Source organism: Prinia subflava, chromosome 9 (assembly GCF_021018805.1).
Source record: "Prinia subflava isolate CZ2003 ecotype Zambia chromosome 9, Cam_Psub_1.2, whole genome shotgun sequence".
In the NCBI taxonomy this organism is placed as follows: domain Eukaryota; kingdom Metazoa; phylum Chordata; class Aves; order Passeriformes; family Cisticolidae; genus Prinia; species Prinia subflava.
The window spans coordinates 29,091,111-29,351,487 of NC_086255.1; the positions used below are offsets into that span (position 1 = coordinate 29,091,111).

At 42.3% G+C, this 260,377-nt stretch overlaps 2 protein-coding genes and 2 long non-coding RNA genes across 10 annotated transcripts; all 4 read left to right on the forward strand.

Annotated features, from left to right (window-relative positions):
* Window positions 1-28,389: 28,389 nt before the first annotated feature.
* Window positions 28,390-36,591, forward strand: LOC134554930 (uncharacterized). Its single transcript, XR_010081346.1, has 3 exons — window positions 28,390-28,541; window positions 30,549-30,652; window positions 36,414-36,591. It is a non-coding gene; the product is annotated as an uncharacterized LOC134554930 (long non-coding RNA).
* A 744-nt stretch (window positions 36,592-37,335) lies between these two features.
* CABCOCO1 (ciliary associated calcium binding coiled-coil 1) lies at window positions 37,336-87,678 on the forward strand. Of its 5 annotated transcripts, none has more exons than XM_063406106.1 (8): window positions 37,336-37,387; window positions 43,924-44,054; window positions 46,926-47,095; window positions 50,254-50,404; window positions 54,548-54,620; window positions 83,646-83,705; window positions 84,079-84,219; window positions 86,847-87,678. In XM_063406106.1, exons 1-8 carry the CDS (start codon window positions 37,370-37,372, stop codon window positions 86,886-86,888), a joined length of 786 nt encoding a protein of 261 aa, XP_063262176.1. In that variant the 5' UTR covers window positions 37,336-37,369; the 3' UTR covers window positions 86,889-87,678. The 5 variants fall into 5 exon arrangements, with proteins under 5 accessions (XP_063262176.1, XP_063262175.1, XP_063262177.1 ...); XM_063406105.1 differs by lacking the exon at window positions 37,336-37,387 and adding an exon at window positions 38,225-38,537; XM_063406107.1 differs by lacking the exon at window positions 37,336-37,387 and adding an exon at window positions 45,021-45,240 and having other exon boundaries at window positions 43,922-44,054.
* A 2,051-nt stretch (window positions 87,679-89,729) lies between these two features.
* Window positions 89,730-124,021, forward strand: LOC134554931 (uncharacterized). Its single transcript, XR_010081347.1, has 3 exons — window positions 89,730-91,778; window positions 106,978-107,081; window positions 112,669-124,021. It is a non-coding gene; the product is annotated as an uncharacterized LOC134554931 (long non-coding RNA).
* A 1,703-nt stretch (window positions 124,022-125,724) lies between these two features.
* Window positions 125,725-243,480, forward strand: ARID5B (AT-rich interaction domain 5B). 3 transcript variants are annotated; one of them, XM_063406113.1, is made up of 10 exons: window positions 125,725-125,872; window positions 126,045-126,305; window positions 138,917-139,142; window positions 172,033-172,263; window positions 205,257-205,369; window positions 211,552-211,756; window positions 214,090-214,142; window positions 221,373-221,470; window positions 233,523-233,721; window positions 237,605-243,480. In XM_063406113.1, the coding sequence occupies exons 1-10, from the start codon at window positions 125,852-125,854 to the stop codon at window positions 239,753-239,755; spliced, it is 3,558 nt and encodes a 1,185-aa protein (XP_063262183.1). In that variant the 5' UTR covers window positions 125,725-125,851; the 3' UTR covers window positions 239,756-243,480. The 3 variants fall into 3 exon arrangements, with proteins under 3 accessions (XP_063262183.1, XP_063262182.1, XP_063262184.1); XM_063406112.1 differs by lacking the exon at window positions 125,725-125,872 and having other exon boundaries at window positions 125,956-126,305; XM_063406114.1 differs by lacking the exons at window positions 125,725-125,872; window positions 211,552-211,756; window positions 214,090-214,142 and having other exon boundaries at window positions 125,957-126,305.
* The last annotated feature ends 16,897 nt before the right edge of the window (window positions 243,481-260,377 follow it).

A 260,377-nucleotide genomic window follows, 5' to 3' on the forward strand; every position in this document is an offset into this window, starting at 1 on the left:
CGGAGGAGCAGCAGAAAACATGGAGCTAACCTAGCATCTGAAATGTTCTCAAGCTTTAATCACATAATAAATGAGATAATGATAGCCTTTGTCCTAAATGTTGCAATTAAGCAACTTGACAGGGTGCTGTGGAGATTCCTCCTGGGAGCTCTTGGTGAGCCAGGCTCACTGCCTCTCCACAAAGTGCCCCTCATTTGGAGCACTGGGCTTCCAAACCCTGCTGAAGTGAATTCTCCTTTGTGATTAATTCCTACATTTCATGAAGTGACTGTTTGAAGGCAAATACCATCCTTATGTGAGGCACTTAGTATGTTTATATTCACAATTTTCAGTTATTCCATAATACAGTTACAGAAATTATTCTAAATGAAAGTATTTTACTGGGAGCTTGAACCTGAGGCATGTGAACCATGGAGGTGCAAAGTGGAGCCCTGGAGGGGAAGCCTGGCAATCATCACAGCAGAGGTGGACATGTCATGCAGAAGCACAGTGAGGGAGTCACCAGCAACACCCTCAGGAAATGCAGTAGTCATTAGATCATTTCTTCTATAATTGATAAACGGGCCAAAAGTGTAGTTTCAGCCAACAGCAGTGAAAATTACCAAGCATCTAATGATGATCATGCTCAAAATAGTAAAGATTTTTGCTGCTTGTCTTGCTGCTGTTTTCTTACTTTCCACCTTAAAGGTCAGGTACCTTTGACAGATGAAAATTTTCTCATCCTATACCTTATCAAGCACAAGACAAACTGAAATTTTGGGTTTTAAATGAGCCATTTGTATAAGGTGGTTGTGTGTCTGCCACCTTTCTTTTCAGTAGCCTCAGGCTCTGTATACTTGTTTTCTGTCTTCCTCTCCCTGTATGGGCTCACTCTTTCTCTGCACAGCCTTCACAAATGAAGCTGGTTATGTATGACAGTGCTGAAGCCTAAGAACAATCCCCTTGTTTCCTTACCTTGGATCCCACTCACATTTGCACAATGGTGCAAGTAAGAAACAGCTTTGGTCATGATGGGTGACTATCACCATAATTCTTACTACCACGGCTGCTACCACGCTATAATAAAAGAAATGGGTGCTACTGGCTTTGCTCAAAAGAAGAAAACAACTCCTAAATCCTTGGGACAGGTGCTGAGCATAGCAGCACTGATTTTAAAGAAGCTGCAGTGATTGACATGAGGGGAGTATGTGAGCACATAAGGCTGTATAGGTCACCAGGGAGCTGACGTTTCACACACTCCTTCCAGGCATCCCCTTTGGCACTTTGGTTGGCCTAGTTGGGGAGCAAATAATGAGGAAAAACAGTGACTCAAGTGACCACTGTGTAGCACTTTTCTCCCTCTGCTTCTCTATATTCACACAAATCATCAAATATTTAGTTTTAGCCTGTTCACTCCTTTCTCTTCTAAACGTAAGGCAGGAGGTGTCACAAGAGTAAATGTCTCCATGAGAGTTTCAGCATTTCCTCATTTAGACTTGATTGAAAGTTCTGCTGCAAATCCTGTTCTTGTAATACTGCCACTTTACCAAACAAACTTACCAACTTTTCCAAACTAATAAGTATCTTAAATATTTCCCCAATACAAGTTCACCTAATTTTAGCTTCTAGACCAAAGAATGCAGCTGCTCTCACTTTAGTACGCTAATCCCGCACATTTTGACTACTATAGGCTTCTCTTTTTAAACTATGCTGCCATGTGGCTGCATTTGAGTTATGCCCTTAGCTCTTTAGGAAAACTGTAGATGAGAACTGCCCCAAAATCCAGTACTAGAATGTGAGCTGTGCTTTACTTTGTGTATATGTTAGTGTGTGTGATTCATATTTAGAAGAAAAATCAACATAAATGTTGGTGGGCACATACCCAAAAAACAACTTTAAGTGCCAATGTTTTTCTTGTTCACTTCTGTTTCCACTGATCTTGCAACAAGCAGGTGAGTGAGATCTTCTGCTCCCCCAGCAGACCAAGGATCCCCTGTCCTGGTGTTACACCAGCACCTCCATTTCAAGCTCTGATAGAAATGTAACTGGAGTAGGAGGTAGTTTTGGTCCTCAGCTAGCTGGCTGTGCATTCACACCAGAGCCAGCTGGCGGAGGGCAGAACAGCCCCATCTGTGTGCTAGGCTGCTCCAACCCAATCTGCTGAGGAGGATGCATCCAAACCAGCAAGGACCAACAGCAAACTCTTCCACTTACTCAGTGTCAAGGAAAAATTGTTGTACTTCACTGATTAGTGGAGACTAATTAGAGGTTCCTAATGTATGTGAACATTTTGTAAATCTAACCTTTGTAATTCTTTCAAAAATTGCATTGCTATTTGGATTAAGTTTAGATTTATACAAGCAAGTTGGTCTGGTTTTTGTTGTCCTGTACCAATTAGCTCATTTTGCCAAAATTTAATGGCATCATAGAAGTTGGAGATTATCAAGTTTCTACATGTTTTGCCAACTAGGAGAAAAGCTATCATGCCACTTGATAGATACTGCTAAAGTCACAGAAAAGCAGGAGAATCAAATCTGTAGCCAAAGTTTGTACATACTCTCCCAGATAGTGAAGAGAATCAATTGCAGCACACCAAACCTTAAAGAAATTAGTCAGTTACCCTGCTAGTTTTCCTTGGGGCTGAATGAATTAGTTTCATGATGCTACACCTTCTGATCTTTTTCCTGTGATAATTTAATTGTCAAAAAGTTGGTTTTTTTACAGAAGGTCTCTTGGAGTTTGTCTGTTGCTCAGTTTCACTTTGTCAAAATTTCTGGGAATTTGAGGGGGTCTTTGAAATACTGTTGTAGTCAGGGCACATTTCAAAGCCTTCAATGACACTGCAGAGACTGAAATATGTGACTCACTGAGTAAATGTGACTCATGCTAATTGTCTGGGGACCTTTGTTCTAGTAATACACTGTTTCCTGCTCTGAGATCAGTTTAGTCAATAAAAGTCTGCTTTCTTTGAATGCACGAAATAACTGAAACCCAAAACTGAATACCACTATAATGGACATCTTAGGAACCCCACAGAACAAATGGAATCAGCTCATGGGCACAGGCCTTGTTAGAGGTGACTGACTCTATTCCCTTCTCAAAAAAGTTGTTTCAGTTGCACACATGCAAGTGCTAATTGCTTTGCATCATTAATCCATTTTTCAGCACAAATTGGTCTCGTTAGGATTGGCTGGTGAGAGTCAATATGGCCAACTCTTAGAGAAATGTGTTGCTGTGTGCAAACAGGCACTCTAAGCACTGCCTTTGCTGCCTGGCAAGACAGAAATTGCAAGTGTTCTGTTGCAGCAATGAGGATCACAGTGCATACCATGCAACAATACATCATCACTCCTTACAGCAACATAGCAAGGCTGGCTGATACTGCCAGACCTCTGAAAATACCCTGGAAATGGTTAAATTCACAGGGACAGACTTTATCCCACTGCACCCTGCAAGTCATACAGAGCAAGAATTCTGCAATTTCTCAGATGAGAGAGGTAAACTGTGGTGAGCCTCAGCATGATTTACAGATTTTGATTTGTGTAGGCAAAGGTGTCTTTGTGTCATGTATAAGTTGTGTATATCTGCAGAAACAATCAGTATTTGACTTTACCCTGTATTCCTGAGTTTGCTGTTTGCCTTCAGCAAACATTCTTCACTGGTTTGCATTAAGTATTTTCAGTGATTGGTAGTTTTCTTGTTCAAGGATTGGTAAATGTGAATCTGCTTTTCATCTTGGCCTAAAGGGACCCTTGATGGAGTGGAACTTTTGGGGTGTTTTTTCTATAAGCTCTGAAAAGAGACTGAAAGACTTGATGTTGAGTCGCTGGGGAATGCAATTTATAATGTGTGGCTTGGTCTATCACTCATTATGCAACACAATCAACTAGGTGACCAGTTCAGATGGGAATAAAATCATTGGCAGTTCTCTCAGAGAACATGAGTGGACAAATATCCTTTGGCAGACTCTTAGCCAAACTCCAGTCTGAGAAACAAACTGTGCTGTCTTTATGAGTGAAGAGCAAAATCATGGTCTGGTAGAGAAATGGTGAAGAAAATAACAGTGCAGAAGGGGCATCTGTGCAGATCAGAGCAACTCTTTTGCCAGGTTTTCAGTGATAGCAGGTGTTGACATCTTCACTAGGAATAATGGTTTGAACTGTAGAAAAACATAGCTGCAAGGTTAGATATGTGTGAGATCTATGAGTCAAATCAGCAGGGACTGTCCCAAAAAAGCAATGAAATATGCAGACCTTGGAAAATCTGAATATGGTTTGCAGTGTTCAGCATAAGAGGAAACTCTCAACTGTTAAGGCTTGACATATAAGTGCTTATTTACACCAATATATCCAGGAAATTTTAGCAATGAAAGTGTTAAGTGAAAGTGAACAGAATTTAAAGGAAACAACAGGATCATTTAGTGAAGAGGATTTAAAGAGGGCGAAAATCCATTATGAAGTTACTAGGATAAAAATCAAATCTTTCTGATGATCATGTAGCTTTTGCATCATAAAAATGTAAATGAGGAATATTTATTGCTAAGCCAATTTAAAGACTCAGTTAAAGATTAAGTACACTGCTACACTAACAAAATAAAGTTGTCCATGTCACCAATGGAGAACAATTGTAATTCTTCCAGCTTGGGTTGGCAGCTCTGTTTAATACTTGTAACCTCTTCCTTTTGCTATGGCAGATTCTGCTTTCCCTGGTGGCCTGAGGAATCTCATGTCTTCTCTTGAGAATCAGAAGAGAAAAAAGCAAGCAGAGAGGAGAAATAATTGGTTACACACGTGAAACCAACAGTAAATTATGTAGCTGATGGGGCAGTAGCAAGTTTGGAATATAATGAAAAGTTCTGTTTTAATAGAATGCAAATGAGGTAAAGCATAAAGAGGAGGACCTGAAATGAAAACATCTTGAAAGGGAGGTAGGCAGGGGTGGAGAAAGAGGGAAAGTGTCTGACCAGTGGTTGTGTGTGGCAATTAGAGCAGCTGAACCAGAAAACATAACATACATGTGTTTGTCCCTTCCTAAATGAAAGGATAACGGTTTGGCAGTCAGCAAAAAGGATTTTCAGGTTAATTGCAAGTACTCCAGTTTCCTGTAGACAGTGTTGGATATGAATTTGTAGAGGGTATCTTGCCATCTGCTAGGCAGCAAAGTTGTTTGTTGTGGAAGGAAACAGCATCTTTTGAACCCTTTAAAGTTGTTAAATAAATGTCACAAGGTGAATAAAATTTAAAGAATAAAGTACAGATAGTAGTTATGGAAAAGTACAGATAGTAGTTATAGAAGAAATTATATACAATAGGCATCTTAAAAGATGTTTTTATTTTGTATAGCAGTGGAATTTTAATTTCTCAAAAAGCAGTTTGATTAGAATATCAGATCCAAAAACCTTTGGTGTGGAATGTTAAAAATGCATTAAATTTTTAAGTTTCACAGTGAATTTTCATTTGTGGGCCAGAGGTTATTTAGATATTTACTCAATGTGAAACTAAATGATGAGCTGTTTTTCATTTCAGGAACAAACATTGTGATCAAGGAAAGGAAAACAACATCTGCATTAGAACTAAGTAGTAGCTGCTGTTATTGACTCTTTAAATCCAACCCAAACAAACAAAAATATTTCAGCTATTACATCTTAATGCAACAGGGGAGCACGTTATATCTGCTATTGTTGGCAAGCTGTGAAATAACATTTATAGATCGATTTACATTACTTTAAGAAAATTATTTTCAATAGATGCTTTCAAAGATAGTTTCACTTCAATCTGCTTCTTTATTCTCTATAGCTAAGTTTTGCTAGGATGTTTTATGCTGGGGTGTGAAGGAAAACTTTGCTAAAACCAGCATTGCTAAGGACAAGGTTTCATGCACGGATTCCACATACATTGATTATTACCAGAGATAACTCTCCAGAAAGCAGGGAAGCTATATAAAATGAAACTGGGAGGTGCCACCCAGCCCTTAAGGCCATGAAGAGAACCAAAATAGCGATACACGTGTGAAACACCCTGTTGGATTCTCTGTGGCTTCGTGGCAAGACTGAAAAAACCCCTTTTTTGGTGTGTTTTGGGATACCTTTGTTCCCCCAGGGCAGCGCAGGGCTGGACACCCCGAGCTGCCTTTGCACATCCTGGCCCAGTAACTGGTGTTTCCTCTCCCTCCCCTGACAAGGTGCTGCATTTTCCCCCACACAGTGTGATAGCTTTCTTAGGGCTTTTTAAAAGAGGTTTGTTTTCTTTTGCTGTTGTCTTACCCACATTTCAAGCCTGACTGAAGTTTCCATATTAGGAAATGTTGGCCATTCCAGATTTGAACAAGTACAGTTCCAGTTTTTCATCTGAACTGTGACCTGGATCTTCCCATGTGCAGGCTGTTCCTCAAGACTCAAACAGGATGAATGTAGGTTACCTACTATGCTACCATCCCAATTTTTTCTAGACAGTGAAATTTGACTATATATAACACAGAAAAGTGGGATGGAAGTCCTGTTTCAGGAATTTCTTTTTGCAGCCTTTTTTTTTTCACCCTAGCCTTTAGTACTTTCCAGAGAAAAGAAGCTAAAATGACTGAACCGAATCTCTTTAAATCTTTAATGAAAGTATTGGAATAAAAACAGAGAACTTTAAAAGTCAGAAGTCTTATCTGCAGCAAGCAGCTAATATCATCTATTTTTAAAAAATTATTCATATCAAACTGTTGGAGCAAATTTTCTTTGGGAAAGGAATTAAAACAAAGTAATGGTGTGGGGCCAAATGCACTCCTTAACATAGCTTGATTTTACAGAGAGGCAGAGCACGTGCAAAGCAGCTGAATGGTTATAAAAGATAAGAACAGCAGTGGTTCAGATCTGTGACCTGCCATTTCATCTCGAGATCCAGCAAAATCTTCTTTTTGCTCCCTCATCTTTCATTTTTTTTAAGCAGGAACTAGGGAGCAGTGCTAGGGGTAAGGATCCTAAGCTGCCATTTCTCTGGCAGCCTTTAATTGCACAAGTAGCAGATTCTGCTTGCTCCAGAGTCTGTGGGCCACTTGAATCCTGTGCATTGGAGGGAAACGTGGCACAGTGGGGGCTGCTGTAGGAGGCCAGACAGAGCACTGTGGACAGGGAACAAGCTGAGAGATCCCAAGTCCTGCCAAATGCAGAGGAAAACTGGGGCTCTGTGTGTGTGCAGGAGGACAATGTAGGCCAAAGTTACCAATTGTTGTCTCAAGATCTTCAGTGACAGATAAACCAGCTCATGGAAAGGTGGCATTGAAGCAACTACCCCAATGCTTTTGGTTTAATGCAGTGTGTATTTGGGTAGGGAGCACTGTGCTGAACTAGTTATCCTAAGCTTGTGTTTCATGCACTGCAGCTTAGGCAGGCCAGCAAATAGCTTGGTAATGCCACATGAAATATCTTGGCCTATATCTGACAGCTCATTGAGAGAATATCCTGTAAAATTGATCACCTGACCCCATTATTCAAAAACAAAATTGAGTTGGTGTAGTAAGGCAAACACTGGTGAGGGTGTTTGAATGCTGTTACAGGAAATGAAATCCTCTGCATATATGGCAATATTTATTTTACATTTTGTGTGCTTCAGTAGGAAATGAGCTCATATTTATCTTTTCTCTAGAGCAAGATGAATTAAGCTCCAGCGCAAGTACAGCATCAGTCTCCAATGGTTTTCAACATAAAAAGATGTATCCCTGAATCCCTGTTGCCTTGCCTTACATTTATGCTCCTGCAGAGGATGGAGAGGGCAAAAGCCCTTTGAGATGCCCTTTCTGCTTGCAGGTTTACTTGCTGCAGTATTGTTGAGGGGGGAAAGGGGAAGTAAGAGTAAGTTATTTCTGCATTTAGCTGCAATAACTTACCATCCTGACTCTCCTCAGACATTTGACCAATAGAACTTTTTTGGCTGCATCAAATATCATCAGAAATAAAAGTCCTAATATATCACTCAGACATTGGGTAGACCTGTGACAATTCTGGACATTATCTGGATACATGAATGAAACGATGATCATTCACCTGGATACATGAATGAAAGCACATCTCACGTACGATGATGTCCAGAATTGTCACAAGTGTCACAATTGATTACATCTCACTAATCAATTTAAATAACACAATAATACATAAAGAGAAGGAAAAAACCCAACTTTTGTAGCTTACGTTCTTCCTTTCTACCTTAGGATCTTCTTTCTGCATTAGAAATTAATATAATCTGTCTTGATCTGGTCCTGCTTAAGTGAATAGCAAATTGCAGGGTGGAATGGAATATGTGTTTTACTTCATGTCTTGAGCTCCTTTATTTACTGTACTTTATTCCTCATTCATATGACCCCAGTGCCCATGACTTGAAATCAACAAAACACAGTTATCCTGTGGAGCAAAATGTGCTGGAGGAAAGTTTGCAAGTTTAGACCTTGTAAGGTAAAGAAAACAGTGAAATGAGAAATGTTTCTAGTGATAATTGAGTGTTACATATTTGTCCTGTGTTAAGAGTTGAGTGACTTCTTTTTTTCCTCCTAACTGTAACACTCAAAAATGTGATAGCAGAGAAATTATCTTATCCTTCTTTATTCCTAGCTGAGGAGTTGTTTGGGTTCCACAACTTAAAACCTACTTTCTCACCAAAAGCCCTTATCTAACATATGGCATTGTCTCTGCAGTGACTGAGTGCCTCATGAGCATAGAGTGATTTTATTTTCACAATAGCAGCGCCCCAAGCTGAGAAAATTTTCAACCCTGCTAATTGGGTGGGGTAGAGGGAGAGAGAGGAAATTAAAAGCCTTGCTTATTTTTCTCAGCTAACCGCTGCTGAGCAGCCTGTCTCTCCTTCCATTGTCTGTAAAGGGGCTGTGATTTTCAGAGGAGGATCTTCTCTCTGTACCCTGGGGAAAGCTGTGTCAGGCCATTGGTGATGTGGGCACAGAGCCACCAGCACATCATCATTACCTAAAGGAGTGAATATTGAGCCTGCTGATGGGTATGGGCAAGTGGGGCTGTAAGATATCTGGCTTTTGAGGCTCAGAATGAAACTGGGAACACTCCAGTTTAACTAAATTTAGTGTTACAATCAAGTAGTGCACAGGGGCCAAGGCAAAAGAAATGAAGCTCATACCCTTTCTTCCCAGCAGCACCTGCTGACCAGGAGTTTTCTTCTAACATTTTCTCTCTTCTACCCATTGTATACCTTAATTGACTCTGCCTCAGAAACCTGCCCTAGTGGCTCAGTAACCCCTGTCATCAGCAGAAGACAACGAGTCACCCTGCAGAGCTGAGGTTCCTGTCCCGGTCACCTTCGGCCAAAATGCTGCCATAGGTGTCACACCCAAGGACACATCTGCAGAGATGAAACAGCCCCAGTGGAATGTGCTCTGCATGCTCTTGGAATTGCTGCTGTGAGCTCCTTTTACCCTCCAGAGCAAAGGATCTGGCCAAAAGCCTTCCCGTTGCCATTGTAAGCAATCCACCGTGAGAGGTGGCTCACAGCTTCTGGAGGCCTGTGGCCTGGGACTATTTGGCTGCATAGCCAGTGTTTTTACACAATGTCTTTTCTGTATAAAAATGTGAATACTCAGCATCAAATAGCTGTAATTAAGCACTTTGGTTTTTTCCTGAAAGCTCTAAATATATTAATAGGCATCAAAATGTATTAGAAGTAGGGTATACATTTGTTTCTGTTATGCTAACAACAAATAATTCATTTTCTTTAGGCCTCTCTTTCTCTTCAACTTTTCTTTCCTCTTTGTAGCGATTCATAATGCAACTGTTTTCCAACCTGTCTGTAACCACGGTTTTAGTTTTTTGTTTCCTTTGCAAATGAAAAGAAAAATCAAATCAATTTTACCAAACTACTGGTAAAGTACAGAGAGCATTTACTGTAATTAGGACACTGCATTACAGAAGTGATCTAAAGAATCCTGTTAAATGTCATTGCTCTTAGCAAAGAAACTAGAGAAGCTGAAATGGAATTTTGAAAAGGAGAGTTGAGTAATATGCTTAGCTGTTCAATCATGTTGACTGATGTACTCATGAGCTGTGCTAATTTAACAAGTTGGATTTACTTTCTGCTCTAAAAGATTAGAAGTCTTTGCTCTAAACCAGGTAATTCCACACTTGCCTGCTCCTTGTTTAGCAGCTGTTTTGCCACCCTCCATTCATCCTGGCAGTTGGCACAATGCAGATAATGATGAGGTGTGTGATGACAAATACTTTCATTGTCTCATTTCTGACTGATTTCATATGCCAGATTGTTCAAACCAGAGGGAACGCAGTGCTGATTAGAGTCTGATTTTTGATTCTTTCCAAGTTTATTCTTAAGGAATATAAATTTCCTTCAGAATATGTCTGGTCCTTCAATCTTATCTATATGGATATAGCCTGTATCATTAATTCATTGGAAGTAGGTGCTTATCCTCTTGCCCTTGTTGATTGGATTTGCAAGATTGGAGCCTTAATAAGGAGCTGTGTATTCTGCAGTGAGGAAACGTTGTATGCTGAAGATCTGCTCATATCTAGCACCATTTGGGAATTAATCTTACAGTCAAAATGAATGTAGGATTAGCTCTGAAACCTTTCTTCTATCTGACACGCACTAACCTGCGTGTCTAAGAGCCAGGTAACTGCCTTGAGAAAGTGGAGTCATTGTTCAGTTGCTATGGGCTGGTAAATACACAGTGGTAAGGGCTTGGCCCTGGCTCTACCTCACCTTGATTTAGAAGTGGTGAGGGAAAACCTGGCCTGCACTCAAGACAGAAGTCCACAGTTAATGGACTCATTCTGACAAGTTTTTCCTGCTTACTCGTTCACCATGCCTACTTGAGTTCCTTATACCTTGGCTGCGTGTGTGAAAGAAACCCCTCATTCTGCTGAGAGGAATTTAACCTTCTGTTCATACTTCCCTGCATGAGTGAGATTGTATCCTCTTTTTAGCACAATTGTGTGGTCACAGAGCCCCTGAGCAATGCACAATGTGGAGGTGGTGATTTTGTGTTAAGTATATTATTTTTTTCATCCCTTACAGAAACATTTCCTTAGATGGTGAACTGTCTGAATTTTATAACATCAATCAAATGCTGGTTGGGTTGTGAAGGAACTTATCCCCATAGACATGTAGTATAATACTGAATATATCAACTCTGTCTCTCCTCAATATCTGCAGAAATTTGAAAGAAAAGGATCAAGCAGTTCTTTCAAGTTCAGTTCCTGAAATCGATAAATTTTCATCTGCCTCCATCTGCCCTCCCCCACCTGCTACTTAATGATCTCTAAATGTCTTTAGACAGAGAAATGCATTGTAGTATTTTGGACTCACCTGGTTTGAGGATAAAGTGCACTCTGTAGAAGAAATAGGAAAAGAAAGTGAAAAGAACACAAAGGCAAACATTCAGTGGTGATCAAATGTGCCATATTTGCAGACAAGATGTCAAGGTGAAATAGATTATTATGAAAGCATGAAGATCTGGCAATTTGAACGAAAATGAAAAGTGTTCTTGAGAGTTAAACATTGAAACTTTTTTGAAAGGGGGCTGGTGGTGTAATGAAAACAACATCTGGCTGTGATTGCTAAAACTTGATTGCAAAAGGAAAAACTGAATGATGTTATCTCACACTGATTGACATTAAAAAAAAAAACCTTGAAAAAATGGACATTAAAAAGTAAAGTTAGACAGATGTAGCAAAGGAACAGCTGTTGGAGATGGACAAGCTTTCTCTGGGGACCCATTGCTAAGGAAATATAAGAGCCTTATTCTGATTGCCTGCTGCTACAAATCTGCATTAGCTCCACTGAACTCAAACTTGTGCCAGTGCAAAACTGGCATAGGATCAGAGATAGGTATGGAAAACAAGGTAAAATAATAGAATATGGCAAAGTTCTATCAGGAATCTAATTGGTTTGGCACTTTTGTCACATGTACCTGGCTTTGTAACCATATTTATTTTTTATGATAGATGAACATGCTCATCAACATTAGCAGCATGATCATATTCCACCAGGTGGATCACTGAGAGGACTATTCCAGACACAGAAAAGGAGAAAAGGGGAGGCACGGGTTCATCCTCTTGAGCAGTATCTCAGTGAGAGAAAACCAGTGCTTGCCTTTTCTGAGGGATATATGGGGGTAAGATGGGGGAAGAAGGAAGATGACCTGAGCCTGCTGTGCTTCTCATCTTCTTGAAGGGCCTCAGTCATTGTTTCCAATGATGGAGTTTGGGTGTTGCCCAAACCAGGACTGCCTGGCTCTGAGACATACCCGAATCCCCAGCTCTGGAGCACACTCTGAGCTCTGCAGCCCAACAGTCTCATGCTCCAGGGCTGGAGGTGCCCCAGGTCCTGGCAGAGCCACCAGTCAGTGTGGAATGTCACCTTCCTGCTGCTGTCAGCAGTTACAGACCCAGCGCTGTGCTTCACTCACTGCCCCCGGTGTGAGGAACTCTCCACGCTCATGAGCTTCATCTCCAGCCCCGGTAAAGGAAATAAAGGCTACAAGGAAGAAAGTGTGCTTCTCAGCCAGCCTTTCTCATCACATTTTTCTAAACAATTCCTTTGGTTTATAGGGAGGTCTTATTTTTCACTCTAAACTGTGACTGTGTGTTAAGAGCAAGCAGTTTCTTCACACCTTTCTTACCATGCTGTGAAGAGCCCAGGTGGAGGTTGCTGTGTTCTGTTGATGCTGCAAGACAAAAAACTGGAAGTGAATGTGAACAGATTTATAAAGTTGTGGTAGGGGAAGGGGGATACAGCAGAATTAGGAAGCAACAAAGTATTGGAAAATCAGAATAGACTTCTGAAGTGATTTTTAAGAGGCTGTTAGTGACAATGTTTTAACACAGTGTTTTGTTTCTGGGTGAAACAAAAAAGAATATGCTCATAGCCCCTGATGAAGTTCAGAGAAGGGGAGCAGGGATGGAAATGCTTGGGAGAGGGTTGATATTTAGAGGAGAATTTGCATGGTCTGCTTTACACAGCAATCTTGCATTGGTAAAGCTGAAAACAGGACATGTGCACACATGTGCCTATTCAGAACAATTTACTGCATCTTCTCTTCTGAGTGCTGGAAAACCATGAGGACTCCAGAGAGAGCAGCCCCCAGCACAGGCACGGAAACAGCTGCCCCAGGCAGTGACAGTTCCCTGACAGTGCTGCCCCACAAACGTGGTATAGAAGCACAGAACAGAATTCCATTCCATTGTATCTGCTCTCAGAAAAAACACAAGAAAACATAAGTCTAACCACTACTAGCTACTGGCTAACAGTGGAAAGGATGAATGTTCTGCCTCCCTTTCTCGTCAGAAAGTTAACTGCATGCATCTTTGCCAACCACATGGACTTTGTGCTTCAGCAGCTTTCTTTTAGCTGGGAGGAATGGGTTAATGTGGCTCATCAGTTGGGCTGTTGCCCTGTTCCATCAAAATTCTTAAGCTTTCTTTCCCCTGGCTTTCTGATTTGTTTCTGAATCTTCTATCTCTTCCTCTCAGATCTCCTCCAAAGAGCATGTTGTACAGTGGTTTTCTTCTACAGAAACCAGATTTATGTGATTTACAGCACAGGGGGATCTCCTTTGCAGTGACAGCCCTTGGGTATCAATAGATGCTTTCGATACAAAGGAAAATCTATTCACATTTGTATTGTGTGTTATTGTTCAAAGTCTGGTATTGAGATCAGGAGGGTCACCCAACTGGAAGCTATCCCACAGTGGTGCTTTCTTGCTGTAGAGCTGACTAGTTTCCAAACAGATTACGGACCCTGGCAAGAAATAGCAAAAGTGTGTTCCAACCCTTAATAAAAGAATCTTTTCCAGGAAACTAGTATCATCCAAGTAGTTCTGAGGTTTTAGGTGGTAAAGCAATAGCACAAAATTAATGTCCTCCCAGTTTGGATTCATTTATGCTAATTGATTTTAAATCTGTTTTGTGGTGTTAGGAGGCCTGGTACTTGGTTACTTGATTGTTTAATTCTGTCTGCAAATCTGCCATTGCTGCCTTGTGAGCTCAGGGATTTTTGTTTTAATGTTTATCCCCCTTACAGAAATGTGCTGGAATTGAGGTTTTTTTCCAGCATGGGGTGCACACGTGGGAATCTGTGTTCTGGACATCTCAGTGTCCAAGTGGGCAGGTGCATCCAGCCCTGTGTGTGCTCTCCCCAGCACCCAGGCTGATGCTCAGGCATTGGAAATCCCAGCCAGCTTCCTCCCCATGCCCTGACACCAGGGCTGCTGGAGCTGGTGGCATCCAGCTGATTCTGAGTGCAGCCAGCACTGCCCCTTTCTGTAAATCCAGCTCTGCAGGACCTTACATTTACACTGTGGTGCAACTAAGCCATTTTGGTAGCAAACATTATTCATACAATGATATTTCAAGTCTCTGTATAATTTGGCATTGCACTTTATCTCGTAATTTTTTTTGCATTTACAGAAAACTCTTGTTCTCTTTAACCATATATCAAATGTACCTATTCTCAATGAATTTGAATGTATGGCTCACGTGGCCTTCATAGGAATATAAAGAAAGGGTGTCTGCTCTTGAAGCAAAATTTCAGTATTTGGTTGCAATTCCAGTTTATTACAGCTGGTGTCAGTCATAAATCCTCTCAGACTTCCATCCTTAAGTGGAAAGCTCATCAAATGACTGATTTCCATTTGTTGTGTTTATTGTTTGCATTTAATATACTTCAGAATGTTGTTAATAGATTTTAAGCAAATATTCAGCTTCATCTCATCAGACTCAAAACATGGAGATGAATCTTGCCAGACCTATGGTACATTGTCACCTAATGTTTAGAAATAATTTATCACTTAGCAGTGTTCTGTGCCTCATACCTGAGGTCTCATCCCTTCCAGAAAGTCAAAGATTTCCTGTCTGCTGCAGTCAGAGGGAGTTTTTTAATGAGGATAATGACAGATATTATGTCAGATTACATTGGATACTGTAGATTGAAAGGTTATCATTGGGGAACTCACCTGCATGATAATCTAATTAATATTTTTAGGTTTTTTAACTTTTTGTGGGTATTCTGTTGTTTTTGTTTTTTGGGGTTTTTTGGGGTTTTTTTTTTTGTTTGTTTTTGGGGGGGGGTTGTGTGTTTTTTGTTTTTTTGGTTTTTTTTGGGGGGGGCAGAGCCTACCCTTTTTATTCCTGAGCAATGTGTATAAAATTGCATCCTTGAGCTGGACTGGAATCTTTCTTATATTTAAACATTAGCTGATAATAATTTTATGCATCATGTAAACCTTTACATAATGAAGTGCTTTGGCATTCATCTCATGCAATAATATTTGCTTTTTGATGACAAGCTAAACTGTCACTGGTGTGTGTAGCATTCCAAATGCCCTCTACCATTACAGCCTGATTTGCTTTGAACTGTGTAGTTGCATTTTAAATTAATAATATAATATTAAAGGAGTTATTCTGAATGCTTAGCCCTTCCTAACTAGAATATCTGTGGGTTAAGTGTGGGTTTGATCTAAAGCAGTGCTGTTTTCTTGTTGTCTCTCAAAGGACTTTCTCCCTGTTATTCCACAAGTGAATTTCACCCCGAGTTTGCAAATCCCCTCTTCTTTCCTGCTCATATGCAACGTTCTGTGACAATAGAAATATAATGTTCAACCTTGGTTTGTCTTGTTAACAGCATGTGGTTAGAATATTGCTGCCATTTCAGTCACATTTTTGCACTTGTCCCCTACTGTCTTGGCTGGTTGCCAGCACAGTGATTTATGCTTTGTTTGCCTCCAGATGTGATTATTGCTTTTCTTTCCCGGATGGGCCCTCTGAAAGAGTTCTTCACACATTAAAACGGTGAAGCTCTTAAATCAGGGACTTGCTTAAACTAATTTTCAGTGAAAATGAGCATAAAAATTCCTAAAGGAACAGAAAACACCTGGACAAAATTCTGATTTCAATAAAAATTGAGAAACTAAGATGTCTTGGCTTTAAAATGATGATGTAAGCTATTAGAGATTCAATGTAACCTCATCTATTTAAGTGCAGCCCTGGGCTATATTTTCTAGTCAAGGGAAACTTTTCTGTGCTGCTTAGTATGTTTAGTGAAAAACTCACCCTTTCATGGTGAAAAGACAGCTTAAACATAAGATTTTTATAAGGCTTTGATTTCTTTCTTCTTTTGCTTTAAAAATTACTTTAATGCCTATTTTAATATATGTTGAATTTCAAGGAAGTTAGAATTTTATATGCCTAATCAGTGCTGCATTCGGAGCACTTAACCTTACAGATATATTCTGTTTCAAGTAAGACTCCCTCCCTTTCCTCTACTTCTGCAAGTATCTCTAGAAAGCAGTTCACCTAAACAAGTTGTGATCACGGATGTTGAAGGTGAGCACAAAAATAATCCTGCTTTAGAGATCAAAGCTGAGAATTTTTAATAAAAAAGTTGTTTTTATCCATGGATTTGGTCCCTCCTCCCCACTACACGTGCTCGTGAGTTTCTTACATTTAAGTGTTTGTAAGAATGATATACTGGCATAGCTTTCCATAAGTTGTCTCAAGAAAATGCATTATTAATTTGAAGTAAATATTAACATCTTTGTGGGAAATGTCTTGGGTTCAGATATCTGAAAAAGGAAAGCATTATATATTGACTACTGTAATTTGCTAAGATGCTGGTAATTTCATATTCATTTGTCTTGGTACCAGTGGAGAGAGTATTGCATTTAAAAACAGGCCTGCTTGTGCTGTATTATTTAGAATACTACTCCAAAACCAGAGAAGAACCACTGCAGCTATACCTAATCAAGCAAGACACGCTCCAGTTCTGCTGCCTTCGAGTACACAGGGCCAGCGTGTTCACTTGGGAAGAGTTCTCCCCTTGTGTGGCAGCAGGAGGCAGCTCACCTGTGCAACCACAGACAGACAGTGCAGAACTGCCCCACCAGCGACAGGAATTTGTGCCTTGGACCAGTTAATCTCTGAAAGTCCCTGACCCAAGGCAAAAAGGGCTTTTTAAAATTAAATCAGTAACTGGAGAGAACCAGGGAATAACAAGGTGCATGTCTAACTCACGATTCTGTTTATTATAGCAGAACTGTGCGCTGCTGGTTCTTGACAATGTGTTTGTGCTGCCTTCAATTACTTGCTGAGAGCCACTCAGATCCGGCCCTGTGTCATTGTTTGTATTGCACAGGAACATGAATCAAGTCTGTCACACTTTTGATGTGCCTGCCAAGTCAACAGCACAGTCATTGTAAGTACTTAGCAAAGCCCCCTCCATGTTTGCTGCCAGTGAAGACAGAATAATTTTTGCCTCTTTGCTTGTTTTTTATCATTCTGTGGAAGATTCCTTTAAAAGTGACATTTATTTGTCAGCTGAAAAGAATGATCTTGTCAGGTGTTGTTCTTAATTATGGATTTTGACATTTAGGAAGTTCACATTTTGTTTTTCATTTCAGGACATATTGTCTCAAAAAGCATGAAGTAAATATTATACCCAGCATTTCAGTTTTGTATTTTCTTACTTAGGTAGTTTCTTTTTAAAATTCTTCTATTTGTGAGGAATCAAATCTAGCAGTAGACCTTCCAGAAAGCAGAGGTTTGGACAGGTAGATGTGTACTGAATCCCAAAATACAGTTAAATATAAACTATTCTAATCTCTTTATGGCAGAATATTAGGCTGACATTGTCAGTTTAATTTCATCAAAGGCACAAATGTCCTGTTGCCCCAGGGACTCCAGGAAAAGGTATTTTCAGTTTTGGTCATTATGCCAGGCATAATAATCTCTTTTCAAAACCTGAATTGGTGCTATGGGTTTCAAATAGAAAAAGTAGTAGCATGCAGACTGCAGTATATAGAAAAAATCCGTGCACTTTAATTTGGGTTGTCTGTAACGGACAAAAGCTCCAAGACAAGAAAAAACTATAGTAAAATTCAAGCCCTGGAAATCAGGTGGTCTTTGTTTCTGTATTTAATACTGTTAATCTGGTGGTTTTCATTACACCTTGGATTTGGTTTTGCACTCTTAGAGTCCAAATCAGTCCTAACTGAATCGTAGATGCCAATGTCACGGTTAAAGACAAAATGACGGTGCAGAGGCTAAATAGATTTGGCTACCAGAGCACTTCAATCATAGATTTATGTAGCCTCTGAAATTACTCGTCTCCCCTGTTCTGTGGAAGAGAAGGCACAGTCCAGGAAAGAAATCAATGAGTTAACCCAACTTTTCCAGCCCTGCCACACGTTCTTCTTTAGCTGTGAGCATTCTCTTCCACACAGGTGTCCCTGGAGATGGAAGCCATGATCCCAAACCCTTCTGCAGGGCGTGTGTCCCCTGGCTGCTCTCCCTGCAGAGAATGCCTGATTTTGGGCTGCCTGGTTCTTGCACTCTGTCTGAGAACTGGCTGAGAACTGTGGTGCTCACAATCTGCTCCTCTCCGAAGTAGGAGAACTTCTCCCCTCAAGGCAGGTGACTTCTCCACTGTCATAACTAAACTGCTCCCCTATGCTGTAGGGATGAGAACTTGCTACAGCAAGTTGTTTTCTTTAAAACAGGTCCGCAGTGAATTTCTCAAACCTCTTCACATTCATTCTTTAAGTGTCAGGTACTAGCCTTGGAATTACTGGATTTAGATTCTCACCTACAGCCTATAACCATCAAGAGTTAATTTTCTATCTCCTTATTACATTTAAACAAACAAAAAGCAAACTGCATTGCTGCTGCTGACGTTGGCCATAAAGCTCCAGCTGTACACTGAGGGCAAAAAAATGAAATGAAAATCAACTGCACCAACAACCACCCCCACATCCCCAGCCCCACTGAAACAGCAAGAAGAAAACTTGTGGCTTTAGAGAATGCAAAGATTTCTCAATTTGATTTGATACAATTTATTTCCAATAAGTTTCACAGTCAGGAGAAAAATTTAAAAGTTGCTCTGTTTAGAGCATAATAAAAAAAAAAAAATTAATGGATCAATTTGCATTTTTCTATCAGTTATCCATGATTCATACTTACCTCTTGGAATGCAATACACAGATGAGTCATACAGAGAAACAGCCTCTGCATAGGAAATTACTCTGTCATTTATAAGTAACATTGCTTTCCCGAGCTGAAACAAAGATGGGCCACAGTACTCACAGATAAATCTCCACTGACTTGGAGCGCTTGTTTAGAAACCCACTCCCCTCTGCGTGTGTGAAACCAGAGCCTGACTCAGAGCATATGGGGCATGCAGTCACTAACTCCCAGTTACTTTGGGGATCCTGGGAACCTTTCAGAATCACCACTTCAGCTAATGTGGGTTTTTTTGGGTTTTTTGTGGGTTTTTTGTTTGGGGTTTTTTTTGGGTTTGTTTTTTTCTTTTTTAGCAAGATAGATTAAAAGACATCTCGCATTGGTTGTTCTGACTGAGCCCCTTGCAGGGCTGTGCTTCCCTTTCCTGGAGCCCTGTGCACACCTGGAGTCAGGTATTCAGTCTCCACGTCTGCACTCCTCCCCAGCACACACCTAGCAAGCTTTGGAAGAGGCTTGGTGAGAACAGCAAAGCCCAGGAGCACTCAAAGCCAGGACGAGGTGCCTGGGGGTGGAACTGCCAGCGTGACAGGGCCAGCCCCAAAACTGTGGTCATTGAAGGGCCCTGCTGAGAGAGATGGAACCACTCCTGCTCTTGTGAGACCTTTGATGAAGCCTGTCCCTTGTGCCTTAACATGTCCTCCTAAAATTTAGGAAGCTTGTTCTCTTTTTGTGAGATCATCATTCAAGACAGAAGGAATGAAGCCCAAAAGCTTCCTGGTTTTTCCAGGATGCTCTTGAATATTCCCAAATGATGGAAATCGGAGAGAGAGAAAAAATATCATAGCAACGGCATCTGTTGACTGCCAAATGTGTTGTAATTCTCTGGCCTTTTAAATAAATGCTGTTCATATGCATTGCAAAGCGTGCAAGAGGAGGAACTAAACATACCAAGATTTGAAGCCCTGTACTCGAGAGGCTGAATATCATTCAGACTGTGGTTTCTGATTTCAAATGAGTAAACCACAAATTTTCCCAAATCTGGAAATAGAAGACTGCACACCTTTAATCACTGGTATATAGTGTACCTGATTGGTATTTTCAGAGCATCAGTAAAACTCACAGAGGGAAAACAGACATGAAAACTTGAGTATATGCATGGAATATCAGTGATTATGTTATATATGCATCTGAGATTTGTACTTAATTCAAGTCAGGATCTAATCCAGCTCCCATTAAATCAGTGGGAATTTTGCCAGTGAAAACAATAGTAACAGGATCTGGCCAAAATAATTTAATCCACCCTCTTCAGCTGCTGTGCTCACAGCAAGAATGTTGCCATTAAGAAGTTTATATGGACATAAATATTCACTTTAATTTCCTAGAGTTTGTCTACTTGCTTAAAATTGCATTTTTGATTAAAAAAAGAGCAACACAGTGTACTATGGCAGCATTTTAATCACTCTAGGTTCAGGAATAAATAGAAAAAACATCTTAAATATTTTATACAGATTATATTGCAATTTTGAGTTAACAATTCATTTTGGAGTTGTTTATATCTTTCTCGGTCTCTGTTGGTTTATTTTTCCTCTGTTGGTTCAGGTTTCCAAGCTACTCTGTGAGAGTGATTATGATGGGTTTAGAATTTTTTCTCCTATAATCGCATTCTGGAAAATTGTCACTACGCATGTTATATCACTGAATTGCATCTTGCCTCATGCTGTGATTCTGTTCCATGAGGAGGAAAAATTTAGGGGTGTATCATACTATTTTTAATGGGCTGCTCTAAGCCTTTGAAGGATGCAAGACCATCAACATGGGAAGGTCTTTAGCAGCTGAAGCATTTTTGAATGCTATTCAAAGGTTTTACTACACCAGACCTTGCTCGTCAGTGCTGCCCTTTCCCCATGAACTTCATTAGGAGCTGCACTGACTGGGAATTGCTCAGGTTTAGCTCAGTGGTTTAGAACTTCGTGAGGGAGAATGAGATGCCTCTTCTGGAGCCCTGATGGCTTGTGTCCCTGTGCCTGGCATCTTCTCTGAGCTGACCACCCTTAATATTTCTCCTCTGTGCCCTTCTTCTCTGCCCCACTGCCACAGCAGCCGTGAACCCTGAGCTGTGAGTGCGCTGCAGCTGCAGTCAGCCCTTCTCAGAGAAGGCAGGCAAGCACTGATGTGTTCTAATGCAAACTCCAGGATGTCTCAGGAATGTGGGGACAATGTAGTGCTGCTATTGGTAAAGAGCTTGGGAATCTGTAGGAACTGACCAGGAGTGGCAATGGGGCAGTTTGGGGCTGGGGCAGCTGCCTGTGCTGCTCTCAGGATCCTGCCTCACTTCACAGCCTGCCCTGTGTGCCCCTGCAGGCACCAATGCAGGGATCGGGTACATTGCACCTCCCGGCATCCCCACTGAAAGCATTTAGGATTTGAAACAATTGTCTCTGGTTTGTTTCTGTGCCAGCTTGGCAGTGAGGGCAGAGGCCAGCCGGACAGAATGCACGTGGTTGTCATTCATGAGTAACCACAGGTCTGAAAGCACCTTGCACTGAAGGTGGCCGTTTCCTGTCCTGGCTGACTTCAGCGTGGAGATGCATATTGTCCATGCCTCCCACACTTTTTTCTCCTGATGCCCCCACAGCCTTGAGATACCATCTTTTCCTGTGTTGCTGTTGTTAGAAAGTGTTGTGGTTTGATGCTGGCCCAACACCAGGCACCCACCAGAGTCACTCGCTCACCCTTCCCTGCCACAGTTGGGAAGAGGAGGGGAAAAAATAATGAACGCTTCATGAGTGAGGTAAGGAGTGGGAGAAAACACTTCAAGGGCAAAACAGGCTCAACTTAAGGTTGCAAAGTGAATTTTATTGCTAACAGAATCAGCAGAGGATAATGAAAAGCAAAGTAAGCTCTTAAAACATCTGGTGTCCACACCAGAGTGGCTGGATGCCTGGAGGAGGCTGTGCTCCAGTGGAAGACCCAGTGGAGAGACAGGGCCCTGCTTCCAGGCTGGAGCAGCCTGTCCTTGGAGGACTGCACCCCATGGAAGAGTGACCCACTCACAGCAGTTTTGGGGACTGTGTGCCCGTGGGAGGGACTCACATTGCAGCAGCTGTGGTGGGGCTGCTGCTCATGGGAGTGAACCCCCTGGAGAAGTTTGTGCAGGATGTCTCCCGTGGGAGGGACCCCACGGTCTCACGGGGGAAGGACTTCTCTGTCAGAGCAGCAGAAGGAAATCCTGGTGCTGAACTGCCCCAAACCCCCACGCCCTGTCTCCCTGTGCTGTTGGTGGGAAGGAGGGAGGGGCTGGGAGGTGGGAAGGTATTTTAAGGTATTTATTTTACTTCTCATTATACTCCTCTGATTTTGTTAGCAATAAAATTCACTTTGCAAGCTTAAGTTGAGCCTGTTTTGCCCCTTGAAATATTTCTCCCAGTCCTTATCTCACTCATGAAGTGTTCATTAATTTTTTTCCCCTCCTCTGCCCAGCTGTGGCAGGGGAGGGTGAGTGAGTGGCTCTGGTGGGTGCCTGGCGTTGGGCCAGTGTAAAATCACGACAAAAAGTCACTAAAATTTCAACTTTTCTCCTCCTTTTTTTTTTTTTTTTCTCCTGCATGGATTTGCTTCATTTTCTGAAGTCTTGAAAATCTTTGGGGGTTAAACTAAGGCAAGAACATACTGTGCATCCATTGTAATGCCGCCTCATGGTGCCACAACAATGTCTAATACTGTTCCTCTTGGGCAATCTGAGTTTCCTCTCTTAGTTTTAAGGGCCAAACAAAAGAAAATCGTCTGGGCACAGCCTGGTGCAGGCAGAGGGGCCTGTGGGAGGCAGTAACTGTGGTTAACACGGTGTGCACTGGCCCTGGGTGGGGGTGTTCCAGCTCATGACCCCACTGAGAGATTGGGTATCTTCACCTCTTTGTAGGCAGACTTTAAACTGGGTTTGCTCTATGATTTTTGTTCTTGCCAGTCCTTGGATGTGGTCTCAGTGATGCTATCCAAACCCTTCTCCTTGCCAGTCCTGCTGACTTTGATATCGTGGCTCACTTTTTCTCTCCCTTGTTGTCTAGTCCTGCTTCCTGGGACTATCTCTGTACAGCAGTATAGAGATATGTGTATTCATTTGGTTTTTTTCCTTTGAAATTAATATTATAACTGCAGAGGTTGTTACCCAGGAAATGTTTGGATCATTTCACAGTGGATATCTGAATCCTATTAGTGGGTAGTGAAAGTTACAAAATTCTCATACTCTCTCCTAAAAATATTTGGGAGGATTTTATTTGCCTCTGCAAAACCATTTCATTCTGTATTCTGACTATCTGGTTATAAAGTTGATTGTGTATTAGATTTGGTTTATGAAAGAGACTGCAAAATTCAATGCATTGAATTAAAATCCTGAATAGGAAATATAAAAGCATTCCTCCTGGATATATTGAGTTATGAGTTCTGTGACTGAACATTATTTTATATTTATATTTGGTGAATTATTTATTCCAAATAGATTAATTATAAAGATGGCTCTGAAAACAAAACAAGATCTCCCAATGCATGGTTGCTTGATTGTGGGAGTGGGTGGTTTTTTGATTATCTAATCTATTGAGAGAATCCATGCATCTTTATTATACTACTTAATGGCCTGAAAACACATTACAACAGCATAGTAGTTTATTTATAGCTATATAAAGTTGAATTACTTTTAATGAGGCATTTGCATACAATTACTGCAATCACACTGAAATGGAACAGCTACCTCAGCACATTTTTGAGACTTTGGCTCAAGAACTCTGAGGATTTCCCTTTGCAGCTGCTGGTAAAAGTAAATTCTTTTTACCCGTGCTCCAGACTACGGTACATGCTCTACCACTGTTTCTGGAGGGAGGGAGCCCATGTTATTCCAAATTAAACTGTAAACACTGATTCCCCTGAGAAGTCCAATAGGCTCAGTGCAAAATATAATCAACTAATATTTTTATGGATGTCAGCTCTCATAGTAAGTCTGTTTTCTATTTCAATTAATATTTTGCATAAATCAGTGTCTCAGTAAAATAAGCAACACCACACTGAAAAGAACACAAGGCAACTGTAATTAAGCCATATGTTTAGTAATGTGCTGAACAAACAATGGAAAAAATTACTCTTTGGTTACTAAATCAATTGTAATCAACCTCATTCCGCCCACTCACCCACCTCTGTGAGTGGATAATACAGCTGTAGATATCAGGAACAAATCCAGCAACTAAATTAATAAAGCAAAATTGGTGGTTCAGCTACATGTGTCGGCATGAATGTATTGCTCCCTACAGCTTTATATCTACAAACATCTTTTTGCTCCCAGAGGGCACTTTAAAATCCATATTGTTGAAATAAATATAAAGAAATTACTCAGCTTTATAATTACAGCATCATTTAAGAATTTCTCTGCCTTTTGCCAGATGGGTTGAAATATGATGGATTATTGCTAACTATTTATCTCCAATAGTCAAAGACAAGCTATGGGCTAGTATTTGCTGTCAGGCAGCTTGTCAAGCTCACAGGGATCGCCCAAGAGAGGGCATGTGTGGCACAGGGACTGCCACAACACCGTGTGGGATAGCAGGTCAATGTGATTCTGCCACTTCAAGGTAAATTTTTGATAGTATAGGGTCATTTTTATCAAACCTTCCCTCATGGATGTGGGCAGAGGAAAGGCATTTCCTGCCTACCAGGAGTGAAGGGGAAGATGCAAGGGATGGGTTGAACATTTTCTGGAGCCTGAAGCCAAAAACTGCATTCTGGTTAGCTTGGCAAAATTGCATCCTGGTTAGCTTGGCAAAATTGCATCCTGGTTAGTTTGGCAAAATTGCATCCTGGTTAGTTTGGTCACAGTGGCTGGCTGTCTCATGGGTTCCTGCCACAGAGGAGGGGTGTTGACAACTAGGAAAGCATTGAAAAGGTGTCCATGTGTTCACAGGAAGGAGCACAGCAGCATCCGAGGCTCAAGGCAGCCCCACTGTGCCCGATGGGAGCCAGTGTGAACAGAACCAGAGCACACAGAACCCTGATTCCTTTTAGAGTGTGTATCTCAGACAGGTGGAATACATGCACAGGCCTTTATAACCCTTGGGAACTGCAACAAGGGGAAGCCAGCTCAGTTACCAATGGCTCTGGTTTGGTTATCCTGCAAATTACAGTACTCATGTATGGCAGGAAGTGGCTGGGAATTCACTTCAGGTGAAGTGCACACAGATAATGTGTTTAACACTGTTATCTTATTAACCTGTGACTATTAGTCGGTGAACTATTTAAAGTGCTAAGTGCTGTTTAACAATAAAGGACATTTCCTTGGCAGCTATTTAATAGTCTTCAAAGAGTAGATATGGCTTATGGGCATGAATAAGAATGAAAGGAAGAAGCAAAACTCTCTAATTCCTGGGTTGAAATTCCCTGGAGGTGTTTGTCCAAAGAAGGAAAATCCAGATCCCCAGGGCTTATTCCTAAAAAGAATGTAAAACTGCATTACTTTTCTGTATTTCTTATGTAAGATTCCACTAATCAGGATTTCCTGGATAAAGGGATGTCAGCTAAATCTTAATTTTTGCTGGCTTCCCACAGAGTAGCGATTATTAAATCCAATAAATACCTCCTACAAATATATATATGCAATTCTAAATGTATAATTCTTATTGTAGGGAAAAAAAAGCTTTACAGCTTTACTTGTAGTTTATAAATATTAATGAAATAATTTTTAGTAGAACCTTGTGAACTTAGAAGATATTTAGAAAGTATAGGCAATTATTGCATAATGAAGTCAAGAGTTTGAAGGAAGTGGAGATAAATCCTGAAAGAAAATTTAAGTTTGCTTGGAAGGTTCCAATACATATCTTCAGTTATTTTAAAAAACATTTTGAGTTCTAAGTTACATTAATGCCTTGATGATATTGAAAATCTTGGGTGCCTAGTTTTACATCAAATTGATTTTTAAAAACCATTGGTGGTTTGATCAAAACCACAAAAATTAGTGAGAATTTAAGTTAAGAGCTGGAAAAGAAAGTCCTTATTTCAATTTTAAAAATTATTCTGCTGTAACCAACCTGTGTGCATTGGACTGACTTTGTGCCAGCTTTCTTTACTCCATAAATATACAAATGTTGTGCTGTGCCAGGAGGTCCAGCTTTGAATATTCAGTGAAATTGTACTGTAGGAAATTGCACGTGGATGATGATGAGCTACTAGGCACAGACATCACTGGGCCTTACACATCCCACTTAGCTGAAAAACCAACTGCAGCAGCAAGTTCATGTCTCCTGCTCCTGCTTTGAGTGTTGGGGATGGAGGCTACAGTAGCACTTAGATAAAAACAACACTGAACTACAGAGAAACCACAGTAGCATGGAGGAGCCGTCAGTGGCTGAGGCTGCAGATCTGGGACAGGTGTCCTACAAAAGCCCAATTACTCCTTTCAGCGTTAAATTGTAAGGTAGTCAGAATAATATAGGGTGTGCAAATAATTCTGGCATTGGAGCACCATGTAATTCCTTTGGCATACAAATGCTCTTCTAGGGAATGAGTTGGGTGCAGCAATGTGGATTCTGCTGCACCAAGGTGAGACAGCTGGGGGAATCCTGATGAGTGAGTGAGTACATCTGTCTGTACTGCACAGGCAGTGAAGGCAAGGGTTAGTAACAATCCCAGCAGCTCTCACCAGACCTGCAGTCATTCTAGGGTGAGGAGCAGCCCTCTGCTTCTTGCATTTCGTCTTTTCTTTATTGGCAGGTGGAGAGTGTGGGAAATACTGTGACCGTATGAAATAACCCCAGGGGCACCAAACGAACCACGTGCAGCTTGTTTGAGAGGTCAGGTCTGTGAGCTGGTGGAAGGGGTCTCGTCTTGTCTGGTGTCATCAGCTGGCACGGAGCCGCACGTCCTGTGAGCGATCCTGGAGTGTGACATGGACAGAAGCGATGCCGGGAGGGCTCCTGAAGGCTGGGAGGATGGAGGGGATGGCAGTCAGCCCCGAGCCAGCCACCCTCCAAACAGCCAAAGCTGCTCCAGCACGGGTGGCTGCCAAGGCACTTGAGGAGTGTGTGCAGCTCTCAGGGACACCGGGACACCGGTCACTGCTGGGGAGGGGGTGCTGGAGGAGCTCTTACACCTTGCTCCCTGGCATCTGCTGGGGCCACAGCTCTGCTCTCTCAAACTGTGCTTCAGCCCATTTAAATCCTTTGTGTCTTGAGTAGTACAGGCACTGTGAAGTGAGGGATGCTCAGAGGAATGTCTGAGTTGCCCCAGCTGGGCCAGCAGACTGAGATATGGGGCACCAACTTCTTCCTAGGAGTGGAAGCATTGCCCTCCTGAAATGACAAAAAGCTTGGTGGTCTTGTGGTGTGTTTACATACATTTAAAATAGAATGAATCAAATGGAAGTAAAAGATAAATCTTAATGAAGTCCACATTTGTTCTCTTTATAACATGTCAAAACTAGGGAGAAAAATTTGCAGTAATGATCTAGCAGATGAAAATAAGTTACTTTGCATTACTAATGGGCAGTTTATATTGCAAAACCACTGTCCCATATTGCACAGTATGCACACATTATAGAACATCCTCGCTATCTCAAATAGATAAATAACCTTAGCACAAAGCCAAGAAGATTTATAGCATGCAAGAAGCTCTCTCCATTATTCTTTTCCCACGAAGTTTCTGTAATTCTTTCTTGTTGCATATGAATGACTTCACTGACCAAGCTAATTCCTGGATTAACTCCCTTGGCTCCAGTGGAAGTACACCAAAGATGATTTTGAGGTGTACACTAAAACAGGTCATACAGTGAGTGGATGAATGCTATAAAACAAAGTACTCGTGCTAACTGGTGATGGCATCATCCTATCAGCCCCAGAGCAAGTGGATTGTTCCTAGCCTCTGTTACAGATCTCTATTACAGACCAGTCATTTCTTTCTTTTCTTTTTCTATTGCTTGTGTTCTAAAGCAATTAGCTCCTTGGAAACTATTTTTCCTTTCATCTGGAGACAAATGCTATTTCTGCTTATGTTTTTATATAGTTACTACCTAATAGGATTTTGGTTGTTCTGGTAGAAATGTATTGTTGTACTTGCACTGTCTGTCACCTTCCAACTAAAGATCCCAAAGCACATGGCCCATCTTATGACTCCCAACACTCAAAAGGTATATAGGTGATTTTATAGGTATTTAATACACAAAAGGAGGTTAAATTCTGTCTTGTCTGGAAAATTCTGATGGGTGTAGAGTGCTTGTGTTTTGGGAATGATCCTTGCACATTCACATCCCAGATGTTCTTTCTGGTGGAAACCTGAACATTGTTTGGTTGGCTGTGCATCTAAATGGACTTTCTGTTGTGGGTGGAGGTTACATCAGTGCACTGATGGTTTTGTATGGGCCTGGCTCTGCTGCAACAAGCTGTTACCTTTATTCTTAACATGTGTTTCAGATCACTGCAGAATTAGCACATCATCACACAAATGATCCATGCCGGGTCCAGTCCAGGAAGGAACCAAATTTAAAAGGAAACTGCATATGCACACTTTCAGATTTTTAAATGGGAGCTGCTGGTAAAAGGCTCATAGAGAAATTCTGGCACATACTGAGGTAAGAAAAATGTCTTTACAGTTTTAAAATTTCAGATCAAAAATTTCCAGAGTTCTCAGCAGCATTAATCAAGATGAAAAACAAAATGCCGAAATTGTGTTAATCATGCATGTGTCTGGGAAATGTGGAAAATCGTAAATCTGTGAGAAAAGAGTTTGATGTTCTTTTTAATATTTAAGTTCACTGACAGCCCCCACCTCCAAAATTAACAGAAAGCTAAACTAGCTTCTCAAAATGCATATGGACTGACACTAAGTATGAACATTTTCAGTCTTAAAGGAATAAAATTGAGAAAATGGCAAGCAATCAGAAACAAAAGTTACATTACATGCCTAACTATTGTATCTATAGTGGCCACTACTACTGCCATTATAATACACAAGAGAATTTGAAAGCGTTTAGATTTGCCTTTTCAGCTGACAATCTGCCGCAGGTGCTGTGCCATTATAAATAACTATTCAGCTGTTATGTGTTATTGTCTAAATCACCATTTTGAACCTGAAGTATAAGCTGTACAACCCATAGATCAAATCTAAGAAATTGGCTCTTGTTTGCAATGTAGTCATTTTAAAGGAAGAAAATACCCAGTAAATCAAACTCACAAAGAATTTTAATTATGCTACTTGTTCCTAGGAGCAGTATTACAGTTGTACATTCCAACACTGTGTGCATGGGAAATGTAATACACAACACCTGTTAACAATACATGCTCTGATGAACGCTTGGCTAAAAATTGGTGTCTGATTTTTTTTAATTATATAGGGTGGAGAGAAAGAAGATTGAGTCCATTTTTTTCTGTAAGCAGACAAAAAGTATCTATTTAGTATAATGATTTATGTTTTACCATCAGATGAAATCATACAGGGATTTTTTTTGTCTTATACAGAAATAATTATGATTGCTGTATCATTATTACATGAGTGATAACAAGATTCATGCATAGCAGCAGAAGGTGTAGGTAGCACTGGAAAAATTGTTTTGATTATAATCCCCTACTTGCAGCCTCTGATTTTAATTCTTATTTGGCACCAAAAATTTAGATGGTTGAGTTCAACTTAAAAAATTGCTTTATTTGGACTGCATTTAATTTCTCTGTATTTTCAAAAAAACTTTTCACTGTGGCTGTGAGAAAAATATTTCTCTGATATATGTATAAAGCATCCAGTTACAGTTTATACTTTGAAATGCAGCAGAGGCAGTGAAAATTTAAATAGTCATTTATCAAGAGTAATGTCTGGCTTGGGTAACATGCAAAAGGTAGTTACCAAGAAGGAATGTATGATCCATGTGCTAGTGTAAAAGCAAGAGGTAGAAGAAAAATTATATTGTGTGTGATAAACCCAGGAAATAAAACTTTGAGTCAGTTTTATGTAGGAAAGTCTATAATCATCTTTTGAAGCTTAGTCTGGTTTTGGAGCTTGATCTTTTCATCAAAGACAGTTTCAAAATTTACATCAGAGGAGGTAAAGTGGCAGAAATCAGAGTTGAAAGAGCATCCCGATCCTCCATTTCGGGGATGTTCCGTTTTTACTGCAGTTGCGTTCTAATTGGTAATTTTATAAATAAGTAATGGCTCAGTGCTCCCATCCTCGCACTGAGCTCCTGTGGCTCTGCCTGTGGATCTCAGAGCCGCTGCCCTGCTCAGCTGCTGCAGTGCTGAGAGAGGGGAGCCCTGACAAGGGATGGCAGTGGGCGGGCACAGCGCTGGTGCTGAGCACACCAAAAGGCCGAGGAGAGCAACTGGAAATGTTACCCAGGCAGCCTGACAAAGCCGTGTGCTCTGAGGACAAATGTTTTCACTGCAGGGCTCCCAGGGAACAAAGGGAGTCACGGCCTTTACAAAGTACACAAATGTTAGATATACTCGTACACAAAGTCTGACTCACAGCTCATGTAAAGAATATGACAAACTTCTTAGTCTAATTCATTAATGCTAAATAATGTCCTTTCAAATGCCATCCCCAGAAGCAGTTTCTATTGGAGCTATTTTTTATCTTTTTGCCACAGATTGTTTTAAAAGAATTATGGGAAATGACAGCTGTAGAACTGAAGTTCCATTTTTCACAGATGAAACTACAAAATGCATGGAGTAATGTAATCCAGTCAGACAAGTGAGTAAATTATATCTTGGTTGCAACAACACAGCACTTGGTGAATATCAATAAGGATATGTTTCCTTCTTTACAGTAAAAATATTTGCTGTTAATGTAAATGGTTCTGAGTGTCCCTGGCAGTATAGGCACAGATGCCAAACTGCATTAAAACTGAGCAGAATCTCACGTTTTGTTTGCGAGGAAGACCGTGTTCACAGATGTTAAAACAAGGAGGATGATTCCTTTTACATTGCTTTACCATAATGAAACTCTATTAACTTCTATCATCTTCTTTCAGATTTCAAGTAAATGAGAGAATCATAAGCTCCAGTTCAAGGAACACTGTCAAACAGTGCACTGAGTTTTTTCATTCTCCTCCTTCTAAATTTCCTAGGATAAATATGTGGGTAACTGCTCCCTGTGGACCAAAATATACCCCTATTCTCCATAACCCACGTCACAAGGGTCAGCAGAGCATATGTGAGCTGTCCCGTCTTTCTCTTCCTTTGAATTTTGAGTTCCAAGATACTGAGGAACACAAGAATGGGTCAGACTAATCAGACTTCCACTCTACAACAGGCTAATTCTGCCTCAGCTAGATCAATAAATTACATTAATAAATACCTTATGGAAGTATTTGACCCCTGTTCTAGAAAAAACCCCATAATGTTCCATATGACATCACATGCAGAGCTCATGTGCAGCTAAAGTGATATTCTTAGCACAAATATATGTGCTGGCCTTGGGTCCTCTGCTCAATGAATTTTGTTTTTACAAGAAGTAATATACTTAAGCTCTCTAGAGCTCTGCAAATTCATTTTTTACATGCAACTACATAATTTTTTTGGACTGAATATGGACATTAACTCCTCCTTTCAGCTCTCTATAAACATATGCTTGCACAGCAGATATTTCAAATTCAGAATCCAGGAAGTAAAGTGCTCCCATGACTGACTACTGAGTTATATACCCTTTTATTTTAATGTACTTTGCCAAGATGAGTCCATAACCTCAAATGAGTCAGGGAAGAAAAGGGGAAGGGCAATAACAAACAGCTTCATCATAATTTAGCCCTATTGCCTAGTGATCACAGAATAACCTTTATGCTTACATATTTAAGGAGACTACATGGACACATTCTCCCTGAGTATGCTCATCCACTCCTTGGGATTTGTACTCTGTGATTCCAAGTACACAAGGAGAAGACACGTGACACCTAACTCAATTTATTACTTGGATCTGGTGGCAGGGACACTTTGGATGTATTGCTAGACTGCAGAGTGACCCATTTCACTCTCTTTGATAGACCTCTCTCTGTAAAATGGAGATACATTTGCCATACTGACTCTCCAGGTGTTGCTGCTGTAGTTGGGATGCTGCTCCAAGACATCACTTAAACATGATGTTATTATGTCCCAGTAATTCAGGCTTGCCAGTCCTTATTAAATAACTAAAGAAATATTGAGACACCTTAGAAGCTGCTCATGTAGTCCAATAAGCAAGCAATTCACAAATAAAGAAAAAATACAGTCAGCATCAGTATACAAGACAACTTTTGTCTCGAGTAACTATAGTCTCTCTATTGAAAATCCCCCTGTAATTTCAGCTGGAGGTATTTTTTCACATGCTGCCCTAAATTGTTATATGTTATTCTAAAAGCTGGTTAACATCACATGGAGAAGGTGGCAAAAAATCAATAGTGCTTCACAACAAAGGCATGAAAGGAGTAAAATATGAAATCTCTGAAAGAAATTATGTTCCCATTTGGGAGCAAGAGGGCAAGGACAATGGAATCAGTGAATTTATATATATTTTTTTGTATTCTTTGCTGTGTTACTAAGATGTAATACTTCACACAGTTGTGTCTTTCTATCTTCTTTGGTCTGCCAACAGTAGTTCAAACTGAAAAGTCAAGTTTTGTCTATCAAAATGAAATTTCAAGAGAGTTTGCCCAGAAGATTAATGTCTTATCTTTTTCGTGGAGTAAAATATACTCCAGTTCATGTAAACTTGCCAAGATGAACAGTAGTTTATATCCTTAGAACAGATAGAGAGTAGATGGGAATCTGAGCTCAAGTGGCAGTCTGAAGAGAGAATATATACATATGTATTGTATAGAACCAGTACTTTAGCATATGTTTAATATAACATTTTATATAGAATATGAATGTACGTACTCCTGTATTTCACAATTTTTATTTCTATTTGCAATTATAACTTGTTAAATTATTCCTTCTGGTGATTTTCATTACTACATTAATTGGCAAATTCTGTACTGCAGAGCATGTCCTCCTGAAGAATGTGGCTCTCTGTCAGTGAAACAATCCTCTCAGCAAACCCCAAACCCCACACTATCCTTATGTTAAATTGCTTGTCCATTGTCACCAGTGTACTCATGGCTGTGTAAGACTTAGGAGGCTTAGAGCTACTCAATGGTCAGCGCTCTTCTTTTTGTCTCTTGTCTTGAATTTTGGCACTTTTGAGTGGATTGTTCTGATTTGAATAATAACTGTGAAGAGTCCTTGAGTTCTGGAGAGATTTTGGGGTTTGGTTTTATCAACTGGTGACCTTGAGGGTAGATTATTTGAAACAGCTGTGCTTTAAATTATCCAAATTGCTTTATCTTATGCATCAGGTCTTAGTTCATACTGATGGTGTACTGCAATGTTCTACACACATTTACATTATTCCTACAATTTAATACATAGTACAGAGCTTGTACTACTGGATTAAATAAATTCCTATTTCTGCTTGAAGTTCTTGTCAAGAAAAAGTACAGGTCCCCTGGAGATGGGTTACTTTTACTCTTTTAAGTATTTTCTATCTAATTTTTAGGGTTTCTATGAATCTAAATTCAATTTCTTGGCAATAGATATAGCAGTCTTCTGGCTATGATCAAGAAGAGAACCAATCTAAAATTTGCTTTTATCCTCCATTGAGCCACTTCTCTTTATGGCAAGAAGATAATGGAATCACTGATAGAATACACGTTTTACTACTTTCATTTCTTTGTATGCATATTGCTTTGAATAATTGAAAAGTTATGATTTGCTACATTTAACTTGTACTTTCTTATTGCTGGGCCAACATTTCAAGCCTCTCACAATCACTGTCAAATCACATGGAATTTTTGCCTACCTATTAATTAAACAGGCAGGGAGAGATACTGAGACTAGACTGTGTTGTCAACACTAGATTGTGTTGACAAACAGTGAGCAAAAAGAAGCAGGATCTCTCCCTAAATAACTCTGTCTATCCTGCTGCTGATACACCAGAGCAGTTATCCTCTCCTACCTGTATCTCATTTTAACTGGATACTGCCTGAGAAATGGCAGAATTATCTTTTTGTTTTAAAAACAAGTTTCCCTGACAACCTGGGATTTATGTTTTTCTTCTCCTAGTATATAATCATGCCCAGATTTTTTTCTGAAGGTACCTATATATGTAAACCAGAAGAACATCACCTAGAGGGAATGCTGTTCCCTGGATAGAGTATCTGTGAAGAATGTTTTAAAGGAGCCAGGAGGGGATGATTAATTACTATGATAATGCACTCATGTACAGTAATGCAGGGCTCTTTATTAAGAGTCATGTAGCATTAATGTCCTGTTGCTTTCACAAATTACCCATTTGTCACTGGGAGGGTCAACCCCAAATCCTGTGTGCAAGTTCTCCACATATGCCCATGGTTTTTTCTCAACCCTTGTACCACAGGGCACAAGTATAAGCAATTTGTTGTCATGAGGGCTGGCAGCCAGGGGAGCTCTATGTCCATCTGATGTTGATGTAACAAGCAAGGCTCTGCTAAGAATTTCCATCTGCTTTTCATTCCGAATTCGCCTATGTCTAATTACTGTGCTTGGTGATGCTTAACTGAAAGTGAATGGAATCGTGTTTGCGACTGAACGTTTTTGTAGGGTCTCTGTCAATAGGAGGATGCTTCTGTGGGTCTGTTTTGTGTTACAAAATCTTTGCTTTGTAAAAGGCAACTTCTGAAAATTCATTCCTTTTCTTAAATTAATGTTTCATTTACTCCTGAAATGCCAGGATCTCTGCAATGAGTAACAAAATCAGATGGAATCACCTTGGTTATTAAAACTTTGGAAGACTCTGTGGAATGTTTTGGAGCACTTGCAGCTGCTGGTTGCGTTCCAAATGCACATGGCCTGTACTATCAAAGCTTTGTTTGCAGCTGTGACCTTTATTCCCCTCTTGACATGGACTTGTTTGAGGCAGGTGAACCTGCTCTCTGCTCAAAAGATGGAGTGTTGTGATGAAGAGGAAAGTATTTCTACAAAGACAGCCATGTAGTTCATTGTGCAGGGAGCAGTGTGGAATTGCCATAGTGGTGATGCTTCAGTGCATAATTAGCAAAACGAAAATCTGAGAACTTGAAGAAAATAAAAGGGAACAACCAGCTCTTTGCCCATCCCCTGCCAGGGCTGAGTGTTAGTGGGCTGTGTTGTGGTTATCTTGTACAGGCTAGAGGTGGCCCAGGCACCATGAGCTAAAGAGTTTTAATCAAAGATAGAAGATAAAGAAAATATTCTTTCCAAGATCCTCATGCACTGAGTGATACCAGTCTTGGCAAAACATCTCCCTAACTTGAACTCTGGTTGCTTCTCAGACAAATAGAAGAACGAGCACTTACTGTGTAAAGCAAGATTTTCAAATGTGTTCTGTTTAAATTACATATTTTGAATATTAAATAACAGACACTTTCAGGAAACCTTTACATCTAACACAGCTGCACCAGTGGAGAAAGAGCTCTGTTGTTCTCTTCTAACCATTAGAAATCATAGGAAATCTACCATGGTTACCTGTAGTAGGAAAGGACTATGTCAGCCTTTTAAGTTCACCATTTCTGTGTTGCACTTACAAATTTTGCATTTGAAGAAATCAAAAGGCCACCTTAAATAGTCACATACACATGAATGTGGTTTTGTAAACATGAAGGATCCACATGAAATTAGACAGCATGGCTTGATGAGACTTTTGAATCCTTTTTTTTTATTATTTCTAAGCCTTCTGACACCAACTATCTCAGAATCTAAATTGAAAAGTAGTAAGTTTAGGAGCTCACTACTGGAAATGTGGTTTGAGCTTCAATCAGTGCTCAGCTTCAATCACCTGCTCAGTTCAGGTTTTGTGTGAGAATTCAGTCCTTTTATATTGAGCAAGAGAAACAGAATTAGATCTTTCTAAAGGCTTTAAGCCCCCAAGTTTTTTACATTGAAAATGTTCGGGGAAGTCAGTGGGCATTTTCAGTTCCAGAGGAATGCAGGGTTAAGTCTAGAATCTACCTGTGACCAACTAGATAACATAATAATGAATGTACCAATGTTACATTGCATCCAAATATCACACTTAACTCCCCAGTTTTAACACCTTACTACATGCAGTGCTTGCAGCTCTGAATAATGTTCTTATTTGGTTAGATTTATATACACCGTAAAAGGGGCAGTAACAGCTGTACAGCTATCAGCCACAGAGCACAGCACAAATTGTAGGAATTCACAGTGTGGGCTCTATTTCTTTAAAATTCACAGTGTGGGCTCTATTTCTTTAAAATACTATGAATAATTCTACAAAACACTGCAGGATCCAGCTCTGTGAACCTCAAAGATTTCTGGCTCCTTTTGGAAGCACGATTGGTCTAGTTGTGTCAGTGAGGGTCAGGGTGTTTGAGCAGGAACAGGAGCTGCAGACGAGTTGAATCTCACACGATACATCACAATCTCAGTGCGTAATGGGCATGTTCTTGTCTCTTGTGCCCCAGCCAGGACACAGGCACTGTACTTTGTGGTTTGCACATTTTAAGAAACGGAGGATGACAACCTTCTGAAGGTGGCAAACTGCTCCGAAGCAGTGGCAGAGCTTGAAACAGCTGCAGAAAATCCCGGGAGGCCCTTGCTTTATGTGGGGCACTGCAAAGAAGCTGTTTTGTTATACCAGCTCCCTCAGCACATCCATAAAGTTTGCAAAGTAAGTTGGCTCTTCCTTTGTTCTCATTACTGTTCACCTACCAAATGCTTGCATTTTATTTGATCTTGCAGGCAATTGCTATTATTCTGAATTAGTGCTGCTGCATGCAATACAAAGCTGACAGAGAAAATGTTTCGACGTAGTTTTAGTTCACTACAGTTCCAAGGCCATTAAAGAAAAAGGAGCAGGCGCTGAGCTCTGCCGCGGTACAGCGCGGCCGTGAGGGGCGGCCCGGGCCTCTGAGGGGAGAGGGGCTCTGAGGGAGAGGGGCGGGGCTCTGAGGGGAGAGGGGCTCTGAGGGGAGAGGGGCGGGGCTCTGAGGGGAGCGGGGCGGGGCTCTGAGGGGAGAGGGGCTCTGAGGGAGAGGGGCGGGGCTCTGAGGGGAGAGGGGCTCTGAGGGAGAGGGGCTCTGAGGGAGAGGGGCTCTGAGGGAGAGGGGCGTGGCTCTGAGGGGAGAGGGGCGTGGCTCTGAGGGAGAGGGGCGGGGCTCTGAGGGGAGAGGGGCTCTGAGGGGAGGGGCGGGGCTCTGAGGGGAGAGGGGCGGGGCTCTGAGGGGAGCAGGGGCGGGGCTCTGAGGGGAGAGGGGCGGGGCTCTGAGGGGAGCAGGGGCGGGGCTCTGAGGGGAGAGGGGCGGGGCTCTGAGGGGAGCTGGGGCGGGGCTCTGAGGGAGAGGGGCGGGGCTCTGAGGGGAGAGGGGCGGGGCTCTAAGGGGCAGGGGCGGAGCTCTGAGGGGAGCAGGGGCGGGCGGCGATGGCGGAGAGCGCGCAGGTACCGCCGGGACGGGAGTGGCCCGCCCCTGCTGGGACTGGGGGTGTTTTGTGTGAAATTGTCAGTGCTGAGCTGCAGCCAAGGGCTATAAGGATGGTGAGGGGTCTGGAGCATCTCGCTTGTGACGAGAGGCTGTGGTAGCTGGGCTTGTTTAGTCTGCAGGAGATTCAGAGGGGGTCTCATCAATATATTTAAGTGTCTCAGAGGTCAAGAGGATGGTGCCAATCTCTTTTCAGTAGTGCCCTGTGACAGGACGAGGAGCAATGGCCGTAAATCACAACAGAGGAATTTCCATCTCAATATGAGGAAGAATTTCATGTTGAGGGTGGCAGAGCACTGCACCGGGCGCCCAAGGAGGTTGAGGAGTCTCCATCTCTGGAGAGACATTTGGAGACATTCCAAACCCACCTGGACGCATTCCTTTGCCACCTGCTCTGAGTGACCCTGTCTTGGTTGGGTGATGGACTGTGTTGCCTCCAGAGGTCCCTGCCAACACTAACTATTCTGTGATTTTGTGTAGAAGAGGGTGTGGTGTTAAAAATGCCGTGTGTGTGTATATATATATATATACGTATATATAAAAATACACCCGTGTCAGTGTCCTGCCCCCAGGCAGTTCAATGGGGAGACACTGCCTGCCGCAGCAAGGCAGCTCCTCCAGCAGAGCCTGCGGAGCCTGGGCTGGCACAGCCCAGCCGGGTCAGTCCCTCACCCGAGCTGCTGCCGGTGAGTGCCTCGCCAGCTTTCACTGGGTTATGGACTCTCCTTTATAAATGTATGGTTATTTCTTGGTGCGTTGGGTTTGTGTGGCAAGGCTTTGGTAGTAGGGAGACACAGGAGTGGTTTCTGTGAGAAGCTGCTGGAAGCTTTTCCCATGTCCACTGGAGCCAATGCCAGCTCCAGGACAGACCCACGGCTGGCCAAGGCTGACCTCACCAGAGACAGAGATCACTGGGATAACAGATTTAGGAGGGGGAAGAAGGAAACCATACAACAGCAGGTAGAAGAGGGGGTGAGGATACAGGAGAGCAGCAGTCCTGCAAACACCAAGGCCAGCAGAGGAGAGGCAGGAGGGGCTCCAGGTGCCGGAGAGATTCCCCTGCAGCCCATGGTGACGCAGCTGTGCCCCTGGGGCCCGTGGAGGTCACAGGTGAGGAGACACCCATGCTGGAGCAGTTCACGGAAGACTCCCTCATGGGAGGGACCCCGTGCTGGAGCAGGGTTAGAGTGTGAGGAGTTTTCCCCATGAGGAGGCAGCAGGGCCAGACACAGCATGTGATGAAATGACTGCGAGGACTCTACCCCATTCCCCTGTGCTCTTGGAAGGAGAAGGGAGAGAAAATTGGGGGTAAAGCTGAGCCTGGGAAGAGAGGAGGGGTGGATAAAAGATGTTTTGAAATGTAGTTTTTATTTTGCGTTATTCTACTCTGATTTTATTATTAATTAATTATTTTTCTGCCCAAGCTGAGACTCTTCTGCTCATGACAGTAATTGGTCAGTGACCTTTCCCTGTCCTCATCTTTCCCCACAAGCCTTTTGTTAGGTTTCCTGTTCCCCGTTCAGCTGAGGAGGGGCTGACAGAGAGCCCGTGGTTGGCTCCTGGCATCCAGCCTGGCTCAAACCACCATTGTTAGCTTTTTTGTGGTGGTAGGAGTCTCCTAATTTTTGATTGTTGAGGGAAAGGCTTGTGGTTTCCTTTCAGAGCACTGGGGGAGTGGAAGCAAGCTTACACTTTCCTTCCAGCAATATCACAGTTGTATTTCTCACCTTTCATTGCTCTAGGTGGCTGAAGTGCTCTGGAGGATTTTAAAAATCCACAGTGTTTGCATTAATATTTGCTTTATTTGCCTGTCTTCGGCCTCCTCCCTGGTTTTTTCCTGTTTCCTTTTTTGACTTGGTTGACAGAGGTGTGGTTTCTGACAGAGGCAGCTCATCTCATGCTGCATGTCAAGAGACATAAGAATAAAATTTATTCCTCCCAAGAACGTATGAGGTGTTGCATCAACTCAGAGTTTCTCCCTCCAGCCTGTCTATGTAGCTGTAGCTACTATGAGATAATTTCCTTCTGGTTGAACTGCTTTGTTGCCTCCACTGGCTGAGAAGTTGCTGTGCCTGTTGTGGTAGTGAATAAGCGCCTTCAGCCGTGTCATGCTTGTGTCTTTGTCAGTACAAAAGCTTACCATTTAGGTTTCCTTAAATAAATAAACTCTCTTCCGTGTGAAATGTGTTATTAGGTATTCTAAATGCTTTATGAAAAATAGATGCGTCTTTCACGGTGTGCTCTGTTAGTGCTCTCCGTAAATATTTTGGCAGCTGGAGCAGCGTAACACTGGGGTAATGCAGACAGATCACAGTAAAAGGATACAGGGTCTGCTCTATGGGAAACGACAGGCTGTCAAAAATATATTGTACATCTGTTTGAAATGTACCACTGAAATTTTTGTAGTTCTTACTTCATGGCTTTATAAAAAGAATCTTTAGAGGAATTCAGGGAACATTTTTTTCCACGTGTTTTCTGTTCTTTGTGTATTGAAGTTTGTTCTACACACAGTAGCTCACTTTTGTGATATTTCTGTCTATCCTTTATGATTTATTTTTATTGGAAACTGTGTGGAATTGTGTTTTTATGAATCACATTCTACAGTCTCTAGTTTTGGTTGAAGGTAGCTTAGCATGGTCCATATGTAAGGTGTAGGAAACACTGAATTCTGGTCGTTTTTAATATAATTTCTTACATTTTGAGACAATTCCTTTTGATGTAAACTGAATAGTTTTATAATTGTTCCAACTTGTAATGACTTTCAGCAGAAGGTCTACTAGAAAATCTGAATACTGATCTTAGGAAGTCTTGCCGCTGCTTTATTTTTAACCACATTTTTTTCTCGTAAGTGGTCTGCAGCTGTGAAAACATCACTAAAATTTATTGTCATCATACATTTGGTCAACCATAAATCTTGATGTTTGGACTGTGAAATTTTTGAAATATATTTTGTTATTGAAAGGACATTATCATGTTTATAATGGTCCTTGAAAGCTTTCTTAGCCTATAGGTTTTGTCTTTTGCGTTTGATACATCTGCATATTTCTCTTCTGAAAATAGTTGAAACTAGTGCTGCTTTTTTATTTCCTCATTTGTTTGATGACAAAAGAAATGTTTATGACTAAAAATAGCAACTATTGATCTTAACTTCCCATTATGGGAGCAGGCAAGTGGGGCCTTTTAAAAACAAACAAGAAGAGTGAATGTGTTTCTGTATTGCCTTAACTCTTTATGTAGAAAGCGTCAGGATTTTCTGCTGCTACTGAAGCATTTGACAGCTTGATAGCAAAATGTGTATAATAATACAAATAACAGCCTGTGTTGCTGGTGTAGCTTGGTTGGGTTTTTTCATCCCACTTTGATTAAAGTTGTAACTGATATAAAACACTCTCCCAGGGTACATCTGTGCTGCTGTCAGCCCAGGCAGAGCAGCTGAGCTTGCTTTCCGTGGGCTGCTGGACAGCTGAGTGCAGTCTGATTTCCCTGGTAGAGTGAGGAGAGCACTCTTGGGTTCGTTGTGCTTTGAGTATTTGCTGCAGGTGATGAGATTTGGTGAGCTGTTCCTCTGTGTGTTTTTGGAAGCCATGATTTGCACAGCGTGGTGGTGTATTGTCAAACAAATGCAAATACCAACTTCGACCACTGCAGAGGGCTCATCCCAAAGGACAGGCTTATTTTTCTTCAGGAATGCTGGTGCTCGTTTCCATTGCTGTGTTTCAAGGGTTGGCCACTCTGCAAGGCCCTCACCAAAACTGCAGGATAGTGGGGTGTTTTTCCTGGCCAGGGTGACTCGGTACAGGTTTGGGGTTTTGAGAGTTCTTCCCCACCCCTGTAAACACAAAGGTTTTTTGTAATTTGTTTATCACTCTGCTGCTGCTGTTTTCTGCTTCATGATGGTTTGTGAACATTGGCTGAGAGATTTAGGAAGATCTTACAATTTTGTTTTAGAACGTCTGGGTTGGTATTTTGATTTGATGCTGTTAACAGGGGGTGCCCACAGCACTTGGAGTAATGCATTGAACAGCCAGAAACATATTATGCTTTCAGAACAGCTGAAAATTCTTCAAAGGAAAATAAAACAGTAACAAATAATTCTCTAGTAGCAGCCTAAATAGGCTGTCTACTCCTGGGAATGGGCATTAGTAGGATTGGATTCAGGAGTTTTTTCCTGACACATGAAGACAGCGTTACTAGAATTAACTCACCTTGGATTACCTCGGTCATTCTCTGCAGCTAACACTAAAATGAACATTAAATTCTTTGACACCAGTGAATGCATGTAAAAATAATCTCCCAGTATTTTCAGTAATAGTTAAAGACAGTAATCAAGAGACAAAAGTAATCAATCAAAATAATTGTGAGCTTTTAGTCAGATGTGCATGTAAATTCAGCCCAAACAGAAACTATCTATAAACACAGGATTGTTTAAATGATTTATGGACCTTCAATACTTTCTTAAATTGCAGAAACATTGCTGATTTAAAAAAAATTTAAAACATGTGCTTTCTCTCCCATAGTTCCTCATCTGTCATTTGTAACAGTATTTCTTCTTATCTGATACCTGTGCTTGTTATAGTGGACAGAGATGGCCCAAGCCCAGCCTTACCATAAGCATTAACAAAACCAGTAAGACATTGGTGGGAATGTTGCTGCTGGGGATGCTGTTCCATGCTCCAGATGATGAAATGGTTCTTGGGATGCATTCACTTTACCCAGTAAACTGTTGTGGTTTGATGTGCAGAGTACAGAGCCGTATCTGCAACGCTGAGTTACAGCAGCTGCCTGTCTCTTCAGTTTAAACTGCAACTTGTAAAATATTAGCATTTTGCCTTTCTTACAATTATGCCCAGTTAGATGTTGACTGACTGACCAGTAATATGTAATTTATATGGTGGTAGTCCATATAAATACCAAAGTATTCTATGTATTGAACATCCTCAGAGAAAGTGAGGGAGGAGCATTAATTCAGTTACTGAAACATCAATATCAGTTATTTGTGTAATTCAGCTCTCACAGCTTCTAAAGAATCTCATGTTCAACAAGTTTCTAACACCTCTTCAGGAAAGAGTTTATATTTTTTCTCCTTCCTGAAATTTGTCTTTCAGTAATTGTATAATATTAGCATGTAGTGCTATTGTTTTTTCCCTGCAGCTTCAATTATAGCAACATTACTGACTGTGGGATGCTGTGTATTTGCTGTGTAATTTACGCAGCTTTTTATGCTGTGTAAATTACTGCTAATAGAAGCAAACTAACATCATGCTTTTAACTCTGTGAAGGAAGCCTTCATTTATTCCATTCCTGTTCTGATGAGACATTGTATTTGAGACCGACTTGTTTAGAGTTGGGAACAATAATTTTTCTTATTGAAGTGTATGTGGAAGTACTCTAGTGCTTAATTAGAGAGGGAAGACCAGTCTGTCCACGGAATGAATGTTCTTTGTTGCTCTCAGTCTTGTTTTGTCTCTCCTGAGTGTGGTTCTTCAGCCAGTCCTGGATTTCAGTACATCTTGTGGCTCAGCAGCAGCAGGGGGAGTAGTGTAGCTTTATTTGGGGGCTCTCCTTGGCCGGCGCTGGTGTGAGCTGGTATCAGCTCAGGGCAGTGCTGGTCCGGCTCAGGAACCAGTGTGTGTCAGGAATTCTGTGTGAGCTCTCCCTGTGTGAGCTGGCAGCAGGACTCTGCAAGCTTTGCCCGGCTGCACTTCTCTAATCCCCGGGTCCTATCAGTACAAGTGTCCCTGCTACAAGCAAATTGTGACATGTTCGTGTGCTCAGGCCAGGCAGACTCCCAGCAGGGAGGCGTTTTGGGACTGGTCTTACTGAAATTTCTTTTTTTGTCAATGACAACACAAAATAAAATAGCATTAAACATTCCTATTTTTTTTCTAAGACCATTGCATTGTTAGTTCATGCTCAGTTTGTTATCCCCTAAAACATGCACATCCTTCCTAGGAACAGTAGTCACATCCTTGTGTATCATTCTGTTGCAACAAACATCTTGGACTTTTGTTTGGCTAGGGGAAGGAGAGAGTGCAGACAGTAAATTTGAAAATGCAATCAAGTACATGGTGGAGAGCAAATAACATAGTAATATGTGTGTATTCTCATAATAAGTTTAGGAGAAAGTTAATTTTAAAATTTAATTATTGTGCAATGCAGTATCATGTTGGTCAAATTTAGATTCATGGATTCTTTTGCACCTTCAAATCTGTGTTGTTTTATTTGCAGGTTAATTTCATCTTGTGCAACAGATAATATGTCAATGTATTCCCATATGAATTTATGATAAAAATACTGTTCCATGAATCTGCCCAGCTTTTCTCTAGTGAGAATGTGTTAAGATATTGTGTTACTGTCATATAATTACAGTTGTCTTACATTTTTGGCATTTGTTGAATTAATCCCTTCCATACCTCCTCAATACAAAAATTTTATTTCGATAAGTTACTGACATAATAAAATAAAGATTTTTTAAATTACATTCCTATATATGTAGGCTGAAGACTGGGATCAGGGTGAAGACCAGGATCAGGGTGATGTAGGTGGAAAGAAGATTGCTACTAGGACATTTCTTTCTCTTTCCCAAATTACTGCCTTGTCAGAAGAAAGTCCTGAAGGAGTTGAAAAGTAAGTAGCAATGACAACAATGCTGGAAGCCATATAATAACGAAATAAAAATTGCAGACTATTTGTTAGATTCTTTTGTGGTGGTGATGTTATTAGTGTTTAATTGTTCAGTTAAATCACTAATATTTAATATTATTCACAAAAGATGGAAGAAATGCTTTTGATCTCAGATGCAGTCTGGTTTACTGTTTTTCCTATATCTCTTGATTTTGCGTAGACTCCTTTTTTTCCACTTGTATTTCACCTTGTTGTGGTTTCTGAATTTACAATAGCTTTAAATATGCTGTCGACAAAATACTAAGATGTAGATAAGAACAGGCCAATACTGAGCTTTTTTTTTGTAAGTCTGACTGGGTAACTTTTTTTGCTAAAACATTCAAGATTCTGTACTGTAACATGACTTACCAAAAAATCAAAAAGGTTTAAAAGTTCAGCAAAGGATGTAAAGCTTAAGCAGGCATTAGTAGGTTGCCATTATGGTGCACTGGGGAAATAGGAGGCAGCCAAAGACTTCTGATGTCAGGCTGTCTTTGTCTTTGCTGTACCAACACTCTCCCTTGTTATTAGTGTTTAATAGCAGCTAAATTTAGGAGGCCAGGAGTTCAACCTGAGACTCCAGATTTATATTTGAGAGATGAGACTTTTCTGAAGTGCAGGAATTATTTAGGAGTGCTTGTGTCTTCTAGCAGGTTCTGAGGGAATTGAAAGCCAAAGGGCTGGGCCGCTGGTCTAGTTTGGGAAGGAAGAGGTGGGGGTATGTAAAATCCAGCTTTGTTCCTCTGAATAGGTAACCATTTAATAGGGATTAAAATATGCCTGAAACATAATCTCTTCTTCCTATTTGTCACTATTCTAGGGAGCAAAGGTCTTTCAGGGATTTTTTTTAAGAAAACTGGCAAGAAACTTTGCTACCATCAAATAATAATACAAACATTCTTTCCTTTTCTGTTTTCTCTTGCACAACAGGCCGCTTTATATTTAGAGGAGACTGAAGTGTACAACTCATGGAGATTAAAATGTGCTTAATGACACAATTCTTTGTGTAACTTTCTCATTACGATTAAAAAGAAAAGCACAGAAAGTTCTTATGTTCTTTTAGTCTCAGCTGATCACATATGTATTTATATACACACACTCTACAAGGGGAATGTGTAGTATGTGCTGCATCTGACTGGAAGGAGCACAGGTACAGACTATTTTATGCACACTAAGCAGTTTAGCAGAAGCATTAAAATTTTGTTTACCACAGCTCATTGTGTCTGTTTACAGGAGCAGTTTGATGGCTGCAGCTAATGTTAGAAAATCAGAATAGATCTGATTCAGTATGAGAGTTTGATGTCCAGCATTCCCATCTATCAGAGGGTTTTGTACTGCTGTCCATATTTGTAAGAGTTGAGCCCTATGAAGAAGGAAAAAGCAGGGAGGGGAGCTAGGAAGTTGAACTGGCCCATCATTTTGCAAGCATGTACAGATACTGTTGTCAGGGACATGCCTTACAGAAGATTGAAAAGATGAGCGCTCGCATTGTTAGCAGAATCAGAGAAAATCTAAATCCCTGAGAAGCTCTGATTATGAAAACACAGAGTTGGCAGAAGCTTCAGAGAGAGAGGATATGGACTGTTTCAAACCTTGGAAAGTTCAGCTGGCCGTGTTCCACTTCTATTTCAGGACACAGTTAAGTGTTTTTAACCGACTTGCATGTGTGCAGCCGTACAAATTTGTCATGCAGAACAAAGGAATACATGTTTTAAACAAAACCAATTGGATTATCTGCTTTACTCTGTTAGCTATCGAGGCTTTAATTAAAGAAACTCATTTCATTTGACAGCGTACCTGTACTGTGTCAGTGAAACCCCTGGAAATCCAGCGGCTGCTATCAGTAGATCTGGGATTAATGCCCTTCTTGGGAAGGAATGAGAAGGCAGCAGGGCTTGGGCAGACCTTGCTGATTTACAGGGGACGAGAAGCTGTGGTCACTGGCACCTGTGTCCTCAGCTGTGCTTAAGAAGCCAAGGATTGCTTTAATGTGAAACTTCCCTGCCTGAGACGTGGCCGAAGTTACACTGGAAGAATTGAAACCAAGTGCCAGCCCCAATCCCCTCTCTTCGTGTGGAAAAAAGCACACAGTTATTGTAAAAGATGTAACTAATTCTATGTTTGGACAGAGTAGACATAAATGTGTCAGCAACAGTATGGCCTCCTACAAGGGAGTGTATTTTTTCATAAATTTTGCAAGTTAAAGTCAGTGGAAAAATTTTCATCGTGTGCCAGTAAAACAGGATAAGACTCTTTTTAAATGTTTTGATCATTATGGAAGTGCAGTTTAAACTTCTAAATATTTTAGCTACTTTCAGTAATTATCTATTATATTATTTACATTAATTTTCATATGTGATTTTTTGTCAGAGGCCACAGGAAAAATAATCTTGAAATGGAAACAAGATCTTATAACTACTGTAAAACTATCTAAATCAGAGTGAAAGTGTGATAGTGGAAAGTGAAGGCTAGTTGTGTCATTTCATCCCACAAACCAATTCCTGATGAAACACTTTTTTTCTCTGGAATTTCAACGTATTTCTCGTTGGTTTCATAATGCTCTGATTTTCATTCTTCTGTTAATCATTTCTTAATACTTAATAGTGTCTGCTGAAAGCTGCAGGTAACTGTTTACTTTTTGATATGTCCTCTGATCATGAATGTATTCTAGGAATTGATGTAGCTAAATTCAAGAAATTATGTACATATGCACATAAGAATAATGTAGCAAGTAATGTTATAGTTAACATTATAGACATAAGTACATGCATACGAAGACTTTGGAACCTGTAATTTATTATTATTTTCATTATTTAACTCTGCAATTTCTTTTAGGAAGATGGAAGAATTTCTGAATCTTACACAACTAAAGACATCTTTGAAAGAAGATATTTTACTAAATTATTATACTGCAGGATTTTGGTGGGCTAAAGAAAGGAGCTTCAGTCTTATCCAGATCTCAAGATTCATGGACCTATTAAATTTCGCCTTGGAGAACCTCAGCGGTAAGTATAATTAAGAATTGAAAAATAAATATCTGAAGTGGAAGGCAAGAATGTTTCCCAGTCATTTTAATAAAGTGATATTTAATTACAAGTAATTGTAGCATTATTTATTTTCCTCTCGAATGTTGGTATGTTAGACTTTGTGTGAAAATAATTCTTACTGGCAGATCTCAAGTCTTTTGAGTAGAATATTCCTCATTCTTTGTTTGTACAGGGTGTGGTACAAATGGCCAGGTCCTGAAGAGACCTTTTCCTTGCTATGGTAAAATAAATAATAATTACATTAGAATGAGAGCAAGGAGCTCCTAAATTCCAATTCCAGATTTCTCAGTGACTGACTCACTGTAGCCTTGGGCTATGGTAAAATAAATAATAATTACATTAGAATGAGAGCAAGGAGCTCCTAAATTCCAATTCCAGATTTCTCAGTGACTGACTCACTGTAGCCTTGGGCACATTTCTCTGCTGTTCGAGATGTTCAGTACATCCTGTGGCATTACAGGAGGTGAATTATATTGTTTTTATCCTTGGAGGTCAACTCTCAGCTTTCTATATGGCAAATGCTGCACTTCTGGCACAGAATATATGTTAACTGGTGAGTTATAAAGTTATAAAGACTGGTGAGGGGAGTGAACTGGCATTGCTGCTGAAGATGAAAAAGACAATGAAAAGACCGTAGCTCCTGTGGCTACAAGGAAATTTGCCACAAAGCATGAAGCTTGGTCTAGTGGGAAAGAAACAGCCAGAAAAAAATGGTAGCACTGTCCTCTAAAACCTTCTTTATCAGAGATTCTAATGCTTGCTTAACGTTCACTTTGAAGGTGATTATGATGAGAAAAGTCCATCCCAGAGGAAGAGTGAAAGGAGTCAGCAGTTTCATTCAAAAGAGAAGGCAAATGTTTAAAATCAAACTCATAATAGTTGTTATACTCTTTCACTGTAATTTAGTTCAAGGGCCTTTCTGGCTTGGAGTTCTGACAGAATACGTACGTGCTTTATGATCATTGGAATTCCAGTTGTCCTTCCTGTCTCCAATGAGAAAGTATCTTAACATATGCTAACTATATTCCTATAACAATGGAGCAGAGTGGAAACCCGTCAGAAATTAGTTTTATGAGACTGTGTAATACATGTGTACACGACAGGCTGGTAGCACAACCAATTATTAAAGCTGACTGATGTTTTTCAGGAATGTCATCTTGCATTAAGCTTTGCCAAACTTTTAACTCTTTAAGCTGAAATGTTCCGTGGCCCTGTCTGCTTTTGATGAATTTTTATATATAAAATTGCAACTGAACCAGTTCAGTGGGCTTGCAGACAGAGGCCATCACAGAGGCTGTGAGAAAAAGAACCTATTTTGTGTCCTTTTTTTTTTTTAACAGATCTAATGCCCCAGCGCTTTGAGGTAAAGATAAAGGTTTGGCGAGCAAATGTTGTGAATTTGCTTTAGCTGTCTTGTGAAAATCCATTTAGATTTGGCTAAGATATACATGGTTTTTAGAGAAAGAAAATGTAGTTTTTAAATGCTTGCAGGAAACTTCTTATATTTGCTTCACAACCCAAGGCTGAGGTGAATTTTCTTGTAATTAATATGAATGAATTTTCTTGTAATAACCAAACATTTCAGCTAAAATCAAAATTCTAATGTCTTTTATATTAATGACCCTTTCTTTTGTTTCCCCTGCACTGAACCCAGTCAGCTTGGAGAATTAAGCTCACTTGGTCATAATAGCAAGAGTAGCATTGAGCAGGAAGAATAGATTAAAAGGAGGGTAGTGGAAATGCATTGAAGGCTGGTAAAGCAGCAAGGCAAACTGGAGGCCTTGCTGGATGGGGAGTCAGAATGAGTTACATGATTTAATTCCTTCTATCCATTGAGGGTAGAGTACTCCTTACCTCACAGAAGTGCTGCATGAGACTTCCTGAGACAGGTGCTTGGGACTGAAAATCAAGTGTGCAGAGGAAAGAGAAAATTTGGATGACTTGGCAACAGACTCAGGGCCTGAGTGCTCCTGTTAAATGCCTTCACTTCCTTACAAAAGGGGATATTTGTGGTTCTGTTGCTTTTCCTCTTTTCCTAGGGCTTCTGTTTCCTCTGCATTCTCTGTTTCTTTCTTGTCCCTTCCCATATGGTTATTTCTATTGTGCTGCCTCTCACTGAAAAGTGAGGTAAAATTTTCAAGCCTTTGATTACTGTACCACCAAAGGGAAAAACTAGAAGAACAGAAGTCTTCTAAGTATTTTAATTTGTTTTCTGTACAAAAGATACCCAAGGAGTGTATCAGTAGAGACATAAAACAATGAGGAAAATAAATCTATTTCACCACTGGTGGATATTTCCCCTTTTTTCCTGTAGATTTTTTTAGACATACAAGGAAAAAATAAATTGTATTTGAAGCCTTTTTTTAAATTTAACTTCCCATGGTTCTAGTGATGGCAGACACTGTGAAAATCAGAAAGATGAATCCTTCCTTTTTATAGGTTCAGCAAGCATTGATGCAGTTCAGATTGTCCTCTTTGTCAGGACATTTATCAAAGAGAATTTAAATTCTAATTCCTACCTGGTTTGGCATTTGATTTTGATTTTGATTTCCAGGGTGAAAATGTAAAGTAATTGTCTGGTTTAGAAGGATGCAAAAATGTCTCCAAGTTTGATGACACATGGAGGGTCTTATGCATATTCATGTTTAATCTATTATGACTGTAAGCACTTTAAAATGTTCTTTAAGCACTTTAAAATGCCCTTTTTGATATCTGTTCTTGTATTAATGGCTTATGTTGCAAGGGGCTTGGTCAGAAGAATCATCTTTTACAATTCATAAGCAGGTGGCTATTTTAAGGAAAAACATACTGTGCCTCTCAAATTTGCATATTATTCTGCCTGTGGTTCTCTCAGCATGGGTAGGAGGTGGTATCTTGACCACCCATTACTGTGATCATCCATTGTGGAGGCAGAGTGGTGGTTTTGTGATGGAATTTTAATGGACTCTCTGTTCATGAGACTAATGGCTTTAGAAGTATTTGACTGCTGTTGGTTTGTAAGTTTGTAAGTGGTGGGTCGTAACTAAAACGTCAAGAAGTCTTAAAATGGGCCAAAAAAGCCCATCCCACCTTGTCATGTTTATACATGGTTTTTGTTCTTTGGGATTACTCTGCAGGCAAACGTATGACCTTGGGAGAGAATTTAAAAGAACTTGAAAGAGCAATGAGCAGAACAGGAGAAACTGAGTCAGAAGAAAGATCACTCTCTGACCCGAGTTCATTCAGCATTGAGCAAGCCAAAGCAATCATTGATTTCTTGGTTATCAGGTATTTATTTCTACAGAATCTGTTCTTATATCAGTAATCTAATATAGTGGGGAAATGATAAATAAATAAATACTGATAAAATAACAGTAACAACAGAAACAACATCAACAATTTTATTATTTTCATTATTACACTACTACTATTACTAGTATTATGCTAGTATTTATTATTATTTTACTGGATATTAGTATTATTTTACTGGATACCTTCCTACTGTGCCAACATACTGCAAACACTAAACTTTAAATCATGAAAAAGAAGAGAGAATATGCAAGGATGTCAAAGCCCAGAAAATAAATCTAGACTGGAAGTGTATCAAAATGTAAGATTATGCTGAAAATAATCCTTTTGGATTTTGTTTCAAGTGATAAAAGAAAACAGTCATGTATGGACAATATTCTTGTTTTGCTTTTAAAAGCTACTTCTGGATTCCATCTGAATAAAATTGTAGATGATATTTATCTTATTTAGATCTTATCTAGAGTCTGTTACTCAAAGTATTTGTCTGGCCTTGACAGTTACAGTGGACTAAAATGATTTAAAGTTTTGTACTTACAGAATTAAGGTTCTGATCATACAGAAGTCATAAAAACGTTGATTTTTGAATCAGCAAAAATCCAGTGTGTATGTGAGAAGGTTTTGTGCCAGGCCTCAGCTTTTAAACAGAGACACAGAAAGAGATGCAAACAGCAGTAACTTCATTATTGATTTGAGAAAAATACTGAGTCTGATAGTACCAGTAATGCCCCTGTATAAAGTTTTTACCCTGTAGTAGTGTGTACACACCTTCTTCCCCTGGAATGCCGTGGTTAAGGCAGTGCTGACACACTCCTGTGTGCAGTACATGATGGGCAGAATGGTTCTCAAGCTGTTTAACCATCCGTGAATGTCGGGGGAAGGAGATGGAAAATTCCTAAGTTACTCTGCAGTATGTGCTCATCCCCTGTACTGCACTGTAGCCCTTCAGCCCGTTTCCTGACCCAAAGGGGGTTGATGGGGTCAGGGGATTTGTGGCAGAAGGGCATAAAAATTGAGTAAGATCATGGCTGATCCATCTGTAGATTTGTTGGGAATTTTCTGACTGTTCCTTAGGAAAAGTTTAACACGTCAAAGAGGGGGGTTTAGAGTGTTTTCCTGAGTGCAGAAAAGTATTTTCTCTTGAAGAAAGGCAAAATGCTAGGGTAGCTGTTAGCCTTCCAGTTTAGAGTACTTGGATTCAGATGGGGATTTAAACCCATGGCAGGCAATTTCTCTTACGATTGGGCTATAAAATATGTCTCTTTCTCCTGCTCTCTGATTTTTTTCTTTTGTTTCTTTTTCATGGAAAATATAAAGCACTTAAGGTTCTTCCCATAAGAAATGGGAACATCTCTTTAAATCTCAAATTTCTGTAGTCAAGGCAAACTGATGTCCTGCCAAGTACTAGCCCTAAACTAAAAGGAAACTTGGCATTTAAGATGTCTCAACTCCTTTTACTTCTGCCTTCCTCTCTGTCTTTTATGGAACAAATGTTCTTTCCAAATAGCATGTCCATAGCTCTTGTGTAAATTATCCATTGAGAGATATCTTGTCCATGAAGTAATTCCTTCACAGTCAGAAGAGTTTCATCCAAGAGATTAGGTGCTCCATCCTACTTCCACCACAGTATTAGCTGGGCAGGAACACAATCAAGCTGCAAAACCTTTGCAGCAGGATGGTATTTTGGCCACCAAATATGTGGTTGTACGTCTAAACTGCTCAATTTATTACAAATGTGTGCTGTGGCAATGTCACGGATGTACGCACGTACACTGAAATGTCTCATATGTGTCCAGTTTATGCAATCCATTATTTCAGTCACTGGAATATTTTTTTCTAAATAAGAATGGAATTGGCACACTTAAATTGGTGTACTGTAAACTTTATGAACTCAGAATAGGTTGAGTTTTATTACAATTCCAATTAATGTATTAGTTCAATACATTCTTTTCTTGCTCAATTTTAAATTATAAGCCTGTAGGTTTTTTTCTACTCAAGACAGTATGACATGTTGTAGTTCAGATCACATTTTTACAGATGAGCTGTAAACCCAGGGGATTTATAATGGAAACAGGGACAAATGCTTAACCACATTGGCATAAACTGTGCAGCAACTACAATGACACCTTCAGGTTTGGTGGAAGGTGACAGTTATCATCTTTTTATCGTGTCTCCTTGGGCAAACACACATCAGCATAGCTCTTGACATTTTCTTTTCAGGAAGCAGTGGAGCTAGGGAAATATGTCATTGTTAATCACCTTCAGGCTCTCATATGACATCATAAGAGGGCCTATTCTTAACAATATTACTTACACAGGTAAAATTATTTCTGTGTAATTGCTAGAAACACTGATATGGAATTTTTAAATTGTTCACAACAAATAGAAACAAAAAGGGGTATTTTGTATAATGCCTGATAAAAGAAAGAAAACGGCACTATTTTTTCTAAATAATGCTGATGTCTAATTTATGTGATTTGATTTAAAGAGCATTAAATGGAAGAATTTTTTTCCTTCAGACAGGATTAGGGGTGCCAGGTTGAACAGAGATCTGTTTAAAAATAAAGACATAAAATTCAGAAATGCTAAAAATAATTACTTATATTTTGGGGTATATATTTTTATTTATACATACCTGTAACATAGTCCATAAAGAATATCATAACACATTTGAGAGGGAAGGGAAAGGAAAAGTTCTGACTTCTAGGTGCTGTAAATCTGGCTTACTTCCTAAGTACTAGGATAAGAGAAAAAATTTGAAATATTAATTTCTGCCAATCCAGTTGGAAAGATGTATGTCTTATTTCCTGTGTGTCTGTGATGTTCATAAAATATTCTTTGTCTTTTATCAAATAATCCCTGTTAGAATTTTACGAAATGACAGGTGTGTATCAAAGGGGATATATATTTACATAAATCAGTGTGAGTAATTTCCAGGTTAAGTCCTGAACTCTCTTTAAACATAATTTCTGTGTCTCCACTGAAACATGTCAGGAATTCTTTGGTGAAGTGCTGCAATAAAAATGTACTTAAATGAAATTGCAAATACTGTAAGAACCTAATTAATTGCCTGTGTGCTTTGGGTTTGGGGGAGGGCAGCCTCTAGCTGATGGCAGCCAGACTTCTTTCATGGGCCTTGGCGGTACCAAGCCAAAGGAATTGCTGACCAGCTGATGGATCTCCCAAGAAAAAAACCTGTGTCCTGTCCTAGGCAGAAAGCACAGGAACAGCTACAGATGTTCCCTGCAAATATCACTGTACCTACCACGGATACAGCAGGCAGGACTGCCATAAATTCTTGGAATCATTCTTCAGCCTGGACTTGCTGTGAAATCACAGAGCAGTGTTTTAAATCACATGTCAAAATGATGTGGTAGAAGCCAGGAGTTCTGCATCATGATTGTAAGAGAGGAGCTAATTGTAACAGATGGACTGTGACAAACAAAACTTTCAGTTAAACAAATGCTGTCTCATTGCTCATTAGAAAAGGAAACAAAGAAAATTATTTAAAACACGTGAAATGGAAAGCCATACATGTTTTAAGGAAGATAAATATTTTAGTCCATTGACAAAGTCTATTTAATGTTATTTTTGTTGTAATACACAAAACTGCTGTGCGTTAATCTAGTTTTTTAGTTTTCCTTTGAGGAAATACTACACTGATTTTACAAAGTGACCTTGAGAGAATAAATACTTGTATTCTTTATTGTTTTGGTGTTCCAAGATCAAACTTTCTCCCTGTACTGCAGCCATTCCAGAATCTGAAAGCTGATTTGGCTTTGTTTCCTTCTTGTCTGCTATTGCTGATAGTAAAGGCATAAGTATCCTGGTGATAAGTGTTTCAGGAATTACTTTTTTCAGAGTAGAACTTTGTCTTCTCAGAGTTCAATTTCTTAAGGACTAAGTGGATGTATTTTTAAGTATCACATTGTATTTTCTACAAGCATCTGATAATAAATCCTGCAAACTAAGTATGCTGCTTGTTGTAGCTGAAGTTAAACAACTGCTTCTTTTTAAAATTTGGAATGTTACCACGGTGGAGGGTAACTCTTAGTTTAACAAAACTTGTAATCCTGTTACCTTTCCAAAACCAGCTGTGATGGTCTATATTATTTTGTTTTTCAGCTTATTTAAACACTATAAAGCATTTGACTACCTCTTCCACAGTCGAAGAGAAGAACCTGTGATAAGTAATGAGGTGAGTCATTTATCTAGATGGAACTCATTATGCAGAGTTACTTAACGAGTGCACCGTGGCATATGTTTTATATTGCTCAAAGCAACTTCATGTCAACAGCCCTGCATTGCTCACGTAAAACGGCTGATTAAAGAGCGCAAGTTAAGATGTTTTGATCCTCATATTCAAAATTAATTTGGGATTTCAAAAAAGTGCAAATGCATTGCTTGGTTGTCATTAGTTGTGTTAAATCAGGAACATTTTTGTGTAGGTATTTGTGAGTGGGTGCATGTAGTCTGAATTAACAAAGTGAGTCTGACTCTGCTTTAGAATCAGCAATCAAAATCAGAAAACGTTGTGCCATGCCTAGTCTGACCACAGCCCTGATAGAGATGTACACGTGTGTGTGTACAGAGTTTTGTTTCTACTGTAGCTACCAAGAGTTAATTATACTGACTATAAAGAAAGGAGCAATCTAGAAACTGAGCATTTTGAAAGAGTTCAGTTAACAACAGTGAGCTGACTTCATAGTGAGATTTGTCATGTGTTCAAACTTACACATGAAAAAATACATAAGAAAGTGTGTTGATGCAGAATGTGGCCTTTGATCAAAGGGACAGGTTCAATTAATCAAATATACCTTCCTTTAGCCTGACTGTGCTTTTTGAGGATATATGTTATAATACATTGAAAATATTTGCATTTTAAATTTGTATTAGTAGCCAACTGATTGGCCAGAGAGGCACAGTAGTGTAGTATTTTTGGTGATACTTATACTTTAGCTTATCAGTACAATTACAAATTACAATTAGTGCACTGGAAAAATTCCTTTACACTTTCAGCTGGTATTTTGACTCTGGTGATGCTTTCCATGTTGCTTTCAAGTAGCCATATTATAAAAATTACTTTTCTTGACATGGGTGCAAATATTTGGAAATCATTCTTGTCATTTACAAGGTGGGTTAAAATTCCAATTGTGATGAAATTGTGACAAAACTGTCAATTCAAAGGTAGTGCAGAACTTCAGCATTACTATGTTAGAGTGGAGGTTTTATATTAGGTAATTAGATCAGTGGGTGGTTAGCACTTCTTAATTGGTCAAATCCATTTTAATGATGCTTTGATTACGTAATTCTTGTGTAAACTTGAATCGTGTATCTTAGAAGGTTTTGGAGTAGCTTAGAGGAGCTGTGTTTGTGTTTGCTGGAGTCTCATTTCTGGGTGAGATCATCGTGCGCTGTCCCAGCCGCAGCACAGGAGCTGCCCTGGGCAGGCTGTGCTGGGGAGCCGCCTCTGCTGAGGGTCCCAGCCCCTCTGGGCAGTGGTAGGAATGGATCTCAGGGAGTGATTCGGTGGTGATTCACCCAAGCAACAAGTGCCACCTGCAGCTACAATTGTCACAAAACCCCACATGACATCTTCAGCTGTAGCTCCTTCATGGCCTTTTCTTACCCATGGTGCCATATCACTTTAATCCATCTGTTTTGTATTCTGGTCTCCGTGGCTGAGAGCTTTTAATTTGTCCAACTACACTCCAACAGCCAAGAAAATCAATACTTATATTCTGTTAGAGTTCATTTTGATAGGGTGATGCATTGTTCTTCAATAACTGAAAGTTTAAGGTATTGAAGCTGCACATTCAAATTTATGACATTATTTGCACTTACTTTATGTGTTCAAATGTGAGGAGAGGTGAACTCAGCATAGACTTCAAGTTCTTTTGCTGTAAGTTTGTTTTGTTTAGAAGTTCTTATGCCTAAAAGAGATCATTGCTTCTATTTTGCAGTCCCTTAGACGAACAGAGTTTTTTGGGCTGCCGTGTTTTGGTGTGTGTGGCTGTGGCAGGAGCACACCTGGGGTCACTTGCTGTGCAGTGCATCTGCTCAGGGAACAGGAGATCAACAGGGAATTCGTATGCTGAAAGTAGATTGTAAATCTGTGCTGAAAGTTTGGCTGCTGTCCCCTTATGTAGACCAAAATCTTAACAAAAAAAAAAAAAAAAAAAAAAAAAAACAACAACAAAAAACAAAGGCCACTGCAGACACACCACAGCCCAAAGCTGGATGTGATCCTGACTCTAAGCTGAGTGCAGCTAATGTCTAAAAAGTTTTCCTTTAGCTGCAGTGATAAAAGCCTGTTCTTTTGGAATAGGACACTGTAAATTGTAATGGCCAGATTTGCCTAAATAACAAGAACCACAGTGTTCCAAGAGCTTAACTACAGCATTATCTCCTTTTGCAAATGAACACTTTGAGACGAGTCAGTGAAATGACTTGCTTCAATGGAATTGATTTGCTTCCACTGAAATGGCTGTAGCTCAGCGAGCATGTGTGCCAAAAGAATTACCTACGGAATAAAAGCCCAACAGCCTCAGGAGAAGATCTGCTTCCTTAAAAGAGATGCAGCTACAACAAATAAAAGCTGTACTCAGAGTTGTAATGGATATCCTTTTAGGGAAACCACAGTGTGTGTTTTCCAGAGAAATCTTAGAGCGATGGGTTGTAAAGTCATTGGAATTTTTTTTTTTCTGTAGCACAGGCAATTATACAGTGTTCTCAATCAAGTTTCCTTTTTGATCTTCCACTGCAGTTATTTCCAAATGACCCAATCATTTCCTGTGTTGAATAAAATCAGACAAGAAAAGGGAAATGACTCAAAACTCAGATTATGCATACAATATCTGTGGTCATGCCACTTAACAAAATCTAAGTTATTTAAATGTAGCACATAATTAGTGGAGCTTCACAGTCTGATTAATATTCTGCATTTGATGCAGCTAGCATAATAAAGCCACCTCTGTAAAACACAGACAGTGTTCAAGTCTTAAAAAAAAGGTAACAAATGCCAGGCTAATTTAAATATATCATTTTTTTTGCATTGGCTAAAGCCTTTAAACCTCAAACTGCCTGAGGTGATTATATTGCCTATGAGAAAAAAAGGTTAAAACAGAAAGACATGAATGCTTGGTTAGATGATAAAACACACATCACACTTCTAACCTACTTTGACAGTATTTAAAATTTAAAACTTGCCTTTCTAGCTATCAAATCCCTTACTTCTCCTTCATTCCAGATCTACAAAGACCTATATGTTATGTATGCATGAATACCTGTTAGAAAACATGACGATACAAGGAATTGCTGAGAAGTGTTAGCATTGCCAAGTAAATTAATTGCTTTCTTTTCCTGTTACTATTGTGAGCAGTTCCCCCCATTTGGAATGAATAAAGAAGAAGCTGTGCTTTAGCTGTTCTGTGGCTATAATTCAAAATAAAATGCAAGTAGTTCTTCAGGAATATTGCTGTTAAAGAGACTGTTTTTTTCCTTCTGCCTGTTCTGGACATTTTGCTCTCTAGCTGTGATTTAGTGCACCTATATTAGCTTGCAATTTCAAGGAAAGCAAAAGGAGTACAGACTAAATCTTGATGTGCAGGGATTCAATGGAGCAATTCCTATTAACACGTCAGATCTTATAAAAAAGGTTTAAATTCTTAATACATGAATTGTGTAGATGTTTTTATTCTTTTCTATTTCTACACTTAGTTAATTTATTTTGCTTTGATAGGATGATATATTACAAGATATCTTGTGATATTTTTTTCTCTCATTTACAAATTGTACCTTATACTGCAGTTCATTTTTTTGCTGCTCTCTGTTGTGTATTTTTGGACTGTATGACGCCAAGGTCTTTTGGGATTATGTCTGCTTTGAAACATTTCCTAATAAAAATAATGTGGTTGGTAAATCTAGTTTTATTCCTAGTTGCTTTAGCCAGCCTGATGGAGTAATCTGCTATTTTATGGCCCAGATGACTAGCTAAGTTTGACTTCTTAAAATAGTAGTGTACAATGTAATTTTCTTTAGAGATGTCATAGTGGGTCAGGTTGCAATAAAAATATCGACGATTAAATTTAATGGCAGTGCAGATTCAGTGTTATAGTAGTCACTAGATATCATCCTCTGTACTTAGAATTCCAAATTAGCTTCCATTAATGCTTTTGTTCCATGTACTCCTTACCTTCTGAAGCATTAAGCTTTGGGACTGTGTCTGGTCCTTATCCAGTTGTGGGTTTGGGGTTTTTTTTTAAATTTGAACAAAATCCCTTCTTTGAATTTTAGGAGGTGGATAGAAAGAATATGCTTTCTGAAAGCTAATAAAGCTTTTTTTTTACTTCTGATGGCAAAGCCCTAAAGTCTGGGACTTGACTTTGATATGTAATCCTCATTAGGTGTTGCATATTTAGATTGGTTAATCAATCATTGTTTAAACAAATTTGCTCCATGATCTCTTGAGAGCTCCATTTTAGAGATGTATGAAACCAGAACATTTCCTTAAGCATCTCAGTTCACACTACAGAAACTCATTCCCCAGCTAATGGAGTGCTTTTCAAAGCCTGGAGGTTTAAGATATTTTTAGTGCCTAAAAACTAGTGAGTTGATCTTTTTGTAGCTTTATTTTCTAAATATCACCATGGCAAAGACATCAAGAGCATAGGACTGGAAGGGATGTCTTCAATTGTCAGCTCTCATGCTGCTTTCTTGTGGGGAAACATTTATAATCCTCTTCAGAAACCTGTCAAACTCTAGTTTAAAAAGTTAACTTCTTTTTGTCTTTGCTCCTTCACTTTGGAACTTCCCTGATGCCTGGTTTCTGTAATTGCTATAAAACTTCATTTTGATCTGAGTGTGTTCATGACAAGCTTATGTGCATTTGTCCTTGTGCCAATTTGTGCCAGTATTGACCTTTAGCTCTTGTTCCATCCTCAGTGTTTACTTTTCTAGTGTATAAAGAGACAGTGATCTTATTGTCAGCCTTCATTCAGCTAGACTAGAAAAACCAGCCTTCTCTAATCTTTGCTTTAAAGGTAGACTTTGATACACATGTGCTTACATCCATATCATCCTGTTGGCCTTCTTCTATAATTGTTCCACTTTAAATCAATTCTGATAGAACATAAGTGACCAAACTGATATAATATTGTTGCTGAGATAAAAGCAAGGCCTTGTAAAATATCAATAGTGCTTTCTTTTCCGCTGCTGGGAATAGCCTACATGATAGGTCCTAGAAGCACATTTTATACCTGTATCATGTGGCTATCTCATTGTACATCTGCTATTCTAGTTCTCCTTTTTTATTGTAGTTTCTAGCTGAGGTACTCCCAGTGCACTGTGTAGGCTTTAAAAAAAAAAGACGTCCCCACAATGTCACCTCCCAATTTGTCATTGAATACAAAAGTGAATAGACTTCAAGGGTGTTCAGTCCCATCTGTAGTATTCCTGCCCACTCATAAATTGATCATGTCTCTCACATTGCTTTTGTCTAGAAAATTATTTATTTAACAAACTATGAAATTAGTCTGGCATCATGTGTCTTTGATAAACTGGTGTTGTGTTACATCCCATTTCTCTTTCATTTTCATGCTCTTATTTATTTCTTTTCTTCAAGCCTTTACTGCTATGAAGATCAAAACTACAGCTTCAGGAGTAGGTTCATTATTTTCTGACTATGGCTGTTTAAAACCGGTACTTGATCTTTTGATGTCTGAGGGGAAATTTTTGATGTCCGTTACACAAGTGTGCCGTACCCAAGTCCAAATTACTGAAGTTGCAACTGGAGAGCCAGTGGGTTTTTGACAAAATTCACAGGTAGCCAGCCCTTTGATCTTGAGGCTTGCTATGGCTGTAACCAAAGGTCTTGAAGGACTTGTGATTAGTCTGAATGCAAAGTGGAGTCTGTTGGAATTGTATGCAGTGCTTATTCAAATATTTAAGCTTCTGTTGTCTAGTAGAAACAACCTTTGTTTTCCAGAGATTGTGTTGGTGTACTCATTTGTCAGTAAGGGAGCTGCACTGACCTTTAGCAGTTACATTTCCACATGCTGATGGTCTTCTAATGCAGTTTTAACATTCCTGAGTTTTGGTAGCTGAACTGCTCTGCCCTAAAAGCTGGTGAGAGCTCCAGAGAGCTGGAGGAATTCATAAGCCAGTGCTGAGTATTTTTACAATGCTTTAGAGAATGATTAACAAAACGTTTTTTAAATTATTTTCTTAGGAAACATCAAATACAAAACAAGCCTGCTTTTTAACTCAGTAACATGCGTGAAGTCACGAAAGAAAAGAATTCAGGCAGGACAAGTGCCAAATAGCTGACATGGGCTGTGCCTTCAGTGTGCTGAGCACCACGGTTCTGACCCAGCCAGCGTTTCAACAAGCGCCTCCTTTTAACAAATTGGGAACTTTCATTTCAATGGACCTATTCACATACGCAGAATTAAACTGAAAAGTGACTGGGGTCACATTGTTCAGCACCCTAGAGGATGAAAAGCCAGAGATACTAGAGGAAAAAAATGAAGCTCATGATCACTTTTTAGTTCAGTTGTACAGTTGACAAAGCATCACATTTTTTGACTGCATGATGTTAGAGGGAAAAAAAATTGAATTCTTGGCAGGAAAACATTTCTGGAACTATGAAGGAATTAATATATACACAGATGTGCTCTATGAGTTTTTAAAATTACTTATTTAGAAAGTGGCTTGATTTCCACTTTCTGTATGTGTGTGTTTGTATGTATGTAAACATATGTAGTTGTGATAAGAGCAGTAATGGCTTGTTTGTTTGCTGGAATGCAGGTCAGCTAAGAATTGTAGGCTTTGACTGGAAGGACAGTCAGTACATTAATGACAGCCTGTTTCTGCTATTCATCAGAATGTTCTATGACCCAAATGATGAAGTGCTCCATCAGAAGACTACAAAATGTTTAAAAATGGTTATCAATCAAGATGTAAATTTTAATAGAAGACATTGAGGTTGGCAGAAATATATTGACTTGGAGAAATTTTAGAGTGGTTAAGCAAAGTAACTGAAGGCAGACTATTAGGATATGAATTTTGTTTTACTTTTCTAGTATTCCAGAATAGCTCACTCTGTTGGTGCCCTCTGGGAATTCTGCTTGTTTAACTTGACCAGCATGAAAGAAAGTACTTGGAGCTGAGCAAAGATCAGTAATTTTGTTTCAGAGGAGAATCTGAGAATTTTGCAGTTTAATTCCAGTTTAAAACAAAAAAAATAAACACTTAACAGAATTGCTATTCTTACATGTCTGTGTTTAAACTCCCTGACACAAAAGCAGTGCTTTTGAGGATCATTTCAGAGCCCCAGTTCCATCCTCGTGCCATTCCACGTAGTTGGCTCTGCTGGAGCAAGACCCACAGGGTCAAGGGGTCCTCATTTTGCCATGGGGATATTGCTGGGGGACAGGAATGGAGAAAACAGGATTCTTTATCAGCCAGGCAAACCTGGACTTTGTACATGAGCTGGTGAGAGCCAGGCAGGTTGCTGCTAGCACATTGGCAGAAAGCTATTTGCACAATAACTCAACTTGAGGAAGTTCAAAGAACATAACTTGAAAGGAATCTGCCAAAAAAAAAAAGAGACACATTTTATTTTGTGCCCAGTGCATTATGTCTGCTGCAGAACAATGCTATTTTCAGTGTGAAACTCTTCCATGTAATGTAGCAGGGATCAAGCAGTTATTCAAGAATGTGCCACATTTTGTTTATATTTTATGGTTCAAATTTAGCTGCCCTTTTTAAAAGTTGTTTTTCATCAGGTACCATTTTGGTGCCTGCACAGTTTGACTTACAGGAGACTCGTTTTCCAGAGCAGTTGCCCTGTGTCCAAGATTTCCTGCATAATTTTTGGTAATTGGCAGACAGAGATCCATGACCTTATACTACAATTAACAACTGTTTAGTACCCATTACCTTTATCTGCAGCTGTTCATCATCTTGAAAATTAAATTGTATTTATAAAAGTATCTGTGGAGCAGGCAAGTTATATTTTATGGGAATGTATCCCCATGGGTGAATATTTATGTATCAAATTCATACATCTTGTGACCTTATGTCATGAATAACATGCTGACCTTATTCATATACATAAATAGCATGACATTTCCTTACCATTATGATTTATAATCAATATAAATTTTAATAAATTTTCATCCGTTTAGTTGATGTTATGAGGACGAATGTAATCCAAGTCTAAATAACAGACAAGTTTTACAATCCTTTAAAGTTCCTTTTTAAAATGCACCAGAAAGTTTGTATGTCTTGTAATTTCACCTTGAATTTTACAACTTGTCATAAGATACGACATAAAGTATTTTTACTGAACATTGAAGCTGATATATTTGAATATTTAATTTATAAAACATTATTTTGATTTCCTATAAATATGCTAAGCTCAGCAAAATGTGGTGTTACTCATTAGAAAGCTAAGTGTTAGAGGATGTCTGGTTGGTATGTGAGGTAACTTATATTGCTACTTAGGTTTACATTTAATAAACCTTAGCTAAGAAAATTGTTTAAATTTCAAGGGAAAGATAATAAATAAAATGAGGGTATTGAATATTAATGTGAACTGTGCCTTTATTTTGTTAAATTATTCAAAGTTAAATAGTGGTGGTCTGTTAACAATCTAGGGCTATTTGGCAAGTCTCTAAACTTATTCAATAATCAAAACATAAAAGGACAATGGAAACTTTTCACAATAAAAGAAAAAGGAGTTGAGTACAAAAACCAAACAAATTATTCTCTGCTTTTTCTTGGTAAGGAGGTGAACTTTATAGGAAGGGCAGCGAGCTCTGTGTTAGGATTGCCTTTTCCTGCCTTTGTTATAAATTACATCTGTCTGTGAAGAATCCTCTCCAGTTACTTTGTGGTTCATGGCTATGGGGGAGGCGTGCGTGTCTATCTGGAATGGGGCAGAGACAGACAGATTGTGGGGGAGCCTGTGCATTTTACTGGTTTGTTTTTCACTGAGGAAATGCCAATTCTAAGCATTAATTTGCCTTGCTTACTAAATATACAGATGGATAAAATTCCTAAGGATCCAGCTGTGTAAATAGAATATTAACAAAACAACTGTTTTCTTCAACATTTGTATTATTTGTTCTTTGTTGCTTGCTAGACTTTTGGAAGACTTCAGCACCACTTAGGCTCAGTGTAATCATTCAAAATGTTTTTATTAGGGCTTAAATGAGGAAAACATTTGGCAAAGGGATGGAGTTTATCCAAAGCATAATGTTTGATGCTTTCATGAGAGTCTGAATGCACTTCAACAATATTGTAAGGCACCAGAAATATGGCAATAAGCTGCCAAATGGTACTGGAAGGAGAGCCATATACATATCCTACAATCCACTGTGTTTCTGAGGAAGCTGAGACTTCATTATGTGTTTCGAGCACTCAGAAAACATCAAATAGGTGGAATTTACTGTATCTCCTAGGGTAGGCTTGAAAACACAGCAGCTGGGGTCTGGCTTTCCATGTGCACTGTTGAAAATTTGGTAGTGAACTCATCCTGAATCTCCTCTTGGCCAACTTAAAGCAAAGACAAGAAATACTTAATTGTTTATATACCTAATGTTTGCTTTTTCCTACTTGTTAGAGTGGGCAGACTTTGGCTGACCTTAAGATGCTTATGTTGTGAATGTTCACCTTTTTTTTTTTAAAGACAATTTCATCCTCATATTTTGTCCTCTGACTGCAAAGCCTATGTCATGTAGGTTCTGCAGAGTTACATTGCAGATGGTGCTGTGTCCAGGATAAAACCTAAACAAATACAGATGGTTTTGGCTGAAACACCTCAACTTTCTGCTTTCCCCTTTTGTGACAAGTGGTCCATCTGACTTTGGTTGGTTCTAGGAGAATCACACAATATTGTAAATACATATTGCAGAAAATATTGTTACTGCTCCCACAGAGCAGGACATTCTGCATGAATTACATGCTGATACACATATGACAGTTTTCTTAGTATTAGAATTCCTGTTTGATGTGTTGTTTCTGTTCTATTCAAATAACTCTAGGCAAGGAAAAAATATCTCCTGTGCACTTGCACTGTCATTTATTTTGACTGTGCATATCAAATTTGGCTTGTGAACACAATCTAAGGAAATGGCATAGATTGTAAGTGATAAAGATGAATGTTGCATGCTTCATTTATAGGAAGGCCATCCAAATATGGTCTCAGAGTTGTGAGAACATCCTGTGCTTGAGACGTCTTGGGTTTTGCATTGATCAAGGCTGTGGACAAGTTTCAGGCATTAACAGGCTGGAATTCCAGTCTATTTATAGATTTACTGGATCTTGTGTGTTGTGAAAAGAATGCAATACATTGCAACCAATGCATATAGTACTCTTGAATAATAAAATGGAGGAGTGCTAGGGATGTCCCTTAGAGATTATTCTACTTTAAATATCTGCTTTACATTCTCTCAGCATTTTTCTTAGCATTCATTTTGTATTCATAGTGCCCATTTGTCATTTTTGTCTCTATCTGTTATAGATTTAGGATCTTAATGGTTTTCTTTTGTTCTTAGAAAGATATTGTGCCAGCTTTTTGTATTCCTCAGGAATTAGGATGTAGTTGAAGACTTACATTTGGAGAAATGCTAAATTACTGTAATGGTCTAATTTCCAATGAAGTATTGAAAAGTTTTGCTCTCACAATAGACTATTTTCAATTTTTAGGGTTGCTGTTGTCCTGGCAGGTCTAGATTAAAAGAAAGTGAGGGCTAGAGCCTAGGTTGCAGACGTTTTTTGGGGGGGAGGGGTGAAGAGGGATGGTTGGGGGGTTTTGTGTGGCCTTTTTTTTTTCTCTCTCTCTCATTTATTTTTTAAAATAATCCTACCATTGGTCCACTGTGGTGCCCTCCGGTGGAATTTCTAAAAATGTCAGTATGTTTCTGTTGATTTTGAGAATGACCCCTTGAGTCTATTGATACTGCATTCATGGAACTGTGCACCGAACCATTAATTCCTTTTTCATAATCATGTTTTGCTTGAGAAATCAAGAAATTGTCAAGGTGGAAGTAAGAAGCTAAATGTTACTTATTTTCCCATGACACAGATTTTATCTTTTGTCCGTCCTTCTTGCTTGTAAACAGAGCTCACTGAATTACTGAATGTAAAATTAATATCCTTTTCTTTGCAACCCTAACACAGCCAAACACAATAGGAGAAGTTAAAGACAGGATTTCAGTCTTATCTCTGCGTTTCTGATCTACTGCTGGTTTGTCTTCGGTTCCTACTCTTGTTAGTCATACTGGTTTTATTGCAGTGTATTTAATTGCCTCTTTGTTCTGATCAATCCTCAGTTAAATGGGTAAATAATAAAAGAAAGAGGGTACATAATCAAATTACCAGCAGTAATTGGTCAGTCCAAGCATTACTGGAACTTTATAGTGGATGGAAAGAGCAGGGCTTGGTATCAGAGTCAAAAAGGCCAAGCCTCTAAAACTGACAACAGAAATACATTGCTACATTGGCACATCTTTGTGAATTTAAATTACAAATTAGTGTGCATAATCAGAATCAGAGCAACTGGAAAATCATACAGCATGGATAGACTTTATTAATTTTGGATACAAATGAAAGACATTAGACAAGCTTAGAAATCTGACAGACTAGGAGAATCTTAATATTTGACAAGTGTAAGATAAAATGAGAATTTGTCTCCTGGATTGCTAGGTTTTTTCCTTTCTTTCATAGTAGTGGGAACATAACACAAAGTAATAAGCAGCAAACTGTATGCATTAGAATAAAATGCAGAAGTCTGTGGTTAGGAAGCTTATTTAGGTAACAGGAAAATTTGAAGGTTATACATTAAATGGTCAACAGGGCATGGTGTATTACAGAGGGGACTGGGCTGCTCTGGGAATTGGGAATTAAGCCCTAAAGTTTTTCAGAGCTTTATTGCCATTTTAATACATTTATGACTTTGTAGACCATAACATGAGTCGGTTTTGTTTCATTTTGTAGTGAACCAGTACAATTAAAAAGCGAAATCTGCATTCTTCCTTAACATTTATCTGTTAACATACTAGCAATTTTAGTAGCAAAATAGATTGCTTAATCAGATAGGTACCAATAACTCTAACCTGTACATACAGAAATATTTTTTTTATTATTATTATTTTCATTTTCTCCTTCCACCAAATCAATTGGCAAAGAATGGACAAAGAGTGAAAATGTAGCATGAATTAACAGACTAACCTCTGCTTTGTGGAATTCAGTTATGTAAAAGATCATTTTTATAGATTTGTGCTACTTACAGGATTCTGCGTGTCAAATCTGATCAGATCAGTATGGTGGGGAAAAATTAAATCTGCTCATGAAGAGTACACTAGACTTGACCAATGCTACTATAAATGGTGGATTTCAGCAGGGTATTGCAGCTTCGTGTTTACCTGGCGTGCAGGTTGTCTCCAACTACTTCCCAATTAAGACCCAATTTACCCAGGCTGCAGAAAATCTTCAATGTGACACTAATGTGCTTCAGGGAATAGTAATTTCTAGTCATCAAAAACATCTTGAATTTGAAAATTAAAGAATTTGGGATCGTGACTTTTGAAAAAATTCATCATGCAATAATGAATGAGAAGGCTTGTAATGTCTGTCCTTCTGTTACTGTTGTCAGATATAAATTTTGAGTGAGCAGCTGTTACCTTTCAATTCATGTTTCCTCAATCCACTGTGCCCCAAGTAATTTCAGGGGGACTGCTAGGATTGTATTGAAAATAAACACTACATTACCATGGTATGTCAGCAAAATTTGGCCTCAAACTAAAAACTACTACATTAAAAATACTCTCTCTAAATGCAAACATCCCATATTTACAGTTTTAGAAAATACTGCTACGGCTTCGTGATGTGTGGGTGTATGTGTGTGTGTATAAGTAGACTAGAAAGTGCTGTATTGATTCATCTTGTGGGTCATTCCCAAATAAGACTTCATTGGAAAACATTTTAACTAATTGTGCTTTGTATTTGCTGTAGCGAATTAAGGAGCCTAGTTAGTTTTCAGCATTAGGAGGAGGTTGCTGCAGTATTTCTGCAATATAACAGGAATTATATTTGTTAATGTGCTTTGGGAGCATTTAAATTCTAATCACGCAGACAAAAGGAAATTTCAAGTGATGGCAAGTAAATTTAAATTACACAACAGTAAAGACTTTCATACCTTTGAAAATATTTCAGCACTGGCTTTTCTTTTCACTTGCTTTGATTATCCATGATCACAGCAGCAGAATTCTATTGCTGTGGCCATAATTTCTAAAGCATAACTGTGCTAACATGAAATATGTATATATAGGTACATTTGCCAACTTGTTTTAATTTTGTCGTTGGCTTTCCTCCTCATGTGTTGGGAGGGGATGCTGATCAGTGCAGTGGCTAAAGGAGAATGCAGAATTGTTGCAGGGGAAAATGAAGATAAGCAGGCAAACGTGCAGAAGAAGTAGGCATTTTTTCTGTGGTTTCAGAATCCAGAAAATAAGATTTCCATCCCATAAAACTCCTCTGGGAGCCCTCTGTGGCCATGCAGGTGTGAGTGGCTCACAGGCCCTGTGTAAGGCAGGGGTTTTATGCCACATGAAATGGTCAGCTTTGCCCTTGTTGAACAATCCTCTGGATCAGGTCTCACAAACTGTGTATGTCCAGTAATCTATGTAGCTTGGCTTGTCCTGCAAGCTGGGTCTTGACTCAGGTGGAAAAATGCAATACAAGATATGTAGTGACTGTGGAAGGGAGGACGGTTCTTTCCAAGGAAGCATTTCCCTACCCTTCTCAAGGGCCCTTGACCTCAAAGGTCTCAATGTCCTCCTACCATGAGACTTTTCACCTCTTCAGCAGCACCTGCTCGTTGTAAAAAGGAGAGGAAAGAACTAAGCACCACTGTGACCAAAAATAGAATTCCCTAGTTTGTTTTTTTATTGCTGTGTTTAACCTCTGCTTTTCTAATCATATGCACAGCAGGAGAAGGGGGATGTGCTCTACCATTGTCAGCTATGAAGCAGTGCAAATTTTTAGCCAGAATCATGCTATCAGTTGGAAGTAAACAAAAAGTCTGTGTATATTTAATAATTTAATAAATTTTGAGTTATGCTATTCTTTTAATTATGTTAATCAGGCAGGCTCCAACACTGCAAGCCTTAGGGCTTGAAGTGCAATTTCAATGCTTGGTAAAAAATTTGCTGAACTTTGGAAAAGGATGAAATGGCTTAATATTAAACATTTGCTTGATTTAAATTTTACTAACCCACGCACTTTATAACTCATATTCTTTCAGTGCAATGTACAGCCCCAGCAGAAGGACCATAATAATAATTGTGAGTAAGAGTTCACAGGTTTTGCTTATAAACCTGATGAATAAAGGCCTGGCTATCGAGGGAATGGTAGAGATCTACACAGCCTTGCACTTCAAGGTCATTGGTTCAAGCACACGTCATTAAAGGCAGAAGGTTAACATCTGACTGGTGCTTCATGACATCCATTAAATGAATTAGTGGTGTCAGTGGAGACAAGGAAAGGAAACAACCAGTTCAATAACAAGAGAAAAGGGCAGGACTAATGCACACCTCAAAAAAATGGGAGGAATTGGGAGATACCCATTGTACTCCTGTCTTCCCCTGCATGCGGTTCTGAGGGCTGTAGTTTTTCCTCAGTCTGGAAAGGTTGTGGCCACCCTACCTGTTCTCATTTGAATTTAAGCATAAGCTTAATTGAGTTGAGCTGGGTATATACTTAGGTCAAGAAGATCCAAGGAAAATGCAGGTGGAAGATGGTTTGGTGATGAAGTAGAAGTGAACCTGGTTTGGTTCTGCACAGCAGGCTCTTTGCAGGGAGCTGCTACATTGATATCCTGGCCTCTGGTCATTACCCCAGGCACAGAAATCCCAGGCAGAGAGCAGTTGGCCGTGCTGCCCTCATGACTGCCTTCCAAGTGAGTAATTACAGCCTGCCACTGGTCATTCCCCAGAAAAGTTAATCACATGAGGTGCTCTCTCTTTTGATCAGCTGTGCAGTGTGATTGTTGCTTAAGGCTCATTTAAAGAAGTAGTTGCTTTTCAGTGATGTGAGACCTTTATGAACGTGTTTAGAGGAGGGAGTTTGTGGAACATGGCAGTGATTTTTTTATTAGCCATTTCATATTTAGTTGTCAAAATGAAGTAAATTGCTTCTGTCTGCTCTAAAAAGTGCATTATTTTTCCTGCAGCTTTTTCCCTTCCTTTGGTCTTGTTATTGTCATTGTTTGCTTTGTAATCTGGGCTGACACTGGACCCGGGATGTCTTTACTTAATGTATACATGGGGCTTAGTGAAAGAAATTATTTGAGCCATTATAAAAGAGCCCTGTGACATTTCCTCTGTCGTACTTTTATTCAGGAACACAGACAAAAGAGGGGGAAAAAATCAAACAAAAAACTTCACCTAAGTAGTTCCTTTATTAATAAGCCCTGTTGGAACATTTTGTGAGTAAGAAGGAAAATAAGATGAGAAAAACCAGAGAGGGAGAAACAAACTCCTAGACAAAGGAATTTCCAGAAAAAAAAATACAGAGATATGCAATACTGGCTTGGTTTGGTTTGTTTCTTTTGCCCTTTATCCCTTGTTACTTGTGTAACATAAAGTTTTTATACCTTTGGAAGATGTTTTAGTCACAGCTTTTTTTATAGTTTTAATATGAGTCTATATTGAAAATACTTAGTAATATTTTACATTTAATGTGGGATTTTCTTTTTATTCTCAACACTTCACTGAAGCAGAAGGCATTTTTGGAAGAGCTCTTACCCATCTGAGCCACTGAATTAATCTAATTGTGCATTTGTTAATTGATAGGTGGTTTCACTTAATTGTAATGGGAGAAAGCCAGTGGAAAATTTTGCAATGGAATTTTATGAATGAAATTGTGGTTCACTTTTAAATACATATGCAATGCTCAATGAAATGAGCTCTGGGACCTTCATGAATATTTTATTCAATAACCTTAGCCCATATTTGTTTTTATGAGGAAGGTGAAGTTCCAACTGTCTTTTTTTTAAATTTAAATGTCAAAAGCTTCTGTATAAAAAGTACATTCAACATCTTTGTATTGAAGTATTGCAAGAATATTCTTTCTTTTCAAAAAGGATTCTATCTAAATCCACATAATAACTTTAATTTTTTTTAAGTAGCCCAGGGAGAGAAACAAGCATAGGACATGTCAGTTCTTTCCCGAAAGAAAACGAGATAATTAGTACCTTACTTTGCACCTTGTTTATTTTGCCTCCAAACTTGAATAGAAAACTCTTTTTGACATAAAAAGCAATTAGGTTTTAAACTTGTTGTCATCTCTGTTAGAAAATTACACAACTTAAAGTAATTAAAAAAAATTTCTTCAATCTCAAGTTATGGCAACCTGTGATATTTAGTTGGAGGATTTTTACGATTTAAAAGAAAAATCACAGAACTTTCATATTTCAAAATATTAATGCATCAGCTTTATTGGAAAAAGTTGAAATTGTTCAAATTATCTCAGTAAAACAATTTGGCCTACGATTCCCGGAATGCTCGTGAAGCTGACGTAGCCACATGTTCTCAAAAAGTCCTAATCCGTCATTCTGCTGCCAGATCGATGGATTATGACTTTCTGATGTCAGATCTGTGAATTGAGGCTTTTTTGAGTACACCCTGCTATCCAGTTATTGCCCCTATTCATATATTATAAATCATTATTCCTTCACCAGGTAGTCAGCAGTTTCTATTTCCTGAAGTTGCAGAGCCTTCTTTTTTTAGCCATTGGGACACTCCCATTGAGCAATCAAAAATGGAGAGTGCTGACCTGAAAAATAAAGCTTCTATTGCAGCAAATTGTTGAGGGAGCAACAGTTGTTTCTAATTCTTCTAGTTTCTGTTGAAATAAAGGGTATTAGATTAGACTGAAACAAATCTCATCTCCTTCCTGCACAAAAAAGCAATATAATAAATTAGTATGCAAGTTGCTGGCTTCACGTACTGACTTCATTTTTAGGTGCTCCTGCCTGGGTTTCTTAAAACTGATGCCTTCTTTCTGAGAAGTTGCCATTTTGTTATGTGAAGACAGATCAGCTTCTGATTTCAAGCTGAAATTTGTCAGCATGCTGCCTTAAGTGACTGTGTCTGTTAGGTGCTGTTAAACTGAAGCTCCTTTGAATGAGTTATTTATAGAGTAATAAACTTACCTCTAATGTAACAGAATATACAATAAAAATTAAAAAATGCTTTACTGTAACCAGTTTAGGTGTCAAATCAAAACACATCTAGAACAACTTTATTAAAAGATATTCGGAAAAACAAGAGTTATTTTAGGACCTACTGTGTATTCAGAAAAGTCATTAAATGAAATGTAATCATGCTATGTTGGAGAGTTATCTCAACAGATTTCTCAAGCTAAGGGAATTTAGGTCTGCTCTGTGTGGATGGAGAAAATCAATAGTATGATCTTGTTGGTTTTTATTTCATTTTGCTGTACTGGTATTCTTCATTAGGATGCAGTTTTCACAGTAGATGGCTGTGCATAAAATATGCCCAGTCAGTACATTGCTAGTGGAGTAGTTGTCAAAAAGGATGGTAATCGATGAGAAAGATTGTGGTGTAATGAGTAGAGTAGAATTCATCTTTATTAACTGTTTGTTCTAATCCTGTGACTGTTGTGAGAGTTGTCACAGTGCTGGCCTGTGCCTCAGTTTCTCCTTTGGGTGGCCAATGGATTCTAAAATCTGCGTCCCAGGGACTGTTTCCATGGCACTCTCCTGATGAACAGGTTTGTGTATCTGGTGTTACCCCTGTTGCTCTTCAGCAAGGATGTTAACAGGACCGTAGGAGAGAGTTAACAGGCGTCTTGCATGTCCTGCCATTAAGCAGTTGTGGCGGGCAGTTTGTAATATTTTAGTATAAGGGGAAACAGTGTCTTGGCATATTCATCTCGTTCCTTATTATTTCAGGAGTTCTGGTCATTAATGGCATCCTTGCTCTCGCCTTCCTTTTCCTGTTACCTCTTTTACATTTTCAAATTTTGGCCACCAAGACTTCCAGGGTGCTGCAGAGCACCGGAAAGAGGTGTTTTATTGTGAGAACAGAAATAGCTGTTCTGTGAATGCCTCTGCAGAAAACATTATTTCAAGGACAAGTGCCAGCATAGGGATGGAAGCAGGGCGGGGCTCCAAAGCCTGCCTTATTTCAGATATCCCAGTTCTGCTGGTGGGGAGTCAGTGAAGCTCCTTCTGCCACCCACGGAAGTCGGCTCCAACCCATTTTCAAATTTCCTGTAAGCTGCAGATGCCCACTAGATGGAGACACAATATTTTCTACATTAGTGGCTATACAGATGGTAATCAAACCCACCAGCTGCTGCCTGCGCATTCCGGGCACCTCGCCAATTTACTGGCAGTATGTTGACTGGGAAGCAGACAGTGACACACTTTGATCGAAAAGCTTGTATGATGATTTTTTTTTTGTTGTAATATTACTGTTTTTTTAAAAAATGATAAAAGAGATCAAGATGTGTATCTTGATCAAAGGGTACTGCTGTCTGCTTTCCCATCAGCAACTTCTAATTTATAGAAATCAGATTGCATGGAAAGCAATCAGCAAAGGTTTGAGGTCTTTCTTGTTCTCACTGCCAAGACATGCTGACAAGTGAGAAAATTAAAATCAGAGAAGGTAGGGAGAGAACTAGTAAAACACTGGTTGAAATATAATTATTTAAAGTTCACAATTTTAATAATTTTAGGGCTGTTAAAAAAATTCAGTTAAAGTGCTCAATTTGGCTTTCACTTGTATTATAAGAGCACCTTAAGGTCTTTCTCTGATGGAGGGTGTTGCTTTGAGACTAATTTACCATGGAGAGAGAAATATATCTATTAGTTGTTGTCATGGAAAAATAACCTGTCTCTGGTTCTGGGGCCAAGTTTTTCAAAGGTTCCTCCTATGAGCTCTATTTCTTCCATATGGAGCTGTGCATCCAGTGTGATTTATTAGGGTGTATACGTGATACAATGGACACCTGCAAAGAACTCTTAAACCACTCAGTCCTGTAAACGTGAAGATACTTGGTACAGAGGGACTTTACTGAAAAATTGTCTATTATATTTGGTAAGGTCTTTTCTCTTCAGGGTCTCTAGTTGAGTCATTTTTGTTTCCAGCTCTTGGTATCGACTACTTCTTTAAAAGCCTTTTATAATTTTATTTTTCAGTCCTTCCAGGCTTAAAAAACAATCAGCAGTTGTATATATGTGTGTGTGTGTATGGACTGTACTTCCATGCATAGGTCAATATTTCTGGCCAACATAAAAGCACAAACCCAGTGACAGTGGTGAGAATTGCTTCCCATTCTGCCAGTTTCTAAAACCAAAATGGGGAATCACATGACAGAAGGATCTGGGATATGAGACATTTTGTGTAGGTGAAGCAAGGAGGGAAAAAGCTTGATGTAGGTAAGGAAGTGAATAGGGCCCACCTCCAGGAGTCTTCAGAGTGTGATCTTTGATCTGATCTCTGGGTTGTGCTCAGCCTTACTGCCCCTGCTCCACCCCTGAGATGTGGTTGCTGCTTCCCATCACTCTTGCTCTTTTCTTCCACAGCACCAAATGAAGTCCCGTGTCCTCATCCAGCCTGCCTTTACCCTGTTGCCAGCCAGGCTTTCCAGCCATTAGTGATTTTCCTATCTTCTCCTCCACTTCTCTGCTTGGCAATCCAGACACAGTGGATGTTCCTGCCGAGTGCTTTCTTCTAAGGGTTAGATCAAAAGGCAGCAACTTCAGAGTAGGCGATGTCATGTTTCTGGGTATGGCTCTGCATTCTCAAGAGAAGATGCTGCCATTGGGTGCTTGCTCCCTCTAGGTATTTATGACATTGCTATTTAAGAAAGCTGCCAAGGAGAAGGTGCTGCTGAAAGGAATAAATAAAACCCTTTGGCATCATTGCTTCATTTTTTCCCATCAAAAGCTGACACATTGTCTTTATCTCATCAGGCAAACTGCGTGCAAACTTTGTGATCACATGTTCTTTGCCTATTTTTGTTTGAACAGAGTTTCTCAGAAAGACAAAGCACAACGAGAGGAGAGGAGAGGCTGCAGTGTACAACTCAATGCAGTACCCTTTAGCTTCACTTATTCCATGGCTGACTCAAGATTTTCACTACAGAGTTGGAAATGTTTTTTCTCTATTCTGAGTTGTGATTGAATTCTGAATGATTGTGGAAATCTTTAAGAAAATGTTAGATTTTTGTTGGTTCTGTTACTTGTGTGTATGGTAATTTTCTAGAAGATGTAGTTAACAGAGTTAATAAGGGATAAGGAGTTAAGATACTGTTGTTTGTTGGTTGGTTTTAATTGGAGAGAAATTATTCAGTAGAAATGTTTGTTTCTTCTCATGCGTCGTTTAAGCAAATTCTAAAAATCCACATTGGATTATATGATTTGTCATGAGCTTCCTAACAAATCAAAGCAGAAAGAGATTTATGCTCTTTTTCAGCAGAAACCATTTCATGCCCCAACAGAAATGGAAATGACTGTTCTCAGAAACCTTCCAAGTCGAAGTGGGAGGAGATAGTCTGTAAAGAGATGTTACCTTCTCAAAAACAACCTCACATCATCCAAGGTGTGGTTGGCTTTGGCACATTACCAAGGGGAAGCTTTACTAGATTTCAAATCACCCACCTAGCCAAGCTGTGCTGAGGCAGGGCTTTGTTTAACTCCTGCATTCACCAGACCAGCCCTGCCCTAGGCACAGCTGCGTTTTTATCACACGTGAATGACAGGATTATGGGCAGAGTTGTTCAAACAAACACGGGCACTCACACCGAGCTGCAGCATAAACAGATTGATGAACACCTACATAATGAGAGGAGCCTCTTTACAGTGGGGCACAAAATCCAAGTGTCACGTAAGGAAGGGGTGGGTGCTCTCTTTTGACTAACAGGCTCAGTTAGGCCTCTGCAGATTCAAGTTATATAGAAATGGAGTGGTAAAGAAGGACCGATACCTTGGACTTGTGGGGGGTTTGTGTGTGCTGATCAAACGTTCTGGTGTTAAAATAGACTGGTTTCATGTAGAGAGGTGATTGAAAACTCTAACTCTGCAATTTCAGAGAACGGCCTTGCTTCTGCATCCCCAAATTGGGAAATGTATGCTAATGGCGTAATTTTTACGATAAAAACAGGAAAAATAAGTCCCTAAAATAGACTTGAATCAATTTTCTGTTAAAACAAATTTGTTTCCCCATTTGTGATTAAAATGACCTACAGTAAGATTTTTTTTTTTAACTAGGTGTTAATTAAAAATATGGAAATGGATTTAAAAAACCTTGCAGTTCACAGTGGAAGAATTACCATAACTGATCTGTTCTCAGAGCCATGCCTTTTCTGAGATGTTTTTAAGATGTCTAAGTTACTGGTTGTTTTTCTGCTTGATTGTTTCCAAAGCAAAATGTGATTCCAATAAAAACAGTAATTGAATTTACAGTCCACAGGACAAATTGTTGTTTTAACAGAAACTTACACACTCAGGCAAAGACCTTATGTTTTAGCTCTAATAACAAAGAACACAAGCTCCCCATTTTTATGTGGCCATATATTGTGGAAAGTTTTCTAATGTGGCATTTTTTCTTCAAAAAAATCTATATTGTATTTTTTAAATTATGTGAGCAGATTTTTCCCCCTCTTAGCTCTGGATCAATATTCCTTAGGTTGTGTTGGTTTGGTTTCTTTTTTTTTTTAAAGCAATCTTTTAAATGTTATTGCAGCTATTTTCTGTAGCATCAGCCAGGGGTGGATAAATACAGACAAGCCTATCCACATCTAATGCACCTAATGACTGAGAGGAGTTTGGGGAGAGCTTGCTCATCTGGCATTTGGTGCTGAGGGAATGTGCAGAGCACAGGGCAGTTGTGTGAGGGGCTTGTCCATGACCAGTCCTGCGTGGAGAAAACGCTGATTCCAGAGGAAGTGGGTAGGAAGGGAAGGCTGTCCAAGAGCAGTGGCAGACAAAGGCAGGAGGTGGGACCTCTTTCCAGCGTCAGGCAGTGACTGCACTTTACTGTATCAACAGCAAAATGCTATTTCTCTGCTGTCAGACTTTCTCTGTAGGAGCCCCCAGGCTCTTCTCAAGCCCTTTTTGTTCTAGAAGGTGGGGGCATTGAGTTTTCCTAGGTTTTTGGAATCTCAGTGCCTTTTCTTCCCTGTACGTGGCACTCCTGTTTAGGTAAAGCCTGAAGTCTGTGCTCGCTGAACTGAGGGAAATCTGGTGGGGCTCAGCTCGAGGGGCACACAGGCTGCTTTGAACTGGAGTGTGCAGAGCATGAGACTCACTGGAGATTCACACGTGCTGGAAACAGGCATATCTACATTAGCAGGCTTTTTTTGGAAGTCTTAGGGCTGACCTAAAGCCCTGTGGAACAGTAAGAGTTGGTGAGATATTGCTGCATCTCAGATCTAACACCTGGAAAAAACAGTCCAGGATAGTGCCAGCAGCTGTCTGACTCTTCCCCTACACACTCAGGGTGCAGGAGGAGCACGTGGTGCTGGTAATCATCTCTGAGTTCCTGCAGTGACCATCTGAATAAAAAAGGGAATATTTCATCCTCCTCAGCACCAGGCAAACAGGGACCCTGAGTGAGGAAGCCAGCTTTCCTAGCTTCCCCTTGGGTAAAGGTGAGAGAGCTGGCTCTGCTTGCTGCTGTTCAGGGCAGGTACATTAAGGAATTTTTAGGTTCTTAATTCATCTTAGTTGCTCTGACTGTCTCAGGAGAGGCAGTTGTCTTTGCACTTGCTGCAAGGAGGGGTTTAGGGGGTTGACAGAGCCCCTAAAGCAGGTGTGATGAATACCAGCCCCCTAAGCAATTCCGTTCTTATAGGCCGTGTTGTTGCCAAAGGCACATGCTCTCATGCAAATTGGTTTTCTGAGAGTATGGAATTGCAGTAAGTATTTATAAAATGTTTGAAGCCTGGCCCCAGAAAGAGGTACCGAGATGCACCTGGCCAAGTTTTGTTTCACAGTTTTATCATGTTTTCAGCATTCATATTGGTTCTTTACTGATTAAATAATGTGGGAGAAGAGATGCACAACAAGGAAGGGTAAAGCTCCAGCCTGATAAAGGTGGATGCCACTGCCTGTTGTTCGTTGGGTTCAACAGAACTTACTTTTATGGCTTTCAGATGTGATCACATGAATAATAAAAAGGGCCTTCATTTTTTCAAAACATTTGTATTTCTGGATAGGTGGTTCCTGTGGGAAAGGTGCTTGTGGGTTTGGTTTGTTGGGTTTTTTTAATGACTTTAGATCCCTTTTGATTATGACTGTACAGCCAGAATAGGAGCTGGCTGTTCTTTGCTTGTTCCGTGGGTGCCCTTGAAGTGGAAAGGGAGTTTGGTACTTTGAAGAGTCCAGACATGCAAGAGTTACAGTTTCAAGAACTAAAAAAAAAATCCTCCACCCCTCCTGAAAATCTGTATGTATTTTTTAAAGGGTTACGTTAGCCTTGAGCATTTAAAATGATGAGACATATCCCAAAAAATCATGAGTGGCTTAAAAATAATTTTTTGGTTTCTTTTCCCTGCAGTCTAGTTTTTGAGCTTTCAAGATTTATGTTTTCAATCTTTCCTCTGCAACCATAAGAGCTAACTTTATTTTTAAATGAAAGCTGAGATTCTCTTGTAATCCCATAACTCTAGGAGATTTGGCAATGCTAAATACAATGTGAATTTAGAGTGACCATTCCAAGGTGAATCATTTAGAAATGTGTCCTCGGCATTAAAGCCAACTGGGGATATTTTTTTTTATGTCTTTCATTTTGTCTTTCTAAATAATCTGCAAATTGGCAGCAATAATAGGAAGCTTGGTAAAAACAGTAGAAGACAACTGCAGCCTAGTAAAATCAGGGGTTTTTGTTGTTGTTTTTTGTGGGCTGTTTGTTTGTTTGTTTGTGGGTTTTTTGTCCTGGTATGTTAAGATAGATTCTTACAGAATCTAGGTATTAAGGGCACTCTGCATTAAGATATCTCTGGAGAGGAAGGCTTTGGTTGTTTTTGTAGAAGCACCCTTTTCTACTCAGTCAAGCATTAAAATTGGCAGCAGTTCCTGGAGTAGCAAGAAAATCCTGGTTGTTGTCCTCATATAGTTACTGAAAACAGTAAGAGGATATGTAAAAGCTTTAACTCCAAGGAAAAGTATTTATAACTGTGACATTGTGTTTCCTTACAGTAATTTATGGACAAAATGTAGGAAAGGAGGAACACAAGCTATAAATAATATTTCTTATGTAAACATAATGGCAGTAGCAAATTCTTTTTTATTTAAAAATTAATATTGATGTTCATTAATATAAATTACCACATTTCAGATGACTCTGATGTCCTTGAAGCCAGATGTCACGGTCTGATTTACAGCTTCCTGGGGGGAGGAGGAGAGCCTGTTTTATCAATGTAGGCACCAAATTGCTTCAAATAGCTATTTTAGACTAGATTCTTTACTAATGTAATGTCAACAAAGTCGATTCACATCACAGATCAGAAACATGGGAAACTCTTTTAGAACATACCGACTTGGATTTTGGAATGCAGGAAGAAGAGCATAAAGCCTACCTTTGACTCACTGAACTTCTGTTTCTTTTAGGAATAGTGGTTTGAAAATTCCTGCCCAGGAATATACACACAGAATTTCCTTGTGCATCATTAGCAACTGGGGAACATCCTTGAGAGGCAGAATCTTAGCCCCTCATTGATCTTAATTCTACTTTTAATATTAATACAAATGTGTGTAGTGAGGGTGGGCAGGAGGAAGCTCTGCCACCTCAGTCACACCACAGAGATCAGATATCTGGATTAAGTTTTTGAGTGCTTCATAAAATCCTTTGGTGCTTTGGACCTCATGTGTTAAATTGCTGCACAAGAGGATGGCAGATGAATTTGTAGAGCTATCAGCAGCCTCCCAGGAAACTCCTGTGGGAACGCTCGTGGGCGATGCCTCCGTAAGCAGGTGGGGTGGATTTGTTGTGTTTGCATACACTGGTTAAAAGGGAGAGATTAAAAAGAGCAGGCTGGTTTGAGTTAGTGCATCTCTGTCCATTACGTATTCATTCAAATTCAACCACCTGAAATACAGGCATCTGACAAAGCATCTCTTGTAAATGCCTTTTATTCCAGCAGCTGAAATTCAGCACATTTGTAGGTGTGTGGCCGGCCATGCTTAGCATGAATAGCAAACTAATGTAAATCCTGTATTACAGAGTTTGTTTGATAGCAAATCTCACATTATATATGAGAAAAAGCTGTGCAGGCCTCTGGTAGCTTAAGGTCCCATGGCATACAAGTACAAACTACCCAGGTGATATGAATATAGAGAATAATGCACAAAGTCCCTTTTTGAAACTCATCTGCCATTCATATAAATCAAACCTACATCCATTGAAAGGCTTTGAAAGATGCTACAAGACGTTAGAAATGGTCCATGTTGAAAGTGGAATCTTTTTGCCTATCCTTATAAATAATTATTTTCCTGTGTTTGCTAAGATTAGCTTAATTTATGTTAAGACTCTGGAAAGGCATACAGAATTCCAGGTAATATGAAGCTGAGGAGATGGTTTTAAAATATTTCTGTGATACAATGCCTTCTATCCAAGAGGCAAATGCATCACCCCCTCAGTCTTTCTTTTTGTTTATGAAATAAGTAAACATAAACTCTGAATTCTCCTTTTCAGCAAGTAAGTTAGTAAAGCCAAACTGACCTTGACCTTAGCTTTGCTAATTTCCAAACTCTGATATTTATTCCTGGAGTAGATTGTTCCCCTTCATACCACATACATAAATACTGCAAACCTTTCCAATGCCTTGAATTAAAGTGTAAGTAAATAGCTGTGTTTAATCTACATAATATTTTGAGAGCAGATATTCTGTTCTATGACTATTAAGATATACCCAGCAGCCATTTCTGTAATACTAAAACCTCTTATATATATTATTAAAAGTAACGCTATCAGCCAGGGCTTGTTGTATGCCACAGAAACTTTAAATAATAAAATACAGCATGGATAAAATCTGCAATAATAGTAACTTAAGCAAAATTAATTTAAGTAACAGATAACATCTGAGGCAAAATGTAATGGTATATCGGTAAGTTACGCCAAGCTAATTTTATAATAACTACCACATCTGTGGAACTCATCCATTAGAATGCTTTACCAATCTTCTTTCCTGCCATTATTGTGTTTTAGAAATTTCCCTGTGTACTATTTCACTGTCTTTTCTCTGCCTACGTTTGTAAAAAGGCAATTTGCTACCTCTCAACAACCAGAAAAGTGTGAGTTTATGTACAGAACAACACGGCGCTTTTATACAATCCTGTCTGTACGCACACTTGCAGCAGAAAGAATTGCAGAGCAGGATTGTGGTGCGGGCTGTGCTCTGAGAGCAGTGTCAGGTCTCAGCCGGGCTGGTGCCGCTGGGCTGGGGAGGTGCTGCTGGCCCATCAGTCCCACCTTGTCGAGAATTCTGCTCCTAATTGTCCCTTCAGTCTCTCTCAGGGCAGCTGACACTGATATGGCAGCTACATTTGTGCAACTGCCTCACAGCGTCTTCATGTTTGAATTCCCTGCACCCGCTGGACCGCAGTGTGCAGGAAAATATTGCCAATTAATTTCTAAGGCATTATCATCTTGCCAAACTGTTCCTCACATTTCGATAGCTATTTTGATTCAAGAGGACATTTTGAGTAATACGTCTTTGTCATAGTGAATAATGCTCACATAATGACAAATCTTCAGGAATTAAAAAAAGGAGAGTGAACTTTTTAATGTAGGTCAGTGGAAGTAATTCACCATAAATTTACTCAGACTTCAGAAACTAGCAACATTTTTTTAAAGCCTCTGTGACTGTATAAAACTTACTGTGTCTCCTTCTCTGTTTTTAAATAGCTTTTACTACAGAGCCATTGGTGCTAATAAACATGAGCTTTTGTTCAAAGGAAACACAAAGACTTAATTGTATTTTTTAAAGGAAAGTATTGCATCAGAAGGATTCCTTTAAATACGTTTGTTGGCTTCGGGCTCTCACCACAATTCATTCGTTCTAATTTTCCCCTGGACTTGTTAAGGACACAATGTATAGAAAGGAGCAATGCAGAATGGCATTTTTAGGTCACTATATTTTGGCTGTAAACTGTAGTCCTGCTCATAAACTTGTTATTGCTAAACAAAATGCTTCATATTCTACATTGAAGTTTCACAGTCTTTAAAAAAACTTTTGGCTGAATGTTGGGACTATTATGGCTCATTAAAGAGACTAGTTCTGCTGTAATTTAGTTATTTCTTAATGATCCACGGGTTATTATTAGACATGGAACAGATGAGTAAAGAATGGCTCTCTGTAAAAAGACTCAGTGAAGTAAAAATATTATTCAGAAAAACAGGACCTCTGAAAATCTTATCCATGCAACAAAAATGTATTTGATTGCCTTGGAATTGATTCTATAAACCAATTTTTTGGACATAATTTTGGTGGTTTTTTTTTTTTAATTTAGACTGGAGAGAATAAATGGAATATTAATTTAATCTAAATAAAAAATATCTTTTGAGTGAATAGGTAACTAACTAAGCAAGAATATTATTTTAAGGAAGCAGAAAGTAATTTTGAATTCTCATGCACTTCGGTTAATATTTTTAATAAGAAAATATACGGTAGTAAATCAGAGAAAATGGAAGTAGTTGCTAGATTTAGAAAGCTCTACCTCTTAAAAATAGAATTTTAAAACAATGTGTCTTATTTTTGAAAGAAACACAGTTTGGGTCAGCTTTTTCATATTAATACAAACCCCAAACTTTCTGACTATTTCTTTTGTAAGTATGTAGGCTTTTTTTTTTTTTGATTACAAGTGATAGAGGAAAATGCTTCTATAACTCTGTTCTTCTCCTCAGTTATAATCTGCAAATCTTTCTGTCAGCCTTTTAGGTTCTTCTAAAGATGGGCTAATACTGTATACCTACTTCACTTAGCTCACACATAACAGGGAACCTTGGAGGTAGTGAGAGATTCCAAACAGAAGTTCTGAAAAGCTTTTAGGACTACAAAAGAGATCTCTATTGTAATGAAGTGCCTAGGTCTAACTTTTTATTTTCAGTTGTTGCTATCACTTCTGCAGATGTATAGAAGCTTTGATATTTTCAGTATGTTAACTGTAGCAAGTAACTAAATGACCCAAAAATCAAGCTAGCTACAACTTCAAAAGTATGAGGAAATTAATTTATGGGAGCTGCAATTACCCTGATGTGAATTAATGTCGTTTACTTACACCATCCAAGCAAAATCCTGTTTGTAATCGCTGACTCAGAACTGGAACATCTGCCTGGTGTTCTCGAAGGGCACTTCCCCTGTAGAGGCCCCAAACACGGCATTGCAGTGCTGTGCCCTGCTCCTCGCCTGGTCACAAATGCCTTTTCCCCCTGTTTGGCACATATGTTCTCTGTCATGCATGTTTTTAAAGTAGGACACAAAACCTGGTCCCTTTAGAGGACACAGGCTGCTCTCTGCATCGCTCCTGAGAGCTTGAGCATGGACTTGGTGCTTCATCCAGCTACTCCAAGGGGAAAAAGCCATGTCCTTGTCAGAGCATCCCTGCAGCTGCAGGTCACACACCAGCAGAACACCAGTTCCCACGAGGTTCCCATGGTCACAGCAAAGCAGCAAAACTTGGACCATTAGCAACTCTTAAATTATAGTTACATATTAAAATATTTTCCTTAGGGCCTTATTTGGTTTAGTGTCACTGCAGCTTCACTCCAGCTGACTCCGTTGATACTCCCCTGCAATTCCAAACAGCAACAATGTCCCTGCTCAGAAGTGACAAATTTGCACTGGGAAGACAGAATGTTACCTAAGCACTGTGTTTTCTAAAGGTAATTATCCACATGAGTAAGAAGCTGTAGTATTACAAAATTATGAAAATCATCTGTTCTCTCCACGCATCATAAAGAAGGCCCCTTGAGATGCAACTAGAAATTAAAGCTGATCTATAATCATTTTCAGAATGTTTTCCAGTTCTGAGCACCTGGATAGTAACAGAAAAGGTATTGTTTTTTGTTGTTTGCCAGCCATTTCAATTCCATTAAAAAAAACCTGCAAGAAACCTCTGAGCAATAATTAAATATAAATTACTTTCTTATTTATTCTTTTTTTTTTTTCTATTTAATACTACCAGAACAAGATTGATTTTGACCAACCTGCAGTTTCCCCCTCAGCTTCAGCAACAGAATCTCAGGTATAGTTTTGTTCCTTTTAGTTGATTTTTTGGGGATGGGGGGTTTAAGCTATATTTCTATGAATTTCCATTGGACTCCAGTCACTGATGACTTTTATTCTGTAGAACATAGCATGCATGCTGTTCCAAGATTGAATGAAGTGACTTTTAAAGCCTTAATCAGTCAGCAGAGGACATTTATTCGAGTGAGCCCCTCGGGGCCTGGCGCTGTGGGAGGTGGTGTCCGCCTGGCCTGGGCAGTGTGGGGCAGCCACCATGGGCTCTCCAAGGCAGCCCTTCCCAAAAGCAGCTCTGTGTTGTTGCTTTGTGTTGGTTCTCACAGAGGGCAGGAGGATGTTCTAACTCAGAGTTTGCTGTGCCTGGTTGCTCCTAGGGGTCTGAGCAGGGGGATTACCTGCAACAGTCCTGTCCAGAGGCAGCGCCTGCCGAGCTGGGTGCCGTAGCCGGAGTCACTGCTGAAGATGAGAAGCCTGCAGTGTGTGAAACCCCAGATGAAATCATTGGCAACCTTGAGGTACTATTACTAGAAAGCTATTCACTAATTCTGTCTATGGTTAATTAGCTAGCTCAGTCTTAATGAATATAAACTGTGTTTGTGCTAAAGCTGGCAAAAAGCACATCCATATGCTGTAAAAATGTGAATTAGCCTCTATAAATAACTCCTAGTTTAGTCAGCTTACATATGATAAGATAAAAAATACTCAGTAATATGACAACATGTATCTTCAGCCTTACTATGTGTCAAAAACACAGGCCAAATCCTGCTCTCAGTGATGTCAGTGATAAAATTCCTTCTTAGGGGTTCAGGACCAGCTGCTGTGCTGGAGAATATGCAACGTGTGCCTACTATAAATTGTTAGATTTATGTCACACGTCCTTCAATTTGGGTAAGAAATGACTCACTTAGGCCAATTTTAGCCTTTGTCTGGAAGGTGTGTGACTACACAAGAGCTGCCCTAGTGAAACAGATCAGCTGTCAGTACGTGCTCTGCAGACTCTGAGGGGTCCAGGATTTCTTTCTGTGAGGTTCCTGGAAGGGAAGGAAACTCCTGTCACTGGAATTAACAGGAACTGATTGAAAGCCAACCTGCTAGAACAGATTTGCACCAAGGAATTGCTGGAATTTGGTCTTACTGGCAACAACCAGGCGGCATTAGGCACTTTGAACTTCAGATACAATACATTAGATGTCATTAACTAAGCAGCAGTTTAATAAACACCTAATATTATCTGAAAATACTGTGGTATTGATAAATTGCTTTTCTTGGACTATGCATCAGTGGGGAATATGAATTAGAATTACTATATGAATTATTATATGAATTAGAATTGATTAGATCATTAGATCTACCCATTTGAGTTCATATTCCATTTCAATATGTCTTTAGAAATAGGAGGCAATCTCTGGCCTGTGTTATCTTTCTCCTGTCCCTACCAGTAGAAAAGAGTAAATAGCTGTTTTTCACTTGACCTTGATGCCATTAACATCAGTTATGAGTTTTTTTCTTTACAAGACTACACAGACAAGGAAAATTCGTTTTCTTCTTTTTGCAACTCCAGTTGTATACAAAGAACATAATTTCCCCTCAGGTTTTAATTCTTTCACCAATGTATCATTTTCATCTGTTTTCTCAGTTTCTTGACCTCCAAAGTAATCTTATAATCAGGTTTTTACCTGATTCATGATCAAACTCATTTGATCATTCATTTTTCTGGCATGTGAAATATGGTTTCACAATCTTCATTATTTCTTAACATGTGCCTTAACAAGGCAGCTGTTGCTCTGAGTCTAGAAAATAACTTTTACTCTGCTATCAGAGTGCTGACCCTCTAGCAGTCTCAGCAGCAGCCACAGGGAAGTGCAGCAGACGATTTTCAGTGGAGATAGGACCAGAGACAGGAGTATGTAAAAACTGGAGAAGAAACTGGAGAAGAAAAGGCATCTGGAGTGGCTGGGAATTGATCAGCTAGAGGATCACTGTTCCAGCAACCAAGTACACACATCCCATAAAGGGATGAGGACATACTTGTTGGTACTGGGTTTGAATATGGTGAAGGCCATTCCAAAGATACAAAGTTGAGAGAGAAATTACAGCCTTTTGGTTCTAATCTGAGCCACTGAGAACTCTGAAAACATTTCAGCTGTGGTTACCCGTTGATATACTGCAGAATAGCACCAAGCCACAAAGTTCCTAAAATGTCAAGTCACTGCAAGTGCTTCTGGTAAAAATCCATTTGCTTTATCCAAATTACCTTAATTCCATTAACAGTGTAACACTGAGTTTTGGAACAGTTTATGTAGACTCTAAAAGACCTGTGATCCTGTCCCTGTTGTTTGAACAAAACTTTATGACTCTTAGAAATACTGTCATTGTAATCCTTCCATTTCTCTTGTATTTTTGCAGTAATCAATGCTCATACTGAAAAAATAGACATAAATTACCCGTAAAACACCAGTGTTTGTGGCCCTTTTTCCAGTGATCCCACATTTCCAACTGCCATACAGTCAGAGATTGCTATGCATTATCACTGCCAAAGGTTTCATTAGAATACATCACAACCCCTGTACCTTCCACACAAATGTTACATTGCAAATTAAACACGCAATGTCTACAGCAGTTTGGATTTCCAGAATGAGATACATATTCATAATTGTGTTTGTAATTAAGATAGACAAGCAGCATCGCAGAAATACATTTTTTTATTGTTCAGTTTCAGTAATGCTTTTTAATTCCAGCACTGTTTCAATAAAACACATTACACTAGAGAACAAACATCTGCAGCAAAGGAAAACAGTGGCAACAACCAGGTCCCAGAGCAATTTTTCTGATTTGGTGTCTATTGGTAAAGGCTGTCTGAGAGCACAGGAAAATGAGCCTCTCTCCCAAGACAGGGTTACGTGAGGAGTGGCTGTCCCAGCTCACTTCCTGCTCGTGGCAGCCATGCCATCCCCTGGAACTGTGCACAGCAATGTGATAAGGTGTTATCACACAGGGACACGCCGGAACCCTGCTCTGTCTGCAAAACAGGAAGGTGTGGAGGATAACGTCTGCCGTGCTGCACTACACTGGGTCAAAACCACAATGGGCAGCCCAAGATAGCTCCATCATAACCACTTCTTTCTTCTGATTTTCTTTACAGGCAGACCTAGAGGAAAAGCTGGAAGTGCAGGAAGAAGCTTAGACCTGGAGAACAGAAAAATTGACTAAGCAGCCAGATAAGAAAGGTGATGCTGGGTTTTGCAGGAGTTGGGCAATCAGGGATGGCATGCACAGAGACTGGCTGGCTACCTGAACTAAATTGTTTCTGTATAGAAGAAAATAGTTCTGTTAACATTTACCTGGAAGTATTTCATCCTAGTCCCTCAAATTGACAGTGTTCTGCCAGTGTTTTTGTTTACTTTAGACTTAAGTTGAAGATTATAAACAGAAGGACACATAATTAAACATGTTGAAGTTCCGGGTTTTTTCTAAATGCAAGTTCTAACTTAAAAAAAAAAAGCTGCAGTTTCATCCTCCCGGTTGTGAAATACTTAACAGTTTCTGCTTTACACCCATGGTTTTTTTCAGGAAATGTTGCTACAAGGAAAATACATAGAGAGAAAACATCATTTTGAGGCACTGCATATATAATAAGGCGGGAATTTAATTAACATGTAGTTACACACCTTGCACTGTAGCTATTCATTAATAAGATTTGTGTTATTCTGTTTTAATTTGCTTCCTAAGCTTTAAAACAAATTTAATAGCTTACACTTCTTTCTTTCCACCATATTAAAATTGCATAACTGAAGAGTTTGCACTTCAGTATTCCCAAGAAGAGTTCCTTTAGATTTCAGTGGAATTTTTTCTGGAATGCACGTATCCTTTCATCTGAGACTGTTTCCATATTTTGTCAGACATTATAGAAATGTTCCATGCTCAAAAGGAATCCAACCAAATAAATAACCTCAGAAGAACCGGTTGAACATCTATGTTTCAAACTTGCAGCCTGTGTTTATTGTGTCACAGAACTCTGTGCCCTACAATGCGTGTGAAATACAAGTCATGCTTTGAAGCACAAAGGTTGGGTTGGATTACATGCTTAGTAGAATACATGAGAAATAAAATTTTATTGCATTTTCGTATTTATTTACCACTAAGTAAAAAGTTAGATTTTGTTTAATTTAATCCTCATTTTGATAGTGGTAAATGAAAGAAATTTGCAAGCCTGACTCAGCCAGTCAAAAGAAGAAAACAGCTTGTAGCAGTTCTCCTAACAGGTCTGATGTGATGCTGCCTGACTTTGAGGGGCTGCTCCTGGGGGCGCAGGGCTGAGCGTGCAGGACATTCCCTGTGCTCAGCAGGAAGTGCTCCCACAGCTAAAGACAGCAGCCAGGAGCTGTGCCTGGCCACCAGCAGCCTGCCTGTGCTCTGCACAGTGCGTGTCCAGTGTGGGCATGCAGCTCCTGCAGTGGTTCACTGGTGGGAGAGGACAGAGCAGTTCACTTGGCCTCATGCACTGAGAAAAATTCTTCCCCTGGTACGTGATAAGGAGGAGTAAGGCCTGTAATGATTCGCTTCCAAGTTCTCTTGATTGCTCTTTCCAGTGCTGGCCAGAAAATTAGTGAGAGCTTCATTTTATTAAAAGCTGACTGTTCTGCTTTAAATGCTGAAGGATTAATGAAGTGTTATTAGTTTTACCTTTAAAAAAAAATTTGATTCCTGATTATGTTCTTTGTTGTTTTATTCCTATGAAATATGACTTTTTTTGTTAACAAAACTTTCTGAAATCAAAATGTCCTTTATTTTGATGCATAAATCCATCTCCCAAGACATTATGCTAATGTCACCATTTCCCTAGTTTTGAACTTAAAGGTGAGAACAGAACTTTTGAAGAGAGCTGTCCATATGACAAAGAGTATTTTAAATACTTTTTAGTGAAAATGTGTTATTGGCAATTTAGCATTGTTTAGCACTTCAGACCTAAATCTGAGGGCTGCAACATTCCTGCTGTAGTGCTAAGCAGAAAGGGACTGACTGTGGTTTATATTAAGACCAATGCTAAACAAAGACTTTTGCCCACAGCTCTTTCTCCCTCTCTGAGATTTTGTAGAACCTCTGGGAAATTTTGAAGTGCTTTGAAGATGAGAAATAGTACATGAACCTCAAGTATTACTACGGTGATTTGTTAGCAGTCACTCTTAGTACATATGCACAACAGCTGAGGTAGTGCAGAAATCCAGAGGGAAGTCCAAATCCCACAAACCGTAATTGTAACCAACTTTCTGCTGAACTAAATAATGCTACCAATAAAGAGTAGACCCTGGGATTTTTTGGGAGTGGGAAGGAGGATGCTTAAGAGCCTGAGGGAGGGAAGATGAGTAAAAGGTAGACATAGCATCTCTCTAAGCAGTTGGAGTGTGAGTTCTGACACAGCATATGAACATGGAATTGAAGAATTCTTTAATGTCTTCAGAATGTTAATATGAAATGCAAAACATCATGCTTTGGATAGATGGGTAGGAACAAAATGTTCAGATGCAATATGGTGCATTAGGAACAGTCTCCATTCTGTATTCCTGGCTTTCCCATTGGTTTAAATCAGGCTTGCTGTTTCTCCAGTCTCTCATGTCATGTAGAGTTACTGCTGTAGTCATCTCTAAAAATAATTATACTGTCATTCCTGGGACCTACTCTTGAGGCTTTGGTATTACTATCTTTGAGTTTTTTGAGGGTTTTTTGCCACACTATTGATCTAACAAAGTTCTTTACAATGCACATACATAACATAGTTCCTAACAGGTTCCCACCCTACAGAGCTCTCAGTTTAAAGCAGATAGATCTTGTGATGAAAGGAAGATGTGTTGTGTTCTACCTTGTCTGCCAGAGAAGTAGTGGTTTTCCAGGGGCAGCGGACACATGAAACAGTAGAGTTTCTCCTATATAAAATATAATATTGATACTTTTTAGCATCTTCATTTTTCATTTTTTAGCAAAATCCGGGTCTTTACTAGCATTTTATAATGATACAGTACACAACCAGTAATTATCCTCTGGTAAAAGAAAAGCTTTATTTCAGGCAGTGCTTTTCTGCATTACACTGACAATGTGATGGAAGTTTAGATGGAAAGCAGCTTTTCTAGTAAGAAGCTGGCATGAAAGTGATGGGAAAGGAGACAAAAAGAGAAGAGAATTTTTCACCTGTTTTATAGTATTTTGTCATGACCTTTTCTTTTCAAGCCTTTCTTCTCTTCTTTTGCACCGAATTTTGATTTGAATTTGAAAATTGCCACACTGTTTCCTTCCTAAAATTGTAACTGGCATTCCTAGAAAAATTGTTTTCCCAGAAAAGCCACTGTGCGTAGGCTTCAAATTCAGCTTTTCGCAAGTGAGAAGACGACATTTTCTTCAATAACCTACACTGCCAACCTGACCACAAAACATGGGCAAAGTCAGCACTGGCCTGCTTCAGTCAGGCTCTTCAGCACCTGATCCAGCTGACTACTCAAACATGTTCATCCAGATGGGCACGCTGTCCTTACCTGAGAAGCCTCTGCAGCACAGGTTTGGCCCTGGACTGACCCAGAAAGGTGTGGAAGAGAACCACAAAGTTCTGTCAGCTGGCAGTCTAGGGAGGGCTGTGTTCAAGGTGAAATCCTCACTGCTTCTCCACCACCCTTCCTCAGGAAGTGACAGCAGTGACAAAACACTGTGCTGCTTGCCATGAGCAGCTCCAAACTAAATGTTTGGAATGAGCATTTTAGCCCATTTTGTTGTGGCACTTTGTGCAGAGCAAGCTTCAGGCTCCAGCAGTTGTGGATTCAGATCACATGTAAAAAAAAACAAAAAACCAAAAACCAACAAAGGATAGTTGCAGTGACTCATGTAATTGCGAGTCCCATTCAGATGCAGAGCCTTAAACAGGACATGGAATTAGTAATGCTGCAGAAAGAACAGAATGTAAAATATTTCTAGAGTAGAAACCACCTGACATCCATAGTGGACTGCTTTAAACACAGTAATGCTACTTTAAAGCCTGTGCTGTCTTTGACTCAACAGAGACCAAACGGGAGGTTTGTTCATGTAGAATTCTTCACTCACAGAGTTGCCTAGGCCTGCTGGGAGTTGTGTTTATTTTGAATGTGTTTTTGAATGTTTCTGCAGCTGACTCAAAGAACAGAAAAGGAAAAGGTGAGCTGCTACAAGCACCCCTGCCAGGTAGGGTAGGGAGAACAAGAGGGGAGACTTGTGGCCTTGACATCAGGAGGCTGTGAGGAAGAATGGTCCAAAAAAGTTATTCTAAGTGAGCATGGTACTTCTGTGTTCCTGGAGAAAGGCTGCTGGAGCTGTATCTCTTCAGGATGCCAGTGTGCAGGGTCATTCACGGTGGGAGCCTCTGGAGGTTGCTTTCAGCACCTTTTAAGGTCCGCCTGATCCTCCGGTGACTGCAAAGGTGGCATCAGGATTTTGCCTCCCTTCACTGAGGTTGGTCTACATGAGTATCTCAAAGTTTTCATTTCTCTTTCCATTTAATTTGCCATTTCTAAAGATCTTTAATACAACTTTTTCTTGACATTTGAATCTTACATCTTTTAAACTTCAGCCAAGGCAATTTTCTTGTCTGTATTTATGATTGCATTGATTGTGCATAAAAATGTCTTATCTGGGCAGAGCAGGATCCAAGTACCCCAGGCTGCTGCTACCTTTGGCACTGGCTGTGGGAGAATCTTAGTGAAGAGCAGGAGACAAGGGCATCCTAAAGGCACACCCCTTCCATGGACTGGTGCTGTAGAAACCTGTGGAGCCACAGTATGCACCCATCAATTGAAATCAAAGGAGTTTGTCCAGTCCTTTTTTGACCTGAGCTGTGCTGCTGCCCACCATACTGTTCAATGGCAATAAGCTGCACACTGTCATGTGTTCAATGGCAATAAGCTGCACACTGTCATCGTTCTGTTGTTGAGGAACCCCAGCTGCAGTGGATACTGAAGGCTCAGATTCCCTCTCCTGTATTGGTGGCTGGTGTGTGTTGAGAGTGGATAACCAGGAAGATGCTGACTTCTCGTGTACAGTGGGAGCAGCTGAGATCCAGGTAAGAGAAAGCATCTGTCAGTCTCCACAAGACTCAGCCAGAATTTATGCCCTGTTACTGTTTGTCACTTCTTCTTGTACCATAACCAACTTGGATTAATTCTCCTGAGCAGAGATGCATCATTCAGTCTTCATCTGTGTGTCAAGGGACACACAAGTGGCCCTGCCTGAGCAGAAGGGTACTGACAGAGGGAGGAAAAATGACCATCTTTGGTCTGTCAGGCAGACAGAAAATAGTTTGCTATTCTAATCATCAGAGCAGCAAGTTTCCGTGGAGCATGTAAGTCGTGAATTACCACGCAGCTCTGAGAGGAAACTTTGCCCTTTGATTGTTTTCCAAAGAAATGTTCTCAATTTCTTTTCTGCCAAATTCATATTACAGGTCACGCTAACAAATTTTCCCAAGCCTTCTTGACCTTCTCCCTCCTTTCCAGTAGTAGAAGAAATTTTACTCATGGCAGGGAGACGTTGAAGATTGTTAAAATTTTGCTGATTTAGGAACTGAGTGAATGAAACAAGCTTAAAAATATGTAGATAGCACATTTCAGAATGCAGTTAGCTCCACTGGTAAGGAAAATGAAACTTGTGATAATTCTGCTGTTTGAAAATTGCCTGCTAATGGGTAGGTGGGGGGCTGCACATGCTCCCTTATGATGAGGGCAGAAGTGGGTGTATGGCCCTGGGGAGGCCTGTTTTGGGAGGATATTGGTTTTGGTTTACTTTTCTCCCTATTTTTCCCAGTAAATCTGTGCCTGCTCTCACCAAAGATACGGTAACAGCAATGCTTTGCTTCAAAGGAGGTGTTTTACATTGATTGGAGCTTGGGGCCTCAGTGTTTAGTGGCACCACTTCCTCTGTTACTGACTCATTTATGAACAGCAGAGTGAGCCTGAGTTGGGATTTTGGGGTGTTTTCTGAATGAGCAAGGTGGGAGGAAGACACCCCTTTGCTCTACCTCCCTGCTGTTGACTGTTCCAGTGTGCAATTGTCACAGGGCAGTTTCGCCACTAACCCAAATTTTTTACTAGAGTTTACTTACCCGGCACCTGTCTGGTTAAAAGATTGATGCAGATTTTTGTGTTGGTTGTGCTCTGAGATCATTCCAGCCTTTTTTTGAAATGTCACATTTCAACTTAACAAATCGCTGGATCACGCAGCTCCGATGCCCCAGAAACCATTTTCAGTGACACACTACAAAAGCAGGGCTGATACAGATCTCCTGATGGCATTTCAAAGACGTACCTTTGGATTACAGGCTTGCAGATGAGACTTTAATTCTGTAGAGCTCAGTGGAAAGATGTTCATTTGCTACCAAAGGCTCTCACTTTAATTTTTTTATCTTCTACTCTAATTTTCTGTGAGTAATATAGATATGGGGGCTGATCTTCTATTGAAGTAAGGGAATCAGTTATTCAAGTGAATTCTGTTACTATCAATGCCAATATTTCTGTGAAATTATTATTATGTAGGGCTACATGAAGGTATGTTTTTGTTCTATATGTCAGCTTTCAGTACTTTCTCCCAAATACAAATTATGAGGATGATTTTTAAGCCTGTGATGTCGGTTTTAGTAACTCCCTACTCAGACAAAATGCTCCTTGATCTCACTAGGCATGTTTGCCGTGGCGTGGCTCAAGTGTGAGGGAGCTGGGCTGGGGCAGGGCCAGCAGCAGCCAGTGATGAGCTGGGGGAGCTGGGCAGGAGCCAGGACAGCCGGGGTGAGCCCCTGCTCCTCCCACCCGCTGAAAGGTGGCTGCCGGTGCTTCTGCTCCTCCGGGGAGCCTCACTGCTGCTGGGAGTTGTCTCTGAGTGAGAACAACTTTAAGCATGAATCCATCAGGCTCAAAACAAGAATTGGGATCTGTTTGCACATCCCTGCATAGCATTAGAGCAGGTTAAACACGTGTGTGTACGATGGTAGTGAGAAACAGAGTGATTTAGATGGATGCACATTATTCCTCAGCTCTGTGTCAACAATCAAAAATGAGCTTTTGGATTTATTAGTTCCCAATCCTGCACCTATCTTAAATCATTACCATATAATAAGGACTCTATATGGTGCATTGTCAATAAAACCTAATATTGAGAAGATTACCAATCGCCTAGTGCAAATGGAGAGCACTGTAAATGATTTAGAGAATATGTGTCAAACGTTAAAGCTGTCTAATACCTTCTAAAGTAGGTTGATACTCATAAATCTAAGATAAACGACCTGTAAAACCACTTAAGAAGAAATAATACTCATTTAATCAGGCTTCCAGTGGAAAGACTGGGTAGGAGAGCAATTCATAAGGAATTATGAAATCTCTTCTAATTCAGGACTTTGTTGATACAGAATGTATTTGAAACGTAACACTTGATAAGCAATTTTGGTTACTTGAAACTACTGTTGTAATAGCACTAAATTATGGCCCCATTGAAAAAAGAAAAGATCAAAGGGCATTTCTTTTATGGTTTATTGAGCTCTTATTTTTCCAGATTCAGCACTGTGTGTATCAGATGGAGATAAAAAAAGTATTCATTGGAATGACTGTTTTGCTTAATCACAGGGTTGTGGTGTTGAATTGGCTTCTGTCGGTGTGGCTGTCCATACTCACTGATAACAGTAGATTCATTATGGCATTTCCCTGGGAGGAGCAAGTCATCATTTACTGGGACAAGCCTGGTAAAAAATACAGTGAAACAAACTGTTTGCACAGAGCTGAGTGATAACTTGCACAAACTTGCTCTGTTGAGTTTAGTGGTCTTTTCTACTTCCCCCCCCCCCCCAGACCCACTTGAAAGGTGGCTAAATGTGTGTGGCGGAAAATTCAGGTCACAAATTTCACTACCAAAGGTCTGATTCTTCAGTTCTCGCCCAGACAAAACTTCCATTCTCTTCAATATGTTTTTAAGGCCACTTGTTAATTCCTCCTCATTCTTTTGGCTTTGTGAGTGCCCAGAGCTCAGCGTCACCGCCAGCATTTATTAGAAGTTGGCGCAGAGCTTTTCTTGAAGCGACTGTAGTGATATATTTAGCCATGGAGCAATCTTTCCAAAGAGCTCTGTGCTGTGACTCATGTGACTCCACTGCTCTGCTGACCCCAGCAGCCTTACTCATCGTTTACATAGTGGCAAACAAGATCAGGTTCTGGCTTGATGCCTTATTTCCCTTGATGCAATAAATGTGCTGCTTGCACATGCATTTTACTTCAGTTCATGTTTGTTTAGATAAACTGGGAATTCAACTTCGTTTGTCTTACTGTGAAAAATAAGGGTGCTTAACTGCTTCTCTGAGTGGAATTGGTGAATGAAATGCAAATGCAGCTCACCCCTATATAACTCATTTGTACTGCAAGAATAACCATGGGATGGCATGGTTATGGTTAAAATGCATTATCCATTGCCTTCTTTCCTCTTCCTTGCTCTCACAGAGGGCAAAACATCATTGCAGGCACACCTATGCACCAGCTGTAGTCTCACCCAGTCATAGCAGTGGTATTTTGTATTGGTTGGGTTTGCAGTGGGCAGGGGGAGCAACCTTGGCAGCACATTCCCACTGGTGAACTTCTGAGATACTGAAGTCTATCTGAAAAAAAGCTAGTTGATTTACTTTCTACTTTCTTCTCAGCTGGCATAGTCATTTTACTAAAATACCAGTTAAACCAAGCATACATTAAAGTTCATTTCAGAAATCTGTCAGCCTCAAGAACACTGCTTTCCTATTTCCTGAGAATACCTTGGAGTAACTGGCTTTGCTACTCTGAAGCAGAGCAGCTGTTGCATGTATGTGTTGTATTTGCATTGTGTGTGGCAGGGTATTTGTTAATAGTTGAAAAAAATGAAAAATCAGAGGCAACAGCTGGGCTGACTTTCACCTGGTAGTTACAGGAACTGTTGTGTTTCGCTGTTGACAGAGAGCAGAGGAAAATTCACACATGATTGAGAGCTGGAGAAGCCTCTGAGAGCTGGGAGCTAAAGCCTTCAATCATGTAAAATGGCTTGTGAAGGGTGAAATTGCTTGGAGCTGATCAATTTTTATTTAGGTGTCAGTGCTTTTTAAAATCTATGGGTTTTTTTAAACAAACTGTAAGGGACGATAGAAGGAGGGTGATGCTAGAGAACTGGTTATTGGTTATTTTATGGCAGTCAGGTAACCAGTTAACCAGTTATTCAGAGGCAGTTAATCTGGGAGATGCAGATGCTCAGGGTTGGATGAGGTGTCAGAGTCTGTGTTGCTGAATCATGAAGAGCACTCAGCAGGCCCTGGGGCTGGGGGCATCATGCACCAGCTGCACACCCAGCCCCAAGGGACCTTAGCAGGGCTGGGGACCTGCCCCTGCTCTGCCATGTGTGGGGAGACCCCCATTCCTCACTCATAAGCAGGCAAATGTGCTCCTCAGTTATAGTTAAATTAAAATCTCGCTGATTTGGCAGCATACCTATCGCATTCTAGCCTAGCAAGAAACTATTATTTCTTCTTTTATTCTTTTTTGCTTGAATCCCAAGCTATCAATGGCTTTCAAAGAAAAAGGAGGGTTTTTGCTTTAGAAAAAAATCTATTCAAATTATTCATGATTTCTATCAAGAAGAAACCTTTCCTCTTTCAACTAGCAAAAAAAAGGGGGGAGTTTGATCTTCCTCAAAATCATTTGAGAACCTTGTACATTTCTTTCCAGAACTAAAACTTTCTTACAAAGCATTGGATATTCAGTGGAATAATACCTATTACATAATTGAAGCTCAGTACAATACCTTGGGGCTAATAAATGGTCTCCTGGTTCTATAGAAAATGTAACAAATCATCATAGTACTTACTGGGACTAGGTCAGGCACAAATGGCAAAGTTGCTTTTGAAAGTAGTTGTGGCCAGAAATACTCTTGGACCAAAATCATTCTCTTGTCAGGGGGACATTTATTCCCTTTAATTTTCAGCCTAGATTTTATGTTGATCCTGCACACTGAGTAAAATCAAGCCTGGCAGAGCTGCTACTGCAGCTGTTCCAGCTGTAAATGTGAAGAAGGCCATTTAAGACAACTCTGTTTCACTGACTGTGTTGTTTGGAAAGTATGCAGATTATATTAAAAATGGCTTGATATGTCTTTATTGTGTGGCTTTTAAGGAAGCAAAAGATTCTGCACTATTGAGTAGTTTATTAACATTTCTGATCACAGCTCTTTTACTTGGAAAATAATTGTTCTATTGTGTGTTATGAAGCTGCCAGTAAACAACTGGCAAAGGAGTACACTGGCTTGTATTCTCCATGAAGAAAAAAAATCAAATTCAATTGATTAATCAAAGGGGACATTCTTTGATGGAAGGGAACCTTTTCAGACTTTATTAAAAATATTGAATAAACCATGAGCGATCAAAGTTCATAATCTGAACTCCTGCTTCTACTTGAATACAGTAAACCTTCAAAATAACTCATAAAGCAGGAGATGAGATGTCTAATAAAAAGAAATGCTCAGAGCAGCCTTTTTCCGAACCTCTAGCTTGATCTGGATCTTGGGTACACCACTGCAGTCCCACTGACTTTACTGGAGTCACCCTGTGTTTCCACTGGGCAGACTGGTAATAAGAATTTAGCCTTGAATCTTTTTTCTGTGACCAATTCAGAAGTATCTATGAAAAGACTCCCTGTCTTTTCATTGAGGGTTTTTCCCTCATTCTGAAAGAAGCAATGAGATTGCAGTCAGCAAAGCTGCGCAGTGATTAAAGATAATCTAGGTATGACCTGCAGGCTGAGTGACTGTCCCCTCTGTTCTAGGAAGAAAGCAATCATATGGCCAAATGCAGGATGGCTGGTAGCAGTGAGGATGGGTGAAATGGAAATTCCCAAAGCTGTGGAGAAAACAGAACTCAAACAGGTGGGATAGCGTGGCTCTGTCCTGCACTCAGCACTGAAATCATGGGCCCTGTGTGAAACAGTGCATGTAAAGCTCCAGTGTGGTAGAAAATAAAATGCTGGTGTTTAGCAGCAGGAAAAAGTTACTGGTATTTTGATGTGAGGAAAAAAACCAATTGAGGATAATAGGATAACAGGGAGGTGGAGGTGGAGGTGGGTACCTGCTCCCTGGGGTACCCCTGGCTGCAAGGTGGGATGGAGAGCCAGGAGAGGACACCTGATGGTGCCCAGCACAACCTGCCAAAGACCTGTGCTCTGAAGGGAGCAATTCATGATTTTTTTAGAGTAGTGCCCCAGGCTGAATAGAGGTGAAAAAACCCAAACCAACAAAAAACCGAAACAAACCCCCACCCTGAGAGCTTTTCTGGAGGGTCTAGCAGGAAAACCTCTGTCCCTTGTGGGTTCTTTGCTCTGGAAATGAAGCAGAGATTTGCAGTTAAGACCCTTTGACTGTCCCCAGCCAGGGTAAATATAAAACCTCTAAAACTTTGATTAGTTGTTTGGGTCAAAAGAGATCATACTCTATAAAAAGCTGCCTTCCTACATGTCATCCCATCCCTGTGCAGCACTGCTGTGGAAAGGGCTTATCCTAAATACTCCACTCTGATATAGCAGCACATGAAAAAGAAAAAAAGACACTTTATTTAAAAAGCCCTTTCCAAGAGTGACAGATGAATGTAGTGACAGATTAATACAAATTTTAAAACCTGAACATTATCCTCTAAGGGGGAAAAGCTCCTAAATACATGTGCAAAACAAAAATGGCAGAGCAAAACCTTTGACAATGCCTTGCACAGAATCATTTATTAGGTCCCTGTAAGTGATCATTAATGTGAAACTTGCATTTAATCTAGTATTCAACCATTCCCTTTTATCTTCTGGCTCCGTGTGTTTTTGGGAGACTGTGGTCCCTCAAGCTGCCTTTTTTCTCACTGGAGTGAATGTGCAGGGGACATAGGTCAGAGAAGGGAATTTGAATAGCCCTGTTTCAAGCTCATCTCTCTGATTCTAGCTTAGACCAAAAGAGGAAAATGATCACCTCTGCTTTAGAGCTGAGCAGATTTTTTCCAAACCAAATAAACCCTCAGCTGTCCTGTCAGCAGTAGAGCCCTTTGGGTCAAAGCACAGGGGAGCTGGAGGTGGAGTGGGGTCAGGGGTGCACAGAAATATTACCTTCATTTCACTGTGTGGACATGCTCTTTCTGGGATGTTGGCAACAGCACGCGGGCTGGCTACAGCAATTATTTACTTGTGCTGCTATTGCCAAAGCACCCAAGCAAGTGATTTCTAAAGTAGCCCCATGGATCTGCCACACGGTGATGTGTGGCCATCACTGACATGGCTGCACTGTGACCTCAGCTCAGTATCCTGGATTTCTGATGAAAACTGTTGCACACCTGCAATAACATCTAAAGCCATCACCTTCACCTGCTCCTAGGAGTACCAGCTCAGGGAGGTTGGTGTGATGTGAAACTGCCTCCCCTCTCACAAGAACATGGCTCACTGCTTCTCTAGGCCATGTTGATACCTCTTGACAAAAATCTGGGTTGATGGCACAATATTCACTTTGGAAGTGCCCAACACTCTGAGTGTTTTTTTTTTCATATGTATTCCTTTGTGGTGCATGCCCAGTTGCCCTGCCAGTCTGCACTGCTGATTTGAGTGAGTGACAAAGGCATTTCGAGCTGAAAGGAGGTATTTTAAATACAGTCAGGAACAACATATAAAATGACCTCAAAAAATCCACATAAAGCCCTTTGTTATTTTCAAAGCACTTTCCCGGCTTGACACCTTTGCTTTTTTATATCCAATATAAAATTCAAAATGTTATATTCCAGGGCAGTACGTCGATCTAAAATATAAAAATATTGAACCCCAAACTACCTTTTTCGTGCTACTACTTTGAAACAGGACCTGAAGTAAACTCAATGTAAAGATCCAGAAAATTATCAAGAAAACTCTACTTATCGAACTTTTGCTCCCTGTGGTCTTGTACATAAAGAACTTCCCTGCAGCAGGCATGAGGAGCTCTGGTAGCAGTGAGGAGCAGCCTGGCTGTGGATGGCTGTGGCAGCAGTTCAGGACTGCTTGGGCTGAGCATGCTGAGGTGCCTCAGGTACCCCTGGCATTGCTCAGAACAAGTCAGCCCTGCTGCTCAGGGGCAGGGCACAGAGCTGCAGTGAGGAAGCACAGTTCCATCTCCCAGCAAAACATCCAGGTTTGCACAGTGAAGGCCAACACAACCCTGCAGGGCCTGGCACCCTTCTGGCTCCTGACACCTTCTTCTGCAATGCAAAATGTCAGTGGAAATGGTCTGTGATGGTTCTGTGCTCAAAAGGTTGGTATCTGGTCTCTGCTTTCTCTTCTGCTAATTGCTAATTTGAAATTAGCTCACAGTAAGTGCAGGTTTGGGGCCTGTGTGTACACAGAAGTTGAAGTGAATCAGCTCAGAGATGTTTGGAATAGGCATAGCTGGCAGCACACAGCAAAGCGAATGCCTGGGTGAATTTGCATCTTGTTTAATACATCAAAAAGGGTTTTAAGCTGTGACTTGTAGAAGTCAAGCCAGGAACAATAAGCTTGTCTGGAGAATTCTGGTCGTAGAAGCGAAAGGATACGGAGCCACGTCCAAGGTAAATATTGACATGACTCAGGATGAACTAGTAAAACGTTTAATGAAGCTGAAAATAAGGCATCTGGGATAGATGTTTATTGTTAAAAATGAAACATTCGAGCAAAAGTAGCATAGTGATGATGGAGGTTATTCATAGGAAAGCCAAGTTGGGGAAACAGCATCATCTGAAAAGAACTGACTCCAGCTATTTGTGAAACATGGAAAAAAGTTAGAATTATAAGAGAGCTAAAAATTTAGGTGAATAGCAAACAGTTATTAAGGATATTCAGAGTGGATTTTGGAGACTGAATCATACCAAGGGAGAAATTACTCAGGTGTCCAGAATAACTCTATTGGCTTTGACAGATTTCTTGGTATTTGCCTTCGTGTAATTGAGAGTTTACTCCCTTATGCCATATGAGGACTGAATATTAAGAAACTTGGAGAGGAAAAAAGCACTTTTTTCGTTCCAGTATCATTCTCTTGGTGATAGACAATAAGTCACATTAACTTCACGAGGTATTTCAGGAACACATTAGGAGCTTTTCCATTTCATGCATCAGGAAAAGAAACAACCTTTGCAGAATGCTGTGAAAATGATCAGAAAGATTCCATTGAACTGGGCACGGGAATGAATTGGGCCGCTCTTTTGGAAGTCTTACACCTGAGTCTGTGGTGTTACCAGAATGCTCTGTGGTAAAATCCGTGGCTGGGTGAGGCAAAACTACCTTCACATGCTCACCAGTGGTGGAGACACTGGGGAAGAGATGCCAGGGGCTGGAATTGCCTGCTTAGGTGTGCACTATAAACCAGCTTTTTTCTACCCCAGAAATGTAACCCTAACGTGTAAGAGCTGACTGTGTGCAAAGGGTACCTTTGATCTCTTCCCATGTACCATGCCTGCAGTTGCAGTGGCACAGATCTCAGTTCAGAGCTATCTGGTGATGATGCACTTGCAGCTGCAGTCCCCCAGATGGCTTCACAGTACAAGGGTACACATTCCTCCAGCCCCAAGGCCCAGGATAATCCACACAGCTGTCCATGTGGCAGGAGGAGAGGCAGGGGGGATGCCTGGGGAAGACAGCAACGGGGAGAGCCTGCTGTGCTGAGGCAGTGCAAGCGCCCCTGCTCCCTGGCTGCTTCTGATGGATGCAGGAAAACTGGAATTGGAGTGTTTAGCTCTGCACCATCTCTCAAAGCCTTTATCCAGGGACAAAGTGATTGGTACCATCTCTCTCTTAGTCCTTCAAGCAGTCTTGAAAAAGCTGGGGTCTAAAATAATTGACAACTTCAAGCATAACCATCAACTTCTTGGACTAGATTTAGAAAATCCACAGTCCGCTCATCCGCTTCCTTCATCTTCTGTTCACTGAGGAGGTTTCCTTTGACCAGCCTTCTAGTCAAGGCCACAATCAAATAGCAGCTGATGTAGATTTTATTACTAACATAAACAAATAGCAGGTTATTTTGTTATTGTCACAAGCTTCAAAGCTGGAACTGGTCTTTGCATCAGTAGGCTCTACCAGTCCTGACATGCAATCGGAATACGAAGGGGATGTTGATAATATAAAACATATGTTGCTTATGCAGATCATTGAGCATCCCTTCAGCGCTCTCTGCAAAGCACCTCGGCCTGTTGATCCTCCAGCAGCCTCAGCCAAAACAACCCAAGAGCTGCACGTTCTCTGAGCCACTGCACAGCAGTGCAGCAGCATCCCAAAGGATGCACACCCTGCAGAAGGATGTTGACACAAGCAGCAAATATGTGGGATCATATGCTGGCATTGCTGTCTGAAACTCAGTGCAGAAAGGTCTTCTGTGGGCAGAGCAAGAAGGATTTAGTGGATATAAAAGCACATCTAAAGCAAATAAAGGATTTTTATTGTCATTTATTGTCATTTTACCCCACACCATTTTATTGGGTTTGTGATCATAAAAATATTAGCTGATTAACTCACTATCAGAAAGGCAAAGCTGCTGACCAGAAGCTGTGTGCAAAACCAGATACATGCAGTGCCTCGATAGTGGTAGAGTGAGATTTTTCTTTTCCTGCTTCCTTACTTTTAAACCCTGGCCAATATAACCCTTTTCTGTCATCATAACATTTGGCACTATTCCCATATGTACAGATTGCAACATCTGCAAGTTTGAAAAATTAATACAAAGTTCCATAATTGTATAAGCCTTGCTCATTTTAATGGTCCTGAATGAGCAGCCCTGCTGCACTGGAGATGCAGTCAGCAGATGAAGGGCTCTGCCTGTACCAAGCAAGCTGCTCCAATGGGGCAGCATGTCTGTGTAGCTGGTGCTCATGTGGGTGATGATCACACTGTATTGTGGATTGTAGGATTGTGCTGTGGAGGAACACAGGGTGGGTTTAAGTTGCTGGCGCACAGGGATTCAGTAAGTTCCCCGTAAGTGAAATCATGGGTGCCAAACTGCAAAGCAATTAAATTGGGTAGAGCTCATTTCTGTCACCCGCAGTGCATGGAGACCCAGCAGGAAGGTGTGAGGTTTCATTTTGTCCATTTGTGGACATGTCTTGTTTATGGACATGTAATTGACCTTTCATGGATCTTATTGAAAGCCATAAAAGGAGTTAGTCATTACCTACTCAGATATGTTGGAAGTATGGTTCAGTGTTTCCGGGTTTATTGAAATAATGGTCCCTTCTTTGTTTTTCTAGTGGCAGGCAAAGTAGAAACAGAGCTGTGAACAATAACATAAACCTTGCTGTTACCAAGCACTCAGCAAGCAGTTTTAGGAAGGCTTTACTTTTCCTGTGTGTATATAAAACCCTAGAGAACTCCCTGATTGTGGCATATTTCAGCATAAAGGAAGCAGAAATAAAATCAGGCCCTATAATTCATGTATTCAGTAATGGAGGACTAAAGCAGGAAGAGACAGGTGCTTTTCTGAAAAGCATGAAAGATCTGAGCAGCTGATTCATGGTGAAGTAATATGCTTTTAGCTGAGAACGTTTATTGTAGCTGAACCTCATGCCATCCCTCAAGCCAATATCTTAGATGAATCAGCAACTTGCGAGCTTTATCTGAGCTGTACCAATAGAGTTTATAATATTGTTCTGTCAGTGCTATTTATACATCATCACATGGCTGACTACTCCAGGCTGTGCTTTTTTTACACAGCCTTGGATGATGTCACTGTGGAGTAGGGAATTGTACTGAACAAAGGCTTTCTTCAGAGCAGCAACAATTACAGCTGATGGCAGAATACAACACTGGAGCCATGGAAATACAGAAACAAGCTCCCAGTTTTAAGGTAGATGTAGAAGGGCTTTCAGTCCTTCAGTAGCTGTTCCCACTGGGAAATTGCTTGAAGTGGTACCCTACAGCTGTCAGTGCCCACCTGGCCTTGGAGATGTGTAGGGAACAGTGTGGTCTGAAGCCTGGGGCTGCCGGGCAGAGCACTCACTCACCATGTAATTGTCTGGGGAAGAATCAAAGAAAGCTCCCCCAAGAAGGAAGATCAGTGGATCCATTCTGCATCATTCTCTAAGAGAAACAGTGTCAGCCTGGAAGCCTGCAGCCTTTCCATGACTGTCTTCCAAAAGCCAGGGGACTGATGTCCAGTGCAGTATGAAGCAGTGAAAGGATCTACAAATTATTTGTCAAGGAAAGATTCAGCATCCTCCGTTGATTGCCCTTTCGTTTGTGATGTTCCAGTGAGCCTGAAATTCTTCACTCAATCCCTATTCCCCAGTGCATCATGTGCATTTCCAGCTGTTTATCATCATTCCATAAGGCCAGCAACATGTCAACATCAACAGCTGTGTTCTTCTCATCTGCTACTTGTACTGGAGCTCTCGGAGTGTAACCACTGCCACTGCTGCTGAGCGCTGTTCGGACACGGCGTGTGTAACTCGTGTGTAACTCTTCCCTGGGAGCTGCTTCTCAGGAGCTCCCTCTGTGTGTCCTCCAGCCCAGCCATGACAAGCCTGTCACTGGGGCACAGATGGAGGCAAGGAAAAGAGAGTGGTACCCCCCCCCCCGCCTTTGCAGAATGACTGCAGTAACAGAGTGATTTATTTCACAAGTACTTATAAATTGGACACAATTACTGCCTGCCTCACAGACAGAGCTGTGACATGCTTATGCTGCAGGTTCTGACCTCTCTTGCTTTGCAGACCTCTCCCTCCATTTTCCAATGCAGGTTTAGATTCAGGTGTGGAAAACTGCTGTCAACAAGGTTGGAGTTTCCCCATTAGGTTTCACAGACTCCCCAGGTACATTCCACAAACCCTCAGGCACCGGCATTTCCAGGCAGGAGAGCACTGGCCTACTCCAAGGGACTGGTCCAGTTGCCTTTTTGCTGTTGCAGTGGTCAACTCTCTCTAGGGAATGGCTCTTCCCAGTGCTCTGGCATTTTTTTTTATCCTCCCCCTTAAAATTACTTCTTTCCAAAGCCTCCTTTCAAAGTTTGGCTCTGCACAAAGCATGCCAGCATCTGATAAAGGCTCAAAACAGAAACAGAATGGCATAAATAGAAATTAAGTAAATTAGGAAGAGGTGCCAAAGCAGCAAAACCCTAATTATAGCTGTGGCTGAATGTGCATGTGCTGTGCAGCTTCCAGCCCCCGCCAGAGTGCCAGGCTGCCCCTCAATATTCCTGGGAACATATGCATCCACTGTGTCACTGGCACTGCCTGCTCCACCTTGGACTGCATCTTCTTGCAGACTCTCTGCAAGGCTGGGGTTCATGCAGAGTTGGTGCCAGAGCCCCAGCCAAGCCAGCAGCAGTCCTCTGTGGCTGGATAATTTTTCCTCACTTGCTAAACTGCGCTTGTGCCATCTGGTCAATGCAAACAGCCTTATCCCCTATCCAGCCACGTTTTGTGGAAATTGTGGTCTACCTGCATCGTCAACTCAGCCATGATACTGTGTGGTTTATCTCCCTCAGGAACCAGAGGAAACCTGGGCCAAATTCCCAGCTGGTAAAAATCAACATGACTAAGGTGAAGTAATTCTGGTCCATCTGATAGTCTTTGTTAATGGCCAGAGATGGAAAGGCAGAGCACATCTTTTGCTGCTTACTCATCCTTGATGCTGTTTTGCCATAAGACCATTGATCACAAGTGAACAGGAGAAAGATATGTGGGAGCTGTTTTCCTAAGCAGCAAACAACAGAGATTCCAGGCTGTGGACAGGACAGGCTGTGTGTGGTGCTGGCTCTGCTCGAGTAGCCCTGAGTCCCTCAGCTGGACTCCCACCACTCTTTCCCACAGAGCACAGCTTGGTTCCCCAGAGCTGTGCTGGAGATAACCTAACCTAGCCTTATGCTGGTCTTGTTTTGGAGCCCTGGTTCTCTTTATTCCACAAATTAGGACATTCTTAGTTTGAAAATACAGGCAAAGTTTTAGAAAACTTTTGGGATGAGAAAATATTGTGGAGCCAGTTGAGAAGGGATGTAATAACCTGACACTCATGAGTTGCTCTGCTTATGCATGTTTTTGGCCTTGCTGTATATTGAATTCTGCGGATCTGTGCTTTTGAGGAAGGAAGCCTAGAAAGGGATGTTTATTTGGTCTTGTGCAGAATCTTTCTTGCCTTTTGCTGCAGCCTGATGCCCTTCCTCAGCAGCTTGGCTTGCTGGGCTGTAGGAGAGGTGGCTCTGGGGCAAGGGAGAGATAAAATCTGCACTTCTGTGAAAAGCAGTTGGTCTGAAGCTCACAGGAACTGCCAAGTATGAGCACAGTCAAACTGGAGTTGTTCTTGTGTGACACAAAACAAATGGTGAAGCTCTGGAGCGGTGGTCTAGAGAAAGGTAACATCTCGTGTCAGACCAGCTGACACGCTCAGGAGAGAGGGGATGAGATTTTGGGCACATGGGTCTGTGTAATCAAAGGGATTGCACTGAATGAATGGGCCTGGAGTAAGGGAGGCAAAAATAGAACCAGCCATCTGTCAGTGCACTCCAGGATGGCTGATTGGGAAGCCTCAGTGCTCAGCCGTGGAATGTCCTGCCTGCTTTGGTCACGGATAGAGGCGGCCGTAGCAATCTCTCCCCGCGGGCTGGGCACAGCTCAGAGCAATGTCTGGGTGACTCTACCAGTGCCCTTCTGCAGCTCCTGGACACCTCTGCCCTGAGGATCATCCATCATCTTCCTGTGCTCAGGCAACAGGAGAAGTCCTCATGGCAGAAAAGGTAGGGAAGGACTTGAGGCAGGTTCATATCTGTTGTCTTCTGCATGGGCAGGAGAATTTCCTTCACAGCCAACAGCCCAGCTGCAAAGTCTGGAACAGAGAGGAGGCAGCCCAGCTGGGGCTGCTGCACTTATCCAGAGGAGATCCTAACATTACTTTGAGATGTTACCTCAGCAAATGGTAGTCAAGCATTATAAATATATATGTAGCGTGTATGTATGTAATGATTGATTTCATAGTCACCACACATTGTTGGAAACATTGCTAATGTGATGCTTATAGACAGGAGTTAGTCCAAATTAAAGGCAGGAAATTCCAAGGTATTGTTCTTATGGAAGCTGTGACAGCTGAATTATATGGGCTTGTTAAGCAACTAAAAATAACCTCATTCAGAGTAGATAAAAGCATTATGTATGAGCAAGGAAACTGAATTACAATTGCAGTGGGAGCCATAAGTCTGAATATCTTGACTGTTGTGTGCAGTAAATGGAAACTCCACCATGCTGTTATATTAATTTAGTACTTTTTATTTAGGGACAAATCTTCAAATTCTTTACCTTAAAACTCCAGTGAAGGCAATGGAGAGTTTCAAATACAGAAAGATTGAGACATGGGAATTCAGTGCCTGGTTTGTAAAGGTAGGATGTACTTCCATCTTGATTGTTTCTGCTGTCATGATTTGGTGGTGGGTGTAAATGTGGGAAGCATCCTGCATTGCCTTCAGACTCATCAGGAGGAGACTGTAGAAAGTAAACAAATCTGGAATTAATTTCTTGCTGATCACAGCCTTTTCTGGGACAAAAATCAAGGCAGGATCTTGGAGAATTGAAGCCTGATCTGGTAACATCCATGGCACCCCTCAAGGCCACGGTACCCTTCCCACCACAGCAGTGTCTGCTTGCCAGCAGGGCACTGGCAGGCTGTGTCCCACGTCCCCCAGCTGTCCCTCGGGATGTCCCCTGGGAGGAAGGACCAAGGTGTCAGCTGCCATCAGCCGTGCTGCTGCAGCCCTGCAGATGCCAGGCAGTTGGCGTGGCAGGAGATCCGGGGAGCCCGTTGGGCTGAGCAGAGCATCCCCAGCCGAGTTCACTGCTGCCTTTCTTTGGGGAGCGCTGAAAGACGCCCTGGGCTCTGGCCCTGCTGGCCCTGCTCCGTGCCCATCCTGAGGGGCACTTTGCTCTAGGCAGGCATGGGACAGCACAGCTCTGCTGCCAGATCTGGGATGGTGTGCTCTCCATTTAGCACCAAGCTGAAATGTTACATGAAAATCTGATAAAAACCCACGTATTTCAGCTGGCCTTCCTTCATCCAGTATTTGAAACCTGGTGTCTGTGTGTTGGCTGCATTTCTGAGACCCTGTGGAGCAGCTTTTGGAGATGGGTTGGGGCTGGACTGGGGCTCTGCCCCAGATCTGGCAGAAAACAGTGGCTGGGGTTTCCAGAGTGGCTATCAGAGTTTTTCTGTCATTTTATTGCAACATCTCTACCTTGGCACTAGTTTTCCTACTCTGAGACGGTAACTGGTTTAAGTTTTGTTGCCACAACATTACACACCTGGAATTTGAGACATTTTACTTCTGCTTTGCTTTGTTTTAATCAGACTTGCTTGAAATGTCATATTGAAATGAGAAAGGCAGCAAGGCTGTAGAAATCTCAGCCATAGACTGCAAGGCAGTCACTGCATACGGAGCTTGGCAGGAGGCACTGGGACTACCTGAGAGTTCCTCTGATTGCCACCTATAAATATCAAATATCGCTATGTAGAGAAGGTGAGTGCAGAGGACAGAAAATAGTTCTACTCTGTGCTGTAGTATGATTCATGCTTTTAAGATCAAGATTAAAAGTCTCTGTTAGGTTCCAGACTATGATTTTATTTTCATTTACATCAAAGGATTTAGGAGCCTTCAAACCCGAGCATTTTTAAAAATAACTTTTAAGCATACTGTCTGGCAATGTGAGTCTCAGTTAGCATGGAAGAAGCCAGGTTCTCCTCATATAAAGCAAATAACTGAAAAATCGGAATTAAAGAACTACCTTGTCCTCAATTTAACTCTGACAGCTTGTATTGTATTTTTGTTTCAGGAAAAAGACTTTATGAAATGTGGGTCCTTGTAGCCAGGACATAGCCCTGGCTGATTAGCCCTGCAGATCAGCAGAAACCATGCACAATAAAAGCCTGTGCTTTTATGCAGGGCTCAGAGCCTTAATTGGAATTTTTGGGCTTGTTTGTATTTCAAAAGCAAAAGCTACTGAATTGCATCTTGAAAACCACATTTCAGGGCAAGTATCCTCAAAACACAGCCCAGGTTTGATCAAAAGGTTCTCAAGTCTGCAAACCTTTTGACAAACCCAATGAATGTTTACACTTTCTGAGTAAACTCCAAACCATAGGCTGGCATCGTGCTATGGAGTTTTTTCAGATTTTCTCTCTCTTCCTCCCTCCCCCCCACCTCCCCCTCCTTCCCCAGATCTTGCAAAAATCCAATCTGTCCTCTGGAACAGCACTTTCAAGATGGGAATCTTAATATTTTTATTGATAAACACATGAGCAGGCACAATAAATAAATATCAACATGCAAGCAAAATATTGAGCTGTATTTGCAAAATGCCAAATAAAAAACAGTTTTATATTTTGGCTTTATTTAATGTCCATTCCTGTGGATCAGACTGCACAGAGTTCACTTGTCCAAACCACTAAGATAATCCTTACCACATATAGAAATAGATTTTAATTACAGAGCAATAAATACTGTGTCTTTTTTTTGCTGTATGCATTTTTCTATCAGCAGACAAAAGCTGACATTTATTTTACTGATAGCCCTATATTTCCCCTCCCGCTACCACCGCAGCAGAATTTCCCTTGCCTAAGGAAATTGAGAGGATCAGAGCACATCTGATGTTCCATTAATTTAAAACGGCTGCCAGGACTTGCATATTGTAGCAGCTTTAAAGTGATTGAATTCGGATTATTTCAAACTCTGGGAAGTCCTGCCTCGCCTGACAGAGGTATCTGGAGTGACAAAATAAAATACGAATATGTCGTGTCTGTACGTCCTCATCCTCGCATGCAGCATTGCAACAAGCACAACAGAAACCACGGAACAGAAACCATGGAAAGAACAACACTGATTTTCTCCTTTTTTTTTTTTTTTTAAATTTTGGTAGCAGGCCCCTTTTTTAAAGCTGTAGCCCAGCTAAGTGGAGACACCTGGTGTTTGCTGCAGCAAGTTCACTAAAAATATGTGAGAGGGGAGGAGGAGAGTGGGGGTGTCTGGGGTGCCCTGCCTGGGGCACAGGCAAAAAATTCCTCTCCCCTTGCAGGGGCTCCTCCTGTGAATACAGAAATATAGCCCTGCCCTGAGCACAGAAGGGCTGCTACAGCCCAACTCTTGTCCTGGGGGACTGCTTCACCCTGTCAGGTGCTAAATAAAACACCAGCTTTTGGGCAATAGCTGTTTTGTAATGCTTAGTGGGTAGCTTATGCAGCATAATTCCAAAAGCAGAAAAAGTTTATGCACGGCCAAAGGAATATTAAAGTTTCACTACAAAAGAAATATTGTGGCTGCCAAGGCCTGATTACTCATAAACCCCACAGCATTATCACCATCCATCACTGCTGAGCTTTAATGACCAAACTAAAAGGAGACACATCAAAGGGGGGAGGGGGGGGTTGTCGTTTTTCAAGAGTAAGATTCCCTAAATATAGGACCAACAGTCAAGCTCGACATAGTTTTTGACCAAAAAACTTGAAAATTCATTTGAATGAATAACAAAACATGTGTTATGTTTTGCTGTAAAAGCCATGAAGTTTGTGCAGTGCTCTATTATGGTGACTGCTTGGCTTTTCATGCATTCCTAAATTACCATGTAATCTAAAACCTTGTTTTCAGCTGCTCTATATTGGAAAGTCCCTTGCAATAATCAGGATGATTACAGCCTAGTGCAGAGAACAAAACTTGTTTGTATTATTGCAAATAAAAATGTCGTTTATCAGAAATTTTACCTTTCAAGGGAAAAATAAAAATAATAATAATAAACTTTCTCTTTTCCCTGGCTGGAAATATTTTAAGCATGGGATTAATTTTGGCCACTCTACGACTTAAAAACACATGGATACTTGGTATAAAAATATGTTTCTTTCCTGTAGGGACTTGACTCTTAATTGGTGTGCCAAAACTATCTCACAGAGATTTCATTGTCTTATCTACTTACATCATCTTAATGCGATTTTATTTTACTTTGTCAAAGTCATATTAATGTAAATGTGTTCTTGATAGCAAACAGAGTTCTTTTTTATGCTAAACAGGATTCAGCTGACTCTAATAAAACAGCTTGCAATCCATTAGACTATAACTGTAATATAGTTATTTTGTTTCCCAAATAAAGACCGTGTCAGAAAGCTGTATAAGGATTTTTGTCTTGTTTTTCCACAATAATTGCTTGGGTGGGGTTACATTCTGATCTTTAAATGAATAGTATCGCTTGGAACAAACACTTCATATATCTTTTATCTTCCTCTTGCAATACAGTTCTGAGTTTTCTTTGAAAATGCAAAGCTACTTTTCCAGATAAGTCATCAAAATGTTTCCAAAGTATTTTAACTGCCAGATTAACTATATCTTGAATACAAAGATAGATGGCTTACATTCTTTATGCAGAAATTCTGCCAATGCATAGCAACTAGCAACAAATTAATTTCTTTTGCAACAGTGGGAAGGAAATAAAAAAAGAAACCCTGCTTTGCTATGCAAAGCTCAAAAAGGTAAATAGATATTTAAAAAGAAAATAAGGTTACTCGTTCTGAAAGGGTAATCTGTAAGCAAAGAACAGAGGATTAAACATACATTTGCTCTCTTTACAGAATCTGTGTTCCAGCCTTCTCTTAATGTATTCAGCTAATGAAGGACTACGGTGACCTTGTGGCAGATTCTGAAATCTAGGAATGTCTATTTTTTTATTTTATTTTATTTTTATTTTTTTTAATGCTGCCTCTCCCACAGAGCTTAATACAATCTGTTTCAGGTCAAAGTCTGTTTATGTCAGCAATGTTCATACTACACAACTAAAATGTTTTACTGCATTTATCAACTGAAAATATTGCAAACATTTCATTTCCTTTGATACAGACACAAAAAACCCTCTGCCTTCATTGCAAATTCTTGTTCATATGAATCACTCTGAGTAATATTTGCTTTAACTTTCGTGTGGTTCTACAAACAGTCTTTATATGGCTGGACTTCAAAGCTGGTAGAAATAAAGGTTAGAAATGTGATAGGAGCAATCTATTATTAGGCATGAAACATTACACCACTTTTAGTTATAAGCCTTAAAACCTGAATAATATAGATTTTTAACTTGCTGCATATTTATTGTGCTTTCAGTTATTTAAGTCATTTAGCATGGAGGGACTGTTTGGAAGAGAAATATTTTCCATAGGAACACAGACCACAATTGGGTTTAATTTTTCCTAATATTTAATTTAGAAAAACTGCAATATGGTAACAGACGTCTCATATGTCAAAGCTGAAATACTCTGCTCAGTGTTCCTTGCAGTGTAAAATTAATCTCTTACCAGCACGCTGACCCGAAAGGCAGGTTTTAGTGAAACAGGCAGGGGGTGACAGGAGGGGTGTGGGAAGATACAATCTCCTTCAAATACAGGGAAGGGGAAAAAATTGACACAGAGGAATGTCACAGAGTCTGCCATTGACATCCAGTGACATGAGCTGATCCAAACGTGCGTATGGGAGGGGCTTCTTTGACCACACCATTCACGGTTCATGCCTGTCACCCCACAGTGGTTTGTGGGGTGTCAGGTCTGCAGGGGGACACTGCTGAGGAGGGATGTGAGCCCTCACCCCTTCACTCCCCCTGATAAATTCACATGCTGATGGTGCAGGAGCAGCTGGAGAGGGAGATTGCCATGGCTTTGGGGGCCTTCAGCCTGTGCAGCCAATGGAGGCTGAACACTGTTGCTCTTGTTCTGGGTTAGGTTTGTGTGCTAACACAGGAGCATAAAAATAAGCTGAAAACATGTAACAGTTCAAGCCAAACAGGTCAGCCAGAAATAAACTACCATTTAAAATCCAGAATTTTAAATCTTCATGAGCCTGGGAAAGAAGAGGGAGGCAGCCTGGGCCTGTTCCCACCCCTAACAGTGGGAATTTTAACATGGACAGCACAAGACATGTTGCTCTTTTCTAAAACTCTAATTTTGTTTCCTTAGGTCCAGCTCTACCAGCTTGCCATGGCTGCTGCTGCCCTGCTCATGGTGGGATGAGGGGATTCCCTCGCCCTTCCCTGGTGGCTCAGCAACAGCACAGGGACATCGGCCACCTGCGGTCACAGCGCCACAGACACCTGGGCAGTGTGGAGAAGGAACCCATTGCATGGTGTGGAGTGGGTGGTACCCAGATTTACAGCATGTGTGTGGGGCAGGGGCAGCTCTGAGCTGCCCTGCTCTCCCCTCAGTGTCACAGGGGTTTGGGGGTGGCTTCCCTTGCAGCTGCCTGTAGGGCAGGCGCAGTGGCAGAGACCAGGTCCCACCTGGGCCAGCTCTGAGCGTGGGAGAGGTCTTGGGACCTTTAGACCAGCGGAGCAAACCTGTGAAATGTGTGAAACTGGAGAAGCCAAGCAAGACCCTTCCGGCGTGGAGTGGGGAATGGCTCACTCGGCGTCAGGGAGTGGGAAACTCCCGCTATTTATATTTTGGTCAGTGGAAGAAAGGGTCACACCCATCCATCTCATTAGTACAAAAAAGTATTGGCAACACCACAGTCCCCACCTTTCCTTCTGCCAGGGTTCTCCGAGCACCTGGTCCTGTGCCAGAGGGTTTAATGGGTTACCCTGCACAGCCTGGGACGGCGGCGTCGCGCGGGGCTGCACATTCCTGGGTATGTGCACACAGCCGTGACCGACGCGGGCTGAGGGGCCACGGCCCTGGCTGGCGGGGTGAGAGGTGTTAATAATGCTGGGGAAGGTGAAAACATAATTGAAACCGTATATTTTGGGGGGCATGCAGGACACAACGAGGTGATAGCTTCTGAGCAACAGATACCTGTAATTCTCCTAACCTGGTCTTACAGACTTTTAATTTGCTCTACAGATTTGGCTAGTTGCAGAACATGTAAACACCCAGAACTGTACACGGCAAACCATTAAATATTAACTTATTGTCGACTTAAAAAAAGCCCCACTCATGATATTAAAAACATAAGGGGAAAGAGATGCCAAGCTAGTGAATGAAGCCAGCTGACTGCTGAGAAGAGGCTACAGGGTTTGCTCTGTAGCTTTGCTGTTTTCAGTAATCTGACTCACTGAGATATTTTTAGACACAGTAACAAGTTCCATTGTTAAGTAATTTTTCATTTGAATTTTTCTCAAATTATGCTGTCCTCTTGGCCTGCAAATCCCTTTCTTCAGCAAGGCAGTGCTGCTCGCTACACCCCAAGGAGGAAGGGGAGCTGTGGAGGACTCTGATGATTTGGACCACATTGTGGAACAAGATAGATCTCAGCATCAGGTTGGCAGGATATTTCCCTTTCTTCAAAGGTCTCCAAACCCAGCAAGATTTTCTTTGATATCTCTCCAAAGGGATTTATCAGCATTGGGGCATACATTTGTTTAGATTGTTCCTGTAGGGTGGGACTTTCAAAGGAGAAAAAGGATGCCAAGTGCCAAATTCTCACCAAGTTCTCCATAAATATTTCCTTAGCTTCCTTTGAAAATGCCAGCTGTGCTCCCCATTGCCCTGTGCATCCCTGCTGGAAAGGTGCCCAACGGTACCCTCACAATGTGGGCACAAGGGATACAGGAAAGATGGTGACATTTTAAAAATCAGGAGGAAGAACTGGCCTGAGAGAGAGGAAATGCATGAAAATGTGCAGGTTGGGGAGGAAACAAAGAGGGAAATGGAGACCAAATTCCCTAGACCCGTCATTGTTTGGTTTTTTATTCTTCCTCTCTGCTTATAATTTCTCTCAGGTTTTCCCTGACATGTTTTAGTTAAAACAAGAGATGAGCATCTACTGAGAGCAGGGGCAGAACTCAGGCCCTGCCCCCAACCTGTGCTTGTGCTCTGGGCTTGAGAAACATCAGAACAGACACGGGCGACCTGACAGCACCAGGCATTAGTCTGGTCCCCTCAGGGCTCCCACAGGACAAGCAGAGGCTGTGCCCTAGGACAGGGCCACAGGGAAGCCAGAGGTTTGGCAACTGTTTGTCTTATGTACTTTTCATGAAGCAGGGCCAAGTCCTCCGTGATGGTAACTCACTGCCTCAGAAGTGAGCAGGAGATCCACAGGGAGCTGCATAGAGACATTCGGGCCAGTAGCTCCCAAATAACAAATGCACTGATGTCCAGGCAAGGACTGCCAGAGCAATTTGTTCTCCTGCCCTGGGGAAAGGGCCTGATGAGGGCTGTTTGGAGAGGATGTCAGAGGAGGAATTTTTATTTTATGAGTAAGGAGATACAGAGGCTCTTTCTGATCTGTTCTAGGTGCATTAATGATTTGTGAGCTGCAGCAGGGTTTGTGGTCCTCTGGTTATTTTGCAGGCTGAAAGATCCTTCCAAGTTCTCTAATACCTAGTATTTGTAGTCATGTACCTGGCTGGATTTTTTAAATGATAAGTACCTAGAGATTGCTGAGAGCCACAACATGTCTTAAACCTAGTTTCTCCTTAGTGTTTGTTTGTTTCCAGATACAATTTAAGATGTTGGTTTTGCCCCTAAGTCCCCATAGCTTGATGTTGCACAGAAAAGTGGTACTGTAATAATTTGTTTTATATCATGAGCTAAGTAAACCTCAGCACATCCCTTCTCATCCCATGTTGATCCAAGGATTAGATGTCAGCTCCCTAATTCAGTGAGGAAAGGCACAGACCTGCTGCAGGAGCTCTGCCCGGTGCTTCTGAGGAGGGTGAGGGCAGCAGGATGCTGAGGCAGAGAGGGAGCAGAGGCCCTTGAGTCCTTGTCTCTTGCAGAGAGCTGGAGGGCAGAGGGAAGAGCCTGGAGAGACTCCCAGTTTGTCACTGGGGCACTGAATGGGGCCGGCAGCTACCCCGGGAAGTCCTCGGATCTCAGCCAGGAATGGTTGTTGAAAGGAGCTTCATTAAGCGCTCCTGACTGTAAGTTTTGGGAAATCTGGGTTTCACTTTGATTTATTTCAAACATTCAGCTACCAAGAATAAAATAAGGACCTCTCATATGTGTTTTGGAGAGCTAATAAAACGTATTTACATGTCTGCAAAGCCCTTTGCCATGTGCAGTTGAATCACCATTGCAAATCTACCCGAACATGGTGCTCCAGCATCAGCCTCCAGATGACATGTAACGTGTTTGTGGTTTGATGGCCTTCACTCAAAAGGCTGGCTACAATATTTTTACATTTAGATTTATTTTTGGAGTTTATGGTTGAAAGATTTCGGCTCTGGGCAGCCTTTCCTATGGCTTTTAGCAGCGACACTTGCAGTTCTGTTTCACGTAATTAAACAGCCAACAATACTTAATGAAGAAATAAATAACATCAATAAAGTAGTAAATAATTATATGCAGGCAAACACCAAAGACATTATCCATCAGGCAACAGCTGTGAGCATTAGTTTTGATTAATCAATAATGTTGTACAATAGGAGCAGGAATGCTGGCCAGGCCTCTAGGGGAATCACCAGCGCTTTTCTAAGCAGCAAGCATTGTGATTTTAAGCAGAACTTTCAGCAGAATCTTTAATTAAATGTAACAGCCAAGATCTCCTCCAGCAGCATTGCTGCACTTCTCAAAGCCCACCGAGCAGCTGGAGTTTAACCAAGACCCACTTAGGGAATTTTGTGCAGCTGGGAAGGTTTCTTGGTACATTTGTGTTGGGGGATGCCAGTGGGGTACCACGTCCATCAGCGAGGGCACTGTTGAGCCAAGGGTGCTTTGGTGGGGTTTGGTGACCCTCCGGCAAGGGCCCAGCAGTGCCTGGCTTGTACCACCTGGGAAAAATGAGCTGGAGCTTTTGGCTCTGCCTCCAGCAAGGTGGCAGAGGGCGTGCGTGCCCAGCCTGCAGCTGGAGCCCACAGGGCCCCACCCCAGTCTGGGCAGCTCTCAGAGCAAGTGCCTGTTCTGTATTTTGTTTCCAAATGTAAATATGGCTGAAACTTCCCATCCATGCTGCGGCTCCTCAGGAACCTGATCTGGGCAGGTTCACGACAAAATCAGCAAAGACTGGTTCATCCTTATCTGTACCTCCTGGAAGAGGAGCCTTAATGAAGCTTCCAGGAAAAACAGATCTCCCTCCAGGCCTACCCCTCTTGCTGAGCGCTCCTGCCACCAGCCCACAGAATTCCGTGGCACTGCTGTCTATTGAGGCAGCATCCCTGGATTGTGCTGAGAGGTTCTGCTGCAATCAGCCAGCCAGAGCATGGGCTTCTTCCTTTCCTGTTTTTTCCCCCCTTCTTTAGTGTATAAGAGCTTTAAAAGAAGGTGAACCATGGAGAAAGGCTGATCACGGCACCAGATCCCAACTTAGATAAAAAGCACAAGGTTTTGCAGTCATTACCCCATTAAAAGAGAAAGAGGAGAAGGACAGGAAGGGTTTCTGGCATGTCAGGGACCGGTTTCCAGAGTCTGTGCTCACATCTTGATGGTTTGTTCCTCATGAAACCAATTGTTGATGACTTCTTAGGCATCTGAGTAAGCAACAGCAGCACATTGCTTCCACCATGAGTACGATGCTGGGGACACCTCCCCACCAGTGGAGACAGGAGCATGAGAAGGGAGTGAAGCAAAAGCTGTGGCTTGGCTTGACATGAACAGAACAGATGTGCTGACCCACTCCTGAAGGGTTACTTTAATTCTCTGACATGGCAGATGCACGTAGGAATTTTGCAAGCATAAGGCACATGAGTTTGTTGAGCTAAAAATGGCAAATCTCCAGAGAGGGATGGACGGGGAAAGCCCTTGGCTCTTGTTTGAGAAATGGAGGCTTGCAGAAGGCAATGGGGGAAACATCCACATGACTTAAAAACTCAAACAGTGCCCAAAGACCGGTCTTGGAGCCTTTTTTTCCCAAGCCTTCTCAGCGGGAAAACCAGGAACAGAAATTTCACATGATAATTGCTGATAGTGCAACAACCCCCAGAGGGTTTCCTTACCCGCTCCTCAACATGCAGGCACTAATAAACTCCTGTGTTAACATTAATATTCCTGATAGTCTCTGTAGGCTCCTTCTCCCAAATGTGAATCTCATTAACATCTGTGAACCCAAAGTACATTTGTGGGCGTTTAAAGGTGTATCCTGTAAATTGGGGGCTGCTGCCCGCTCACAGCCCCTCAGAGCACCTGCCAGCCAGGAATGGTAGCACTGACTGCACTGCTGGGGCCTGGCATGGCAAATGGGTACTGCCAAGTCTACACAAATCTGGTTACATTTCAGGTAGTGCCAAGTGAAAACTGCTCACATTTCTTGTTTAAAATTTGCAGATAGGATTATGGTTTCCTCCCTCCCCTGTGAAGGATCCGAGGGCTGTTCCCAGAGGCACAGAGCACACATGTACAATTCTCTGTGGATGCTAAGGCTGGTGAGGACAAATTGACTGTTTCTTGCAAAATAAAGTCTCAGTTTCATGTTTTTAAATAATTACTACAGTGTAGGTAGCCTATATTACAAGACAGGAGAGCATATCAATAAGCCACAGCTAAAGGCAAAGGTAAAGGGTTTGGAGTTCTTTTTTTAGTTCTTTGTCACATTCTTTCACAGAGTACCCCTATTGGCTTCTTCAGGAACAGTATTTATGGCAGATATTAATTTGTTCAATGAGATAATTTTTTTAAATTACAGATAAAGAGTAAGTTTTTGCTACAATACTGATCTCTTTCCAGGGAAGCAGCATCTTAATAACAAATATGGTATGGACACAACTTCAGAAAAAAGACTCACTCTAGGTCCAGTTGTAAAGTACCTTAAATAGTACTTTTTCCTACCTGGAATAAGGCTTCTGCAGACCTTTTTTTCCCAAGCAGACAATATTTGGCATCTTACACACTGCATCAGATAAGACAAGTGGATGATGTTCAGGTATTTCTCTGCAGTCCTGTTATTCCTGCTTTGTTTTATTGAGCTGAAACTCTGGATTCCTAAACCTGGGAAGGGCAGATCTCATCAGGCCTCCTCCTTTCTTGCTGTCCTGAGCCTGTGCATGCCACTGACTCTGCTCAGAGTGGGTTTTCCTGTGGGTTGCTGTTTTCTGGTAGTTTTGGTAGGGGTGGAAGCGCTGCCGCCAGGCGCGGTGCCCAGCAGCTCTGGCCTCCTTGTGGCTGTCACCAAGGACCATGCTGTCCTCTGGTTTCACCAAAATTCAGGGCTTGGGAGTGAAATCTTTTTGAAGGACTGCAATTTATAGATCCCTTTTTATCGCTAAGCTAGGTAAAGCACCTCTCAAAGTCATTATTCAAATGTGGCATATGTTTTGCTGTGAATTTTCAGTAGAACTCTTTCCAGTGATTTCCAAAATAAATGAGACTTTGCATAGTACTTTTTCCGTATTTAACATTGCCTTCCTGGCTTTGCAGCCAAGGCTTCCTTTTAAAGGCATGTGCATGAGATTATGCAATCGTAGTATTCCGGATACCCAGAGCAATTAAAATAAATCAGGCTAGGTATAATGAAGATGAGCCAAAGCATCTGTTTCTCAAGAGGATTTAAAAAAAACTCACCAACACTATCATCCCCAGGGGCCTGAGTCCATGGTGGTTAGACCTCAGAGATTCTTGTACTTGAGAAATGTGTCCAGCACTCACTTGGATTAGAAAAGGAGGCGCTGCAAAGGAGGAGAGGACTCTGGTATGGCAGCTATCCCTGCTCCCTGAAAACAGCGGCTGGATAACCAGGTGTGTTTGGCAAAGCTGGACTTCCAGATTAATTTTGTTTCCCTTCCAGCATTTTCGTTTGACGTGTGTACCTGGATGGAGAGGGAGAGGAATGACTTCTGCATCCTCTCCAGTGTTTACCACACACATCTTGTGTTTATAACCTGTGGTTGTTGACGGTGGTGCCTCAGCAGGAGGTGCAGAAATGTCCATACCCCTGACGCCAGTGCGAGGGAGCTGGGACACAGGAGCATTTGCCACTTGTCCTGTGAGACAAGAAGGAGACTTCAGGCCGTAGAGCTGAGGCACCAGGAGCTATTCTGATTTTTTTCCCCCTCCCCTGTCACTTAGCACCAGATGCCAAAAGCTGTTTTCAGGCAAAACCAGGAAGGGGCAAAGGCTGTCTGCTGAGCCGCCTTGCTTAGCTCAGATGGCTCAAAGACAGTTTAGCCAAAGGTTAAACTGTCTCTAAACTGTACCAGATGATTGACTCATCATCGTTGTGACATTTGTAGCTCAGGTAAAGGATGAGGATGTGGGAATAACTGCAGAAGACACTGCTAGCACTTACCAGGACACAATCTGCATGGAAAGGAAAGAGCAAGCTGTGGTGGGACACATCAGCCCTGCAGGTAGTCAGGGGACCTCAGGAACGCTTCCTCTGTGTCAGGGCATCTCATTCTAGTGCTGGCAAGAAAGATCTCAGTCACTGAGGTCAAATGTCCTTGCACAAACCAAACTGGGGAAAACGGAAAAACTCAATCCCAAAACAGATAAGCCAGAGTTGTCATAAGCACTTAGACATTAGGAAGGCAGTCAAAGTCAGTAAGGAGGTGACGTCCCCTGCTTTTATATGATGGCAGGGCAGAACAAAGCAAAATCTGAGTTTGGCTGGTGCATCCCCTGCGTGGGAAGCCCACTTTGCCCTGACTTGCTCCCTCTGAGACAACTGCTTACTGTCCCCTGAGGCTCACCAAATTTCTTTAAAAAAAGGAATTTCTCAGAAAAAAAAAAGCCACGACAGCTCAGACCTGTGAGGTGGAAAGAGGTCAGCTTGTTTACTTAAACTGATTTAAATCTGGCGCACTGAGAATAGCAACTTGCTTTGACCACTGACTTGGGTAAATATGGCCTGGCATTCTTACGGTGATATTTCCAGCCCCAGCTATCCCCATCGTGCAGGGATAAATATGCACAGGTATATTTGCACTAAAACCAGTTGAGGTTAATTATTTGACAAGAGCTGGATGTGAAATGGCTGGCATGCATTTCCTCTGTGTTGTTCAGAAAGTGAAGCCCATCTAAAGTCCTACCAGGCAACGTCCCCTTCCAGGCTTTATGATTATAAAAGAAGTAGTTTGGTCACATTTAGGAACATTTCCAATGGAGAATTTTTTTTCAGGATTTGGTGAGAAGGCAGCTATTTTTGGCAGATAAATTAGCATGTTTTCTGAAAGGATAGCCAGGGATTGCTTGCTGGACAGTATCAGCATTCCAACTTTGAAATGACAATTCAGCCCTTGTAACATGAGATGAAATGTTCTCCGTGGCTCAGCTCCCTCTTTCTTCCATTCCACAGCCATCCACGCTACCACCATACGTAACAAGTCATAATTTTACATAAGTACAAGGCTGTGCTCTAAGCCAATACACGAGTCGTGCCTGATTGAATATTGCCATTTCAGAGCCACCATCTAATCACATTTTTCAGGCCGCGTGAACAAAATAATGTTGTTATAATTACACAGAGTGTTTGTGTGTATGCGCGCGTGTGTATTATACATGTATAATGACATTAGGGTGATAATATAGCTGTTCCTATTAGCTCTGTGGTATTAATAAGGTATGACAGAAAGTTATTTGATACCGTTTGAAATCCCACTTGCATTTTCATATTGCTCTCAGATGTAATTCAGGGACTTGATTTTTATGAGTTATGGCTCTGATGTCACTTGTATTTTTGCCCGTAATAGGTCCCACTGGAGCAAAATTCATCAGACTCAATTAACAGCATCTGAAAAGTGTATTTGGTTAGCAACTGATCAGGCAGAAATGGTGTGGGCTCTGTTTTAGCTGACCCATCACTCTGTGCCACTAGATAAAACCAGCTTTGCAGGCAGCAGTTAGCAGCCACTGCAGCTCAATTACTGTGAGAGGAAAGCAACTATTTTGGGGGCTGCTCAGCTGCTGGTTCTTCCTGTCCCATGGCTGCACCCCTTGTAATGGGTCTCAGAATACTCTGCAATCATCTGGGTACCCTTCTCCTTTCTGCATGTGCAGGTGATCTGTCCTATTATTTTATTGGTGAATATTGATACTCAGTGATGATTATACTCAGTGATGATTATTTTCTTTAAGCAGCCTGGTCTGAGAGCCCTGGGGCAATGAGGTGCTCATTCCAGGTGAGCTGCTAGCAGTGCTGCGAGGGAATTAAAAACACAATGTCAGGGCAACAAAAAGAAATCCAAGGTAAATAAAAATAATTCAAATGCACATATGAATTGAAGACTGGAGTTTGAAAGCTGATCTCACAATGAGTTTTCTGCTCAGTCTGGTCACTTATTTGGGCTGGTGGATCTTCTGAAGGGAAGGTAAATGCTCTGACTCCTGATATTATTAATGCTTTGAGCTGGTGATTTGTACATCTGATCTAAAGGGCTCCCAAAGTGAGAGACTGATCCCAAACCCTGCTGAAGTGAACATGGGGCTCATGGCAATTTCACAGGGCTTTGCATCCCATCCCATGTGCTGAGTTGGGAGCAGGGGCTGGCATCACCCTCACAACCCCTGCTCCCGCTGTGTCTTCATCTCCCACCCTGAACACTCCTCATAAAACTCCTCAGTGTCCTAAAGTGTGGCAGGGAAGAGCTCTGAGTAGGGAATGAGTAAGTGAAGTGGAGCCCCAGCACTGCTGGCTGCCCCCCCGTGCAGGCACAGCGTAGATCAGGCTGTGTTCCCTTCCAAGCACAAAGCCGGGCTTCAGGACTCCAATTACTTCCTGTCTCCCAACATGCCTGACCACAACTATTTTTAATTGTAAGGCATGAAAATAAAGTTATTTAATAAATTAACGCTTCAAATGCTTTTGGGTTCAACTTTGGCTGTTTATTAGGACCAGCCTTATTTTGGCTTCTATGCAGTCATTTCCAGCTACCACTCTGTTTGATCCTCATCTTATTTCCTTTGTAATCTACTGATCTTCTGTTGTTATCATTGCTGTGTTTTATGGTTTTGCATTACTTTATTGACTCAGTATACTGTAGACTGTTGGGGTTTTTTTTTCCCTCTTCACTGAAAATAGCTTTTTATGAGAAGCTTAAGCAAAAGCCTGGAATGTCCAAAGGAAGGCACAGAAAAATTACAACATTTTGCACATTTCTTTTGGCCGGAGAAAGTTACAAAATATTCATATGAAGAAACTTATTCAGTGCCTGCAGGACAAAATCCAGCTTTTGATAATACGTGGAATTTCAATTTCTGCTATAAACAGGCTCTGTATTTTTTATTTATTATTTTGAAGTATAAAGAGTTTTCCGGGGGGGAGGGGGAAGGCTCCTATAAAATTGATGTCAGAGCAATAATGAGTATGCAGACCCTCACTGCTGGGAATGTGTACTCTTCTGCACTGCACAGCTTCTGTTGCTGTCCCATTCCAAATGCTACCAACATTAGAAATGTAAGTGGGATGCTGATGGTCCTATCAGGCAGCACCGGATGAGGTGACACCAAGGGAAAGGAGGGAAAGGAGCAGTCCTACCTGCGTGAGATTAAAAAAAATGAACAAATACAAACCTCTTTATGCCCAAAATATTGTAACAATCGTTTGAAGACTGTCTTATCTGTGTGAGAATATAACCCTGATTAAACATGCCAAGGTCAGTGAAAACAAAGGTGAATTGCAGAAGAAATGCATGTCATTCTGGCCAGGAGTTCACTGGGGCTGAGATGGAGCAGCACTCCCAGTTTTGCAGGGATGTGTCGAGGTGTGGTCTGGCATCACACCTGTGCAGCCCCTGACAAAACATTCTCCTCCCAGGGCACGGAGCTCCCAAGCACAAAGTGACAAGACTTTAGTGGCCAAGAGGGCGATTTGCAGCTCTCCTGAGCTCTTCTGCTGGGTTTGCCCATCCAAACCATGCTGGAGCCGGGTGGGAGCCCCAGGAGCGGGCTTGCCGTCCTCAGCGAGCATCCCCGCCCGCCCCCGGGGTCACAGCGTTCTCACCGCTGTACGGGCCGGGAGGCCACGGACCGGACAGGCACTCAGGGCATCTCAGAAGAGTAAAGGGCAGGAAAGGTGACACCTCTTACAAACCGTAAGGATTTGGTAATTCCTTCAGAGGAACCGGCAGAAAATCAGCCTGCCCCTGCGGAAGCGCCAAGCATCCCAGGCAGGTTTGGGCGCTGAGGCTGTCAAGGTGAATCCCTCACCTTCATGGCGCCAAACATTGCCCAAATTCCCGTGCCTGCTCCGCTGCCCGGGGCCAAGCGAGCCCCGCGCCTCGCACAGGGGTTCGCGTCACCGAACATCACGGGATGGGCCTCTCGGTCCCAGCGAGATTTGTGCACCGACTGTGGCCTGCTGTCCGGCGCCGCTATCCCTCTGTCCGACGCCGCTGTTCCTCTGTCCGGCACTCCCGTCCTTCTGTCCGGCGCCCCCATCCCTCTGTCCGGCGCCCCCATCCCTCTATCCGGCACCCCTGTCCCTCTGTCCGGCGCCGCTGTCCCTCTGTCCGGCACCCCTGTCCCTCTGTCCCGCGCCCCTGTCCCTCTGTCCGACACCCCCGTCCCTCTGTCCGGCGCCGCTGTCCCGCGCCCCTGTCCCTCTGTCCGGCGCCCCCGTCCCTCTGTCCGGCGCCCCCGTCCCTCTGTCCGGCCCCGCCGCCGCCCGCCAGGGGGCGCCCCGGCCGCGGCGCCGCCGCCCGCACTTGTTGCTGCCCCCCGCGGCGCGCGCTGTGTCGTGATGCGGGCGGCGCTGACGTCACCGCTGGCGTCATTATTAACGATTTCATTCATTTATTTATTTATTTTCTCGCTTATTTATTTCCTTGTTTAATTATTTATTTGTTTCCATTTCACGACGCCCCGCCGGGGCGGCTCCGAGCCTGTGCCCGCCCTTGCCCCCCTCCTCCTGGGATCAGGGCCTGCGTAGGGGGCTTGGGAGGGGAATGAGCCAAAATTTGGGAGTAAAGCGCCACTACCGAGGAAAGCGGGGGAAGGAACTTGGTCCCCGCCGAGCCACTTTGTAGTGCTCCCTCCCCCCTGCCCCGCGGAGCCGGGGTTGGCTGCGCTGGCGCGCAGTGATGGAGCCCCCGGAGAGGAGGGCGAGAAGGACTGAGCTCCCCCAGGATGACCCGCCCGTCCCTGTCGGGGGGTGTGCGGATGGGGACTCCGAGGGTGCGGGGGGCCGGGCAGCCCTCCGGCCGCAGCAGCAGCATCTACCTGCGGGGATGCAGCTCCCGGAGCCCCGATGGGAACTTCCCATGCCCGGCGCTGCGGGGCGGCCCTCGCGCCGGTGCGGGACCGAGCGCGAAGCCGGCGGTGCCCGCCGCTCTCGCCAGCCGGGGCTCCCCGCGGCCGAGGCTCCCGGCGGCGCCCCGCGCTGCCCGCCCCAGGGTGGCGAAGGCTGCGCGGGACGCGCTCAGCGGGCGGCTCTCCCCGACGTGGGGCGCCGCCGCAGGGGGCGGGCGGGGCGCAGGTGAGGGGCGGCCCCTCCGCGGGGCGCGCAGCCACCTGTCCGCCGCCCCGCGCGCCCCCGCGCCCGCGGACCGCCGCCCGCGCCCCGGCACGTGCCGCTGCGCGCCCATCGCCGCCGCCGCGCCCCCCTCCCCCTGCGCTGCCTGTTCCGGCCGAGCCGCGTCCCTCCGCGCAGCGCCATGAATATTGATGTGTTTATATAATCGATAACCCACTTTCCATCCCTTCCCGGGGAACGGCGCTAAATAAATTAGGGACGCGCCGCCCGCCCTCCGCGGCCGCCGGGGGGGCGGCAGGGGGGCGCAGCCCCCGCCGGGCGCTCCGCGGTGCCGGGGGTGGGAGCGGGATCGGGCGGTGGGAGCGGGCGGTCCCGCCGGGCGCGCGCGGACGAGCAGCGCCCCTCGCGCCGCAGGAAATGGTCTTTATATTAGACATATACGGGCAGGTCCTGTCAGATCCGCAGCGCTCCCGCCCGCCCTTTCGGCCCCCCAAAAATCGCCGAGCGCGGGCAGGGGCCCCGCCGCCGCCCCGCCGCCTCCGCGCCGCCTCCCCGAGGCCGACCGCCGCCCCGCGGCATTTTTGCCGGGCCGGGGCGGGCGTCGGGGGCCCGGCCGGCGTCGGGTGGCGCCGGCGGCGGGACGCGGCGGGGCGGCGGCGGGGCGGCGGAGCGGGGGGCGGGCGACGGGGGGGGGGCGTCGCCGCGCGCGGCGGAGCGGGAGGCGGCGGCGGCGGCGGGGCGGCGCGGGGGCGGCGGCGGCGGGGGCCGGCGGGCGGCGGGGCCGGCTTCGCCCTGCCAGGACCTGCCGGGCTCCATTCACGCCAACAAGTTTGGGAGAATGTTGAGTTCAATCGCGCCGGAGCCGCGATGGAGCGCAGCGCACTGCAGGTACCGCGCCGCCCCGCGCCCCCGCCCCGCCCCGCGCCCCCCGCCGCCGCGGAGCCCCCTCCCTCCCTCCCGCGCTCCCCTCCCGCCGCCCTCTTCCTCCTCCTGCCCCTGCGCGGCGCGGCGCGGCGCGGAGCCGGCGCTGATGCCGCTGCCGTGTTGTTGTTCCCCGCAGTGGGTCGGCGCCCCGTGCGGCTCGCACGGCCCCTACGTCTTCTACAGGGCGTTCCGCTTCCAGCGCCACGGCGGCGGCCGGGCGCGGGTCCTCTCCCTCGGCGACTTCTTCTTCGTGCGGTGCCGCGCGGAGGAGCCCGCCTGCATCGCGGAGCTGCAGCTGCTCTGGGAGGAGCGCACCAGCCGGCAACTTCTCTCCAGCGCCAAACTTTATTTTCTCCCCGAGGACACCCCCCAGGGCAGGACCAGTGACCATGGCGAGGTGGTAATCGCGGCGCCGGCCCCCCCTTCCCCCGCGCCCGTCCCCACCTGCATGCCCCGGCTCGGCTCCCCCCTGCCCTTGCTCCCCCCACCCGCGTCCCCCTCCCCGCCGTGCGTGGCGGGGCATCGCGGAGGGGCCGCGCCGTCGGGGCGCACCGGTGCGCGCTGACCGGGAACTTGTGCGGGCGGGGGGAGGGAGGGAGGGGGTCGGGGTGCGGGGCGGCCCCGGCCCGGCGGGCAGCGGAGTGTGTGCGGGGCTCGCCCTGTCCTTCTCCTGCTTCATTAACAAAAATCCCAAAAAACAACCAAAAAAATCCATCCCTCCCCCCCAAAAAACATAAACAAAAAAATCCCCCAAAACAAAACACACGGAAAAGCGGAGGGGAAAAAAAACACGTTGGGGGGGATTTCGATATTGTTCGGGCTTTTTTTAAGTATTCGATATGTTTAAGAGGGCGGAAATTACGAAATGGAGGGAGATCAAACGCTCTCATGCTGGCAGGGACGTGTTGAATAAAGTGATAAATGACAGGTACGGGAATAATACATTCAAATAACTTGCAGATATGCCTGGGCGTATTTCGGAGCCGCCGCGCTCCCGGCGCAAACGCGCTGCGCTCCGGCACCCTCCGCCGGCGGCCGCGCAGCCCGGGATGGGGCCGCGCCGCCCCGCCCCAGCCCCGGGCCCTCCCGTTATCTGCTTTTCAAATTCATCGCTTCAGTCCGTGCTCTGGGGCGGGGGACGGGTGAGGTACCCGGGCAGGGGGCTACCAGGATGGAGAGGGCTCCCGAGAGGGGCTGGAGACCCGGCGGGAGGGGGACCGAGATGTTTTGGGGGAACTTGTGGCGATGCCGAGGGGGTGGGTCCAAGGGGGGCTGTCCGCAGGGGCTGTTTGGGGAGGCACGCGTGGCTGTGGGGGCCGCGTAGCCGTGTGCCCGCACACACGCGTACGCAGCCGAAACGCGTTTCGGAGCCGCCTTCGCTCGCTGCCACCTCTTCACTTTAATTTTCTGTGCGTGCCGCTGAGATAAGGGAGCCTTTTCCTAAGAATCAGGGAGATGACAGTGAGCAATGGATGCTCTGAAATTGCCCGTGGTGACTATTTAAAACTGTGCCTCTGCGTGTCTCGTGCGTGTGTAAAATGAAAGATATTTGGAAGGGAGGGGGGTGGGGAAAGGGACACAAATCATTTTAATACGCCTTAATGATCAGCTCATGTTACTGTGGTAGGAACATCAGAGAAAATTAATCCTACCATTACGAGTAAAACACTGCTCCGGTACGAGAGTTCTCAGCTGCGTGTACCTTCCTAATAATACGCACAATTTTATTTATTTTTACATGCAAACACCGCTAGTAATTAGCCATGTGATTATACTTGTGCATTTCATTGCGGCTTTAACTGATGTCATTCTGCATTATTCAACCATATGAAAACAATTTTCAATTAAGATAATGGCACGCCTTGAAATTATGCAAATGCCGGCCGTATTGTGTCGAATAATTATGACAAATGTAAAGCAGGTAAAAAGTTTCCTAATGCAGTTGTGTTTTACACCCCGGTGATGTCATTTCCCCTCTGGCCTAAGTTAGTCATTCATTAGCAGAGTAGCAGCAGCAGCAACAGCAACAGCTCTGAGTGATACTTCTCTGGCAGGGAGCCTACAGAAACCGGCACTGAGAGCCAGGGCCTAGAGAGGGCAACATAACACTCCCATTAAGAAATGTACTTTGTTTTCACTTACTCCATTAACTTGTTTATAGACATTGGAATGATTTTTTATGATCGATTTTTAATAGTTTGGGGGAATCCGAGCAGAGCTCGGTGATGTGCAGGCAGCAGAGAGACAAAAGGCTGGGTGCTGGCTGGCTGGGGGGAACTGCTCTGGTCAGGGCGCAGGGGCGGCTGCTTCCCCTTGGCACCCCGAGGTCCCAGTCCCTTCAGTAAATGACATCCATACTGGTCCCTAGAGGGGCAGCAGGGCTGCCTCTGGGATCACAGGGCTTCCTAACTCTGGACTGGGCTCCTTCTGCAGGAGGAGATGGCTCGCAAGTCAGATGCAGCTTACAGCCATCAGAAGGGACCTAATTTGTGGTGTGGGACTGCTGATGGGATAAAACACCTCATCTCGCATTCGGGGAGTAGGGATGGGGCGAGCCAGTGCTTAAGCACGTATTGTAAATCTGCAGGGTCCAAGGCACAGGGTGACAGGGGTGCTCGCTGTCACTGAAATTGCTGGGGAGGGGAGCAAGTGGCTGAAAGGCAGGCTCGTGATCGTGCCCACCAGAGATTTGGGTACTGTCTCCAGCAGCTACCTGCGCTAGCGGCGTGATTAATAGAAGCAGCTGGCTGCCTCTTTTCCATAATAGCAGCACTGACACTATGACAATATTCAGCTAGTGGCTGTGAGGAGGGAGGAGAAGCAAGGAGGGATGTAGTGCTTCTGTTACTCAGAAATTTCTGATGGCGTATTTTATCTGATTGCCAAATGTTTGAGCTAATCAGCAATAAGTGTAAATACAAGTCTTTTTATAGCTAGCTGAATTCATCATCCAGATTGAAATATAACCCCAACTGCTGCTAAAACCGGATATTTCCATGCACTGCCCCGATCCAGGGAAGGTTCAAGCCCAGGTGTGCTTCTGCTTCAGTACCCTTCTCTCTACCCACCTAAGGCTCAGCATCCCCATTTACCACAGTGGAGAAACTCCTTTCAATGCCAGGAGCTGTCCAGAGACTGTTTCGCGGGAGTCTCAGTGGATGGTGAATGTGGGACAGGGCTGCTCACATGCAGCAGGTACAGGTGCTTCTGGCCCTGGGACAGCTCTAGCATCACACTCAGACTGGGGAGCTTGCTGCACAGGAACAGTAGGGATGCTTTGTAAGAGCCACTGGGCCTGTGAGGCCGCTGTTAGGTGAGCTTGAAGAGTTTTGTGCTACTCCACTGAAAACTTTGTTGCTGCTTTTAAAACGCTGCGGCCTGGGCACACTGCTTCCCACCTCACCATTAAGCCCGAGCACTGCAACAGGTACAACACTGGCCAGAGAGTGAGAGCAGCCTTTTCTCTCTTCCCTCCAGCAGGGAAGAAGTGATTCTCCTCCATCCCTCCAGGGCCATTGCCAAAACAGTCTTTTGCTGGAGGAGGTCACCACCTTGCCTTGATTTTCCCATTCACTCTGGTCTGGTGCAGTCCCCTGCATGGGTTGGGAAGACCCCCTTGATGGCGGGTGCCTCACACGGGCCAGAACAGGATGCTTGGAGGTCTATGAAGATCCAGAGGGAGTGCCTTTAAGGGCACCCCACTGTGTTTGAAACAGTTTCATGGACTGTGTGTGGAAAGCAGCCCCCAGATTTGCTGTCACCCACATGTGGGAAGCTGTGTGCTGTCAGAAAGCGCCTGCCCAGTCCCCTGGTGCAGTGCCCTGCTCCTGTGGCATTCAGGGGGCATGAGGTGGGCTCACCCTCCAGCCCACAGGGTCTTGGCCAAACCCTCCTCCAGCTCATTTACTTCTCTCTGCTCCAAGGGGTGGTGTGGGGTTGCGGAATGACTGACCTTTGCAAAAGCAGTTGTAGAGCAAAATGCTTGTTAGTGCCTCGTGCTTTCATGTTTTTAAAGGTGTTGGCATTAATTAGACTAGGCTTAAAAATCTATTTCAAAGCTGATACTCATTAAATCCAGGGGTGGTATTTGATGTGATGCATACAATTCCTAAAAAACCCTAAACAAGCAACTAATTCATCTTGCATGGTGTGACATTCCCTGCATTGCCCTGCATCGTGGTGAAAGCTGCTTCCACTGAGGCTGGACTGTCAGTGGGGATCTGCCTTTGCTTCATTCATCAGCAGCAAAGTTTACTACGGACTCAAGTTGATTTCATCTCTTCTCCCAAACTGGGGATCTGATGCAATGTTTTTCGCCTTGCAAATAATCCTTACTCATGCAAGTAATTTACATGAGTAAGCGTTGCTCATACAGAGGAGAGGAGAGAGATAGTTTCCTGTAATTATTTCCCTAGAAGTATTTTGCATTTTCAGACTAATTGGGGGAAAGGAAAAAAAAGAAGTCACTCCATAAATGTGTGTCATTTATAATTGCAGAAGAGATTCTTCTAGAAAGTTAAGGGAGTCAGTGGGTTTTTTCTCTCTTCGTTTCAGGGTAGATGCTGACAGCATCTCTCAAAAGCCTGGTTCATTTTGTAGGGGCTCTCTCCACTTGCAGGGGTCTTACCCAGTGCAAAAAGGTAGCATGGGTTGGCCCAGGCGTAGTGTCTTATTTCAACAGTGCTTTATTGCCACCCCCCTAGAAAAATGTGCTACTCCCTTTGCACAGAAATAGATTTTGGTTTTTTCACAGACGTAGGAATCCGTACACTCTTATTTGAAATGAGAATAGCCCCGTTCCAGTCTCCACGGTGTGTGCCTTATGCTCGTATCTGTCAACACTGGTAATGGCAACGCGTTTCAAACATGCAGATTATGATTATTAAAGGGTGCTTTAAAAATCATGCTAATAGCATCAATCTCCAATGTACACTTGCTCAAATTAATTCAGCTTTGGAAATCAGGCACACTGTAATAGCAGTGTTAGAGAAATGGCATTTGTCATAAAATATCGTGGGTTTGGTAATTGCATATCCACTCTGTATATTTTTATCTCTCTCGCCACCAGTAGCATATGCTGGCAAAGGAAGGAGAGGGCAATGATATTACTCAGAGGAGCCACATGTTGCTAGCCATTAGCCAGCAGTCTGGAATATTTGGTCATTTAAGGCAGATTCCTTAAAAAAAAAAAAAACAAACAAAAGAAACTTTTTATTTTATTTCCTTTCTTCTTTCCCTCCCCTTCCCTGTGCATTCAGATTGTAAAATACACCCACTGCTTTCCAGAGTTGCTGTTCCCAGTCTGATCAGTGGCACTAAACATTAAACTCTTGTCTTTGGAGAATAATAGGCCTCACATGGTACACCCTCAAGCATGTTGAGATACTGTGCAGGCTGTAAAATAAAAATGTTCTAATTGTGTCTTTTAAATAAGCATAGGAGTGAATTAATTAGACTATATTTTGTCTTTAGTTGCTTAGTTACACAATAGTATTCCTAAGCGCAAGTAAGATAAATTGGCTCTTTTTGTGCTGCTTGTCCCTTAATCATAATTACTGTATTGCTCAGGAGAGTAACGCATACATAGATTTTGCATTTTTAATAATATTCAAACAATATGCGAATGATATAGAAAGTATGTTCTGATTCAAGCTTTCGTATGCTTTTATTTGGGAAGAAGTTCTACTGCTGTGGGAGCAATATTTGCATTAGTTGCTCAGAGATGTAGTTCTGGGAAATACATAATTGAAATATTCTTGCAATGCTTGTTCTAGCCCTTTCATTCGCATTCAAAATAACAATGCCTTAAGTCTCGGAGCAGTCATCCACTCTTGATTTAAGAGCTTTTTCTCTTTGTGTGCGTGTGTGTGTTTGTGCGTGTGCAGTGTGGGTTCACACCCAGCGTTAACCCTGCACAGCCTAGACGCTCGCGTGATTCATGGTGTTGTATCAAGTTGAGCTTTTTATTTGTAGCTAAAATGCAGTCAGAAGGTCAGATGAACATCGGCATTTTATGGCATTAATCCAATGACCTTAATGCTTGGCAGGCGTCCATGTTTCTATGCGAAGGTGCCAGGGTTATAGATAATAAAAGAGTTTGTTTTCATTTTCTGGATATTTTAATCTTTCTCTGCAAAGCGGAGCCTCAGATTTGGGGGACTTGGGGCTACTCCCAGGGGCCAAAACTTTAATGTCTTGCTGGGTTGTTGAACGCTAGCTGCTAATGATGGGCAGATTGATACAGATACTGAACAATGGAAGGTTCTGGCAAGAAACCCCCTAGACATGCTCAGTGGATGTATGTGAAAATTGGCTCTATTGTTCTGCTGTATGAAAAGCAAGTAAATTATTTACAGATATTTGCTAATTAAAGCACATATTGTTTTACCAGCACAATAGAACACAATATAACAAAAGACAAAAGAATAAGCTTGCATAATTTAAACCTGCTAATGCCATGTACTCCTTGTTAAGAAAAAATATAATTATGTAATCTATGAGGAAAGCTTCTTGTACTGTAACTGTAGTAGGCAAAATTAGGAATGAATTACTTGTCAACTTGCCTAAACTAAAACAGCTCTTTGAGATCTGTGAGCTATCTGACGGGAAAACATTTTGACTGAAGCCTATTTTCTATTTGGTCAGAACTTCTATCTGCAATGACAGATATAAATTCAATTTGAACCTCTGGCTGCTAGTGGGAGGAGGGAGAAAAATACACCCCGGTCACAAAAGAGGAGGCTCTCAGTAGAAATGTCATGTCTAACTGCTCACAGCCATCCCTCTGTGCACCCCATCTCCACCCCACTTCTGGCCCCCATGTCCCGGTACCCCAAAAAGTATCCCACAGAGACATGGTGGTGTTCTGCCCCAGGTCATTTTGCGCGTCTCGCTTTGGAATTACTGAGTCATGTGGAAAATGCTGCTTGCTAATACAAAGGAAAGCAAAAGCCGTAGGACTTCACGTGCTTCAGCCATGTCCTTTAACTTGGTGTTTTCTCTTGGTTTTGGACTCTGGCAGAAGGGATGAACACATCAGTGTGAGTTGCAGACAGCTCTGTTCAGCTGTGCTTAGGCTGGGGAAATACCTGTCACCTGAATTTAACAAGATCATTATAGCCCTTTAAAGTAATTAGGAAAGGATTAACAGATGAAAGGTTTTGCCTTGGCCTCTTTAAAATTCTCTGGTGTGCCAGATAAATTCCTGATCTGTGTGTGTTTCCCTTCTCAGGGCTCTCCCCGTAGGTTCACGGGTGGAGAGCAGTGTCTCTGTAGGTCCCTGTGTGTAGTCACTCCAGGGAGCAGATCCAGATCCTGGTGGCCAGCTGTGCCACAAATCCTTTGGAACACCTCTGTCTGCCCTGGGCTAGGGCGTGCATGAGGAGATGGCACCAAATGAGGCACTCTGAGCAGGGTCAGGGCAGAGAAAGCTGCCCCTGCCTGTGCCAAGCTCTGGAACCCCTGGGGAGGCTGCCCTGTCATTCAGTGATCCCACCTGGCAGAGCTGTGCTCCGGTCCCCAGTCTGCAGCATGTTACAGGGGTTCTGCTGGAAGAACAGGGGAGTGGATGGCAGGAGAGTCCTTGGTGTGCCCTGCAGGGGAGGCTGAACAGGGCACATCCCAGAGCCAGGCCTTTCCCACAATGCAGCCAGTTTTTTAGCCAGTTTGTGGTCCTGCAGTCTTAAAAACTTCTGTGTATATTCCCAGCCCACCGCTGGCAGCAGGGAGACAGGACCTTTCTACTCTAGAGGAAATGTCTGAGAGCAAATCAGTCCTGTACAAATGCTCTCTGCCTGTTTAGAGCTGGATATGGTCCCTGAAAGAAGTGCTGCCTTTAGGAGATGCTTCTGGAGACTTGGGTTCAGGTTCCTGTGTGACTTTAGGTGAGTGGGTTAGGGCTGAATTGAGATGACTACCCTGATAGTATCTGTATGGCAGAGAAGAGCTCTGGACTAAAGACTGTGATCAGGACCTTTTGTTTTGACTGTGCTGTTAGATAAAGCTGATGGTACTTCCCTCAAACACCCAGGTAAATGCCTTCCTGCAGAGAGGTGCTTATTGCCAGCAAGCCTCCTCCTTCCCTTCTGCCTGTCTGCCACATGACCTGCTGCTCCTCAAGGGGGTCTAGAGCAGGGAGCTCCTGAGTTGAGCACTGCCTTGTTACATACTCATGGTACAGGAAGGTCCTTTTCACTTGAATTGCAAAAACCCTAAAATATACGTGGGGTCGTGGGGTGTAAAACTAGCCCAGAATAAGAGAGGCCATTATGCCCAAATGAAATAACAGTTCTGTTATCCACGGTGAATGCAGTCCATAAGAGTCACACTGTATTTTTTGCTCCTGTGGATGAATGTGTTTTCATCATCGATGTACTGGGTTGTAAAATATTCATCCCTGACTATCTACAGTGCTAAAGATTTCAGGGAAATGGCTTGAAGATGTTTTCTAATGCAAATCATACTGATCATATAAACGACATGCAGTGTCTCCTGTAATTATCAGCAGGAGTTTTTACAGTACATCTCCATGTTAGGAGACAGCCAAGCAGGTGTTTGACTCGCTCATGCCCTCCAGAATTCCTTAAATGACCTCTGGAAGTACTGGAGTGAAAACAGTCTCAGCCAACGTCAAAATTTTGAGATATCTCAGTTGCTGTAATTCTTTTAAGGCTACCTCAATGTCTCTAAAATATAAATCTTTCCTAGTTATTGGCAATGAGTGAGGAGTTGTGACGTACCATATGTGGGTGTGCAGTCAAGATGTACGACCTCCCTGTGCTGCCCTGTGACTCCCTGCCTTGTAAGAGTTAATATTTCTTCTAAAAAATAATTATCTGCTTTAAACTATTATAACTACCTGACCTGTTTCCCTGAATATAAGTATTTCAACCATCTGCTGAGTCAGGCAATATAGCATACTGTGCTTTCACGAGGCTGTGATGGTTGCTTAGACAACAGTGACATAATATTTAAGCATAATGGCTCTCGAGAAGATGCTGTCCTCTTCTCCCTGGATGACTTCTCTGGAAATGCAAATCCAGTATGTTCTTTAAAAAACAAGAGACGAGTGAAAAGGGTTTGTATCACCATCTTTCTTAACCATCTCCCCATTTTCTACTTGATAGGTGAAAGAATTATACTTTCCTTAGAATCTGTCTTGTAAGACATGTTAAAATTACAGGCTGACTAGATAACCATTTTTATAGAAGCAGCTAAAAAAGTGCCTCTTTCTATAGTCACTGCTTATTTCAAGATTTAGACAATATTGTGGCTGAGACCATTGATCCATTGGAGACCACTGACCAATTGGTCAGGTTCACCTGATAAATCTCATTCCTGAGCAGAGTTAAAATCCATGCTGCTTGTTGTCTCCTTGCTGTAGCAGGAAAAAATGGTAATTAAAGACTTAACTGTGCAATGGAGACCTCATAAACATATCACTTCAGAGCATAGCTAATACATGATGAGTTGATTTTGTATAGATAGAGATATATATGCACTGTTTGCGACGTGGGTGGTTTTTCATGTTTACACAGAGATATAATTATGAATGACATGAAGGTTATACAGCAGATTTCTTTAATCTTCTAAAGGTTTGTTAGTCGTGTGTCACCGTGTGCCTGGTTTTTATTTTTTCAACATCTGTATTCCTTTGTCATCCTGTTGAAGGATTTTCTCTGGAAGGGCTGCAGCAGTTGATAGTGGTTGGTACCAAACTGGTTCAGGGGCTCCTGTGGCTGGCAGATCCCAGAGCAGTTTTTGTTGTGACACAGGGCTTAACTAAAAAGAGGGACCCTTTTGTCACCTGCTGCTCAAAAGCCCCCCCAAACACCACAGTAGTTTGGGGCTGAAAGGTTGCATAGGAAGGCACGTAGCAATTCCAGAGCTGGTGAGATGGTTGGGTGAGCTCTGTTTGGTGGTGTGGCGGAAGGGTGGATGCCCTCTGTGTCAGCAGAGTGCCCAGATGTGTGAGGACAGCCCCGCTGGAGCTGTCTGTGGCGCGGGCTCCTCAGGGAGCAGAGACCGGAGCCGCTGTGTGGGGTGGCAGTGTTTGATGGGCACCGGGGTGGGAATGCGCTGCAGCTGTGGGATCCGCAGGGCTGCACTCTCATTGCAGTGTTTGAGGAGTTGGGAAGAATGTGGGCAGTTCTGTGTGAGTTGGGTCAAAAGTGAGTGGTGAGGGAAGGGAGCAGGTCTGTCCAGCCCTGCTGTGTGACAGGCAGGGCCACCCAAGGCAGGCTCTGAAACGCTTCAGGTGATTTTTCCGTTTCCCGCCTAAAAGCGAACTAGGCCGCGTTCCCCTGCGCCGCTGTGGGGATCGCTGGCGGTACAAGGGCAGGGCAGGAATTTGGGGGCCAGCCTGGTGCCCTTAGGGACAGGGACTTGGGGGCCAGCCTGGGGTGCCCCACGTACCCTTAGGGACGTAGCTGCTGCAGAGGTGACCAGCTGTCCTTGGGGACAAAGCTGGTGTGGAGGTGACCGGGTGGCTCTGACAAGGGGCCATCAGCTGTGGAGGGAGGTTTAGCCCAGAGTTCTTGTCACAGCACAGGGACAGCGAGGACTCCTTCTGTATTTTGTATTTGTGCTGGGCTGCTCCCTGGTGCCATCGTGGGCACCCCTCTGCACTCAGTGGCTGCATTTGGGGACTCGGTGATGTTTTGTGGGGGGCTGAGGGGGGGCACAGAGTGGCCTTTTTGCTGTGTCTTTCCTTCCCTGGCCCCTCACAGCAGTGTGGGGGTGCTGAGCAGCCCCTGTTCCCGTGGCTGGATGTGCTGCTGCCACAGGACACTCCTGGCTGAGGTGTGCTTTTCCCCAGCTCCCCAAAAGCTTCCCTTCTCCTGCCTCTGCAGTTCCCCCTCCGTGGCAGCCTGGGCACAGCGCACAGCACCGCTTCACCCTGGGTACAGTAGGACCTCTTTTTTTTGGGTTTTGTTGTTGTTTTGCTTTGTTTTTTTAAATTCCTTTTTTTTCCTCCTGTGTACACATCATGTGCATGTGTGCGAAGGTTTTATTCTCAAAAACAAGTTTATTCATTGATGATGTAATAGTGATTGTACTTTTCTTTTGGTTAATAAATTGTCTGCTCAGCTTACTTTGTATGCCAGCCAAAATTAGTCATACCAGTTCTTGGAAAGGATATGAAGAAACTAGTAATTGAAATCATAATCATTTGATCATGAGAGCTATTTGGAAAATAATATTTTAACCAGAAGCATGTCTGATCTCCAAGTCAGGTTTTTGTTGTTTTTTGGGGATTTTTTTAAACTGCTGCTAAGTAGATTTCTCTCGTATGGAATATTAGAAATTGTGTAGTAGCTGGTGATGGTATTCAGCATCCTAAGAGAGGACTTCATGCAGAAATTGCTGAGACTGTCTGCAGGCAGGCTGATATTTATATATATGTATTATTTTTTTTCCATCCTGACATTTAATAATCACTATGTAATAGCTATAAAATGCATAGCAACTACAGCTTTTTTATTTCAAGTGGATGGTGTAATGAAATTGGGTGAAACCATCCATTGAAATTGTACTTTGTAGTACCCAGTGCTTGTTTACAAAGTATTGACGTTTGTCATAAACAGAGATTTAGAGCATCACTGTTATTGTTTGTTGTTTGGTGGAGGCTCTTATGCTGTGCAGCGATAAAGGAAAAGATTTTATTACAAGCTTGCTTAGCATATAAACATGCTGTTCACTTCTGACCAAATATTTGTTATTGCACTAAATGTAATGAAGGTGCCTGCTTATAAAACAGTTCTGTATTATATAAGGAAGAGTGGAATATCAGATCTGTTTTTTTACGAGAATTCAGGTTTTGTATTGTGTGCAACTTGTCACAATAAAGCTGCTTTTTTTTTTTCCATTGAGCAGTATTTTATTTCCTGAGGAATGTGTTCAGTGGACAAAAAAACAACACACAGAGAGAATCAATCGTGCTTTTCCCTTTGTTTAATAACTCAAAGAATTTCTCTCTCCATTGCAAATACTTATGTTTATTTGAGAGAAAAATTGGATTCTGGTTTATTTATTTCAAGAACCTGTAACCTAATTTAGTGTTAGAAATGTGTGGTGTGCAAGGTGTGGTGTACAGCCAGCTCTCGTTACAACATAAATTATTTCTGCTGTTTTAACAAAAAAATCTGGAGTGTATCTTGCTGGATCTGTAGGTTTGTTTGTTTATTTTTGAGGCTTTCTTCATCCCTTCCTCACTGGAGTCAGCTGTAAAACATTCTGCTTATTCACCATGACTGAGAGGAGTTGTTTCCTGGAAGGTTAAAATCCACCAATTAGGACTGTTTAATTTGAGTGTATGTTCTGGAGGCTAAACTAAGTTTAAGTGCTCTTCTTAGAATGTATGTTTTAGAAGGGGAAAAAAAAATTACAGTTCTGATCTTGAAAAAGGTTTTAAGAAACATGAGAATGTGCAAGTTTCTTTTGGTGGGAAGCACATTTATGTAGTATTTCTTTTGGGATTACATCACAGTTTTATTTAATTCTAAGGACAAAAGTTAAATTCAATATTTGTGTATAAGCCAAGGGAAAATGTACCATAAACATAGGATTTTTCTGGTGAGTCAGAGTTCCAAGAATCTGAGATTTACTTAGTCCATTTATTTCAGGACTAACTATAACCATTAGTCATCCAGCCATGAATTTTTACATTTGCAGCTAATTGTACCTAAAAAGCAAACTTTCCCTCAAGGCTTTGGGTTATACAGAATGTGATTTGGCAACCTGCATTTCAAATGCCTTTTAGGATTGTTGCCCTGGTCCTAGAAATTGTCCTTGGATCATGTGTATTTGCTTCAAGTAAACAACTAATATTTCCACTTAGGTGGCAAGAGGAATAAATTAGGCGCTAGCTGTTCTGTGATACAGAAAAATTACTCAGCCTGCAGCAAGATAGGCTTTTGCAGGAGTCAGGGCAGGATGATATTACTGGTTTCTCAGTCATCAGGGAGCCCAGAGTGACATGTTGTGTTCTCATCTGATCACTTCTTGCAGGATGAAGTTATTGCTGTTTCAGAAAAAGTTACTGTGAAGCTCGAGGACTTGGCAAAATGGGCGCAGTCCGATTTCTCCAAGTGGAAGTGTGGTTTCCGGGCTGAGCCGGTCCAGCCCATGGATGTGGGGAAAAATGGGCAGAAAGAGGCCTTGACAAGATACAGACAATCCACCCTGAACAGTGGCTTGAACTTCAAAGATATTCTGAAGGAAAAGGCTGACCTTGGTGAGTATCTCTTACTTTCTCTTGTGGGAAGGGGCCTGTGGGAGAGCGCCTTTTGAATAGAGATGAGCCTGATCCTGCCATGCCATTGCAGATTCCCAAGGTATGTCTGAGCCTGGGGCAGAGGTGTGGTGATGAGATAGCTGTGTGGGATGAGTGGTGGCAGTGAGCTCATCTCCAACTCCTTGCAGAGTGGCGTGGGTAACACTGTGAGACCTGTCTGCATGGCCCCAGGCACTAGGCTCAAACCCTGAAGATGTGCATAATTGTCACAGGCTCTCCCTGCGGCTCTGCAGGCTGGAGGATCAGGTCAGAGCTGTACACTGAGGGGAGAGGAGGCTGACATGGCTTCCTGAGGCCTCCTGTGACAGGCAGGGATGAGCCAAGGCCTTCCATTTCTCATGTCCCATCTTCCAGAAGCTCAGAGGTGCTCCTGTTGCTTGTCCTGACTGTGCAGTTGGCTCTGTGTCCCTTCCATGGTGTTTTCTTTGCCAGTTTTATGTTGCTGGCAGATGTTGCACCGCGAGTGCCCCACTGTTGTCTCCACACATGGACCTGTGCTTTCTTCCTGTTTGTTTTCAGAAAGGGAGTTGCTAGCTCTGCTGCTTTGGATGTTTGCAGACAGGCTTGCAGCTGTGGGGCTGCTTTGCTGCACAGGCACTCACACCTATGAGACCTGTGGTGGCTTTCCAGGTCCAAGGGAGATGGGTCTCCTGTGGGTAGGCGTGCCTGCTTGTGGTGTTAGGACCTGGCACGTGTAACAGCTGTCAGAGATGGCACTTTGAAGTGCACACCAGGGACATTTGTCTCTCCTGCCAAATTTTAATAAATATTCCATGTTTGAAGAGCATCAAGTTTAGGCCATAATGTGTGAAAAGGTAAGAAATTACAAGCTAAGCCTGACACATTTGAGGACAAGCTTTTGTATCTATGTGAGCAGGAGTGCAGGGCCAAGTTCAGTTGTGTAGTGTCATGACTGGGTTGGCATCAAAGCCAAGTTATGTGAAGCTGAAGATCTGTCTTGGAAGATTTGTCTTCTGCATCTAATTTTTCTGATCTTATCAAATGGTGAAGTGGTTATGTCAATCTCACATTTTACCATTAGCTATGTAGGTTGGAAGATTAAAGTATAATTGGAAGTTGATCTTGTTTTTACTGCATGTCCAGGAAAAAAATAAGCCATGCAATTCTTTCTCTCTTTGCTTTTTTCTGTGGTTTCTTCTAGTTCATAATTACATGCAGCAATTTTCTCTGCTGTTGCCCTGGTATCTTCTTTATGCACTAGATTTATTTGCATTTGTTTGTTGTGTCACAAGAATCTTAATGTTTTTCAGACAGAACTTTTGTGTGCTAATGTTTTCTTGTTTTTGTTTTCAACAAACAAAAAAAATCCTTGTGGTAAGTTATGAAATTGCTATTATCTACCCTAGGAGCCAGAGAAAATTATCTTTAAGCCCAAAGCTTATAGTTGCATGTTAAGCCTTTCAAAGTAGGGGTTATACTGAAAATGCTCGTGGAATGCAAACTATATGGTATAATTTTGATAACCCCACATTCTGATGTTGCTCATTTTCAGTTGGTGGCTCTGGCTTTATTGTTGGGTTGGGGTTTTTTTCAGTAGAAAAGGGAATTTTGGCTAATGTTTGGTTATGACTGCTTTCATCTTCATAATGACTGGTTGACAGGAGTGAAACCAAAGGTTCACAAAGACCCATAGCTGCCTAGATAGATTGATATAGACAATTGATCCAGCCTATTAAGGGAATCAAAGAAATTTCCTAGATCTAGTATTGAGGTGATTTTTTTTTACCATTTGAAAGAGCCAAGAATTTAATCCTATTTTGCTTCCTGCATCTGACATAAAAATTCAGAGCGGTGATCTTTGAAGCTTGTGCAGCAGCCCTAGTTGGTGTCCTGTAGGCAGCCCATGAGCTCTGGTGTTTGTATGTCTCATCTGTGGCATTGAGCACCAACGGGACGAAGAGGATTTACTTCTCTCATTCTGAGGGGTTGGTCAGGGCTGACTTTGCTCAGGGGGTTGTCGTGCCCTAGCTGGAAGCAAAGGCAGGAGCGAGATGTGCGGTGTCCCAGGCGTTTGAGCTGCTGGCGTTGTCTCCTCTCTGCTGTCAGTGGCAGCTTTACTGCCTGCTAGGACGTGTGCCCACAGAGCTTTTCCAACACTCAGTGTCTCACCAACAGAGCAGTGACCAAAAGATTCATCAGCAGTAATTTCTGCAGCAGGTCTCCAGCACAGTGGGATGGGGTGGTCTTCCTCTTACAATAGGGTTGTATACTGTAAAAGGGACACAGCGCGCTGTCACGCAAAGGTCTCTCACATGATGCTGCTGTTTAACCCTGGCTGGAGATGAGGAAGTTGCTGAACCAGGTGTTGAAAAGGCCTAGATAAACAACATGATCTCCTGGACTCCTTTTTTCCTATGAAATGGCATGTTTCCATTACAGAAAAATCCCATAGAGTGAGTAGATGCTGCAGCTTTTCCTACTAGATGTTTTTGGATCAAGTTCTAGAAGGTAATAGGAAATTATACCCCTACCAAAGAGCTCAAAAAACTTTACAGGAGAAACAAAATCAGTTTTCACCCACTATCCAGAAGTGGCGAGGAGTGAAGTAACCCGGATGAAATGAAAACATGGCTGATAGAGAAGCAGAGAAGTGTCACTGTGCAAATATACTTAATTAAACACGTTGCTGCTGGGAGCAGGGCAGCTTCAAACAACAACCAGGCAGTGTGAGGCCTCATGTGAGCCGTGTACACCCTGTGCCATGTGTTCAGTGGCTCTTGCTTAGCCAAAACTAAGGCAACACCTGGTTAATCCACAACCAGTAGAAACCATGAACCTATAAATGAAAGTCGACCCTAAGTCAAGCAAGGTACTCGTGTCTCCTTTTTTGTTCTCTCTTTCTTCTCTTTTGTTCTCATCCCTCTTTTATCTTTTTTTTTCTTCTTTCTTTTCTCTCTTTCTTTTCACCTTTCTTTTCTGCAGAAACTGTTGGTTGGGGTTTTTTTTCTGTAAAATGCTGTTGTTTTTATCACTAGTGAATTATGCAGAACTTTTCCTTAGGACTGTATTAAATAAAAGATCTCGCAATAGCATTTTTTTGTGTGAGCTTCGAGATTTCAGCCTGAAAAATGATTTTTAAGAATTATTTCTTTCTGCCTGTTGAGATATTTATGTTATACATTCTGTCCCTTTCTACAAATATGTCAATACTGAATGCTAGCAGTTTATGTATTAAGACTATTTATAGCTTTCTGAATATTTCTTTCAAATGTTGAGGAAAAATAAAGAGTAACAACAATGCAGCATATAAAAATAGAGTTGCTCAGGAATGTATTATTCATAATGAACATGAGAACCTGTTTTTCCAGAAGAATTGGTCTGATAAAATCATTCACTGCTGAGGCCGCTAGTTATTTATTTTTGTCTTTAGAATTATTTAGGGAATTTTTCTTTGTAATAAATGGACTTGTGTACCCTTATTTGGTAAACCAGTGGGAAGTCACCAAATGAGGAATTATTTCATTTTACAAAATGTTTAACAACTAAGCAATGTAAACACTATCGGTTAAATATGGCAAAGTTGCATATTTGTATTCCTTGGGCTATAGTTCGAAAAGAATTCAAATTATTTTATATAACATTGCTTCTTAGAGACTTCCTTTAAGTGAAGTATGAAAGCTGCAGTGTAAGCTTTATTGGCCTATAAATATGTCATTATAGTTGGACTACATTTATATGCTTTGGATTGTTGTTTAAGCCAAGAAAATATGTCTCTACAGGTTGACTTTTTATTGAAACCCTTTGAGGCATACAACAGAATGTATTTTAGGCCAAGGTTATTAAAACAGCATTTTCATTTTTGCTGCAGACTCATTGTCAATTATGCTGCCACAAACTGTCTGTGGATAGGCAGTTATGAATGGTTTCATCTCTAAACGTGTCTTTAGAAAAAGAAATAAAAGATAGAGGAGTCAGAGCTGAAATTGAGAGAAGAGACTGAGGGAAAAATGACTGATATAAGTGTTCACCGGCCCTGTTGGTTTGGGTTAGGCTGGGCTGCAGAGCTGCCTGGCTCTGGCCATGAAACAAATGGCCCCTGTGCCTGTGCTGGGCCAGGAGGTGCCTGCCACAGCCAGGCAGTCTGCGACCCTCTGCCTCTGGCGTGACACAGGTCTGGGTTTGGTCCCCAAGCTGGCATTGCTGCTCTGTTTATCCATCCTGTGCATCATTCCAAAATGAGCGGCTAAGGCTCCTGCACTGGCAGGGTTAGTAATGGGATGAGCAGGTGCTGGCGGACTGAAGGGGTTTTGCTGCACTAATTTGTTTGTTCAGGTCCAACAAGGGGAAACCCAAAGAAAATTTAGCAGTGAGTCTTGTCCTGTCTTTCATTCCCCACAGTCATGCGTTTGAGGGTATAAAATCAGGGTCTTTGTTCCCTGTGAAACCCAGGAAAATCGGCTACTGCCCCTAGCTGAGGTGTATATTCTAGCAGTCTCACTTTTCCAGTCTGGAGGTGGTTTTCCAGCAGTTGTTTCCTACTTCTCTTGGAGCAGCTCCTTTGAACTCTCCAGAGGAGCTTGCTGGGCAGAGCTGGGTGCTGCAGGACTGGGTCACCCTCTTGTTTTCTCATCTGTACCAGTCTCATAATTTGCATATCTTCACTCGGAAGATTGCAGTTCCTTGCTGGATCTTGTTGCCACACAGATTGGCTGATCCACAGCAGACTGCAGTGAGTTTGGAAGAAGAGGCAGAGTAGGGGTGAGCTGTCTTTTCAGAAGGTGCCCAGCGCACGGTTCCCAGCCCTGGTGGGCTCTGGGCTGTCGTGTGGCCCTTCCCGTTTCCCTTGCCGGTGGCCTTCCAGCAGGAGTGACTTCACCAGATGAAGATTATCAAGTTATAACATAGTCAAGCTGTGACATTATCAAACCTGATCATCTGCGGCTGTAGCGTGTTCAGACACTTGTGGTGCCTTCTGATCTGACGCTGACTCTCCTTTTTCATTGTTTGTCGCGTGCTGCCCAGTTCAGGCTCACCTGCATCACTTGATGCAATAATTTTCTGACCAACTAATTGTTAGCTATTTAGAGTATGGCCACTTTGCATACTTTGTGCCTGAGTCATGCCTCTCTTCCCCTCCCATTCTTCTCTGCCTGGACTCTTTGCCTCTTCTTGTGCCTTCCTGTCCCCATTGCCCTAGCTGAATGCCATTCTGATCTTGATAAAGCTCCTGTAAGTGTCCCATTATCCCATTTTCCCCTCTCTGCCCTTGTGCACTATATGTTGTTTTTTGTCTTGTGGGTCAGAGTGACCTCTCTAACTCATTTTAACCAGCCCAGTTGATACAGTTCTTTTGCCGTAGATGAGGCTATTACATGACTCGTCTGTTGTGCTCCATGGAGCCTGAATGGAGAAGGATGGCTCCCTTGGGAAAAAAGAGGCTGTGGCCTGGCTTTTTGTTCTGTGTTTGCTCAGCTTATAGCACATGCCAGCACCGCTGCAGCAGCACAAGAACACCAGCAGGCTGTGGAGCAGGAAGCTCTGTTGGGGTGACTGTTCAGAGAAGCAGGAAGGCTTCATTTGGTTCAACACCTTTAGATTTAATTACTGCTTACCTTTGGTGTTAACATGTTTGGAATCAGAGATGACCTGAGCAGACAGAGAGAGATAAATATTTGTTTTATTTTCGATCAACCAGTTGGTTTAACAAATGCTTGTTGGCTTCAGTTGTTGGCTGCCTTTTAAGTGCTGAAAGGTGGTGCAGTTGTTAAGTCCAGTGTACTTCCAGTAATTCAGTCCTGGAGATGACCCTGTCTTCAGCAGCATTTTGGGGCTCTCCCTGCTCAGTTGCCCTTCTTTCCTGAGCCACTGCTGCTCTCCTCTGCATCTTCCTTCACCTCCCTGGAAGGAGGTTGATGGAGTCCTTCCAAGGTTGTCTGTCCTTCCTGAGGCCACCTGTTTGCCTGAGCAGTGCTGGGATGTTTTAAGTGCTGTTAATTTCTTCCTTTCCCTGGGGAGAGCCTACTTCATTACAAAGGAAGTGTATGAGGGTGACAGAAACATTTTAATATACAGCACTGGCTATGGAAGCCTTTCACTCACCACTGGATTGTGTTGAGCCTCATCTATTTGTGATTTTTGAAAGGAGTTTTAAACCTGCACACCTCAAACTTCAAGCATGCCTTATCAAAGAGATTTGGATTTCTTATCAAGCTTTGACCCACCTTTTAGCTTTTATAAAAAGGGAGTAAGAGCATCACCCCTGGAAATTGAGGATGCGAGTATTTTGTTCTTAGAAATGTGGAAGCTTTGCTGAGAAATGTAAAAATCCCAGGTAACTTCCCTCTTGGTAGCCCCTTACTCACAGTGGCTGTTCACCACCCACCCTGTTCCTGCAGCAGGAACAAGCTAACATGATTATCAGAATTGTGCTGATAGCAGTTGTCACAGTGTCAGCATTTTCAATTATGTATGGGTATGACAGGGCACTTTGCTGTTCGTGTAGAGCACTGCCATTTGCAATTGTAGTTCTGGTCTATTCAGAAACATCAGAGAAGGAATCACTGCTGCAAACCAAGAGGAGGAAGAGTTAAATTTTACTGCCTGTGAAGCTACAGAACTGCCCCACGTTCTTTTAAAGTTGAAGTTGCAGCAGTTGGCACCATCAATAAGAGTTTTGTTGCAGCCTCTGGCTGGAACAGCATAGCCTACATAATTACAAAATAAGCAGATAAAAAAATAAGGACCATTCACAGACAGTGTCAAAGCAGCCAGTGTGGGATAGTGTCCCTTTAAAAATGTTTTATGGCTTTTTTTATTTTTGTCTGTTTTTAGCACCGGGATTGACCTTGCCAGGCTGTGTAATAATCCACATGTGTCTGCTCTCCAGGATTTTTTCCCTTCTAGTCACTGTTGGATCTTGCATTTAATTCTTACTGACCATGGGTTTTTGTTCCAGTAACTGGAAACGTTTGTGTCCTGGTGCAGTGCTGCTGTGCTCCGAATCTGACTTTATCTCAGTGGATGATTTTTTCCTTTTTTTTCTTTTTTAATCATTGATTTAGAGGGTGCTGTTTTCCTCCCCAGCCTTCTCTCTGTCTTCCATTCCTGCCCATATTGGTTTTGGGTCCCAGGGGGGCCCAGTTTGGGATGTCTGTTGGTTTGTGTTGCTGCCCTTGCCTTGCCCAGCACCATGGAAGGAGGTGATCAGTGGTCCCCTCTGTGTGCCATGGTTGCTGGCTAGATGTGGTGATCCCTCATAGATCACCAGTGCCTTTTTTTTTTCTGCATTATATCCTTTTCACACAGCCAGCCAAAATTTTGCTGAGTACCAAGATCTGTAAACCCAACACCTCTGTAATGTTGTGGTATAGCTGGGTGGGCACCAAGGACATCTCTTTTTCCTGGCTGGCTGCTTTCCTGTGCTGTGATTCTGTGCTGCTGGAGCCCAGAGTCCTGCGGTCATCTTTGACTCTGTCTGCACAGCAGCCCATGCTGCCCTGTGACCTGTGCAGCCGTGCTGAGGTGCTCAGGCTCTTCTGTGGATGCTGCTGATACCATGGCCAGATCTGGGTTTCATTTCCCATGTAGAAGGAAGGAGAAAATCCAGACCAGATTTATTCACCACCTGCCTTCCAAGTCTTCTTGAGTTGTTCTTTATTACTCCCATGCCCAGAAAGGCAACTGGCCCTTTGTTTATAGCCACAGACTGGCTTCTCATTATCTGTTTGCCTAAGCATCCCAGTCTGGTTCTCACTGTGTTGTTGCAGAAAGGCCAGTACTTTTTCTCTGAGATAAAATATTCATCTTCTTATAGATAACCTGTCTTGTGTTATGGGAGATTGTCAGAAAGAACATCCTTGTGCATCTGGACTTGAAGGTGGAGACTTGCTTTTTATTCCTTTTCTCTTCTTTCTGTGAAATTGTTGGGTAGGACAGAGGCACACAGGAGCAAAAGCTGTCAGTGAATGGCCATGTCAGCACTTACGGAGATCTCAGCAACAGCAGGTGGTAGCCCCTCAGCTTGCCCAGGTGGACCTCTGCTTGGGCAAGCAAGGGAAGGTGGGAGGTGGGAACACAAGAAAGAAAAGGTTGTTGGACAAGATTGTGGGAAGGGGCTTGGCTAAAGCAGCTGAGTGGGCAGTAGCAAATGTGCCTCCCCAGCCCAGGGATCTCCTCAGCCTGTGTATCACCTTTGTGAGCACCAAGAGGGGCTCTGTGGGTACACGGGGGAAGACTGGTTCTGGCAGCTTTGCCTTTGTTAACCGAGTTTTAAGAGTCTCGGTATCAATTCTGACTGCTTAATCCCTTTTGGTTAATTTGGGTCATGCTTGTCTTCACTGGCCTGGTGATCCTTGTGTGATGAGAGCACTGATAGGTGAGGACGTTTGGGAAGGGAACGGTTAAACCGAGTGTGTGTATAAACTGGAGTGTGGTTTGTGGGAGTGAGTGATAAAGAAAGCATATATTTAAAAACTGTAACAGCATGAATTGTAACTTACTGGGTAGGTTTTGTATTAGGGAACCTTGTGCCATAACCTTTATTTACTTCATTTAGTAAAATCTGTACCGTGTAAAGTAAGTTCCTCCTTAATATTACTGCTAATAATAATTTGCTTGTAAAAATGAATCCTCAGCATTTCAAACCTTCAGCATGAGTCTGTCTTGCTCTGTAACATTGTGAAGGGCAAATAGTTAATGGCATAAAGAAGCTTTCGTTAGTGATAGGTAATGTGTATGATTTTAGCAGGAGTATATTTTAGCAGCTTGTGAAAAATTAAGGTGAATTTTTACATCTGTGCTGTGCTGCATAGTTGATATATGTAGAAGCTGAAATTCAAAATAAGCTTCTAGGAGAGCCCACATTTGATTTTCCTAAACATTTAAATATATGTATCACACCCTCATTTTAAGATGCCGGTTAATGACTTTATGAGCATGTTGGCAGCCAGAGCATTACATGTGGTTTGAGAAATGTGTCTGGATATGCTTGGTAAGCAGTATTGTTCTGACAGTGTACTAAAGGCCATCTTCAATTTGACTGTGCTCTACTTTGTTATGCTGTGAAAGAAAAAGATAATTCAGCAGAGCTGAATTGTGCTGTCGGCTGGAGACGCCACACTTCAGAATACAAATATTACTAGGGATAAATGAATCATTAAAAGAACAGTAGCATAAAATATCTGATGAATGAACTGCAGGAGTCTGTGCTGGAATAAATTTAGCATTCACGGACAGTACCATAATATGTGAAATAATAGTATCAGTTCTACATTCAGATGCCAGAAACATTTATGGACCCAGAATAATTGTGAATTACAAGGCTATAAATACATAGAGGGGATTTGGTGATATCATAATAAACCATGAGAAATTCGCTAGGCTGGTTTCTAATGTTACCAGAACCTTGAGATATATTTACAACCTTGTTCACACTCCTGCAGTTTTAGGGGGCAATTCTCCTCTCTCAACACGTTCGTCATTCCCATTAGTGCCAAGGGGAGTTATGCATGTGTGTCATGAATGGAATAGATCCCCACACAATTCAAGGATCCTGTAACGAATATCTCATTTAAGAAAAAGGTGGGAAACAGTGACTCTTGTCCTCCTCCTCCATGTTGCCCCACATCCTGTGGTCGAGGCTCATGAAGGGAATATAGGTAAAGGAGGACAAAGTTGCTGCTGTGCTCTTGAACGTTTTATCCACAGCTGCTTCATTTCTTTCACTTTTTATTACTGAGAAACAAAACAACCAAAGCCCAGATGTTCTGGTCCCAGGTTTCTTTAAAGTGCAGGCTAGCGCATTTTAAAAGCCTGTTGAAAATATGCGGGGAAGGCTGGGATCATCAGCCTGTCCTCCAGAAGGAGGCTTCATTGTTGTGATACCAGATCCATGCCCAATAAGAATGATTGATTAGGAACTGGGGCTGAGCCTGACGTGCTACTCCAGAGCATGTTCAGCTTTCAGCATGTCCCACAGCACCTGTGTGTAGTTCAGCCAGGTGTCCCCTGCCTTGCTGAGTGGGGGTGGTGACAGCCTCTGCAGGAACTTGGTGTCATTCACACATCCCAATATTGGGTGGATCACAGCCCGGTGCTTCAGGACTCCTCCCCTCCCAGCGTGTTCCCCCAGCCAGCTGTGCCATGTTACTGGCCTCATCCTTTTCATTGGCAAAATACACACGTGCAGTGTGGTGCAGAGCAAGTCTGCTCAGTGATCCCACATTCCTTAGGGTTGCAGGAAGTGTGACTGACCAAGCTGCAGTCTTTCTGCTCGTCCCTTTCCTGGCTCTACATCCAGGCCTGCCAGGGGAGCACTGGTGGTATTCACAGTGGGAAGGGTTTGTGACTTCATTTATGTCCTTCCACGTGGTTCCTGTTTTACTTTTTGAGTCTTGGTGGACTCACCCTCTGTCAGTAGGTGAATCACATCCTTGAGATATATCGTGGACCTTCCATCCTTGTCAGCTGATGAAACAAAGAGAAAATAATTATGGGAACAAAAAAATAACAGCAGTGAGGTGGCCATCAGCAAGAGGGGTGTCCTTGGCAGCCTTGTAGGTGATTTGTAGGCTTTTCTGTATCAGTGATAGGTCCTCACCCAGTTAGTCACTGAACCTCGCTTTGCTTTGATCACTGCCAGTTTATTTGTCTTTCTCTCTTGAATTCAACCATGCTTTTTGCTATGGCAAGGTCATGGGATTATTGATTATTTGTTTTTTGTTAATTACTAGTGACTTTAACTTGATATTCTTTGCAATATCTGTGTGAGCTCTTCTGGCAAACCCAGTAGACAGGGTATAATGCAATCTTAATGCATGTTTTTCTCTTTAATTATTGTGAAACCACAGTCTCCAGTTTCTTTCACACTGAGTATTTCCAAATTAAAAGCTTTGTGGGATGAAAAATTAAATGAGAAGTTACTATAAAAATCTATTTCAAGAATCTCAAATGCTTTAGCTCCATCTTTATTTTTAGTTTTCTTACTGCCTGAATGACCCTTACTTGTGGCAGTGTTGGTCGCTATGCCCTTTCAGTCTTGTTGCACAGAGAAAATAGATTGAAAAGTCCTTCTAGGCTTGTGTTTTTAATCCTGTGTTCAGATACATAAAAATGTGGCCCTGTAAGTTCTGTGGTACAGTAAAAAAATAAATAAACCAACCCAAATAATTTTGGCAGTTCAAACGCAGAAACTAAAAATAATTTAATCTGCAGTGTGAACATAGTTTCATATTTATACTAGCATCTGGCCTCAGGAATTGAATACTCCATTCTTTAAATAGCTTCACTCTGGCTCTTGAATGCTTTGTGACTAGAACATTACCCTACAGTCATACACCTTGTTTACATATTTCTGTTAAAAGGCAAAAGAACTTACAGTACTTCAAAACATTGGTACAAGCTGCCTCCTCCCCTCTCGCCTTGGAAAAGAGAAGTTAAAAAGAAAAAAAAGTGCAAGTGGTCTGAAAGTGCATTTTATATTTAGTTCTCTCAGTTTGCTACTGGGTACATATTTTACTGTCATTTGTATGAAAAACTGGAAGAAAAATTTTCCAAAGAAAATGTGTGCCTTTCCAGATGCCCAATATAAGTCAAACATGAATTTATGTACACTTTATTTGTCTGTTTGTTTTCAATTTGGCAAGTGTCTTTGTCTTCACAAACACTTTGCCTAGAGACACTGGCTGGGTTTTTTTTCTTACCTGTGTGGTAGAAGTAAATATCCAGGTCTCTGCAAAGGAAAAATAGATCAGAATAATGATCCATTCAGAAAAAAAATCATAATAATGTAATAAAATGGTAACCACTATAAACAGGAGGCTAATGATTAGCTTCTTACAGTCTTTAGGGACAAAGTATCTTTTTATAGTTTTATGATCCTTGCCCAGCCTGACTTTAGGAGGAATTGTATTTTCAGATTTATATATTTGTAACTTCAGCTGAGCTTTACAAATTTAGTAGATCCCTATTTAGTGTCTCTTGGTGAATGTAAGTCCAGCCTAATATTCTTACTGCTATTTTTTCATTCACATGTCTTGAGGTGAACCCAGGAGCAGAAGAGAAAATATCCCATTTTTAAACCTTAATCCAGAATCCATTCGAATGAGTCACTAAAACAAAATCATAGTGGTTTGGCCAAAAAAGGCTTCATGTCCAAAGGGAACGTTCCTTAAAATGCTGGCGCAGTTCCCACAGTGTTTCTTGAGTGCGTTTTAGATGTTGCCTGTGTGCTATTGTAAAACATCAAAGGTTAGATGCTGCACTTTGGTGTGTGGGAGGCTGCGGGTATTTCGGTGGCCTGGTCAGTTTGAATGAAGGCAGGGGGTGTCCCTTGGGAGCTGCTCGGCTCCCTCAGCTGCCTGTGCTGTCCTTCCTGTGGAGGAGCCTTCCAGCTCAGGTAGGGAGAGCATTTCTCTTTCTTGTGGTAACTCTTCCATGCTGCACTACAGGCTTAGGCTTGCTGCTGTGGTGTTCAGAAACATCCTGCAGCAGTGTGAGAGGCAGGGAAATCAGGCCCTGTCTGCCTTTGTGGAAAACTTTGGAGAGTAAGTTGTTTTGTTTTGTCTGCCCAGCTATTAGAGCCCTCAATAGGAAAGAGGCTCCAGGATAATCATCCCACTTGGGTTTTGGGAGGTCAGTGCTCATTTCTGTAGGTTTCAGACTAGCCTGGGACACTGAGGACGTGGGTGCCAAGGCTGCACTCCCTGGTGACTTCCAGCTTTGATGCTCTCATGATGGAGTGAAAAGAGGTGGTGCAGAGCTGGACAGGAGCAGCGGTGAGGATGGTTGGAGACAGCAATAAGGGCAGCTTCTCTGCCTCACCACTGGGATTTTTGTCAGCATTCTCTGCAGGGAGGGTTGGTGCTCATGTTTTATTTTTTTTTCAGACCTGGGCCCTCCGACTTGCATACAGTAAATGCAAATGGTGCAGGACTTAGGCTTTGGTGACTTCACATACCATGTGATTCTAAGGCACAAAACGTTTGATTTATTGAGTAAAGCCTATTTAATATCTTAAAAGCATAGAGTAGGAGATCAGATGTGAGCATAGCAGCCTTAAAATATATTTCCTGACAACATACTTAAGAATGTTTAGGTCTATATGAAATATACAGGAAATGAGGCCAATTTTTTCCCTGCTGTTTTGATGGCAGGGTCTGCAGGGGAGACGGAGAGAGTGTGGACAGGAATTCATGTGTTTGATAATGTGAGCCCTGCATATTTGCACAAATGGAATAGGAGCATTTTTCACCCTCTGCAGAAGAAACTATTAGTAGTTTCTCTGCCTGTTTGAGAGACTGTGACTGATCTGATTTATCAGCAAATCCATGTAAATGAACTTGAAAAGTGATTCCCTCATCTCTGGCCAGTTGTGTAGGGTGTTTGCACAAAGCAGCACCTCTTTGCCTTTTCTGGTGGCTTAGGAAAGCACAGAGAGCTAGTTTTAAACAACCATATAAGAAGAGAGGTGGCTGTCCTCTATCAGACCCTTTTTTCCTCATCACCTTGTAGATCAAGTTGGTCTACCAATAAGAAAAGGTTTATGTGCATTTACTCTGAGAATACTTGTTAGGTGTTCTAAAACAGAGGACTTTTGTGAAGCAGAAAAGGACTTGTAATGATTTCTGATCATGCTAATGTCTGACCATTGTCTTCTGCTGCAAAATTAAATTTTCTCTTTTTTTCTCAAGAATGTCAGACTACTTAGTGTATGGCAAGTTTTCTTAAGGAAGCACTCAATTTTCTACTTCTTAGGAGAACAATGCAAATAAAGTTCTTATATGAAAAGGAAGATTGTACCAACCGTGCTTGGAAATTATATTGTCTAGGCTGTAAAAACACACTGAAAGCATTGTCTATACCTTGCTGGACATGTGGCAGACTTCCTACTTAGTCTGTAACACGTCTTGTGCAGCACATGTTTTTAGTTGGGCAAGTAACAAAAGTTTTGCAAATGTTTGTTTGGGTGGGTAGAAACTTGGAAAATAAACTGTGGTTCAGTTTTCTCTGGTGACTGCAGTGGTTTTGTCCACTGTATTACTTATGTTTCTTACGGTTGTAGCACCTCCAGCTGCAGCACAAGCTCTCAGGAAACAAGCCCTTGTTACAGGTGGTGCAAGGAGTGCCTTAAGCTCAGTGGGGCTGGCAGGGCACTTTGTCTTCATCACTGAAGGTTATCAAGACATGACAGAATGGATGGCAGTCATAGAAAAAATTACATTCCAGTTTCCATTGTGCTCCTTTTCCCTCAGAGCATGTCTGTATGGATTGCATGTGGGACAATTCTCTGTGTGCTTCCTTGAGATCTTTGCTCCAACTATTCGTAAGAATTTCTCACCGTGTCCATCTCTCAGTCAGTTCACCAGCCAGGTTGCCCAAATCAAAATAGAAAGCCAGGCTCCCTGGAACAGCATTCTCTTTCACTCAGTAAAGTGACTCCAGGTCCATGCCAATGATTGCTGACTCCAAAGAAAGGAAACTCTCCTGTGTGTGATACCCTGAACACAGAGACCAGATTTATACCAGAGTGGATCCTCAGTTTTCATTTGGTGCTAAAACTTCAGCCAGAATCTGTCTTCAGAATGGCTTCCAGCTTTTCTTTTCAATTAGTTTACCTGCATAGCTGGTATCAGCGGTGCAGTTGCACATATTACAGTTGATTTCTCCTTTCCAGGATCAAAATGTTGAGGTGACAGTCACTGCTAGGCACTCTGAAGCTCAGGCCTTCCTGCAGTAGTGTCTCAGAATAAATGTCCTGGTTTGTCACCCTGTGTTGCTGGCTAGGTGCTGTGTAATTCCCGTTGAGCTTGGAGACCCAGTGCAGCAGAGCTCAGGTGATGTGCCCTTCTAGTGTCAGGAATCCACAGAGCAGCAGAAAGAGCAGCTTCTCCAGTACTGTTGCTGGGCTTGGCTGTGAGGTTGGGAGTTTGGGAGAGCATTATTTGTCATTAACTACCAGAGAGTCACACTGAAGACCTTGCTATGGCACACTCTGGCTTTAGTAAGAAAGATTGGTTGTTTGCCCTTTCCCTGCTGTGACTTTTCCAGATTTTGCTTTGTGGATACCATTCCTTCTTGTTTGCACACCCTCTGATACTGTAGGCTTGAATTGCAAGGAGTGTTTAGCATCCTTGGGCTTGTCCTCATGCTGGTGCAGGAGGAGGCAGCTCATGGGCCAGGAACAAAATGCTTGGCATCTCTCAGAAATTCCCGTCTCACTTGCATCTGGTATAAATGCACCCTGCAGTTTATTCAGTTGCTCATCCTGAACACTGTGGCTACTGTGCAGGAACTGTCCTTTTGCATATTGTGTTCTTCCTGGGTATTGTAGGAATTACTGCATCAGTTGAGTACTGATGAGAATGATTAGATGAGAGTGAAATGTTATGGGTCATTAAACAAACAAACAACCCCACCTCCATTTTATTGAAGGTACCTATAAATCTCATCAGTTTTCTGCTTTACAGCCAGTTGATCAAGGATCTGTGTGAAAGGGCGGGCTGTTAGCTTAATGCAACTCAGACTGCTTTAAGTGGCTGTGAACTACTTTTATAGTGCCACCAGTCTATTTCATTTCCAGAAAGTGAAAGTTCGAAGTAGGTCCTGATTCTGGTTTCTCACATGTGAGATCATTTTGCTACCCATGACCTAGAAACCAACAATGAATGTGTAAATTACAGATGAGAAGAAAATTCAGAATTGACTGTAAGGTGAATGGAAGTTGAATAATTCCCTGAACTTCAACTGCAAAAAGAAGAAAAGATCACTGAATTCTAAAACAGACTTCAGTTTGGACAAATAAAATGTTATTTTAGTATAGATTAAACTCATGACTAAGATATAGATGGATTATTGTATCTGTTTCAGATGTAATTTCATGCCTGAGAATTTACATCGAAGGCAGACTGGTCTGGATCACATTAGCAAAGGCCCTGTTTTGCTGTCAGTTTAATTAAATGGAAACTGCTGGCAAGGTGACCTCAGTAGGTTTATAGAAGCAATACTATTTTGTATGTTGGAGCAAAAAACTGTTAGGTCTTCCAGTTTGAAAGGGACACAGAAATGAAATCTGTGATTCATTCTTGTTTACAAACTCACAGATAGTATGCAATGACCTTAGTGATAAATTAGCTGCAATTACATTTTATATGAGGTGAGCTTTACAATAGCTGTAGACTTCATGGTTACAAGAACCATGACCTTTGACAGGGAGGTTAGAACATGAAGTTTTTCCAAACAGTGCCTAGATCTTCAAAAGTATTTGCATTTCCTTTGCTATTTCGTGTGAGTAGATTGACAAGATGTGTGGTGGGTGTTCTGTTTGCTCACCACAAGATTGTTGTCAGGCAGAAACCCCCCAAAACAAAAAAGCCCGCCCTTCAGGAACATTGATTTATCTGTTAACTGTGTCTGGCATGCTGCCTTTTGGCTTTGATTTCAGAGAGAAACATATTTGGTTACTTTAATAGGCAAAAGCACTGAACCTGACTTGTGGGGGAAAAAAATGTTTTCTTTCCCTTTCTCAGTTCTGTTTATGGGATCCTGACGTACTGTATCGTAATTGTGCAACAGTTCCAAGCTGGAGTAAAGAGAAGTAGAGCTGGATGTCAGGCTCCATCAGCCTTATTATTTGAGAGCCAGCTTTTCTGGGTGACTCAGTAGGACTGAAAATCCATGTTTATGCCAGTTAATAACCACCCTGTGACACCAACTCAGATGATATCAAATGCTTTTTTGTTCTCAAGAATTGTTCACATCACCTATCTATATATCTTCTTTTTATTTATGTTGTTTTTTATCTTAGAAATTTTTGCTGAGCTGGAGTTGACTTGCCTTTCCCCCCCAGATGTGTTTCTTCACCCTTTTTTGCTTCTTTCGGATATACTGAAAGAGAAGGATATTTTTTTTTCCTATATTCTTTGACCAAGGAAATCCAGGTCTGTTTTCAGCTACTTCTCCAATTTGATCTCACAGTGTGAAAGAGTAAAAGTTGAGAATCTAAGAAAGGAAGTTTTTTAATCATGTTACAGTAATTGTACAGTTTACTCTGTATGTGTACACAAACAGAAGGTGATTACACAGACATGTGCTGATGACTGTGTAGTCATCTCCAGTGAAACTGCACGTCTCTCCTGTGCGTGTACGTGCAACCGTATTTGCTGCTGAGCTCCAGTATCCATAAAGCATTTGGCCAAAAGTGTATTTTTGAAAGGCTTAACATTCTTCACTTAAGTATCAGAAGTAATAAAATGCATAGTTTGAGACCTACAAAGATTAAAAGAGAAAGAAGGAAGAAAAAGCACTTTTAAAAAAACTGTAATAGCGGCAAGAGAAACAGAATCAAGGAGATTGTTGGGAGACCTCCGTCTCTGTGAATCAATTTTTTTTCAGGGGAGCTGTAGGAGGAATCCATGTTTTAATATTAACTTCAGTCATGCTGTAGCCCTGTGCCTCCAGTAAGCATGAAGCTCTGCATGGCTGGAAGGTAGGTGGAGATGAGGTTTGGAAAATGGTTGCATTAACTGCAGGTGAGGGGAGGGAAGAAATTCTTCAGCTGCCATCAGTGCTTTTGCCTCTCCCAGTAACACAAAGCAGTCCATCCCAAAGCATCTCCTGGTGTGTTCCTACATGTGTGCTCACGTCTGCTTGGTCTCCTGCCTTAGCTGGGCATTGATCTTCTGAGGTCCAGCTCTCAATGGCAGCTGCTTAGCAGTAATTAAAAATAAACCAACAAGAAACAACTCTCTTCACATCCAGGGGCCGTCCATCAAAGCTGCTCCCCAGCTCTCGCTTATGTGTGCTAGGGATAGGAAAAGAGAAGAAAGGGCTAGTTAGTTTTGATCCTGCCAGTGGTGAGGTAAGTGCAGAGAGTTTGGGGAGGAGTTAGGAAATTATTTGTGTGGATAAGTAGCAAAATACCTAACACAGTGGGACAAAAAATGCTCAGTTCACTTTGCTCCCACTGGAAGGAAGGACTTCAGCAGTCTCCCCGTAGAGCTTCTGGCTGCACAGACTGCCCTGGCAGGGCTGGCCCCTGTCCCCCCTTTGGCTGGCTGTGGGCAGCTCGGGTCGCTTGGTCTCTCTCAGCCTGACTCGCTGTTACCCTGGTCCCAACGCAGGCACATCCCTCTCCTGTGGGATTGAGGGATTCCTCAGGGAGCTCTGTGTTGGAAAGCTGTAAGAAGGTGAAATCTTTGTGGAGGAGGTGCCTTTCAAGGCAACTGGAAAGGAGAAAAGACTTTCCCAGTTGTAGCGGTGGTAAGACTCAAAGCCGGGAAAAAAATCTCAGTCTCGAGAAAGTAAAATGAAATTCTTTAGCAGCTAGTTTATTTTAGTTTTTCTTTTCCTGTTCTGCTTCGTGACAGAACTTCAAGTAATTATGTTGATTTATGATTACAGGTATTTTAAATCTGTAGTATGCTGAAACAAAGCAATGCCAGCTTATTGTTTCTGGCCCTTTCCAATTATACAATTGAATTTAGCCATGTAATAATGTTACAACAGAAATATCCATCATGACGGATTGAATTTCATGAAGTTCAACACAAGAATATTTATAGCTCCATTCTTAAAGCTGCTTTTGAGTCAAAGTATGCCTCCTTGGTATGGCCTTTAAAAACAGGAGAAAATCGGAAACTTCTTTTAGTCTAGCCCCAAACATACCACAACCCATTACCTACACAGGAAGGGGGTGTAGGTTGATGATAAGCAGAAAATGATAGAATACAGTAATTATTTCCATTAGAAAATGAGGATCCGGCATTATTTGTACAGTAACACAAAGTCATTATTTGGCTATGCCGCTGTAATGAAACAATAAAGATCATACTTAATTTAAGTATCAATTCTGAAGAGACTTCTTGCTCTCCCTCTACTGTTTTAACTATTAAAACAAATTTGAATTGCTAGTGTAGTTTCCCACTGTTTTTTAACAAGTGGAGTGGGCAAAACCTCCCCTCCTCCCATCTCTGTTTAAATGTAGACCTTTGGCATTCCAGAAATCTGACCTTGTTTGTAGGGAATGGCTCATTTTTCTATAATGTAATATGAAGCACTCTTGTGTTTTGATTCCATGAACTAGCGAGTTTAATGTTCCAGCTTGCCATGATAAGGATATGATCTGGTTAGAGATAGAAACACTAAAGGAAATTAGCTATTGTACTATTCTTTAACATATTGTTTGCCTGGCAGTTTCATTTAGAATCATTTGGAATAATCTTGGAGTACCTTTTTAAAGGATTCTTTTTCTTTTTCTTTTTTTTTTTTTGTTTTTGTTTTTCTTTTTTTTTTTTTTGGTTGTTGGCCTGGATAAAAAGTGGGGCTTTACGATATTTCTCCTAAAATAAATGTGAGGCTGCCTCATTTATAGTCAGCATGCCTTGATTACTTGCAGACATGCTGGAAATTTACATGCGCTTTTCTCCATTATAAAACACTGATCTGTTCAGATCATTAGCTCCCTCATGACTAGAGTTTGGCAGCACGCCAAGGCAGGCTAAATCTGTAGCTGTAAATCGTGAGTTGAAATAGCAGAAAGTGGATTTCTAACTTAAAAAGTGTAAACAGTTTGGAAAATGAAGTAATTTTAGAGTATGATTGATTGCCTTAAGATTGCACTTTAAATTAGCCCAGGGTCTCCACTGCAGATCTATGCACTAACTGCTCATTATATATTTTCACTTTTCTTTGGAACAATAGCGTTGTTGGTAGGCTTCGAAACAATGTATGTTTCTCCTGGAGTGACCTTTGAGGAAATGAATAGTTTTATTGTGTGTCCATTACTTTGCCTGGAACAACATTTTTGAGTTATTAATTTGCTGTGGTCTATAAATAAAGGAATCAAAATGCAAAGCAGCTGTATTATGCTGCATATAGTTCATCAAACTTGTGTTTAAACATCACCATTTGAGATTGGTAATGCACTGTATAAATAATTTTTTTCCCTCTGAAAAAGAAGTAATGTTTTGCCTGGAGATTGGTCCTTGAATCTCATGGAAGCAAAATTATTATTTTTAGCACAAACAATTGGTGAATGTTCTGCGGGACTGCTACACTGCATTCCCTCTTTCAAGGACCTTGCTTCACTTAATTGTGTGTCCCTGGGATATGGAGCTGTGGGCTGAAAGGGAAGGAGTCATTGAAAGGCACATTCAGGAATGTGGGAAATGTTTGCTAGATTTGGAGTGTTAAAAGTTTAGGGCGTCATCTGCCCAGCTCTGTCTGCACTGGTCAGAGCAGTAAAGTAGTGGGTGATGCAGCAGCCTGGTGATAGGAGAATGTAGTATCTGGTGTCTTTGATAATTGATAATGTTCCTCCTACCCAAGATGTCTGAAGTCACAAAGATTTCCAGTGTGGAGCAACACCTCTGTGTAGCTTTGTGGGTGTGGGCACATATCTTACATGCATGTGCTAAGCATATAGATTGTGTGCAGCCAGGGCTGTGGGCTTTGACCACTCAAGAAATGAGGAATGTAAAGGTGTCTAAACTGACATTAGTGGTGGTTATGAACCACAATAAATAGCTCTGACTGCATAAATAGAATGTATAATAAAAACTCATACAATTTTGTATCAGTGTGTTTTTCATCTCCTTGTTTTTTCTAGATTTGGTATCTAGCATTCAGTAGATACATAGCTCTGTTTTGTTGTTCTTCTGGAAGCTCCTTTCCCAGAGAAAATTTTTCCCAGTGTTATTACCCCTCCTTGATCTTCCTTTCTCCCTCCACGTTTGAAATGAAGATTTGCACTTGTGAAAGAGGTATGGCTGAGAGGTCTGAGCACAGGTCTGGGAGCCGGGACCTGCTGAATGCTGAGCTCAGTGACTCATTCGGTGGCCTTAAGCAAGTCAGAACATCTCTGATGAGGTTATTTCATATGTAAAACAGGGGAAATAATACTTATCTGTCTACCTGCCTCATAGGAATACCCCGAGGACTAATTAGCGTTCATTAAGAGCTTTGAAATAGACAGTGCTATCTATTATTAGAGCAGGTTCCAGACTAGCAGATAGTGTATTAGGATTGTTTCTTACTTGGGCCTTCCTTTCTGCTGGGTGTGGGACCAAAGCCCATGGAACAGAGCACAAGCTGCCTGGTGTTTCTGGAAGATTGGCAGGGTTCTGCCAAGCCCTTCCTCGGCAGTTTCACCAGACACTTAACACTCTCACTGAAAACTTGGAAAGTGAGTTTGCCTAGAGAAAAGAGTGGGAGGATGCTTGCTTGTTCTCCTCAGCTCATAGGCATAACTTGTCCTGAAATCCTTTCTCACCCTGCCTCCACCTGAGGCCTTTTCCGATCATTCAGGTAGCACGGCTTCTCCTCTTTTCCAGGGATGGTTTCCTGGTCCTGCAGAAGAGGAAGAGAAATCCTGTATTAGTTCTCAGGAGGAGCGTGGGGCTGGGTTGGTATGTTCCCATCACAGGGAGCCCTTTCTTATTCACAAAGCCATTCCTCTTTCTTGAAGAGCAAATGCTTATATTCTTTCCCTTCACTGGATAAGAGAGTCCTTTGCAAAGTCCTTAGAAGGCAAAATCTAATTTTGGGTATAGGATCCTAAACTCTGCAGGTGTGTGTCTGCTGAAATCTGGGAGTCTTTTCATCATCATAACAAGGAGGGTTGTCATCTGACCGGCAGCTTCTTTTGTTCTCTGATGCATCTTCTCTCTCCGTACACTTTTGTACCTCTCTCAGAGATGCCATAATAATCGAGTTCAAAGAACCCAGCCCTGTTCTCGCTGAAGCCCACAAGCCTGGTCTTTCTACCAGTGAGACTAGGACTCAGTCCAAATTACCTGGAGAGAAGCTTGCTTTCTCTCCATTTGCTCCTCACGCGTCTCTCAGGCCGCGAGTAATTTGCAGGGAGATGGGAAAGCCTGTGTGAAATTTTCCAAGGGAATTTTCTCTATTTTAATAACATTAATGAAATTGCTGAACACTTTGTCAGCTTTTTCAGCGTATGTTGCTGGGATTTTGGTGCTTTCTGATTTTTCTTCGGTATCAGAAGGCCCTTACCTTAGAAATGGAACTGAGGGCTCATAGGAGCACTTGGACCCATTGTTGAACCTCAGTTCTGCAGAAACATTTTTGCACAGGTATTGTTAGATACGAATATGAGGAGGTTCTCTGCCTCTCCTCTTGTGCCTGCAGGAAGGAGAAGGGATCAGGGGAAATTGTCCCACAAGCTCTCACATGCCTGCAGCTAATTCTTTTTCCATAGATAAGAGCTTTTGCCCCAGGAATACCTAATGATATGGCCTTGGTCACACAGGAAGGCCCTGGCATTGCTGAATTTCGGCACAGTTACTTTGTTCGTCTTTTACTGCATATCACTCAGGTTTCGGTCCTTGTATCCTAGACAGAGGTGTGAATTAGCTCCCTGTTCTTCCAGACCTTCTTCCTATTACTCCTTTCCAGCTCCAGTCTACTTTGTTGTGATGGAGAATAGGATTAAATGAGCAACCACAGACTTATGAGCACCCACAGTCTTACTCATATGCCTGTAACAGCTTTTAAGGCTACATTAAAAGGCTACATGTTGTTTTTCAGAGCAGCAGTTTGGGGGTTATTTGGTATAAGGTAAGTTCAGTTAGGAGGTGAGGGTTCCCAAGTAGCTGGGGAAGTGTGGTACAGGGTGGTTGGGCCAGGGACCTGGAGTTTGGCAGCTCCCATCTGGCCTTTCCTCATAGTCTGCATGTTGAGTTTGATCTCTTCACTGGCAAGGAGGGGAACCTGAGTAAAGTTCTTTTGGGGAACAGGCATGTGCTCCATTGGGATGAGATAGAGGACAGCAAATTCTTGGAAAAGTATATATGACATTAGCATTTTTGTAATTCCTCTTTAAAAAAAAAAGCAAAAGCATCATGTTTCTGATTCAAATTCTGTGCCACTCCTGGGTTTAAGCATTATTACACTGCAGATGATAACACGAGTTTATCTGTAAAATTCTTAAACTGTGATTTTTGTTTCCTAGCTTGACTTCTTTTTCTCTTCTTGTCTTTGATTGGCTTCCAAAAAAGTTATTAACATGTTGCAAAACAAATACAAGGGGCCACTGAAGCTTATTAAAAATGGTTTCTTTTGTTCATATCTGGCAGTTGACAAATTGTGTTGTGCTCTATCTTATCTGCTCCCGTGTGAAAGGTTACATGAGAAAATGGCTGCAAATAAATTGCTATTGAATATTGTTGAAGACTAAGCATACAGCTTCTCTATTAAGGACCTCTTTTAAAGCTCTCTATTCAGACTCCCCCCTGCATGTCTCTCTAACACTTGTCTGTTATATTATGTTTGGCACAGAAGGAAACATTAAACAGAAAAGCAACATCTGACTGTGGTGTTTCTAGACCCTATTATCCCTCTGTCAAATGTCCACATGAGCAGGGTACAATTTTTGTCTATATTGATGATGATTTTTGAAGGCTTTACGAACTGTCTTCATAGTGAAGTGCTAGAAACAAATGAAATTGAAAAGCATATTTTTACAGCTTTGGAAATCTTACTTAAATCAGTGTAATGAGCCGCACTCAGTAAAATGTAATTATTCTCACTTCTCCATGTGTCAAAGAAATCAGCAGTATGGTTGGGGAGTGGAGGGTTACAGTGAGCTTGTTATTTTTATACAGAGCCAGATACTGCTTGTGTGTAGTAAATTGTAAATAGTAGATAATGCAGTTTTTATGTGTATTAAATACCCTGCAAGAATTAACGGGGTTGTTACTTCATTAAGGGTTTCAAAGAGGGCATAAACGTCAAAAGCAGGGCTTGACTGTTTAAATCACTGGACCATTTCCACCCTCCACCCCTCGTGTCGCAGCCCTGGGACCAGCAGCTTCTGCCGCAGCTATTTCAAGGAGGGCGCCGTTCCTCCGAATTTCCAGAATGATAATGAAAGAGCCCCGTGTGAGACACCAAAATAAGGCTTTTGACTCATACTTCTGGGTGCAGTGGAAAATGAAGGCGGTTGATTCTGCCGCAAGGAAGAGGTGATGAATCAGTCCCTTATAAGTAGGGCTGCGTTTCCTTGTCTGTCATTTATGTTTGAATGGTGTGCAGAGGTGAAAGAGAGAGGAGATGACAGAAGACCTGGTTAGTCTGATATTAAACCCAGTAACTCAGTTTAACTCTCAGCGACTTTATGCTTCTTTACAGTTTTTCATGCCACACAAGTATGGATTTGTCATGGGCCCCTTCAGCACAGGAGACAAATAACAGACCATGAGATTAAAATTCATCAGTCCTGAGAATATCTTGAGGAAGAAACGGTTCAGTCCTGAGCACTGCGTTGGGGAATCTGTTACATCTTTGAGCTCATTGTTCCAATGGTTAATTATCACTGCTGTAAAGATGTGTGCCCCTCTCTTGCCAGGGGCTCTAGTTGCATGTTTCTCCACTAGAGTAGAGTTTTTCATTCTCTGGTATTTTCTCTCTACGTGCTACATACCAGAAAGGTGGACCAAGACACGTGATCATTGAAATAGTAATAATAATACAGAGGATGAGATGAGAAGGTGGAGTAGGGACAGTTAATGGATGTGAGGATGTGACCCACCCCCCCACACACACACACACAAAGGTGCTGTAGGGAATGTATGACTTCAGCCTCAGCTGTAGTACTTGTGTTCACAGCGTAACCCCCCTGCTCAAGTATTTGCAGGATGAGGCTTTATGTGTGAGTACTGAAGTGTAGTTCAGTGGTATGTTGGATGGTGTTCAGAGATTGCTGAAAACAGTGCATTAAATAGCACTTTGAATTGCAAAGTGCTGGTTCCGTTTTGTCTGTGAGAATGATAACACTTATTATCTGATTGTTCCCTGTGCAAATCTCACCTCAGGAAAAAATCAAATTATGTTTGAATTCAGCTAAAGCAAAGTATATCATTATTTTCTTTCGTTATTAAAAGGGATTTTTACTGTTTGTTTGTTAAAACTGAAGCAGCTGCCATGTTAGAGCCTTGGATGATGTAAAAGCAAATACAGAGGCAGAGCCATTTACAGTACAATTGGCTTGTTTAATGTGATTTAATTCCTCTTGTTGGCTTCGTCATATTACCAAATTATATTTTCAGCTCCCCTCCCCTTTTTAATTCTTTCTTCTTTTTGTTATCAGCAGAATTGAAACTTCTTATCGGTAACCACGACAACGAGGATAAATACTTGTTTTAAAGCTGATGCACATTCAACCTGAATGGTCCACATGACCCAGAACATTCAAGAGGACAGGCAGCATGTGCTCCCTTCTACAATCAGTTTCCCCCTTCCCCCATCTCCATCTGCTTTAGAAAGCTAATAGGGCAGTTTAAAAACCTTTTATATCAGAGTGGTTTTTTCTGTAGCCATCCATGGCCGTTTGGACATGGGCTGGCCCATGCTCATGAGCTGAGGAGTAAGGAGAGAAGGAAATTTTGGAGGCAGGGAGGTGGTTTCACAGCCACATCCCAGTGTCAGCTTGCTTTCCTTGGGTTCCTCCAGCTGTTGTCATGGCAGTCACTGCCCTCAGCAGGAGGGTGACCTGCTGCTCTGCAGACCCTTGGTGAAGGGGAAGATAATCCAGGCTGGGCAGCAGCTGAACAGAGTGAAGGAGTGGCTGTGGAATTGTGCGGGACAGGGAAGATGGTTGTGGTAGGAGAGGAGCCTCGGCTCAGAGCCACCTGGTCCGTGCCCCATCTCTGGTGGAGGCAGGCAGGCTGGCTGGGGCCACCAGCGACAGTCACTTCCCTTTGGAGAAACTTAGGGATCTCTCACTTGTCCAGAAATTTCCCAACAAGAATTTCTGCCTGGCCTCTTTGCTCTCCCTTTGCTAACTCTAAATTGCTTGATGCTGTAAAATAAATCCTTTAAGCTCTCTCTGTCTCAGTTTCTCTCTCTGTGTAATGGGGATAATAATTTTTACTCATCTCCATAAAGCAGTTTGAGGCCTGTGGATGGAAGGGTTATATAAAAGCTGGAAATGACGAGTGTCAGTCACTCTTCTTTTGAGTCTAGAAACACCTCATAAGGTTTATGAGGCACTTCCTAAGGTGCAGGAGGATCCTGGGGAGTGCAGGATTGGAGCTGCAGTTATGAGGTGCTGAATATAGAATTAGGGCTTGAAAAAGGATGTGGAATACCTGGTTGGAAACTTTTTCATATTTAATTTCTTTTGTCTTCTTCAAAAGTTGGATTTAGGATTTGAATTTCAAGTGATTTGGTGAGATAAATGTTATAGAATATTTGGTTATTTGTCATCGATCAGCATATTTGGGTTTATCCCCATTAAGTAGAACAACTCTGATCCAAATAACCGAATGTAAAATGTTTTTTCAACCATGTGCTTTAAGTATTAGATGATGCTGTCTTTTTTTCTTTTTTTTAATCACTGTGTTGCTGTTCAGTTGAACAGTAGTTTCAATCTCCAGTAGATTTGTAAGTATTCTCTTTCTTTCAAATGTTAAACTAAGCTTAGGAATTCTTTGAAAGGCTGATGCTCTGCTGGCACTGTGACAGAAAACGGAGGGCCGGGGAAGTGGCATGAAATTCTGAGAATTAGCTCTGTCTCCTTAAAAGGGGAGAAATATCTGACACATGCAGAAAGGCTGTACATTTTATTCTTACTATTGGCAGAAATGACTTTTGCCTTTTGATCAGTTTAAAAGCAGAATCAGGCAGGCAAACGTCCATGTCAAAATTACAGGCAACTTGTTAACACCATCATTATCTGGTAAACATAAATGTAATCACTGTGTTCTATCCTGCAACACATTGCCTTTGTTCTTGATTGCATTAGCATTCAAATAGAGGGGGGTTCTCAAAGAGAGGATGAGTAGCATGGGTCCTGCTGACAAAGAGGTATCCCCGTTGTGTCAATAATTTACCCAAATTTATTTAAAACCAAAACCGCAGATTTCCTGTCCCATCTCATGTGGCTAAATCATTACAGTATCTGCATTTATCTGTGAGAGAAATACGATTCTTAGATTAATATTTTTAGGTCTTGTGATTAATTAGGCAGCTGAGGCATACCAAGTATCTTTACTGGAGTGAATAAAGAGCGTGGGAATGAAAAAGCAGAGGGGCTTGGAAGAGCTGTGTTTGAGAAGTCTTTCCTAACCGCTGGAGAGAGGGTGGGCTAGAGCATGCCTTGTGCCAGTGGTGCAGCTACCTGAACTCCTCGGCTGCTGCACCCAGTCCACAGGGGATTGCTGCTGTGAGGCGTGGATTCCTGCTGTGGTCCTTAGCCTGGTGACTTTGCAAAGAACTCAGTGTGAGAAGTGGTCAGGCAGCAGCCAGGGAGAATCCTCCCAGGAGGGTTATTTCACTGGGAGAGCTGTTCTTTCCTCTGGGGAGTCCCCAGAGGTGTAGGTGTTGGCTGTCATTGCTGCTTGGCCACTTGCAGTTCTCTTGGAAGTTTGGAGGTGTTTGGCAGGTTACAGCTGGACTATGATACGGGAAGGTGCTCTGATTGCATCACTCCTCTTAAAGATTCCTCTTAAAGATTTTGAGGTCATAAAGACCCAGTTTCTTTTTCTTTGTGGTTATTCTTTCATCATTCCACATCTTCTGCTGCTTTTGGACCTTTTGAGAGATTCAGGGTTTTTAGGTAGTTGCGTCTGCTGAAAACTGCGCTCTCCTTCTTTGGGTTTTTATTAGAACAGGCAGCATAGAGCTGTGTAGGGCCTGTCTGACCTGCAGATACTGGTTTTGAAGGGTGAGCGACACATCTTTGCTTCATCTACACCTGTGTTCTCCTGCCTATACTGCAGAAAGTCATTACCAGAGGAGTAGAACAAGAGAAGGAGGGTTAGGTCTTAGCAGCTGGAGGGTCTAGGGAGGTCAGTGAGCACACTGCCCCGCAGCAGTCAGGACACCTCCCACCACGGGGTCAGAGCCGTGTTCATTCAGCACCGCCCCGGTCCCCCAGACACACTGCTGCATGCTCCATTACCCCCCTATCGCCTGCATATTGATGATAATGGTCAAAGCCATGCATACAAGCAATGATAAACTAATTATGATATGTGAATCCTCTGGGAGACCCCCTTAGTAACACAGCGTTATGAAAGAAGGCAGAGGAGCGAGGGCACCGTGTGGGAGAGGAGCCTGATGGACAGAACCCTGCAACTTCCTTCATTTTCTCTCTGTATTCCAGAGAGCTCCCTTGCTCAATTTGCTACCCACACACCAAAGCATTGTCCCATTTTATCTGGTTCCCCTGATACTTCCATTGCTTATCTTACGAAGATCTGTGTCAACATTTATCAAAACAAATGGCAAGCCTGGGACCTTTTAAGTAGTTTTTTTAGTTAATAAAACCAATCTTCTACTTCTGTTATGTTAAAAGTACATTATCTTTTTATTACAAACTCTCTACAGCTCTGTCTGTTTTCCTTCTTGGCAATTTCATGACTGCTCCACTTGATTGCTGTATGGAGAATTACAAAATCATTAAGGGTGGGGTTTTACCATCTGACTTACAGTACAAGCCATTTCTCAAAATAACCACAACAGTGCAATACTGATGTGTAATTTACGTCACAGTATGTTTTTATGAAATAGTTTGTGGCTTATTCATTTAGATCTAGAACTGAATATCTCTTCTTTTGCTTTTTAATCAAGCCTGCTGCCTTTTTTTTTTTTTTTTGTACTTTTTAATATTTTCCACTGCGAGACTTGGCTTGCCTCCAACTTACCAGCTACATGGTGGAGGAAAAATTGATTTTTTTTTTCCCTTTGCCTGCAGTTTAACTGCAAGTGTGTTTCCCCTTTGATGTATACATTTGTGTTAACTGCCTCAAAAGAAATGGTAGATGTGTGGTAGAATATATTGCACAAAGATAGAGCAGAGAATTGATAAGAGATGTAAAAGTTTGCAATTTCAAACCATACCAAGCCAGTGTTTCTATTTAGCCTCCTGTGCTGGTACATTTCCTTTTTAAAAATTACTTTCTGTATAATGTCTTGTAATTAGAACAGGAAATCATTGAGTAACTGTAAGAAGAAAAAGAGCACTTAAACTGGAAAGAAATTTACCTTCTGAGAAATTACATTCACCATTTTTTTTCCCTTTAAGATGTTTTTTTTCTTCCCTTCACATTACTGAGTTGTTAATGATAGTAACAGATGTACAGACCCTTATCTGTATCATTGTTCTGCTTGTGTTTTCGGGAGGGGGGAGGGGGGGGACGAAAAAGTCATTTTCAGGAATACAAAAAATGAATGGACAGAAAATGAGAAAAGCCTAATTACAAAAAATATTCTGTGTCACAACAGAATAGCAATTAAATTGAAACTTCAATATAATTATCAATAACAGTCGAGCCTGGAAGAGTGCCAGGCGCGTAAAGTTGGTACTCAGCCTTTATGCGGTTGCTAGGAGGACGGCAAAAAGTATAAAGCTTAGAGAAAGGAATGTCTAATGTAATAAAGTAACAGAAGGTAGCATAAATCATTGTGAGAGCAGTTCATATTGACATTATTTTACTTAAATTGGGTCGAAACTAGACATTTAGTCTTACAAGAGGCACGAATTCATATTTCTTCTGCAAGAATAACTCTGTGCTTCTGGGAAGGAGTGGAGTGTGCTTTCATAGCACCAGCCTCATACATATTTGGAATCTTTTAAGCAAAAATCTTAAAATGTTTGTTTCTGTTGGCATCCAAATGCATTTGCACTAATACGATTAAAAGAACTAAAGGGCAAAATACTTGGCAGCTTTTCCAGTTGAGGTAATTAGGTACAGGAAGGAACATGCATAGTTTTTCCATCAAGCTCTATAAAATCCTGGTGTGAAGGTCTTTTTAAAGAGAAATAATGCTTACTGATGTTGAGGGTAGATTATGGCAGTTAGCAATAACATTATAGCCTGATGTTTCTGAAACAGGCAAACAAAAGCATGTTACATTTTTTTCTTTTGCTCTCTCTGTAAATAGTTCTGGCTCTAGATGGATTTGTTAGGAATTCGTCCTTTTAACAAGCTTTATTTTTTTCTTTCTTTTGGGGCATTTAATTGTCTTGCCTTACATATTAAAAATGGTTGTGCTGATTTGAAAAGTCAGTTCTTGCATAGATTCATTGTGTTTGGCATTTCATGCATCTCTTACTTACAAAGAGAAATTGAAGAACATGTAATCCAACATAAATGCCAGGCTGTGCCAAATCCCAGCTCTCTTTGCCCCTTACAAAGGGAACTGTTGGATTACAACTCTGGAGATATCAGGCAGTGCTCAGAAGGAAGGCAGTGGTGGAACCTTGCTTCCTAATTACAGTTTCTCTGTTTTCTGCCTTGAAATATAAAAATAAATGAAAAGTTGACGTTGGAGGGGGTTATTAAACCACTCAATTATGATATAGGCATAGGATTAGAGTAATTTCAGTTGAGCCTCACAGGCAGAATACTGGAGGTATTATCTTTTACCATGTTCTGTCTGTTGAAACTAAAATGAAACTCAGAAATACAGCATCTTGGTTTCCCAATATCTCAGCTGTGTGTTTTTAGAAGGCATGTTGTTTTTCTTAATTTTAATGGAATGTGATCCACATTCTGAACTTTGCTTCTCCTAAGAGTAAACTCTTTCTGATCATATTTCTGAAAAATACTTGCAGTATTCACTAAGTCCACCATTAAATGGCATGTGTGAGATTTTGATAAAAGCAAATAATAGTTCTTCTTCAGGCTTGCATTTTATTAGGGATTGGTCTGCTTTGATTTCTCTTTTCTCATGTGGGCGTGGTTGAGGAAAAAATCTTTGTTCCAGGAACACTGTGTTTGTCTTTCACTAAACAAATTTTCAGTTTATTCAGCCTTTGTTCATTCTTAGACATATCTATTGAGCCTAGAGTAAAAAAAGGAAAGGAAACAAATGCATCACAAAGTACTCACTGGAATTGCACAAACATGTATGAAAGTGATCCTGTAAAAATTACTTGGTTTTAATTTATGCCAGGGGCTTTGAGTTAAGCCATCAGTTGTCAGGGGTACAAAGTTTGTGTAATTCTGCACAGAGACTTGCAGCACATTTGTCTAGAAACTAATGGTTTACTACAAAGGCACGTGGGACATACATTTATATACACCCTGTTTAAAAAGCTGACCACATCCTGGCATGAGAAAAGTGCTGTCAGATCAACAGATTCAGCTCACCGCTATCTACACAAAGGTAGAAAGTAGTAATAACCGTCAAACAGGCGTGCGTGAAACTCTCGAAGGAGCTAAAGGACGGATCATGTGCTTGTTAATTCCTAGAACAGTTTTCCTGATCTGATTTTTAGAGTTTCCTAATAAAGAAGAGAGAGCCTTATTCCCAGGAGCAGTTGGCTCAATCGTGCTGTTGTGTAGGCTTATGGGATACTTGTTGAAACAAAGAAAAGCATGACCACATCGTTATTGGCCAAAAGAGATTTTAGGACCATCAATTTTATTTTCTTAGAAAAGTAATGCCAGTACTGTTTACCAAAATGTATTGTTCTTTTTCCGCTTTTTTCTTTTTTCTTTTTTTTTCTTTTTTTTTGTTTTCCCCAAAATAGTTTTATCTCCTCACCTATGTCAGGATAGTGGTGAGAGTTCTGAGTTTTTAAAAGTGATGACTTTCAGGAGCTGTGCTACTAAAGATGGTGCTTCACAAGTCCGTCTGTTGTGTTGATTTTTTTTTACAGCATTGCATTCATCTGCAGTGATGACATTCTAGGTGATATATCTGCTTCCAGAGACTTCTTAAAATTTAGCCTTTTATCTGTCAACATTTCCATTGCCTCACGTAAATCTAGATGAGTTGTGCTATCATATTTAGTTGGGAAGAACTGATCTGACTTATCTTTCAATGTCTGAAGTGATTTTTACTTCAGGAGTAAGAATGATGATTTCAGTATTGGCAGTGGGATTAAATAGTAGGCCTTTTGTCTCTGGCAGAAGAAAGAGCTGAGTTATTCACTAATCAGAGTACAGCAGAAAACGTAAAGTGAATGGAGTTGCTTTGTCTTCATTGGCGTGCCTGGAAAGCCATGTTCTGTTATGTACCTGAGGAGATAAATGGGCATAAAAAGAGGTGCTGTTAAGTACTGGCTGCATAACTGCAAATGAGTCATTTCTCATGTTTGTATCCCTTCTCGAGTTGGGTTTTTTTCTCTTAGGTTTCCTTCTGGTTGTACGATGACACTTGATTGTGATATTTCAAAATCTACCTTCATATGTGATATCATCTAAACCATAGAGAAATGGAAAGCTCTGAGGTCTAGATTGCTTTACATTTTGAGCCCAGCAGCACAAGCTGTTTGAAAATTCATTTGCTTGTTGTGCTCTGTAGGACTTCTATTGAGTCCTGCTGCATTTGCAGTTAATGTGAAGAAAGTTGCTTCCACCTCTTGGAGTTTAGCAACAGTGACCAGCCCACCTCCCTGGCCCACGGGTCCTTTGGGACTTAGCAGTATCAGGTACTTCCCAGGAGAGGTAACAGCTCTGTGCTGTGAGGCTTGTATATTATTATTTTTAAAAGATGTTAGCTGATGTAAACATGATTATAGTAAAGGTATATGGGGAACTGAGTAAAAATTACAGATAATATTTCTGTTGAAGCAGCCAAATTGGCAAAGTAAGGAGAGAACATTGTGATTCAGGCCCTTGGCCAACTTGTGCAGAGCAGTGGTTTTGTGCTCATCCAGGTAGTCCTTGGTAGTAAGTATGGGAAAACTGAACAGAAAGGCAAAAAATGAGCTATTTTAATAAACTTTCTTTACATTTCTGGTTTTAACTTTTCTTTCCAGACCCACTGTGCTAGAAAAGTTGGGTCTTGAGAAAAGATGAACTTACTTCAGAAAAACGGATTTTTCTGAAATACTTGAGTTACAACTCTTGTTTTGTATTTTTCTGATATACTGAGAGTATTTTTTTTTCTCTTCTTCCAGGTGAGGATGACGAAGATTCAAACCTTTTAATTCTCAGCTACCCACAGTACTGTCGCTACCGTTCCATGTTAAAGCGCATTCAGGACAAGCCCTCTTCAATACTAACAGACCAGTTTGTTTTAGCCCTTGGAGGCATTGCAGTAACAAGCAAGAACCCCCAAATCTTCTATTGCCGGGATACATTTGATCATCCTACCCTAATAGAAAACGAAAGTATATGTGATGAGTTTGGTAAGTCCCGTTACAGCTATTTTCTTTTTCTCATAAGATGTTTTTTTTCTTCTAAGTGTCTACTGATTTCCAAAGGGAAAACGTGATTCCTTTGAAGTGAACCAATGCTATTTATGATTGAAACATTCAGTACCAAATGTGCTCTTTCTTCTCTAAGACTGAAGGCTCTAGGCACCAGTGATCTCAGTATTGCAGCTTGAGTTCACAATCAAAGATAATGGTACATGGGTAGAGCATAGCACAGTGACTCGGTCTGAGTGAAACGATGCCTGGCCTGGGTTTGAAGTTCATCCACCTTAACCATTCGCCTGTAGCCTGTCTTCCAGAAGCTTTACAGTGTGTGTTAGTTTTTTGAAGTTGTTGGTGCAATATGGTAAAAATTGCAGAATAGGAGAGAGTCCTGGCACAGCCCATTGCTGCTGCAGAGCACTTGTCAGCCGTGCTGCTGGGGCCTTGTGCGAGTGTCAGCTGTAGCTGGTGTGTTTCTGCTCATCTTGGAATGTGGGCTTGTTCAACATGGACTTTGCCACTGCTAGGAGCTTGATTTTCTGAGTGCAGAGGTACCTCTGGGAGGTGACCTCTTAGTTCAAAAGGCATAGAGAATATTCTGCAACTCTAAAGGAGTACACAGCCCCTTACAGCTGGGGGAAAGGACTGCAAGATTTGACACTTGAGAGCAACCAGGTGATTTCACACAGGGTGTTTTTGGTGTCAGATCATCCCAATGACAGCAGATGTGCTTTGCATATGTGGCAGAATGCATGTTGTGTAGACACCCAGTAATGGGTCCGGTGTGGTTTCTGTAGCAGTGTCCAGAGTTAAGTTTTATCCCCCGTATCACCAGGTGGATGAGTTCTGTGGCTAATGCTTGCAAAGTCGGCATGGTGGGGGGTTCACCTTTGCTTGCGAGACCCCCACATCTGCAAGGGAGCTCCTCTGGTTTCATAGAGAAAAAAAATCTGCTGCTGCCTTTAAACATTTAATGATGGTAGTGCGAGGGAATGCTTCAGATGGGAGAGTCACCTGCCTGTTTCTCTGAACTCTAGCACACTGGCTTTGAGCTTGGTGCCCAGCTCGGGCACTGTTGTGTCGGCAGAGAAGCCCTGACTCATCCGGTGGCATTGGGGCGTTTTGTGAGGCAGTGCTCCTCTGCTGCTGTGCTGCTCCATTCCCAAAAAGCAGACAAGATCCTTCCTCATGTGCTGTTGTCACTGGAGTGCATGACTGCTGGGAGTAGTTTTAGTTTTGTGCTGTCAAGATTTTTCAGAATCAGGCCCAAACTGTCAAGTCTGCTCACACTCACACAAAACATTACAGGCTCTGAATGAACTATGAATAAAAGTGTTGGTTGCTCTTAGGGGGTGGGGGTGGTGAAAAAAATGAATTAAATGCCCTGGAAGTTTGGTCCAATGACACAATAGTATCGTGTTGGTTTTTATTTACTCTGAGCTCAAGCTCAGAATATAAAGTTCAGTTGTAATTGACTCTCCTTTTTATATGGGAAAGGTTATTTTAGGCTTGAAGGCGTTTCATGAGCCTACCATCTGCTTTCTGTGGAGTATTTTATTCAGGGTCATTCCTTGATTACAGGTTTGTTGAAATAGTTGGATCCATAATGCAAGTGTATCATGGAATATTAGTAATAGATGAATCAAAGAGATGTGGAGTGATGCAGAAACTACACTTAGTGAACCATAGCAAGTGCTTTGTTCAGCCTCTGAAAGCAAAGTATGCCATTCTCTTGACCTTTGTGAGGCAATTATCTCATTATCAACCAGAGACACAGAAATCTTAGCCATAGAAATTAATAACGTGTATTTAAAATTTAGTTTGGTTTAAGAAGCAGATTTTTTTAAAATCTCCATTAAAAAAAAAGAGCCACAAAAAATCCCCAAAAAACACTGTTTAAAAGTATTTATTATGAAAATAAAGGTGTAAAACTTGCAAACCCCCCTGTTTAAAGAAGAAAAAACTGGCCAGTATGTGGTTCCATAACTGTATTGCAAAATGTATGGTGTCAATTATGCTATGTTGAAGACAACAGGCAAAGCACTAGTTAATCCTTTTCTTTGCTGGCAGGACAATAAAATGTACAACGCTTCATTATACAAACAGTTTACATTGATACCGTGTAGATTGATGTCACATGTGGAAAGTGATGACTGCCAAGGCTAAACAGAGGGAGGGTGGTACAGTAGATAAATAGATTACTCTAAGGCACTGGTATTTATCAGCCAAATCTGAGGGGATACCAGATTACAAAAATGGCGACTAAAATTCCAAAAAGGTGTCTATAAGGAGATCCAGACACATTTAATTTGAAGGTTTTGTCTCTCTCTTAGCTTGCAAATGAGATAAGTGTGCATAAGGAACAAGACAAGAGTGTGAATATCACCATTTTTACCTGAAATTCTCCTACCTCTAAAGCACATACAAAATTTGGGAAATACGTTCTGCTGATGTCTTTATGTGGGAAGCACTGGAGCACTGGTTTCTCGTGTGGATGCCAAGTCTTCCACAGAAGCATTGCTTTTGAGGCAAGTCTGACACATTCTCTGTATGTTGGAGTATTTTGCAACAGATACAACATGTCATAAATGAGACACCAGAAACACCTTTACAAAGAACCCCAGCATGTAGGCAGTTTTAATTTTCTAGACCAAAATGCTTTTCCTGGAAATACTGTCTCTACTTTCATTATAAATTTATAACAAAAAAAAAAAAAGCTGAGTTCTCATACTCCTTGCCTCTTTTTCCCTCTTTTGTAGGGTTTAGCAAAAATAAATCAGGCAGGAAATGAGGAAGAGAAACTAAGTTTTGTTGCCAATAAATAATGTTGTTTTGATGTGGGGCTTTTTAAAGCAGAAGGTGTATGTAGATGCTGTGGGTGAGCTCCCACAGGTACGGCCGGAAGGTGCAGCAGGGCTTTGGGCAGTCCCGTGTGGATGTTCTGTGTTTCCCTGGAGCCTCTGTGAGGCTCAGGCTGTCTGAGCCTCCTCTCCAGCTGCAGCCTCAGGTGCTGCAGCACCTCAGCTCTCTGTGCTGGCTGTGCCCTGCTGGATGGTGTGTGCCCAGGCAGTTTGGACAGGAATATTTTGGACCAGTTTTCTTGCACAGTCCTCTTCTGATTCTGCTCTGGTTTGGTTCAGTGTGCCACAGCATCCCATCCAGGAGGCTGCTGGACAAGTGGGTTGCTGAGGAACGTGCTCAGCAGCTGGAAGGAGCAAACATTTGCATGTATTTCTTTGCAGCCTGCCACGGAAGGACTTGCTCTGCATTTACAGAGGAAAGACTGCTGTGAATGGGAAGCCTCCTGCTCCCATTCTTGTTGATATTACCACTGATTAGTTAATCCAACTGCCTTGGAGGGTTCCCCTCCAGAATGCAAATAGGCTCAAGAGCTTGCTTCTGTTCAGAAAGCAAAAGACATAAACCTTGCTTGGATGTCTTGATAGCCCAAGTTCCTGGCTATGAGTGCAGTCAAACTGCACACGTATCCCTCTCCTGAAATAAGAGCAATTAGAGGTCCTCACCAGCATGAAGCAGTCCAGGTGGATAATGAATATGAGCAATGAAAATGAACAATTCATTTCTCTTCAGCTGGAGACATTTTTCAAAATCTTTTTCATTTATCAGCCTCCGGGGTTACTGTTACTGAATAACTTTTGTAAATGCATATCATTTACTGGCATCTGCTGTGTGGTCATACATGCTGCAAGAGAGAAGGAATGAAAAAATGAGGTTTGTAATAATTTTCATTATAGACCAGAGTGATGTAGCTGGAGGCAAAGCTGGCTGGGAGTGTTCAGAAGGTGTATCTGAAGGTCACTGGGCATAAATCGGTGCTCTAGCACTTGTTGCTAGAGCAGCACATGTCCTCTGGGTTTGCTTGTCCAAAAAAGGTGACTCCAGTTGCCAGGCTCGTGCCAGCTCCGTGGCATGGAGAGGCTTCCAGGGCACATCAATGAGCCAGGATCCTTCTGTGATCCAGCTGTGGTCTGGGCAATGGTGAGCTTCAGCTCCATCAGCTTCACCAGGTAAAAATCTCACACAGAAGGAGTTATCATGGTGCTTTGCTAGATACATGTTATTAATCCTGTCTGCTAAAGATGAATCCAAAGGCTGGCTTTCATTCTGTGAGGATGGACTTGCTTTTTCTGTAAACAGGAGTGTGAGAGAAAACTGAATACCTTATTTCTTCTCAATTTTCAAATTCTGTTTGGTAAATTTTAAATCTTTCTGGATTATTTTTATAGCATGCTGGATCCAATATGCCATTAAACAATCTCTTTGGTCTCTGGAGTACTGCAAACACATGTTCACACCCTAAAGAAGGTTTTGGGTTTGCATGTAAAACCCAATTTTTTAATGAAATGTTTCATACCAAAAAGTGAGAGAACTACAGCCTACTGTGGTATAGATACAATTTTTTCTCTGAAAAATTAACCGTCTTCATTTGGCCATAACATGAGCAATGCAGAGGGAAACTGCTGATTGAAAAAAAAAACGATGTGCAAAAGGGCATTGCAGGCCCCCCTTATCTCTTCTCCCCATCCCCCAAACCAAATTTAAAGATATACTGCTTGCTAAGGGAAAAGTTATCTGCATTAAAATGCAAACCTCAAAAGCTTCAACAGCTCATCTCTCCCTGTGAAACAATGAAGAAGGCAGTTTGTCCCACTTGCAGGGCTGGCAGGGAGGGGTTGGGAGTGAGGGGTGACTTACCAGTCCTCCCAGCTGCTGGAGCTTCTGAGACAGCAATTCCAGAGAGCCTTACCCTCCTTGTCACTGGCCAGGAAAGCCATGGAAGAGCCATGGATGAAGGAGAAAGGACTTTTTAGGGATGGGTCACGTGCCAGAAACATTCTGTGGCGTGAAAGCTGGTGGCTTCAGGGTATAGAGTGATACCATTACTCCTGGTGTAGCTGAAATTTGGTCTTTGCTCTCATTATGCATCTTAGTTTACAGAAGTTTGTGACTCACAGATAAAATCAGTTGTTTGGGGGAAAAACATAACAAAATAAAACCTTGGCAGGGAATGAGTTCTTAAAACAAACAAACAAAAAAAGACGGAAGAATGTTTCCAGTCTGAATGAAATACAGTTTTCCTGTTGGTGACTTATTTTATTTCTGCGAGTCAAAGAGTCAAAGTTGGCTTTTCTTTTTAAACTAGCACCAGTACAAAAATTGCTGTTAGGCTGACTGGGTGTTTTTTTGAAGTTTTTCAGCTGATGTAAAGTATCAGCATTATTGCTGTTGTCTGTTTTGGCTATCTGCAGGATAATTTGTATCAGTGAAATTCAGAAAAACATGCAGTTTCCACATAGATGCTTTGGGCTTTGTTTTAATACAGATGTGATATTAAAGTGGTGTTGGTGTTAGTGCTCCTCTGCAAACACTGGAATGTTTAAAACATTTAGAATTGCAATAGAGGAGTATGGAGATATTTTATTAACATGGATACTGGGAGCTCCTTAGATGGAGCTTTACGGTGGCATCTCCAACAGTCTGAAAAATATGCAAATTTTTTCCAAGGTCTTGGGCAGGGTGGCTTAGCTAAATATTTCAAATTTTAGGTCTCTCCAAACAAAAACAGGACATAGCTGGAGGGGAAGTAGTGATTAATGCATAATAGTGCTATATACAATATAGATAAATGTACATTTCCTCTTCCCTCCCACCCCACCTCTGCAAACACAAGCTTTTAGCTTGAGAAAGTGAATCTGGAAATGTTCTGGATTCTGGTCAGATTTCTTTCTTATTTTGTTAATTCAACTGTAGAGCAAGAAATTAATGATCCCCAGATGTTGTTTATAATGATTGATTTTTTCAGTTGTGAAAAAATACTTGGAGGTTTTTTTAAAACAATTGATATTTTCTAGTGTGCTTTGCAGCATTTGAATAAAATGTCTGAAGGCAGAGCTGTTTATGTGCCCAACATAATTGCTTCTGTTAAGTGATTTCTTCATTCTTAACATTTTTAGCTCTAATTGCTTTTCCCCCATACATCTAAAAATAAATATTTGCAAGTTTTGCATTCTGTCACTCATTGAAATGCGTAAAATATTTGTATACTCAAAGCAAAAAGGCACTGATAAGGGGTCACATTCTGCCTTCCTTAGTGGCGTAAATCCAGCATAACTCCATGCACTTCTGTGGCTGTTACTCACGATTTTCACCAGTTAACCAAGACAGAATCTCACCCAATGTTAACAGCAAGCTGTTAAGTGAACATAAGTAATGTGTAGTAAAGTAAGATAAAATACCTTCCTGCCTGCAAGAGCTTCAGTGGAAACAAATGCTGTTAGCTTCTACTCCTTTCTGGGTTTTATTGCATTTTGACTAGGAACCGTAGTTTCAACTGGGATAAATAGTAAGATAATTTTTTCACTATATAATCAAAACTCTTTGATGGAGAACACTTTTATTTGTGTTTGATTTTATTTGGGTTGCGTGTTCCTGCTGCCCTCAGGAAGGCGGCAGATGCTGAGTGGAAGGGCAGGTCCTGCTTGAAAAGCTGCTTCTGCCCGTTTCCTCGGGCTGGTCGTGGCTGTCAGCTCTGCACAGAGGAGCAGGGAGCTGCCTGACAGGCCTGCTCCCATGGGAGGGCACTTGGAATTTGGGGTGGCTCCTTCTTTCTCCAGGTGCCCTTGGGTAGCAGGAGAACAGGGGGTTTATGCCACATGACTGCATTGGGCCATGACCTGGCTGCTTGAGAAACATCAGAGTTGTGAACCACGGGGTGCCCACTATGGCCCAGGCTGGGAGAGCTCTGGATCTGGGGCTCTCACTGGACAGGAGGTGAGAGAGCCTCTCTTTCAAGTGCCTGTGGCAGAGGCAAGGGCCTGAGTGTGCCCAGAAATTTTAATTTTTAGCTTAGTGACTGTGTGATGGTATTGTGGGGTTTACACGTTTTAACAGACAGGAGTTCAGCAGAGGATTAATGTGTAGTTCCAGCAAATGAGGGTTTGCAAGTGAGCTGCTTTTCTGTGCCTGATGAATGTAACCCATGGCATGCATTTTGTCATTTTGTTTGTTACACACACAGCCATTTTATTGGTGTCCATTCAATAAATGATTGTAGATGTAGATTCCTAATGCCTTCTATATAAGATTTCCCCTTGATGGCTGCTTTTACAACTCAGCTACCAAAATCACGTTCTGTGATCATAGCAAAAAGTAAGCCAGGCTGTGTTCATCGTGTTTGTGAGCCATGTCCATCATAGGTGGTCTCATTTCTGGAGCCATCTCTTTTGCCTCGTGTGCCTTCATCAGCGCATCCTTGTCTGACTGTTCCTCTGGTTTGCACGCCTGCCCTGACCCACCAGGCCTGCTCAGCCTCTGGAGCTGTGTCCCAGAACTCTGAGCCTGCTGGCGACCCAACCTTGTGGGCAGCATCCCCCAGGGATGGCAGCGAGCAAGGGAGACCTTTATGGCCAGGAAAGGGCCCCCATCCCCGTACAATGGAAAAGTGAAGTGGTTTGTGTCAGAATATGGTCACATTCTTCTGATTAAACCCACTCAAAAAGGACAACATTGTAATATTTTCCAATGACTGTTTATCATGAATTACGTCAGCCTTAGTTTAAATTGCTATTATTTCTCCTTAATGGTTCTTGGTGCCTGCATAATTTACAGCATTGGCAGCTGTGGGACTATGAAATAACCTTTCACAACCACCATGCAATAGTAAAGAACATGAAGTTTTTGTTGTTAATTATTATGGGACTCCTTTAACTTTTTTACAAAGTGACATAAAATATTGTTGAGGTATTTATGGTTAAAGCTACTTCTACGTGGATCTATTTTGTTTCTGGCTAGTTCTTAACTAAAGCAGTCATTTGTGGTTATTATGCCTAGGGAAATATTATGTCAGAACTGGTTTAACAGTATTATTATGTATCACATGTCATATATTACATGTCAGCACTTGAGGCTGTCTTTCAATAAAAACAAATGTAATTTTAGTTAATGGTCTTTTAGGTATAGTCCATTTGTAAACTTACCTGAGTTCATTTGAAGGCATACTAAAATTCTTTGTTCTCCGAGAGTGCACTTGGGTAATTTCATTTTGGCTTGAGATGGAATTTCCAAAATATTTATCATTATTTCAATCAGAGGGTGCTGCCTCTAGAAAGCAAATAGTTTCCCAATCCCGAGGTTAATGTACACATTTTAAGGAGCTGTAACTGTTACTCATTACTTTGTTTACTCTTCCCCCCTTTGGAGCTCACGCTTCCCAGGTTCCCTGCTGGTCAGGCTGATAGGAGTATCCCGGGCAACTGAGCCACCTCATGATGATACTTCACTGTGCCCTGAAATAAATAGCTTATACCTTCTACATAATCTGTGGGGAAAGGGGGAGAGAAATCAGAGGTTGAAGGTGAGTTTCAGGTTTCCCCGAAGTTGCATTTCAAATTTGCAAAATGCAAACTTACACAAAGTAAACTTCAAATTAATGTGTCATTTCCTTTGGTTCCAAATACTGTGATATTTTCCAGTACTTATTTAAAGCGAGAAATGAAGCATATAGGGTGTGCCAGAAAGTTTACACAAAGAATGAAAACACATAAATGACTCATGAGAACTTTTTCTGTGGTTCTTTGTTGTTGTTGTTCTTAATGTGTAATTATTTAATTACTGGCAGGCAAAAAGAAAAGGAAAAAAAAATCATTATTTCTCTCTCTCCCTCCTCCCCCCTTCCCCCAAAAATCTATGCTTGAGCCCCATAAAAATGATCAAAGCCTCTATTTGTCCCTAGTTGTGTTTTCCTCCATGGGATTCTGGTTTTGGTGACTCTTTTGTAAGAAACTGAAACTCTGCTGTACAAAAACATTCAGTTTCTGTCCCCCCATAAATGCAGGACCAAAGAAGTGAAGATGCAAACACGAAACTGAAAAAGCAGGCAAAGAGCAGGGCGAGGATTTTGTGTGTTGCTAAGGTGAAATTTAATAAGGGGAACATAAAACAGAGCTAAACTTGCCTGGATGCCATGAGATTTTTTTAATATTAGGCAGCATGCTTGATTTCCCTGGAAGTGAGTGAGCAATCTGAATTTAGAGTTGTTTGGCTGGGGGAGGGGGTGTTTCGTTCTCTTTTTCAATCAGAGGCATTTCACAAGCCGATTGCATGTGAAAGGGGAAGCTATCATTATGTAAGAATGTAACAAACTTTTCCGTTTAATGAATGAATATTAGGTATTTCAGGAGCCCATAAAAGATGGTAAAAGAGAGAGACAGAGCTGACGTTTGAGAGATTTTAATAAAGATTGAAGTTAGTAGTGAAAAGGTCAAAGTGCCATTTGTTGAGCCCCTGCTTCTGGCATGGTTTCAAAGCTTGCAGTGCAGACTGGGGGGCTGTGATGTGTGTTAATGAACAGTTGTGGCACTTAACTGAGATCATGGGTTGGTCACATGAATATATATAAAAGATATGAGTGAACATTTTGCCCCTTTTTGCGGCAGTTTGGCTCTTGGAAGGACTAAACAATTAAAAGAAATGTTTGAAATGCTTGAACACCACATTAAGTCCCCTAGTCTGCAAGGAAAATGAGCTATGAATAATAGAATACTGCTCTAGTTAAATATAGTTATTCAGAATTGTTTTTAGCTACAGATGTTATGCCATTTTAGAAACTTAGACTAAATAATGTCAGATCTTGTTTGCTTTTTTAGTATGTTATTCATTTATTGGGAAATTCAAAATTTAAAACAGCTGGGAAAGGGTTTGGTGTTCACTAAGTAATCTTTAAAATGTGTACATTTCAGACTTACTCTTACAGGGCTGTTTAGAAACGACTGAATTGTATATTATAGTTATAAAGTTCTGTAAACATGCTGTACCGTGTAGATGACAGGGAAACATGAAATGGGAAAATGAGACAATTTCGGAGCCAAATTTTGTGTATTACAGACTTGAAAAAACAGCAAATGGCTTTCTCAGTTTAAATAATTTGTAACTTTCCAGGAATGTTCATGGATGTTACGAACAGTATGTCTAAAATAGCAGCAGAAAATAATGTTCATTCTCCTTTAATTCTCCCTTTGATGTTTATGTCAAAACGAAGGAGTTAATTTATCTAAGAGTTTCACTGCATGAGTTAGACTGTACAAAACCAATCATGTAGAAATAATAGACTACCATTGCAAGTGCTGTACTATTGCAGTTTTAATAGCTCTTCAGTTCTGCTCAACAATTAGTCCATACATTTTATAGCTGTGTATTTAAGAAATTGGCACACTCAGCAAAATCACAGTAATTGGGAGATGATGTAATGTGGAGAGAAATCAGAGTAAAAAAAATTAATTGAAAAATAGTGTTTTGTTCAGGTTTGGGTTTGTTTTCTTTTAAAATTTTAAACACTGCAGTAGTAATTGCTGGTGGGTGAGACTTCTTCAGAATTTAAATTCCACATGGCTGGGATTTTGTGAATTTGCTTTTAAATCAAATTGCAAGAGAGACAAAATAGGTCATTAAAATTCTTGCTATAGTTTTCTCTCTCTGAAATCAAGCGAGGGCATTGAGGGGAATCCGGAGTAGGGCTTTTTCTCTCTGGTAACAATAGTGCTGTTTAAGTTCTCATTACCTGTCAGCATCTTTGTAAACCTGATCAAACAGAACAAGGGCAATTAGTTTATCATTTACACAAATAGCTTAAGAGACCTCAGCAATCCCTTTTTTTTGCATCTGTCTATAGCCAGTGGATGCTGGTAGTTTCTTCCTAGGACCTTGTTTTTATGCATAAATCCTGAAAGTGAAGGCAAATTTTAATAAAAGAAGTGGTGTGGATTCTTTGTGTAGGTTTATCACTGGCAATTATGACTTTTTTATGATTTTTTTTAGTTGATATACTGTCCATGATGGGCCAAAGGTGACTGAGGCAGTGATAGGTTACATTTCAGCTGAAGTTTGGGCCTCAGTATTGGATACAGGTGTATCTTGGTCTTTTAGTGATCTGGCAGCATTTCCGTGTGCTGCTGGGCTGTTGTGTTGCTCTTAATGGCATAAATTACTTGGGAGTAATGATAGATATCCAATTGACTGGAGGAGGAGAGCAGACATGCTTCCTGGATTAATATGCAGGGAATAGAGAGAAGAAATAGAGAGGTGTTACTACTCCTGCCTCTAATGCTAGAGGAAATCATTATCAACCCCCTAAGAGATAACATTTTTAGTCAGTCAGTCAGATGATGATGGCTTGCTGCAAAAAGGGTGGTACATTTTCATGGAATAACTGCACTATTAATACTCAAATGTATTATTCTCAACTGTGGGCTTGTAGAGGAACATGGAAGAGCAGGAAGAGTTTTATTAGAGAGGTTTTTCCCTACTTCTGTCTTTGGACCTGATTCTGATGCCTGTCCTTTGCATATTCAAATACTGGACAGGGTTAAGGAAGGGCCCCAAAAGCAGTTCATGGGACAGAAAACCTGCTTTTAAGTGAAAGACTAAAGAATGTTAGTACACAGAGGAGAAGACTAAGGAGGGGCCCATTCAGATTGTTGGGACTTCAATAAGGAAGAGACCTGTGGCAGTAGAGGTCTCTGTAATTTGGCAAACAGACACATAGCAAGACTCCATGCTTCAAAGTGGAAGCAGATAAATTAATGCTGAAACTAAAGCACAGTTACGTAGTGAGGGGTAATTAACCATGGTAACAACTTACCTAGAAGTAGCAAAGATTCTTTGGTACTTGAATCCTTTACATCAAGATTGCTTTGCAAAAGACACAACCCTTACTCAAAGAAGAGATACTGTCTTCATCCAGTAGCCACTCAGCTGTATAGGCAGTATCTGCAGAAAGCAAACAAGGTGCTGATATCCTCCTAATTCCTTATTAAAGGCCTTATAAACTGTAACTTTATTAATATATGGAATTTATAGCATCAGGACCAGTAAAGGCTAGACTGTACTGGAAATTCTGTCCATTATACAGTAAAACAAACCTTAAAAACATTTGCTTGCACTCTTAATTAGACAAGGCGGAGCTTTGCATCTGTTCTGTGGACAGGAGATGAGGAACAGGATTATGGAGGAAATATGGTATGTTAGGAGCTAAACATCACTGTCTTCTGATGATCACTGCTCCTGGCTGGTGGCTGTTGATAACCTGTGTCGTCTTTGTTCACCTCACCTGTCTCAGTCCACCGTGAGCAGTTCCCTATTCCCTATCTCAGAGCACTGAGCAGCAGTGTGCTCCTCTGCTCTGGTCTCTGGGGCATGATCAATCCATGGCCTGTTCTCTCTTCAGGAGATCAGCTCAGGGAGAATTTCAGGTCCATTTTAGGCCACTTTTAGTAACTTCTGCAATCGGCTGTCTCCTCAGATGAAGAATGGAAAACAACTCCAGTAGTATGTCATTGAAATGTGTGGCAACACACTGCAAGATCATCTGCAGACATACAGTGTCTACTTCATGAGTGTCTCTGATGGGCCTTGCACAGACATCTCTGGTGACCTTAACTTTGTAATAGCTTTAAAGAGATGTTAATTAAAAAGGTGTTAGAAACGAAGCAAGTGGATAGTAGAAGAGAGTGAGTTTGTTTGAAATCAGCAGTCTCAGGTCGCAGAAGGGGTAAGAAATATGTGAACACACTAGTGGTGATCATCTTGCTAATGTAAGTGATATCCACAGACACTGCTGCTGCTTCAACAGAAAGGTACTGTGCGATCTTCCAGCTCTGTCATCACCCTCCTGTTTCACACAGGATTTGCAGCTGTAGTGGAGGTTGAACTCCCAGTGACAAACAGCTATTTGCTGTGGGGTGACATGTTTACTTTAAGTAGGTGTTGATGATTCTACTTCTCACTTCCCTGATTAAATAAGTCCCTTCACCTTCAAGTCTTACAAACCTCAGCTGAACTTCGCTGAGTTGAGCCCGTGTCCCATTATAAACTTTCACAGAGGTAGAGCACAAGTTTGAAAAATGGAAAAGGTTGTTTCCAGGGTCTTGAGCAGCTCTTAGCTCAGAATACCATGTTTAAAATTAGCAGTATAGTTGCCCTCATTCTTTTATAGCATGCCGATTTTGCAATGAACCATAATCGTTGTATTCATTTGCCAAAAAATGATGGTTCTTCAGGAGGTTTTTGGTGCTGGTTGTTTTGAAAGCCAGCCTGTAATTAAGATGAATACGTGTATATTGTGAATGTTTAGTTATGGCAGAGATGGGTTTTTTTATAAAACAACCCCCCCTAAAAATTACCTAGTTGCAAATCCTTGCAGTTGCTTAGTTTAGAAGTTTAAGTCAATTTATGGAAGTCTGTGTTTACTGTCTTCAGAGCTTGATCATGACATTGGAATGTATTTTGGAAAAAAAGACCCTATAAAATGAAATCCACATTTATGGGTAAGAAGCACAGAGCACTTAGGATCAGTGGTGAGACTACAGCATCTCTTTGAAGTGTAGCAAAGAGGAGTACTTGCTGGTGCCATGTTTAGTTTAGAAGGTACTGAATTGATACACTCCCTACGTTCTAACATTGTAACAACAGCTGGACCCAAAGCAATTAATTTCATGAAAATGTGGACTGTGATATCCCAAAGACAGCAGTCAGAAGATAAAACTAGATCTGAAGCACTTAATTTAAAATAAAATTTTATTATAAAGTCAGGTCTGCTAAGATGCTGCTTTTGTGCTGCACTGCATGTGAGTAATCTGAGTGACTCATCTGGCCTCTGACATACTGCAGCCTTCAACATTCCCAGCCACGAGTGTTGCCCTTCATAAAAGAAATATCCTATTTTTGGTATGGCAATGTCCTCAGTTTTAAAGAATTTTCCTCTTTTAAAGTGCTCATACAATTAATGCCTCATGCATGTATTCAACAATAGTTGCCTAGCAACCATCAGAAATATTCGAGAGAGCAAAGGAAGCCAAGATGAATGAGCAGTAACATCAGCTCCCATTTCAGGTGAGCTGGGGAGGCATCAGGGCTGTCCTGACTGGTGTAAGCCTGCAGATCCATGAAAATCGGACAGTCCCAGAGGAGCAAACACAAGCTCCAGCTGGCACAGCAGTCAAAGGCAGGGATGAGGTGGGTCATGCAGCCAGAAGCACTTGCAGGAGGCTGCAGTTGGATGGACTTTGCAGTTTCAGAAGCCTAGACCAAGGCAAGGTAACAATGATTAAATAGATCACAGGAACTCAACAGACATTCCCTAGTGGCTGAAGAGAGTTTTGCCACCTTGTCTTGCATTCCTGCTTCTAGAAAATGGGTGAGGTTCCTGTTTCCTTTGGTAGGAGCATTTGGCCATGGGTGTAAGCTCCAGGCAAACCCCTTGGCTTGGCTCCACTCCTTCTCTTGCACTGCTCCTGGCTCCAGCTTCTTGCTGCATTTTAATTCTGGCGTAACTTTTACCTCACATGAAGTTGTCTCATTGTACTGAGTCAAGTCCTTCATGCCTTTTTTAGTACTCAAAGATGCAATTTAAATGAAATGGAAATCTTCTCACAGTAACACCCCACTATATGCCTATTTGGATTTTGGACTTTTTATCTCTTTTTTTTCAATCGGAAAGGTTGAAATTAAAGGCCTGGTCTAGGATTGGAAGGATTAGGTTTTTATCATGGGTTGACATCCTCTCAGGACCAGCACTGTCACAGCTGATGCTGGTGTGGCCATGTCCTATACCCACCCCTTTCTCTGGGTGAGTTTTGGTGCTGTTCCACAGGGGTTGTACCATTGCAGCAGCTCAGGGAACTCAACGCTCGCTATTCAAGCACGGGGCTTTGAGCCCACATTCAGTGGGATGCACTGTCTTGTCAAAACCATTTGAGATGAGAGTTTTCATCTGTATAAGTATTTCCAGTTGTTTTCTTTTCATTAAAAAGCCTGTTAGTGTTGCTCAGAACATTTTTGACTGACTGCCCAATTTGAAGAAAGTTATGAAATTTTGACATTTTCCTGTTGGATAGGAAAACCTGATTTATGATCATCTCTACTTCAAAGGTAAAGGTTAAGAACAAGATTGGGATCTCCTTTCCACTCATGTAAATCCACAGGAGTCAATTACTTTGAATTGACAGTGCTGTGATTTAGGTCAGAATGTGGCATAAAAGCTTTTTGGGGCTTGCTCTTACACCCATCGGCTTCAGTGCCACTTGAGTGCCGACTCTTTGCTTCTGGTATGTGGTGGTGGTATTTGCATGTGGAAGTGCCTCAGGGGCCCCACATAAAACATTGCTTCACCAACTTTAATGGGATTTTTTTAGATTAGATGGTAAAATGTTGAAATCAAAATATGTAGAGGGTGGTCGGGAAGTATCCAGGCGCACAATGGTAATCAGAACATGATTTTTGAGTTGGGATATCTCATGACTTAGCTGAAAAAGTCCCTTGTGTATTTTGGAGCTCTGAGGCTTTTACTCCTTTTGATTATAACAGGTATTTTATTTCTGGCCTCGATGGTAGATGAGATATCAAACTTAAAATATGCCATGATCCTATAGTCTGGTAGTGCTTTCTGGCACTGGTCAGTGACTAAATATAGCCCAGTTTGAACCGCTGTGATAAACCTGGAAATAATGTTGAGCAGAAAATTCTCAGACAATTCCATGGACAAATGTGGAATATGAAATTACTTTTCTGGATCACATCTCGTTTGTAGTGTGTATGTTTTTGTGCCCTGTCTCTCTCATCCCCGAGTTTTCCAACTGCATCCTACAAATGTTTTGTGGTACAGTTAAATCTTAACTAAGGCATCTCAGTATTTCATGTTGGTTCATGCTAAAGCAAAAAATAACATGGTTTTTAAACCCCAGCTATTTCATGCATTCCTTTTGGCTCTGTAAACCATTTTGCTTTGTTTTTACGAAAAGAAAGAGTATTTAAAAAACCATGCATTTCCAAAAATTACTGATTGTCTTCCAGTGAGCATAATCGAGAAACATGGAGATTCTTGCATTGTATTGCAGATATAATACAATGCAAGAATGAGTGGTATTCATCTGTTACGCATAATGTGGAGGTGACAGGGGAGAAAAGGAACCTTTTAGAATTTTTTTGTTTGTTTGGGGGTTTTTAATTATTTATTTGCATACATTGTTTCCTTTTTCTTTAATTTGTCTTTTACTTTCTTTTTGGTTGTTTTTTTTTTTTTTTTTTTTTTTTTAAAAAACTTTTACCAGGCTATGTTTAATTTCAAGATGGTGTCTTTGCTAGAAATATAATCAAATGTAATGTCTTCCACAACCTCTTCATATGCATGACTGCATAAAGCTTGTATAACAGTTTATTATTATAAAATTAGTATAGCATAGCATAGAGCAAACGGGGCCCCTGGCCAGATGAATTAGACAATGAATAGTTATATAAGGTTTTGAGGCACATGTATTAGAACACAAGCGCCCTGTATTTTCTTCTCAATTGTCTGCTGTTTGTTAATGTTTCCCTTTCAACGTGATTGCATCTCAATTTAATAGCACTTGCCATTTCAGGGTTTACTGTGCCAGCACTTGCATAGTTACATCCCCTCTGTGCTACAAAGCCTGCATGTATATTAAAACTGAACTAGGCATGGTTGGCTAATGGGTGCTTTGAGAGATACGCACTTATAGAATTAAGTGATGTATGTAATTGTTAATTTTGTGTTAACAAGTTTGAAAAATATGTTTCACCAATAATTGTAATGCTCCATTCTCTGCAAAGTGTGACATTTTAATTCTTGAACAGTTTTCTACCTCTGCTCTGTGTTTTCATGGCAGGGTATTATTTTGCAATCAAGATAAAAGCATTATTTATTAAAGTTCTAAAATATTACATTACTGGAAGTTATAAGCTGCAGATCAATCTTCTCTTTCATAAAAGCATTTCATTGATTTTATTTTTTTTAATTGGCCTTTGAATTTAAACTTAAGTTCCATATTATGGATTGCGTATGATTCCAGAAGCAGAGAAATGTTTTAGTGGAGACTTGATGCTGTTTTAAAGGCAGCAATGTACCTGTCACAGAACTGTGGGAAAGGCTTGCATTTGGCTTGCACAGCTTTGGGACTGTCAGATCCCAGCCTGCTGCATTTTTTGGCACAGGGAGCCCATTGACTTGGGCTGTGGGAAACCTACATTCAGCACTATCGGTCCTTGTGTCTTTCTGTGCGCCTCCAAAGGAATTTCTGTTAGACACTTCACTTTGGAGTCAATCAATTAACAACTCCCTCGTGCTCTCAGTGGTGTGGGACAGCCTTTCCATGAGGGGAAGGTGCTCCGTGGCATCTGGCTGCAATAGCTCAGGTGTCTCTTGGTGACTGTCACCTGCCTGGGGAGTGCTGGATTTAACTGCTTTCTGTGTGTAACCCAAACAGTCCAGAAGTGCTGATCCCCCCTACTACTATTTCTTCAGTCCTGTTAGTCATTTCCTCACCTTTGCCCCCAGTGCCACATGATCCCATCCCCATCCTGGTTCCTTCTGCCACACCGGGGCTGTTTCTCCCATACCAGCCCTTGGTGGTTCATTCATGTCATCACATGTGTGTGACCCAACCCTGCCTATTCCCTTTTGCTGTGGGTAAATCAATTCTTCCAACCCTAGTAGGCCTAAGTATGAAACTGCACGAAGCAAAGCTCACATGTTTCTTCCAGTTAGCAGGCATTTACTCCCTTCTGTGTCATCTCATCAGTGTAGTCTGACCTTGTGCAGACTGACTGGTGGCAACAGTGAGGGAAGGAATTGAGAAGGGGAGACCATTGCCATTCTCCCCAGTTCATGAGTGGCTGTGTCTAGGATTTGACTTCCAGTGAAGCCAGTTTTTCTTACTTGCCAGTAAGATAAGGAAAGGGCAGGGTGGGATGAGCATAATAGGCTCAAAACACTATAAAAATAGCAAAGGAAACAAACAGTTTGTGCCTAATTTGAAACCAACAGATCTCCATGGTGATTGCAAAAAATGCGCTACATTTGACTATTTAGTGAAGACAAAAGGTTAGAAATAGGAGTTCACCAGCTGTGCTGGACTGTTTGAACGAACACTGAAGTAGGAGTGTTCAAACCTTCCCAGTGACAGAGTAGCTGTGTGGAGGTGCTAAGGGGAATTCTGGGAATAACTTCATTGAAAATACAGAGGGTGCAAGTGTCTTCCTTCATAATGCATCTTCAGAAAAATCAGCTTCTACAAATTCCCTGGAATTTTTGCTTTCAACAGTGCTGTTGTGTGGAAAAAAGTCCATAGCACTGTGGCTTCAGACAAAAACAACACAGAAAACCGTCAGGAAGCAGGCAGTAAGCTTGAAACCTTAGATAAATAATAGGACTAATACACTTGCCACAGTGAATAACAGGACTGTAACTCCCCCAAAACTCTTGTTTAGCATTGTACCAGGGTAAATCTTTATGTTAAATACAAACCAGAGATAAAATTTCAGTCTTAATTTACAGGTACTTGAGACAGAGGAAAAAGGGACTGCATTAGTCTTTACCAAAGAAGAAATTCTGTTCATGGTAGTCTGAAATACTGCCATGCGATGAGTCAGAAAGTTTTTGTTGTTCACATCTTCAGAGTTCAGGGCTACTGAGTTTTGGCATGCAGACTGGGCAGATAGCATTTGCAAATCAACATGTCCTTTTGCGGAAGCCACTGGCACGGAAAGCTTCCTATTTACAGTAGGTGTGATTGAGTTTCTGGGGTTTAAATATGAATTTTGGAGGGGAGAAGGTACTTTTGTAGTATTTAGTCATAATGAAAAGATCTTCAGAGAGAGCTGATGAAGACATTTAGAGTGTATGTTACACTGCATCAAGATTTAGTGTTTCTTGAGTAAATATTGATTAATTTGACCTTTGCTTTCCCTCAGTCAATATTTATCTCTTGGGACAATGAATCTTCATATTCACCTTCGCTGAAGTCCAAGTCTTAATAGTACACTTGGAAATCCAGAAGAGGTGATGATTTGTCTTGATGCTACTTTTATCTGTTTAAAATTAGATAGGTAGGTTTGGCCACCCATGTCACTTGGTCAGATTTCCTAAACAAAGTAGCTTCAGGTCATGGCTGATGAAGAGGCTTCTAGGAAAAACGTAAATCCATCAGAAGGAAGAATGAGTGAATCTGGGAGTGGAGCAAACTCTTTATCAGAAATCAGGATGAGGATTCCTGTACAATGTCAGAGGCCTTCCAGCTGCTGTCAGAAGGAGGGGAACTCACCAGGATTAGTCGATAAAATTCTAGCTGTGTATTTTATGAAGTAAGGAAAAGAAGTTTTTGAGCTTTCTGAGGTTACCACAGTCTTCCAGGAGCCTAAGCCAGCAGAGCACATCAGAATTGTGCAGAACTGTAGAAGGGTGGTGCCCAGGAGACCAGTCTGCAGACAAAGGGGGCAGTGGCTTGCCAGGGGTCCCACTCTGTCCCTGAGGGACAGGCTGGGAGCAGGTGATCCCTGCCATGGCTGGGTGGTGCTGGGACCGTACTGCCCCCTTTTATTATTTTAGTGGCAGTTTCAGTATTTTGGGGCTCTGGTTTAAGTTGGAGCTAAGACACAACCTTCCTCTGAAAAGGGGGGGTGCTGGGGCAGCATGTATGGCTGGAACTGCTGGCTCAGGGTCCCTGACCAGGTCCTGCCCCTCCTTGCCTGGGTGCACGGGGTCATTTCTTCAGAGTCCCACAGCATGGCTGGCTGCGTTGGAAAAAACCTCCTCTCACCAACGGGGGCAACACTTTGGGGTGGAAAGTGCAATGACTGTGCTTGTGAGCTGTGCTGTGAAAGTGAGAGCAAGAGAAATGGAAAGTGCTGTTCAGGCAGTGGAGAAAGGCGGAGCCTTACAAATATCTGCTTATGCAAATCAAATCATTTGTCTTCTGAAATGTTCATTTCGCCTTTTCTCTGATTATATTTTCTGAATTGCCATATGTACTTCTTGTGATATTTCAGTCTTGTCAAATTAAGAAAAGGCCTTATAATTAACTTAGGATATATACCAAATAAAGTAATGTTTGTCATTTTTACTGTGTAATCAGTCAATAATAATACAGGTGGCCTGTAAGTTTAAAAAAAAAAAGTCTAAACTGTTTCTGTAACCTTATAACTATCAAAGGTATTTGTTTGGGGAGAAGGCATTGAGAAAGAAGAGAATTTTCAAATTGCACAATTACAGTTGAAAAAACAGAGCAGGCAACGTCATGTGTTTCTGAAGAGCACACTGTTTAATTTTATAGTAACAGTATTTTAAGAATGCTGACAGTACACAGGAAGGCAGTGAATAATTCTTATTGCAAAACCCTGACGGTTTGCTGTTTTCAAAATGTTAAGACTTAGTCAGCCCTGGATTTCTCTAAGAAGAACAGGACATTTGGGGGAAAAAAAAAAAGCCAGTCGAAGCAGCAGTAATGTATCAAAGCAGCATGCAAATAAAATAGAGGCTTGGCATCCTTACTTAGAATAGACTGGAAAATGCATTTGTTTTCATGTACCTTTTTTTTTTCCTGATATGCCTGATTGACTTGTTTTAATACCGGTGTTATTTACATTTCAGGGATGGGCCTCTATTATGCAGGAAATTGTCCAAACCCCTACAGCTGTATTTTAAATTGAAATTATTTTTTTTTATGAAGTGATTGTGCAGACTTAATTTAGTAATCTATTATTAAATCTATAGTTTCAGGCTGTGTAAAGTCTTTATATAGAATGAAAATGGGCACATATGAAGATCTAGGCTATACATACACCTGGTTCTGTATATTAAATCTTTCACATATGTTGTCCATTTTCAGAAACAAATAAACTGCTGCTTTTGAAAACTCAGCTTCTCTTCCATATTAGGGAATTCTGCAGACTCCCTATGTTCCTTAGCTTCAGTATAATGCTAAATCAGTTTGTACATTAGTCTATTTTTAGTTATGAATGAACTTTATGGAGTGCAGCACACAGAGTGATTTCAGAGATTCTCACTCATAAAACCAGTGTGTCATGCGCCTCAATTACAGCTGTAAACATTATGCAAACTCAGGGCTTCCTGGGCTCGAGCCCTGAAATTTCCAGTGGGAAAAAGCATTCCCCCTCACCCTTTTGTGCAAAATATTAGGCAAATAGTAAATCTGCCAGCGTGAAATCAGGTTAAATTGTGTGACCTTGGCTGTGGCAGGCAGGCTGCCTGGCGTGGCAGCAGGGGGACACTAGAGGGCAACTGAGAGTTTTCTTTAAACCAGCCGAGCTGGAGATGGTTTTAATATGAACTGTTTAAACTCAGCGAGGATTTATTTTCCTGTCTGCAGATTTCACATAAGTAACCTCAGAGTTTCCATTGACAGCAAATAATAATCCAACTGAAGTTCTTCTGGGGGAAAATGCAGTGGGAGCGGGTCCGGCGCCTGCTTTTGCCCAAATAAGGCTTTTTTTGCAGACCCCATGTGTTAGATAATGATCAACTGACAGTCGGTCATGAGTTAATAATGCTGGATGCTGAAATATGCATACCATGTGGTATACAACAGTTCTGCGGGGAGAGACAAACACAGCTATAATTAGACATCTGAAACACAAGGAAGTGTGTAAATTGTTTAATAGTCTTCCACTTAATTCACTCAGATAATTTCCTAAGAACCAGTATTGACTACGGAAGAATATTGCACAACTGACTGCATATTTAGTTTAAACCCTGCCCTGCTCAGATAAATTTATGGATACAGCTCAGTTTTATTTGGATTTTTCTGAGTGCTAGAGATTTGCTGGGGCCAAAATGCAGAGATGGGTTCAATTTTGTTTGTGTCGATGTTGGGAATGATTACACCGAGTCCACGGGGTTTGCACTCATTTAAATTGGGCACACGATCTTACAGTCGTGAGGACTTTAAAACCACCATTTTTGGTGTGTTTTGGGACTTACACAGATTCCCTAGCTGCTCATATACAACCTGACAAAATAGCCAGAGTTCCACTTCCGTGTTCTGCTGGTGAAAAAGCGGAGACCCCTCCTGTGCTCAGCAGTGCTGAGCAGTGTCCCCTCTGCCCCTCAGCAGTAACACCCCGTGTCAGGTGTATGCAGATGTCCCAGGGTGCCAAGGCTCTGTTCCTAAGCTGTTGCAGAAACAGAATTGTCTCTGAACCCTTTGTTGACTCTGTGCTCTGTGGTGGTGAGGGCCTGGCAAGCTAAGTGCTGCTAGTGAAGCTGGTGATGACCCAGAGATGTGAATGAGTGCAGGGCTTAGGCTGTGGCTGCTGCTCCTGCCTCCACTTAATGCCTTGTGTAGTCCTTGTGATGGCAGCTGAATGTGGGCATTAAAGGGGAGGGCTTACTCTGTAGTTTCTGCTTGTCACTTTACTATATATTTTCACTAATACTGTCATGCAGGTTGATTATGCCTAACAAATTTTGATTACTTTGCCGTGCAATGATCAAGTGCAAAGGAAAAAAAAAGGAAAGGAAATTGCAAGATCCTTACACACACACAAAAAAAAGAATATTATATAATCAGTTACAAATCAGAATTGCAGGAGATTATTTAAATAATATATTTGTCATTTTCACATTGTGCACAACTTGATGATCATTGCTTCCTACCTGGCATTGTCATTCCCGAAAGCAAGGTCTTGGAAACTGTCCATTTTCTCCTTCTTGCATGAATTTCTGCCTGTTTGTATTCGTGCACAATGTCCATCAGTCAATTAGCCCATCTCATCCGTCTATCTGCGTGGATGTGAGTGGTTACGTAGCTGTTGTATTTCTGAGGTATGTAGGTCATGTCTCCATTGGGCACTGCTGACTCTGCTAGACAGCAATTACACAAACGCTGGCTTTTACTGGAGAGAAAAAGAAACGTCGTTAGGAAAGCTGCCCGAAGATTTGCCTTTTATTTGCTACAGCCCTCTAATGGAAGCTCTGTCTTGAGTGTTCTGATGAGTTTTGATCAGACAGGCTGACTTGCATGGGTTTGCTGTGCATTTTCACTTCTTGCTGCCATGTTTGCATTGTTTTTGTCTTGGCTATTACATAATGTGTTAGAACTTGCTCATTTGCTCACTTTCCTTTCTTTGCTTGCTTTTTTCTTTTTTTAAACCCAGACTATTTTGAGAAGTCAGACCCACACTTCTTGAGTGTTGCTCTGACCCTCGAACAGAAACTGAAGCCCCTGTCTGCTGGGTGCAGCTTCCCAGGAGGTGACCTTTGGGGATGGAGGGCTTTGGGGCTGGAGAGTGACTGCAGATATCTGAGGGAAAGGGAAATTTGATGAACCCATGTCTGAGCCTGTGATGCTGCCCCAGCACAGGGTGTTTCATGATGAGATAGGACGATTTCTTTGTTCAGGGCTTGAATGCTTCTTTCACATTAGTGACAGAGAGAGCCATGCTGACTTGGTTGTGTTAAACACTTAAAACAGGCTCAGCCTTACAGATGTGAATAGCCCCAGTTAGGTCATCAGAGGTCTTTGCATGCTCTGGGTTTTTATGAGTTAGGCATGTACTTTGCTGAATCAGGTCTGCAGCTCTTCATGTTCCTCGTCCTGCATTGCTCAGTACTTCACTGTGTTTGATCCCATATTCATGCAATTTCTCACCAGAAGAACCACTGAGTCATCTAATCTGGTATGAACCCCAAGTAGTGGCTCATCAGCCAAAACTGCTGGCAAACTCTTTCATCCAGTTCACCACCTTTTTTCTGAAGGAGAAGGGAAACAGCTGTTTGAGCAAGGGCCAGAGGCAGACAGCTGGACGCCTCGTGGTGCAGCCAGCCAGGCTGCTGCAGCCGCCCACGGCGGCCAGGCTCTCCTGGCAGCAGCAAGGGCTCGGCCCTCGCCGGCCTCAGGCGGGACACCCAGCTCCAGCCTGGTGTCTCAGCCCTCCAGACCCTCAAATTCATGTGTCACTTCTGCACTGTGCACGCCAGCTTGTGCCTGGCTCAGGCTTTATCCAAAGGCCTTGAGAAAGCTGGTTATACACGTACCTCCATATTCTGGCGCTGGATCAGGTATGGGGACTGCAGTGCCTGGGCATGCCTGGTTGAGCCTCCTCACTCCTGAGTACCAGCTTTTTCCTCCCCTTTCAGGCACTCCTGTTACCTAGTAGAGTGACTTCTCAGTCATTTTTGCTCAAACCCAGCACAGCCTGAGTTATTCAGACCTCCCTGAAGGCAGATAGCGCGTTGGCCATGACATCTTCCTGTCAGTGTGTGTTGAATTTCCAGTGGGGAGTGGCCTATGGACAGTCACCCTTGGCTTGGTCAATGGGACCTGTAATCCCTGTGTGCAGGTTTCATGCTGGAGCTGTATTGAGCAGCATTGTATTTTCCTGGTCTGTTTTCCTTCTGATTACTCATTTGTATGAGTCAGTCTTAGCATTGCGCCAGTCCTGGTGTCAGTGTGAATGTACCTGTCAGAGACTTTGTATTTATTTCACTGATGAAAAATTGTAATACTTACAAGGTTAGGAGCAACCCCTGTGGAATCCCACCAGAAATCTTTTCATTTGGTAGAAATTCCCCACTGATGCCTGCATTTAGCCAGTTCTTAATCCATTCAATATACCTTTGAATAAAATTATGTAGTGCTGTTTCTTAATCAAAGTATTATCTAATATTAAATCAGCTGTCTTAGTGAGTGCAGGTAAGTTCCATGTGTGCAGCTAGTTTCTCTAACCAAGCTTATAGTTTCAAAGTGTAAAATAAGGTGCTTTGTTTGTTTTTCTTTTCTGTTGTTTTAAGGTCTGGTTTCTGTAAAACCAAGTCAATTGACTGGCTTTAATTATATTCTTTTGCAAGCATATCATCTGGCTTCTTTGCAAGTATGGAACAAATATTTACCAAACACCTCTGCCTCTTTCTGAATCATTAGTAATAATCCTGTCATCTGTAGCCAGTAATAGGCCTACACCAAATTTTTTTGTTATTACCATTTTAATCTACGCTAAGGTCTACTTGAATGTCACGTATTTGTCAAGCATAGATTTTTCTCTGAAGTCTTCAGGTTCCCACTTCAATTTACTGCATTTCATAATTTCCAACACATGTATAGATTTTGTTCAGAAAAACAAACAAACAAAGCTCTCCTTTTTTTCCCATTTTTTTAAAACCCACATTAGTCAGCAGGATATAAAGAAGTCCAGATCAAGGAGAATTCTTAACATCCAACCATGCTGAAATGAATAAAAAGAGACTCCAAGCCTCATGCTGAACCTTGTCTTCCATGGAAAAAGAAACATTCCTTTTTTGGAAAAATTGGCCAACCTGATATTTGCAGTGCCTCTAAATTTTCTGTTAAAAACAATGTTAGTCTGAACTGTAATTCATGAAAAATACTAGCATTTTGCTTTCTTCAGAGATTGTCTAGTCAGGAGGGGGGTCAAAACAACAGTCTGCAGAAAGTCATATGTCTCCACATTAATCCACACAAGGAAGTGTCTGTTTCACTTATTTCCAAAATGGGAATGTTTTCTTTAGAGAGGTAGCAAATTGATTTTCCCCACATGGAGCATGGGAGATCTCATTTCCAAAACAAAACTTTCAGAAATGGCTACACAAGCCCGCTCTTTCTCTATGTGGGTTAGAAAGCAGCATGATCCCTTAAAGTTTCCTGCAAGGTTGTTCACTGCTGTGCTCTGGAGTTTGCAGGTCAGGCCTGACATGTTCAGTTATAAAGAAAGGAGTAAACAAGTGTTCTCATTTAGAAAAAGTCTAGTAAAAATTACTTTGGTATTCAAGTTGTTTTATGTCAGCTTGCGCAAGCATGAGGGATGTGTGTGTGACCTCCACAGCTTGGTGAGAGCTTGAGTTGTTGGTAGGTGCTCATCATTGATTTCCATAAGTGTATTTAGAGTCCTGTTGAGACCTTCCCCAAACTGAATTGATACTGTTGTTTCCTAAACACAGGTCTGGGGTTTTTTTCTTAGCATTGTCTGGTATTTTGCTTTATTTTCCAGGCACTTTAATTTCTAACCTTTCGATGCAATATTAGATTACTTACAGCTTGCTTCTCTTCATCAGCTCAGTGTGTCTGGGCAATAAATGCTGCAAGCCCTCATTTTTGGACCCTGTTTATGGGAGACAAAATCTTTTAAATAAACTTTCAGGAGTGAAAGGAAAATAAATGAAATGTGAAGGCCCAAAGTCAAAACGCAAAAAAAGGGAATGAGGAGAAGGAGATAAAATAAGGAGTTGGTGGTGATGGGGAGATCAAGGAAGCAGCTGGGACTCTACAAAGTATGCAAGATTAACTAAGTTTTGAACAGTTTTTGAGACCATGCTTAAATACAGCAATATGCCTTCCTTAACTTCCAGATATTGCAGAATGCCTGAAGCCCCCTAGAGGGGTAAGTGCTAAAGCCATTAAACCTGTTAACTTTCTATTCATTACATTTTAAAAGGTGCAACATGCAACCATGCTTTTCAGCCAAAAGCTGACTTTTGCCAGGCTGCATTAGAGATGTCCTCAGCAACCAGCTATTTGCCACCTGCTAACAGGCATGGTCAGTTCATGGATCTTGTGGAGATCTGGGGCCATTCTTCTCACCTTGGCTTCGATAGCCAGGCACCTCCATATGCCACCTCCAGCTTCTGTTTGGCACCTGAATCATGAATAGCTCTGGGATCTGCCACATCCTGCCATTTCCACCTGCCTCAGAGGGGAGATCTCCCAATCTGTTCTGTATGTTCTGATGGCTTTGCAGCCTAGGGCCAAGGATTCTGGTGTCACAGCTTGGTGCATGTGTGTGAAAACCAGAAGACATATGCAAGACTGGCACAGTGCAGAAGGATGCTGTGAGGGGACACTGTGCAAGGTATCCTCCAGGGAAGAGTGGCTGTGGATGCATTTGGCAGCTGGGCTGCCACTGCCTCATGGCTTTTCCGAATCCAGGACTGTTCATCCCTGCTTATTCACTTCTTGCAACTTCCACTGCTCTACCTAAAGCCTGGTTTGTGATTACTTCCCTCTGGTACACTCCCAGCTCTACATTTAGAGCTCACCTGACTCTGTGAGGCCACCCTAAATGTAGACCCAGATGTTCTGCTGGTCATTGTTTGCTGATGACCATGGAGATTTTTAGAAGCTTTTTTAATTGGTTTCTGCAGTTGGCAAATATGCTGTCATTCTTCCTTCATCTTTCCACTGAAACATGGTCACAGAAAGCAGCAGGCAGCCAGAAGAATGTGGTTGGCAGTGTAGGTTGTAAGTCCTTTAGCTGAGTCCATTCCTCAGCAAAATATGGCAATGGCCTTATTTCCCTTTTCTTTCTATTTTTCTCCTACTTTTGAAGTATTTCTGAGAAACTGGAATATGAGCAAGCCAGAATCAAAAGTTGTATCAGGAAATAGTTAACAGGTCAGAGAGGCCTGGAAAGGCAAGAACTTTGATCACGGGCATTACATTTGCTTAGATGTGCTCTAGAGTAAGAAATGTGGAGCAGGCAATTAAAAGATACATGTTTTAGGCATGAGTACAGTACTTGTTTAGTTACATGGTTTGCTGAGCAGCCAGCAAGGTCCAAGGTTATTTTGGGCTCAACATGAGTAAGTGATCCAGGTATGACAAATGAGGTAATGCATTCCAGGCTCATTAAAAACTCTTGGCTACACCACCGATTTTGACAAAGTGCTAACATAGCTTGACCTCAGCTCTGTGAAGGCCACTATTTTTTTTAACACCCTCCCTATAACAACAAATCTTTTGCATCAGCCAAAATATGTGAATGTAGAGAACAGAGTTACTGGGAGGGTTGAACCCACTGGACTTCCAGGGATAATCACACTCGTGAAAAAGAGGTCATTTTACAGTAAGTGACCTGCTAAATTCAGGTACCCCAAAACCACAGCCATTATTTCCTGACCTATTCATGCCCCTGGAAGTGGTCACGTGTACACAGTACCTGGCAGTATCAGCATGGATGTAGCTCAGGTGAGGCTGGCCTGATAACAGGGAGATGGTAAGGCCTGTGATCACTTTCCCGTCCTGGACACATTGGAAAAGAAGGTGGCAGGTGAATGTGCTGTCATGTTGTGGCAGCCTATGTTTTTCTGTTGTAAGTAGTGTTAATGGTTGTGGCTGACCTTGGCATCTCCCACTTTTGGGTACTTCTCCTTCCCCTGTGTGGAACTTGCCTTTTTGGGGTAAAACCAGAGCTGGGAGTTGTTCTAGGCAGTGAGGCTTGGAAATGCTCCTTTTTCTCATGTCCTGCTGAGCAGGCAGTGTCTATGAAAGTTGAACAACTGAGGGGGATAGTGACTGGAGAACAGTAGCCACAAACTTATGAATTTTCTGAGTAGGTGAGCAGAGTAGCTGCCCTCTCCTTCTCCTTCTGGCCTATCCCAATCACCTACAATGTCCTGATGTTTGCACAGACTGTGAGAGTGCTGGAGGGAAAGATGTAATTTTTGAGCAGTGATGCTGCTCATGGCTCTTGGCTTCATGAACAGAAAGAACTTCTGGCTTTGGGGAAACAGCTAGCTAGCCTGAGCAGCATTAGCCTTGAGCTCTTCTCTTTTCTGTGTGGTTCTCTTGGTGGGTCAGAGCCTATTACTGAGCTTATTGGCAATTCCTGGTCTTTATTTCTCTGCACAGATGCCTCTGAATTGTCCCTGTTTGATTACTGTAGTTTGTAGGGCAGCTTGAGCAAGAACAGGCTTTGGAAGCATCTTCTTATTGAGGTATATTTAGACAGCAAAGATTTGCCAGTCTCCATCTACAGATAATCCAGCTCATGCTGTGCATGACACAGGCTTTGCATTTAACCTCTCAGGTGTAACAGTTTGCAGTAAAAACATGCAGGGCATTTCTGGTGTTGTGGCAGTACAGAGCACAGCCACAGTCTGGGGACTCTCCGGGCTCAAGGGGTGTTTGCTCGTACTGTGTGCATTTTGCTGCTAACTGTGTTTTACCTGGCCATACCTGCAAGGATTGCCAGGACTCAGCAGGTGAAAGGAGTGGGAAAACACCACACATTGGCCAAGGGCAATCACGTGTTGATTACACAGGAAATAAAGTTTTTTTAACTGGTGCTGTGTTGTCTCTCTCGTACTCCTGTTACAGGCATTCACACTGAAGAGGTGACAAATAATGCAAACTTTTTTTCTGTACTTATTTATTCATTTTTTACTTCAATTTTCTTTGCTTATGCTCTCGCCTTCTGGGAATGTGCAAGTTATGGGGCCTCACTGCCACAAATGCTTTCAGAAAGTGAATTTGAAAGCCATATGCACAAACACATGAAGAAAGTGAATAATTTTGGATATTCTTAGGTAGTCATGCCAGAAGTCCTTCTCCACTAGAAAACAGAAAAAAAATCCCATAGGATACTCACTTAGCTGTCCAGTACGTGCTGAACACCCAACATCATCAGGAAAACTGAATGTGAATAAGCCACAAAATGTGTAAAATTGCTTTAAAATAATTATGAATAACAAATTCAAGACATTTACAGTGTGCTCATGAATATGTCAAAAATTAAACAAAAGATGACAAAATTGAACATGAATGTGACTTGCAAATTCCTTCCTCGGTCCTAGTCATATTTCCTTGCTCACACGAACAAAATGAATGTCAAATGTCACTGAAATGCAATAATCTTCAAATAATGTATTTATTTATAATGGTTTAGGGAGCAAATATTAATGGCTTTGTTTCAAGTGTGACTGGAACTACGTCAAATGTTTTCTTTTACAGAGCAGATATTAGATGCCAGGACCTTCTCTTCCAGTAATAATTCCAGCTGCTGCTTTCTTGTTAATTGTGTGTCAGATCTGGAGTGGCTTTAGGTGATTTGAAAGCATACCAAGGGGCGTGTGGGATGGTGCTTGTGTGTGCTGCGCACAGACCTTCCCTGCTGCAGCTCCTGAGCCACAGGCAGAATGCAAATACCCCATTTCATAGTGGGTTCGTGCCAGTTCTGCCGTGGAAGGCTCCAATTCAAACAGTGTTTATATGCAAGCTCAGTATACCTGGAATTTAGGAACAAATGCCTTCTTGCTTTTAAAGCTTTTAGCAAAACATTAGGAGTGCTTTATAGTGTGATGCAAAGTACAGTGCCAAAAGTCAGGATAACAAGTGTGTTTGAAAAACATTGAGTCTTGAACTGGTTTCTTTATTTGTTAAAAAGAAAGAATGGACTGAAGGAAGGCAAGGAAGGACAAATAACTCGCATGCAAGTGTATTTGATGGTAGCTCAGCCACATCCCTCTTTGGCCATTGGCTGGGCCAGGCCTGGGGATCCTTTCATTCAAAGGTTAATCTTTTAACATGTGCGCCAGAGTGTAGCAAATCGAGGGAACATTTCTATTTCCTTCAGTACCTTTTTAAAGAACTCAGCGACTGCTGAGGCATACCATGGTTAAGGATCTGTCCGTCCCGTCCAGGTCGTGTGCCAAGAAGTCCCTGCAGGCATGAGGCAGCCACCGGAGGCGGCGCGGGGTTTCCAAGCGAGGCGGGGCGGCGTGGCCGGAGCTGGCGGGCTGTGGCAGCCGGGGCCCGGCCCACGCTGCCGCCGGGCTCTGCTCGCTGTGTGTGAGCGAGGGCCGGGCAGGGACTATGACACACCGCGGGCTCTGCTCGCTGTTTGTGTGAGCGAGGGCCGGGCAGGGACTGTGACACACAGCGGGCTCTGCTCGCTGTGTGTGTGAGCGAGGGCCGGGCAGGGACTGTGACACACAGCGGGCTCTGCTCCCTCTGTGTGTGAGCGAGGGCCGGGCAGGGACTGTGACACACAGCGGGCTCTGCTCCCTCTGTGTGTGTGAGCGAGGGCCGGGCAGGGACTGTGACACACAGCGGGCTCTGCTCCCTCTGTGTGTGTGAGCGAGGGCCGGGCAGGGACTGTGACACACAGCGGGCTCTGCTCCCTCTGTGTGTGTGAGCGAGGGCCGGGCAGGGACTGTGACACACAGCGGGCTCTGCTCGCTGTGTGTGTGAGCGAGGGCCGGGCAGGGACTGTGACACACAGCGGGCTCTGCTCGCTGTGTGTGTGAGCGAGGGCCGGGCAGGGACTATGACACACCGCGGGCTCTGCTCGCTGTTTGTGTGAGCGAGGGCCGGGCAGGGACTGTGACACACAGCGGGCTCTGCTCCCTCTGTGTGTGTGAGCGAGGGCCGGGCAGGGACTGTGACACACAGCGGGCTCTGCTCCCTCTGTGTGTGAGCGAGGGCCGGGCAGGGACTGTGACACACAGCGGGCTCTGCTCGCTGTGTGTGTGAGCGAGGGCCGGGCAGGGACTGTGACACACAGCGGGCTCTGCTCGCTGTGTGTGTGAGCGAGGGCCGGGCAGGGACTGTGACACACAGCGGGCTCTGCTCGCTGTGTGTGTGAGCGAGGGCCGGGCAGGGACTGTGACACACAGCGGGCTCTGCTCGCTGTGTGTGTGAGCGAGGGCCGGGCAGGGACTGTGACACACAGCGGGCTCTGCTCGCTGTTTGTGTGAGCCATGGCCGGGGGAGGGACTGTGGCTCACAGCGAGCGCGCCGAGTGCTCGATCTGTGCAGCACCGACACCCGCACGGGCGGCGATCCCAGCCCTGTAGTGTGCACTCACATGCTGTAGCATTCATGAGTACAGATATAAATCAGGCAGATGTTTGTCGGCTGGAATGGGTAATCATTTCTTTCTCTCTTTGTTTGATTTTGCATGTTAGCCTCAGATGACGATTTCAGAATTGCTTTCTGCAGTACTTTTCAATAAGCAGAATGTGCTTCACTGGAGATAGATGGAGATATTTCTGTAGGGAGATAAATGTATTTTTAGATAGACACAAATATGGACTTACTCCCATATGCACATGCAGATATATATATATACACACACACAGAGATTTTTTTTTTTTTTTTACCTTACACCAGTGCTGGGGGAAGAAAAAAGATCTGACTTTTTATTTTAAACCCAAAGCTTTTCTTTTTCTCTGAACAGACCAAATATGACAGTGTTACTCAAACTATAAAATCAAATTAGCACCCTTTATTGTGTTTGCAAACTAATTAAAATGTAAAATGTCCTGAAACCACTGGCTTACTGTGTGACAAATGTAAGATTAGAAACAATTAGAAGACACTCAAGAGGTTTGTGATATTTAGATTTCTGACATTGTTCTAATCATCCCTTTAAGTAATGAAAACAATGGTTACCTAAAAATTAAAGGTTTAAAGGAAATTATCTTATTCACTACCGTCATTAGTTAATGATTGTTTATCATTTTAAATGTTGCCATAGTAGTCGGAGGCTGATCTTTAAATCTGAAAGCAGAGGGGACATGTAATAATGAGCAAGCATCTGCTTCATCTATTATTTCTATATATGATCATAATTTATGTTGTAATAGCACTACTGAAAGATGAGTGTGATATTTTTTATGATGATCCATATCCTATTCCTCGTATGGCTCAGCACAGTTAGGATTTAGTCACTGTGTTATTTCAGAGCTGTTTTATCTTAAGAATTGGACAAAACTGAAAGTGAGTCACGTTAATTTGTATGTGTGGTATGTAACCCTTATGAAACAATCAATCACTTATTTCAGTACTTGTCAACTTCCAGAACTAGTTGTTAAGGGGGGTTTTTGATCCATTTCAGGACTCAGGGGTAATTTTTTATTTTTTTCTTAAACTTTTTTAGAAAAACTTTGACAAGAATGACAGGATATATAAACATTTCTTGGAGCTGTAAGGAATTTCAGTATTTCAGAGCGTTTCCAATACCAGATGTTTCCCAAAGTTGGAAATAGCAGTTAGTACTCTTGCTTGAAGATTAAAAATAAAGGCAGTGATTAATGCAAAGTTGCCTATTAATATTAAATTTTGTTCTTTTTCGTACAGTAGAGAAGTATTTGTGCTTTCTCTCCAAGTCCTTGGGAGACCAGTGTTTGACTTTATATTAATTAGTTATGTGAAAGTAGAATGGATTAGCCTTGGGGGATATTCTATAGAAATGTATAGTGTGTCAAGATGTAACCCATAGAGGACGGGAATCTCGTAATAAGCATTTACTGTGGACAGATGTGTACATCTCTGTGACTGATTGCAGTGGAATTATTTATTGTGCTTGTGGCTATTAAGAATCCAGTATAAGACAATGTGCTCAAAGTGTTCTCCATTAATTTTCAGCGCCAAATCTTAAAGGCAGACCGCGCAAAAAGAAGCCATGCCCACAGAGAAGAGATTCATTAAATGGCATTAAGGATTCCAACAATAATTCTGAAAGCAAAGCTGTTGCCAAGGTAAATCACTTAATAATACTCTTTTCGGCACTCTCTTCTTTTTTGGGTACAGCCCTGCCTTTGTTTCCCAGCATGTGGTTTCACATTTAGAGTGTAACTTATTTTCTTGGGGAGATAAACGTAATTTTTTTTCAATAGTTTTATTTTTCACTTTAAATGATGCCTGTGTTCAAAGTTACCAGCAATTATAATCACCTAACAACCTAATGCTATCAGCTTGTTGGTAACTGGTAGTGCTTAAGCTTTCTTGGCATCTAGTGTTAGTTTTCACATTCTGTGACACACAAACATAGTGTGTGACAGTATCTTCGAATTAAAAATAAACCTGGGCGCAGCTCACCCCGTTACAATGTACTTCTAAATATAAGTTTGAAGATAAACAGACTATGAAACAAGAGCTGCCTCAGTAATGGTTTCTAAGAAGCAAACACAAACGGCATTACCCTGATGTTAAGATCTCGACATTTTTAAATTGGGGAAAAAAAAAAAAAAAAAGGCAGACACTCAGTATGAAGGCTTAAAAAAATCTGGGCTGTTTATTTAGCAACCACTGCTTAATACTTACTGCTGAGCTGCATGTTCCACAGTTTGCTGAATAGTGCATGCTTTTACAGAGTCTTCTGTATGTGCTGCAGTGCTTAGCCCATACTGCAAGTAAAAATTGGATCACTGATTAGTGTTTATAGACCTAATCTTTAAGATATTTATGGGTTTGTGTCTTTTCCTTAAAATATTTTAAAATGGAGTTTCTGTAGTGTAAATTGCATCCTATTTTCTATGCAGTCTGAGTGGTTTTAGACAGGAATTTGGTTTTCTCTTTAAAAAAAGAGCAGCACAAATGGCTCCTTTCAAGATGATTTAATTAGAAACTCTAAGGTGTAAAGATGGAAAATTACTTAGAGCAATAGTTGATTTTTATCTGAGACAGAACTTCGTCACTGATACTTTTAAGCTAAACAGCTAAAGAGATTTGCATATACTGAATTTTTACACTAACTCCTCCCAAATCTATTGTTTCAATACATTAGATGGATGTGTATCTGAAAAACACTTCCATTGTTGTGACCATCTCTTTAGGAAATACAGTGAATCCATAGATCCATTTGCGTTGGTATTGTTGTACACAGTGAATGTCCTGGGAGATTAGGAGGTTAAAGAGGTCAAGTGGGAGTGTTCTGCTCTCAGTTTCTCATAGGAAGGCAAATTAAATTCCACCTCCTCCTCCTCCCTAGGAGTTCAGTTAAAATTGTGCCTTCTGTTGATGACGATAAAAGAGGCTGAAGTTCATGATGAAACTCTGCCCTTAAGTCATTGTTTCTCTTCTTTTTGTGCCCCATTGTGCTCAGTTGGAGTCTGTACTATCGTATTAGACAGGCATGGTAAGAGGTGATGGAGCCTGGTGTGTTGAGTCGCGGGGTCCTGCCAGATACTATAGAGTTTGTCTGAATGTTTTCTCTGTGAAAGAATGTGCAAATCCGTTGTGTGAAAATGTCTCAATTTGCCTCAATTCCCCCTTCCCCCAAGCCATTTTTCATGTCAAAATATTGCCAGTGCACTGCAGCACGGACCATATTGTCAAAGCACCCCAGACTGTATCACAAGTAGTTCTGCCTCTTCAGCACCTGATATATAGGTATTAGATAATTAAAAACAACAGTAACACTTCATACCAAATCGTTTATCCTCTCTGTTTATATTCAGGTTCACACTACTAGTCAGATGGGAGGATATTTCAGATAAGAAGTAATTCCACCTATTTGTCTAGTCATACTGTGCTCATCATTGTGCAGATATTAATAGCATTAATTATCTTGGCCAGCTTAATTTCATTATAAATAATAGACATGCTCATGATATAACGTCCTCGCATGTAGTCACACTGACTTCACTGTGGCTCTTCACATCAATCTGTGTCTCAGGGCTGTGGATGCACTTCCATGAGAGAAGGACAGTGAATCAAACTCTCTATAGCAGATGTACTGCACTTTGTGCATAGCCTGCCTGTGCGTTCCTGGGGAGGGAGGAGAAGGTGTTTGGGGAATGGGAGAAACAGAGATCCACCTACCGTCTTCTCATTGCTGGGAGCTGTTGGCATCTGGTCATCTGAAGGCCCACGTTGGAGTTCAGCACTGGTTATCATCTTCTGTGAGAGCTCCATGTCCAGCTAATGCCGACAGTGGGTCCATGGAGAGCAGCATTGAACGCTGCTCGTGTAAACGGAACAAATCCACTTGTGTCAGATGCCGAAACATTTAGCAGTCCTGGCCATATCCTTGTCCCAGATAAAGTCCCTTCTGACCAGAAGTTGTGCTGCATGCATTCTCAGATCATAACACTCAGTGTCTGGCAGCAGCCTCGTGTCTCAGTGGTGGGGCAGCGGCTCTGATGGAGTTGCAGTGGCTGTATGGTTTGGGTTGGGAAATAGCAGAAGGGGCATTCCAAAGGCTGTGGTTTTGAGCCTGTCAGGACCAATGCAAGCTGCATAGCTGTCATGACTTGCTGAATTTCATGTTCTCAGCTGCCAGTGACTGGCAAGCTTAGTTCTTAAAACCTAGTTCTCATCAGGCACGTTTGTCTTGAGCTATCAGCAGATCGTTCTGAGGGGTTTCACAGTTACCTGACAAGGAAGTGTCTGGTTGGGTAGGAGCAGCTCTGGGTCAATTCCAATATAGGTGGCCTGTTAAAAATAGAGTGATGGTGTCACAGACAGTGGGGTCCTGGACCTGCAGGTGCTGCCAGGGAAAGTGGGTGTTTTGTGTGCCACTTCTCGCTTTTGCTCTCTTGATCTCTTTGGTGGTCACTACATCAATTTTAGTGCCTCCTGGGGAAGATCCCAGGGGAGTTCCCTCCATGGCTGGGAAAGGGATACAAGGCCATCTACTCCAGTAGGGTCAGCTCTCCTGGAGAGCGTTATATCAAGCCCTTCTCTCAAAACACTCCTAGGATTCTGGAGGCTTTCGTACTTGATGTGTCATCAGTTCTGGACAGGCTTTTGGAACTTGCAGCTCCAGCAGATGACCTTCATTGTACCTGCTTAATCTTCCCAGAGAGTGTTCCCAATTCAAAGTGTGTTCTAATGCTTTTTAAAACTAGCTGATCTGACCATTTGGAGGAACTGGAAGGATTAACTTGTTAAACACGGAAATTGTCCCCGAATTAAACTATTAATTACATCTCCTAGTGCAAATGCTGAAGTAAACCTCTCACTTCATTTGTACATCAAGATCTGGGAAATTAGTTTAAAAGTTGCCAGGATATGCTTTTCCTGTGGCCACAGGTGGCCTGGCATGCTCTCAGAGGTGGAGATTTATTCCCAGTACATCGGCCATTATGTGATGGAAACTGTAAAATGCAGGGCTGTTGTGGTCTGTGCTGTGTGTGACCTCTGGCAGGAGAAGACAAACACACAGTTGTACCCATGAGTGTTCACTGGTCGTTTTGTCATGGATCATCCACCTCTGATGGAACACACAACAGGAGATGGTCAGGTGTTCCAGAGCCCATCTCAGTGCAAGCCCATCTTATCCAGCTGAACCCACCTGTGGCATTAGGTTTGTGTTTTGAAAGAGAACAGTTTGTAGTGCTTGGAGCAAATCTGGCATTGTTTTCACTGATTTTGATATATTTGTGCTGGATTTACACTGCTGTTACCCAGAATGGCATTTGGCCCTCATTGGTCATGGCATCCATCCACATTGCCTTTCAGGTGGTGGGGAGGCTCCAGAAGTGAGGCTTGGACCTCAGATGCTGAGCAGATGAAGCTTTGTTGAACCTGATGCTGCTTGGAGCCCACCCACCCCATTTTGTCACCTCTGAGTTCCACAGGGGCTTTGACTTTGCTTCTCTGTAGACAAAGAGAGGAAAGTTGGGTGTACCACGGGTTTTTCCCACTCCTGGTGGCCTCCTTAATATTACTTTATCTCCTTTAGGGTAGTATCCCTTGCCATTAGTTTGCTTGCACAGCTGTGAGCTTTGATTTCACTTAGAGTTCATGCCCAGGTTGTCTTTGCAAACATAGTTCTGAATTGTCCAGTGTGGAAAAGAGAAGCCAAGCCAAGCGGGTGACAGATTGTTCCCAGCTCCAGCGAATTTGCTCCAAATTTGCAGCTCCAATTAAAAATCCTAAAATTATTGAAGTCATGCATTCCTTTTGGGAGTGTTAACCCAGTCTTTGGTGAAGCATTGAAACCTGTGACAATGTAATCTAAACTTTGGAAGCTGTTATATAATTTTTGTGAGGTGCCAAAGTAAAAAAAGGAATTACAGCTCTGACCTGAAAAGTGGATGAGGAAGTCCAAAGTTCATTTAATAGGAAAAAAAAACCCTGTTAGTTCCTCTGACTTTTGGATGAAACCCGTGATCTTTACAAAAGTTCAATCAACAAATCAACAGCATATCTGTTACTAAAATGCAAAGGATGGTGTCTTGTGCTGTAGGAAGACAACATCTCCTTAAACTGTGCAATTGGAGGATGTGAAGCAGTACACTGGACATACTTCAGCAGCAAGTGATCAAGAAAAATTCCGCAGGAAGTCCACATTTTCCAGTCTCTGCTGCATTGCCTGGGAGGAGTGAGCCTGTACCCTCCAGTGGCCACTGTGGAGGTTTTTCAGCAGCATCAGTTGCCATGGAAAATGGTGACCACTTGTCCACTCTGCTTAGGAGCTCCCATTGCTTTGCCCGGCATCTGTGGAAAACTGAGGAGAAGATCACCTGAACTCCATACTCCCTGCAAAGTTGATACCTGGAGCAATATAAAGATTTGGCTTTCCCTGAGCCTGAAATGCCAGAGTATCTTTTATTAAGATAAAATAACCATGTTGTGGCTGTGGTCTTTGCAGTGAAATGTTTGTTTGTTTACAAGCATTTATGTAATGCTCTTCATAGCAGTTGCTTCCAAACTGTCAAGTATCCAGAAAGCACCTGGTTCAGAAGTGGCAGTTCTGAAGGAGGGTCCATGTGTTGCTTGACCAAGAGCTCCTGCCTTCCTGCACAGCAGCATACCCTGCTCTCCTCTGGTATCCTTCTAAAATACCAAGCACTGGCCCTCAGAGTCTCCCTGCTCCCTTTGGGAGCACAAAGGACATATTTTGGATGGGGTATGGAACTACCAGAAGGCTGCTCAGCACTCAGACAGCACTCAGAAGCAGTGAAGGGACAATGCAAATCCAAAATACCTGTAACCATCTCCGCTACCTTGTATTACAGAACTTGCAGTATTTCACTGGAAATTTATTGATCCCCTGGTTCCAATGTCTTGGTCATGTAGAGCTTTTAAACATCATTCCTGCTCTTTTTTTTTTTTTTCTTGTATACGTATCTTAAGTGAACGCTTGATTTGTAAGTTGCTTGATTCAGTGAGAGGATTATCTTTAAGAGGGGCTGCAGGATTAAGCCAATCTGACTGGGTGTTTTTCCCCATGTATGAATACCGAGGGGAGGTAACGTGGTTCCAGTTTATTGATTTCCTGACTGGCACACATCTGCTGGGCAGTCCAGTGGGAGGCCTGGAGCTCTGGGACCTGTGTGCATTGGGGATGCCAGTGTCTACCAGGAGAGTCTCCAGCTGCCAGCCTTTCCCTCCTGCTAAGTGCTTAGGGCTGTGCTCAAGTTTAAGCAGATGCTCAAACACACTTGAGTTGAGTCTATGCTGCAGCAGAACCTCCACTCGTGTGCTGAGGGCTCTGCCTGGATAAAACTTGCCAAGGTTTGCATCTATTTTGGTGGGCCAAAGGAGAGAAGAATGTGTCATTTCAGAGCTGGCTGCTGAGCATTCCTGGAAGGGGCTGAGCACCCTCAGCTCCAGGAGTTGTCTACGGGAGTTGACAATGCTCAGTGTCAATCCTGGAACGAGGGTTATTATTAGACTTGCTAATGGCAAGTGTATGTGAGAGATAGAAGCTGTGACATAGCAATGTATAGTCATAAAAATGCAGATCTGGAGAGCATTACCAGTGAGTTATAATGATTTAAAGATGTGGATGTTTAAGAATGTTGTGACTAAGATTCAGAACCGAGACATTTAGCTCTATAAATAGCTTCCTTTGTTTCCCCTCAAACACAGTCGCATGGTTTGGCCTTCATTTTTTTTCAACAATCCATTCTGCTAGGAGAGGGTATTTATTCCTTAAGTGAAAATTAAAGGTTACCCAGATCTGATGTGACATCTTTTCTTTTCCCAGGTAAAATGTGAGGCTAAGTCAGCTTTGCCCAAACCCAAGAGTAACAACAGCAACTGTAAGAAAGGCTCAAGTGAGGATAAATCAAAGATTGCCATAGGTGAAGAATGCAGAGCTGATGAGCAGGCTTTCCTTGTGGCTCTTTATAAATATATGAAAGAAAGGAAAACACCAATTGAACGAATACCCTATTTAGGTTTTAAGCAGAGTAAGTATCCTTTTTCTCACTTTCTTGTTGACATTTTAGAATGGTTTGGCTTCTCTGGAGAAAGCAATTGCACACAAAGCCTGTTTTAAAGCCTTATGGATGGGGAGGGACCATGTTTATCTCTACACATTTTCCAGACCAGGCATTTTGCTGTCTTGTGCCTAGATCTGCATCTCTTCCTTCTGGGGTAGTTGCTGCCGGATATTTATATGTTTAAATCCGCTGATTATGACTAGAAATAGGCATGTTGAAAACTCCATAGTTTTCTGTTTTGTAAATCTGCAGCGTCTGTAATGCCTTTCTTCTGAGTTAATAATATGACGTATCTTTATTGTGCCCAGATGTTCTTTATGAAAGGACAAATATTAAAGGAAGACATTTAAAGGTGATCAAGAAAGTCACAAAAGGGATCATATTTTTAAGCCCCAAAATGTGTTTATAGTTATTAAATTACTGACTTTGGAGAATAAAATCAGACTATATCTGCTTAATACAGAACGCAGTATTTAGAATTACTTTGGCATGTACAGTTTGTAGTGCCACAATCTGTAAATTAACTGTATGTGGAGAAGATAGAGTTGAAACTGAATTTTGCATAAATATTGCAGCACAATGTAGATCTTTCAGAGTTTCCAACAAAAGCTGTAAATGGGAGTACTTCTCCCCCTTATCTATAGATTGAATGATACTTTATTTCCTTAAAGGGAAAACTCCATAGATTGAAATATTATTTACTCTAATTTATCTCCTAGATTAAAACCATGTGTTATTTTGATGAAGAATGTCAAACCTGTATGTTTTACATAACAATTTACATACCTAATAGCAATTGGCACTGATTGCAACAGGCCTCCAGCAGCCATTATAAACTTATATAACTCCGAATGATTACAGTGTTTGTCTGAAAACTGGCTGCTTGAAATGGGAGTAAAATTAATGTACTATGAACAGCTTCGTTGCATTATGCATTGATTCAGATTAAATCAAGGCCTAAGCAAAGCTCTTGATAGCTTTGAAGCAGTACAAGGTTCAATGAGGCTTTCAGAACATTTTGTGTTGAAGAATTCTTTTTTTTTCTCCCCCACCCCCCCATATTATTCTGCATTCCGTCAAGCATGGAGACAGGGTGGGCTTAAAAGACAAGCTGAAGTATTATTTCTAAAGTTGCTCACTGGGGGTAGGGCCTGCTGCTAACATTTAGCTGAAATACAGTGAAACTTGCCTGACATTCATTATGAAGTAGGGGCCTGATAGGCAAATACTTAAATACCAAGAGTAAGTATGCTGAGAAGAGCAGAAATGTTTGTAGGATGGGGCTCTGTGTTTGTCCAGCAGGGCTTGTGCAAACACTGCCAATATAAATAGCTTGTTGGGAAGAGGCAGTGCATACAGTACAGCAGAGCATCCCTCCATGGAGGAGGAGATCCCGTTCTCCATGGTCCACAGCATTCCTGCTGGCCTCAAGTATTTCCAGTGTGTCTGTGGGGAATCACTGTTGGTGGAATTGTGCACCTTTGATAGGACTGACACGGATTTTTCTTCTAACAATTAAATGAGATAAAATAAAAATTAAAATAAAACAAAGACACCGGCAAGCAGAGGCCCCATGGGACAGGGGGCTGGGATGAAAAGTATGTGAAAGGAGAGAAGTTCTGCAGGAAATAACAACTCTCTCCCAACATATCTTTTGAATTGAGTTGCCTCTGTGCCTCTGACCCCACAGCCACGGGCAAGGCCCAGCCAGCCACAGCAGAATTATTCGAGTAATGCTCATTCGTGCTCCATCTGGGTTCGTTCACGCCGGGCCCGCTAGAACGCAGCTTATTGTTCATTGATTATGAGCCCATTACCTGAGCTGCAGTAAATATTGGATATTGCCTAATCGATAGGCCTGCTCTGTGAGCCGGCGTGTGGGGCTTGCTTGCTTGCTAATGAAACCGGTATTAAACAAATAATTAAAGGTAACATTCCTCCCAGTGAGTGATTTTTATTATCAAAGTTATGGAAACGTGCTGCAGTCATTATACCGTGTCTCTTATCAGCAAAGTAAATGAGCCCATTACCTTTGTCTCAGTGCATTTTTCCAGTCCAGTTAAGGAATCTGTAAGTGTGTTCTCTTATATGTAATTAAAAATGTATATAGTATGGGCTAATATTTACTCTTCAGATTATGTAAATACCTCTTTGGAAAATGTTTCACAGGAGCTTTTTCAGGGGCTGTGAGGTTTTTTTTTTTCTCTATTTTTCATTTTTTAAAACTGTTTAATTTACATTTCTTTGAAATATGTTGGCTAATGCAATGCTTATCTAAATACTTATTGTCCCTCTAACAGTTAACCTTTGGACTATGTTTCAAGCTGCTCAAAAACTGGGAGGATATGAAACAGTAAGTGTTTAAGTAACTTAAATGAAATAATTGTGCAATCTAACTTTTCCCTGCTAGAAAAAAAAATGTGAAAGCAAACAATCATTTGCTGCATTTTAGGCTAGCTGTACTCATTGTGGGTTTATTGGGCCATTTTTGGAAATGGTCCCAATTAGTTCCAGATCTGGCAAAATTGTAAACTTGTCGTAAAAACTCCAAGTGGAAAACATATGTAACTCTTCTCTGTCAAGGAAATTAGTTAGGTCTGTAATTTTTTCCCATGTTGAGAAAGGGCTATTATTGTACAACAAGCCAAGATTGCATAAAAGAAATTTCACTTGGCAACATCCCTGACATCTGTTCATGTCTAATATGGGAAATATATTAAAGGCTTTCAAAAGTAATCAGCATTGTCCATTAAGGAATAGTATGCTGCAGAATCTTCTCTTATTCCAAGTGTAAAAGATCTTTATTAGACAAGGGTCAGTACCACATAAACAGGAAGTTATCAAAGTAATTCAGAAAAGTCTCTGACACTTTTTATCAGCTAACCATATCTGACAAGAGCAGTTTATTTTTAGCTCACAGGAAAATTTGATGGCCACGGATTTTACAGCATGTATTTTGAACCAATAAAATATTAGAGCAACAAACTTAGATTAAAATCTTGAAATGAGAAGAAAGAGCTGCATTAATATGGCACATCGAGATGACATCTGTAATAAAAAACCAATTCACATAGGAAGATGTCGTCACTGGAAATATTTTCTTCGCACACAATGATCAGATTAAGTTGTTCAGTTCCTGCCACAGTTGGATGAAAGAAATTATTTTTGCTTTGTTTATGAAGTAAACTGGGACATATCTGTGCTGTAGAGAAATGACAAGAAGAAATGCTTTATTAAGAAACTGAAAGTAATTTGAACCAAAATGCAAAACTCACTGTTTTCCTTCCATACAATAAAGCACATTGCTCTGTACATCAGCAGCCTGGGCTGGTTAGCAGGGGTGTACCTGGGATTTTGTGAAACGAGAAATCTAACATTCCTTAAAAGTATATGTGCTTGATTTGGCTTTTATTGTTGCTCTATCTTCCATTAATCAGCACATACCAAGCCTCGTACAGGGGTGTGTGTAGGCGTGCTCATGGGTATGTATGAATGAGTAGCTGCCATAGATAGATCGTTACAGCAATTATGAGCAAACAGTAATTGCTTGAGTTGTAAAGTGCAACGAAAATGAGGGCTAAAATCTTGAACGTGATCCAGAGCACCAGGGAAGCCAGGACAGAGATTGAAAGGAGAGTGGCGTGTTCAGAGTGCTCAGGAAGGTGAGCAATTTTCACAGCAATGTTTCAGGTTTGCTTGAGGGGACCAATACAGAAGCAGGGATGCTGAAGTGGTGGCCTGCTGGAGAGACCCGAGTTTTACTGCCAGAGGGAGAGGGATGGATTTAGACGAGCTGGAGCAGGTGAGCCTCTGTACCTGAGGCAGAGCAAGAACAGGATTGTGAATTCATGACCACAAGGCCACAGAGCCAGGTCTGAGAAACATGACAAGATCTGAGGGGAAGGATCACATACATGAGAATGTCAGCCTCAGTAGCTTCAGTCCACACTTGTCTCAAAGCTCCTGTCCTTTTCTCGGTGACAGATGTTCTCTGTTGTTTAGGGGCATTTGTCACCTTGAATGAAAATGTATCAGCAGTGCTTATTCTTCATAGGGACTAAACTAAGCAATTGCTTCCTGTTCAGTAAATGGCAAGGCAAGCACAGCTCACACCCTCTGACATAGCCATGAGCCCAGCTTTCATTGGAGAGTGTGTCTGAAATGATGGGCCTGATCCTGTTTCTATGATGTGAGTGGTGTCTGTGCTCTTTGCAAGCTAGCTGAGGTTGGGAGGAACTGTTGTGGTGCAGTTTAAGTTGTATATGGAGCATGAGGTTTCCTGACCTCATTCTCTTCTGTTAACAGTCTCATCCTCAATACGGATCTGCCTTTGCTTTAAATTCCCTGAGTTAGCGATAGCTGTTGCAATACTTTGACCTGTGCACACCCTGGGTTTTATTATTTTATGGCCAGTTGATATGCATTGAGTTTGCCAACTCCATTAGTTTGTATATATTTTATTATGGCAAACACTGCTGAGAAGCTTTTGTGTTTTATTTGTTTCATTTTTCACAAGTCAGTTGATGGTAGGGGTGACATGGACCTCAGTTATCAGTTCTAGGATCTTAGGCAGGTCTACTTTGATGCAGAAATTTCAAGTGACTGTTTTTAATTCAATGTTGAACAGAATCCACCACTCCCATACACAGTGCCACCATCTTTTGATGAGGAGAAATCACGGAGTGCAGCAGCTTTCTCAAACCTGCCCTGTTTAATATGCATTTATCTCTATGGCCCCTTCCACCTGACTTTAGCAAACCTTTACAAGGGCTTCATCATCTTTAATTGGTTTTAAAATTTCACAAGGTTCTGGTTTGTGCATTGAGATAGAAATAGGTATTTTTTCTTGGAAGTATTGTAAATAAAATAATGTTTAAAAGTAGATATTTGACTTCAACATGTGACAGCCATTTTATGAACAGGAAACAGATAAAAGATTGCTTAAAATGACATATGAAACTTAAAGTGGTCGGATGACAATTTTTTTACAAGCACAGAAACCTTCCCAGTTAAAGCAGTTGCAAGCTTTACATCCTTTTTTACATCCTTATTTGGCAGAACAGTTACAGTCTGCCCATTTTTAATTTTATCCACTGCCTTGTCCACTTTGTTCATATATAGATGTTTTGATGCAGTCTAAAAAACATTATTGAGAAACAAGCATGCACCATGTGCGGTGTTTTTCAGCTTCTGCACAAATTCACAGAAGATTTTGGCAATATTTTTGAGTCCAGTCCTGACAGTTAAGGATCTAAAAGTGACTGAGAGCAGACAGGGTTGGATTTGAGATGCAGAGAACAACTTTCTTAGCCATATAACTTTCCCCTGAGGGAATGGATCCAGTGAGGCTTGACAGAGAGCATTACCTTTGCATATGGGATATACATACAGGATCTCTAATAGTGTCAAGACATGATTGTGTGTCATATTTAAGTGCTCTCCATTTAGAGTACTTAGGAGAGTCATTTCTCCTCCATTTGATTGCCAAATCTTAGTTAGTTGTCATCTGTAAGTGTGTAATACCACACTCCCTTGTACTTGTTGTTGAACATAATACAGGCTTAATAAAAACAGCAACCCATACAAACTGGTTTAAGACTTTAACAGATGAAGCTGTCTCTTTGTAGTTGGTGGAATCATATTTCTCTTAAACAAAGATATGTGAGATGAGCATCTTTGTTACTAATAATAGGAGAGTGCATTGGAAAGCGCTCTCTATAGCAGACCTTCTCAGTATGAATGATTTAAAATGTCCCCAGATTGTTGGATGAAACATGAAACGATGCCATGTTGCAGGGGGCTCAGCTGCAGTGGCATTTAACAGCCATTGCCTGGAATTTTCTCAGTCACCCTAAGTCAAGTGAGTAAAAGGTGCAGAAGTTCATTGATGGGAGACTTCCAGGACTTACATAAAGAGTTGTCCTTGGCAAATTATGAAGTAGCATTTTTCCTTTTGAGCCAACATAAAAGGAGTGCCTTGGCATGTTTGCAGAAGGCTGTGCTGCTGAATGGACTCTACCTGGAGATGTCGAGAAAGATAAAGGATAAAAAGAAAATTAGGTGGAGCTTAACCTTCAGTATGTAGCAGCTTAGATTTTGACAAAGGTCAATGGGATCCCATTTATCTGCTGCCTCCTGGAAGCAACAATAAAGTGCTTTAGTTTTTAAAAATTAGTGATTGACACATACATCAGTCCTCTGTCTGGGCAGGCCCGGAGAAACTGGTATATCAGTGGAATGCAAAGCTAACTGGGTTTGTTTCATACAGAACTAACGCCCAGAGCTCTGAGGAGAGCTGTGAACATCACGTACCATGACCAGAAAATCTCCCATTATGTTTGCAGCAGGAAATAAGCAAGAAGCTTTCACAAGGAAGGGAGTGGGAGCTAGGATTGCAGTGCAGAAGACCTTAAGATTGTTCGAAGCAGAAGACACCATTAAAAGCCTGTTTGTAAACAGTCTTCTGCTTTAATAGATAAGATCATCGCTTTTACTTGTTTTTTTCTTGACTACCAGTCACTGCATAATATTGTGCTTATAGGAACCAGATCAGCTCTGCTCTTACATTCCTGGACAGGCCAGTCTCTTTGCTTACCTCTGCTTTCTATTGGTTGGCAAAGATGTCACAGAGATTTTCAAAGGTGCTGGCTTCCAGTGGGCCCAGCATACGGATTTTGAAGCTGGAGTTTGGAGCAAATTGCAGAAAGGCTCTGCAACCAGAAGGCCACTTTAAAACTAAAGCCATCATTGGAATGTTTGGCTGTCAGATGACACTGGCCTATAAAATCACCTCAATTAATGGGTGAGCCTGGACCATCGTGCACTTCCAGAAATGTGGCAGGCACTGGGAGTGATGTGTATGATATTAGGAGTAAGGAAAAACAAATCAGAAAACTAAAGAGCATGAGGCAGACATTTTTGGTAGCAACCACAGCCATAAGCAAAGCATTGCCAAGCATTACCCTCTCCTGACTCCTTGGGAAGTTTGGTCACTGAGGTGGCTGGGAAGAGCTCGTATGAGAAAGGAAGGCAGTCCTCAGTTTGGATATGGTCAGCAGGGTCATCCAGCTTGAGCAGTCCTGCCCTGCATGACAAGAGTGCAGTTTCCTCAGTGAAGCATTTTGTTCAGATTGTTTAAGGATGTAATTAATCAGTTCCTTTAGTCCTTTGAAGTTTATTAAGCATAAAAAATAAACTTTCCAGAGCAGGGGAAAACTCAACCCCAGGCTTTGTTAGAATAACAATTGTTTCAGGGAATGTCAAATTTAAACTCCCTCTGTGGGAGGGCACAACTCAGTTAATTGCCAAGGAGCTCTGGTGCATTGCAGATGTAGAATTGGATAAAGCTGGGCAAATGTTTGTGAAAATACTATTATTCTAAGGAGCTTAGAAGAAAGAGACACGAAAAATGATCCACGGACTTCAAAAGGATTCACTTTTCCCCTTAGCATACTAGTGTTCCAGCTTGACTATCAACTCTCGAGTCAGCTGTGGTAAATGAGACTAAGGCTCTAAAGTTTTCCTTTTGAAAATGGAAACCGTGCTTCTTAGTCACATCAGGATGTTTATGAGGGGGACTTACAGTAGTCCTCCTGCTAACTAATCCTTGGCTTTCATTTCAAGTTTCTGCACAGCATCACTGTTCTTAGCCAAGGCTTCAGGTCCTGGACAGCCTTGCGAGCCCAGCCAGGCTGTGCTTGTCAGGGCCAGAGCACAGACCCCAGAGCAGCTTCGTGCCCCTTCATTCCCTGGCCCATGATCCTGCCCGAGGTTCGATGGCAGCAGGCCTCAAGGGGTCTGTGATTTTTTGGGAGCTCCAAGAACACAAGGGCTGTCTGGCCACGCCTCTGTCCTCTGTCTGTCCTGAGGGCTGGTGGAATGTAGGAGGCAGGACCAGAGGTAGCTTCCCATCCAGGCATCCCTCCACAGCAGGATACTCGGTCTAACTCTCGTTTGACTTTTGGGGTTGCATAAGGAGCACCCATTCATATTCTCAGGATGTGATGTTCTTTATGGCTCATCAGGACTCTGGTTCTTCAAGCACTTTAGTAGTAATAATAAGAAGTGTGGGTAGCGTGGGGAAGAGACAGCATAAGAACTGAAACAAAATTTAGGATGTACCTTATCATCAGATGAGTGTTTGATTTGTATTTAAATAATCTGCTTGTGCAGAATTTATCCTTGAATTGCTTGAATCCTTGTGCTGGTAGTCTTTGGGTTTATTATAAATGACAGGAAAAAAAATAGTGAATGAAGTCAGTTTATTTAGCTTTATGTGAGATGTAAGATAAAACACCTTTTTTTTTTTTCCCCCCAGAGGTATCTATAGGTGCAAACTATGCTCAGGTGCTAACAGTTAAAGCTACTGCTGTTTTCTGGAGATCTCTGTAAACAATAAATTTGAAAAAATTGTAACCTTATCAAACGATAAGACTCTAGCCATGCTTTTGGCTTTGGAGAACAATTTCTGCAAAAGAAGGATTTTCCCTTTATATTGAGCAAAACAGAAACACCTCTTTACTCTGTAATATTTAATGATGGTAGCTATCTCCTCTTGTTTGGATTAAAATTACAGGCCTCAGATTGCAAGCTGTAATATTTGTTCTCTTCTGATTGCTGCCTTTAGCTCCTCAGTAAATGCCATTGACTGCTCTGTGGGTAACTCTGAAGAAGCCTCCAGGGCTGAATATATTAAAATCCATGGCATTCTGCAGCAAATGACAAAATACTCCCCAAATTGCCCCCACAGTTTTCTACCGGCCTTCTTTATGAGCTACAGGCAAACAAGAGTGATCTGTTGTGCTTGTCCTATTCCTGTTTCTCTTCCTGTTTTGATTATAGCAGAATATATAAAATAATGAAGTAGTATTCAGAAACAATCCTTTTGCCAGGTCTTCCATCTGTTATTCTGCATAATCCTAATTTCTGTACAAAAAAGCCCAGAACCATGGTATGCAACTCAATATGTTACAAGATGTTTATTTTCATTAGCATGGTCCAATAGAGTACACAGCTCAAATATTAACATAGGACTACGTTAAAATTTCATTATTATTTGATCTATATTTTTTACAGATATAAATGGATAAACATAAACAGCTTGTAACATATATAGTAACGGACTATGATTTTGTGGATTTACAGAACTCTGTGGTGGATTTGGGTTTTGCAGCAGATTTATTTTTCTCTAATTCAGTTAAAATAACTATGTAATCATTATTTGTGCTGAGTATGGTTTGAGCTCCATTTTCATAATTCACCATGGGATTTGTCTGCATAACTTCTGATGGTTAATGACCTTGTATTGATTGAGATTCTCTTTTGTGAGTCCGTATTGCTTGTGACTTGATAATGAATCAGTCAGATCACTCCATTTTAGAGAGAAAGAAAATAGACACAGTGTTAACTGACAAAAAAAAAGACACCCAAAGCTCTGTGTACTCTGTATATTCTGTAGGGGCTTTTATAGTGCTTGTAGTACATGCTGTTCTGAAAGTGTCATACGTGCATTTGTTGTTGTGAACTCAAATGCTGTAGAATCTGTAAAGATGCAAGATTAAATTTTCCATTGCCATTTCTGCAGATAACAGCACGTCGACAATGGAAACATATTTATGATGAATTAGGTGGTAACCCTGGAAGCACAAGTGCTGCTACATGTACTCGCAGACATTATGAAAGGTAAGATAACAAATCTGAAATGCTTGTTTAATAATGAAAAAATTAATTTGGAAAGCCTTCAAAGCGTTTTATAAAGAATTAGAGAAAAAGAGAGAGAGTCTTCCTAAAGATTTAGTAAATATTTCCCCAACAGTTTAGTCAGATAATCCATTGTAATTTAAACCAGAGTGCCTGTCTCCAGTGACTAAAGACATAAACAAATCATCTGATTTTTCTTTGGTATAGATCTTAATTTTTGGAACAGCATTCCAGTTAAAGAAGCTGAAAAATTGAGCAAAACATATTCAAACAAAAATAAGAAACAGCAGCTAATAGGTGCAAACACTTGTCTTCTGTCATTTTTTAGGAATACCAATTAATCATATTGTGGTTTTGATCAAAATAATGGGGTGGCCCATAATGCAGGGTACAGTTAATGTTGTAGGTCATGCTGAACGTTGCATTACTCTTCCTCATGGCATTCCTTCCTCCTCCCTGCCTGCGAGCTGCTGCCAAACACTCTTTCTCTGCAGCCATTGTTGCTGGTCAGAACTGTTGAATTCTTATTCTTCCCATGTAGATAATAACTTCCAGGGCCTGTGAAGCCAGCACACATTGAATAAAATACTGGAGCTGGAATGTTGTTTTGATTTGGTTTTTAGAAACAACTCTTGGGGCTTTTTCTTCCTTTTCTTTTTTCTTTTATCTTTTTTTTGTTTCTTTTTCTTCCTTTTTTTTTTCTTTTCCTTAGACAAGCAAATGTGAATAAAAGCTCAGCAATTTTTGGCTCAGATAAGTAAAATTCAGTCTCTTGTTCCTGGGCATAAACAAGTCACTTTGCTGGGCTCTGGAAGAGATTGTACTTGCCTGTGCAGAAGGTGGCATGGCAGAGCTGTGCTCAGTGGGCAGTTTCTCTCCTTATCTTAGTGCCTTGTGTTGGCCTCTTCAAGAGAGATACTGCCACCCTCATGCAGGGTGGGGGATTTGATCATGCTCATTTACAGGGGACATCTCCTGCAGAAGGGCTTGGGTGCACAGAGGAGCTGCATGTAGGGAATGCCATTAGAAATGACAGAGGCTTTCTGGAGGCTGAGCCAAGCAGCACAGCGAAGTGAGTCAGTGGCTGTGCATGTCAGATGGGGCTTTTCCCTGCCTTCATGTTATAGATTGTTTTATTGACTCATCAGATTGTGGGTGTTCATCTCTTCTACCCCCATCACTATAGCCCTGAGAGTCTCAGAGCTTCCTTTGCACCCAAGCCAGCTGATGGGTTTCCAACTGGCAGTCTGGCTTCTCCCTTGCCAGACGTTCGGTGGGGAATGTTACTTGACAGAGGAGACCCAGGCACACATAAGCAATAGGTCTCAGTGGGTTTGGGTTGCAGAGGGAGCATTGCTGAAACCCTAGAGTCACTGAGAGAGCACATCTCTTGTAGTTGTGGAAAATAAATGAGCCATTCACAAATACTCCATGAACTCCTGTCTCTCTTTCTGTTTTCCCGACAATGTTTAATGCTGGTGGTTCTGGGTTTTTTTATATGCAAAAGCCTTGCATTGCACTCCCATGCATAGAGACTTGTGTGTGACTGACTCAGCAGTTATTTGGGTATGCTCTGAGGTGCCACAAAACCCATTGTGCTCACTGGAAAACCTGAGCAGACTCCTGATGCCTTCCAGATTGAAAAGTCTTTCCAGGCTACCAAAAGCAGTTCTGCTTGACTTGGCCTGGTTCAGAGGAAAGAGTCTTCTAGTTTATGGTTAGATTGGTCTTAATACACTCAAGAACTCAAATCTGAGTTCATGGATGCCAGTCTATCATGTAGTTCTGGATTAAGTCTGATATGAGGCAGCACCTAATTTTCCACAGCCCTGGCAGGCTGTCAAAAGATGGCGTTTGGAGAAAAAATCTCGCAGGACTTTTAGGTTAGCCCTGACCTTAACTAAAATGTTCTTCACTTAATCTGGTCTGAAAAACCAAAACACATATACAAAAAACCTGAATAACTCATCCAGTCTTGACTTTTCTAGTGTTAGATGCCTTTTTTCCACCACAGGAAGGCTGTATTAAACCTCAGACTTGAAAAAAAGTAAATGAAATTGTCATGGTTTGTTTCAGCTGGTAATTCTAACTACAGCACCTGTAAATGTAATGCTCATTTATAGGCAAAGTGCTCAGATGACATTTAATCTAAAACTAGAACTGCAGTGCAGGAGTACACACACTCATGATTCAGGACACACATACATTTTCGAACTTAAAACTGTATACAGCTTTAGCAGCTAAACTGGAAATTGAATTAAATTGGAAAGCAAATGCTGAGTGAATCTCCTGATTTTTCCTTTCTGAATCCCACTGGCCTTCCCTTGCTTACTGGAGGCAGAACAGGCAGTTCCTGACATCACTGGCCCTGCTGCTGTTTGACTTAGCCTTGCCATTCATGTCCACAAGTGAATCTCAAGGGCACCCATATTTTGTTAACCAGCTCTCTCCCAGGAGAAGCTACAGGCTGTTCACATCAGCTTTAGCATATCAAGGCTGTTGAGGTGGCAGCCACCTTTCAGTGACATCCTTAGGACGCTGAGGAGTGGAATTGTAATGAGTCCCAATTCAGGCATTGCCATTCCTCCTTCCTGCCCTCTCCTGTTCCCCTTTGCAAAGTGGAGCTTTACACACAATTTCAACGGCCAGACAGAGAAAGAGGAAAAACACCCCATTAACAACAACCAACAACGAAAAAACCCAAACACAAAATACAAGCATTGGAGAGGGCAAAATTCTCTCTCTGTCTACTGAATCCAGTGAAGAAATACTGCTTTCTCTGAAGGTGTTTATAACCTCTGCAAAGCTACCGTGTGGCTGCAGGATCATGGTACAGTGGATGGCAAAGGCTGGAACAAAGCCAGGTTTAAGGGCTTTGGTGAATGTATTGCTCTGCACCCCGCTGTTTGGAGCAGGGCTTGTGGTGGTAGCTGCTGCTGTGCTATAGGTAGGGAGAGTGCTTCAGTTGGGGCAGTGTTTTCTTTGTTCCTCTGGTAAAAGGGAAAGAAAGGGTTTGTGTGCATTTTCAACTGATTCATTTATCATTAATACAGTTCGTGTTTCCAGTAACTGTTTTCATTTTAAAATAAGGCAAGGCTGCCAGTGTTTCAGTAAGTGTTGTTTGTATATTAGTTAGACAACTTCTGTTTTATTAATGAGTATAATAATGAAAGTGCAGGTTTCTGAGTAGAAGGAATGGATGTTTTTATTTAAAGCATAGCAGGCATCATATAATGCCAATAAATGCGTCATTGTCACTGTAGGCATGGCTGGTCTGGACCTGCCTCTGATTGGGTTATTCCAAATAGGCCCAAGCACTTCATAAAAATGTCTTTGTCAGCCTAGTTTTCCTTCCAAACCTATTCATCTCTGTCAGTTTTTAATATTAGTACCAGGCTCTTGGCTATAGTCCATTAGTACTGCACTTAATTGCTCATGTTACAGATGATTACCAATATAAAAAGCATTAATGCTTTCCCATCATGGGACTGTTGCTCTGTGCACCACTTGGACCATACAGAGCTTCTAAGGTGTTGTTGTTTTGGTCGTTACTTTCTTCATCTGTGTTCCTCTAATGCCTTTCACGATCACAGAAAGCCAGAGGCATGTGTGGTTGGTGTGAGCTGATTCAGCCTACGCCGTTCCCTTGTCAGAACCCTACGTCTCTCCCTTATCGAGAAACCCTCAGAAACGGCTGCTTTTCTGCGAAGCACTCTGCTCCATGCTGCCTTCCCCTAATAATGCAGATGTGGTTTTCACATGCAGGGTTTGAGGTTTCTTTTCGCTTTTACACAGAACACATGATCAACAGCTTTAACTTTCTGGCATGAGCAGTAGGCTGTGTTTCTGCAGTGCTGGTGACACTGTTGTTAGGGATTTTTTGTAAATATTACACCACTGCTCCCCCTCCCCTCCCTCCCCCCCCCAAAAAAAAAACCAACGAAACCGAAAAACCCAAGCTGCTGGTTGGCAAGGTATAAAAAGTTCCCAATAAAATACATTGAACAAAAGAGAAATACTAGTAATTACCTGTTGGGGCTTTTTTCTGTCTCCAAGTCTGGCTGTGATTCATCTTGGTTTCCTCCAAGTCCTGTGCACGAGTTGCACACAAACACACATGGGCTGGGGAATTGTGGTGTGCAGTGGCATGCAGTAGCTCTCCTTGGCCTCTCTGGTGGACAGACAGAGGCTTCATGGCAGGCAGCTGGATGGTACCATAGACCAGGAGCTTCCTGGCCTCTTTGAGTGCTGAGGGAGCTGGGCTTCCTTGGGGTGTCCAGCAAGGGTGGACCCAGAGAAGCCCATGGGCCAGGTCCTGCTCTTCAGCAGCATGTCTCCTGTGCTGGCCCTCACAAGTTACAGCATTTAGGAAACCAGTCTGTCGCGGTCAGATACAGCTGGACAGGGATTTATTCAGCCTTGGACTCTCACAGGTTCAGGCAGCTGAGTGGGACAGTGTTCTGCAGAGACACAGCCACCTGGAAATTGAGGAGGAGCAGGTAGGTGAGATGTAGTTCTTCACAGGGGCCGGGTGGCTGTGCCCACACTTCGGACACTGACCTGCACAGGGTTTTATTCTGGCTGTGAGTGTGGCCCCTGGGCACTTGCAGAGAACCCTGCACATCTACCACGGGACTAAGCTTCAGGAGATGCAGTGTCCTGTACAGTTCAGAGCCCATTCTGCCATCTTTCTTTCTAAATCTCTGACAGAAAAATTATGTATGATCAGAAACACAAGGCAGGTCAAAATAGGTCCCTTATACGGTTTCCCTTTAACAGCCATAAAGTCTGCCTACCCTGAGGATATTGTGCAGTAATTCAATATGCAGGGGAGCCCTGTGTTCCATGCAAATGCTGTTTGGTTTTCTAAAGCGTTTGGATAACTTTCATAACGTATAAGCATTTCAGTGGAATTCTGCAGGAAATAACAGCCAGTCGTTAGAGGGAACAAAAAGTAGGAGGCTAGTATGGCATCTGCATGAAATTGCTTATGGTTATCTTTTTATACACATTGTAATTAATAGAAGGTTTTGATTTACACTGTTAAGTGTGAAAACATCCCCAGGCAAAAATTAATCAAATGTTATGTCATGCTGTAAACTACAACTGGCTCTTTGTTTGACCTAAAAAAAACCCCTTGCCAAGCAACAGTTTTTTCTCCTTGTTTTATTTTTGTCTTCACCTCACTTCCCGGCCCCTCTCACACTTCAGCTGGTCTCAGACTCCCAGAAAACTTTGCAAGTTGCAAATTGTCTCCATAGTTTTCCATCAAGCACAAATTTAAGCCTGAAGATAGATGAGGTGTCTCAGTTCTCTCTTTATTTTCCTAGGTTTTTGGTTGGGTGTTTTTTTTCTTTTTGATAAATAACAAGAGGTTTCTACTTATGATTTTCTGCCCTCAGGGCTTTATCATTAAGATTAAATAACTGTACTCTCAAGCACACCACTGAACAAACATCTTTTCAATTATGTGAGTAACAGATGCTTTAACAAAGGAACTATTGAAAATTCAGAAAGCTTCCCCCCTCCCCAAAATTTAAAAAGTATCAGATAACAGAGGAATGTAATTGTTTACCATTAAAACAGATCCCTGGCTGTCCTTTCAAAACATCTGAGTACGTGCATTTTTTTATAAATTTCTGGAGTTTCAGCCTCAGCAACTGACTGGCCAGCAGTAGAGTCAGTGGGAGTCCTTGAGTGCAAAGTGCTGGACAGTCGGGCAGTGCCTTTAAGTGCCTGCAAGGAGATGATCTCTCTCCTGTGTGGAATTCTTTTCCCACCTACATCCTTCCTTTCACACTGGAGTTTGTCCCAGCAGAACTGGGGCATGCTGTGTGCTGCCCAGTGCTCCTGGGTGCGTTGTCACCCGAGCAGAGAGGCCCTTGCCAGGCGTGCCCACCACGCACCTCTGCCTTGGGGCTCAGTGGGTGCTGAGGCCCTGCAGTGCCCAGGGCTTTGGGGTGCAGCACTCCAGCTCAGTGCTTGGAGTCAGTCAGTGTCACACATGGCAATCTTGTTTCTTGACATCCAGGAGTAGGGACAGACTCAGCGCAAGGGGACCAAGCCCCTTTTCCTCACTGGGAGCTGGGTTGCCCCAGGAGGGTGCTGCACAGTGGGCAGTGTGCCGTTCTCCTCTGCAGGAACAGCACCAATGAGTGAGACCTTTTCCCTCAGACTGCCCAGCGATGTGGGGAATCTCCACCTTGTACTCCAGGATTTTGTTAACGTGAAAGAGAATGCCCTCAGTTTGTTCGGCTTTCTGCAATATAGATACAACTCAGAGCTCCCAGGGAGGGTCAGCAGGATTTTGGAGTCCTGCCAGGAGACCCGCACCCCACAGACAATGCAAAATGGAATCTGTAAGCTTGTTATGACCACAGAGACCAAGCATTGCAGAGACTCCATGGATCCACCAAACAAATGCTTGTCTGCCTTTAGATGCAGAAACTGTGACTATGGCCAAAACAGAATCTTGTAGTGGTTTTGGTAGAGTGATCTGGAGAAGTTGCTCTGTGCCCACTACCCTTCCTTTGACTGTTTTCCATGCAGTAAATCTGCACCAAAGGCAAAAGACTGGAGTTGTTCATCTCCCCCTGCTGAGCCCTAGGATCAGGAGTGCCTGAGCTTGCCTTGCTGGGCTGTGCAGCTAAATCAACAGCTGTGTTTGTAATGTCACTAATTTCCAGTTTACTTAAAACGAAGTGTCTTTGAATTCTCTTAGAGCAGTGCTGTTCCCACCTTTCAGCAGTAAGCCATTCTCATTACCCACCAGCACTCCCAGTGGGCTGTGAGGAAAGTTGTTGTTGAAAGGATGAAAGAGCCATTTCTTTAAGGAAGGAAAGTTCTTTGGTAAGAAAATTGAACTCCAGCATATTTTGTCTTTGCTGATAAAATATGTGCCAGTTTTGTACTTCAGACAAATGCAAATAAAGCCATTGCTATTGTGTTCTGCACAAAAGCACGTGAGGCTTGCTTTCATAACCCCTGCATTGTACAATGCAATCCAGGGAAATCAGACTTCAGGAACACACTGCTTCATTTCCTCCATGTATTTTATATTCCCATTTTGGAAAACAAACTGAGACCTTAAAGTTTGGGTTATTCCTCTCCCCTCTTTGCTGGGAATGTGTCGCTGGTGCCCGGGAGAGCTGCCTCCTGCACCTGGCTATCCCCACTGACTGAGTGTTGTACAAGGTTTTCCTTGTTGTTTCCCTTGCAGACTCTGGACCAGTGCTCTTAAGATTTGTCCTTTTGAAAAGCAACAGGGTAAAAAAGACAAGACTTGTCTTGGGATCAGAGCTCAGGCATTCCTGCTGGTCCCTTGGAACAGCTGAATGTTTTGCCACTGACTTTCTAGGGGAAAAGAATCAGGTTTCTCTCACCAAGGTCACTGATAGGGGCCCGTTTTCAGTACAGGGGCTGTCCCAGCCCTGCACTCAGACCCTCTGGCTGCAGGGGCTGCGGGCAGCTCTGCAGGCTGCCATGAGGACATCCTGGAGCACATGGGTGCCCTCCTGGACTGAAAGAACCCCCTGTCCTGCCCCCCAGCTCCAGTAGTGCCTGCAGAGGAAGGAGTTGGAGCCACCATGGCCTCATGTGCTCAGGAGGAAATCGTTTTCCAAATTCCTACCACTAAAGAGACCTATTGCCTGTCCCTTTTCAGCATTTTTGAAGCTCTAACAGCTTAATGTTCTCATGATTTACATTAGCATCTAATCCTTGCATAATCTCACTAATCCCTTGGCCCCAAGATATCCATTGGCAGTGAGTTCCATGGGTTAACTGGTTGCTGTATTCACTTGGTGGAGTAAATTTAAATGATTTTCCATTTCTGTTGCAATTAACCTCCTTAACCTGGCCAAGCATGTGAATGGGGCAACATCTCCCAAGGAGTGGACTTTGGTATTTTGAGGCCTTCCAAGATCATTCTTCTGGCTTAGGGGCTCCAGTGCATCTTATTTTGTGTTGGGCTTGGCTCCCTGGAGAAAGTACAATGATGTCAATGGGAGACATGCTGAAATGTTTTATTCTGCCAGAAAGAAAACAAAAATAAACACTAAAACAGCGATAAAATATTGTAGGGGTTGTGCTGAGTTGCCTCCTTCCCTCCATCACCCTGTGTGTCCTGGGCATATGGTTCCTCCACAGAGCCCTGTCATATCCATACACAGTAGGGAGAATTAAAGAGGAAACTGGCAGCCTTAACATTTAATTTCCTTCCTCTTTCTGGGCTGGTCAGATCCTTTGCATTGTTGTAACTATTTTTTTAATCATGCCTATAAATAGATGTGCTCTCATGTGTCCTCTGAAGCAGAGTCAGGCCAAAAAAGTCATTCATTCTGCATAATCAATACATGTAGTGGTTACTGGCTCAGATGAGAATTTGTTTTGTAGCTGGGAAAAAAAATGTTGACTAATAAAGATTAAGGGCTTTGTATTTTTCTTTTTATGAGATGCTAATGATGAAGACATGTTTGATATACTGTGAAATACATTTCTCTAATGTGAAGTTTCTGCTTTTTGTTGGGAAAGAGATTCAGTCCCTGGAGGATTTTCAAATATTTTGTAAATATAAAATTATCTGCTTCAGTGTTTTTTAAAAAAAGGTTGGCAGAAAGCCAACTTACTTACATTACTGTAATAGATTTGCTGACCTCTGACATCTGCTGCAGAGAAGTACATTGAATTTTTCATAATATCAGATGATGCAGATCTAAAAACTCGGTACACTGCACCATTATTTAATTCAGGACTTACTAAAGGAAAATCTTTTTTTGAGTAGCAGTTTATACGTGATTAAACTTAATATTGCCGATTGTAATAAATCAGGATTAGTATAGTACTGATTTGTTAATCTAACTTGTATTGATTTAAAGTTGTCTTTATTTTTAAAAAAATAAAAAGAAATAAAGGAAAAAGACTGGCTTTTCACAGTGACTGAATTTAATAAGAAGTCCTGTGATAGCAAAGACTCCCCTACTGTTTCTGCTCTTGGCTGGAAAATGTTATTCTTGTATTATTCCAGGAAAAAAAAAAACCTCATGCTGCTAAAAATCTGCTGCCTGTGGAAAGATTTTTTTAATACACTGGTGCTTACATATTCTATTTATGTTAATTGACTTATAAATAATACATTTTATTAATCTTAATATTGGAATCTTGATCATGATAAAGACCCTTTTATTTGGTCTACTCTCAGGCTTTACAAGTAAATATTCTTTAGACCACAAAATATTCCCCCTCTTTTCCTTTTTTTATGAATACTTTTATACTTCCCCCCTGTCGGGAAGTACAGCCACAGTTCAAAGCGACTGAAAACACGATTGTTGTTTCCAACACACGATACGTTTGAGATATCTGGATCCAGTTTTTTGGACGTTGTCTTTACCTCTCCTTGCGCAAAGATTGATTAAATCTTACCTGCACTGCAAATATTTGACCAAAAAAAAAAAATCTTTTGCTGGTTTCAGACATGTCACATTCTGCTAAACTATTTGGCTAACAGCAGATCGCATTCTTCCGGTGTTGGGCAATATTGACCTTAAATTGGCTAAGCCGGCTGCTTTCATGGCATGTGAGCCGGCTGCTTACATGTTGAGAGAGCTGTATTAGCTTTATTACTCCTGCGCTATAAAAACTTCTAATAATCAAATGATAAGATCATATCCTGTGGGTAATTGTGTTGTACCATGACAGGATAACTGAAAGAACATTCAGGGAAAATTGCAACCGACGGAAATCTCTACGTGAAGAGGCAATTGCTGGTGTTGCTCGGCTCGGTGCTGCTCCCTGGGGTCTCGCAGCCCGCATTCCTGCCCGGCTCCTCGCCAGCCGCCCCCAAACGCCACCTCCGTCGGCCCTCCTTTGAAACGAGGAGGGGAAAATCCTAGAACAAGCCATCCTTGTGTTTTGACTCAGTTTTACCTTAGTCATGCCGCCTCCCCGATACACGAAACATTTAATTCCAGATTTCCTGCCACTGGCTCCAGGCCACTGACCAGCTATGTGAAATGTATTTTTACTGCTGTCGGCCTGCCAACTGCTGAGCTCAGTGAAAAATAACTAAAATGAAAACCTTGTACTCCCACGTGAACCCTTAAGATCAGAAAAGGAAATTTAAGCCACGGTTACTAATTAGCACCCAAGCTAATGAGTTCTGGTGAGGTGCAGAGGCAGGAGGAGGAGGAGGAGTTTGGGTCCCGCGTTACCCTACGAGGCTCAGCGGAGAGCACGCGAGCGGTGATTAATCACGTTGGCCCGGGCCTTGCTCTTGGCCCGGCCGTAGCCACTGGGTTAATCACTCAGCATCTTCCAGGGAAAGGCTCATTCCTGGGGCTGGGAGCATCTCTGTCTCCCATGAGGCACTGGACAGCATCTGAAACCTTTACGGATGGAATATGTAGATTTTTAATGGGCGACGCGTTCCCATGGAAACAAAACAAAGTCAAACACTCCCCTCGCAGTGCTAACAATTACTGTAATAAAATGTGTTTTTATTAAAAGCGACTTTAAATACTTAACACATGGCAGAGCAGCCTCGGCGCTGCCCTATGTGAAACCCAACCTTGCCTCTAAGTGAAGTCCAAAGTGCTTTGTGCAGCGCGGGGAGGAATTTGATGTTTTCACCAATATTTGTGCTTTGCAAATGAAATGTAGCAGCCTCAAGTATGAACAGGATTATTTTTTTCTTCTTCTGCTTAGTTATGCTTTTTATTATATAAACATTACCTGTAATATTACAGTGGGAAGTAGGTATTTGGCAACTACGTATTATTTTGCTAAGTTTGCATAGAGGGAGCAGTTTCCAGTTTTAGCAGCTGTAACATGTTTAAACTCAGTTTGTAATGGGATCTGAAGATGAATATTCCCTGTGGGCTCTGCTTAGCTTCATTACTGGAGCCCTGCCAAATCCAGGGCCAGAAAGTATTATTCACGCCTCTTTGCACATACCATGTCAGAGCATGCTCAGTTAATGAATTTTGTTTCTAATATAACATAAATTAGGTTTATATTTTAACATAATTTATGTTGAATTGTATTAAAATGTAAAATATTATGATCACGAGCAATCTAATTCTGCTCTCTTAAGCCCAAACTGTGTTTGAACATCTGAGTATGTAAATTAAAATTGCATGCTTAGAAACTGATTCTAGGATAACAAACGAATATCTGAACCAAAGAGGTTTCTGCCTTGGAGTCTTAGATTAAAGATAATTAAGGATTCCTGGTATTTGAGTAGATTTATGTTGTTTATAAGCAAAGTACATTTTCTTCACAGAGTCAACTTGTCTTCCTTTTTTTTTAACAAATTATGTTTTCTGTAATAATGTTCAAATTTTTAAAGTCTGAGTCTTATATTAATCCCACAGTGAGTCATTAATCATACTAAAATGCATTATAAAAACTTTAATCACTGAAGTTGAAACTGAGATTGTAATGCAATCCATCCCTTTTAATTATATCAGTTATTTTTCCTTTCAGATCAAGAATTGCAAAGAGAAAACAGAGACATTAAAACTCAGTGTGTTTGATGGTTTTGGGGGGGGGTGTATTTTTTGTTTGTGTTTCTTCCTTGTGTTTTTAAAGTGATTTCATGCACTTTGTGGAGATTGTGCACCTGGAGGTTGTGTAGCTGTTACCAAGTTGGCTGTGGCTTTGTAGGTGTTTTCCTGGGGTTTGCTGCATGCTGTTAAAGTCAGAGAGGGAAAATAAAAATAAATGGTGGGGTTTTTTTTTTTCTAAAACATAATGGCTGATATTCTCATCTGGTACAAATTGGTGTAGCCACACAAACCACTGCGAAGTTACTGACAACTCATCCACACCAACTCTAACTCCACTGAATTTATTCTGCGTGATAATCTTGCCAAATAAATTGATTTCTTCTACTTGGATTTATAGATACAGAGTTTAAACTGTTGCTTTTATGGCATGGAAGAAAATGGATTTATTAAGTAAACTGCTCATAGTAGATACATTTTTTCTTTTCTATAACAGCAAAACCTGATCAATTATTTGTTCCTTAATCCCCTAGATTAATCCTGCCATATGAAAGATTTATTAAAGGAGAGGAAGATAAGCCACTGCCTCCAGTGAAACCTCGAAAACAGGATAACAGTTCCCAGGAGGGTGAAGCGAAAACAAAAGTGTCTGGAACAAAACGCATCAAAAATGAAAACCAAAAGAGCAAGAAGGAAAAAGATAATTCACAGAAACCCCAAGATGCATCTGAGGTCTGTTGCTTCCCTGCTTTTCAGTTTTTCAATTAAAAATGCACAGCTTTAATCACATGAAATCCAGTGATAAAATATATAATTTAAATTGGAGAATTCCAACCGGTTGGCCTTTTAGTTTGCTCAGCGATGGAAATTCAGCTGTTGTGGTCCTGGTCTGTGCTGGGATTTCCTGGGCTGCGGATGGCAGCCGCTCTGCTCCGTGCTGCACAGCGGGGATGGCACAGGACCAAGCTCTGGAGCTGACTAGCACCAGTGCTGCTCATTGTATTATACAGTGGTCACCATTAACAGATCTGCAGCTGCCAAAGGGAAACCACACAGCTACCACAGTTATTTCCTAATCTAAGTATAGGTTGCGGGAACCTCTAATATTGTTGATAATACTGTGGTAACAGTTGGACACAGCTGAGTTTTATAATGGTAACCTCTGGATCAGCCCTTCTGTGCTCACAGATGTATGCATGACTGTGAGAAAACATATTGCTCCCTAGGATTTTTATTATATTATACTAAGTTTCTTTTTGAACTAAAAGGTCACATTTTGAGGGAACCACCTTCCAAGCCCTGAGATGGACTTCCCTCTCCCAGGCAGTAGATGGCTCTCAGCTGAGGTTCCTATTCAGACACAACAGGTTCCTACCATGTCACACGGGCAGGCCCCAGTTTCCACACAGAGCCACATTACCTGCAAGCATAGAACAGCCCCGTGGAGGAGATTTTATGTTCTCCACGCAGGGTAAGATTGATGGTAGAACTCATATTTGTCTGCAAATAAGGGTAACCTTCAAGTGTTGTTAAGTGATAAAAAATCAATGGGGTTTTTGCTCTGGTGTTACTTAAGCACCTTCCTTTGTACATCTGCCCACTCTCTCGTGTTCCCGGCTTGCACTGCCTGTGAAGGAGCTCCTCACACACAACCCCTGCAAAGCATGTTGCTTTTCCTGTCTCTGTCTGCCAGATCACAGCAGCCTTCAAGGCGTTGCAGTGAAAGTAAGTATTTAAAGAATGTCGAAACACGTGCCCAGCAGACTGTGGCTGCTCCTTTGACTTCACTGCGTCTGGCAGGTACAGAAGTCCTGTTGCTGAGTTTGTTAGAAAATTTTATTGAGTCAGCGATCAACAATCCTCCTCCTCATTGTTTTAAAAAACAATGCAGGACCTGTAAACACAGATGCCTCTGAGACTCCATGTACACAGTTTTGAGAACAGAAAAATTTGGGTTTCGTGTCCCACTACCTCTTTAAGTTGTGCTTACAAGGACAGTTTAATCTCCCATCCAAAGAAGAATTTATGTTTTAAATAACAGTACCATTAATACCTAATTTAAGAGCAATCCCCAGAAAGACTTTTTTTTTTTTTCTTACATTGTAATTTTAAAGTAGAGGGAGTACCGTGTGGGTAAAGTTAAAAAAAACACCACATCGAGAGGAGACTGCACTCAAATGTGCTTCAGTCACTGGAAGGCTGCAAGACAACTTGCCCAAAGCAAGGGGAAGTGAAGTGGAAGCTTGTACTCCCTTCCCTTGTCATTCCTTCATCCCTGATTATTTATTGAGGTCTTGGATCAGGAAGACACATTACACACTATCTGTACCACTGCTGCTAAGCCCAACATAACAAGTCAGCAACAGAGCAACAGCCTTCACTTTGAATTTCCTTGCTTTTGTTGTTCCCTATTTCAAACTTCCTGCTGTTTAAACTGAAGTTATTTTTGTGTGGTTTGCAGGAAGAGTTCCTAAGCTGCGCTTATCGGAAATGTAGGGAGCCTAGACGAGACAATAAAAATGTACAATTGTGGTAGTTCCCTATTGTAAAATGGTACCTTTTATGGAAAAATTAATGTCTCCTCCCTGACTAGGGTGGAAGACATGTCCTGCCCCTGTTTGATCAGAGTGGGCCATTAAGGACCTTGACCTCCATGTCAGTCACCATACGGGTCGGTGATCACACAAAGCCCGCTCAGTGAAGGGGTGCAGGGTGGATGCTTCACCCCTGGGTGGGTGTAGGGCTCCAGAACTCATCTGTGCTTTGCTGTATGGAGGGCTCCGTGCCCAGGATGTGGCACTTAACGGGGGCAGCAGGCAGGAGACGTCCAGCTCCTTTGGGTGGAGCAAAATCCAGGTCTGCTGGAGCCAGGCAGAGGGTTGCTTGTCTCTTGCCCCGCAGCCATGCCCTGGCAGTGGAGCCCCGTTCCTGGGCCCTCATCCAGTCACAGCAGCGATGAGGTATTGCTCGGAGGGAGAGCCCTGTGGCCACCACATAAATGTGTAGGCATGTCCCCAACCAAGCCACCACTTAAGCCATTTCTGCATGTGGTCTGGAAACTGTGAGCTGCAAAAGCATAATGCAGTTACAAATGTGTGGTCGTCTCAATTGCGTGTTCAACTCATGCACCATTAGAAGTGTGCAGGGAGAGAATATAACTTTAATTTATTAGGATTGCGTTTGCCTTTGTGCTCTTCCCTGTTTTCCTGCCATCACAATGACATTGTCAGTGTAATAAGACACCAGACAAAATGCTATTAGCCTTAGACTGCACATTTCCTCACAATAGCTGAAACTTCAATCAAAGTATTGCTTAACAGAAACAAAGAGCAGAATGTACAGTTATTAAGTATGATTATCTTTTTTTTTCTCCTCCTTGCTTTGCTCATCTGTCTGGTATTTGCCTGTAATTTTATAAGCTCAAGGGACTAGCGATGGTACTTTGTAAAGGACCTAATGATGGTATTTGGCTGCAAAAGTCAGCTATGAGTTTAAAAAGAAGAAGTTAGGATGACTAACAGACACTGTAACTAATAGGCCAACCAAACAGACAGGAATATTTAAAAGCAGCTGTGAAGAAATAAATCTCTGAGGGTTAGATTCATTAGGACCATCTCCAATTCCCTGCTCCTGCAGCAGACCATAAAGCAGCATTTGGGTGATAACTTTCTCTGTGCGTCTTATCTTTACAATGAAGGAAGAAAGAAAACAATAACAATAAAGGACTCACACAATGCTGCTGTTTTATGACTGTCTTCTACCACGACATGTCAGAGGAGAGTGACAGCAGTTTTGAAAAGGGCTGTCAGTCAGCTGGATCACAGATGGGATGCTCTGGTGACCTCTCTGGGTCACAGTTCAGCCAGCTACATAATGGGATGAATAGTGTGAATTGTGCACACACGCTGTATTAATGGGGGAGCAGAGCGAGCTACGGTCCCATTGACGAGAACGTATAAAAGCCATGTTTGTAATAGCAGGCACACACACTTACTGAATGTTGACAACTTCATTTTAATCCGTTAATAAAAAAATGTGTGTCCTAGTTAAGCTGTGGCAGTGATTTGCTGCCTACAATAGGGATTTCTAGTATGCCATTTCTATCATTTTCACACTTTAATGCAGAACTGGGTGTGAATGATCTCCTGTGTGATCACTGAATTTTAAGATAGCTGTGCTGGGGAGACTTTAGGCAAGGAAAAGCATAGAAATAGTGTGGTTATCTTAGGTGAAGTTGGCTAGCAGGAGAAATTTCTATAGCCTTATTGTTTGTGTCATGAAATCTGCTCTTCTGCATTTGCCTAATTAATGTTAAAAGAGTATATAACGTCAGCATTTAGCTATGTGATCAAGCCACCAGTACCTCTCATCAGGTTACAAACATCTGCTGTTTTGAAATGCTTTATTGTGACTCTAACAGGCATGGTGTATTTTTTAATATTTCCAGGAGGTACTTCTCTTTGTTTGAGTCCAGTACCTGATGTCAGAGCCTTCACAAGGCAAGGTGGTTGGCAAGTCCTCTAAAAGTAGCCAACAGTGTACTGTGCATAACCTTACCAACAGACTTCCAGGACATACTGCATTCTTACTATTGTCTGTTGTATCATTTCATTAGGTTTCGTCAGAACAAGAGAAGGATCAAGAACCAGCAGACCAGAAGAACTTCCCTGAACACCCTGCAGTGGGAGAGATGAAACAACCCGTGCAAGTCCCTCCATCTCTTTTACCAGACACGGCTCGGACACTGCCTCTGGAGAAGACAGACGTGACTGAGAACAGCACCAACAGTGAGAAGGCCAAGGAGGAGGTTCAGCACTCGTCCTCTTTCTCCAGTGTATCCGTGCCTGCAGAAGAAGATGCTGTGCTGGATGGCCCTGTCGCAAAACGATTAAACCCCCCAGCAGATGCCCTGGAAGACACAAAGCCTGAACAAAGACTACACAAAGCTTTTTCTGACAGTCTAGAAAGTGAACCTCCAGAAATGCCCTTCACAACTTTCCCAGTCCATCTGCCCACTCAGAGCGACATGGAAGATGAGAAGCTGCCAGGGATGGCTGATTACATCGCAAACTGCACGGTGAAGGTGGACCAGCTGGGAAACGAAGATATCCACAATGCACTAAAGCAAACGCCCAAAGTACTGGTGGTGCAGAACTTCGACATGTTTAAGGAAAAGGAGCTGCCCGGGTCCATGAACGATGACTCCACTTTCAGTTACACACCACTGCTGTACTCAAAAGGTAATCCAGGCATCATGTCACCCCTGGCAAAGAAGAAGCTGCTGTCGCAGGTCAGCGGGGCCACGCTGTCGTGTAACTATCCTTACGGTTCTCCTCCACCTTTGATCAGCAAAAAGAAACTCAGCAGCAGAGATGAACTGTCCTCAGGTGTATCGCAAGGCTCCCACGCCCCTAATTCTGATCCTGTAGCAATTAATAGGCCCTCAGTCATACAACATGTACAGAGTTTTAAAACCAAGGAAGAAAGGAAGTCAATTAATGATGTTTTTAAACATGACATGCTAAGTAAACCGGATCCTCAGCGCTGTGATTTTTCAAAACATCACCTTAGTTCTATTGCCGAGTCATACCTACCGAAGTCAGATATCCAGGACTGCAAAGATAAAATGAGCGAGAAAAGGGCACTGCAGCACTCCCATGTGCCCACTTTCTTGGCAGATTTCTATTCATCACCTCATCTGCACAGCCTTTATAGGCACACAGAACACCACCTTAATAACGAACAGACATCAAAGTACCTCCCCCGGGACATGTTCAGAGAGTCTGAAAATATTTCTACTTTTACTCAACACAAACACCAAGAAAAACTAAATTTAAATTATCGCCCATCTTTGCATCAGCAAGAAAAAAAGGCAACAGTGGAGGCCTCTTCAGATGATCAGCCAACAGATTTGAGTCTTCCAAAGAGCATACACAAACAGACTGCAAAGGTTCCAGGCTCCAGTCTCCCTCACTCATCCACGGCCCAGCAAGAATGCAAAGGGATCTCCCCATTCCAGGCTGGAAGCAGCCAGGCGGTGAGCCTAGACTGTAACCCCAAAGCTTGCCGCGTGTTCCCTATGGCATTGACAACCCCAAAAAAACACAGCGAGTTGCTCCACAGGTCTGGGAAGCAGCAGGCCCAGAGGCTGGAGAATCTGAGGAAGATGGAGGGGATGGTGCATCCTATTGTCAGCCGCAGAACGAGCCCTCAAAACGTGGGGGCTGCCCGGCCCCTGAAACGGAGCCTGGAGGATTTGGACAAAGTAATTTCTGAAAAAAAAATCCGAGCTGTCTCTCCTATTCACTTACCAAAGGAGACCTCGGCGAAAGACAAGGTTGCCGACCAAGAGGGGGAAGGTAGCAAGTCAGTGCATGGCCTCCATTCTGGCAGCATGCTGGAAAGCCACAAATTTCCTCTGTCAGGCCCCATCTTCCCAGGCTTGTATCCAGGGAGCCTGTGCACGGGGCTGAACAACCGCCTCCCGCCCGGGTATTCTCATCCCCTGCAGTACTTGAAAAATCAGACCGTGCTATCCCCACTAATGCAGCCTTTGGCTCTTCACTCCTTCATGGTGCAGAGACAATTCCTCACGTCCCCTGCAAACTCCCAGCAACTGTACAGACACTTAGCTGCAGCAACACCTGTAGGAAGTTCCTATGGTGACCTTTTGCATAACAGCATTTATCCTTTAGCTGCTATAAACCCTCAAGCTGCATTCCCACCTTCCCAGCTATCCTCTGTACATCCCAGCACAAAACTGTAAACCCCCTCGCTTACAAAAGATGGTCTGAGGAGAAAAGTTCAGTCAGCGACATTCCTCCCCCTGTGACGATGTCTCGCAGATTTAGCGGTCTGTGTTTTGGTCAACCAGGATGCAGTCATATCCCGCCTAGAGGAGCGTCTTGGAGTTTGATGGAGACGGGACTGCTTCTTGAATTCTGGCTCCCACATCAGCCCCCTCACCCCTTATCCCTGCCCTTGCAAAAAAGAAAACCAAACCAAAAAAAAAAAAAAAAAAAAAAAAAAAGGAAAAAGAAAAAAGAGAGAGAAACAAAAATACAGAAAAAAAAGATTTTTTTTTGGATTTTGCCTATGTGTTTTCTGAAAGGACTTGAACATGGTAAGAGCAGATGTTCAAAGGGAGCCGTGGAAACGCAGGCCCAGTCCTGAGCTCACTGAAACCCAGGTGAGGGCTGCGTTTGCCTTTCACTGAGCCAAGGACCAGAGGCTGTGCATTGGTGCAAATGAGTCAAGGACTTCAGATGACCCTGGAAAGAAGTGGGCCGAGAATCTGTACAATCAGTGGATGTGCTTTTTTGGGTAACTTTTCCTGACTTTTAAAGATTCAATCAATGCAATGTATAGTAAAACGGCAATAGATTTTTTTCATTTTAACACTATTAGAACAGAATGGTAAACACTGTTTAATTTGACTGTACATATCCACTTCATAAACTACCAGTGTCACATTTGGTCACAATAATTTATATAGTTTCGTTTGTCCAGTATATTCTGTGCTCTTTATGTTTGGTTTTTTGTTTTGGGTTTGTTTTTTTTTTAAATTAAACAGTATCATTTTATCTGCAACTTTTTTAAAGGCTGTGGCTGTCCTAATTTTTTTTTATTACGTGTTTGTAATTTTTCCAGTTTCTTTATACTTTTGAGCAGCATTTCTGTTTCGTTTTTGTTGTAACGTTTACTGTTTACAAACTGAAGCAACTGGTTCAGATTAATCTTAATGGTTATAAACATACTGTAGGTGATGTTATGGTGCAAGGATGCGAACAAGGTTCCTTTCCCCAGGGCCCACCCCTGTGAGGTGCTGAGCACCTCTCACCCTTCTGTTGTTGCGATGGCTCCTGTGCTGCTTCTCCCCTCCCACCGAGCTTTGCTTTCCTGTATCGTGGTCTGTGAATTTGTCGAGCGTTGTACTTAATCTTACCTAGGCTGTGAAACCCTCCTGCCCACCAGCGAAACGGTCTAGAAAACAAAACCTCCCTGGCTCTAGCTGCTGAATGACAAAGGAGTGCAGAAAACAGATTGGAGGCTTGTGAGGATGTTGAGAATTTCAGAACTTGTGGGAGGAGCCAGTGTGGATTTGAGTCAGAGGCTTACAGGTTGTTCCTGTGCCTCACAATGGGTAAGGGGTTCTGTGCAGTGGTTGGGATGGTCCTTCCACACTCCCATGGGGATCTCAGCCTCTCCCTGCGCATCCTTTTGCAGGGGGGAAGCCCAGGTGTGGAGAGGCTGGATTTTCCTGATGAAAGAGCTTCCCTGTGGATGTATATTCACTTTGCAGGACATCACCACTACGCAGCTGAGCACAGACATTGATAAAGCGAAGTGTCACTGGAGGCTTTACACAGTGTGAAAATTGGTTGTGGTTCAAACCATCTCAGTTACTGTTCAAAGACAGCGTACTTGATATGAAAAGAAAAAACAAACTACTTAGAAACACTTTGCATGCTAGGCATGTCAATAAATTTTCCCGTGATATGAAGCCAAATACAATATATAATGTATCATACTTAATATCCAAAGGTGGAAACCAGAATAATATACTCGTCTACTGTTAAAAATCCAGCTTCTTCAATTAAATACTTTATATTCCTGTGGTAAAACTATATTTAATTGATTGATAAACAGACTAGTAGAACTTGGAACATAGATGTGCCAGTGCAGAGTATCCTGCTGCTCCACAAGTCATACAGGAAAGAGAACCGCAGGCTCATCCAGGCAGAGGCCACAGTGTGGAGGACATCTCTAGAAAAGTTGCACTAGATCTGAATCACGTAAGAATCAGGGGTTTGGGGATGGGGGGGAGGAGGGTGGAGGAAAAGGGGGCAGGGAATATAAAAATCTACAACAAATGCAAACAGAAGCTTGTTGTGTGTTTGGCAAAGCAAATGCTTCTCCTTGTTTTAGTTAAATCGTGTGTTCTGGAGTTGTGCATTTGTTTACGCAAAGTGTCCAACATCCCTTTTGGTTACGTCCTGTTTGAGTTTGCTGATAGGCTTTTTGGAGCCATGCTGAGGTAGCACAGGGCTGGGGGACAGGGAAGAAGGCTCCTAGCTTGCCCCATGAGGAGACTGGCCACTGCTGGCTGGGAAAGCTCATATTGGGCAAAACATCAGGGCTGAGGAAAAGAAATGGTGGCATAAACCCCCAAGAGAAGCTATGCATTATTTGTTTAGGAACTCTTTCAACAGAAATCTTGGAAATCTTTCAACAGACTATTGAATTCTTCATTGGCTGAAAAGTCTTTTTTTTTTCTCAATTTCTTAAATGGGGCTTTGTTTGCATTGTTTGAGTTCAAGGGGCCTTATTATTGAATGAAATTGCACAAGTCTTTCTTTGTGCAATCAGACCATTGTTATTGGTAGGTTTGTAAAGGAAACTGCAGAATCTAATTGGCAATAGAGTCATAAATCTATTTACTAGGAGCCAGTTCCAAGAAGTGTTGCAATTCAAACGCACTATGTCCAGGATGCATTAGGGATGCTAAAGGTTGTGAGATCCAAAGGAAGAGGCCCAGCAGCAAACAGCTCGTGTGTAGCTTCTGGCCATGGTCTGAGCCAGGCTTCATGAAGCACGTGGGAAGCAGGGCCTGATTCCCAGTGTGACTGTGCCCCTGGCCAGGCGGGGTGGGAGCAGGCCAGAAGTTTGTGGCAGGTCTGTTGTGGCTGTGAGCTGGCCTGGTGTGAAGAGCTTGCCCAGTGGGTTCATGCCTGGGAAGTAGTTTGTCCCAGCAGCAGAGAGGTTGGCTTGGCAGCAGCTGGAGCTCAGGCAGGGCACAAGTGCTGTGCTGCCTCTGCCAGCAGCTCTGCCCCATGCGGGGAGACGTGGGGCTGCCACCTCCAGAGAGGGGGTTCCTCGCTCCCACTGCCTGCTCTCTTCCTTTGCAGTGATCAGTGAGGTCACATCTGGTCCAGTGCTGTGTTTGTGCTGATTTTGATGAGCAGTGGGACTTCCCGCACCGCTGTGAGGCGGGTGGCATTGGCAGCGCTGCCGTGAGCGCTGTTTGCTGTATGTGTGGTTGATATTTCGCTCGTTCTCTTCCTCTTTCTCCCCTCTCCCCCCAGCCCCGCAGTTTTAAATATGTTCTAATAATGGCAGCATAATCTACTAGCTGTTTATACTTTTTTAACTTTCTTTTGTTGTAAATATTGTATACTTTTTGTGATTCAAGTTATGTAGCCTATATGCTCTGTAAGGTGATGATTTGTATATATAAAAAATGGCCCAGTAATATTATATAGTTTCCCATTTAAAAGGTTATTGAGTAACCTTTGCATTAGTTTAAACACTACCAGAAATAAAGCTGAGCCAACTATAAACACTCAATTTTTGTATGTTTTCCAAATTGTACTTATTAATGCTTTTGATACTGTATTATGTGCCAATAGTTTCCCAATCACATAGCAGGCAAAAGATATTTTGTACTTTTTGATCCACTGTAATATTTAATAAAAAATGTTACTATCTGTTCCCTTTTGTGTTTGATTAATAATTCTGTAAACAGCCCTTATCGCATTGGATTACATATTATCCCATCTGACCTTTCAGCCCTCTTATATTGGCTTTTCTAGAGAAAGTATCTCCTCCTGCAAATGATTAGATTAAAGAAATGGAAGTTTGCAATTTCCTCAAGGAGGGAGAGACAAGATCTTCAGTCAGTGCCCCGCTATTTTTGCAGTATACTTGCATTAAAGTGTGGCTGTGATCATGCTGACTATAGGAACAGCTTTTGAGAGGGTAACTTCTGTGCTTAGCCAATGGCTCCAGTACCAAATTTGCTCCATTTGCATCTCAGAGTAGGATTTTTTTCTACCAGTACTGCAGGCTCGAGCTGGGGTTTGAGAATTGCCCCCTTTTCTTCCCAGCTCAAACATGAATAAGGTTCTGGAGTCTTGGAGTCAGATGCTAACTCCAAATTTTCCTGATGATGCTGAACAATCACCAAGCAAACTTAATTTTTGCTGTGTTCCATGGTGGTTGCAAAAAGCTCCCATAAACCTGGGGACCGTTTGAGAACCCATAAGCGCAGCAAATGCTGTTATGCTCCTGGTCTCCATAGGTGGGAAAATCACTTGGGTGTGTGGAGCTCAAGCCTGGGTGCTGCCCTTGCCCAGCACGGCTCAGCAGCAGGACAGGAATGCCCAGTAGCCACCTGCTAATTCCACATTGTTGCTTAACTCCATGGTTCTGGGGCAGGTATGCAGCAGGAACGTTTCCCTCCCTCCCTGGGCAGGGGCTGTGGCCATGGGTGGTCCTGGAGGCTGCTTCGTGTGTTGTCCCTGCCCTGGGTGCCTGGCCAGGCGAGCACAGACCAGTTTCACAGCACTGTTAGATGAGGCTTCCATATACAAAACCAACCATTTCCTCCTCTATGTGCTGGAAAATGCCAGCTTGAGGAGGAGAGCCAGCCAGTGGGCATGCATGAAGGATGTGGTTCTGTTGAATCTTAGAATCATCATATGCTGTGTTGGAAGAGACCCTGTTGGATCAGGATCATCAAGTCCAGCTCCTGGCCCTGTGCAGGGCACCCCAGGAGTCATACCCCGTGCCTGCCAGGGTTGTCCAAACACTTCTTGAACCCAGGCTTGGTGCTGTGATCACTTCCCGTATGTGAAGCTATGGGAGAAGATGGGGCTTTCTAGCAAATCTTTTCTCCTATCCACTTCTGTCTTTGCCAAGCTGATGCATTTTCTTCTTTTTATGTTGAAAATGCAGCCAGCCAGTGAAAGAGGTGGTGGAAATGTGGACATGTGGATGCTGGCCTTTGCAGGAGATGCAGAGATGGCCTAGGCAGCTTGGTTTCCAGCACCATATTTGCTTCCATTTTTTAGCCCTTCCTAGTTTGTGGATTAATGTAAGCCAGCACTGCCTCAACATTAATCTTGCAGTGCCGGGGGTGCCTGTTCAGCTGCCCTACCAACTCTTCGGAATGTGGCTGGGACGAAAACCCCAAGGAACATCACCCTGGAGCTTTTCATAGCTTGGCCTGTGAGTGGCACTGAGGCACAGCATCCTCCCTTGGCTGGGCTGGGCACTTCCCAGTGAGTTTGCTGGGGGTCACTTGGGGGTCAGTGCACCCACACCTTGGCAAGCAGCGGAGCAAAGTAGTCTGTGCTGACAGCACCCAAAGCATTTTCAGGGGAAACAGGGGCACCTCCACAGGGCTCAGTGCACCCCACCAGTGGCTGGGGGGTCTGCAGGAGAGCAGAGCTACACCCAGGAAGGATTTGTCACCCTATTAAGGACTCCATGGTGCTTCTGTGTTTAAGAGGGAAATGTCCAGTGATCTGAGAGGACAAGGGATGTTATACCACTGGCTTGCTGCAGACAAAGAGTTTGTCACCTTATCACACCAGTTTTTTAATTCAGCTGCCAGCAGCAGGAATTAACGGTTTTGAGGGTCTGAAGCAAAATGGAGATGCACAATCTGGTGTTGCTGGCTGCAGTTTAGTTCCCCTGGCTGAGGGCTCTTGGTTCTCTGCTTTGCTGCCTCACTTTTCCACAATTACATGGCAGTACCCTGTGCCGGGCTCCTTTCAGGAAGAGAACCATGTAATAGAATTTGGTTTCCTGATTTCTGGACATGCACATGCCCCTTGAGGACCTTGCAGAACTTTTGCAAGCCTTGCACCCCAGGAGGTAGGGAGCAGAGGGCACAGAGGGCTGAAAGCTAGTGGAGGTCCTGGGGCAGGATTCCACTGCCCTTGATGGTTCACAGGGAAAATGGCTCGGCATTGCCTGGTAGCCTTTTGGGGTCAATGGTAATCCCATGGTAATCCCAACCTGTTGGGAATGGGGCCCTTCCTTCCTCTGTCTTTGCCTCACTAGCAGTGTCTCTGCTCCAGAATATTTCAGGAACATTTTTAAGCAAAGTTTCTGCTGCTGAGAGGAGCTTATCACAAACAGACATCACTGGTAATCCTCACTGGCACCCTAATTGCTCTCAGAAATTCAGCACTCACCCACAGGCTTTCCAGGAATATCAGACACCTTTTGCTCTTCCCAAAGCAAATACAATAGAGTCTGTAAGTTTGCCTTCCCAAATTGGAGTACACACAACCAAAGTGCTATGGGTATGTATCGCCTCTGCAACTGAAGAGAAACATGGGAAGATTGGATGGTCTTGAGGAAAGCAAAGGGAGTGACCCCCAAAACATCCCCAGTCTGCCTGGAGCCATGGCTAAGGGTTCACTTTCCTGCAGGAGAAAGCCGTGCCTGTGGCCAGGCAGCAGCCCCTGCTGCCCTCTCTGCAGGCACTGCATGTCCAGCGAGCAGGCAGGGATACAGCTTAATCTGTGCTTTCATTTAGCTTTTCAATTTGTCCTTTACAGGGATTAAAAAAAGAGTATTTGCGATGTCAGATGCTCCATCTAGTGCTCACCTTGGGAACGAGCCCCCCAGGTCACAGGCCAAGCCTGCGGCCAGAGGTGCCCTGTCCTGGTGGCAGTGGGGACAGGACCTCCAGGAGAGCCAGCAGACTGGGGACGAATATACCCAAAACTGGGTTAAACAAATTCCTGAAGACTTTCGTGGCTTCTGAAAAGGCGGTAATTTGGTAAAAGTGCCACATTCAGGAGACCCCCAAGTTCTGAATGGTGGTGGCTGTGAAGACCTCCCAGTGCTCACACGTGCATGGCCAGCACACGTACCCTGTCCTTGGGTGCTGCACCATAGCATGGGCACAAAACCCCTGGTAGCTCCCTCCTCCTCCTCCAGGTGCTGCTTCTGGGCACAGAGCGGCTCAACAGCTGCTTGGTTTTGGTGATGAGCATAACAGCATTTAACAAATTGTCTTGGATGTGAGGGCCGCTCTCCTGGGAAATGAGGTGGCTGAGGATGCCAGACCCATGAGGAGCTTCTCTTATAAAGAAAGAGGGGAGAAACCCACTGAACTTGCAAATGTTGCTCAGTTTGTTCTGCAGTTTAGTCAGGAAAGGAAAAAAAAGGCATCCACATCCCCTCCTCTGCCACAGGCCATGTCCCAAGGCATGGGAGATGCCCTCTTATGAGGGGCTGCCATGCTGTGAGGGTGTGCTGTGCCATGAGGGGATCCCGTGGGGGGCTGCCATGCCATGAGGGATTGCTGTGCCATGAGATGATCCTGTGAGCGCCTGCCATGTTTTGAGGGGTTGCCATGAGGGGCTGCCATGCTGTGAGGGACTGCTGAGCCTTGAGGGGCTTCTGTGAGGGGTTGCTATGTTGTGAGGGACAGCTGTGCCATCAGGGGATCCTGTGAGGGGCTGCCATGCTGTGGGGGACTGCTGTGCCATGAGGGGCTGCCCTGCTGTGTGGGGCTGCTGTGCCATGAGGGGCTTCTGTGAGGGGCTGCCATGCTGTGGGGGACTGCTGTGCCATGAGGGGATTCTGTGAGCGCTTGCCATGTTGTGAGGGGTTGCCATGAGGGGCTGCCCTGCTATGAGGGCCTGCTGTGCCATGAGGGGATCTTGTGAGGGGCTGCCATGCTGTGAGGGTGTGCTGTGCTATGAGGGGATCCTGTCAGGGGCTGCCATGTTGTGAGGGCCTGCTGTGCCATGAGGGGATCCCGTGGGGGTCTGCCATGCCATGAGGGATTGCTGTGCCATGAGATGATCCTGTGAGCGCCTGCCATGTTTTGAGGGGTTGCCATGAGGGGCTGCCATGCTGTGAGGGACTGCTGTGCCATGAGGGGATCCTGTGAGGGGCTGCCATGTTGTGAGGGGCTGCTGTGCCATGAGGTGATCCCGTGGAGGGCTGCCATGTTGTGAGGGGCTGCCATGTTGTGAGGGGCTGCCATGCTGTGAGGGACTGCTGTGCCATGAGGGGCTGCCCTGCTGTGTGGGGCTGCAGTGCCTTGAGAGGATCCTGTGGAGGGCTGCCCTGCTGTGAGGGACTGCTGTGCCATGAGGGGATCCCGTGGAGGGCTGCCATGTTGTGAGGGGCTGCCGTGAGGGGCTGCCCTGCTGTGAGGGACTGCTGAGCCTTGAGGGGATTCTGTGAGGGGCTGCCCTGCTGTGAGGGACTGCTGTGCCATGAGGGGATCCCATGGAGGGCTGCCATGTTGTGAGGGGCTGCCATGCTGTGAGGGGATGCTGTGAGGGGCTGCCGTTCCATGAGGGGCTGCTGTGAGGCACTGCTGTACCATGGGGGTATGTTAGGCTGTGATGCAATGTGGCAGAACTTCCCATCTTGCATAATCCGCTCTTTAGCCATTTTGGTGGCAAAATTGTTTGTTTATTGAAATAGATGTCTCACCACCTCCAGGGACTTGGGCAAACTGCAAATGCCCCCTCATGGCAGGAGGCACCAGAGGGGTGAGCAATGGCCCAGTTTATTTCAGGGCCACCACACAGAGGTGTGGTAGCTGCAGTGCCATTGGGCAATGCGATGTCCCTCCATGAGGCAGGCGCCATGACGATGCTAAGCTGTGAAAGTGCTGAGATGGGGAGCAGGAGGCAAAGATGAGGCGCAACCATGCTGCACTCCCAGCACACATCCAAGTACTAAAGGATACACAATGGACACAGTGGTGTACAACGCCATGAGGATGAAACCACTGCACCTCTGTCCTTCTGTGGATAGTTCATGGATACACATAAACAGAGGTAAGTTGTATTTGCAGGCAGCCCAGGTATGTGTAAGCAGGGGAGCAGTGGATATCTGCAGTGAGGGGTGCTGGCTGGTGTTGCTCAGAGCAGAATTCAGTTCCTGTAACCTAAACAATACGTGTGCACCCAGCTGGGGTTCAGCCATTGCTGGGCTGGGGAGGAAGCCCAAGGAGTGGTAAAACCCTTGAGTGCTCTGCATGTGGGTGTCTACACCCCACTCAGGTCCCATTGGGGTGGGTGGGACCTTGACATGATCAGCTTGTGTGGTTACATGAGCAGGTGATGGCCATGTGGCTCCCCTGGGCTGGTGCCCCCCTCCAGTGTCCAGTACCAGTGGGAGGAATTGCCAAGCTGCTGGCACAGGAGGCACACACAGTGGCCTCGTCCTGCCCTGGCACTGCCTTCTGCACCTCTGCCCAAACCCTCTGTCCTCTGCAGGGCCCTCTCATGTTTTTTGGCAGTGGTTTTGTCCGCAAGCTCCCCAGAAACAGCCAGGCAAACCAAGCTCTCTCGCTCTGCCCCCTGCCAGTGTCTGTGGAGCTCTCAAATGAAGAATAAAGCCATTTGTTTCTAATTATATTTGGCAGCCACTCAGAGAATTTAGGATTAAAGCATGCATTTTTTTTTGCTCCTGATTAAAGTACTTGACCTCATAAGCAAAAAGCTAGGATTTCAACACACCCCTACAAGTAGGCTAGGAACAAACTGTAGAGAAAAGACCAAAAAAGAAAACTCCCTTTGCTCTAGATACACAGAATAATTCATTATGAAACAAAAGGCAGAATATTTAGTGCATCGCACGAGCTCGCCTAGGGCTCAGCTAACCGCCCAATTACTGCTTTTAGAGTTCTTACACCCAGCAAAGGCACACACAGTGAAGGCCCATATGCCCCACCGAGCCCATGGCATGCACACGACCGAGTCCCATTTGTTGCCTGCAGGAAGAAAGTGCCTTTCTTGCCATGCCAGCTTGCCTGGCCCCTGTGCTCAGCTGGCAGGACACTGGGATAGGGAATAGTGACATCTGAGTTGTCATCATCATGATCTTTTTTTCCCCCATATTCCCAGGCTGCAATAGTTATTACCCATCAGGTGCAGCACGCTTGGTGCCTAATTTCAAGCAGCGGCTGCCCTGGGGTGGCTGGGGGTGGCAGACCATTCTTCCTGCCTTCCACACAGCAGCATCCAGCTCCCATGTTTGCTATTTTCCCCATCTTTAACACAGCACAAGGATGTGTCACAACTGCGGAAGAGTCAATTGGCTCCCAACCAAGAGAAATAGCAATGATCTTGATAGCATCCTTTAAAATAGCAGAGAAACCAGCTCAGACAGAAATTAACTACTCTGTGAGGTTCCGTGGTCCATAAAATACTTCCCCCGACTCCATGGTTTTAAAATAACATGAAAGAAATGCTTTCCATAAAAAGTAGTTAACTAGCATTAGATTTTTTTTAGTCGTAATTCTGAGAGTCATACCCAAACAAAATAGCTATACAAGCATTAAATTATACATTAAAGAAGGCTGATAAAGACAGTGAATTACAGAGCTACCATACAAGATTTCAGATATACAGATAACAGCATTATTAACATTTCTATTAAAGGTGACCTACAAAAAAGGGACTAAAATAATCTGTGATGCTTCTGATTTCTCATGATGCAGTAGAAATGGCTCCAGCCCAACTGCCACCCAACTGCTATCATCCCTGCTTCCCCTCCCATCCTCCCCTCCAAAAATTAATGGAAAACAGAGGGTTGCTTTCTGCAAATAGCTAGATTAATGTTTCACCTGCAAAACTTCCTTGGAGGACATAAAATGGATGTATTTCTCAGTGCTTACCCAAATCAGTGAGATGATGAATTTTTAGTGGAGAGATGGGTTTTTTTCTCTCTGTTTGACAGGTACCAGGGTTTGACCATGGCAAACAAAGGCAGCAATGTGTGCAGGTGGCTGCAGTGGGGCTGGGGGTGGCTCCTCATGGAGAGCTCATTCTGCATCACCCTTCAGTGGTTCTTCCCCTGGGGGTTTCCTAGTGCCTGTGAGGTTGGTCCTGAGGTGGGGGTACTGCCTGCCTCACCCCTCCAGCCACCTGCAGGGTTTCATAATGCCTGTGGGCAATATAAAAGACATAATTAGAAAGAGAAAGAATGAAATGTTAAATCTATGTTTATATAAGTAGATATAAGTACAAAAGTATAAATAAAATATTAAAATAATGTCTATATTTGTATAAATAATTTTTCTCTATAGGTTAATATACGTATCTAGATAACTAGATACACTTTCATTGTATAAATATATAATGTGAATATATAATTACCTCTGAGCCTGCTGCTCCTCTGTCCCTGGTGGCTGGGATTGTTTATCAGGTTATTTGGTTGCTCTTAGTTTCCAAATTTATGTGTGACTGATGAACAAATTGCCATACACAGGTATACACAGAAACACACCAGCCCTGCACAAGCAGCAGCTCGGTAGGTGAGGAGGCTCACAAAATGGTGATCCCTGATGTATTTGCTTTTTCCTGCCACTGCTGGGTGCAGCTGTTGGGGCACAGACCCACCATCTTACTGGGGGACCCCCTACCACCTTTGCCATTTGAGCTGCTTTGGCTGGATGGCAGCTGAATTGCTAGTGGAGAAAAGTGCTTGTTAAGGACTAGAAAATATTGATTTATATAAAATACCAATATGCAGAGAGTGGGCGAGAGAGATCACACGTGCATGCCCTAAAGTACTGAGAACTCAGCATTTGCCCTGAGAGCTGTGGAGTTAACAGGACCACTGGCAGTTTTACACCAGAGTGGCTTTCCACGAGGAGCTGGTGATGGTTTCACGTGGCAATACTATCAAGAAATTAAGGATTTGGCTCGATTTTTCCTTATCTTTCAGTGTAATTTTGGCAGGCTTGACAGAAATCAGGTGAAGAGGATTGGGTAGAGGTGGTTTACTCTGTAGGGCAGCTGCCAACAGAGCCCACCCATCTTGTGCTCTTTCCCTGTCCTAGAATTGAACACCAGCACATTGGAGTAACACACCCATCTATGAGTGCCCACCCCGCTCTGTTGCTGCAAACATCTCTTCCAGCTTGAAGCTGGAATCCCATTCTGCTGCTTGCTCTGTGGTGATCCCGCCCCCACAGCCAGTCCATAGCCAGGGTTAGGGGTCCTTGCAGAAGTGCAAGGGCTGGGTGTTTTTGTAGAAGCTTCTCTGTGCATTTGGGCTTTAGGTTGTTAATATACAATGATTTCAGATTTTCAGCTGTAGCCTGTTTTTCTTTACCTTTAATACCTGCTTTGTGGTAAGCCAGGTGGCCCCAGGGTGGCCATGTGGCCTGTCCAGCAGCCTGCCTCCAACAGCCATGAGAGGTCCTTTGGAGAAACACCCTGTGAAGTGCATTGTCCAACACTTCTTCTTTTAATACTTACAAAATGTGTCCCCCATAAGCAAATCCAGAAAAGGCTGCCGACGTGTGCTGCAGCAGGGCAGCCATCTGCTTTGCCACTACAGACATCTTGTCTCAGGACATGATAATCACACCATAAAATCCCAGTCCCTGCTGAAGGGCAAGGTAGGGATGTGCAGGAAAAACTGCTCTGCTGTTCTCTTTTCATTAAGTGTAACTTTAGAATTAGATAAAACCCCACTTCATCTGATGTGAAAACAAGAAGCCAGCACCACTACATCAAGAGACAAACAAAAGTGGATTACATTTTCCCATATGGAATGATACTGCAGCCCAACCAAACATTACCCATATGATATAAAATAAACTTGAAATAATAAAACCTGACAACAACCCACTACGTTATGAATTTACCTATGTGGTATCAGCCAAATCTCTGTTGGTGTGGACAGGTTTCTGATCCAAACCAGATCTACAAGGCAGTTGCAGATACTTCTCCAAACTAGTACAAAACACATAAAAATGGTACACAAGAACAGTCTGAACTTGCAGCAAAGGAGCTGGCCTCTGAAGCAAGAATGAGAAGATAGGAGTGCCAATTCATTAAGGTGTTATGTACATCAATGAGAAGGGGATTTTACTGCTAATAACTTAGAGCGTGACATGAATGGCATTCAGGTTTCACTCCTTAGAGTACCACTGTCTTGTGCAGCAGCAGACCCTGACCCTATCCACCATGCCTTGAGCCACCAGCTGCCCAGGTCATGGCAGGACCCTTGAGAAAGCAGCCATTATCCCCACCATGTCTCCATCTTCCCCTGCATATCCTGCTTTCAGCTGCTAATGGAGATGGGGGAACAACTCCAAGAGTGGAGCCACCGGTTGTATTTTCCACTGGCTGCAGTTGGAGTGTGTGTTTGTTTATCCCCTTCTCTCTTCACTGGTGCACAATAACTCTGCTCAGAAGAAGTATCTGTTCTTCATTTAAAGCCAGTGTTAAGCTACTTTGCTACAAGATTGATGGAGCCAGAAGGAGGTCAAACATGATTTATCCAAGTTTAGAGAGAGTCCCAATAAATAGCTGTCTATAGCACCTATTGATTATTGGCCCTCCTCACTTCAGAAGAAATACGTGGATCAGAGAACTGGAGTCCATATGATAGGGAGAAGCAGTTCCCTACTCAGTCCAAATTTGGCTTCTAGGATGAGCCCTTATGAGGCTGTGGACTGAAAACCCCAGAGAAGGCCGAAAGAGCTGTATGCTGTTAGAATAAGGCTACATCTGCATATAGATCAGGCACAAAGGAACTATGGCTGCATGCTGGATACTTCAGACAAAGCAACAAGGTTACCTGGACTGGCAATCCAGTGGCCCCTCCATCTCTGGTGGGCTGGATGGGGTCTTTACCCTCCTGCTGCCATCACCACTCTTCATCATTGTTCCTCCCTCTCTGATGGAGCGGGGTTTGGATATGTTATTAATTTCCATTATTTTTTCCAAAAGCAAATTCTTTCAAAAAAAGCTCTGCCTGTGTTAATTAGGCCTTCTGAAAGCAAGCTGTATTTGCTGAAACATTGCAATACAGTATGTGATGCCGTGATGGCTGCACTGCTTCTGTCCAGGCTGGTTGCTCCGCAGGGCCGTGGTTATCACTGTATGCCAGATCACCCAGAGCTGGACGGGACAGCCCTGGGCAGCTCTCTGCTGCAGAGTGGGAACGCTGCCTCACTTGACCAGCACAGAAGATGCAGCCAGCAAATTAGCACCAATGGCCCTCAGCCCTGTGAGAGCTGCTCCTTCAACACAGCCATCCTCACCCCGTGAGCAGCCCACAGCTTTGGCATTGGTAGAACTGAGAGAGAGGGTGATAAGAAATGGGAAAGCTGTACTTGCACCACATTGTTTTATTTTCCTTATCTAATTAAGAAAGGAGGGAGAGAGAAAGAAGGAACATATCACTTCTTGGATTTAGCCAGGTTAGAAGCAATGGGTAGATGCAGAAGTTGGGTGTCACATTTTACAAGCCCTGCTGTCTAGGCTTCCACTGTGTGCCTTAATAGGTGGCTGGCAGTGTTAAAACTTATGCATACATGTGTGCACACAATAGACAGGATAAATACTCCAACATTTCAGCCTCAAGTTAATGGTATGATTATTACCTGGAAGGAATATGAATGCAATCTGTTCCTCCACCCCTCCTGTTCACAGTCCCTGAATTACATTCTCAAACACTCTCTTTGCGATCATACCGACCTGTAGCATTTTGATCTGGCTCCTGAACCTGTTCAGAAAGGTTTGCATCCTCCAGGAAGCTGCACTGAGAGTGACCCTGCTGCACACCTCAGCACTTCGGAGGAGTTCAGGTGTAATTTCTGTCTGCAAGCTAAGACATTCCATGCTTAGGTATCATTTCTGCCCATCTCTTTTAATGATAACCAACTCTTCTGTCAGTTGTCCTGCAACACATCACACAGCAGAGCTTCTCTGATCCAAATGCAAGCTTGTGCTGCCTACAAAGGTGATCGTGTAAAATCTGTGCTTTGCAGTGACCTGGCTTCTCCTGGCTTTTACCACCCAGTTTAACCTCCCTGTGTTAAAGGGAGTTTGGCAATGAAGGGACTATTTTATAGAGAGCGCAGGGATATTATTCACATCCAGTGTTTAGCATGGAGACAATTCACTGCAAATGTCTCACAGCTGATGCAGACACTTCTTCTCTGCTGACTCTCTCCGGAGAAAAAGGTCTGCTAAGGTCTTCCAATGATGCCTAATTTCAGGCAGCTTGGAGGCACCCTCAGTGCAGTTTGGCTTGTGCTCACCTCTGCAGGAGCATAGGAAGACCACCTGTCCCCAGCCACAATGAAAAACCTGATCAGAGACATTTAATTGATTTCCCTGAAGCTGGGAGGGGATGGAAAAACTCGCCTGGGCTACAGTGAACACTGCTGAATGTGAGCTGGTCAGCCTTCCCAGAAAAACTTGGATTTATCCAATTGCTGTTGCAAAAGATCAGATTTCACTGTAGTACCCTAGTATGTGTCCCCACTCCCTGGCTGTCCCTGTGCTGGGTGCTGCTGCCCTGCATGGAGTGGTGCTGCAGGCAGGGCCCACCTCTCGCACCCAAAACCCCTCCAGCTGGCCCCAGGTTACACAGGCCTGGCTTCGTGGCTTTCTGTTTGCTCCACACGTGTGTGAACAGGCCTGGCCTGGAGCCTGCGGGCGTGGAGGCGATGTAAATGAACACATAAACACGGCCATTCTCATTAAAGGATGTGTGAGTGAGGTGTGCTGCAGCTCATGCCATCCTGCTTTGAACAACTGTGAGGAATTCATACAATTCTCATAAATCTTGATCATTTCACTTTCATTGAGGGTTTTTATTATCCCTTTCTAAATTTTGTTTGCTTTTTTTTTCTCCCTCCATTAATCATTCTCTTGTTCTGAAGTTCCTCTCTCCAGCGAGGGAGAATTAAAAAGCTCTGCTTGGCAGAGCCAGTGAACCACACCACCTGCATACTAACAAGGATGAGGATGTCTCTCGAGCAATGTGTGGGCAAAGGAGGGATGCATCCACTTGATCCAGTGTGTAGCCTTCCAAGAAAGGTTGGGTGCTCTTTGTCAGCAGTGCAGCTATCTGGAGTAACCTGGTCCTGACCCTTGTCTCACTGGTCGGGGGATACTATCGTGAGCTTCGTGACATTTGGCCACCTGTGTCATCCTCCAGCTGCTGCAGTCCTGCAGTCAACCCTGGTTTTGTGTGTATGATCTACCCTCCAACTACCTTGATCACTTCTAAAAGGTCCAATACCTTGAAATGCTCTCTTAGGAAACCATTGGCCTTAGTTCCCACACCAGGAAAAGCAGAGGTGTGGAGGGGAGGCAGAGGAAAAAGAGGAGCCCACTGTGACACTGGGAGCCATCCAAGGGGAAGGAGTGGGAGAGGCCCTGAAGTAACCCACAAAGGAGATAAACTGGAGGGGTGCTGGAGCAAAACCATAAGGCAACTGTCCTAACACTGAAGCACAGAGGGTTTTGCTTTAAACAGGTAACTTGTGGGGTTGTGTCTAAAATGCCCTTATTCATGGGGCTCAACTTCCATGGCAAAACAGTCTTGGTGGAGAGAAGCCTCCAAAGTGTGACCTACTGGACTGATCAGCCAAAATGTCAATACAAATAATATTCTATTACTTTTTTTAAAGGCAGCTGCCTCTGTTTTAGGATCTGAGGTTGGCAAAGATCAACTTTCTTAGCAAACAATTTTGTTTATGAACCTGCTTTAGTAGCACCTGTGTGGTAGCCTGTAGTCCTGGTCAAATGCCAGCTTGTGAAAAGCATTTTCCCTTATGGTAAAGGGGCACTCTGAATGGTGGGGGCAAGGCTGCGAGGGGGCACATGGACCACAGCCAGCCCTGGGCAAGGATCCCAGCCCACTGTCCACAGCTCCAGGGGCAGTACAGTGAATTACTGCCTTTGGGTACACGTGCCACAGGCACGTGAGGGCTGCAAGTGTGCAGGGAGCTCATCCTGGGACACATCAGAAGAGATGCTCAGCTTAACTCAGGAAGGCTTTGCCTCCAGTGCCCTCCAAAAAGCAAACAAAACAGCAGCAGGTTTGGGCTACAAGCAGCAGTGACCGCACAGCCTCTGACCATGCAGCGCATCACTGGTGCCGTGGCCTTCACAGGTCCATTGTCTCACAGTTATGTACCCTGATCATCTTTTAATAGGAGTTAGGTAGTTAATTACCCGAAGGTTGCAGGCTGAAGTCTTATTTTTCATACGTGACTTAGTAATTAAATTACCCCGTTGCTATTACATAATGTAAGCAACAGCTACTTGATTTTAAAAGAATAGTCAAATTTGGCAGAGAGTTCAGAGTAATTTCATTTTATATTGGAGCCTAATGCTAAGAGATTGCACAAAAAGCAGAAGGCAGCTGCCTGGAATAGTCTAAAATAAGCGTGTGGTAACCAACAACTATTATTATTGTATTACTGCTTATAATTCCCAAATGGAGAATTAAATTTCTGTAATAGATACAGCTTTTAACAAAAACAAAAATAAAAGTATTTGCTTTTTTCTGTCAAGGAAAACTCTTTTAGGAAATGATACCATTGAATGTACATTTCCCAAGGGAGGGTGGAAGGAAAAACCCCCAGCCTTGCAAGATTCTTTTGCAAAGGGCTTCTGCTTTCGACAGATTCCACTGCAGGATTGTCTCAGATTTCTTCTAAAGGGCATGCAGAAAGATAGATTTATTATTTAGAGATAAAAATGAGCTAATTAGATTTTTGAGCTATAATACATACTCTCTGTAACTGCATTTAGATTGGAATTTAGCATTCACTTGCCAAAAAATTACATTCCCTCTTCCCCACAAGCCAACAAGCCTGGGTGCTCCATTTCTGCCTCCTAATGTGTCTGACCAGGAGCAGTATGGCAAATTACAGGGCTGGTGAATGGGAACACAGGATCACATTTCAGGCTCTGGGAGTTTAATATTGGCTAGTACATTTTTGACCTTAATTTTAAAAGGCTTTTACTTCTGCATGTCAGTTTCTATGGGAAGGCTGGCTCAGGCATGGGGACCTGGGCACTAACCTGGTCTCCTGGCCAGACCTAAAAGTAACTCAAACAATCAATGCAGCTTTAATTTGAAATGCTTGATGACTAATCTCTTGTTTTCTTTAATTAATGATCTACAGTTATGAATGGTAAATTGTCTATTTCAGCATCGATAGGAAGAGTTCCTATGGGAAAATGTTCCCCTATAGCTTTAATTTAAATATGCATTTTCACATTGCACTTACCATATCCTTACCTTTATGCTACTGCATGATTACAGGTCCATTAACTAATCACATTTGACAACTTGTTTATTGAGGGGAGCAACTATTTTACATCTCTTGCCTGGGAAAGAAAATGCTCTAACAAACAATTATTCAGCAGCTGCAATCATGGAGCACTGAATTAATTGCTTTGAAGATCTCAGTCAAGAAGATCTTGATAAAAAACCAAAGAAAATGTTGTTTGACAGAATGCATGAATGAGAGTGCCAGGAGGAACTCAGGCTTAGTAAGCTGCAGCCCTGCTCCAGGGAGCGCTCCATGAGGACCTTGAAACACTGCACTCAGAGGAGGAGGAGGCTGTGGAAAAGCTCGTATGCTTGTTTGTTCTTTTATGTTTAGTTTATCAAAACCAGAACTTACACATATCATTTAATTATAGGATCAGGATGCTGCTAAAATGGGTGAAAAATCCTGAGCACAACCAGGTCTGTAAAGGTGCCACATGGGTATCTCATATGTGTAACCTCTGTGGATGACACCTCCTGCCATACAAATAATTAACCCAAAGGGTACTGTAAGGCTTAATGATTATAAAGCACCTTAGAACTTTCTCCCAATGGGAGCTGCTGTGATTGCACTGGAGTGGGATAAAAAGCAAAACAAGGCATGTGGGGATCTCAGCTCTGGACCTGGCTGGGAAAAATTGTCTTGGTGCACCTTGGTGCTGGGGAAAGCCATTCCCTCCCTGACAAATATCCAGGAGGGCATCAGCACAGTTCGTGTCTTGGGTGTGCAAGGTCGGTGCTTTGTTGGAACTGGAGCATTGTAGGAAATAGTGGGATTGCTGCTAAAGCTTGATGCAGGTACTGAAGACATCAGCTGGAAAGAGGCTTCTGGTCTCTCCAGCTCCTCTGTGACTGCTGCTCCTTTATCAGCATGAGGAGGACCAGAGTGTCTCACAGGAGACAGTCCCAATCTCTGCCCCATGGATGGCGCTGGCCAATCCCAAGCCACGCTTCCTGCTGAACCTTGTGTGCTTTGCAAGTCAGCTGAGATGAAATATGTTTCTGCCAGATAAGACAAATTCCTACAGTGACACTGGAAAGGGAAGGAGAGCTTAAAGATTCAAAATTCTCTGTAGTAAAGAGCTTCCAAAGTGAAGTGCAAGGACTAAACAATATCTTCTCTGAATATTATGTCACTATAAAAAGCTGAAAAAGGTGCCTAGTAAGCTGAAGGGCAGTGATAATGTCAGGTGGCTTCTCAGAACATCCTGATTGGGCTACTTGGTCACATCCCATTAGTAACACAGTCAGCTTTTCAAAACTGCCTTGTTCTTACATCAAAAGTTGCTAACAGTTTGCTGGCATCATCTCTCTAGAAATGGGGAGAAATGGAATTCTTTTCCCTTCCCTGCTTGCCGAAGTTCAGAGGGTCTGTGAGGACGGCAGTATTGAAGTCAGTCATGAACATGGCACTATTTTGCCAAACCTCAAAATATGTGACGGAAACTTCTGACACAACGGTTCATTTGTAAAAGTGAGGGGCAGAGAAGCTGTGGCCCCTGCCTTGACTCTTGTTTAACATCAGTGATACCCAAATTGAATTTGTACATTTGTATATACTCTGATTCAAATAATTATTTCTGCAGGAAGCTCTTGGCTCTCCTTAATGCTTCAACATGAGTCAGATGGAGCCCAACTAAATACTTGGCTCTGGTTTTTTTTTATTTTTTTTTTTAAATATTTTTTTAGGTATCGTGGACAAAATTTGCCCTGCCAAAGGAAATTTAGAAAAAAAAGTAAACAAATTGTTGCTGAAGTTTGTATTAATCATTCTAGTAAGATGTAGCGATGCTGAAGACTCACGTGTTCTGGCTTATCCTTATGAAAAATGTAAATAGCAGGTTACACATTAATGCTTGGAAATCACCAACTTTACTTGCCAAGGAATTATACAATTATTTTAAATGAATGAACAGAAAAGTGTGCATCAGGCTGCAGGCTCAAGTGGCTATTGCACAAGCTGAGTTAAACTTGAGGTGTTCCCAAGACAGTAGACCTTTATCCTTCTTTAGTATAATGATCAAGCAAATGTTTAAGACTCTTTCTAATGAGGTCATGAGTAAAATGTGATGTATTATTAGACACACAAACGAACTCTTATTAAAATAATAGAAAAATCCTGATGTATTAAAGGCATGGCATATTAAATCCAATTTGACCTGAAGCCATGTGTTGAATACCATTATTAGGATCTGTCCTTAATAAAGGCTCTCCATTTAGTTAATAAAATTTGAGACTCTACTAATTTTGAGCAAAGTTTCTTCTATGCTTGAAGAGCTGGTCTGCCCCACGTCAGGTGGCCCATGCTGTGTGACAAAGCTGCAGAGATGAGAAGAGCATTCTGGTCCTCTACATCCAGTCCCCAGGTCTGGATTCAGAAGAAAGGCAAAGTTGCCACAGGCCCTCTGTTTTCCTACAAGCCAAATAGACAGGCTAAGAATCTGTCAGCTCAGTGCTTCCATAACTGACACTGCAGCTGATCCATCCAGCATGGGAAGGTCAGTTCAACTGCTCTCAGTTC

What these genes read in the sequence shown, in the direction of transcription:
- CABCOCO1 (XM_063406105.1), top strand. Translation starts at nt 38,262, where the DNA reads ATGTCCACTGGAGCCAATGCCAGCTCCAGGACAGACCCACGGCTGGCC. An exon ending in AGTCCTGAAGGAGTTGAAAA is followed by an intron (nt 44,055 to 46,925) that starts GTAAGTAGCAAT and finishes AATTTCTTTTAG; the next exon opens with GAAGATGGAAGAATTTCTGA. An exon ending in ATTGATTTCTTGGTTATCAG is followed by an intron (nt 50,405 to 54,547) that starts GTATTTATTTCT and finishes TTTGTTTTTCAG; the next exon opens with CTTATTTAAACACTATAAAG.
- ARID5B (XM_063406112.1), top strand. Translation starts at nt 126,015, where the DNA reads ATGCCGCTGCCGTGTTGTTGTTCCCCGCAGTGGGTCGGCGCCCCGTGC. An exon ending in AAGTATATGTGATGAGTTTG is followed by an intron (nt 172,264 to 205,256) that starts GTAAGTCCCGTT and finishes ATTAATTTTCAG; the next exon opens with CGCCAAATCTTAAAGGCAGA. An exon ending in AACTGGGAGGATATGAAACA is followed by an intron (nt 214,143 to 221,372) that starts GTAAGTGTTTAA and finishes CCATTTCTGCAG; the next exon opens with ATAACAGCACGTCGACAATG.